The 255,915-nt window shown below is 49.0% G+C and overlaps 1 protein-coding gene across 1 annotated transcript; it reads left to right on the top strand.

Annotated features, from left to right (window-relative positions):
- The first annotated feature begins 43,004 nt into the window (after positions 1–43,004).
- On the top strand, positions 43,005–200,446 carry NECTIN1 (nectin cell adhesion molecule 1). The gene is made up of 10 exons (XM_044439659.1): positions 43,005–43,210; positions 121,350–121,700; positions 124,326–124,628; positions 125,363–125,480; positions 130,124–130,153; positions 133,270–133,421; positions 178,071–178,218; positions 179,943–180,033; positions 180,889–181,002; positions 200,225–200,446. Exons 1-10 carry the CDS (start codon positions 43,129–43,131, stop codon positions 200,444–200,446), a joined length of 1,611 nt encoding a protein of 536 aa, XP_044295594.1. The 5' UTR covers positions 43,005–43,128.
- The last annotated feature ends 55,469 nt before the right edge of the window (positions 200,447–255,915 follow it).

Genomic DNA, 255,915 nt, shown 5'->3' with positions numbered 1-255,915 from the left:
TGCATCATTGCCAATTGACCTCCCAGTACTTATCACAGGACTTTGCTGCTTGCATTGGTCTTTGACAGGATCGTGGCCTTTCCTTTCTGTGCGTCTCGTTGCGGGAGGCTGCTCTGGTGTCAGCAAACAGCAGCTTAGCTCTCGCAGTGCAGTGGTGTGGCTGAAGAGGAGGAAATACATGCCTCACACAGCACTCAAAGGAGGAGGAGGAGAGAGCATAAACCTGGCATTATGTAAATGCAGTTCTTCGTCATGGCACCTGCGATGTCAGTAAATCACAGCCTTCAGTGATGGAAGGGGTGCTATGTGCGTGTTTTCATTTTGCTGCGTGGATGACAATATGCATATTGAATGCAAAACAGAAGCCAGGCCCTATTAGGCAGGAAAGTGGAGCCTAGTGAGATGCGTCAGCCTTCGCTCAGAGCTACTGCCTCCGCAAAGCGATGCTACAGAGACCTGCACTTTGCGAATGTCAGAGGTGTTGTCAATACACAGGACAGGCAGTGTGGTGCAATGGTTAGACTGCTGGACTGGGACTCAGGAAATCTAGGTTCTAGTCTTCACTAGAAGCCATGAAGCCATTGACTCCCAGCCTAACCTACCTCAGAGGGTTGTTGTGAGGATAAAATGCAAAGAAAGAGGCTTGTGGAAGCCAGCTTAGGTTCCTTTCAAGAGGAAATAGCAGGCAGCTTGTCAATGAAGTAACTATGCAAATATTTGGCCTCCCCCAGCCCTGCTTTCCTTCATGTTGCTGTAGACTTGTCTCCTTACGATACGTGCATGTCCTTTGCTTAGCCACTGCTTGAATCACGTGGAAGATGGCAGAATGGATTATGGGTCCCGAAAAGGCTGCAAGGTGATGTGGAGAGTTCCTTGCGGCATTAAGTATGGTGGAGCCCCTGCCCAGCCCTGAGCAATACGGTTCCCAGCAATGACATTCTTCTAATTCCCCACGAATTCAAAACCGCTAATGCCCAAACTTGAATTTCTGAATGCCCTTGGCTTTGAGTGATGCCTTGCTTTTCTTTTTCTTAAATCCTACATAACCCCCAAGTTTTGGGGGCACAATTCATGCCCCGCCCTTGTAGATGAGCTTGCCCAAACATCTGTGCGTGCCATGCCATTTTTATTTTCATACGCAACCCCATTTTTTTTAGGTTTCATTACTGGTTTTGTAACCTCAAATACTTGGGTGCGATGCCCAGTGAAACCTGAAAAGACAGAGGAGTCAGCTAAAACTTTCCAGCAAGTTTGGTACCTTAAATTACATCTCTCCTCTTATCATGGTTAGTGGAAAGTCAGGACAAATCATACATGCTGAGCATGCAAATGTGTGCAGCTTGCATAATTTATGCCTGTTGCAGAATCCAACTTTGTTTTACACAACATTGGTGCTATATGCATTGCGATTTATTTTTAAAACTGTTCTGGTAAACAGCTCCCAAAGCTCTCCTGGAGCTCTTTGCAGCTTATCTCCATGCTCTCAGATGGAATGCTAACACCTTGAGGTCTGGTATGTTGCTTTTTTTTTTTTTTTTTTTTTTTTTTTTTTTTTTTTTTTTTGAGAGAGAGAGAGCCTTAGGAAACTCTGCCTTCTTCAGAAAATTCTGCATGGATGCAGGACTGCAGGAGATGAATGGTACTAGGTGGGATACACACTGAGCCTGATGCAAGCTGGAAAACATTGACTTTGTCAGAGGAAACTGAAAAGCAGTGAACATCTCTGTAATCTATGAGGCAAAAATCCCCCAATAGTGGTGCAATCCAGCACAGTTGTGTTTCACCACCGCTGCTGTAAATGTTTTTGCCTTTGTGTCTCATCCAGTTCCCAGTGAATGCCAGAAGTCCAAGCCTGATGTTACCTCAAATGCCCTCTGCTTACCCACCCCCTCTTTGCTGCTTACCAATGGTTCAGTCCAGTATAGAGACCAATCTGAGAGCAGCATGTAAGTAACCCTGCAGATAAATCATGATTGGTGCAGACAGCCCAACCCACCTGGTAGGAGCAGCAGGGCTTTCTGGGAATGGGGGGCTTGCCCACCCAACATTACGTGCCTCTGCCCAGCTCCCACCCTGCAAGCCACACCCACCTTTCCATGCTGCCTTCCCCCCTGCGGAATAGCTTGCTCAGCCCTGCCCCAGTCCATCCTCCGCTTCAGCTGCCAAGTTGAAAATCAGGCTGCATCTTTCCAGCTGAAAAGAGAAGATAATCAGAGGTGATGCCTCTCCCCAAGCATGTGACACAGCATGGACAGAAACAGCTGAGACGGCTATGGGGAGGGGGTTGCACATGCATGTGTGTTGCGGAAACTTTGAGTGCCAGGCACCTAAGGCCAAACACAGAAGGTTCTGTCAAACATGGTGCCAGTTGCTCTTCTGGTTGAGGTGTGGCTGCAACCTTCAAGCCTCACTCCCATCCCTCAGATCAAGTTACACCATGACCAGAGACCAGCTTAGCAAAGGTCAGCATGCAGGTTCAAAGCATATTAAGAAAGCAGAAATCATAACCACAAAAGAATTACAGAACTTTACTGTTCACAGTGAAGAAACAGAAATTGTGAAAAATTCCATATACCTCGACCCAATGACCAGTTCGAAGGAAGAGTGCAGCCAAGAAAAGACAGACTTGAAAGGGCAGCAATGAAGAAACTAGGAAAGATCTTTGAGTGTAAGGATGTTTCCTAGAGACCAAGGCCAAGATCATCTGCACTCTTGCATTCCCAGTCACAGAGAATGGGTGTGAAAGCTGGTCAGTGAAGAAAGCTGACAGGAAGAATATCGATGCATTCAAAACTTGGTGCTGGAAGAGAGCTTCGTGAATACCCTGGATGGACAGAAAGTTGAACGAGCAGGTCCTAAATCAAATCAAGCCAGAGCTTTCCCTAGAAGTAGGACTGGTAAAACTGAGGCTGACACATCATGGAAGGCAAGACTCGCTGGAGAAGACGATCCTGCCAGGGAAAGAGGAGGAAGACCAAACACAAACACAAGGTGGATTGAATGCATAAGGAAGACATGGCCTTGAACTCTGAAGAGCTGAGCAGGGGTACAGTGGACAGGGCTTTCCTTCATGGGGTCACCACAAATGGAGGTAACTTGATAGCACACAGCAGCAGCAACAAAAACACACCTGGCAGCGCCAGGGACTTGAAATAAACTGTTTGTCCATCCCTCAGCACAGAACACCTCCTTAGTCACCTGCCAATTGGTATCAATCTGCAAACCTTCCTTTGGCATTTGCCATGAATAACAAGGGCAGCGACTTCAAAGAGTCCATTCCAATGCAATTCTTACCCTGAACTTGCAAGCAGACTATCTCTGCTTTCATCACCCTTCCACTCCCCCTAAACTAGGCACCAGTGGGGCAGTTCTGCCTTTCCTGGTGCCAAATTCTATTTGTGTTTTCCCAGAGCATCCACTGGGACAATTGTTTACGTGCCTTCCTCGGGCTCCCTTTCCTCCACTGCGTTCGTTGATTGAGAAACTGGAGGGAAGGCCCTAATTACTTCCCCAGGTCACGTTCGCTGTGACCTGCCCCGGAGCTTGGCTATGCAGCCTTCGCAAATGAGCACACTCGTTCGCTCCCTCATTCAGCTCTATCGTGCCAGATAGGATCAACTTGACCCAGTTTTTGCTGTGTGTAGGTCAACAAGAACACTGCAAATAAAGCAAATTGGCCAGTGGGGATGAATGGTTAATCTGCTCTGCTCCTGCCTTTCAGGGCTTGCGCATGCACAGTCCCGGTGGCCGAGGGGGCAAAGTGCCCCGAAGGAGCAAGAAGAAGCATTGGCTGGATCCTCTCTTCTGGGGCAGACGTCATACTTACAGTGCATCTTTCCCCAGAAAGGAAGAGTTCACATTTTCATCCACGAGGAGTCCAATAGTCAGACGCACAACAACTTCGACAATACCCATCCCATAATGCTTCAAGTGCATCCATGAATGAAGCTGCTGCATGCATTTCTTTTCATTACAGCGGCTGGAGTTGAGAAGTGGGAGAACCCAGAATGGAAAAAAGCGTCCTCTGGCAGTATTTAGGTGGCATATTTCACAAAGCTCACCGTTCACGGCACACGCCTGCAAATATTGGCAAAGGAAGCGTGTTGTTCAGCATTCTGCAACAACGTGGCCTTTATAAATGTCCTCTTGGTTTGCTGGAATTCCAGAGCTGCCACCTATTGCTAACATCAGCTATCTAAGCACTGTTGTTGTGGTTGTTGTTAGTCGCGAAGTCGTGTCCGACCCATCGTGACCCCATGGACAACATTCCTCCTGGCCTTCCTGTCCTCCACCATCCCCTGGAGTCACCAGCTGCAGCGAGCGAAAGGTGACAAGCTCTCCAAGCACCGCCTGAAGTTCTCACTCCTAGCACTGCTTTCTCCTAGTGAGTCAGCAAAGCAGTACCTGAGGAGCAGCGTAGGTAGATCCAGGGCTGACTCCCGGTATTAGGAAGCCCTTGGGGAAGACCCGCTCAATGAGGCCCCTTCCTTAGCATGCTGGCCTTCTCATCTCCTTCGCCACCAGCCCCTCTTGCTCCTCGCCTGTTTGTTGTGAGGAGAAAGCAGCAGCATCTCCTGCTGTACTCCCACACCACCTCCGGTGTCCATGCCAGAGCGAGAGGCAGATGACGAAGCAGGCTGCAAGGACGAAGAGGAGCGGGAAGCCTGGGCAGGTCTCGTCAGGGTTCCACAGCTCTGGTGTGGCCCTCAGCAAGCACCCGGCCATGTCTTCCCTTCATATTGCCTCACACAGACAGGCGGGCTCACAGAGAGGTGCAACATCAGTATCTTTACCTGTATTTATAAACAGCCATCAGAACTGTTGCTTGAGTCTGTGGCAAATGGAAAACCTTGAAGCAAAAATAAAAGAGCAGGCCAGGAATAATTCATCATCAGATTGCAAAAGATGCCAAGGTTTTAGGAGATGCCAAGCATAAAATGAGTGTTCAAATTATCTATGCAAACCTGGAATTCAGGGCTCCTGCACCCTAGTCAGAACTCTGTCTGCAGGGCTCAGCTCGGCGAATTACAGGGAGCTGCTTGCCCCTTCTCCCCCACCCCCCAGTTCTATAAGAGAAAAAGAAATCTCAGCCTTGGCATTTGTAACCCACGATGTCATTCCAGGTGTCACAAGCTCTTCTGGGTGGATGACTGTATGACTGTATGTCCTCAATAATGTATAAATGTCTCCTGTCAAACGCCAGGTCCCAAGCAATTAAGCACAGAATCTCAACAAGTGTTGGGAACGCGTGCAGGCGTACGGAGCACATGCTTAATATTATGTGTCTGCTGCATTCAGGTCGCCTCGATCAAAAGAGGGTGCCGTGTGCTCTTTCCATATTTAGGGTTGTGCATATTCTGGACACACACTAACCTATTCTTATTCTGAAGCAGTCAAATGCCAATTCCATGATCAAAATAGATCAGGCTTGCACGCTCTGAACAATTCTGTTTGCAAGACCCCGGTGGTCTGGGGCAGGGGAAAAATTTCAAGAACTGAAGAAGGGGAAGGATGAGGTGGCCTCTTAGCCTGGAGGAAGTTAAAGGCAGAATATAACTAACAAAAAGGGCCAGGTCATAGGCGGATCATGTGCATATGTGTGCAAACGCACTGTTTGATGTTTCTGCCTGGTGTAGGTACCGGCATCAGGGCAAGTGTTGGGTTGGGGGGCAATAAACCATTCCAGCGCTATGCCTATAAGAGCAGCCAGCAAGCTGTAAGCCTGCAATGCTGCAGCAAAGCCCACTGAAAACAGAAGACATGCTTGCAGTAGTTGCTTTGGTGCTGCCAATCTAAAGGGCAGTAGACTCTGCCATTTGTCAGGGGACGGAAGGCCCCTGAGTGGTCGCATCCCTGGCTTCCTTCCAGGAAGAACATCTGGGAAAGTGGGGAGGCCAACCTGATCCACTAGAGAACAGCAACTGCAGGGAGGTTATTTTGCCCTTCCCTGCCAGAAGGAACCCTTGCAAGAACTTTGTAACCAATATACCCCGTGCAGAGATGCAGATGAATTGCCGGTTTGCATCTCTGCATGTGCTTCCTTGCCCTGGGATTGGCTCCTTCCTACCACAAGGAGCATAGTGAGTCATTCTTGGAGGGGTGGCAAGGAATGAGTCATGCCTGAGATGTCGAGTGAAGAGTAACTCTGATGATGGAAAAGGAAGCCTCCATTGGGGAATTGGGGCCCTACTAAAATGCGGAAAGAACGTCCTTCTGAAGGCCTGTCCAAACTGCAAGATACCAAATCTTCCCAGAGAACCTATCACACGCAATATTATTTGTTGATAATTGATGATGGAGCAAAATCAGCCCTTCTGGAATAGATGAGGGGGCCAAAGGCTAGACCGCATGTTCCTAGCCAACTCGATCCTTCATGGATGCCCCCTCCCCCACACCCCTTTTCAGGAAGTGTTCCTGCATTTGACGTTCATCCAAATTAGCACAGATTTCCTAACTTGTGAAACTTCTCTTCATAAACTACAGCAGAGCTGAATCATGGGCATTTGCCCACAGGGAAATTAGTGCAAATTAGAAAAATTGTGCCAAACTGAACTGTGCAATTTGTGCAAATTGAAAATCAGCACATCTCACAATTTGTAAATGGTTTTGGCAAGAACAGGCTTGCATTTGTGATAATGTTCAGGGCTTCAAACAGGCACCCAGCCTGGGCAACCAGAAGCCATTTTCCATGGCTTCTCCCAGTGTGGGCATTCCATGCTCAGTCCTTACAGGGCTTTACAAAGGGGTTGTCCCAATCTGCAGTCTTTCCCATCCCTAAAGTTCTGTGGTATCTCTGCAAACTTAGGGCTCCTCCTAAGCTTCCTGATAGCTCTTCCTTTTGTTGGGCTTGCTTTGGCTACTGCAGGGTCCATACCGAGATAATTGAGCACACACTTACTGTCTACAATGCATCATTGCCCAGACAGTCTCTGCACATTCTATGGATCCGTGGAAAGAAATGCGCATGGTATAGCAGTAACTGTTCAGAAGAATAGTCCAGGAATTGTCTAAACTGTTTTTGAACCTTATGCTTGTCATGTTTAGCAATGATGCAGCATTACATCTGTAAAGTAGATGGAGCAGTGATGTCAGAAGAATCCTCATTGGACTCAAATGATTCCAAAACTCTGTCTGCCCCTTGGATTCTGCAGTGCACTGGCTTCCCCTGGCAACCCATAGGGTACAGGACTTGTAGACCATTTTTAAAATTTTGACTATTTTGGCAAACGTAGAGCCAGCAGAAACAGGCAAACTAAAAATGCTAAGATGTGCAAATCCCTGCACAGAATACAGTGTGAAAACATAATTTTAGGGAATATCCCCATTTTGACTGAATGCATTTTCTGTGCATCTGTGCAAAGACACATGAATGCATTTGCACATATTCCAAGTCCCTTAACAGGCAGACAGTGTCGCAAAAGATGCCCCAAATCTACAAAGCACACACCGAGTGGCTTTTATGCCACTTGGACATCTCCAAGGTGAAGGACAGTGGAGGTGGGACTTGAGGCCCTTACAGTCATCTTCTGTAAGTACAGGCATACAGTGCCTGGGTATCACGATCTGAAAATGTTACTTTCCAATTAACAAAATAAGTTTCCAGGTCATATGATTGTGGGTGGGACTAGAGATTGCTCAGAAGCATACCTACTGGTACTTCAGTGATAGGACTTCTCTATACAGACCTTCTCTTTTTGGCTGGCATATCCCTCATTCATCCCTATTTCTGGCTACCCATTCGCAACTTGGCAAAACATTGCCCGGAGATTTGCCAAGAGCCCGTGACATTAAAGCATCCAAACTGCTCTTGCTGTTGTACTCAGATGCTCAAATGGATGTATTTTCATTTTTTCATGTGAAAGCAGCAAGGAGAGCGAGGATGGATCTGTCAGTCTGGTTTCTCCTTTATCCTGTGTGAAGCTCTGCTCATCCTGAACTCAGTGAACTAAAAAGAAAGAGAAAAATTGCATGAACAGTCATAATCATATTTGTACATGTTTCTCTGAATATATGTATTTTGTCTCATATACATCTTTTTTCAACTAGTTTTCATAATATAATGCATATCTGAACCATTTTTATCTAATGCAGAAATGTGTGTATGTATTTTTGATTGAAGAATCCCATTGCTAAATTTGGAAACATCGAAATTTTGAAAGATAATTGAGTATCAGTTCACACAGTGGCTTAAGGAACAAGATTCAATCCGAAGGGCTTGTTTTGACCTATAAAGCCCTAAACAGCTTGGGGCCTGGCTATCTGAAGGACTGTCCACACCCGTATATACCTACCCACCCACTTAGCTCAGCTCAGGAGGCCCTTCCATGAGAACCATCCCTGAGCGAGATGGGGCGGGTGGCAACCCGGCAAAGGGCCTTTTTCGCTGCTGCACCACATCTTTGGAACTCCCTCCCTAGGGGAATTTGCCTGGCGCCATCTTTATTTTCTTTTCAGCACTAGGCAAAGATATACCTTTAAAAAATAATAATACTTAGCTCTTGTGAATGCTGGCAGCCTTTCTATATTTTTTATTGTTTGTTGCATTGATGTTTTATTTTTCTCACTATTTTAATAGACTGTAATATATTGTTACTTGTAAGCCACCTAGAAAGGCCCTTGTTAGTTATAGGTAGCATATAAATATGTGAAAAAATAAATTAAATTAGGTATGTTCATGTGACTACATGAACTCAACCCATTTCCCCCTATCTCTGAGAAGTCTGTGGTCTACAGTGAAAACGACTATCCTGTCTCACATTCCAACAGTGGATAACCTCCAGGTACTCAGAAGCAGGGCATAAAGTAGTAATCATTCCCTTGCAGATACAGGGCCCCTGTTCAAGAAGTTCCATCTTGCTATCACTTAGATACCAGCTCTCAATAGAACTGTCCTCCATGGTTGTATTTAATGTCCCTTCCCTGCCACCCACGTTACCCTGCCTTCACAATGCAGGTGTGTTTCCAAATAAAGCAACCAAGATTCACCATTTCAGAAGATGCATTCCCGGACTGGCAGGGGGTGGCAAAATGGACGCTCTATCAACTGCTGAGCTTTCTTCTAAGAGCTCTGGTGAAAAATCGCCCTTTTATTTTTGCCACGAGCTCGCTCCCCCACATTCCCACCGAGTGCATCCCTGGTTCTCCAGTGCCCAAGCTATCAGCCTAATGTGATGTGACGACTTCCCCCACACTTTGTTATAAATATCGTGTGTCACCCTAACTGCGTCTGACACCCCCTCGGAGGCATTCACTCCTGCCTCCTGACGAGATCCAAGCATGAGCAACCGCTGCTGACACGGCTCTCCCTCCTGGAGGGACTCAGAATGGAGCGCGGTTCCCGGGAAAGGGAGAGAAGCAGCCAGTGGTGCGGGTGGGGCTGGCCTGGGCTGCCACGCACAGCCCGAAGAGAAGGGCTGAATCGGCTTGTGAAGTGGGCACCCTCTGCATCAGAGCCAGAAAGAGGCAGCATTCCCTTGGCTGGATTCAAGGGAGGATCTGGCAGGTTCAAGGTGGCTCACAATCAGAATCCCATGTCAGGTTGCACAGCCAAGGCTCGCGAGAATGTGACACTCCCATGGCTTTGCTGGTAGGAACTCTGAAGTCACCTCCTTCACACACACACACGCACACACACACAGGAGAATTCCCTTCTGAGCTGCTATCCACACAATAGGCAAGAAAAATGATTAGTTAGCATGGACCTCCACATGATAATACGTGTGGCATTGGGAGGCCCAGCAAAATATTGCAAAACAATATTCATTTTATTTCCAAGACTTGCATTTTCCTCCTTCAGAGAAACAATACAGACCGGTAGTGAAACACACTCACTCACTTGGAATGCAAGTTGCTGGGGAATCCTAAAGAGTATGATCTGAAAGCCACAACTGCAATCCAGTGGAAAGCTGCTGTGGATTTTTCCGTCAAAGCTTGATGACAGAGGCTCTGGGGTCACTTACTAACAGGCAAGATTATCCAGCATATGAAGGTCCATAAAGGTCATGCAAACAGTGAAGCATCTCATGCAATTATATGCTATGCTATGCTTTGCTGTGCTACGCTAGTCGTGAAGTAGCGTCCGACCCATCGCGACCCCATGGACCACATTCCTCCAGGCTCTCCTGTCCTCCACCATCCCCCGGAGTCCACCCAAGCTCACACTGACTGCTTCAGTGACCCCTCCAGCCACCCCATCCTCTGCCGTCCCCTCCTTCTTTTGCCATCTAACAGGGTGCTCTTGTTTGTGACATGTTGACTGCCCACCCCAAGCCCATGTCCCTCCAGACCATTATAAAAACTTGCTGACCTCCAAAGGGAAAAATAACTTCTCTGTGAAGCTTTTCCAATTCTACCCTCTGTGCCTCCTAACTACATCGGCTTGTGTTTGATTGCTTTCTTCCTGGCCGTTTAGTCCATGCTCATTGTACTGAAAAAGGGTTATAAAATTGAAGCTTTAAAAATACAAAAGAGGTTTTGAGCAAGGACTTCGCTCCAACCATAGCAAAGAGCCTGGCCCAAGCCATCTCCCCTGACAGAGGAGTGGGGAGGCTGCTGCCAAGCAGCGTTTGCTCGCTCTTGCTGGCTCAGCCTTGCCAGCCCTCTTCTGCCTGAGCTGGTCTCTGGAAGCCCTGCCGGTCGGTGCATGACTCAGGCCCTGAGCTCATGCACGCTCTCTTCCCCGCCCTTGCCCGTGGCCTCCTCCCAGCCCACACGCCACATGCTGCTCCTTGGGCTGCCAGGGACAATTCGTCCTCCCTTGCCTGGGCTCCCCTTCCCTCCCCTTGACCCCACTGTCATAGCCCTGTGCTCCCGTCATGAGCTCGCATCCCCTCCTCTCGTCCCAGCCAAAGCATCTGGCCTTGCTTGGCTAATGATTCCATGCGACATAACTCACTGTGACAAGGGCCTTCCTCCAGTCCTTCACTGTTTATCGCTCTCCCTGCCTCTTTGGTCTGCTGCCAGCAGGAGGCTGCTGAGGATCCATCAGCCACCAGGGACTGGGAAGGAGGGGAAGGGGCACCGTATCCGCCCCATGCCCCAGTGGGCTAATGATCGCAAACACAGGCCTCGCATTCTGCCACTCCGCCACTGATGTCTGAAGGAGCGGCATTAAGGCAGGTCGATGGAAAACAACGACACGGTTGCAGCTCAGCTTCAAGGAGGGTGCTGAAAAAATCTCCCACATTTTCCCAACCTTTCTCATGCAGCTTGATGGGAAAGAAATTGCTTTGGAAAAGGAATTCAATGGTAAAGACAGTTTTGGAGAAAGGCTGTGATTGGGTCTGGGTTTCTTCTGCTTGAGAGGGAGCTGAAGAGGCTGTGCAATTGTCTGGCTTTCTCCGCACAATCATCTTTTGGACAGCCCGCAGCCTCCTCGACTTCTGCACTCCAATTAAAGCTCCAGGAGATCATTTCTCCTCCACCCCCCACCCCAAAGGGTGTTTTCAGCCTGGGGGGCTGCAAGGGAAAGGTTGGTGTGTAAGAAATACAGAGAAGCACATATGTAGCACCCTTGCCCACCTCGCTGTGATTAGGTAAGCTCAAAACATCATAAAAGTAAAGGATAAAACATCTGGGAGTGAGGCAGAACAAAGGAGGCCTCTTTGCTGGGGGAAGAACATTTTCGGGAGCTGAGAACTGGATCCTCTTGAGAACACCTCTTCCCTCATACCGGTGCCGTGAGGGTGCAAATGGAAGCCACTCTGCTGACATGATAGACCCTGTCGCAGAAAAGGAAAGCTGGGTTACAGCAAAGGGCTGTGAGGATCCAGCTCTCTTGTGCTTGCCAGACCTCATTCTTGCACTCGGCCCTGGCCAGGAAGTGACCCAAGCCAAGATCAAGTCTGGGAATGTTGGGAACACCAGTGAGTCCCTTCTTGGTGCTGCATTATCCTTGCACAAGGCCTGTCACAGCAACCTCGGGGTGGTGGATGGGGCATGTGCACACCAGCCTGTGGAAGCTGGGACAGTAACCAGGAATGGATCAGAACCCCATATCTCTGTTTACCATCTTTGGGAGTGATTGTTCAGGATATATCCTGATGGATGGCTTTGTAGTTCCACATTTCTGAATGTGTAAATTAGCTCCCACACACTTGCCAGCCCACAGTTTGTCAAACTAAAACCTAGCAGTTGTGATGCCAAAAAGGTTTCAATACTCGTCCCATGGCAAAGAATAGCCACCAGAAATATGGATATTTGAATGCAAATGCAATGGTGGTGGGTGAATATTTTAATGAATATTCTTCCACTACGTATGCACTTTTTAAATGCATTCATTCATTTACAATTGATTAAAGCATGTATATGGACGTTTTTGAAGCTCAAATACTTTGGCCACCTAATGAGCAGGAAGGGCTCCCTGGAGAAGCCCCTGATGCTGGGAAGGATTGACGGCAGAAGGAGATGGGGATGGCAGAGGATGAGGGGGCTGGATGGAGTCACTGGGGCAGAGGGTGTGGGCTGGGTGGACTCTGGGGATGGTGGAGGACAGGAGAGCCTGGAGGAAAGTTGTCCATGGGGTCTCGATGGGCTGGGCTTGACTTTGTGACTGAACAACAACATGGACGTTTTTATAAAAACCCAGATGCATTTTTCAAATGTGTGTGTGTGTTGTCCTTTTGGGGTGGAGGGACTTTATAGATTATGTTCAAGCCCATGTTCAGTCCAGGAGTTGCAAATTGGGTTAACTCTCATCAAACAATGAACTGATATAAACTGATCATGTCACCCTAGCCCAATGTAGAAACCTTGTAGATTCGGGTGGGGAGGGCAGAGAGATTGGGAAATTGCCTGCCCACCCACCTCTTCAGCTTCCCAATCATTTTATCTTTCCCCAGATCTTATTCCATTCTTTTTAAAAATGATGAGTTCACATTATTCCTTACTGCCATGCAAAACCCTGGTAATTAAAACAGACCTGCCCACAGCAGGGCCTCTCTTCTGAATGTCAGCTTGATTTGATCCAAGCTGGTTTGTATTGAGCCAGGTTGAGGATCAGCCGTTTGTAGCCTGGCAGCTTTTTGCTCTTGCACCCCAAGCCGTGGCCAGGTGGACCACAGAACGGCAGTCTTCAAAAACATTGCAAAGAAGGGGCTGGTGGAGCTTTCCTGAAGGAGGAAGACCCAACATGGTTATTTGTTCTTCGGCACCAGGCTAAGACCTTTTTATTTAAAACTTATTTTAATTGTTAAATTATTGAATTAATTAGGATTTTAAAAATTTTAGCCGAGAATGCACTGGGGGTTTTTAAACGATTTAAAAAAATTGTTATATTATCATTATTTATGTATGTATTTATGCATTCTTTGTGAGCCACCCCAAGGCTTTGTTGTGATGGGGGCAGCATAGAAATGTTTTAAATAAACAAACAAACTTGTCTCCAGGGATGGTGAGCATACCCAAGTAAGACCTCTGCGGGGATGTCCAGTTTTTGACATCAGCCCAAGTGTGTATCTTGGATTGCCCAGTGCTGCTTGTTCTTCCTTGCACATAGCAATTTTTAATCTACTGGAAAATATGTAAAAGCTTCTGTTAGACGTTTGCCATAATTTACATTAAATGTTAATATATACCATTCATCTTATCATCCCCCCTTCCTTTCCACTTTTCCTTGTGTATATATTCCAGACTGGCCTATGTCTCAGCACTGGCTTGCATATTTTTTATTTATGAATAAGTGTGCATTAATTTGGGGAGGGTTAAAAAAAGATCCAGGTCCACACACCCCACATGGCCTGAAGGGGTCTGGACCATAACAGCTTTTGCAGGACAGATTCTTAGAAATCCAAACTGATTTTAGCCTCTCTCTGATTCAACCAGCAACCTATTCCCAAGAAACCACATTGTCCAGTTCTGAATACCGTATTTTTGAAAGGGTATTGTTCATTTGGAGAGTGACCAGAATGATGAGGTAGCTGGGAAACCAAGAGCTTGTATGTTTAGTACGGAGGAGAAAAGATTAAAGTGGCAGAGAGACACAAGAGAGGTCTTCAAATATTTGAGGACTGTCATGTGGAAAACAGAGTAGATTTGTTCTCTGTTACCCCAGGGGGTAAGTCGCATATGTGGAAGCAGAACTGTGCTTGCACAGCAGCCTGGTGGGTGTGGAAGGTAAGGGGGCAGGTTTCAGCAAAACATTAGCAGAAACTTTCCAGCAGTGAACATAGTTTGGCAGTGGAAAAGGCTGTGTTCTCTTTCACGAGATGTATTTAAGGCTGGCCATCTGTTGGGAATGCTATTATGGAAGCTTGATTTGCAGATTCTGTTCTGATCAGGCAGCTCAAGGAGAGAACTCCCAAGGTCCCTTCCAGTTCTAAAACAGCATGAATTGAATGAGAAAGGAAGGTTGGTAATGTGACCATGCTTAGAAAAAGGTTCCAGACAAATGTTTCAACTTTGGATGCTTCTGCAGTTGTGCCTGTTTGGATTTCTGGCCAGGTTTTGGTGCCCTGAGTGACTTGATCTTAATCCAAACTAGAATTTTACATGTACAAAGTACTGTTGTTCTCCTTGCTCTTCATGACAGCTGGGCATTTCTCCATTTAGATAACACTGGGAAGAAACCATCTTGAGCTGATCCTTGTGGCTGCCTTGAGAAATTCAACTTCTGCAGGCTAGCATGAGCTCCTTCACTGTCCAAACATGCCACCACTGTCTAGTCAAAGTGGAGTTCAGAAGGAGTAGAATGCAGGATAGCATAAACCCACGGCCTAAAATGCCAGTGATATATGATGGTTCTTACCTGAACCCTGCATGGTGTAGAGAAATTGACCAACACTGAACTTGTAATGGCGTCTGCCAGTGTGATGATTCTGTGTCCATTCTGTGCATGTTATAGAAGTGAGTTCCCTAGTTTAGCTAAACCCAAATCCCGTGTTTTATATATAGACTTTCCCAAAGTCAGTTGCTCATTTGGCTGCCCGCTCCTCCAATATTGTGATTTCATCACTTCTAGATTCTGCCCATTTTTGTCATTCCAAAAATCTGCTGTACTTTTGATGGCTCTGTTACAAGTTGGGCCTAGGAAGCCCCACTGAAACTAATGAAACATACTGGTCAGAACGAAGCCAGACTCTCTGCTTTGAATAGTCCTCCAACAATAGAGCAACTCATGTGCTGCTCTAGTTTTCCATGTTCTCTGATGACCTTGCATCCTTTTTAGGCCTGACCATCTACATACTTGTGGAAGCTTAAATGTTTTGTAGAGAACCATATAAGCTTATGTGGCATTTCACTTTTTCTTCCCAAACCTTCTTCCAGGTATGTGAGTTAGGATGACTTTTTATGGAATGAAACAACTACAGGATCCATGTTGTAATTTGGTCACGGGTTCAGTGATCCACTCACAGAGCCATGGATTTCAACCAAATCAAGTAGCTGACAATATTAAAGAGAAGCTGACACAAATGGAACCGGGGCAATTTCTCTTAGATATCCACTGCTCCAGACCACAAAAATGAACATTTTTGCTTGCGTATCATCCATTCATGGACATATTGGAATACAAAGGCTTTAGTATTAAGAATTCATTTCATTTTATTTCTTCATTTCATTGCTATACCATTCAGTAGCCAAAGCTATATGGGTAGTTTACATGAGATCCTAAAACAGACCGTACAGTAAAACACCATAAACATGTGCAAAATACAACATTTAATAGCTATTTAGAAACAGCTAAAATGATATATGATACAGAGCAGGCCTGTAAAATAAATGGGAATTCTTGCACACAAGGATTTCCATGCAACGAACAGGAAATTCCTATGACACTATTAGGCTGTTCCATAATTAGTGGGAAAACAGAAGAGAATTCCTTGTGTTCATTCTTGCTCTTCACAGCCTGGGTAATTTGCCTTTTTAAAATGGTATTTGCCTTTTTAATCTCAGCTAACATTCTCATTTAGAAAAGATGGAAACAGTGTGTACTTGCAAAGATCTCTGCCATTTGTACCGCAGTGTCAATGGCTTTAAGGACTTCATGCTTAACTCACATGCTCCATTGCAAGGGTGGGAGGAACTTCGACTCAGGGTAACTTTTCTTTTTTTTCCAGGGTCTCAGGATCCACCACCCAGGGTCAGTCACAGGATGGCCATGAAGGAGGCTGGAGACCATCCAAAAATGCTACCCTGGGCACGAAGCCAGTCACAAAATGTAGCTTCATCTCATGGTGAGTCCTGCATGGAGTGGTCTGCTCAGCTGAGGCTTTTGCTCACATCCACAGGCTCACTCCGCCTGCTCTTCCAAGTCTTCATCCTCCCCACCATACGGTTCTTCTACATGGTCGGAATCCTTGCATAAGCATATCCATTCTGCAAGCGGGTACTTACCTCATGGTAAGGCAAAATCTGAACATACATGGGTGCATACTCAGCCAGTAATTCCAATAATATTTTGAAGGCAATTAACCACCCTGCGGGAATAGAAGCAAAGTCGCTTAAATTAAGGACTAACTAGACCTTTTAAGTCCAGGGGGAAATCGTAGATCTCCCATGCCTCCTCCTTCTCATGCATTCTGGCAATGTCTCTGGGCTGAAGCCAAATCAGCATCTGTAGCCTGCCGTTACCACAAGGCATGTTAAGCTGCTCATACTCAGAAATTTCCCAAATGCTACGAAGCTCTAAAGGTATTGTCTTGCTCTGTTCAGTGACCCAAACCGCAGTGGCTCGACACATCTCACCCCAAGAGGTGGAAGCCGGTAAACTTCAGTTAGCTCATGAATTGAGCCCAAGCAGGTATCACAAACAATTGAGCCTTTTCAAGTGGCAGACAGCTCATTCAAGCAAGGCCTCGGGCTTTGCGTGAAGAGGTGGCAGAGAAGCGCTGTGATGCCTTCCTTTTGCACACTAGGGGGACTACCTCCTGTCTAGAAAGCAAAGGTGGTTCCATAGCTGCTGTGGTAGGCTATGGGAGAGGAAGACCTCTTTTCAAAACCCTACAACCATGACAAGATATACGAGCCATATATCGTATACGGATTAAAGTGCACACGGACGAGGGGAGGATTAAAGTGCACACGGACCTTTGGCAAGGGAGCTCCCAGGATGTAACGTGCTCAAAGCATTTGGAAATGCTCAGAAGTCACCTTTGAAATCTGTCCCACAGCTGGTGTGCCAAAGAGCTTGGATCGCTTTTCAAAAACCTCCTCTTCCCCATCGCTCTCTGTTTCTCTTTTGTAATGGGCGTCTGTTCCTAATTATCTGAAAACATTTAATGCTGCCTAATTCAATTGGAACACTTGTTCACGGACGGTAAATCCTTCATCTGTTTGGCTTTCAACTGGCTCTTTCTTGATGGGGCTCCAAGAAAAAAGTCCCGGCAAGGCACGGGCACTAATGCTGGCAGATGTGATTGGGGTCAGGAGGGAGATACATCGGTTATTCAGGTCATTAAGTGAGGAAGAAGAGGCTAGGGAGGAAAAGGGTGGTGGCGAAGCTGTCCTTGCCGGGCTTCTCTGTGTGACTTTTCAATGGGAGACATGTTGCTGGCAGACGCCACCAGCCAAGGTCTGATGTCCTGCATGTTTGCCTTTCTCATGGCAAGACATACACATCCCAGGTGGTTTTGCCAACACTGGTAGACTCAAGAAGTGCTGGCAAATGGACGGCACTTGGGGAATGGAAGGGACGCTCCAAGTTGGTCCCTTGATTCTAAGAACTGCATACAGAGACATGCATAAAGACGAGGTGGGGGTAAAGATCTGCAAAGAGAATAATATGCATTGCAGCCAACAGTTCCTCACTGCCTTTAATATTTTCTCCCTGTGACTTTTCCCAGGCAACCTGATTCCTCACCTGCCTTCACTGCTACGATAATTAACGACAGAGAGCCCAGCTACTTGTGATCCCCTGCTGTCAAGCCCTACAGCAGCCTACCTCTTTCTCTCTCCACCTGGCTGAACTCCTGTCCTTTCTCCATTTATTACTTTTCTCTCCAGTCTCACCTTCCCTTTATCCTTCCAATAAGAGTCTCCCCTCACTTCTTCTCAACACAACCCCCCTCCCGTTCTTCTGGTCCTGAAATTTTCCATCTGAAAATTCCTATGAATGTTGCTGTTGCAGCTCTCACAGGATTTCTTGTAGATGGAAAGCAATAGTCCTTCGAAAATGCATACAGCGACTGAAAGAAGCAGCCGATTTTATGGTTAGAAATTAGCTTTTCTGGGTGTGTGCACAACACAGGTGTTTACATGTGTCTTTAATTAGGACCTCTTCATTTGTGTATGTTTTCGTGTAATCATCAGGTTATATGAGGCACACCTTGTTAGAACTAAGAGAGAGAACGTCCATCCTGTTGCCACATTTCACCTTGATAGAATTAATTAATACATACAGCTAATCCAGCAATGTGTCCGCATCTGTGAGTCAACTTGGAACATAAGAACATAAGGAAAAGTGTGCTGGGCAGAGCAGAGGTCCATCTTGTCCAGCTTTCTGTTCATGCACTGGACCTAAGCAGGACATCAGCACAACAACACCTTCCCCCTTAAGTACCCTCGTTACTGGTGGCCATCGGCATACTGTCTCTGATACTGGGCGTAGCATAGAGCCATCCAGATGAGTAGCCAGTGATAGCCTTCTCCTCCAGAAATTGGCCAACTCCCATTTAAAGCCATCAGGATTGGTGGCCATCACTAAATTTTGCAGAAGCAACTTCCATACTTAGCTTAGCATTGTGTGAAGAAGCCCTTCCTTGTGTCTGTCCTAAACCTCCCATGCACCAGCTTCATGGGAAGACCCAAGTTGAAGTATTTTGAAAGAGTATGAGAATTACGAGAAAGGGTAGAGAACCATTGTAGAACATAACTGCTAGGGCTTTCTTCTCTAACTACAGAGGGTGATTTCTTAGAAATATTATTTAACCTCTTTGTTTTCTCCTTCTCCCCGGACCGATCGACACAGCTGCTCCTGAAGTCCTAGAGGAGCTCATGAGGATCCAAGGTTGCAAAGCAGAGGTCTACCATTTTGCTGTAGCCCTTCCCTTGTTAGCAGCAGACAATTCCTGACTCAGTGCTGAGTCATCAGCTGGACCATATCAGCCAATAATCTTCCTAAGAAAGAGAGAAAGTCCTTACCAACAGCTGCCTCAGGACCATGAGCCATCCCTGGTAATGCTGCAGAGCAATTCTGCATGAAGCAATGCCAAACAGTCTCTTTCCTGTACTTGCTGAGTTGGAGGAGAGAAACATAAGGTATTTGTTCCTCAGCATTCACCATTTAGCAACCCTATCAATGTACCATTTCTGCTGCTTAGGCAAAGGATCAGTTCCCAGATGCTCTCAACCCCAAATTGTCATCCACAGGGAACAAAACCAAAAGGAAGACCTTCCAACAGTGCTGATGAACTCGTTAGAAAGTCAAAGAGTCATTAAACCCGTTCTAAAAAGATTGTTATCATCCCTGAGAAGGAGGAGGAGGAACAAGCCAGAGGAAGCTGCAATGTGGCACTCAAGGGAAGCCATTCCACAGCTTAGAGAAAAGCAATTTGGAAAGCATGGTGCAGATTTCTGTGACCAGGGAGTGATGCTGAGAGAGAGAAAGAGGGGGAGAATGCCCCAAACGTTTATAAAATCACATATTTTAAGATGTGTTGAGTCAGGTCTTAGCAAATGAAGTGTTGTCATGAGCAACATTTCAAAATGCCTTGTGCAGCTCAGACGTGTTGTTCACGCATGCCTACTTAGAAGTGTGATGCACAGTGTTCAGTTGGCTTTATTCTCCAGTAAGTGTGCGTACCTGGGATGGATAAGGCAAGACAGAAAGCAGTAGAGAGAGAGATGCGGGAGATATCAAAGATCACTCTAGATATCCATCCATCACTGAAAGTTTGAAATTCTTTCTTGCTTTCTTTCTTCTTAGCAGCTGTAAGCAGCTGTATGTTTTGCTGCTGCTTCATAATTCGGGGTTTGTTGTGGTTCCCACCCAACTGAGGAATTGGATGGTGTCAAACAGACTATACCGAACACAACAGTGCATCAGTAGATTTAGCCACATAACCCATAAGAGAGTCGAGCATGGGCTGTCTCACTTAGTGGAAAAGAGGACTGCTACGAGTGAGGAGCAGGGAGGGCCATGGATACTCATAAGTAAAGTTTTTCAGATGAGATGACAACTTCTTCTTGTTCTGCTTCCTTCTTTTAGCAGCCTGATATGTTTGCATCTTGTCCATTTTTCTTCATAACTTCTCCAACAATAGGATGAGGGAAATGTGTACTCCATTATGCAAAGCAAAGCAAAACTTGGGCAGGAGAAGTGATAAAGATTAACCCATTCTTTGACTTTTCTTTCTCGAGGTGAGCTCTCTTCTGACAAAGCTTGAGATGCCCTGTTGTAAAGAGAAGAGGTGCTCTAAAAGAAAGGTGTACACATGTTTTTTTCTTCAAATGCACAATGGCCTTTGGATCAGGAGGCATCTCTGGGGCATCTGCCCTGGAGCGCCTTCCATTTACTAGGGACCTGCCCTCAAGGCATTCCTTCAAAAGAGGGTTACAACTGCAGGGACATCTGCTAATGAGTACAGCGCCATTTCCACTCTGTTGAAAATGTGATCCTGTGTCACACAGAGATGGGGATTGAAAATTGATATATGCTGGGAAATGGCCATCTTTTGAAAAGTCATTTTCCCCTTCATTGGCTATGTGGTGATGTGAAGAAGCAACAATGTCTGTCTGTCTCCTTCCTTCCTTCCTTCCTTCCTTCCTTCCTTCCTTCCTTCCTTCCTTCCTTGGGGGAAAATTCACCATTCCTCCAGCCCCCTTGCAAAAGAAGTCATGAAGAAAGAAAAGGAGGGGAGCAAAGAAGAGGGCTGCAGTACTGTTTGCAGCCAGCCAGCCAGCCATCTCCTTGGGGTGAAGTGGGGGGATCAGCAGCCCCCTCCCCACACCCAAAAGCAATTCCCAGAAGGCAGGGGCAGCCCCTCTCCCATGCTGACTTTCCAGAGAGTAAGCACCATTCAAGTCAATGTGATTTACTTTGCAGTGATGTTACTGAAGAAAACACGATTTACTTCTGAGTAGGCACATAAACTAAAGAGCACGGGAGACATTTGCAGCCATCCCAATTTTTATTTTCTCAGGGGACAGGGAAGGGAGAGAGGAAGCATTACTGCAGTTCCTTTCCAGTTCGCTGGGCAAGTCAGAATGTGGGGTGAGAAGAGGACAGACACAAGCAGTGTGGCTCAGGCTTTCCCCATCTCCGTGCTTCTGAAGGCTGCATGAGGCTTCCTCTAACAGCGTCGCTGTCAACTCATTGGATCTACTCCTCACCCCTGAAGAACCCTAGTGCAACCTTAGCACCCTGAAATATATACCATGGGGAAAAGGCAAGGCATCAAAAGTCATGATCTCACCGCTTTGGAGAAATGAAGGAGAGCATGGCAGGAATCGTGGCTTGATCTGGGGAGAAATGCCTCCCTGACAGGCATGACAATGCTGCGACAAATGTGTCATGTGAGGCAGCCCCGTCTGTTGCACCTGCAAACACTGGGCAGAGATGGAGCATGTTTGCTTCCAGAGGTGGAATTCAGCTCCACTGAGGCAAACAGCTTAGAATTCCAGGAAGGCACTGTGGGGATATTATATTCTTAATTTCCCTGAAACATCCACCAAAGTGGCTTTTCAAATTTGTGTCCCTTGTCTCTAGTCTCTTCATCACTCAGAATCGATTGCCTATATTGAGTGGAAAGGCCCCAGCCATTAACAAGTTCGTTTTCCACCGCTTAACTGTAGATGGATTCGCATAAGAGCCAAAGGGGTCATGGGAAGCATTATTAACACAGACAATAATGCATATTTAAATAAATTTTATTTCAGTGGAATGTGATGGGCAGATGCGGAAGAGTCAGCGCTCTCTTTCAAGGCAGGAGAAGCTAGCGCAACTCAACCTGATGGAAGAGGAAGAGGCGGCGGCGGCTTGTATCATCTTCTTTTCTGTTTTTTCTCCTGTGTGCCATTATTTCTTGTACAAGCCACGCACACACAACCTGGCAGTTCCTTGCAGCCAGTTTGCAAGACTGAAAAACACAATTGCAAATGGGGGAAAATTGCATGAAAATGGGGAAACCAACAAAGGATTGCTGACTGAGGGATGGACTGTGGCCTGAAGAAGAGAGTCGTGAAAGAGGGCAGGTCTAGAGAGGACAGGGATGGCGATCCCAGGTTTGGAAGCAGTGGCTGGGAAGCAGCAGGGCAAGAGGGCAAGACTCCTTGTCCTTCTCGCAGGGTTCCAAGAGACATCCAGCTGGTGACTGTGGGAAACAGGAATGCAGTAGAAGCGGCAGTGGCCTTGTGCTGAGGTGTCTCTATGAGGGAAATACAAGATCAGCATTCGGTTTTCCGCTCCTGCTCCACCTTGAGACCTGCCTAAACTATACACTCAGAGGCTCCAGCTTGCTCAAAAGCAGCGTAGGGCTGAATTCTGGGGGAGAGAAATGCAGTTCGATCCATGAGGCTCCTGCCCCGCACACCTCCCCTCCACCCCGAGCAGCCCCCGCCTCGTGCTCTTCTCTCGGCCCTCCTCAACACCTGCAGAGCGTCCTTCTGCAAAGGTCATGGCATGACGCAGCCCCTCTGGTTAATGGTACCTGCGACTTGCCTTCTGTTTACACCTCTCTCTCCCTCCGTTCGCGTCCCCTTTCATGTTTTATGCCACTGTTAAGTGCAGCGATGAATTTTATCTGCCGCTCCCCACAGAGCACAGGGGGTTGCAGCATATGGGCCATTGCGGCTGCACTCTGCTTGCGGCTCAGTCATTTAAATTTGCTCTCTCCCTCCAGGGCACACGTGAGCGCGTGCGCGCGCGCGCGCGCGCGCACACACACACACACACACACACACACACACACACACACACACACACACCATTTTGCTTGCTTCCCCCAGTACGGCTGAGACTACATATGTGTGCATCCATGCTGGGTCCAAGTATTGGAGGGTCCTTAAGCAAGACTTTCTTCCTGGGCCCCTTCCTTGGGGGTCTCCTTTCTCCTTGCTATTGTCCCCAGCTGCTCTTGCTCTTCCTCCTTTTCCTCATCAGAGGCACCACTTGTTCTCCTGGCAGGCAGAGAGCCCGGAAGCGAATGGGCCATGGCATCTCCTGCTCCTCCTCCAAACCACCACCAACACCCAAGCCAGAGCAAGAGGCAGGTGAGCAAGCAAGTCACAGCGGTAAAGGGGCAGTTCTCAGAGGCCACTATTTGGGTGTGGGCCCTTGACAGACACCCATCCATGCCTCCCCTTGACGCCACCCCAATAACCTCAGCACACATTGCTCTGTGCTTTTAAAGGAGGAAGTAGGGCACTGGCAGTGCTGGGAACAGAAATTAATCTCCTACAAGAGCTTTCTGGAGAAAAATAGAATCCTGTTCTGCTGCAAACACAAGAAAGCGTCTTGCGGTCCACAAAAGGCTAACCTATTCTATGTGATGTAAGCAGGGACTGCAGTCAACAGAGTTCAGGTCGTGAAGACTTGCTCCAGGTTTCGGGTACACAGACACGCAGTTGGGAGGCAGAGGTGTGGGAAACATAAACAGGGATAATTGAATTACTCCGTGCCAGCTCCAGGTGTTGGAAGACCCAGGGGATGCTCCTCCCCTAAGTGAGCCTCCCTTCTCACTGTCAATGTCGCCAGCTGCTTCTGCTCCTCGCTGTCCTCCTCGTCATCACCACTTCCATTTGCGGGCTGGGAAGGCAGCAGGAAACGTGCGGCACTCCCTGACTTGGGCCTGCATGGAAAGCAGGGGACCAGCGGGTCGAAATAGTGGAAAGGAGGGACAACTCTGCGGGTTCTTGATAGGGTTTCAGGCATCCCCCCCAGTGCCTTCTACTTGCCCATTCAGTTCAAGAAGCTTTAACAGAAGCTTATGTAAACAATTAAGCCCATCGTACAATTAAAGAAGCATTAATGCACCCCTGTTGGAAGTCCAGAAAACCGCCTTGAAATGCAAGAATGCAGATGTAATGTAAGAGCAAAACACAGACTTTTTATTTTATTTATTTTATTTTATTTATTCATTCCTGGTCAGTTGGCAATCCCACTGGCTTCAAAACCAGGCTTGGCTGCTTTTGCAATCTGCCGATTAGGAAAGTGTAGGATTTCATGCAGCCAGAAAAGCTTTGCACGCCTAGTGACCATCAATCTCAGCAACCAGCAGTGAAGCTCTTTCGTTCTGTAAGCGGCTTAGCCACAATATTCTGGTTCCCTTCACTGCTCTCCGGTTCTGCTTCTCCTCACCCCTATCATGGAGGGAGAGTGTTTCAGGCAGAGCAATTAACAACTGATAGGTTGATAACGGAAGATGCCCCCCTGAGACCAGTTCAGTGGGACTGGCTCCAAAAGGGGGCAATCCACATCAGGGCAGATCCAGGGACCTTGGTAGCTCCATGTCAATGTGCCACTGTAGCCTCTTTGGGTTTCTGTCTGGCAGTTTAAAGAGCTGTCCATGGTGCTGATCCTTATCAGGACCCTGAACAGCTTCTTGAAAGGTTCATTCTGAGCCTGGTAACACCACTGACCTTAGAGGCACCAGCTATGACTGGATAGGGCAGCCCCACCCATCATCCCCAACCACATTTTATCAGGGTAATGGGTCATGCTGTAGAAGTCAATGTGTTTGCATCTAAAGCCAGATAGGTGGTTCTCTCTCTCTTTCACACCACACACCAGCATACCCCCTTAATTAACTCTCTCTCTCTCTCTCTCTCTCTCTCTCTCTCTCTCTCTCTCTCTCAATCTCTCTCAATCAATCATTCAGTTTGTTCTCCAGTGCCACCCGAAGATTCACCCACCCTCACCTAGATTGTGGCCTTTGCTTGGTAGCCAGGTGGGGCTTTAAATCCCCCCCATAGTCACCCTGGTGTCCCTGGGGCACTGGGTACATGCAGTCTGCTTGTGGGGGAACACTGCCATCTGCAAGTAAGAGCTCCCAGCCCTGTCTAGAGCAAGCTGGGAGGCATGGGCTCTTTTTCTTCTAAATGTACAAGGGACTGTGCCCCTAATAAGCGTGAATTTGCACAGCAGTACAATGGTTTCCTTCCAGCACCACCCCAATTAACTGCCCTTCCAGATAATCACTTGTGCTGATGCATTTGGGCCATGTCTATTTTCTAAATATAACTATGAGTACTGTGAAATTAAACATTCTATTAAGCATTCAAAACATTAATTCTACATTGAAAAGGAATTTCTGATAGCTGGCTTGCTGGCACAGCCTGCGTGGAGGACGGGACTGCAGCCACACAAAACTGTGTGTGTGTGTTTGTATGTGAGAGTGTGCGTGCGTGCATGCATGTGTATTCTGGCAGGCGGGGTGTCGGGAGCAGACAAAGTGCATTTGCTGTAGGAGGGAAGCGTCGTTCTGCATGTTTGTTTTCTAAAACTGAAATAACAGCATATTTCATTTTAGGCTCTGTAGAAAGCAAATTCTTCTCCATGGTAAGTTCTATTTATTTTGATGGCAGTAAGTTCCAATTAGGAATGCTTCAGAGACATAACTTTTGCAAAATCTCCCCAGCTCCCTCTTCCACTCCTCTGCCAATGTTGTTACATTCACAGGTGCAAAAAATGCCATGTATCAATTTTTCAAGCAGGCAAAATATGATTTTTTCCCCATTGGCTGTGCTTATCATCAGCAACTGTGTGCAGGGGAGGTCCCCCTGTTTTTCCACTGCTTTTAAATGATTTGCCACACTCTCTGGCAAATCTCCTTAGGAAACTATGGGGCCAAAATTGCTGCCCTGCTCTTTTAGTAGCTGCACCCCATTGCGATTGTCCCCTGTCCTTCCCTGACCTTTCCTAATATAACAGGGATGCGGAATATGTGCGACTCTCAATGATGGTAGACTGTATCTCCCATCCTACAGCTGAGGCACATCTGGAGGGCTGCACCATGTTTGCCACCCCTGCTGCTTACATTCCCCTTCCCTGCCTTGGTCTATGCCAGAGGGAGGTAATTGGCAGCCAGTTGAAGCTGGTAGTTCCAATGCTGCCAGGATTGATGGGGATTGTGGACCCCACTGTGGAGGGCCAGAACCAGTGGAGGGGGTGGCTTTCACATCAGTGGGGTGGTATATGCACTCTCAGTTTCAGTCTGAACTTCAGAGGCACGCCCCATCATGCTGAATCTAGATTGGAGAAAGAGTTCAGCACCATGGAGAGATCTTTTAAAGTTCAGAGTGACTGGAGCACCCCACCGACATTGGAGTCACCGGCCTCCACTGGCTAAGTTTGGGCCTACAATTCCCATCAGGCCTAACTACAGAGCCAAGAGCAAGGCTTGATCAGAGCTGTAGATTAAAATATCCGGACACGAACTGAGCTTAAGAGTTTCTTGCCCTAGTTGAAGCATCAGTCGTTCTTCACCTCTGCCTGCTAGTTGTCCTTCGGTCTCGAGTTGCTCTTTGGTTCTGACTTCTGGCTTGCTCCTCAACTCCTTCTCCTAGTTTGCCCTCTGGCCCTGACTACTGGCTTCGTATCTCAACTTTGCTCTTCCGGAGGCTGCTTCCTGGCTGCCAGCTTAACCTGGACTTCTGCCTGCAACTCACAGAGACTCTAATCCTGTCTCTGTGGCTGCCTGATTCACGGACTGGGGAAGCCTTCTTGTTTCTGGGCTCTGCTTCTCTCTCATTCTCACTCTGCCCCAGATGGCCTCTCTCATCTGCCATTTTGAGTGGAACTGAATTCTGCCTCTAAATCAGACACATTTTCCAGGCCATCCAACTGGAAAAGTCCTACTTAAGCCCCATCCTTCTTTTCTCCCACCTGCCTGCCCCGGAAATCCTAACTCAGAGGAATAGTGTTTCCATCATTCCAACCAGCTACCTTAGCTGAGCCTTGAACAGAAGCTTCAAGTGCCAGCAGCATCTTTGTCAAAATATTTGCCTTCTGATTCATGAACCTCAAGTGGATGTTCAAAGGCACAAGAGTTATTTTGCTGTTGGCAACTCACACTGCTGCAGGGGACAAGACCTCAAATGAGGCATGTCCGCTAGCATGTACATATGTCAGGGTTGTTGTTTTTTCCTGGGCGTGGGGGGAGATACAGAAAAGGAATTACTTCTGGCCCCAAATATCTAGCTGAGGAAGGGAGGACGGATCCATGTCTTCTAGAAAATGTAGACATTTCTGGTCAGCCCAGCCAGTTCTTGCTATGAGCTAGAAGGGATACATTTTGCAACTGAAGGGCTGTGACTCTGAGACATTTTGTTTTTCACATCATCCATCTACATTGTGCCGAATCCACCCCTGCAGAGGAAGAGGGTGGGGGAAAAGCAGTCCTCAGCAAAAGGGCAGAGCTATTATGAGATAATGGACAACCTTTCAGCAGGAAGGAGGAGAAAGAGAGAGTGTTTTTTATTATTATTTTACGATAAAGGAAGATGACATCTTCAATGCTCTGTCCACAAACAACGGCAAAGCCAAAATTCCTAATGCAGTCCTGTCAGCGTGGTGCAGGATGGGGGTAGGGAGCGATGGGAGGAAGGCGTCTCATATCGGAGCCTTGCTCAGCCCGCCTTGCTCAGAACTCGATTTCCAGAACAAATCTTTAGTGTTTACAGTCCTACTGATGCCGCTTTGCCACTCCCCCATCCTCTATTTGTGGTTGAGAGTATCACTGGCTCTTTAAGGGATAAGCAGGCCTGGCTTGGAGGGATTTGCAGAAAGCCTCGTCCTAGGCGCCTGACCCTGTTCCACTTGCCAGATTGGCCTGTTCCACAGAATGTCTCTCTCCTGGCATTTCGCCCTGGCCTACGACTGTTGCAGGAATCCAACCCTATTAATCTGTAAACTTGCATGAACATTCAGGCACCCCAGCAAGGGAAATTGCAAAAGGATATGGGCATAAATCTTACCTCCGCAGTCTCAGCCGCACACAACTTAAGTCGAGTCCTCTGAAATAGGGTGGCATCATCGGCCTTAAATATGTTATAGGTTCACAGTGTGTGAAAGAGAAGCGGGTGGGACTTGGGCGGTGTGCCTGCCAATGCATCACCAAAGTAAAGTTGAAACGAATAGTTTAAAATATTCCAAATCTGCAAGCACTTCAAATTTCATTGCTCACAGTTCTGAAACTGCTTTCTGCGTATGAATTTTCACTCCAAAACTGGAGTCATTGTATTGACATCACATGAGGAGTTTTGATTTTAGTAAGTAGCCAATAGGAAATCTCATAAGCGATCAGCTGTCAAATGCCCAGCTCCACTCAGTATTAACCATCTCATACTGTTCTGTGCTTTATACTACTGCATGTCAACTGTTAAAGAGAGTGAGGTGCCATTGCATGTCAAACACTCAGATGCTATACAGATGCAAGTGTCCTTCCATATCAACCATCAAGTCTCAAAACCAATATCAAAAATGGAAATCAATGAAATGAAATACCCTCAGATGTCAAGCAGAGGCATCCTGTCTCCAGCAAATATTTGCAAGTATTTGGAGACAATTCCACCCCAAAATCTGCAGAAGAATAATTGGGGGATGAAATTCGTTTCAAGCTGTAGCTGGAGGGAATGTGGGAGGCAACAGCTTCCCAGTAACTTGTTAGCTGCAGCAGGTTCCAATACACTTTGAAATGTGAAGAGAGAATCCCTGTTCCATTTTATCTTTTGTGTGGTTTCACTGGCTGTCCCCTGAGCCTTTTCAGAGCTTGGTTAGAGAACTCTCTGCCTGCAGCAGGCCCTGGGTTTTCCACACCCTCTCTCCGTACTTTTGTGTGCTTGTACATCATTAAGTACTCTTACCTGGGTGTTTGCACCTGGCTTTTGCTTTGTAGAGTCCTTTTATTTCCCTACAAACCAGAGTCCATAAATCAACACTATTTTATTAGATGGGTTGCAAGAAAGATCAAGAATTCCACATTCATGACCCCCTCCCTTCATTCCTGGCCAAGTCCTTTCTTGAGTCTGAGGATACAAATGGTATAAATTGAAACAGTATTTGGACTCATTAGGAGATGAATAAAGGCATCCAAGAACACTCAGCAGTTAGCACCTTTTGATACAGGTGACCACCAGGGCTCAGTGGCCATTTGTAGATCTAGAAGTTCTGAGAGTTCTGACTGGGAGACCCAAGGGTTGAGCATGAGTAGTCACTGAACCATAGATCTTTGTTGAAATGTGAGTTATCATGTTGTCTGAACCCAGCTGAGATCCGTGATGAACAACTCACAGTTCACAACCCAACAACAATGCCTGGGTCCCCTTCATGGGTTGTTCAATTTTAACAAGCCATGGCTTGTTAGTGAAGCTGGATTCAGACAACATGGTAGCCTATTTCAACCTCCACCTATGCCTCAGTGACAACCTGCACGCAACCCATATCCAACCCCTGAAGTATGCATTACCATCTTGTTGGAACCCGGTTTAAGAAACTTGGATCTTTCAAGTGATCCTCTAAAAGAAGCAGTGACCTTGAGACTTTGCCTGAAAATGTTAACTGTGGACAACTGATTAATATATCTGTATTCCTCTGTCTCCAGAGGAACCCAGAGCAGTTTACATACTGTCCAGGTCTTGCCATGGGACAGAAGGCACTGCTTTAAAGCAAGCAGACCCCTGACCCACGTAGCTGAGCATTACGTTGAGTAGAGGTGGCCAACTGGCGCCCTTTAGATGTTGAGGACTACCGTTCCCATCAGCTCTAGCCAGCATACCCAGTAGCAAGGGACCATGGGAGTTGGCAGCCAAAACATCTAGAGGGTCAGAGCTTGTCCATTCTGGTCTACAATAACTAGAAATGACTTTCCAGGATTTCAGCCCCACCTGGTCATGCTGAACACTGAATTTGGGACCTGCATCATGCGCAGCTCCATTTTGCTATGGCCATTCCTTGGTGGAAGATCTTTATTTCAACTCCATAGAGCTTGCACTGGGCTAGATTTCCTGGAAGAACCTTTAATAAGACTTCTGCTCACACAAATTACAAAAGAAAATTTTGCTCACCTGACAGGCACACTGCCTTTGACAAAATCGCCTTTTTTAGCAGCTAGCAAAACATAATATGTTTGGGAAAGAATTCGTAAACCAGACTAATGCATCTATGATTGAGAAGCTCTTGGAAACGTAATTCTATGCTGCATTAAGGGGAGAAGTTGTGAGGACTGGGGGGAGGGGGGTCAAGGTCGGGGACCCATCAAAAGGGTGCAAAAAAATCCTTCCATTCCTGCCTCTAAATATAGTCTTCAACATGACACATCCAGGATAAAAGCCATCTCAGTTGGATCGGGTGGCTGAATTCCTTGCTGTCCAAGCCATTGCTGGACATCTGGGAGGGAATCTGCGATTCAGGCACTACCTTTCAGACGCTAGATGGTGCTAGAAAGTTGTACTACCACTCTCACCTTCTTTTCCTACCGATATGGGGAGAGGGGGCTGCTAAGCCTTCGAAGAGCTATGCCTCGCATGGTTCAGAGCAGCTGACAAATTCCCCTTGTGCATTTAACATGCCAGAACCCGCTTTTTTGTATTTCCTGCATGCATGCATGCGCGTCCAGAAATTGCAGGCCACAGGCGAAACTGCCTTTTCTGCCAGAGTGGTGCACAAACAGCCTGCTTGCTCGCAGAGAGAAGCTTTCCCTGCATTTGTCCAGGAGCAGGAGAGATTCTCCAACAGTTGCAAGGGATGGAGCTCCCAGTAAGCGATGGTAGTAACATCCCCATCCCAGCCCACTGCTCTAGGACAGCAAGTGGAAGCACCTGGAACAGTTCTGGCAGCCTGGCCACCATCATCCATCTGCCACCAACCCCCAAACTAATACTCTTCCAGGCCTTGGTGGCGGTAGGTGGGAAGCATAAGGACAACTGCCTTCCACACACCAAAAATGGTAGAGACTCAGGGAAAAGACTGCCAAGCGTCCTGTTTCTGGAAGGGTTGAGAAAAAGGCAACTCTTCGACATGCTCTCAGCTTAGCTTCTAACATGCTATCAGAATGTATCTTATTTTGGCAATCAACGAAAGATGACACTCTAATGTGTGAGCTGAACAACACCAAGTATAAACCGGAAACTTCAGCAAGTTCAAGGTAGGTGCAAAATCGCCCTAATTCAGAGCCTATGAGTTCATTCTAGGAAAACAGCCCGGCTTTGGATTCCGTGTGAAATTATATAATAATGCCCATCCACCTATATCTGTTACAGCATGGGCAAACTCCTACATTCTTCCACACAGTTACGGAACGGAAATCATTTGCATGTACTTGATTAATTTTCCAGATATAGCTGTGTGTCTGCGTACACAGTGATATGAGCAAAAAGATGAGTTCCGGTCTCTGAAGAGCCTAAATCTAAATTTCAACAGCGGGGGAAACAGGCAACAGAGGCGGAGAAGAGGGTGGTGTTGTAGTGCAGCCAGGACTCACTGGGGCCAAATGCCTGGACTTTTTAATAGGAAGGGTGAGGAGGTTCTTTGCCACCCCTTCTCATCAGACCCCCCGCTCCCTCTGAGCTCAACTGGATTTTCCTTGCAACAATCTATTGCTCTGAGCTATTACAGCTACAATTAAAGTGTCTGGGGCTTGGACTTGAACAGGCAATGAAGATCAAACAGGCTTCACAAAAGTCCTGCTATTGCTGGAGGTGGGAACTCGTGGGACTGGCCTGAAGCTTAGAATTTCCTCTGATATGACTAGAAGTGATATGGGGGTGAGGCTAGTAGGGAAAGGAACTGAGGCCTTCCATCAGAACAGGAGTGGGCAACCTGTGGTCCCCCAGAGCTTATGGCCTACAGCTCCCATCAGCCCTAGCCAGCATAGCCAACAGTGAGGACTCATGGGACCAGTAAGATAGCAACAATTGGAGGGCAACCGATTGCCTAGCCCTGCATTAGAGATACTGAGGAATACAACCAAGAGCCTGCCTACTCAGACACAGGTCCCACGGGGCTTCCTTCATCCGACAAATGCAGCTGCCATTTTGGCAGAAGACGGGGATCACCAAGAAACCATTATCTCCATCTTTCCCAATGAGCACGTCTCATCTTTTGCTTCCGAAGATGCCTTGTCGCCTCTATAAATCCCCCATGTCCAAATTCCACAAGTCAGAACCAGTCTGAGAATGGAGTACCATAATGGTGCCCAAAGGGTCTCGCAAAAGAACTCAAGAAAGGTCTCCAGAAACTACAGAAAACTTTAGGTTCCTCTTGAGGATGGCTGTTCTTGCTCAGGTCTTCCTTGATGTGTAATTTCGCTGCTCTGTTCTATTGCTCCCGTCATATTTTTCCATCCACTCATTATTTTACACTGGCTTTTCTATTGCATTTCATGCATTTCTTTTGTAAGTCACTTAGCAACCTTAAGATGTCAAGTGGTACAGAAGCCGTGTGCATGAGCACGAATAGACCTCACTTCCAGGTTTTCATCTGATAGGCCTGAAGAATGCCAGGGCCCTGCTGACTCCCCCAACCTCCCCACCCCGACCTTCACCACAGCAATTGCCAACATGCCAGAGGGAGGCAGGTGTGGTTCCACACTTCTGAAGGGTAACTGGAAAGGGTGAGTGCTGGGAACTACGTCGAAACAAATGTCTCCACTTCAAACCCACTTGATGCCCTTGGGCAAGTCAGCATCTCTCAGCCTCATCACTGCCTGCACCATCTCGCAATCCCTTCCACAGAGATCCTGGCACCAGCTTCCTTTTGGAGGTCTGAAAATTTGTTGCTCCCCCACATTTCCTCCAAGACCCTTGCTTTGCTCTATCCTGCCCACAACTTTGTTGACCAGCAGGCTCTGCGGAGAGGGCATGGCTGGCCCAGAGCCCCTCACAGCAGAAGTGGGACTTGAACCCAGGCCTCAACGCACTAACCTGAGCAAGGCTGGATCAGCTCCTCTCTTCCACTGCACTGGCACTTCTGGGTGCATTAGGAATGTTTACAGATGACAGAGCAAAAATAAAGCCAATGCCAGCATTCAGGTTCTGTTTGACACAGCACTCCGTGCAGATTCTCAATGTTTATAAACACTGAAAGGTAATGCAATCAAGTGCGGCAGGAATACGCGGCAGGTATTCAGCAATGACAAGCATTTCAGATATTTTCTTCCACATGGAGTGACAGGGCAGCCCTTGGAACAAAAGCAGCCGCCAAACCCCAGGGAGGGGGAGTGCTCCAGAGAACAATTTCTTCCTCTTTCAGACTCTGTGTTAACATGCGAATTAGAAGCAGAGTAGTAGTAATAATAGCATTGTCATCCACTTGCACAGAGCCTTTCCCCCTGCCCTACAGGATACTCTGCTAATGAAACACACACAGAAAACCAGTAAAAATGCTTGGCCATCTTGTGGGTTGGCTGGAGGGATGGATGCATGCGTGGAGGGACGGATTTGGAGCAAGAGGAGGAGGCATTTGAGAACACGGTGCCGTGAGGCAGGATGGGAAATCAGAGCTTGTGCAAGGAAGCAAGTCCTTTCTGCCTATACTTTGATGTTGCTTGGACTCAGTGTTTCCCGGGTCCGAAGGGATGGGGGGATTTGTGTCCTCTCCTAGCAATGCCCAGAGTGAACCTCTAACTCAGGAGATGAGTAGTCGCTCTACATGCCGAAGGTTCCTAGTTCAACTCCAGGTAGGGCAGGAAAAACTCTGGTCCAAAACACTGGAGCACCGCTGGTGAGATGGACCCAGACTCTTCCGCAGAAGGCAGCTTCCTACATCTCCCACTGAGAGCCGTGTTTCCTGGGATATCACCTGCCAGCCAGGGAGCCCCAAGAAGGGTCATAGCCCACTGCCCAAGAAGATGCAGGAGGAGCAGATGGAACCTGCAGCCAGGGAGGGATCCACACTCAGAGTCAAACCCATATTCTTATTTAATCTTGTAGGGGATGTGGTATGTATACAAAACTACTTACCACTGAGCAGGTAGCACATCTAAATATGATCTTCTAGAAGAATTGGCTGGATTCCTTCCAAAGCAATGAAGGAAGGAAGGAAGGAAGGAAGGAAGGAAGGAAGGAAGGAAGGAAGGAAGGTGCTATACCTTCTATTCCAGCAACTGACCAAGGCAGGTAACACTCAGATTGTGCCAGAAAACACAACACAGTGGAATGAGGTTCTGATAATTCCAGAGCTCATTTAATTGAGCCAGAGAAGAAACCAAGTTTTCTCTCGCTTCCAGCCACCCCACTGGCCTCCAGACCCCATACTCATAACCGTTGTTGAATTAGTACGGATCACCATATAAGGGATTATTATGCACTTGAGAATTAGAACCTCCTCAATTCAACTGATGAACCAACTCATTTAAAGTTTCAACAGCATAGCTAGTGACAACTAAAGAATGAGCCATTCTCCAAGGGAAACCAAAGGACAGCTCTGCAGCAAACCGGCAAAGAGGGCTTTAATAGGCTGGCCCTGTCAGACAGTAAACTCTGAACTGCACGGGAGTTTCTGAGTCCAGCGTTGCTTTGTTTGCCCGAGCAATGGGGAGACCTGTTCTTGCTGGGGAGAAAGAGTTCCATGCAAAGGGTCTGAGTAGACCATTGTGATGCCATGACTGTCTTGCCCCCAGGACTGAATCAGTTTGAGCAACCACTGGGCCATCTCAGGGCACTGTCCATTGTCACACAGGAAAACGATGGATCCATTTGTAAGCACTGGTAGAGTTCTATTTCTCCCCAGACCAAGAATTGTTTCATGCTTTAACTGCAGTTTCAGGACCTTCATGAGCATGACAAGCACTGACCAATTTGCCTGCTACAGCACGGCCAGCATCCAAGCCTCAAATGGATTTTTACAGTGAGTTTATGGTTTTGCATCTCACAGGGAGTTTTGATTTGCAGTCTGGTTGCCATGTAACACACAGCACTTGATCCTCTTCACTGAACAGTCCTAAACAATGGAGATTGGTCAGTGCCTGCAGGTCTACAAATAAATCGCTTCTGAGCAGGGGTACAGAATCTCTGTACATAGGAAAGAACATAAGAAACGCCATGTTGGATAAGGCCCAGTCCTTCTAGTCCAGCACTCCTTACACATGGGGGCAAACTGGCTGTCCACAGGATACCACCAGGATGGCTGCAAGACCTCCTCCTGCCCAAGCTCCTCAGCAAGTGGTCAAGGAGGAAGCACATGGCCAGCAAGGCTAGTAGTCACTGCTAGCCCCCGTCTCTCATGAATCTGTCCAGTTCCCTTCTAAAACCATCCATCCAGACTCACAAACCGGCCGTAACAGCCTACAGTTCATGATCCATCAACAAAGCATGGGCTGCCTGGCTTGTTAGTGCAGCTGAGTTCAGACAACATGCTAATCACGGTTCAACAACAGCCTGAACTGAACCCTTGCATGAGGGCTACCTCATTGCCTGAAAGCAGAGCCATTTCAGTCCCTCTGTGGTTTCCTTAGTTTCTTGCCAGACGCCAGCCGTCCTCTTCTTGCAGCTCGCCAGAGGCACCGGGTGCAAGCATGTGGGAAACAGCACCGTTTCCTGCACGACACCTCAGCACAGTGGAGATGCTTCCAAATGCCAAGCGGGGCTCTTCTGGAGCTCTCCTTCCCTGCTCACCCCGGTGGGTCTTGAGCTGCCGTGATCTGGGCTGCAGCCCGCAGCGCTCAGCAGCACAGCTTGGCAATCACAATTTTTTTGTAGGAACAAGAACCATTATTTATTTATATAGATGAACAATCAGAGGCACCTTTTCAAAAAACCAGGCAAGGGGAGGGGAATGACACAATCCAGTTCCAAGTACCCTGAGGATTAATTAGGCTTTCATTGCAAATGGTAAGCACCTGATAAGTCAATAAAATAACTTAAAATACAGGTATAACACGATAGGCAGCCATTTATTCCAAATGGCATTAAAAAGGTTCTTGATTTGCACACATGCTTCCCTTTCAAAATAACCTGGAATAAGCCATTGCCACCAACTGGGTCCAAACTATAAATATTATATAATGAAACCCATTATAGTTTAAATCTGTACATTCATACAAGTTTGAAAAACACACAGGCATCTCTCCTACACAATCCTTAATTCCCCCCTATGACACACACAGAGGAAATGATTTGTGGCTATTGAAAGGAAGTAAGGGCGAGATAACCAGGCCAGTGGGTTGGCAAGGGGGCGAGGTTGGAACCCGGGGTTCCGGTGGTGTCTGCTCAGGCATGGAACTGGAGTAACTAGCAGGGATGGGAGCAGGTCTGCATTCAGAAAGGTGTATATACTTAGGAAATCTGGATAGTTAAGGTGAGCAGAAAGCAGATGGAGAACTCCTGGTAGATATCTGGATAATATGCAACAGATCAATTAAGTTTCCTGTCCCCCCGCCCTCACCATTGCAATTAAACCTGGCATGATGTTTTTTTTTTTTTTTTTCATTTGCCACTACCATATCCGGCATTGCATCACTGGCTTATCTCCCCTGTAAAATATGAACCCCAGTCAGTGGTTTTTGTGCCTCTCTGTTGATTTGTTTTAGATTTACTTTGTTGGAATTTGTAATCAGAGGTAGCTCTATGCTTTTGCAAAGGCACCCATACGATGAGTGAGGGAAACATTTTGCCCCCTCTCCCATGAGTCCCGAACCCAACCCATGAAGCTGTTTGTTCCACCAAGAAGGAATTCTCCACACAGCACATCGTTCAGCTATGGAACTCACTGCCACAAGATGGACACCAATTCATGGCACTGAAAGGTGATTCGAGAAATCCGTGGAGAAGGTTATCCATGGCTACTGTTCCTGATGATAGCATGGTACCTCCAGTGACAGTGGATGCCAGCTGCTGGGAAACATGGGTGGAGGTTGCACTCATGCCTAGGGATGTCGGAGAAATCTGTGTGCTAGGACTTCCAGGCTCAGACCCAGGGGGAGGCTGGCATTGCAAACAAAAGTACTTGTCACACAAAAATACTGCTTTCTTGTCTTGCATGCGAGAGCTTAACAGCATTTGGAGGTGGTAACAAAGAACAATTGCGATCCAACTCTCTTTGGCATGTCTTCTTTACCCTGACTGGTTAACAGTAGCTGCAGATGCGAATTATTTGTTTTGCTGCTTATGATGACAAAGCTTGCGCTTTGTTGCATGTACATGGTTACTTTGAAACACAATTGAAATTTACATTTTCTTGACAACCATCTGCTATCAACAAGCTTCACAACTTACTGGTCACAGCAACCACTTAAACATTTCTGAATGTTTTCTCTGTTCAGTCTTAACTTATTTTGTTAACCCTTTCTTTGGCCTTCTAGTTAGCCTTTTCCTGGACTTTGCTAATGGATTTGAATGAGCTTGGGTTTCTGTTCATCTGATCTGCAGATTCTATGGATCTGGTTATTTACTTTCAGGGCTTGGAGCTCTGCCCAAATTTGCATTTCATGAATGTGCTTTAGGGCTAATGTGTGTTTGCGCAAGTGGAACCAAAGTCCTAGAGGTCCCAAAATAAAATAAAACAAAGCAAAACAGATTTTGTTTTCTTAGCCAATCTGTGCTAAGTAATTCTGAGCCTGCCATCTTGCTTAAGAATGTATGGAATGACTTCCTGGATTAGCCCAAGATCCCAGAGAAGAACAGGCCAGTCTTCCCTAAGCTGGTGTCCTCCAAGTGTGCTGGACTACAACTCCCATCCTGCTTAGCCATCTGGAAAGTGCCAGGTAGGAGAAGATTGCGCTAGGCAGTGACTGGTTCGCTTAATGGGCCATGAGAACCACGTGTGCAGGATGACAACCTGGCCCAGGCAGCAATCCGTTCTTGCACTGCAATGCCTTTCTGTGGTCCGTCCTGCCACAAGGCCTCCACCACGAATACAATACCGCTAGAAAGTTCAAGCTGAAACCACCTTTGGCCCATTATTTTCTGGCCTTCTTTGTCACGGTGAACACATACTAATGTAAGACTTGCTCGCAGTGCAACGTCGTGGATGAATAGCGGTGTGATAATGGACACAAGGATTAATTCCTCCTATCTGCGCCCTAGGGCCTTCACGAGACCCTCCAGCCAAGCGCCTCGTTCAAGAGAGGTGCGGAGAACGGCAACGCGGGGGAGGACTTTCTCAGTGCCCCCCAGTGCTGGAACACTCATCCCAGCATGGTCTGCTGGCCACCCACACGGTCATCCTTGTAGTGCCGTGTTAAGGCTCTCCTCCACTCCCAGGCATGTGAGAACATACAATAAGGTTTTAACTCCACCTGGAATTTCTACTGTTGATGAACCGTTTTTGGAGGCAATGTTTTTATATTACGCTTTATATCGTGTTTTTAACATTTTCTATTGGGTGGTACACATCATGATCTTGAAAACTGTGGATTTCATTTTTCAAAAATGCACTGAGCAAGTTTCTAGTCCTCATGAATCATGACTGGGAAGTTATGCTTGACATTATGCGCCAGAAATCTCAGAAACCACAGGGCTGGTTGAGCATAATGTCCAGTGCTTCAGATAAGGCCTGTTCCCTCAATGTGTGTAATGCACAAAGTGCAACATGCAGACAACCCGAGAGTTAATCCCACTGCTGGACTGTGCAAACTCTCGGAAATTTCAGTCTGGCACTGTACCTGTGACATGTAGAACTACACACCTGAACTCAGGGTCTCTTCTGACTTCAGAGCCTTTGCCAAAGCTGCCCCTCAGCACTGATTTATCAAACACCATGTTTGCCAGATTATTTGAGGAAAGCAAATGCGCTCAATTACATGGGGAGATAACATTAAGGGGCGGCATAGAAATGTTATAATAATAATAATAATAATAATAATAATAATAATAATAATAATAATAATAAAAAATGGGTCACTTGCATTTAAAAAAGCAGAAACCCTTCCTGCAGGCAGAAAACTACCACAAGGAGAGAGCTAGGGTGTGATCCCTGATGTGTTAGCTTTCTGTCTGAAGGAAGTTAGAAAACAATAACAACACCTTTAAAAATGCAAAAAGGATGTTTCCCATTAATAACGAGAAGCAGTGCCGTGCACCCCTGTTACCTCCTTCTAGGGGCCGAATAGACAGACCTGACCTAATCAGATGTCTTTCCATTTCCTTTGCGTGTGTAGAAATGAACCACTGACAAGATAAAGAAAGCACAGCTTTCCAAGGACACTGGAAGGCATCTTTTTATAGGTTTTTTCTTTTTTAATCCCCTCTTGTCTATTCTCCATTGTGCACAACATCCTCCCTGTCTGATTCTCTCTTTTCTCGTTTGCCAGTCATTGATTTCTTCCTGGGCCGCTTCTAATGATGCTTGAAATCAACCTGCCATTCTAGCTGGTGTGGCGAGAACGGCTATGCTGTACTTCTTCCTGTTGCGCTGCCATTGCCCAGGTTGGTGCAGATCAGAGACTGAGTTTTAGGGGGTTTAGAAGGAAGAAAACTCCAGGCTGGGCCACATTTGCAACCAGAGGGAAAAGAAGCAAACCAGAGAGCACTGGCAATGTCTTGCTTCCTTGGGCTTCAGAAGTCCCTGGTAGAATTGAGAAAGGGAAATACTCATGTATGTTCTAGCATGGGGAAACCAATCCTGTTCCAAGCCATGTAAACTTAGAAGGGAGAAAGTACACTTAGAAGCAAGTCCCCCACCAGGGATGCTGCTAGATCCCAAAAAGTGTCAGGACTAAGGTTCACGGGGTTGGGGTGGGGGGTGGGGGGGAGATGCACATCTTTCTGTGTGTGTCTGCAAAGGACTGTCTCCTAAAGACACTGCCTGTGAAAAGGGACCCACTCTTCCTACCACCAGCTCTGGTCCCCTGCCGCTTTCTCCCACCAAATCCCCCAAGGGCCTCAGCCTGATGGCTCCTCTTTGCATCACACCCATTTCACACAGCTCCACTCAGGTTTGGCCATGCCCCATCTTCCACAAGAGGCAGCCAAAGCAATTCTGAAAATATGTGTCATTTCCCACCTCAGCACACCTGCCTCCGTGTATTTGAAGGAGGAAATAGGGCACTGGCAAGGTGGTGCACAGAACGAAAACTCTCATGGACGTATTCCAGAAAAAAGGAACAATTCTGTTGCATAGACAACCGAGAGTCCTGTGGCCCATTAAAAGCTAGCTGTTTCATTATGTTCAAAACGTACGCAGACGTCCTCGGCTCCCCTCCTTCAGAGCTCAGATTGGAAGCATTGTTCTGGGTTTCAGCCATGCAGGCAAATAGTTGGGTGGTGGCAGAGAATTCTAAACAGTGAGGTCAGAAGTGAAGGAAATGTGGGAATCACAATCAGCGGTAATTATATTTTTCAGAGCTGGCTCCAGGTGTTTTGAAGCCCTTGGGAGGACAAGCTCAGTGGACCCTAGGGGAGGGGCTAGGCACCAAGCAGATGGGGGGAGCACGCATTTGCATGAGCCAATTTGCATGAGCCCTGTGTATGTGTGTGTGTCTCAAAGGCCCTGCCTCCTAAGGACACCCCTATTTGTAAAGGCTGATGAATGAGATTGGGAGAGGAGGGCATTGGATATCCGAAAAACTCTCAGGCAGGAAGACTGGGGTGGGGGCAGCAGGGGGTGAAGCACATGCGGGCACAAAGCCAGCTCATCCCAGAGGATCAGATGAAAGCGCATTCGTCGGCAAGTGCCTGGCCAAGTCAAGGAGTATGAGACCTGCTACAGATTCGATGCCCCAAATGAAAGACATGGGTCTCTGGCCTGGGGGGTGATCCCCAACATCTCCTCCTTTGCATCGCTCGCCGATGACCTTCTCACCAGCAGCGATGCCTGGCCAGAGCACAGGGCAGGAGGCAGCAGGAGCAGCTCCAGGGGGTGCTTGCCAGGACGCCCTGTAGGGTGGGCACCCTTGGAGGGCCCAGTGCCTTTCCTTGATGCTGCCCCTGGCGGTATGGCCAGCAACCATGCGCGAAGCAGGTTTTGCTGCAGAAGGTGGCCTCTAGCGCACCACAGATTGCTCTAGCTAGTTCGAACCCTGCCGAATCTTCCTGCTTCTCACAAGTCCGAAGGAAAGAGGGAGCCATGCAAAGGAAGTGGTGGGAAGGGCTGCAAACACCTGAGCACCTGAATGCGGAATGCCCAGGTTCAATCCCCTGCCGCATCGCCAGGTAGGGCAGGCAAAATCCTGGGAGCCATTGCCCAGAGAGCTGACCCAGGCTAAGGCAGCGTCGGAGGCTCCTAGGAAGTGCTTCGCGAGGCCACCGATTCCCACGGGAAAGGAGCAACGCACCCCTGCGCCTGTGTGTTCGAAAGGGAGCCCCACTGAGCTCCATGCGGCTGGGCCAGGGGATGCTTGCGCAGCTGCGGAGTCTTAAACTCACGCTCAGAGCTGAGCTGTACCACCGTTATGGCTGGGTATTACATGGCGAGGGGCGCGCTTGGAAGCTTACGATGTAACATTACAATTTACATCCCCCAGGATGGAAACTACGCGGGGCGGGGGTTAACAGCGGGGAAGATACATAGACTTAAGTTACACTAGTTGAGAACACAATCCCGTGCAAGTTCAGATGGAAAAACGGCCTACAACACCCGGCATGCCTCATCTGGGCACGCTGGGAATTGTAGGCCGTTTGTCTACTTAAAAAGGAGTCCGTCTTTTACTCACAGCAGGGCTAAACGGGGCAGGAACAGAAAAGGCGACTTAAAAAGTCATGAAGGGAGAGAGGAATTAAACAAAACGAAGGAGGGATAAATGAAGGAATCGGGAGACGGAGAAATGAAGAAGAAAGGAAACCAGTGAAAGCAGCGACGGGCAACTTGTAGGATTTCAGATTTTTTTTCGTCCTACAACTCCCATCATCCCTCACATCTGGCTGTACTGGCTAGGGCTGATGGGAATTGCAGGCCACTAAAAAAATGGGAAGGACACAAATTGCCCACCCCTGGAAGGGAAAAAGGAAAGATCGATCCCTCCCTGCCCGGGAAGCAGAGCGCGCAGCATGGCGCACGCCCCTCTTTCGACAAGGGGAGGGTTAAAGGCCACCCGCCCCCTCTTTTGCATGCCCTGACGTCACGCGCGCGGGGCGGGGCCAAGGAGCCAGCCCCGGAGGCGCGCGCTGGCGCGCACCCGTCCGAGCGCGCGCTCAAGGCGTTGTTTATGTGCGCGTCTGTTTGTGCGCGCGCGCGGGCGCGCCGATGCGCCGCCCCTCCCGCGCGCCCTGGTTCGTTCTCCGGCTGGCCACGCCGTTCCAGCCCGGAGCGAGCCGAGGCGGCAGTGCGGGGAAGGGAGGTGTCCTCTCGCCGGTGCTGATGTTGGAGCGAGGAGTCGCTGCCCTCCCGCCGCCGCCGCCGCCGCCGCCGCCGCCGCGCAGCTCCCGCCGCCGGGGAGTGCTCTCCCCAGCCCGTCTCGCGAGCGTCCGCCGGTGCCGCCGCCGCCTCCCGCCTGCTGCGGGGCTCGCCGCTCGCCGGGACCGAGGCATGGGGCACTGAGCCGAGGCCCTCTGATCGCCCGGGGGAGGGGGCAGTAGCGTGCGCGGGGCACCCGCTCTCCCGCTCGCTCGCTCGCTCGCTCTGTCTTTGCAAAGAAAAGAACCCAACCCTCCGAGGAGCCGGGATCGGTGGCCGGGGAGAGAAAGGACAGCAGGGGAAGAAAGCGCGGGGAGGAAGGAGAGGGCGGCAGCGGGGGAGAAAGGAAGCAAGCAAGGAAGACCCCGATTCGCCCACGCACCCGCTTTGGAGGGGACCCCAGATCCGCGATCGCGTCTGCCGCGCGAGAGGCGTCCGGAGCGCAGCGCGCGCGCCCGGGGAGATGACTTGCCGAGAGGACCCGGTCTAAGCAGTCCCGGAGGAGGGCGCCGCCGCCGCCGCCTTCCCTGTGTCCGCCGCGCTCGTTCGGGCAGCTTCGCCTCCGATCCCGGAGGAGACCGCGCTGGCTTGGAAGGAAACAGCTGGCCGCCGACAGGACGCGCAGCGAGCCGCTTGGAAGAGAGCGATTGGCCAGGAGCGGGGTCGCCACGGTCGCCCGCAGCCCACCCTCTCCTGACTAGTTTCTCCTCCCCGGGAGAACGGGAGCTTCGAGCGCGCTCGGCACTGACTTGGGGCGGCCGCATGATTTGATTTCCTCCGGTGGATATTCCATCCCTCCCGCGTTTTGATTTTTCCCTTTTTGGGTCCCCTCGTTTCTCGCTTGTTTTAACGGAGCCTTTTGGAGTGGATCCAGTTGATGCTGTTGCCAGTTTCTCGGGAGCATTCTTCGCTTATCGACCCGCCCCTTAGGTGTTGCTTCGTCCGTTTGAATTGGCACCCCACCATCCCGACGGCCTAAGGAACTCTCTCCAATGGCTGGGAAACTGCACAAGGGCCGGTTTGGGGGCTGGTGGACTACAGGAGCTTGCCTGGTGACGCTTTCCTACTTCCCAGGTGAGCGAGCGTCTGAACGCAGCACCCTCTTTCTCTCTGCTCTCGTGTCTGTGTCTCTCTCTGCTTGCCAGGTCCTGGCGGAGTCCAGCGCGAGTGAGATGGTCTCTGTCTGTCTCTGTTACGGGGCTGAGGAGTGGAGGAAGTTGTGACAATGAACTGGAGAAGCTTTGCTGGGCTTGGCGCCTGCCTGGGAAGCTCCGACTCCTCGGCGGTGTTGGGGCAAGGAGCTGGAGAGGATCACGGGCGCACCCCCTCCCCGCGATCCAGCCGGCAGGTCCCAGATTCCTGCCTTTTGAAATTCGGTCTTGCCCTCCCGAAGTCCTGCCCGCGATCTCTGCGTAAGGATGCGCAGAGGCAGACGCGGTCGGATCACAGTACCGAGGATCTCTTGCCCGTGCCTGCACCCTGTGCAGCCAGGTGGCAGGGATACCACGCGAGGTCTTTCGGGCCGTGGCCACCCTTCTTCCTTGGGCACATGCCCTGCTCCCAGCAGGCGCGTGGCAGGCAAACTGTTCCTTCCCGTTCCCCCAGCTTCAGTACCCCCCCCGCCCCGCTGCTTTGCTCTACTTGACGTTCTGAGAACGGGAGGAGGTGCAGCCTTTGGCGGGGGGGGGGGGGTCCCTTCTCTAGATCGTCCGTGTGCACCCAGCTGGGTTGCTCACCCACCTCGCCAGCCCTTCTCAGCCCAGATTTCTGCCTCGTGCTTTTGTCTGGCCATGGGTTGATCCAGGCACAGGCCAGCAGAGTGGCAAGGAGACGGAAGGAAGGGCTGTCCTGTCCGTGGGGATGATGGAGAGGGCTGGGGGAGCAGGGGGATGGGGAAAGGGGCAGCCCACACCTGTGGTGTTGGTGGTGTCGCTGGAGATGCCTGCCAGAGGCCGGAGCAAGCCGGGGTGTGTGCGTGTGTTGTGTGAGTGTGCTTACAGGGAGGATCTGTGCGTCTTGCTAGGAGATAGTTCTTCGGACTGTGGCTGCCGGGCCACCCGGACGTGCTTGTCGGGTGTGCGTGTCCGTGGGTCGCTGTTGCCCCCCGCGATCTGCCATGAAGGCACCGTGTGTGCTGCAGTGGGAGGGGTTGTTTTTTGGTGAGCAAACTCTGCAGCGGACAGAAAGGGGGATGCACGGGAAGGAGGCAGCTGCCGGAGACAGCTGATGGCTCGGAGTCCCAGCGGTGGCAGAGAGCTGGGCTTCGCCGTGTGTCATTGTGCGTGTGACTCATAGCGTCAGCGGCATCTGGAGAGAAAGCTTGTACGGGAGTCCCTTTAGCAAGCAGCTGGGCCGGTCGGGGCTCGCGGGATGTGCTTGCTGCTCCTTCCCCAGACCGGGCGCTGCTAGCCTTGCATTGCCCTCCGGAGGGGCAGCGTGCGAAGAAGCACCCTGCCCGGGCTCTCTGGGGAGGTGGCGATGCCGCTGACACAGCAGCAGGGGGCCGGCTGAATGAGGCCTGCGGGCCAGGGGGTTGGGCAGGGCGGGCGGGGGGGGGGGGGAATGCAGGGCTTTTGCTGCCAGGGGAGGGGCCAGAGCTGGTGCCCCGGGGTCATTTGAGCAGGCGGCAGGAGAGAAGGATGCCTGCAGAAGTGAATGTGTGGAGGGGGTGCTTTCTCACCTGAGCCCAGGTGAGGTGGCTGCAGGATCTCAGAGAAGGTTCTCTGAATGAGCAGTGCCGTGGATGGATAGGAAGCAGCCCCATCGCCTTGGGACTCCTTCCCCAGAGGATTTTCACCCGAACCGTGTCACTGGCCCCTGGTGCTCTCGTCAGCCCAGTGGCAGGATCGTGGCACGAAGGGAGCTGGGTCAAGAGCTGTGCTTCGTAGCCCAGCCCCAGCATCACACTGTGACACGATCATCCCAAAACTGGAGGGGAGGACTAGATTTTCAGGACATGGGTACATGGAGCTGAGGATATGGGGAACTTTAAGCCTCAGAAAAGGGAGGCCTGATGGCAGAAGAAACACCATCAGTATTGTGGGGGAGCCAAGTACTTCGGGTCTCCCCATTTTTCTTCCATAAGCTTAAATGAATGAGATTTACTCTATGAAATCACAATCCAAGCAGGCATTCACTTTCCATATGTGTTCCTTTACTGTAAGGGTGAGGACTGAGCAGCCCTTTCTCCAAAGGCAGTTGGACTACAACTCCCATCAGCTCTGCTCAGTTGGGGCTTATGGGTATTGAAGTCCAGCAGCATCTGGAGGGCTCCTGGTCTCCACCCCTGCTTCACTAGGTAGGTAGTCATGTACTTAACACACACGCACTCGTCACTGAGGTCTGTCTTTCTTTGCCATTCCAGGGCGGAAAAAAAAGAAGCATATTATGCAAGCTTTCTTTCTGGGAATATCATGTGTTTTAAGAGCAGAAAGAATGTGATATTTGTGTTCCAAAGGCTTTGGCTTTTTGCTTCCAACACTCAAGATTTGTCACTGAAATCTGAGAGCTGACATAATACACAGGTTCACCAATCGCTGAACGAGATGGCTGGAATAAGAACATCGCTTGGAATTTGAAAGGCGCATATCCAATCTGAGGGGTTTTTAACTAGATTTTCACACAACTGAGCATGGAATTTTGAAATGTGAGAGTTGCGATGTGTGTTCTGAGAATGTAGAGGGAGCAAAGCAGTTAGCTCCGAGTGGGGCATTTGCCATGTTCCTTGCCTTTGGCCCAAATCTCTGCTCTGCGTTTATGCAACAACTACATACATGGTGGTTTAAGTTATATGTAAAAGAGGGAAAGCCCCTGCCCCAAGGAGCTTACATTCTCCATGCTTAGGGGGGAAAGCTGAAGAAAGAGGGAAGCCAGGGAGAGACTGCAAAGAAGAATAGTGAACAATTGTAGTCACACTTCTGTAGCCTTCCTTCTACTTCTGCGTGCAGGTAGAGGGGTTCTGCCAAAGGCTTCTAGTCACAGCATGGTGCCCATTCATTCATTCCATTCATATTCTGCCTTTCTCCCATTGTAGAACTCAAGGTGGCTACCTGAGGTTCCCAGGGGGTCTCCCCTCCAGGCTCAGGCCAGCCCCAGGCTTCCTGAGCTTCAGCAGGGTGGGCGCCTCATGTGATTGAGACATTCATTCTGTTGTGTGATTCAGCACATGTCAGCCACCATGTTCTCAGGTGACAGAGAGAGCCATGTTCCCTCCTTTGGGAGTTCAGCTTACATTGCTAGTTAAGACCACATCTGCTCACGGGAGCAGGGTAATTAACTCCACTCCTATTGACTTCATTTAGGAGCTGAGGGTCTGTTCAAATCCAGAGCATGAATTTCCTGGGCTCACTGCTGTATTTCTTAATGAATTCCCTTCCCTCTCACACTCTCAAGGGGAAAAAAAACCCAAGACCCAAACCACTTTTATGTCAAAGAAGGCTTTAGTAACAACTCTGGCAAAAGAAGACTTTGCTTGAGTAGCATCCTGCAGCGATGAGTTCCATTGCTTAACAGGAAAGGCATGATGGTAGTTGGGAGAGGACAGCTATGTTTGTGTGCATGTTGTGAATCCTGAAGTCTGGGAATCTGCTGATCAGCAGGAGGAAACAAGAAGTGGGGCATTCCACATGGATTCATCCTGCTTCCCAGGTCAAAAACCCTCTTTCTCCTCACCCCATCTCCCCGCCCCCCAGCAGAATTTCTTGGAGAGAACAGAGCTGTTCTGTTGTGGGGTCAGGCTGCAACAGAATCAACAGGCGGTTTGTGAGATTTTTCCTCTGCATTCCCTCGTACATAGTTAATGTACAGCACTTCAATGCGGATATATATGTCTTTATTACACTGTCCGCTTCGTCGGTTTGCTTGCCTCTCCTTGTTACAGTGTTTGCTTTTTCTTACATACAGATAAAAAGGGATATATTGCCATAAAAGTGATAACAGATCTCCTTAAAAAACAACAAAGGCCCCACCTCTGGTTCACATATTCGGTTTTAGTACCATCAGCTCAACAACCCATAATGCATATGCTTCCTGCAGTCTGTGATGCAAGCTGCGTACTTTCCTTTGCCAAGTCTATAGCAAGATGTATCCGGCTTGGGTGGCTCAAGATGCAAAGGCGGTGGTGGTGCATCACTCGGTGGAATCTGGAAGGACAAAACGACAGGCACCTCAGGAGTGCTGGATGCCACCTTTAGCTGCAACGCTATGCATGTTTAGACAGAAAGAAGCCACGGGACTATTTTCTGTCTAAGCTTGGATAGGATTGCACCCTTAGTGGCTTTTTAAAAAAAGAAGCAATTATTTGCCTGTCATGGAAATGGGTGCGATATGAGGCCCAGAGAGGGGAGGAGCCTCACAGAGTCTGCTTCACAGTGGATGGTGACTCTGAAGTGGGGCTGCCCATTCCCAGGTCACCTCCTCTGTCACCTCCGATTGCTGGGATACCAGGTTTCCATGCGCAAATTCCTGCTCAGGAAGGGCCTCCAGACAAGAGCTGATGTGGGGATGGTGTCATTTGGAGCATCCAAGGCCCTGGTCTGGCCAAGGCCTCCCGTCTGCCATAAGAACATTTGTGCCATGACTTCTCAGAGGGACATGGATCTTGATTTTCCTCGCCTTCCTTGTGGAGTTGGATTGATTCGTCTCCTCCATGCTTGAGGCTTGAGCATAGGGTGTGCTGAGCAAGGGAACGGGGCTCTCTCTGCGTTGCGCATGAAACTGTGGAGTTTGGCTTCCAGCTCCACCATGAAGCGGCAGAGTGGGAGAAAGATAATCTCTGCCTCAGTTTCTCTATCGGCCAACATGGGGCAGATCAGGAGGCTCGCAACCTGTTTGCTGTTTCGATGCTGCTGTGCATGGCACAGGGACAAGGGTCACCCCTTGGGAACCTTAGGAAAAGGCTGGGCCATGAGTCTAAATACGCACGCTCTTTTAAGTCTCTGGAAAACCATGAATAATGGTAAGAGGTGTTTAATTTTTGAGCGTCTGAGAAAGAAATGTGGAGCTGCTATGGTTCAACCCTGCCTCAAAGCTACAGCCTGTAATTTTCAGCATGCCAACTGGCTTTGATTGGCAGTTACTATGGGAAAGGCACTTTGCACACGCTCAGGGGCACATGCTTATTACAATTACTTCCTGGGTCCCAGGGCTTAGCTAAGGAAGCTAAAACAGGTTGAAGGGCTGATCCTCATATCCAATTAGGCCCTGGCTTAATAGGATGGGGAGGTCAAACCACTCCCGACGTTGAGATGACAGAGAGGCATGTTCTTGTCTGAGAGCTTTCATCACTAGGCTGCAGGATTAAAAGGATTTGTTCAGGGTCTCAGAGGATGAGCAGAAGGCAGTCCTTGCCCCAAGGAGGCTGCAATCTAAATGTTGACAGAGGAGGAGCTAGTGTGGGCCAGAGAAGGAGAGAGATGTGGCCAGGGCGATTGGGGAGAAACATTAAGCGAAGGCCATGGCTCACAATCAGGGTCCAACCTCCAGAGCTGTGGGTCCAAGATGGTGGTGGCACCCATACTGCAAAAGGCTTCCTTGCGTCTCCATCAAATTACTGCAACAAACACAAGACACCTTTCTGGGCACTTCATTGGCCAAGGCAGGTAGGCCAGTGGCCAGGTGAGAGCAGAGAGGCTGGTCAAGGTGTATCAAGCCCAGGGAGCAAGAGCGAAGGAGGAGGAGCGTGTGGTTGGTGGGGCCGTGGTGGGTTAGCAAAGTGTTGTTGGGAGAAGCGGCTTGTAGGGAGGAACTCGAAGGGGGTGGTTGGAGGGCTGGAGAGGGAGATCATGCGGTGTGAGTGGGAAAGGCAGCAAAGCCCTCATCTTTGTGGCGGATGTCCTCCCCACAACCTGACACCAGCATCTTTTGCCCAAGCAGCAGCGTTAGCTCGTTGGAGGGCTGCGTAGGGGAGGCCATGAACAGCCCCCAGTTCATTCCCCAGCGTCGCTGCTTGAAGGATCTGGGCAAGGGACCCACGTGGGCCTGAGATGCTGGGAAAGAGCTGCCTGCCAGGATAGGCGGCCCTGGGCTCAGTAGGCTGGCCGGTGCTGCATCTTTGTCCAAAAAGCTTCTGTGTTCTCCTGGGGAGAATGGCATGGATGAACTGGGTGAAGCAGGCAGTTCACTGGGTGAAGAGCCTTGAACTGTATTCAGGTGGGCTTCTGGAAAATGTGTTAGGTGGTTGCCAGGTGGGCGATGGTGGCTCATCGGTCCAGAAGACAGCTTGCCCACTAGCTACTATCCCGACTAGCAACACACACTTGCAAGACGGAGCCGAGGTTGTGAGGTCTGATTCTCTATTTAGGGAGGAGAGATGCCACAGGGAAGCCTGCCGGGTTGGCCGTTGCTCCATACGAAGGAGAACACTCCCCAGCTCAGTCTCCCAGAAACCTTTGCAAGGTGCTTGGGTTCTGTGGGAGATGTGCAGGACCTCTTTGAGAGGAAGGGCATCCGGAAGGGCTTGCTCAGTGCAGAACAGCCTTGCCCAACCTGGTGCCCTCTAAGGGGTTGGCCTACACTTCCTAGAATCTTCCAGGCTGGCTGGCTGGAAGATTCTGGGATTTGTAGCCTGACCCATCTGGTGTGGTGCTCGCCATCTGCTTTCCGACCTTGTGCATGTGGAAGGAAACAACTGATGTTTATGGGATGTCACTCAGTGTGTTTATGGCATAACATGGAATGCAGGTATGACCTGTTTCTCACGGAATTTGCCATGCATGATGTTTCCCGGGGTAAAAACGATTGAGCTTGAGTGAGGACAAATATCAGCACAGGCTGAACAAGTAGCTGTTGCTCTACTCCGGCCAATGAAGAGTTAAAATAAGGCAGAAGTGTTTTGGATACATTGGAGAGACAAGGTTTGAGCAGCAGCAAACCCAAGCTTGTGGCCGCCTCATGTTGATGCACAGTCATGTGGGGCAGAATCTCTTCCCCAGGACTTTATTTTCCAGGTGTCTTCTCTATTTCTTCCACCCAGTGGTAAAAGGCAATATTAGGCAGCCTGTCCATTTCAGAGTTGTAATTAATGTCTTTCAGATGATTCTCCCTTGGGAATATGTGAGAGCATACTTATATGTCATTGAAACACATCCACCTCCTGGCTGAAATGGAGCTCATAAATAGTGACGATGAAACTGAAGGCAACCAACAACCACAGTAGAAAGGAACCGAGCTCTATGGAAGTATCTGAGCGGCTGTCAGCCTCTCATACTCATTTTCTGGGCTGCTAAAATTAATCAGTGTGTCAATAGGACACAATACTTTCAAGGGAGGGTTCCTCTACATTTAAACAATGTGAGCCAAGAGCTTGCTATTGCCTTAGAGGTGCAGAAGTATGCCAATTAAAAATTCTGCATAATCTAACATTTACATCACGTTAAGTCTGCTTTAATTTTTGTACTCAAATATTTCAAGTCATGTTCTTGTGGTGTATTGGGACAAAAAATAGCATAGGGTGCTTTTTCACTTCCTTGTTTACTAACTGCTTGTAAAATAAACAGATCACTCTAAGGCAAAGGAGGGTAGTTTGACTTTGGTCTACAAGTCACTCCATCTGCAGCCAGCATAGCAAGTGAGGATGATGGAGCTTATTTATTTATTATTTATTTAGGAGACTTCTATGCTGCCCCATTCACCGAAGCCTCAGGGCAGCTCACATCCATAAATAAAGTTCCTTAAAGTAATATAAATTAACAATATAAATTAAGTCAAGTCGCCCTGGCCAAAGAATAAAATGAATAAATACTATTAACAATTAAAATGACATTTGAATAAACGTAAGAGAGTCACAAGTCATCCCCCCTCCTGTTTGCTATAGGACATCAGAACAATCCCCCTTGTTAACTGATTTGTTTCCCTTGCAAATGGACCTATGCAAATTAACTTTATTTCCATTGGAAAATGTTCCAATTTTCTGGCAGAGTGGTCCTTTCATCTTGAACAAATTAGCCCAGGTGAGCTTTGCCAGGGAGTGGAGCCCTTCCCTCGATCTGCTGGGGTGGCAAACGTTCCTTGTGACCCAAATATGTCTGTCATCCTGAAAGCCAATTCCATCCCTCAAGCCTCCCTGGGAGGAAAGCGGTCACAGCCGGACATGATGGTGCGTGTGGTCAGCCCATTCCAGGAAGGACTTTCCTTGGCATGGAACCCTGGGATAAGAGCAGGTGGGTGGTGCAGCCAGGAAGGTCCGTTCCAGCCTTTGTTCTGCCTCGCTCATCCAAGGGGTTTGCCACAGTGCTGAGAATTTTATTTCATTTCTGATGCTGCCATTCATCCACTCTGAAAGGTCCTTCAGGCAACTCCTTGCACCCCAGCTGAGTCAGAGCCAGGGCCAGAGCCAGAACCAGAAGAGCTGGCTCCCAGTTGACCTGCTTTCCCAGGCCTGGTCTAGCCGGTGGCACCTCAACTCCCTCTGTCTGCATCTCCCCTCCTGCCCCCCGCCTTCCCTCGCCCCCAGCACCGTGCTTAACAGGGGCCATGGAATAAGTCAGCGAGTGCCCCATGGGGTGTGGCACGCAAGCCTAGATAGCGAGAGGAGGCACTCAGGGAGAGCCAGGCGGGGACAGAGGCTGGCCGCGCTTCAGTTGAAGCAGCTGTATCCTGGGGCAGGAAGAGGTGCGTCGTCATCAGGTGTTCTGCCCCGCATGGGTGTGCCGCCCGCCGTGGGTGGGTTTGGCCCGGGAGGAGGAGAGGCCAGACAAAAAGGTACCCAGAGGAAGAGAGATGACATAGGAAGGGCCCAGGGGAGGATGCAGAGCCTGGGAAACGGCGCATCCAGACCTGCCCGGAGAGCAGTGATGGAAATGTTGCTTGTGGCCTGCTGCAAGGAGGAGAGAGGTCTTCTTCTCCAGGTGGAATGCTAGAAGAACAGGCAGGAAAACTGGAACTGCTCCAAGAAGGCTTGCACATTTGACGGTGGTGGTTTCCCAAAGAAGGCATGAGATGCAAAGCCGTGGGAGTGCAGACGAAAGCCAGGGCTGGGAGACGTGCATCGACACCGACACACACAATGCCAGGAGGTCTTGGTCCCAGCCTGAGGTTGTCCAGGCAGCAACTGGTCCACATTCTAGGGAGGCAAACAGCTCCCTGTCCAACAGAGGGAAACTAATGAGCAAAGGGAAAGAACAGGAGATGCAGTCCATTCCTTGCCTTGCAAATTTTCAAAGGCAGCCCCCTATGTTGGCAGGAAAGGTGCAAGTCCTTGTGTTCAGAGCTTCAGAAACTCCCTTTCACCACCCCCGGGACTACTTAGTGATGGGTCTGGTTTAACTTTCTATAATCTGTCTTTCCAAATAATTTCGCATTTCTCTGTTGAGTTCCAGCCTGTCAGGGCTCAGGCTGTCTATTATACATGAACATCTTGTATCTTTGCCCACTCCTAGGTTCACTCAAAAACAGCTGACCTTGGGCCAGTCACCTAGCTGGAATAAACATCCAACCTTCCTTTTTTCAGACATAATCACTTCCAGCAGCCGATTCACACTTGCCCAAGTTAAACTGCAAACCTCAATCATTTATCTCAACTGCTCTACAAACTTTCTCTGCATCTTCTTTGAGTTCTCAGATTTGCTGGACTAACATAAACAGTCACAGAGAAACCAGTTTCCCTAAAGTCCTTCAAAAATCAAGTCTTCATCATTCTACTGCATTAAAGAAAAATCCCATATATCTTCACCTTGACTTTCTTAGCACTTTTTCCAGCCCTTTTTACATTTCACCTAATTCAGAAAGCCTCTGCCTTTTGTATCCTTTAGTTGTTTGTTGATGTTTCTCTCAGGAGTCCTAAAGACCTTGGTTCCTCTTTTTCCCCTTCTCCTAGCTCTGACTGACTTGACTGTTGCAAATACTTGCAAGATTTTGAGCCATCCTTAGTAAACATATAAAAAAGGGTATTTCCAATTCTGGCAGGGAAATCTGTTTACATTGTGTGTTACCCTTATCCCCGCTTTCTCACAGGCTGTGCTTATTAAGGTAGCACACTTTTCTACATGGTTCTCTTGACCTACAGTCTTGTTGGGACGTCTGGTGTCAAAACATCTGCCTCCATACTTAGCATTACAAATTCTGACCTTCTTGCCAGAGGTTTATTTATATTTTTGTCCCTTTTGTGTCTTTCTGATAGAACACTAAATAAATGCCCCTTGTTTTTTGGTTATATGGAGAAGATCATATTCTTTACACCTTAGCCAGGAGATGTTGCATAGAGCTTGGGAATGAACCTGGAACCTCGACCCCACCAGTGAGATTCTGAGCAGGCACAACTGGCTTCCTTCCCTCTCCCAGCTTAGGACAATTTGGCCCACACAGTGCACAATCAAGAATGAAAAGTCAACACTGTCATCTCCAGTTAATAAGAAACCACATTCTGTTGCTCACACAAGTACAATTTGAAGCTGGGGTTCCTACAGAGATCAGTGCAATCACCCGCTGCTTTTGAAATGGCCGCACTTCCTCTCCAACTTTTGGTGTCATTTCTGTGGATCTTCATGTGCAGCAGATTTGGACAGATGTCTTCCCCTGTGAAAACGAGGTCCTTACAGCCTTAATTACCACCCCTCGTTTCTTTGTGTATTGATACATCCCCCTTAATATGGGAGCTGTTTCATGGAGCCAAATAACAGCTTCCTGCCCTGCAGGAGCTTGCAGTGTGAATGCTAACTGTGTGGGGGGAAAGAGCAACGAAGAAGAAGGGTTGGCGTGACTGCCTGAGATTTGGGCTTGCTTTGTTTGGGATCACGACCTGGTCCTTCCTTGAGGGGCAAGTTCAGGAACTGGCCTCCAGGAGCCTCAGGGGGCAGGATGCGTCTACTGTCTGCTGCATCTCCACCTCTTCCAAATCCAAAGGATGCCTCTCCTCATTCTGCAGGCACCCAACACCTGGCACGGGTGACTTGCAGCTCCATCCCTTCCCGGTATTTGTTTATGGGGAGCTGTGTGCGCGCGCGTGTGTATTTTTACATCTGTTTGCCATTCCGCACGAGGCAAAACAAGATCCATTAGAGCGAGGGGGAATGGCGGAAACACAGCAAGAGATGTGCTACTTTCTAATTAAATAATAGGGGAGTGAAAACTGCTCACTTATGCAGCCACATTAGCCGAGATTTGCAGAGCCTGGGAATGTGGCCGTTGAGTGCCGCCACCCAGGCAGTGGCTCTGACGTGGGTTTTGCCTCACCCGGGATCAAAATAGGAGGAGCTGAGGGAACGTACGAAGTGCATCTAGGCATCAAGGAGCCCTTTTCCAGCATAGCCTTCAGGTTATTTTTGGTGGGGTTCAGAGCATGGTGCGTGTCGAGGTGCAAGGCAGCCGTCCAGAGCCGGTGGAGCAATGCCCGGCCCAAACCAGGCAGGGCTCAAGATTCAGAGCAGAAGCGTCTACACACACGGGACACATTGCTCAGACCGAGCGGCATGTTCCGAGGCTGTGGCTTTATAGGGCTTTGTGGGTTGGGATTGGCTTTCAGGACCAGCTGGCCAGGTTCCCCCAACAGGCTGGCTCAGTCCATTAGGTCTGCAGCAGGAACAAGAGGGATACCAGATGCAGCGGCAACTTGAGGTCCTCCAAGGTGTTTTGGTGTCCAAGGATGTGGGATCCCACAAGTGACACCCCCCATTCGTGGGCAGTGAGGTGCTGGACCCTGTCCGCACTGAGCCCTGCTCATGACCCCAGCTCACCCCAAGACATTGCCGCGTTTGCAAAGTGACCCTTTCAGAGCTGGTAGCCTTGGTGCCTCCTGTCTCAGCTGCTCCAGAAGTTCTGATTCCTGCTGGAAGGGTTTGGGTAGAATCTCCAGGATTGAGAGACAGGCCCTGATGTGAGTGGCTGGTGGATCTCCTCCAGCATGTCTCCCCAATACAGGCCACAGTGACTTGGAACAGAGTAAGGAGCCTCCTGGGGGGTAAAACTCGGGCTGGAGCAAAACTCTTGATGGCCACACACACTTACTCGTACAGATAGCCTGGTTTCCTGGCCGAGTCTTCAGCACAAATTGCACTGCCAGCAGTGGGGATGGGTGGACCTCCCCTCCGCGGAGTTCTCTCCTCTTTCCATCCTCCTCGTTGGAATCCCAAGCTTGTGTGCAAGACGGATAAGTAAAATATTCAGGACTAAATGTTCCCTTACACCAGCCACTTGGGCAATGACTCCCATCATCCCTGACCATCAGCTCTGTTGACTAGGGCTGCTGGGAATTGTAGTCTATCACAGCAGGAGCAGCCTTCCCCAACCTGGTGCCTCCTAGACGTTTTGGGCCACCAGCATGGCCAATGGGCAGGGATGATGGGAGCTGGCATCCAAAGCTTCTGGAAGGCACCAGACCTGGGAAAACGAACCTACATCCAATTTACAGAAGTTGCCAGTCTTTGAAATAAAAATATTTCAGGATGACCTTCCTCAACCTAGCACCCTCAGACCACTTGAACCACAACTCCCATCATCCCCTTCCCCCTGAGGGGGGATGCCAGGTTGAGAAATGCTGTTCTAATGCTGCACTGGAGTCAGGGGGACAGAATCCTGTCCCAGCGGCAGCACCAGGAAGGGATCTCTCTGCTGCCTGGGTGCTTAACTGTCTTTCCCGTTGCTTTTCTGGCAACTGGCCTGAAAGGCAGCAGGGAGGTGAAGCGGCGAGCCTTTCTTCTTTTCTGGTCGGTTGGTAACCTACTGCCCTCCCCACCCACTGCAGCTCCTGCTGATTTTACAACTTCCCGTCTTTGTGGCACCTTTCACCAGTCCCTGAACTCCCAGAGAGATACATAATCTCAACACAGAACAATAATAAGCTGCCGAAAGTGCTGCCGGTGTCCTTGAGCCGTGCAAAACTAACCTTTTGTGCTGTTTCCAGAATGAGGGACACGCTAGTCCTTCTGGAGCCATCTGCAAAGCCAAACTCCTTCCCGAAAGAGTGGGCATGAAACCGCAGCCCCTCGCTTTGGAGGTTTCCTCCTCTGCTCGCTGTGCCAAAGCAGAGATCCAGGTATCCGGCGGGGAGAGTTAGTAAGATCAGAGCAAGACAGCACCACCTGTGCACCTGTGTGGGATTCCACAGCAGTGGCTGGACCACCTTCAGGGCTAGGAGAAGATGCCCTTGGTAGCACAGAGGGGCTAAATGGAGGAGCTGTGGCCCAGTGGAAGGACACCTGTTTGGTGTGCCAAAGTCCCCAGGTTTGATCCCCTGTGTCTCCGGATAGGGCCGGAAAAATTCTGCCCGAAACCCTGGCTAGCCAGTGCTGCCAGTCCATGTGAACAGAACTGGGCTGGATGAGCCCCAGCAGCTTCTGACAATCCTGGGTGAAGGAGGGTGGGATTTGTGGGTAGCAAGGAAGACTCGGATGGCAGGGGTGTTGCAGAGATTCCCAAAGGGAAATCAGAAATTGGGCTGCCAAGTTCTTTGCAGGCGCATGGACTATGTTGCTTCTCCCTCACCTAGCCTTGGTTGGCAGCTGAGCCCTGGACAGAACCCCTTTCCCAGGCCACCTATGGCCATTTTTTGACTGGGGTTCAGCCAGGGCCCTCGATGCTCAGTTGGATGTGCATGATGTTTGCTGGGCTTTGTCAACCTTTTCATGCAAATGTCAACACCAGGTGTTGGACTTTCATGCACTGTATTAATTTCCAAGGGCAGATCCTGGACTCTTTCCTGCAGCCGTTGCTGCAGCGCTGGGTGTGGCTGTTTCTAGTGCTTCTGCGAAAAGTGTCTGCTATGGGCGGTGGGGGGCAGCCATGGGGAAATCCTGGCTGATTCTGATAAGCCACTGATGATGCGTGTGATTGAAACTTACCTGGCTGGTTTCTGGAGTCCCTCTCCAGATGCATTCTGGGAGCTCCTTTGGGCTGGGCCCATCGCTGCTCCCCAGGCTTGCTTCTCTTACTTCCTGCAGCTGGAGCTCTTGCCAGCACTTGCCATCCTCTTGCCTTTTCCTTTTTCCTCCTGCATGCATATTTTGGCCTCCCATGGCTTTGGCCTTCCTCGCACCGCACAGATGTTCGCTTTGCCCTCCGAAAGCCGGCATGCCTCCTTTGGTCTGTGCCAGCCTTGCAGCAGTCCTGCTGCGTGTTATTTATAGCCAGCGCAGAAAATGTGGCCGTTTTGGACATCTGTACCTCTTGCATCTCTGATGCAGCAGGTGCAGCGCATCAGCATCCGGCAGGGATGTGCCAGGACTGCGGACAAGGGCAGCGCTGGCGTATCTGCGCAGGCCGTGCAGAAAAGCCATGATGTTGGGGAATGCGGTCCAGGGGACAGTGCCTTCTAGCTGTGCATCTGTGGCTGGAAAGCCTGTGCTCCTTCATTCCCGTTCCAAAGATGAGGATCTGAGTCACGGGGCAAGCTTATCTTGGTCTCTTTCCAGAGGAGATGATCGCAGCACACGGGGATCTTGAGGGATTGATTTTACTGACTTTTAGATCTCTGTTTGTGTTGCGTGAGCCAGAGTCTCCCAGGGATGCTGGGAATCCCTTGTTCTCATGCTGCACACGATGGCACAGATGGCATGGCTGAATGGAAAGGCAGAAGACTGCCGGGCTGGAGGGCTGAGAGAGCAGCGAAGTCTGTTTCTCTGTACAAGCATGTTCTCAGTGCTCCACGGCACACTTCCAGTTTACCGTCACTCTCTAGCATGACCAAGAAACAGAATGCAGGAAAAGGCTTTGCAGAGAGGGAGCCGGTATGCCACCAGACGATTGAGCCCCTACCTCTCTGTGATGTCCTCAAGTACAAAACTCCTTTGTCAGGAACAGCAGGGCCAGAATTGGGATTCAAGGCTGTGCGTGATTCTGTCTGGCACAGCTGCATTTGGCAAGCCACTGGCAGTGCAAGTCACAGCAGCGGTTCGCAGAAGTCTCCTTTTTCACTGGCCTGTTCAAAACTTGCTGGGGTAATCAGAGGACTGCATAATTCACATTAATTTGCTCCCCGAATCAAAGCACAAAGATGGCTCATATTCTGATGCCCACCAGCCTTGTCTCTTGTAATGTGTGCCTGCATGAGGTTCTGTGGCTCCAAGAGTCCTAGTTGTCAGGTTTAGCCTTGACTCAGGTTGAGCAAAATTACCTTGAGCTGGTCGCTTTTTGGGGGAAGCCCAGCTCCATGCAAATCCTTGACTTCAGGCCGGGCCTTGTTAGTCTGTCTGATGATCTGGGCTTCAGCTCACATATCACCATTTCAAATGCATTTCTTTCTTTCTTTCCAAGCCATTCCTGAAGTGGGTGCACTGAGCAATCTGATTAAAGCGTTTAATCTCTAATGTATATAGTATCAAAACTAAAGAAGTCCCCCTGGCAAAAACACGCCATAGGGAACATGTCCAAAATCAGAATGGAAAGGAATTGTCTTTCTGAACCTCCTTCTTTGATGCCAGAGGAACAAGTCACAAAAGAGTGTTCCATGTTCTGGGGCAGCCACTGAGAAGGCCCTGCTTTTTATGAAACTTCATGGGTCACTCTATGAAATGAAGCGTGAGGTGGGATTTCATTGGTATTTCTTACATTTTAGAATGTGTCATGCCAATGTGCTAAGGAAGTTTCTTCTTATTGGTTGCTGATGGAGTGCATTTGCGAAATACATCTATAGTTCACGTCTATCTTCCTGTAAATAGATTTTTGTACTGCCTGGGGTGGGGTAAATGTAAGCTGAGTGGCTTACCTGAGGTCACTGCAGGAGCGAAATTTGAACTGCAAGCTTTCTAGATCTTTCTCTTAACCGCCCTGCTTCATTGGCTCTTAGTGAGCATTTAGATATTTAAAAATGGATTGAAAGTAATAGGGGAAACAACCGGTATCTGCATCTACTGAGAACAGAATGGAGAGAACATGGCTTTAAATTACAGGAAGGTCAACTGAGGACAAACTTTAGGAGAAATTTCCAAATTCGGTTCAGTAATGGAACACACTGTCTTGGATCGTTGGGGATTTGCTTTCATTAAAGTCGGGGCTTCTTTTCCCCTGCACTGTCAGGCAGAGAAATTCCTGTTGGGCACAGAACTGACATTATAACAAAATGTGGGTTTTATTTTAATTTTTAAAATGACATCAGTAGCCCTTCAGAGAGTGAGGAAAGATTGACGTGCCCAAATACCTCATGAAACCTCAGAATAAAGGGAGAGGTTGAACATTAGAGTTCAGTTCAGTAATATTTTAGTGGAATACTTAATTTTATTTTTGTATGCATTCCTTGGAATTGATAACTGGTTCACAACATTAATACTGGTTCACAATCCCTTGCATCATATAATATTCAGAATTTTATTTTACTTTGCTTCTTTCTAACAGGCAGAAAAGCATAGTCTTGAAGGGCAGAGCAAAGAGGAGTGATGAGATTTCTCAAACCTATAAAGCAAAACTTAAGGTCTAGAAGCTTAAAAAAAAGCAAACTGAGTTTCTCCGCTTGCTTTCCCACATTAGTCATTTCCTTTAACTGTTGCTTTGTCTGAACATGCTTTGAAGGAATCTGCCAACTGCAGATTGATTTCAGACAGGTTGCCAAAACCTTCCCTTAGAATTCGCAGTGTGCTAATCTGAAGCTGCACATTTCATGCAATCGATTATTGCAGGAGCTGGTAACTTGTGTGTTATGTGCCTGGCACAATCACTCCCTAAGTATGGAAACAGGGGAGTTACGGCGGCTCCGGCAGTGAAGTCACTGCGGATTTGCACAGTCATGAATTTCTGGCGTTGCAACAACCGGCGAGTTCGGCAGCTCTTTCACAAGCTTGTCCGGGAGCATTCATTCAGCTGGCCAAGCCTAGACGAAGGCCAGGGCTGTTTCGTGGCAGCTTTGTGGCAGGAGAGCCACAGTGGTGAGCAGGTTCTCTTTCTGGGAACCGCTTCAGAGGTTGCTGATCTTCCCGGGGGGGTGAGCTCCCAAGGAGCCTGCCAGGCACCCCGGGACACAGTGCAACACCACACTGGAGCTCAGGTTTGGAGTGGGGGCACAGTGTCGTGCCGGTCAGTTCAAGAGATGCAGGCCAGCTAAATACCGCTGGTGGAAGGGTGCAAGCTTGCAGGTTACACAGAGCATTTTTCTTGGAGGAGAAGCTCTGCATTGGGGGAGGGCAGAAAGGCGATCTCCAGACATCCGGGGCCTCGGCTCCTGCCTGTTGATCATGCTGGCACAGGCTTGTGGGAACTGGAGTCCAAGCATCTGGAGATCCCACCCTGCTCCGTGCAACTTGAAACTCCCACCCTGCTTCATAAGCACTGGGTTAACCCAGAGGCATTAACTGTGCTGCACCTGACTTGGTTGGGGGAGCCAAGGCTGCTCCCTGTTTCGAACCAGAGGCTTGGCCCTCTTATGAGTCGGGAGCGTAGGAGGCTTTGCTTGAACCAGCTGACCATCTCACCTAGTGGGTAGGTTGGAGATGCTAAGGACTGAACTTAGAACCTTTGCATACAGAGGAGGGATATTTAAGATGTAAAGATGTGGAGGGGCAGTGTGGCATGGTGGTTAAGAGCACAGTTCTGGGACTCAGTTGATCCGGGTTCTAGTCCCTCCTCAGCCATGGAGTCAACTGGCCGACTTTGGGCCAGTCACAGACTCTCAGCCCAGCCTACCTTACAACGTTGTTGTTAGGATAAGTGTCAGAGCAAGAGGAGGATAATTCTATAAGCCACCTAGAGTTCCTTGAAGGAAAGAAGATGGGATATAAATCCAATAAATAAATAAAGGGCTTCCAGAAGGGAGACACAGAGAAAGGGTCCTGGAGAAACTGCCAGAGAACCCCAATTTTTGCTGTTCCATGGAACTGGGATGGATGCCCCCAGGGGGCCTTTCTCCTTTTCCAAGGCTGCCCCCGGATGTTCAGTACAGTGGGATACACAGGCTTTATATTTTAAAATAACGTCACTAGCCTGCAGTATAAATACTAAAAAAGAGAGAAATGTGTTTATGGTTCCCCTCACCGTTCTGCCTCCTTTCCGGGAGTTTAAAAAATATTGCTAGCCCGGGGAGATGCATCTTTCCATGAGATTTATAATTGTTGCTTTCAAGTGATGTGGAAAATGAACCTTCCTCTCCCCCATCCAGCCTGGCACTGCGCAAGAATTTATTCCTCTTATTTGCAGGGGCCTTTGAATAATTAGAGGCAGCTTCTCAGTCCAGGCGCACTAATTATTTAAAGTATGGGGGCTGGTTTGTTTTTTATGGGTGGTCACCAGGGACACAAGCCATCCAGGGATGCTGTGCCCTCGCCCAGCTCCATAACTCAGCTCCGTGCTCTCTGTTCTGGATCGTTCCACAAGCGGGAGCCTGATTCCCCAGATGCAGGCACTCAACCTAGGGAAGGCAAGACCGGGGCAACTTGCGTATTTCCCATCCCGTAACCCTGGGCACGATGCCCGGGATGGCCTCTCTTGAAAGCCGCATCCTTTTCAGTGGCAGGAGCTCACCTGTCCAGGTGTCTGAACGAGCCGCGTGAGCGCTTATCAGGATCGCTGTGGAGTCCAGGTGTCAGGGAGGTGGACAGAGCTTAGTTCCTTTCCCTCAGGACTGCTCTAAGAGATAATTTTCGTCAATATTGTGCATCTCCTCTGCTTTGGGTATCCAAGCTGACATTGGGGAAGGTGTACAGGAGCCTTCCCCAGTCTGGTGTCTTCTGCACACGTGTGGACTGCAACACCCATAATTCCCAGTCAGTGGTCCTGCTGGGTGGGAATTCTGGGAGTCAGGGTCCAAAGGCCACCAGGCTGGGGAAGGCTGGTGTATGGCAGAGCTGCGTAGCATGGTGTGGGCGCAGGTGCCGGGGCGGAGGGATACTCTCCCATGCAGCAGGTCTTTCTGGATAGCAGGCCAGGTGTTCGCACACAAACACACAGCGCTGCCCTCACTGACCCATGCCACATTGCACACCGTGGCAGCATCTCACTTGCGTCACAACCATACAAAGACCTACATAGTAAGACCTGACCGAGGGCCACTCCTGGCACGCACCTTCCCATACTCTTCTTTATCACCTGAGGCCCTCCTCCAGGTGCATCCTGGACAGCATATGGTGTCTCGCTTTTGGTTTTAGCTCTCTTTCCTCCTTTGCCCTTCCCCTTCCTTGGTTGATTCTTGGGGTGCAGATTTGCCTCTTCTCCCCCTATCCCCAGTGCTCCTTAGCAGTACAAGTGCTAGAAATGTGCTTTAGATTCTAACCTGGCAGACATGTGTTCCAATCACTGCTTAAAATAAAATCAGTTGGGCAAATCAGTCTTAGAGTGGCTCCATTTGGACATAATGCTAAACTACGGCTTAGCATCACAAGCTTTGCCTCCTTCAGGCCTCACTGATTTGCCTCTCCCATCCATGACACAGTTTCTGTGGTCAGATTAACCACAGTTCAGCATGCTATCCAAACCCTAAACCATGGATGATTTGTACTATGGTTAGTGGAAACAAGCCAACTTTATAAATGATAGTTTGAAGTTGGCTTATTTCCACTAACCATAGTTAAGATCAGACACAGTTTAGGTTTGGAAGGGACCCTAAATAGTGGTGCTCTAAGTGTAAATGCTGTGTCAGATTTTTGGTTGACAAGCTGTGGTCAATCAAAAGCATCCAAATGCAGGCCGTCTTTAAAATAAGAATGATGCTCATATACCATGCTGAATGGTTTTGGTAACAAATTGTTGGGATGTCTGATGGATGCTTTTCATAATTAAAATGTTGTTCAAAAGGGTTGGGTTTGTTTAATTCTGCATCTCTTTGAATCTCCCCATTTCCTCTTCTTAAAATATTCTGCCCTGTGGGCAAGCTATTTCCCTAGACTTCCCATGGGGCCTTATGTAGCCACAATCAACATTCCTTACTTATTTCAGCGTATTCTACCATTTTAAAGAAAAACAGGGTTGGTTTCCTTTGTTTCCCCCACCTGGAAACTGGCTTGACTTTGGTTCTTGTAAAAAACCCAACACAGAGGTTGACCGCCCGAGAATCAACAATGATTTTCTGCAGATTCCTAATGGATTTAACTGCAAACAAGCTTTCAAAATGTCTCTTTAAATGTATGACTGCTTTTGTCGAGGGCTTTTAAGTGTCCTTCGGCCCTTTGCCTCACCTGCCTCAGTGGGATGCAAATGTTCCTGCTCACACTCTTCTCCTGCTTTCTGGTTTTCTGAGCGATTCATAAAAATCCACTGGAAAACCTCTCATCTTCCGATGCTTGCGGGAAGGAGGCAGCTTTGATGAAAGAGCAGAGTTAGAGAGCTTGAAAGCAGAAGCAACAAAAGTGACAGATGGGGCAGCGAGAGAGGGCGCATACCCCAGTGTGGACGTGTATCTTACTCACTGGTAGCTCAGTTCTGCCCAAGGGGGTTTGGATGTCGTCTTTGGTCCCACACGCAGGTGGCTGTCGGTGCCTCCAATCCTGGTCACTGTGTTTCTTTCTGATTATGGCTGCTCGGGGTCCACCAGCAAAATGGTGCGGGGACAGTGCCAGGAGAAAGGAATATGCACAGCCATGGGGACACCAACAGTCACATCCCTCCACCTAGCTCACCACTGTCTGTCGGGTGGGAGCTCTCCAAGGTTTTGGAAGTCTTTCTTGGCTCTGCCTGAAGATGGCTGGGCTCGAACCAGGCACCTTCAGCAGGCAGAGCAAGGGATCTGTCACTGAGCTGCAGCGTTATCCCCATGGGAGAGGCTGGATGAGTCCGATAGGACCATGATGCAGCCTCTAATCCCAAACAGCTGGGTAGGAAGAGGCAGGCAGGAAAGCTTCTTTATGAGACTGATGCAGAGACATGAGGGCCTCCGAGCTTGTTTCGATCTTAAACTGCTTTGTGACATTTAATTAATTTATTTCTTAAAAAGGAGAAGAAGTCTACCCTTCTTCCCGCAACGTCAAGGCAGCAAAACCAGGTCTCCTCTATGCGCCCTCCCCCCGAGTTTATCTTCCTAGCAGCCCTGGGATGGAGGAGCAGCCATGAAACGGTAGACAGGCTGCATTCTGTTCTCCGTGCACATGCTTCAAAAATAAGAAGAAAATGGTTTTCAAAACTCTGCACATGGTTTTTATATTTGGTTGGGTTGTTAATTACATTTGCAGGCCTCCTTTTCCTCCAAGGAGCATAAAGCAGCATTCATGGTCCTCCTCTTCTCAAGAACCCTGTGAGGCAGGCTGGGCCCAGAGGGTATGTCTCCCCCCAGGTCACCCAGTGAGCTTCATGACCAGGTGGGGAAGTAACGCCTGGTTCTTCAAGGCCCCAATCCCTAAATGCTACTCCACACTGCCTCTCCCTTTAATGTCTCGGGGAGCTTGGCTTAAGTAGGCAGGAAATTCTGCATCTGAATGATTCAGAGGCTGGGAAAATGAGCCGGGCCTTATGGCTGTCTTTCTCCCCCACCCACCCCTTTTCCCACTTTTGGTCCAGGATAAGTTAAGAAGACCAAAGCTATTAACTTCTGCCGATTGGGTTCATTGCTTCTTCGGCTTAGTAGGGGCTCATGCAGAGTTTCGACGAGTGTTGCTGATCTTCCTGCAGCAGCCCAGGGCAAAGGTGGCGGAAGCCTCCAGAGGAGAAGCTGCCTTATCACTGGGTCAGGGAGAGGAGGATGCTGGGCTGTGATGGATTGGTCTCTGGCCAGAGCTGGCAGGGTTACCGGCTCCCATTAGCCCTCTCCAAGGCCATCTCTGCACATCTCTCACCTCCGACCACTCGGGGCTCGATAAGGCTGACCTTGGTGCTGCACAAGGCAGGCCGCTTCCTCCTCCTTGGAAGGACAAATGGGGAGGAGGGGCCAGGGGGCTCTGAGGAGCAACCCATCGAAAACAGGGGGGAGTCCGAGGCAGGCTGGCCAGAGTTCTCCAGCCCGAAGTGGGTCTTTGTGGTGCTTCCCATCTTCTGATCCTGGATGCGGGTGCTGGACAGTTGCCCATGGATGCTTCTCTCCATGCTGCTCACTCTCCCTGCCCCTTCTGGTTTTATTTTACTTCTAACTCCTTTTGTTTAGATTAAAGGCTTTCTTTTTCTAAGAGGGTGGCTTATGGCAGAGTGAAGGCCACTCTGCAGTGCTTCCTTTCTTGAGAGTGTCTTTGTATTTCGGAGGACTCCCTGTAGCTCCATCTTGCACATTATCTCCTGGGCAAGCTGTTTCCTTCCTGGCTCAGCCTCCTGCGAGACGAGAGTGTTATGACGGGCCATGCCCACTGTGCAGGGGCATCTTGGGAATGGACGAAGCGTGCCATGGTGGCCGTCGTGTGCGAGCACCCACAGCAGTCCCAAAATTGCGCCAGCCGCACGGGATGGGCCCCCACTCAGCCAGCCTCCTCCTCAGTGTTGCACCGCTTCTGTCTCCCTGACTCGGTGGGCTAGAGCGCTCCTGACACGGGTGTCTGTGTGTGTGTACACACAAACGTGCAGTCTGCATACACCCACCCACCAGGGGTTGCATCCAACATGTGTCAACTCGAGGTCCCACTTCAATGGGTTTTCTCTATGTAAGGATCCCTCCTTCCTTGCAATGGACCTGATGCCCTCAAATGTGCAGTTTGTCTCTTTGGGCCTGGCTTGTTGGTAAAGAGGGGAGCGTGCTACCGCCTGCTTTTGCCGGTCAGTCTTGGGATGGGTAATGGGGCAGATTATTGCCTTTCCCTGCATGAACAACCATTCACGGGGGGCCAGAACTCCCAGACCTATTTGTCAGTGCTGGGGCACCATGTTTCAAGCAGAAATCTAGATGGAAATGGTTTCACAGCTTGGATTTCTGGTGGAACCCAAACGGAAGCTGAAGGGGTGCCCTTAAAATGTATATCCAGGAGGTCTGAATGACCACATGCTCCAAATCCGATATTCTGAAGGGCCGAGTCTGGTTTAAAGATAAAGAGTCTGAAGAAAGGAGAACAGGAAGGGCCTTGAAGCTGCCTCTTTGCAGCCCGTGCAGTCAGGGCTGCCCCCAGGACAGAGAGATGGTGTTGCATCTCTCTGCACATCACAGAACCGCACGTCCCAGTGTGAGCGCGTGCACGATTCGTGCAATTTTGTGTCCTCTTTGGTGTCTCAGTGTAGGTGACTACCTTGTTTAACCATCCCGGCTTGTCGCTGCTAATAGATCTATGCTGCCTAATCCCCCTTAAAGCCATATGCTGGCATCCAGTGCTCCATAAGTTAATTATGCTTTTTGTGAAGATGGGCTTTTTCCCGATTATGCGGAACATGCTGCCAATCGATTCCATTCGGTGGTTCCAAGCCCTCACATACTGTCTGAAGCATCACCTGGGTTGCTAAACACACACATAGAGCCCTGTGGAGAAACCTATCTTAGTGTCAAATCCTATCAGGACCGAGTGTAACCTAAAGGTATGGAGTTCTGTTAATACCGAGAACCAGAAGTAATCTGAAAAATAAGCGACGCTGATAATACATGCTTCGGCTTGATAAGGAGCTCTGTGTTTCGGCAGTGCACCAGTTGTAAAATTAATACATTCAGGTCCCTTGGCTTGAACTGCCTTCTGTTTCGGGTACTGTTAGCTGTGCACAGAGACTGTCATAGCAGCACTTAGGAGCTGGTATTCGCATTATGAAGGACTGAAGGCGGCAGGAAGCCTGTGCCTTTGTTGTTTAGCTCTTTTGTTGGGAGAAGAAGTCTCCATTCTCCTGCTTCTTCCTGGTTTGGAGGAGCCTGTGGATGGGCTAAAGCCAAGGACCACGACCCCCCTCCAAATCCTAGAGCACCCTTCAGGGGGCTGCTCCCCTGCATTCTGATTTTAACTGTGCAGCTAGCATTAGGCTCTGTTTCCTCGGGGTCCATCTGCGGAGAATTCCTCGGCAATAGCATCATGCTGCCGGATCGCAGTCTGCACAGAGGACGCCGGGAGAGCCGTTAATCTAAGCGGAGATTGGTGACCTGGTTTCATCCTCTCGGTTGCACTCCCCGCCTCCCTGCTCTTGTCCCAGCCTCCCGCGCTGCGCTGCGCTGCGCTGCTCTGCTCTGCTCCGCTCAGAGGACGCTTGCTGAGTGCTAGCGCATCTGTTTGATCGGCTGACCGACATGTTTGCTGTTGTCATGGGGCATTGTTCTGCCAGGTGGAGAGAGCGAGAGCAAGAGGGAGGGACAGCCTGGGGCGTGGCGGATGTCAGCTTTGGGCTTCAGCCATGACGAACGACCAACACCTGGCTGGGGCAGAAGGACTATGGTAGGCCTTTGCAGGTTTTGGATTATGGCTTCCATCATTCCCAGCCAACAGGGGCTGGGGATGAGCGGAGTTGCAGCCCCGAGCTCCAGCAGGCACTGGATGAGGGAGAGCTATTCCTTTGCAGTCCTTGCCCTTTCCTGGGTAGTTCAGGGTGTTCTCCCTTCCTCGCCCCTCCGTTCTGTGCCTGGCTGAGAGCAGGCGACTGTGGCAAAATCCTAGGGGTGTTTAGATAGGGAAAAGGGCCCAGCAGACCTCTGGGCATGTGCAGGATGCTGCCTGTATGGAGTGCAAGGCTGAGCAGAGATTTGAACCCATGCCTTTCAATCCAGCATGCTAGCCAAGAGCAACCCATGGACCTTGTGGGGGGGCCTTTAACAAGGGTGGGGGACTCCAGCATCCCTCAAAGCCCCACACAGCACCCTGGAATCCTTTCCTGCACATTCCCACCAGGTTTGCCACTCAAGCTGCGAAATGGGTGTGGGAAGGAGAGCGCTGGGTGGCTTTCCGAATGTGTGGTGCATTTCCACCTAGCTTTGATGCGGCTCTTTCGATGGTTCAGAACAGGTGCATCATCTCGCAATCCTTACCACAAGTTTGTAAGCTGGGTCAGTCTCATTCAGTATTTTTCGTTCATTTTATGGCTGGCCTGTTGCTTTTCCTGCCTGAAACTCCGGGCTTAGATAAAACTTAGAAACTTTGATAAGCTTCTTCCCATGGTATCCTCACAACAACCCTGTGAGGGAGGATGTGATCCCCATATCACAGGTGGCAATTCAGTCCGAGGAAGAGAGGGCAGGCGGTGTCATTTGCTTAAGGCCTCCTCCTGAGTTCATGGCAGAGGCAAGATTCCGCCAAGATGCTGCATCGGTAGCCCACTCTGGCTGCGGTGGTGTGCGAGGCCTGCACGGCTTCCCGAGCAAAACAGCAGGTCCCTGCCCCTAGGAGCGTGCAAGTTTAATTAAGACAAACAGATCCCTCTTTGCCTGGCCAGACCTCCTCTGTTCAGCTTTCCTTTTTGTCCTCCTGAACTTCTGTCAAGCCTTGTTATGCATTCTTTCCACAACAGCCTTGGAAAACTGGATGACAACTTGTTGCTTGATAAGCTGAGGTGAGATAATGGCATGTGGAGGTGGGAAGGTGCACACGCTCCTCCACAGCCTTTGCGATTTCGCAGACCAAAGCTGGGGCGTGCGTGTGTGCTTGTCACACAGCTCTGATTCTCACACCCTGATAAATAAATAAATAAATAAATAAATAAATCGTACAACCCCACAGACACCGTGAGGTTGCTGCCACGCCTGTTCATGCACCATGGGTCCTACCTGTGCACCCGGAACTCTCAGCGACTGGAGTTTGTCCGAGCCACTAGGCTTCTTTTGCCAGCAAGCCTGAGCTCCTTCCCTGGACCACAGTTGCCAAGTTCATGAACAGTGGGAAGCTAGTTGAGCTACACCAACCATAGATTTGCAGCAGCCTTGGTTTCACCATCCCTGGCTCTGAATCAGGATCCGGGCAGGTGGACCTGTACCTGGAGCCCTCTCAGTGAAAGGAAGCCAGGAGGAATCAGCCCGGAGAATCACACTGAGGTCCGACTTGCCATCTGGCTGGCCATTTTCCCCAGTGCCTGTCTGGATGTGGGCAAACAGAACAAGGGAATGTTTAACTGCCCCCTTGGTTTGTCCCTAGTGCTCAAAGACATCCCTCAGGGATGCAGAACTGGTGGGCCAGCCTTCATGGTTCCTCCAGATGGCAAAGCCCCCTAGCTTTGTTTTGTGTAGTTGCAAAGTCGTGCCCAACATTCCTCCAGGTCTTCCTGTCCTCCGCCATCCCCCGGAGTCCACCCAAGCCCACACCCTCTGCCCCAGTGACTCCTTCCTGCCACTTCATCCTCTGCCATCCCCGTCTCCTTTTGCCGTCAGTCCTTCCCAGCATCAGGGGCTTCTCCAGGGAGTCCTTCCTTCTCATTAGGTGGCCAAAGTATTTGAGTTTCATCTTCAGTATCTGGCTTTCTAAAGGGCAGTCGGGGTTGATTTCCTTTAAGATTGCCTGGTTTGATCACCTTGTGGTCCAAGGGACTCGCAGGAGTCTCCTCCAGCACCACAATTCAAAGGCCTCAGTCCTTCGGCGCTCAGCCTTCCTTGTGGCCCAACTTTCACAGCTGTACATCGCAACTGGGAAAACCGTAGCCTTGATTACACGAACTTTTGTTGGCAGGGTGCTGTCTCTGCCCCCTTCCCTTGGCCCACCCTCAAATGGCCAGGAATGGAGGTTGGGTTGCCCATGTAATGACCTCTGCCAGGATTGTCTTGTTGGGAGGGCCAACACAACAGTGCTGTTCTCATGGGATGAACCCAAGAAGGTGGGGGCAGGAATGGTGTATGCCTAGCCTTGACTAAGTTAAGAGGAGTGCTCCATTCTTGCACAAGCATCCCAAAATCCTGCAACTAGCGTGTCCACATCTCTCCAGAGCCCAAACTCACTTCCATGCTGGGGGGCTTGGAGCCATTTTCTAACAGTTGTCCTGGTTGCTTCCCAATCAGAATCTGTCCATTTTGTGTTATTCTCTGTTCTCTTCTTCATAGGAAGAGTATTTGTCAGGCCAGATTAGGCTGCAAATTTACTCTCTCTTCAAAAGGAGCTTGTAACAAAGTCTGCTGGAGACCAGCACAAAGGAAAAAGGAGGAGTGGCGGGCGGGGGGAACTGCAATTCATTTTCTTCATAGTGGAAACATTGTCAGAAAATAACTCAGCAAGAGAAACAAGAGAAAATGTATGTTGCCCAGAGCCTTTGTAGCTCAGATGTAGTGTATTTATGAAAGCTGGAGAGAAGGTGAAAATGAAAGAAGCCAAACAGAATGATCTTCTGTGTCAGACTGAGATTTGCATCGATCAGTAACCTCGCTTGCTACGCAGATGAGAATTAGCTGCTTTTCTGTCTATTTAATGAAGGGCTGCTTGCAACTCAGCAAACCGTATGCTCCATCACCATAAGAAATTGGCTCAATAAAAGGTATTACCTGACCATTTTGTCTTCCTGCCTGTCTAATGCAACTTATTGTCAGCCACATATCATAATTGTACCTATCCATTGTCCCTGTCGGAATGCCTTCAGGCCCTCCTCTTCAATCATAAGGACCAGAAACTTCATTAGCTTTTACAACGAAAGCTGAAACTTCCACGGGCCTGTGCTGACTCATGACATTTTGCTGCTAAGCCTGTTAAGCGGGACTGTCACCCCTTTGCATGACGTGAGGCCTTCTGATTGCTAGAGATGGGGGTGAATTTGTGTAACGTCTGTGGATGACACAGAAGGAGCGCGATTTCTATACGCAGCTCAGGACGGAAGCGGCATGGGGCAGGGCTCCCATCCCACTTGGCTTGCTGGTATTCCTCTCTCCCCTGCAAAATGCTCAGCAGGAAAGGCAGTGGGAAGCGAGGGACTGGAGCGTGGAACCATTTGCGTCTAAGACAATGAGCGCCCAAACACCTTTGCCTTGTGTTAGTGCTTTGCCCAGGGTGTGGTTTGACTCGCTCACTTGAGTCATGGGGAGCGCTCACCTCTGGGAGCGCAGTGATGCAATGCACTTTCCCTGTTACTGTATCCTTTGTCGACACATGTGGGTGGCCGTCCTTTGCAAAGACGGGTTCGGCGAGGTTCCTCTCATTTGCCTGGCTCCTGTTTGGATCTGCAGCCCGGTTCCCACACCAGCTCGGGCGTTGCAGAGTGGAAGAGTGTGCAGGGGCACCGTGATCCGGGTGTGCCTCACAGGCCCCTGCCCTCACTTCTTCCCCTCCCCTTCGGGGCAGAATCCATGCTCCGGCCTGGCACGGAATCCTCCCATTCCTAGCCTCTGATGAGCCCCTGTGTGCATTTGTGGAGAAGCACAGCTCCGAGGTGGGACTATAGGTCGGTGCTCATGCTTTGCATGGAGGAGCTATATCCTTAAAAGAAAATGGAATTAGGAATGGGAAAGGAGAGTGTAGGAATGCAATTTAGCTGTAGCACTTGCGTCACTGTCGGAGAAGTGGCGTATACCCCGGTCTTGCTTCTGAGGAGCCCTGCTGACTTCACCTTGCAGGGAAATCTTAGTCCACACGATGTTGACTGAATGGCACCATTGTGACCTGAGCCCCAGATGTACAGTCACATTTTCCCCTAGTTTATAGACAGCCAGAACGATGGACTGGTGAGAACGATGGACTGAGACTTGGCAGTTGGGGATCTAGTCCCCCTTGGCCACGAAGCTCGCTGGTTGGCTTTGGGCCGGTCACTCACTCTTTCCCTACCCTACAGGGCTGTTGTGAGGATAAATGTGGAGGGCTATGAGAGCTGCCCTTGCCTTCCTTCCAAGAGGAGGGAAAGGCAAGATAGGAAAGTAATAATAAACAAATCATTTTTACTGGCCAAAAGCAAACGAATGCCTTGATTAAGTTGCCATGGTACAGTTGGAGGGTCAAAACATGGCTTACAATTTTTCTGTGTATTTTCTCATTTTGTGTAAGCTTGGTATAGAAACTCAGAGCCAACCAGAGTGTCCCTCACAGAGTCAAGTTACTGGGTTATTTCATCCGCTAGAAATAAGGTAGAGACCCTCTCCTTCCCCTCCCTCACCTGCTTTGTGACCTGCTTTTCCCTAAAGCAGACAGGAAACCTAAAATGTTCCTGATTTTGTTTCTTGCTTTGTTTTTGTGTTTTAATAATGGAATTGATTTTTGCTTTTAAGTAGCATGTCAATAAGCACTTAAATGAGGCAATTCCCTCCATGGCCAAAGACAACAGCAGCAGAAGGGGACTTTGGCTCTCTATCCCCTTGAAAAGCAAAGTTCGTTAATTGGCTTTTAATCTGAGAAGCCAAGTGCCTGTTTGGAGTCTGTATTGAATAGTAATCGAGGGTAATATCTTGCTTTTGAGTGATGAGTTATTTGATCTGCGTGTGGCAGGAAAGTTGCCCATCCGTGCCCGAGATTCTGGGAGGCTGGGCTGGGTGCTGGATCCCTCCCACGTGCCATTATTTCACTTCCAATAATAATTAGAAACCAGACCAGAAACAATCGGGTTTTGTCTCTCTGCTCTGGGGCGGTGAACAACAACCCGGGGTGGGGCTTAGAGTGAAAACATCAAGCCGACAAGGATGTTGGCACTTTGTACCCTGCAAAAGCGCCCTCCCAGAACTGGTGACAATCAGTTGCCTCAAACCTTGTGCATGCATTCTGTTGCGTTCAGAAAGTACAAAGTGTTTGTCACACTGTGATGTTTGAGCTGCGAAGGCCCCCAGGCTGCTTATTTTGTTTCTTTCTGTCTTCTTCTTCGGGAGTCGGCTTTGCTAAATCTGCCTGAGCAGAATTAACCAGGGGGGAGGGAGAAAGCAGTGCTTGCTGCAGTTTGGCAGATGGTGAGTAGGCTTGCTGGAAATGATGGGCCCCCTCCAAGGAACGTGCTAGCCGAGGCAGCCCTGCCATTTTGCAGGCTGGTGTGCCTGCCTCAGACAGTGGGGTGGGAGGGTGGCAACTTGCCCCGCTCTTGCCACCCCTGCCCTTGTCGGGAGGACCCCGGCTGCCTCCCCGCCAGTCCAGTGGGCACTCAGGCCTCTGCCAGGGCCCTCTGCTCCTTGCGCGTGCCTGCCCACCCCTCCTCCCCACTCAGCTGGCCAGCCCTCTGGCTTCCCGCTTTCTCATTGGCTCAGTTGGCTGCCCCCCCACACTGCTGCCCACGTGCCCCCACCTCGTGCCTCTCAGCCTCAGGACCCCACAGTAGTTTGGCAGACATCTTGCAAGAATCCAAGAACGAGCGATCCGCCAGAGACGGGGCAGGCAGGCAGGAGCAAGTGGGCAGCCAGGTTGGCTGTCTGAGCAAGTGGGAGAGTGGGCGGATGGGTGGGCAGCCACTGCAGCACTGCCCGCCTGGCCCGGCAAGGCCGCCTCGGCCAGCCGCATCGCGCCTTTCGCGGGGATTGTCCAGCTACTGCCCCATCCCACCTGATCGCCTCAGGGGGGATGCGACCCATTCACCGCTGCTCCTTTGTCTGCTTCATTTTGCTTGGGCATGCAGCCCGTGTTCTCCCAACTGCCGCGTTGGTGCATTTAAAGCAAATCTTTGCAAGGGCACCTTCCTCCATTGCGATGCCTGATCCTAGCCAATCAGGGGTGACAGATGACGACGGAGAGTGGAGGCATAGCTCCCTGGACTGCTACCCAGCCAGTGGGCTCACTAATTGCCCTCACTCTGAATGGGCTTATGCAGTTGTCTTTCATCACACACAAGAACATTGCTTTTTGCCACTGCCCGAAGTCTTCATACAAAGTGCCCAAACACACATCTTTCTGCTCAGCTCTACCCCACGTACAGCCATTTTTCATTGCCAGGCACACATTCCGAATCAGTTTCTGCGCAGCCCGAGGGGGGGCTCTTTTTCTGGGGGCACCAGTGAAGCAGACAATACTGGGCAGCAAGTCAGGAACTGCATCCCAGAATCCTCAGCTGCAGCCACTGCAAGAGGTCTTGGATCATGACTCTTCATTGGTACAATGCAGGTATTGAAGACAATTAAATTTGTTGGGTTGCCTTTGCCCATCCTAAGCACCCACCCATCCACCCACACCCACACACACACAGTATCAATGCCACTTGTGCAACCAAAAGACAATAGCCAAATAATCCGGCTCACAAATTTGCATAGTTTATGCCAGTGCAACACCCCCGCCATTTCCTGCTCCCGCACAGTGTGTGTGCAAGGCCCAAGAAGTGGGGGGGGGGGGGGCTCTGCAAAATTAGCCTTTTGCTGGCCTCTTCAGCCCAGGCAGCTCTGGGAGACCTGGAGGGGCCGGGGTTGTTAAGCGAGGGGGGTCACGCCTCTGACAGAGAACCCTGCGCGAATCGATGAAAAGCGACTGGCTTCTCATCTGGTCTCTGCTGAGCTGTAAATATTTCATCAGGTTCCTGAAACAGGCTTGGCTGGGTGGTCGAAGCGCCTTCCCCGCTCTCTTGGTGTCTTCTTTTCTTTTCATCTTGCTCCTCTGTTAATGACCAAGACAGTTTTTTCAAACCGTTTCACCTTGCCTTTGGATAAATACTTGGCTCTGGCCAGAGCGATTTCAGAATGGTTTTTAACCAGCTTTGGTTTGGAGAACGTGAATAATTCTGTTGGACCATGTTGGGGAATTGTAGCTTATTCTCTCGTTAACGTTGTGCCATTTATTAAGAGGAAATGGACTGCCTGAGCCCACAGGCTGTCCACAGACGAGGCTTAAGGACCACCGTTGGGCTAGTCAAATTAGGGTCAATTTACTTCAAAGGCATTAATGATATGAGATCAAGGGGGAGAAACACCACCCAACAAACCAGGTAGCCGTTACTGTAAAATAATCACATTAGGGCTAGAAACACTGGCAGTGATTCTAAGAGTATTCGAATGATGTGTGTATTTCATAACATTTTTATTCTGCCCTTACCCTGAGAAGCTCAGCATTATGAGTTGCATCTTCACAACAATGTTGTGAGGGAGGGTAATATGAGGCACACTTTTCCCCAGCCTAGCTCTAATCCATGACAATTTTGATCTCAATCCCCCGCTCCTGCCCCCAGGAAATGCTCTGGATATTTTTTACTATAGCAATTACAGTAATTTCAATAGCCAAATTTGCATTGGAGCAGTTTTGGTTTGCACTGGAATGTTTTCCGCTGCCAAAAAGAGTGTTTCAGTTTGTTTATTTTATTTGTGTTTAGTAAACAAGAAAGCTTTAAAAAAGAAGGGCTCCATGTTGATTTTTTATCACTGTACACAAGCTTTTGACCTGAAACATCTGACAGGACTGAAAGCACAATTTAAATGTTACATTGTGTAGATTTTTTAAATGGGAAAAGTGTGAAAAAAGCACGTCCTTCCCTTACTTTTTTCAGCTCTAAGAGGGAAAAAGGTCGTAAAACAGTCAATAATGCTAATATATTTCAACTGCCGAAAATAAGTTTCCCTGAGATGCTGACAGCCCCTTCCTTACAACTCAGAGACTGCCAAGCTCACCTAAATTGCTCACCTATTCGCAGCTGGCCTCCGTTCAGTATTTCTAATGAACTTATGAAATGGGGATGTTCCTGCACTGGAAAAAAAATCCTCCCCATCTATCTGGAGATGATGGGAATTGCAGTCCAACACATCTGGAGGGTGCCAGTTGGGGAAATCCGCAGTGACTCACCCAGTCACGCCTAATGAGTTTCGTGGCTGAAGGGGGATTTCTGGCCTGTGTCCCAGTTTTTACTGAGTTCTGCCCACTTGGGCGTGCCTTTCCCAGCCAAGTGTCCTCCAGATGTTTGGCTCTAACACCCAGGATCCTTGACCACTGGTCATGTTCCCTGGGACTGATGGGAGCTGAAATCCAGAACACTGGGAGGGCACTGGGTCGGAGAAGCTCGCAGTAGGCGCTCTGCCATCAGGTCCGCTAGGAGGTACTAGAAGTTTGGCGAGGGTAACCAGAGTGAGAAGCTTTGGCATGCTTCTGGGTTCCTTCAGACTGCTTTGGGTCAGGCAGAAAGCAGCTTCCTCTCTTCTGATGCCAGGATGTGACACTGTCATGACTTGTTTAAAGTCAAGCTGCCTTGACATCGACATGCTAGGCTTCACGCAGCATTTCAGGACAGAAGAAGATAAGAACAGCCCTGCTGGACCAGACTAACCATCCATCCAGTCCAGCACTCCACACACACGGTGGCAAGCTCGCTGCCCACAGGTCCCTCCAGCAGGGTGGGTGCAAGGCCTCCTCCTTCCCAAGCGCCTCAGCGACTGGCGCATGCAGACACGCTGCCTCTTGTAACAGAGGGAGCACGCAGCCAAGCAAAGCACATTTGGAAAATAGTTTGTTGTGGCCAAGTGATGCGAAGCCAATTGAAAGTGCTTGCCCCATCCACTGGCCAACATGTTTTTAAAAATTATATATTAAATTTGTTTAAAGGCCACCTATTAGCATCTCACTCTCTGCCCATCTTGAAAGAAATCGCTTCTGAGCAAATTCAGGATGCCCATGCAGCCTTCAGCTAGGAAACTCATGAAGGGGGGGGCCTCGGCCAGGGACCGAAGGGGCCTTCTCTCCAAGACCTTGACTGGGAATCAGGCTGCAGTGCCATTTGCTGCCAGGCTGGATGCCAAGCAACCCAGTGCTCAGTCCTGCAGGACAAAAGAAAAAGAATGCACACATATGTACATGTCAGTTGACGCATGCTCTAAAGTCTCTCTGTGTGTGTTTCACAGAGACACACCATGTCTCCTAAGGGCACCTCTGTGCAAAAAGGCGTGTATGGACAGAGCCGACGAGGGAAGTCAGTTTCAGAAAAAAGCCTCGGGCTGGAAGGGTAAAGGTGGTGGGACAGCAGGAGGTGAGGCAGACAGGTGGAAAGCCAGCTAATCCAGGCTGCGGGGATCAGAAATCATTAGGGGCCTGTAGCTTCATTTCAGCAAGTGTCATGGACAGCAGGGTGGTGGGCAGGTGGCCTCCCAGAGACTCAAGCCTCCAAATGAAAGATTTAAGTGTGGGGGGGATCTGACCTTCATCCTTGCCCTGCCTTTGGAACAGTACCTTCTCCTTCACAGCCTGCTTCCTGCAACTAATTTCCAACCAAAGTACATAATCTGGGATTTGGGGCCCAGCTGAACTGCAGAGGGGGAAAGATGTTGCACTGTTCACAAAGACAATAGAAAGAGTTGTGTGCTAAACCATCCAGAGGCAATGGACACTGTCCGATGCATGACAGTCAAGCCGTTAAAAGCATGCCTACAGACACAAACGGTGTGGCTGGACTCTCAGACACAATGGGATCTCGGTGCATCTCTCCTGCCAGGTGCAGATATGGGCAGTGCCCCTTTCTGAACTGGTTCTGGACCAGCTGGACCCAGGGGAGCGATGTCCCGATTTGCTCTTGGAGTGCTCCGGCAGTCTACTGCCCACGTACAGCATGTCACGCAGGGTTCAGTCCTCCCTTGGTCATGGACAGAGCTGGAATTAAGTTGGAGTTCCATCTGCAACCGTTGGCAGTGGTCTCCACCTCCTTTCCATCTGGATGCCGATAAGAAAAATGTGTCCAGGGTTAATTATTAAACAGCTATGGAAGAGTGGAGGGTGAAGAGAGCTGTGTGATGCAATGCATGCTTTGTGGGCGAATGGCCCAGGGTGGCCAGTTAAGCATCCTGCAAAAGGAGGAAATAACATCTGCCAAAAAAAGGCAGGCAGGCAGGCAGGCAGGCAGGCAGGCAGGTAGACCATGGACCTGCATAAAAGTTGCACAAGCTGAGGTATATGTGGAGAATTAGAATGTGCAAAGTTAGAATCAGTGACTGTCATTTAGATAGGAATGGAGTGAATCTCAGTTCTGTGAGGAAGGCTTCCAGGAAAAATGACATCAAAGCCCTGCTGGTCTTCGCCTTTCATCCTGACTTGGTCTGGTTGGCTCTTCAGACAGAGGAGGGTGGCATGACCTGCTGTCAGAAATCCTTTTCAATGGGCATGCAGGGGAGCAAACCAGAGACCTTCTGCATCCAGAGCTTGCCCTCTGGCTAGCTGAGCTGGGGACCATCCCAATGGCTGTGTCCCCATAGCGATGAGCGCATGCTGGTGTGAGGTGCCGTCAAGTCATCTCCGACTTACAGGAACCCTATGAACGGAAATTCCCTATCCATGGCATTCCTGCTTGGTTGTTCAGCCAGGGCGCTCTCCCCAGAATTCCCGAGGTGAAAATAGGGATTCCCTTGCAACAGATCCATTTTCCATCTTGGAAGCACTGGCTGTCTCTGATATTGTGTACGCCACTGAGTTGAAACCCGAGAGAGAGATTCATGGAAAAAGAATGTCACAGGGGTAAGGGTGAGGGTCAGAATCATCTCCCCGACTTGATGCTACCCGGATGTGTTTGGAGCCGGGATGAAGATCCTTAGATCATGGCTGAGCTCAAATCCACCAATTCTTTTCACCTGCCTTTGCCCTCACTGTAAATCTGTCTGTCTGTGGCAGTCTTCTCCAGGCAGCCTGGGGATGATGTAAGTTGTAGTTTACCACATATGGAGAGGGCGACTACTTGGAAAAGGTTGAGCTATCCAGTCCAGCTCTTGTCGAAACCTTTCCTCTTAGGAGCTCTGCCTTGCTAGGGATTGTAATAGTCATGGACAGAAATAGTTTTGGTCACAGGAAATTGGTTATGCTGAGGGTCAAAGTAGCTTCCAAGTGGAGTTGACACCCCCTTTCCCTTATCTTTTGTGAGTTAAGCCAGGTTGAAAGGAGATAACCAGATCAGGGGCAGCTTCACCCAGTGAGGGGCATGGGGATCCTTGCTCCTATCCTATCTGCTCCAGGTTAATGTAGGATGGCAGGTACCAAAGGGTGAGAAAAGTATCGGTACCCTGAGCAAATCTGGCTGAATGTCCCTCTTTGGAGAATCACCAGCAAATGATCCCTTGTTCTCTGGTGCCTGATAGGGTTGCACAATGAAACATCAAGGAATTAGCATTGCAAAATACTACAGTCAAACTTTATTGTGCAATTTCCAAATCCTGACAGCTGTTCTGTTCCCCTCCCCACCCCCACTTTGAAGGGGTGACAGTCACATTTTGCTGTGGCAGCAAAAAAAAGAAAAAGAAAAGCAAGCTGATTAATACAAATCCCCAGGAGTGTGAGTATAGGCATCATCATTTGGCAACAATTAAAAATGTTTCTTCCTCCTTTTGTTTACTTCTGAGATGACTTGGACCCCCTTGACGTGAGGTTGACAGATCTTGGGAAAGCTATTCAAGGGCCACGTCAATTATTCCCAAGGTGTGTGCACAAGCACACAAGTATGCCACAGAGAGAAGGAAAAGGAAATCCCCACCTGCTGGGAGAAAGATATTACAATTGAAGGTTCTCCTGCCCCTCTCCCCTGGCTGCTTCCTGGTCCGTAAGGCTGAAGCACCTCAGCCAAAGTCATTGAGAGCACAAACTGAAATGGGCTGGTATTTTTAAAAAGCATGTTTTGCCCCAGGGCTGCCACTGCCCTGCTGCCCTTCCACCACAGTGATGCAGCCCCTGGGGGCATCTCCAAACCTGAATTTGGAATTTGAACATGGGGCTCCACTTCTGGTCCTAGAAATCACCCAGAAGCTTTTGAATTCTTCTGCCTGGGCATCAGACATCTTTTGCCCCTTTGAGGATGCCCTCTGGGGCTCTTCACCCCACTTGCTACAAAGATGAGTGATGAGCTCATCTTTGTAGCAAGTGAGAATGCAGGGAGGAAGGGGCAGTGAAGCATTAGCCAAGCGGCTGGCAGGTAATGGAGCTGACAGTTGGCATGGGTGGGTGCCTGGTGCCAAGGGAGGACTGTACCATGTCCTCATCTCTCACTTCCTTTGCATGCAGAGCACCCCACCCGGTTGCCCCCTTTCCCACGTTCTGGAGGGCTTTGCACATCGCTTGTTCTAAGCCGATATGAGCCTGGGAAAGGGTTTGTTCTGATCATTCTTGGAGGCAGATTCCCTGTGGCCTGTTCCAGCCCCTGTGGTCTCCACAGCCCCTCTCTTCTTCCAGTCCCCTTTTCAGCTCCAGTGAGGACTGCTGCATCCTACTGGAAGGAGCTTTCAAAACTGCCACTGCTTTGATGACGTCCAGCAACAGGGAAATGGGTGCTTTCACCCCTCCACCATCCAGGCAACCAGCTGCTGCCGGCTTTGGACCATCACTCATCCATTCCCACATACAAATGCAGCTGGAGTTGGGAGGTGCACATTACCCATTTTGGCATCCCTGGAGCTGAGAGGATAAAGGGAGGGGGAGAGGGGAGGCTGTGGGCTTGGTTCCCACTCAGGTTGGGCAAAGAGTGAAGATTCAGGGAGAAGCATCCTCAGTCATAGCATGAGGGTGGAGGTAGAACACCAGGGGGGCAAGCAAGCATAACAGCACAGCTGTGGACCAAGAGGCAGCATGGTAGAGTGGTTAGAGTGCTGGATGGGAATGGGGCAGCGGAGGCTTAGTTGTGGGCTTGAATCCTTGCTCAACTGTGAGGTGAAGATGGGCTGGTGGTGTGCATGTTCTTTCTCCACCAAGCCGGCTTTACGGGGCTGTTGTGGAAAGAAAATCGACCGAGGGGGAACTCTGCTTTCCCCATTGGAGCAAACGGATCCAAAGTTTTCTCCAGTAGGGAAAATAGTGATTTCAGGAGATTCAACCCCACCCACCTCCCAGGGGCCACATCCTGGGTCAGTTTAGCTCCCATCTTGTGACTGCTTTGGGAAACAAAGGGGAAAACCAGGATTCTCATCACATCTGGCCTCTTCTGTTCCACAGAAGGGGATGCTTTTTCTCTCCGAACGGGCCCTTCCCTGACACTGGGCTACCGTGTCAAAAGTGAGCCAGGTTCCTCTCTCCTGCCACTGGGAGCATGAATTGGATACAGGGAATCCATGGAGGCCCTTTGAATCATGATTATTAATGTGTCATAACTAATTGCCCTCTTTGAAAGCTAACCTCCAGTTCTTCATGAATCAATGCAGTCCTTGAGTATCAAACAGAGAAGGGCCCCGTGGCACCATGTGACGCAACAGATAAGAAGGAAAGGCCTCGATGTTTGTGTGGCTGCACTGAGCGCTTGGGAATGCTCAGTGTAACCCTCACATGGGTTGGCGATGAGTTCAAAACCTGCAAATTTAAAAGGCTGAGGATGTTCCTTGCTGTGTAGCCAAACCTGGATATTTCCAGGATATTTGTTTTGTTTATAAAAAGAAGCTATGTTTCTAGTTCTCATGCTAAAAACTCTGAAACCAGAAGAGCAGAGTCCTCTGGACAGCAAAGGCAAAACAAACCAGCAGTAAAATTAAGGTAGCTTTGCAAGTAGCCAGAGGGTGTGGGTATGGAGGGGAAAATTATGGAAAGCAACCACATGGCAAACCACTAACCTACCTGGGGGTAAATCGCATTGAATTCCATGGGGCTTACTGCTGGCAAGATGTGCATGTAGTTTGTGCTCTTAGGGAATACAAATGTGGATGATTCATTGCATAATCTGTGCATGTTTACTTGGAAGCGAGCCCCACTGAACTCAGTCCGGCTTACTCTCAGGTAAGTACGTACCGGAGTGCAGCCTCAGACTGAAATCTCTGGCTAGGAAGTAAGTCTCTTTGAACAGAATGGGACTTCCTGCTAGCCAAACATGCCTAGGATTGCGCTCCTGTGCCCCAAGTTTGATGCCTTTCATCAGGATTTCGAGTCCCATTGAGCTCTCCCGTTCAGGAACTTTGGCTCACCTGCAGCTGCGAGGAAGCTCAGCCCAGGCAAACCTTGTGAAGTGGTCAGCAGCAGAAAGCTTATCTTGACTGCTTAGTCATATCCAGATCCCTTGTAATTTCCCATGGTCAACCATTCCGAGATAAGACTTTGGCTCTGCAAGGTGTCCGGCGTGTCTTGCCTCACTGGCGCCATGCATCACCTTCCAGGGCGCACATCCTTTTAAGGTTTCAAGGCCGGCTGTTCTGCAAAGGGAAGCGTGCTCTGGCGTGTTGCATGTAGCAGGCTTGGACCTGGTACATATCCATGCCCGGCCTTTTCAAGTGTCTGCTCTCCCTCCTTTGCCACCTCCTAGAGGGTCTGAGTCTCCACCGGAGTCTGAAGATAAGCTGGAAACAGCCAAAGAGCTGGACCGGCAGATGCGGCTCCCAGTCCTGCTGTTGCTTCAGAGTTGGAAATCAATCATTCAGTCAGTCCTGTTGAGCCATAAGAAGTTGCCAGGGCGAAGGGGCTGGCCGGAGGGCAGGCACCTCTCCGGAGGGGAGCACAGTTGCTGGATTGGGGCTGCAATTAGAGCGCCCACCGACTTCAGAAGGCTTCCATCCAGGTGTGGCAGTCGGAACCGCATGAGCCCTGCCCCTGCTGTGGACGGATGTTCAGCTTCCTGGAAGAAGGTCCGTCTCGCTCTTGCAACTGCTGGGAGCAGACCAGAAGGCCTCCTTTATTTATTTCAAATCCAGTCGAATAAACGCGGAGGTCTTGTGGCGGCATTCAGCGGTATAGTTCTTGACTGCGAAGGGACAAGGCCAAATTACAAAGATGGGCGGAAGCTGAGCACGCCCCAGATAATTGGTGCTAGGAGGAAGTGGGGCAGGGCAACGGGTCATTGCATGCAGGTGCAATGGTCCGGATTTAGTCCCCAGACTTGGGGTGCCAGCCTCTGGCCTTCAGCAAGCCAAGCATTCACTCAGAGCAAATAGAACTGACATCTCTTGGCAGATGGCACTAAGATTCCTCCGAGCTTATTCCTCCTGCCAAGGTCTAGTTCTTTTCTAGCTTTGCTCAAAGGCAGGTTTGCAGCTATCTGAGTGCGTGTAGTTGAGCACTTCTAAGTACAACACTCGAGGCACAATCACGGCATAATTAGGGACAAGGAACACTAGCCCAAATCCCACCAAGTGGTCTCTGATTTGAATCACTGTTGTGTCTGGCTTTGGATCCGCTTTGATTGGAGGTGAGGACATGCTCTGCATTTTACGCAGACTTAGCAGGCCCTGTTACGGCTTAAGAGTGTGCAGCGGAGAGTGTTTGAGGGGGCTTACAAGCAGCTGCATCCAATGCCGCAGCAACTGCATCCGAGGACGGGGACTTGTCCCTACTCGTGAAAGCTTCTTTCTCAACCTTGTCAAACTGTTGGAAGCATCTTAGACATGGGGGTTGAGAGCTTCTTCTGACTGACCCACAGCCTCTGAACTTTCAGGATGCTGTTGTGCTCTCCATCCTGCCCACCCCCCAGGGGGGGCACAGCGGGTGATCAAGTCAATGAAAGAAAAATGAGGTGGTGGAGATGCAGATGGGGGAACAAACTGCTGGATGAGACTTGCAACAGACACGTGTGGCAGTTTGGAAGAAAGGACGATGCTCCCAGAATTTTTTTTTTTAAGCTAGCACAAAGGGAGGAAACCCACTAGGGGTCTGTCTTTCTGGTGTGTTTGATTTCTTCTGTTTTGCCTTTCAGTTGCAGGGATGCTGCATCCTGCACCTGCAGCCTGAAGTGGTACAGTTTTCTCCCATCTCAGAATGCACATCTAAATCAGGTTTCCGTTTTGTTTTGCTTTGAAACGCAGGTTAGGCTTAGCTGTAGGAACTGTTGTGGCTTAGGTAGACCAGGCTTCGATGGAAAACATGCAGGGGGGCGGGAAGGCAGGGAGGTACACACAGAATTTGTTGTTTACCTCTTTCTTCTCGAGACACATTGCCACATCGACCTGTTGGTACTCGAAGGTTTCTCAGAAAGGAGGCCAAAATAACACGGAGTTGCAGCTTCTTGTATGCAACACGTGACTGACCTGCAGAACTCCTTGCTGTGGGATTTTGTGACAACCATTAATCCAACCTGGTTCAACATCTGTATTTAATATCGAAGTGTCAGTGTTGCTACATCTTTTATGCATGCGGATCTTTCTCTCACCCATGTCAAAGGATTGCACGCAGTTCGGACACGGGGGTTTAAAAGGAGTAAGAATGCCGATATTCTTGTGGTATGAGATCACTCCTGAGTTTAGAAAATATGCCTTCCAGTGCATCTTATGCATCTTTACTGAGAAGTAAGTCCTTTTTTTATTTTTTTTATTTTTGCTCCCAGCAGGTACTAAATTGCAGCCTTATATTATTATTCATTATTTAAAATATTTATAACCTGCCTTTCCAGACCCATCCTGACAAACTAAATGCAAGTTTTAAAATATTCTGGTGGGAGATTGTCATTAAACATTAACATTCAAAAATACAGCAAAACCACCCATATATTAAAGCACTTTTGCAGGGCCACTTCAATAAGCTGTCCATCCAGACCGACCCTTGGCTTTCCCTCTGAGGATTTCTCCTAGCAGCATGAACACTGTGTGTGGCTATGCATATAATAAACAGATGGTATTGACAGAATGGAAGTGCTGAGGGGCGCTCACAACTCGAAGGAGCAGCAATATCTTTACCCTTGCTGTTTTGCTTTAGAAATCCTTTCCTTTAATCCAGGATGCACTTGTGGCTAATCTTGACCTGAATTTTTGGAAAATCTGGTAGTGCTTCTGCCCAGCATCCTATCTTCTGTATTTACCAGGGTTCTCAGAGTTTCAGGTCAGGTAGTTAGAGACTGCCCTTTGCTGCCCCCCTTGCACCAACCCAGATTCAGGCTGGGCATCAGGAAAAGCTTCCTCACTGTCAGAGCAATAAGGCAGTGGGACCAGGTCCCCAGAGAGGTGGAGGGCTCTCACACACTGGAGACAGTCAAAAAGGAACTGGGCAGCCACCTGAGTGGGATGGCGTGACGTGGTGTCCTGCAACAGCAGGAGTGGACTTCATGGCCTCCTCAGCCAGCCTTTTTTGTGGGAAGGGGGCGGAATCGCCTCCCCAACTTCTCCTGTACAGAATTCCTGCAGAGATGGCCTGAGCCAGCTCCTGCCCCTCCAAGATTCTCCCAGGCACCACAGAGAGAATGTGCGTGGCGCGACTCCGGCCTCCCTCCCGTGCTCCGCCGGCTCCTGGGTACGTGCGCCCGTCCCTGTTGTGTGCCAGACCTCTGGAATCCCCCACATCGGAGTGCTAAATCCAGGTTGGCCTTGTTCTGAGGGGCACGTCGGGGCCTGAATGGTGGCACGGTGGGGGGTGGCGGATGCCTCTGACTGCCAGCACCTGCTTTGCCTCTGGTGCTGTCATTTTCGGAATGACTCTATCATCACCTGTGGAGCGTCTCATGCCAACTTCCAGGGAGGGATAAGTAGCCCTGCCATAATTAAGATAATGAGCCAGACTTACCCATTCCCCACGACCACATAATTGTTGCATTTGCAAACAGAGAAATGTCTCAGGCACAGTTCTCTTGGAAAAAAGCAAAACCAGCCAGCGACAAGACGGCATCCCATCTCGTAGGCCGGATCTGCCTTCTGCTTCAATCAGCTTAGCCAATGACAGGATTAGGCCCAGGAAGATAGCCCTGGCATCGTTCACCGCGTACCTCTGTGGCAGGGCCTCTGTGATCCTCAGGCTCTGGACCTGTGAGGATGTTCCAGCTGCAAAATAGGCTTGACTGAGGAATGGCTGGGTCCGAAGGAGTGCCAAACCTCAGGCCCAACGAGCCAAATCCAGCCCTTCTGGGATTCCTTTGTGTTTCCAAGAGACGCACACCCATTTCCCCTTTTCTTTTGGCCCATTCTCCTTTTATGCAGCCACCAGTCATTGGGTGGTGATGACAGTGAGGGCTCTAAGCTAAGATACGTTGGTATTCATGGTACTCTGGCCCTGACTCTTTTCCCTTTGCCGCCACCACCACTTGAAAGTGGCCTCCAAAACCTCCCCTAAACATGGAGCGGATGCTGAAAGATGTCCCACACTCCTGGTTTATGGAATTTAAATTTCGGAGAGAGGCAGCAATGACAGTGCTCCTACCCCAATAAAATGCCAATTTCTAGTCTGAAACTGCAGTGCAGGGATTTCTTCTCTCTCAATCCATGTTGGCCAAGCAAAATGTGCTGTGAGCCATATCGAGAACAAGATGTGGTCTCCAGCCAACCACCTCCCTTCCTCCTCTGAAATCCATTTGGGCTTCTTGTGCCGTTTGCAGCTACTTGATGGGCAGACCATAGTCCATGAGAGAGCCAGTGTGGCATGGTGGTGGAAGCACCGGACTGGGGACCGAGCAGGTCTGGGTCCCAGTCCCCATGTGGCCATACAGCTCACTCAGTATGTATGTATGTATGTATGTATGTATTTTCTAGACCGTCCCTTACCGAAGTCTCAGGACAGTTTAAAAATACAACAGTGTAAAATAAAGCACAGCATTGTAAAAAATTCAACTGACAATAAAACCCCAATTAAAACAATCAAATCTTAAAACTTTGGGAAAATAAAAAGGTTTAAATAGTTACTAGTCCTCTGTAATCCAGTCTTCTCCAACTTGGTACCTTCTCAATGTTTTGTACTCCTGGTATTCTTGATTATCAGCCATGTTGGCTGGGGCTGATGGGGGATGAAGTCCAAAACATCTGGAGGGCTTCCAGTTGCGAAAGGCTTCTCAAAGCTGTCTCCCTCTTCTCCTGTTCCATCCTCCTGCTCGCCTCGTGGTCCCTTTTCCTCGTCTCTTCCTCCTAATCCCCAGTCCTTGACTCACGAGCTCCCTTGCCCACTTCTGCCCCACTGAGAGCCCCCCCAGGATTCGCCACCTCCACTCAAAGCCACCCCACTCTCTGCTTGCCTCTCTGGATTCTTTATCCCTCCCTCTTCCACCCAGCCAGAGCTGCACTTTAATTCCCCACTTAACGCTGTGCAAACGAGCTGCAATTGGGTAAGTGCGACCTTGAGAGTGGCCATGGAGAGCCAAGCTTGCCTCCCATCATGAAGGGAAGAGGGCAAATATTTGCATGTTCAGTCAGAGCCAGATTGTCGCTTTGGGCCAGGCTACCAAAGCAGAGGGAGGGGTGGGGAAAGAAAAGAAGGAGGGAGGGGGACCCATCAATTAAGGCTGTTCTTCCAAGAGGCAAGGCGGAACCTGCCTTTGGTTGCCACTTTTGACAAAAGGGAGGTACATCCCTGACTCCCAGGGACAGTAAAACAAAACAAAACTGTTCTGCTCTTGACCAAGTTCTTGACGATCCAAATCATGTGCTGAGTCGAAACAAAGACATTGAGCCGGGTCATGTCGGTTAAACGTCCAAATTGATTTGCTTGCCTGGGATGAGGTGGTTTAGTTCTGCCAGCCAAGAAATTGCAAGTCACACCAAAGCTGCATCTGCTTGATCTCCCAGTGTCCTCCTCACAGCCACTGGATGGCTTCTCTTGAGGTTCTCCAGGAGTCCTGAAGCTGAAAAATGTGCTTAAGAAAGAAAGAACGAACGGCCGAGTGAACGAACTTAGCTCCAGATGTGACAGTACATGTAGCTCTGCATTTAACACACCTGTTTAAAAATGGCAAACAACAGTGGATTGTGTGCTAGTCATGGCAGGTATGGACGGGGGGTTTTGACTGTTCCCTCACCTGCCATGGCCCTGGAGAGGAACCCCTAATAAGAAATTCCCTATTGTTCCCACTCTAATCAGGACTGAAGTAGAGGAGGGAAGCATTCAATTCCCTCTGCCTGTTGTGATCATAATAAATGATTGTTCCTACCTCACCACAACTGCAAATTTACCATTTTTTAAAACTGTGCATATTAAATGCAGAGATGCATTTAATGCTTCTGCTTCTAATGGTTCTTTACTCCTTCCAGATTATGAATGCCCCTTTTTCACAATATTTCTCAAAGCAGCTTATATCTAAAAATAAGGACACAAGCATGAAGCACACTATAATTGGACTCCTAAAAACACAGCTGAATGAAAAGCAGCGCCAAACTGTGTATACCTTAAAAAGGGAAGTGAATTGTTATAACGGCAAGAGATGAGAGGGCATGTTTTTGATCTCTCCAGAAGATTCCATGGCCTTTGGTTCATTATTGATCAAATATTTATTTACTTATTTATTTAAAACATTTTTATGCCGCCCCCATCGCAACAAAGCCTCGGGGCAGCTCACAACCAGAACAAAATATACAAATATAACAAATTATACAATAAAAATATTAAAACCCGGTGCATCTCAGCTTAAAAGATTTTAAATCCTATAAATACCAATAAATTAACAATTAAACTAAGTTTTAAATAAAAAGGTCTTAGCCTGGTGCCGAAAAACAAATAACGACAAATATCGTCCTGAGGAGCAGCACCTAAAGGTGCCAACTCTTTGAAAGCAATTGGGAGGTGGGAGTCCAGTGGCAAGCAATGGGTTTGGCTGGTTGGAAAGAGAAGAAATTGGGCAGAGGAGGAGCGTACGTCTGAGCACTGGTGGGTAGGCTGGAGGAGAAGGCGATCAGTACCTTGATGGCTATAGATTACCTCCCCATCTATATTGTTTGCTGGGGATGACAGCAGGAGAGGCCATACCGTGCTGGCCTGCTGGTGAGGGTGCCTGATCGGCACGCTCACCCAGACAGGCCTTGGATCTGATCTAGCCGGAAGTCTCCTTAGATTTGTAAGCTGGGCTGATTCTTCTCTGGAAGAATCCACTTTGGAAGGTGAGCTGCATCTCACTGGCCGGAAACATTCAGAGCTGTGGCTGGTGTTGAGGGACCTGGAGGCAGAGCAGTGGGGGACGGACCCCTTGGCAAAGAGGGCTGTTGGCACTCCCCGTGGGTGGGAATAAACCCCCTCTCTAAATGGGAGGAGGATGCAGAACAGTTGCCTAACAAGGAGGCAGAAATGCCTAAAAGGGCCGGCTTGGTTGGCCTCCACATGCTGGAGGAGTTCTTAGGGAATCGCAAGGACTTCAGTAAGACCTGACAGGGGAACCAGGCCTGCAGCCCGCATTCTTATGCTGCACTGTTTTTAATCTCCGCCATCAAAGATAGAGGAGGGTACATGGGCACCCGGGTGCTGCGAGTTCCTGAGCTGAACAGCAGTGATGGAATCCTATCTTACTTCCGGAGGGCATTCCTTTGCAAGCTGAGACAGACCCCCATCCCCTTTGTACCCAACCCTTCCTTGTTTACCCAGAACAGGGCCCAATCCTGCACCGCAAGAGAAGCCTTCACATTCCTTGGCCTCCCGCCCTGTCCTCCGCAGCTCCGTTTTCAGCTGGGCAAGTTGGAGCAAGTGGCCCATTTTCAGGCAGGGCAACCTTTGTTCCTGCTAGGAGAGAGAAAGAGGTGTGTGTTATTTTCTGCCTCAATGCTGGTCTTGGTGGGAGAGGCAGGGAAGGGAGGTGAGTCTCCCGGCCTGGGAACAGAGGGAAGTGTTGAAACATGCCGAGAAGCTGCCCCGGAGCTTTGAACTTCCTGAAACCCTCCTCTGTTAGAAAATGGAAAGGAAGGATGGGCCCTCCTTCTTAAGACAGGGCTCAGTCTGATTACCCGTTCAAAAGGCCAACAAATTGGCAAAATAATACTAAAAGGAAGCCAGGGCCTTTTGAACATGTGCGGAGTGCAGTAGGAAATCTTCTTTACTTCTGTGATGACATCACCCCCTTCTCTGGCTCTGGGATTAATTCCAGGTCAAGCAGCATGGCTTCCAGGCCAGTCTGACTTCTTGAACTGATGTGGGTTACCTCAGTGGCAGATGTTCAGCCTGTTCATTCAGGTCATAGAGCACCCTTCCCCAGCGCGGAAGGACTACAGCTCCCATTGTGCCACTCACCGTGTTGTGAGGAAAACAGGAAGATGCTTCAGACTGGGCGAGATCCTGGCTCCATCTGGTGCACTCCTACCCGTGTTGACTGGCAGCAGCTGGAACTGTTCTTAGTACCCTGAAGAGTCCAAGGACTGGTCCAGGGGCCTTCTGCATGCCAAGCAGGGGCTTTAGCACTGAGTCTGCTGGGAGCCGTGATCCAGCTGATCTAGGTTGCAGAAACTCTTCTTGTTGTCTAAAAAGGCCTTTTGCAACTCATCACCCAAACCCAGCCCTTCAGATGTGGTATCTAACTCCTGGGACTCCGGGCCTGGAGTTGCAGGAAAAATGTGCTAAGGAAGGTCCGTGGTTAGGTGCATTGCCAGGGGCTGCAAGGACTGGAGATGGGCCCTCAGCTGAGGGATGGAGCAGTCTGGGGTAGGGGATGGGTTTGTGCTTTAGTCCTTCTCCTCAGCCCTTTTATCTCTGGTGCCTTAGCCAGTGACACCTCCGCTTGGCTGGTCCTGGTCTTTCTTCTATGGCAAACAGAGCGATTCCAGGGATGCTGCTACTGGTGGCATGTGTTGGGGAGGAAGGGAAAATGAGACCGGGCAATTCTCTCCCTCCCCTCCGGCGCTCCACAGTGGACTGCATCCCCAGGGGGCTAAAGATAATCAGTGGACAAAGCCAGGCAGTTGCTGACCAAGGGCTAGTTGGAGAAAATTAAAAGGGAATCCAGTGGGCCTGGATGGAAGGAAAAGAGGGAGACTCCGTGCCCAAGCACAGGCTGTCCAAGGTTGCTAGGCAACCAGGCAGGTTCCCATTGCCCTTGGACCTCCTGCCTTGGATTTTCTTGAATAGGACCTGCGGCTGCAGGAGAGGGTTGGATTCAGACATCTGACCCCCGTCTTCCTGCTCTTTCTCTCTGGCTTTTATCTTTCTGTCTTAGCCTCACAATCCGCCCTCTCCTTTTGAAGGCCTTGCGCTTGGGTACTGCCTTGTAGGTGGCACCAAAGTCAGCGCTGCCCTTTGTTCCCTTCACAGGCTGAGCACGCTGACAAAGGCAAATGAATGATTTTCTTCCCACTGCATTCCCTTTATCTTTCTTGAAGGCTTAAGAACACACTCTTCCCTCTGCTGATGTCTCTGCCATTCTAATTCTGCCTTCTAGAGCGCATTCCCTCACACACACACCCTTGCATTATTTTTCTTGTGCAAAAAGCCAGAAAACTTTTATTTCAAACAAAAATAAACACAGAACAACTTCACTTTCAGTCTGACCTCTGACTGCTGATGGACTCACCATTTTCTGCCAAGTATTAGAAGATAATCTTCCATATTGAATTTATACAACGCATAAGTCACTTTTATGTTTCAAAGCAATATGCAAAGCTGCAATGCAACTGCTCATGTTTGGCTGCACAGATATTTTTTGTGCAGCCAAAAGTCCTTCCTCCAGAGATGTTTGCTTTCTGTCAGTCCCCAGCCTTCAGTCCCCAAGCTGTTTTGGGCTACAACTCCCAGAATACCTGACCATTGGCTATGGTAGCTGGGGCTGATGGGAGCTGTATGTCAAACCCTCTTGAGAGCACTATGTGTTCCATCTTTGCAACCCATATTCCACGTTTCATTGGAAACTGACACTCAGTTTTTCATGGCTAATCATTTTTTCTTGAGCTGTTGGTGCTTGGTCCCCTCCGGGGATTTAAAAAAGCAACATTTAAAACACAAACATTTGCACTTCTAGAAAACTTCTGGCATCTTCTGAGCATGCTCATGTTTTTCAGCAGCCCGGGTTGCTTAAGCTTCAGTCCACATTCAACGCTTGAGGGAGTGATGGTTGCTTCTGGATAAATGCAAGTTATAAGCAAAAAGTATCAAAATGCACAATGATGTATTTTATGGGTTACAAGGAGAGTATTGATTTTTCCAAAACATGTTTTAAAGATTTCTAATGTTCTTCATCCGAGTGTGCTGACCACACTTTCCCTTACTTATTCGCCACAGGGAAAACCTCCTTTGCTTAATGGAAAGCAAGTGTGCCTATTTTTAACTGGTGAACAATAGAATATGCTACCATTTCCATCCCATTGTCCTTTCTCATCCATTCTCTTTTGACTCTTCCTCCGATGCAATTACTTTGTTTATAGACTAAGAAGGACGGGGAAAATGGCCAGCACTCCCTGCAGCCATTTTGGCCATTTCAGTCACATGCCGTTAATCAGCTGGCTCCAACCTGGTGTAGCTATGGACCAGATTAATTGCACCAAGAAAAGGAATGAGAACTTAGTACATCTGCATTAATAAGTTTACCCTTGCTTAAAACTGGTTCAGTCATTGTGATCTCTCCAATAATTCTTAGGAGCTGGAGTTACATAAGCGTATGGCTTTCTTTGTCAAGGAACCTTGGCCCATCTTAGAACTTCAGCCCCCTAACTAATTTCTTTACTCAAGAGCCATGACAATTAAACAGTTTTAAATTGATTTAAGCCCATGGCCAAGATGGCCCTCTTGGGAAACTTCCTTTTGGCCTCAGACGCTTTGCAGAAGCCTTCTCTGCTTTTCTGACCCAGTGGTTCGAATCAAACTAATTGAGCCATTTCCAGAAGGTCTGAGTGTGTGTTTGATTTCAGTCCAACTTCAATAAATCCGGCCCTGTCAGATGTTCTCTATTCTGGCTAAGGCTCTTACAAAAGTTCTGCCGCACAGTTTTGCTCCTTCCTGAAACTCAGTCTGGACTAGCAACTAAGGGAGGGGGAAATGACTTTTGTCTCATCTTTAAATGGCTATTAGGTTAAATTTGGGGAAACCCAATCAGAATCCAGGCTTAGCTTACTGACCTAATTGTGCACAAGGCTTCCACCATCACCAATAACATGAGCTGACAGGCTGGGGCCCAGCGGGTGGGAGAGGCAAAAATCGCCGGTCTTTGGCTCGCACGGAGGACCTGAAATGGATGTCCTTCTGCCCAGCCGTGTGTCCTCCTTGGGATTGAGCCGCAGGGAGAAGGTGCTCCGTTTAAAAAGAAAGCTTGGCTAAGCGTGAAGTGTGCATGTGTGTGTTTTCGCGCACAGAGATAACGGAGCTGGAATGCAAAAACAGGTTCCTTTGGGACTTTGGACTGCTGTGGTGAGCCCACATTGCTTTTGGCTCTTTGGGGGCCCAGGAGTGAGTTCTTCACACGTCAACAAAGCCCATTACTGCTGTGGGCCTTCAGTGCCGCTCCTAGACAGCTGTGCCACCCCCCTCTCCCCGCAGATACCGCCCTGCTATCCCCATTTCACCCTTTCTCCACATTTGCTCTGGCCGAGGGAGGGAAGGAGGAAGCCAGGTGGAGGAACCGGGCAGGAGGGGCTGCATTTACCGTCTGCGCACAGCAGCTGGAGTGGCAAGGGAACACTCTGGGATGCACCTGGCAACTTCTCTCCTCTCCTGAAGAGGATGATTCAGTGCCTTTGCACTGTTCATCTCAAAAGGCGGGGACTTTAGTGCCCATGCTCAGGACAGGGGATGGGCCCAAGTTATTGGGCCTGGGAAGAATTGGCTCGACGTGTGAACGTGCTCTCTACTAAGAGAGCCGCTGGGAATCCCAAGGTGGGCTCTGCAAGGAATGCCTGCATGTAGCCGAAGCCACTGTTCCCACACGGCCTGGACTCAGGTATGCACTTGAAGCATTAGCTCTCCGTGGAACAAACCTTCCGTGGCATCCCTAGACTTTTGTGCGTGAGGGTCAGATCTCCAGCCAGGGCAAAATTCCATGTCAGAGACACTCTCTGGGGGCTCTTTCCTGAGAGGGGTGGGCCAAAGGCAAGACGAAGCATTCACATTCCTCTCATTCTTATTACACTGCATTTTCATCCCACCTTCCTTCTCTTACAAGGAACCCAAAGGCAGCAAAAAGTTCTACAGGGATTTAAGGTACATCAAAGGTGTTTCCAACCCACGTCTCTTGATGTTTTAGACTGCACCCCCCCCCCATTGTCCCAACAAAGGCCTGTGGCTGATTGGACTTGTAGTAGTCCAGGTATCTGAGAAGGGGTACCTGTTTAAGGAAGCCTGGTACAGATCATTTCCACATAATGGTTTGCAGTGCGTGTGCTGGTGGAGGAAGGCGATTTTCAGGCCCCACTGCTGCTGGGTGGCTGTTCACAGCTCTTCCCGATGCGCCTCGCCGGAGTACGTGCCTGTCAAAGGGAAGGAGGGAGCCGGAGGTGGCGGTGGTGATGCCGAAAGAGGCAGCGGCAGGTCCCGGCATGTATGGGAGGCCCAGCCAGCACTCGCAAGGCTGCAAGTTCCAGCGGGAACGGGGCAGGGTGCGGCTTCCCACAGCATCGCCGAGGCTAGAGGGCGGGCGGGGGGTGAGCAGGCCCGGCAGCAGAGCGGGGTTCCCGCAGACTGAAACTGCATCTCTCCCGATTGCTGGGGGAGCAGAACAAGGGGGAGACAGAGCGGGAGCAAGAGGGAGTGGGAGGCATGGAGAACGCTAGCTCCCCAGACTCTAAGCTGGTGGCTGGCTGGATGACTGGGGCAGGGAAGTGGTGGGGGAACATGGACGGTCCTGTCCTTTCCGAGGATGCTGCCCTGACATCAGGCAAGCCAGCGGTCCCCCTGGCACGGGTGGGCTGCATTCCGGGCTTTCTGGGGGCTTCCACCCAAGACCCTCCCCAGTCGTTCCTGGGGATGCCGGGGGCTGAATCCGAGACCCTCTCCATGCAGCCGTGGTGCTCTGTGCTGAGCCACTGTCCCTCCCTCTCCTTCAAACCCACCACTCCACCCTGGGCACGCACACACGTGGTGCCCTGTGCCCAGTTTGGGTGCCCAGTATCCAAGGCTGGGTAAGCCAGTCCCAGAGCCATGCCCCACAGGAAAAAGGGGTGAGAGGAGCGGGCTTGCCAATGGCCAGTGGGCTGAGATGCAGAGCAAGAGCTTCCTGGCCTGCAGTGAAATGCTGCTAGGAAACACTTCACGGCACCGGCAGTCCTCCAGCTGATGGAAAGGGTGGCCGCCAAACAGATGCAAGCCAACTACATTGGATAGGATCGCAGTCTTGTTCTGTGGGGAGAGCATCTTCCATGTGTGGGCCCAACTGTCAAGGGGCCTGCAGGGACTTGTCTCTTGGCCCATTCAGTCCTGCTTCGCTTGTAGCTGATCTCACAGATGTCTTGCAGCCTGGCACCCTTCAGCTGCACCAAAGCACACAATTCCCAGGGAATCATGAGAATTGCATTCCAGTGCATCTGGAAGGAAAACCGGTGGAGACGGCTGGTTACAGGGCAGTGGTTCAGCTTAAAGCCTGCAAAGTGTTTGCATTGCCCGAGTGCTTGGGCATCTGCCAGCTTATAATGGGGAGCAGGATGATGGCTGTCACAATACCGGTTCAACGGTATGGCAGGGTTAGCTCAGACCGGCTTGGGCGCATGGGGATTGATCTGCCAGTTTGGGCCCCGCATATGGCTGGCCATTGAAGAATCCAAAGGATTTGGGCGGTCCACATCGTCAGTGTAATCAGATCAGTGACATCGGCTCACCCAGCAGTGCTGAGGTCCTCGATTGTCTGTTTGCACACGTGGGCGGGCACAGAAATTTCAGTGTGCACATGTGCAGTGAACCATTTATGCCTGAGCAAGAGCAGACGCTTGTGCAATGCCTTTTGGTTGATCTATCGGCACTGCGTGGCTCTTGGAAGCCAGAGACAGCAGAGGATGCTTTGATGTTCCAGAACGTTTGGAGAATCTTAATATGAGCTGGCAGATAACTGTTTTGATGAATTATTACTGCTCTTGAAGGCCTTTGACAGAAGGGGGTCCTGGTACCTGCTGGCTGTGGGTCCTTGGGGGGGCGGTCACACATCTTCCGTAGCTCCGCTGGTTTTCTGACACAGCTTTGCAACTTCATTTTATTATCCAAACAGCCTCAGGAAAAATTGGAGCAATAAATGTCCAGATGATCTTGAGCGATACTTCCATCATGTGGCATCGGTGCATGGCTTAATACCAGGATTCAGATAATGGGCCTGTTTTCATAGCAAACACATTAATTGATTGGATTGACTCAGTTCCTTAATTTGTTAAATTGCAAGTTAAAATTTTGGGAGTTTTCCTTAAATTAGATCTGAATTATGGCTGGCACCTGTCAAGGAGTTTCCTTGCTGGTCATTCAGCCGCAAATCTCCATGTATCTCTCAGGCAGTGACGGTGACAGCCAATTCACTCATCCACCTGTTAGGTGGAAATGTTGCCTTGCAATTATCTTCCTGTTCCTTAGTACTAATTGGATCAAATGGCCTTGCGAAAGGATGTCTGTGTGATAAAACTGTAACTCGGGATGCTAAGGGAAAACGGAACAGCAGAAGAGAGAAGCATGGCTAGGGGTCGAAGGAGAGCCGGGGGCTTCAGATCTCTCGTTGGCTGTGCTCTGGTCCCTGGGTTCCTCTCCCACCCGGTCAGCAGGCTAGGGTAGGAGGACTGGCTTACTTTGCAAGGCAGTCCTGGGCACCCCTGGGCTAACAGAGAGAGATGCTCCTCGCCGAGAGCAGAGGGACTCAGGCGATCTGGGTTCAAGTCCCCGCTCAGCCATGCAGCCAACGAGGTGACTTTGGGCCAGTCACCGACTCTCAGCCCAGCCTGCCTCAGGGTTGCTGTGATGGGGATAAGAGTAAGAGGCGAAGGAGAATTATGTAAGTCACCTTGAGTTCCTTGGAAAGACAAAAGTGGATATAAATTAAATAAATAAATGGATAAAACTCCCCGCTATTTTGCAGAGAAAAATAGAGGCGCCCCTGTGTACTTGTAAAGTGCTTTATCACCCCAAGAACCATTACACAAGACTCACACACCGTGCGTGCGTGCGTGCGAGACTCAAAGTGCAACCGGGCCCATTAGACATGTTGGCGAGGGATGATGGGAGTTGATCCAAACCATCTGGAGGGCAAGGAAATTATTCCAGGGTAAGCAACTAATTCCAGGTGGAGGAAGCCTGTCCTAGAGAATGATTGGTCCGCAGTACTGTTAAAATAATTAGAAATAGACATCACACTAAAATGTATAACAGGACAGAAAAGGTCTTGCCCAGAACAGCTATTTCATACATGGCTAAATACTTACATACCACTCCATATTCCATTATAGAGAGTTCAGAGCAGGGAACAAGAAAGATAAAATAGATAAAACAAGAAGAATATGGCAAGAAATAAAATCATTCAGGAAGGTTTCTTGAAATAAAAATTTTCAGGAGACTCTGAAAGGGACCATGTGGAACCAGCAGAAATAGAACTAACCATTTCAATCATGAGAAAATAAGGACCAGCAGGGCATGGACATAATTTCTCTTGCTCCTGCATTCCAGTTTTTAAAAACTCAAGTTCTTTCCCTCCTGAATATGAATCATTCTCTAAATGTTGGGTTTCACTCTCTTTTATCACAACAGACTGAATTAAATGCTCACCCTGTTTGTACCAGCCAAATTCACTATTTTCAGGGAAGATAAGACCCAGATGTGGTTGACTGTCATGTTAGCATTACAAATGGGGTGGAGTGTGCCCAAACGAAGAGGGCAGGGGTCTAAGAGCAAAGTGTTCAAAGCCCTGGCATGGACTGACAGATCCATCAGTCTAGCTTTCATTCAGATTTTCCAACTCAGGTTCTTCAAGTCCTGCCCATGGAGAACTTGGCTCAGTTTGAACAACAGCAAATGATCAGACAAAGCTGAAACTCAGCTCCCCCACTTCCTTGCACAAGTGTACGCAGACCAGTGCTGTGGAGAGAGGTCTTCTCCATCATCAGCCACCCACGATCCTTGAATCAGAGATTCCAGGACCTGAACATCCCGCCTCCCGGAGTTCTCGGCCTCTCCTCTGGGAGACAGCTCTTTGCTCATCCTTGGCAGACCGAAGTATGCAAAATAAATGCATGCACATCTGTTTAATACTTGCAAAATTTATACACGTTGCAGAATCCTGCTGTTTATGATGTAAGGCCTGGATGTGAAAATTTAATTCACATTTGTTCCCCCACCTGCCACCTAGCAGAGTATTCACAGTGCTGGAGCGCTAACCGGGCTCATCCCAGTCCCCACAATTCCAAAAAGCAGGCTGTGGTTTTGCAGAAAGGGGAGTTTTGCCCTGGTCTGGAAGCAATGGCTGCTGCTTCTCCCCACCCAGCAACCCCACAAACAGGTTCTTGTTTGCTCCAGGCTCAGCAATGGGCCAGTCTCCCTCAATCTCTCTCTCCCACTTCTCCTCCCTCCCTCGCTCTGCCTCTCAAAGGTTTTGTTAGATTAGTTCTCCTGCCACAAGCAGGGGGAACCCTTACTCTCATGTCAGAATTTAATCAAACAGAACATCAACAAGGAGCTCCCCCAGCCCCTTTGGGGGCACCAGGCTTGCCTCATCCACTCCTGCATTTCCACTGATCCCAGGTAATTAAAATGGCTTAACAGCCCTATAAGCCAAACAGCTGTCTCCAGACGGCTCGCCTGCGTGCAAGAGGCATTTAGTTCATGAAAAGGAGAAGGAAAGAAAAATTGAGAGAGAGCCCTGATAATTCAACAGATCTGGGGATAGCAGAGGGGGGAAAGGAATAATTTGCCTTAAATGGCCAGGAATTTGGGGCCAGGAGGGGGAGATTAAAATGCCTTAATTTCAAAGGGAATGGGTGGAAAAAGCAGAGGGTGAGATAGAAAGAGGGAGGTGGGGCAGGATTTCAGGAAGGGGTGAAGAAGACCATGGACTAGGCAAAGGGAATGGACCTCCTTGGATTATCAGAAGGCATTTCATGCACTCAAAATGCAAGATAAGCTGCACAGATTTATGTATTTATTTTAATGGTGCCCGTCATCATTGTTCCCATGGTGGTGCACTGCATATTCCAGCAGATGACACGTAACATGCAGAATGATTATAAAAAAGAAGAAAGGCTGAAATGGCGGCAGCAGAAGATAAACTTCCAAAGAGTATTTTAAAGAATTTAAAAGACCTTGAATATTTAAAAACAAAACTCTTCCAGTTCTGCCTTAAAAATAACCATGTGGGTGCCAGGCAGGTTTCCTTGGAATTCCAAATTCCAAAGGAATTCCAAAGCCTAGCCAAAAAAAGTCACTTGGTCCATCTCAGCTCTGGCAATGGGTACATCTAGAAATAAGGGCTGGCCGATGGCCACCGTGATTCTCAACACTTCCCGGGGAGTCGATTTTTGTTGGTTACAGGAAAAACATGGCCCCTTTTGTACCTCCCCTCCATTTGATCCTCACAACAGCCCTGTAAGGTAGGGTATATAACAACCCCATCAGTTGCATGCCTCTGCTGCAGTAACTTGGAAGGGCTCTTTATCACCTGGTTGCAAATCAGGTCCCACGTTCACCACCAGAAACGATTTTCCAGCTTTCTGGGTCAGGGTGGAGGTCAAGGAGCTGGAAACACCCACACTTCGTGAGGGGTCCAGACCAGACCAGAATGTTTGGGGTTCCTGCATCCATATGAAGAAGTCCAGCAGAAATTAGGCTGCTTGTGCCAGAAGTAAACTCCCTTAATGGTGCTGGTGGTTACCTAAGAAACTCTCATCCTCCTCCTTGCATTTCCCTCCGCCGTCCAAACACCCCCTCGCCTCTTCGAGGCCCTCTGACAGGTGCTGCCCTTCAGTCCCACCTCCCACCAAGAGGCCAGGGAGTGATGCGGCTGATCATGGGCCCGGTGCCCCCTTCCCCTGCTACTCCAGTGAGCATCCTGCCCAGGCTGCCCCCTTCCTCGCAGCTTCCCCCACCTTCGATTCCAACTGGAAGCCCACATTGTCTGCAATAGCGACGCATCCATCCTGCCTGCCCTTTGTCACTTTAGGGCCCCAATTAAGCCAAATATTTGTGGTGCTGGCAGCAAATGGAAGCGCCAGCGTTGATGCCTGCCTGCCGTAGGTTCCTTCAGCTCTTGGAAGCTCTCACACCAGACCCACCTTGATTGCATTATGACTCGGAGGCTGCAAACTGGTTCGGGGAGAGCCGTCTCTGCCCGTGGGGTTGTCTGAACAAGGTGGGTGCGGGGTGGGTGTGGAGCCTTCACACTTTCCCTGGGTGGGAGCTGCTCCCTGCCAAGAGACTATTTCCATGGGGGCAGGGAGGAGGGCGAGCGCTTGGTGATGTGATGAATGCTGAGGAGCAAACTTTTCCAGTGGCTGGGTGTGCCACTTCCCACTCTGACGGCTGAAGATTATCTGACAGCAGCCATTCCGTAGCAGCCCCACAACCCTTTCCAGGATCAGGGCACTGCTCGGGCTCAAGGGAAGGGAGAAGAAGCCAATCCCCAGTCCTCTGCAAAGAGACCCATTTCTCATGGCACAAGAGCTTCCAGCCCGGCCTGTGATATTTCGTGGCATTATCCAGGCTCAGATTGCGCAAGATCGCTGACTGGGCACAGAGGAACTGATTTGCGCTGTGCCATGTGGGCTGGGTCACAACAAAGAGCCACTCTTGGTTGGTGTCCCAGTGCCATGGAACCTCTCAGTTTTGCACGTTCTTTTCTTGGGCCCCTCAGAGACTGCAGCTCCTTGGAATAATGCAGCTGAGATAATATGCAGCTGAGGTGGCTCATATTTTATTAAATCTGTTTAGGGTTTTTTTTTAACCTGTAAGTGTATAACCTGGATGCCCATCACGGGGTGCTTGCTTGGTGCACGGAGTGCTGCATCGTTCCTATGGCCTCTGCTTATCGGTTTCGTTGACTAAGATGTGCTCAGAAGCCAAGATGCTTGAGGGTGCGCAGTGGGGTGGTCTGTCTCTTCCGCATGAGCCACGTCCCAGCCGGAGCTGTAGGGCAGCCTTCCCCAGCCGGGCAGCCTCTGGATCTATTGGGTAGCAGGTGGTCAGATGGCTGGGGTAGCTCTGCTGCCCGGGGAGCGATGGGAGCTCCAGTCCAACATATCTGGAGTGCAGCAGGCCAGGAAAGGCCTCCTTAAGCAGTCAAGGAAGCGAAGTCAAGGATGGCTGTGCAGCGTGTTTACCTCCCAAGCAAAAGGGAGGCTCTGAACCGCCACCTCCCATTTTCCCATTGATGTCTTCAGGTGCTTCCTCTCGAGAGGCAGGGGTTGCAGGGCACAGGCCAAAGTGCAGCGTTTGGCCAACACAGTGGCTCTGGGTGACCTTGAAATGGGTGGGGGGGCCCCGTCAGCCCCTCCAGGTGCTTTTTCTGATTCCCAAGCAGTGGAATTAATATTGGCAGAGAATTCCTCTCAGGACCAATTAGCTCAGCTGCCAGATCAATGCCTGTGGACGTGTCTTTTCAGGGGAAGATTTATCCTTCAATAAAACGTTTCTGTGGTGCTTGGGCAGAACTGTGCATTGATAGGTTCAAGGGGTGACTGGCAGGCTTGTTGGGCTGGGCAGTGTGAGGGGACGCCTTGGCTCTTACCTGGAGGGGGGGTCCTTGGGAAGAGCACACAGGGGCAGCCAGAGAGGTGGCAGGGTGGCCAGAATGGAGAGGATGGGGGCAGCAGGTGCCTGGGAATGCGTCCAGGCCTTGTGCTCAGGCCGGCCTTCATCTGTGGCATTGCTGACCCGAACATGCGGGTGCCTTGAGAGGGGCCCAATCTGCCTGACTGAACACATGCTTTGCTTTCAGGAGCTGCCCGGCCAATTTGCAGCTGCCCCGCATATATAACACACCCTCGTCCACCCCTGTATGGCCTGGCTCTTGCACCCAAGCACTGGGAGGACCCTCCCGGCCTCTCTGAGAGCCCCCCAACTGGCTATTTCCACTGTGGATCTCAAACCCCCTAAAAGTGAGTGAGCAGTTCTTGAGTCTCGCTTCCTGCTGCAGGCAGGGCTGAAGGGCCCTTTCCCAGTCTGGGACAGAAGACAGAAAGCAGAGTGGGAATTCAACTGGTATCCTCCTAAGATGAGATGGTTCTCTCTGTTCTGGTCATGTTGTTGTTGTTGTTGTTGTTAGTCACGAAGTCATGTCCGACCCATCGCAACCCCATGGACAACATTCCTCCAGGCCTCCCTGTCCTCCACCATCCCCCGGAGTCCACTCAAGCTCACACCCACTGCCCCAGTGACCCCATCCAGCCACCTCATTCTCTGCTGCCCCCTTCTTCTTTTGCCATCTATTGTTCCCAGCATCAGGCTCTTCTCCAGGGAGTCCTTCCTTCTCATTAGGTGGCCAAGTATTTGAGTTTCATCTTCAGCATCTGGTCTTCTAAAGAGCAGTCAGGGTTGATCTCCTCTAGGACTGACCGGTTTGATCGCCTTGCGGTCCAAGGGACTCGCAGGAGTCTCCTCCAGCACCACAATTCAAGGGCCTCAATCCTTTGGCACTCAGCCTTCCTTATGGTCCAGCTTTCACAGCCATACATTGCCATACAGCCATACATTGCAAGTTCTGGTCATATCCCGCTCCATAAAAGACCCATCTGTTCTCACATCTCATATCCCATGTTCCACATTCCCAACTTCCAGAAAGAACCAGAAGCAGGATGGAGCTGGGCTCTTGTGCCACCCCAGGGTTGGTCTGCTGTTCACACGGCACAAGTGGAGTGGCCACTGGTGGGCAGAGCTTTGCAAAAAGGTGGAGCCGAATAAACCTCGCAGGCCGGACCCCTTTCAACACACAGGTGCAGTCCTGGATGAGCTTAGTTGGGAAACAGAGCTGCCAGCTTGAAAAGCCTCTTCATTTCACTGGGTGTGCATGCCAAACCGAGAGAGAGAGAGAGAGAGAGAGAGAGAGAGACAGACAGAGAGAGAGAGAGAGAGAGAGAGAGAGAGACAGAGAGAGAGAGAGAGAGAGAGAGAGTTAGTTCTTGGGGGGAAAGATACCCTCCTATCCTCCCCCCCCACCCCCTAACACAAATGAGCCCTCCTCACTCGTTCCCCTTCTCCCTGGGGAGCCATTTGACATTTGAGGAGGAGCAAAGTCTATAATTAAAAATGCAAACTCTGCGGGAGGAATTTATCCAAACTGCCATGTCTACTAAAAAATGAAACAGTTTGATTTGCATCCTATGAAGAAAAGAACAAAGCAGCAAAAGAACATGAGTGTTGTTTTGTTTTGTCCTTTAAGTAGTCTCCTATGCGTGCCCATTGGTGAGAGCTGGGCTGGCTGGCTGGGTTGTGGGAGCAAAACCTTTTGTGCTGCATGAGGGCAAAAGCAAAAATGTGTAGGAATTGGAGGATGCTTTGCTTCAGGGCAAAGAAAGATTCCCCCATCCTTGCTTTATTTGTCTTTTTTTATTGCTGAGATACAAAATAAGCCAAGGGATCTTTTGTTTCTTTTTAACAAAGAGGAAATGGGCTGCTGCTTCCCCAACCTTGTGTCTTCCAGACAGCTTTGGTTTGCAACACCCAGAATTCCCAGCCAATGGCCCTGCTGGGTAGGAATTCTGGGAGTTGGGCCCAAATGCCTCTGAAGACCACCAGGTTGGAGAAGCTGATCCACAGCATCAGATCAGCTTTCTCTTGTAGGGTTGTTTCGCTACTGCTTGCCAGAGAGGTTTGGAAGATTTGAATGCCTCCTGCTCCAGTATTAAAAGAACCCACAATTCATCATGGTGATCGGTAGCTTGGAAAGAAGGGAGGCAGAGATGGCCGTTTTGTAAGCAGACTCCACCGTTGCCTTGTGAAAAGGAGAGGTCAACTGAAATACGTCCTTTTTCATTCTCGATTTGTTACGACAACACAGCGGAGCCAGCGTTTGAGCTGAGCATCCCAAAGGATTTGTCCGTGACAAGCAGTCTAGTTTAGCTTTCTGCAACCTGGTGCCCTCCAGATGTACTGGCCCACAAATCCCGCAGTTTGAAACATGTGGCAGTCTTGCTCCAGTACCCTCAAGAGCAGAGAGCGAACACTCCCTCGCCCATTAAGCATCCCTTGGCATCCTCCTCCAGGCAGAAGGTTTGCGGGCACCATGAAAGGGTGGCAACGTGGCAATGACTTAAGTGCCGTTCTGGTTTTGCTGCTTTTGCGAACAGATCAACCGCCTTAGATGGCTGGTCGCTTCAGCGCAGCCCTTTGAAGTCCATTGGCCGATTCTGTTTGCGGGACTCGGCTATGGATCCTTGAGACGTGCTATATTTTTCAAGCTGCTCTGTGAAATGAGATGGACAGTTTAGAAAGGAAGAGGTAACCCAGGAGAGCTGGATCAAGCCCGGAGTTCATCCACTGCAGCTTGCAGTGACCATCTGCTCTCCCCTGCAGTGGCCCCATCGCAAGGGGGTTCCACTGGCAGGCTGTGGTGCGTACGGAGCCTCGGCCTGGGTTTCCAGCCTGCAGGAGCACACCTGTGGCCCCAGAGTAAGCCCTTTCCTTGTTCGGCACTGTCTGGGCGAGCTCACCAGCACCGTGCATCAGCTGTACACGACAAGATCTGCAAAACCAAACAATATTTTAAGAGTGCTGACAGTGCAGTATTTGTCACTGTGTTGCTTTGTGCCACACTCGCCAGGAAGTTTTAGCAAAAAGCCCCTAGGTTGGGCAAAGTGTCTTGTCCTGGTGGTGTTTCACGCTCCACCAGCGTCCTAATTATACAAAGCATTGCTAAACATCTGCATTTTTATTTGTAACTCGCACCCTCAGCCTTCGTCTTCCTCTCCCTATTCTTGTTAGTGACCTCAGTACGCTTCATGGATTTAAGGTGCTGTTTGCCGCTCTCCAGCCCTGAGCTGCTGATGAAAGACCTTGGCCAAAAGGTATGTGGGGAGTCTTGGCAAGATCGTGGTCTCCTTATAGGCTGACCCATCTCGGCCAAACCCGATACCTCCTGTTGAAGCCCAGGTCTTTCATGGCCAGAAGAAACCCACTTATTTTAACAGCCATGGAGGCGTAAACTGAATGGAGCTTTGGTCCTGGACACCAAAGAGTTTTCAGCTGCCTGGGTTCAGCCATGTACCTTGCCAGAGAAGACCTCACTGCAGGTTCCACGTGGTGGGGAAGGCAAGCTGTTGCAAACTTTCCCTTGTGTGGGGCGCTTGGCAAGCAAGTCTCTATCGTGAGTGCTTGGCATGCGCACTCAACGCTCAGGTGGTGCCTTTCAGAGATGACAAAGCTCTTCTAGAGTTGCTCAGCACAACCGGCAATTCCAGCTCTGTCTGGTCTACCTTCGACGACGCGCCTTTCTCACCATTGATCTCCTGGGGCTCCAGGCTGCCTGGGAGAGCGAAGCCGGTAGTCCCGGGGTGGGGGTGGCGATAATGGGGCATTGTGATGCCGCGAGGTACCTCCGAGCTTAGCCTATCATCCTGTGCAGTTGGCTGCCGTTCCGTTAGCTGTTCCTGCTGGTGCAGACCTGAGGCATGCAAAATCCATTTAGGCAAACCCCAAATTATACTGCTATTTACCAATTTTCCTCTCTTCCAGATGATGAATTGTGCCCTTGGTAGGCGTCTCGCAGGGGGATCAGGAACAATTAGCTGACTGGGCCAGGAGCCTGGGAAGACTGTCTGGCAAATCCCCGTGCAGGGGCGGGCAGCAAGAATAGCCTCCCACTGTCCTTCCTGAGTCACAGCTTAGCGGGATGGGTCCCAGTGGAGGCAGGCTGGGCCAGCGCGGAGCACAGAGCAAAGAGGAGGGGCTTAATCTCCCCTTGGTCTCTTGCAAGGGAGCTCTCCGACTTGCTGCCTACAGGGAACACTCTCAGAATGACTCTCAGACCCAGTCCAGATTCCTGGCGCACGGCAGGGAGTTGTGCCGCAAGTTCTGGACACATTGGGCGCGCAAGCCACTGGGCTGGGGCAGGGCAGGAAGGGTCTCTTGCTTGCACTGCCAGCTTCTCATGGGGTTATCTATACTGTTAAAATGTCTGGGTTGTCTAGCTTAGAAAAAGAGGCAAGTAGGGAGAGCTGTGATGGAGGTGTACAAAATCATGCATGATGTGGGGGAAATAGATGGGGGAAATTTCTCTCATAATATTATGGTTTGGCTCGGCTCGGCTCGGCTCGGTTCGGTTCAAATGCCACCCAATTAGCCATAGGCACCCTGTGCCATAATGCAATTATTAATCAGTGCCATAATGCAATTCAGTAAGATCAACAAATACAATAAAACTAATAATAACAATAAAATCAGGGATAGCCCACCAGTAAGTAAGCAATGAAGAGGAAGAGGAAGAGGAAGAGGAAGAGAAAAGGCTTCTGGAAGAGGGGGAATAAGGCATTCTTAAAAGTAAAGTTGGGCCCCATGATGCAGGCTGGGATTTTATATGAATCGCAGGATTGCAGAGGTTGGAGGCACGCAAGTCGGTTGCCGCTTTCTGGTGCTTTGCAGATTTTCGCACAGTGCAGCTTTCACACCCCCAGCTTGCTCATTGGCAGGAGAGCAAAGGCATCCACCCGCCAAGCTCCTATGTCCAAGGGAGATCCTGCATGGAGGGAAGAGGACACGGCAGGAGAAAGGGGCAGGCTTCCCTCCCGAGCGCCTTTCTCTCCGAGCCGCATTTTGTAGTAGGAGAGGGGGTGGAAAACCTTCATTCCATTGAGGGTTCTCATGATGCAGCTCTTTGGAACAGGAAATACTGTCTTGCCCTGACACGCTGAGCCTCTTCTGCTTGTTCCAAGTGAGATATTGCAGTGCTGTGCACCAGCACTGCCAGGCCTGGAGGCCTAAAGTCATATGGATTTTTTTTACAGCAGGGGTAAAAACACCCTGTGATATTATATACTGAATATATGTATTTGTTTTAGAGTAAATATATCCAGCACTTTCAAGCAGGAACAAAAAATTTCCTCCTTTGTAGCCTTGCAGACTCCACTGATAGCAAGACGCTTGCCATGATCTTGTATTCAAAGGCAGGCTACCTAGAATCGAAAAGGACGGCACTCTTTCGAGTGGAATGCACAAACGTCCTGCAAAAGTCTTTCCTGTGTTGTGTTAGGAATAGGACTCTCATGGCTACGGTCAGTTCTACACACGGTTGTGAAGCTCTCCAGAGTAGCTTTGGGCCGACCATGTTCTCACAGCCTGATCTACTGTTGTGAAGATCAAATGGGGCTGAAGGAACACTTTGTCTAATGCCCCGACCACCTTGGAGGTATAAATACAAAACTGAAATAGACCAGTGGAGCCAGGTAATATGCTTGTCTTCTTAAGAATCTCGGCTCTGATTGGAAAAGAAAATGTCTAGACCCCATGACTAGCTTTCAACAAAGCAGGAAGTCCTGATGGTAGACTAGACCAGATTCATCTAGCCAAGCATTCTGTTGCTGCATGGCCAACCAGCTGCTCAACCAGGACCCCACAAGCAGGACATGAGTGCTGCAGCACCCTCCCATCCATGTTCCCCAGCACACTTCCAGCTGTATAAGAGATCCAGTGACACATTAGTGGCTAAGATCTCCAGTGTTTAGGGGAACTTGTTTACCCTTCGTGATCTGCTTGAGGAATGTTTGCCAAGCTTTCAAGGAACCATAAGACTCTCCAAGAACAAAGACACTGTGCACCACCAAATCCCTGGATTGAGTTAGTTCCTCAACTAACCTGGAGGTCATTGGCAGTGGGTGGGGGACCAATGGCAGGTAGGATTGTCGCGTTGGACTTTGAGTCCTTCTTGGGTGGCCTGGAAGAAGTTAGGCTACACCTCCCTTAGCATTAGGTTTTGGTGCGTGTGAAAAAGGGATAATAGAGCTTCTTTGCCCCTCTAGAGTCCTGGGTGGATTAATTAGTTCATGTTTCAGGGAGGGGAAAAACCCTTTTGAAGATGCAAAGTTCTCTGTAAATATTGCATATTCTTCTTCTGGAAAGGTCCAAAATAGGACAGATGGGGCCTGGCTGCATCAGACTTCCTAGTGGAGATGTGTGCCTTGACCTGTTGACCCCTGGAAGAATAGCCAAAGACTAAAGCCTTTCCACCAGTCTTTGCCAACATCAGTTTAAGGAAATGTTGAAATAGCAGCTAATCTGCTTTTTAGGGAGGGTGAGGAGAGGAGTGAGACGAGATTACCATCAGGGTGCGTTGGATGCATTCAGAAGATCCTCCAGACCACAGGACGGGGAGGCCCAGGGATTTCTGGGGAGCACAGCATTCGGAAGCAGAAGTTCACCAGAGGTTTCAGGTTGGAGCTCCCTTCAGCCCAGTCATCCATCCCATTTGGAGGACCCCAGGGGAGTTTTGAATGAAGCCACTGTGCTTCAGCCCTCAGTAGATACTCCAACTCTCCGCACAGCTGCGGGACTGAGAGGGCATTATCTGGCCCACCTGGGCAGTCCAGATTTGGCCCTCAGGCCAAAGCTTTTCTCTGGTGGAGCTTCCGCCTTTCAGTCCCACTCCGTAGAGGCAAATTTCCAGATTGCTTTCATCATTTTCTGTCCCTCTCCCAGTGTCTTGGGAAGATGGTTCATTTATCCATTTTCTGGATATGGTGGCAGCCATTTGGGTATTTCAAAGTAGCTTTGGTGTTACTTTCCCCCCCCTTAATCTACTTTTCTCTAAGCTGAACAAGCCCACTTCCTTCAGCCTACCCTCACCTGTTGTCAGTCTTAAACCCTTTATCATCTTTGCTGGTTGCCTCTAAATCCTCTTTCTGTTTCCTTCTGTCCTTCCTTCCTTCCTTCCTTCCTTCCTTCCTTCCTTCCTTCCTTCCTTAATAGGACTGGCAAGCTAGACAACGGCCAGCTAGCCATGCTAAAGAACACAATAGCACAAAAAGGATATAATATGCAGGGGTTCGATGGTAGATCCCTTGCTTTGCATGTGAACCCTTTGCATTCACAGCCTGGCCTGTCAAGTTAGAAGGATTAGACAGTAAGTGAGGCAAAGAGCCACTGCGTGAGGTCCCACAGAGCTAAAACGGGCAACCTTCTGCTTTTTCGCAGCTTGATCGCACAGCTGAGACAGGGATGGGAGAAACCACCCAGGCATAATTTCACTTGCCCCCGTAGCGGCTCGGCTCAGTGGCTGAGTCAGCACGGTTTCGGCTTTTGTCATGCCTCCATTGTTGTGCCGGTGGGTGAGTCATCATCTGCAGGAGCCAAGGGTTGTGAGCTCCTGGCTTCCATTTCCCCCTTCTAATCTGGCAGCTCAGGGTTTGCGGGGTTTTCCATCCCCTCTGGATCTATTCTTTTTGTTCCTCGTTCCCTGAAACAGGGCTCCGAAGCCTTTGTTTCGGAAACAGTGTGATCTGGCGGATTTAGACGTTCTCGCTGCTCCTCACCCAGCCCTCTTCCTCAACTCCAGCGTTGCTGCAAGGAGGAAGGCTGGAGCAGCGGTGAGCAGGGAAAGGCTTGCATCACATTTAAGCCCCAAGCAGTGGCGGCTCACCTGGAGGCAGCGTGAGCAGGTCGGTAAGACGTGGCAATTCACGTGTGCAGAAGTGCAAGGGAGGCATTGGTGGTGCAAGCGACCACCAGCGAGCCGCAAGCTGCCCGGCGTCAAAAGCCAGACTGGCTGAGAAGCTGGGTTCAAAGAACTGGGTTCAAGTCCCACATTTACAAAGCACCGAAAATCTCGCGTGCTTCAGTTTTTGCTTGAGAAGTTGTTCTTTGGATGTGGTGGAATTCACAGAACATGGACACAGGGGCATAGAAAACTACGTTAAATGAGTCAGGCATATGAGCCATCCAGCCCAATTTTGTCAGTTCTGGGGGGCAGCAATGGCTCTCCGGGATTTTTCCAGCACTGGCTGGCAGCAGTGGCTCTCCGGGATTTTTCCTGGGACTGAACCCAGGCCCTTCTGCATATGAACACCCCAACGACCTACAACTCTTCTCTGCCACTGTGTGGCAGCCTGAACAACAAAAATACATCCAGAGATTGCAAAATAGCTTAATTGTAGTGGGAGGGGGGAGCATTTTGCAGCTCCAGAGCATGCACGGAGAGCTCTGCAACCTTGGCCAAAAGGGATGCTTGGGGCAGTCAGTGGGAAAAGAGACCAATTATGTCTATGCTGCTTCAGAAGATATACAGGGTTGAAACATGAAGCGGATATCCATGCTTAGGCACATGGGCAGCAAACAAGCATGTGTGTGAGAAGAGGACAGTGTGGTGAACTTGCCATGGGTCCTAGATTTAATTCCAGGCACCTGCAGTTAACGTGATCAGGAGAAGGATGCTGGGAAAGGTCTCTGCCAGAGATCATGGGGCCACCACCAACGAGAGGCCAATCTCTTGGCCAGATGAGCCTGTAACCACTGCTGGCCTAAGGCAACATCTCACATGGTCACCTGGGGGGAAAAGTTGGTACAGAATTAGCTCCTCAGAGTGGGGTTCAAATCGTGGGGACCCGGGCTGTGGGGAGAACTTTTGTGTTCTGGTGCCGAACTTCGGGAAGCCAGTGGTAGAACTGTGTCAGCACTTGGAGCTGGATTTTGCTGCTTCCTGTTGCTCAGGACAACCAGACTTAGGCAGCTGGCCACATCTGCGTCCCTTTCCCAAGCCTCCCAGGTGTTAAGATGATCCTAGTAAGACCAACGTAACCCTCGTTATACCAGTCCTCCCTTGATGCAAATCTGAGTTGCAGCTACGCTTGGAACACAGTTCTGGCCTCTGAACTGAAAAATGATATCATAGAGTTGGAAGACGTGCAGAAAAGAGCAATTAAAATGATCAAAGGTTTGGAGCCATTCTCCTGTGAAAATCTGGGATTGTTTACTTACAAAAGAGTAATGGGAGACATCACAGAGGTTTAGAAAACGATGTGTGGTGTGGAGTAAGTAAATTGCAAGACTACCTTTTCCTTCTCTGCCATCGTACTTAGTGGGGTCATCCCATGAATTTGAATGGCAGGAAATTGTGGACAGGCAAAAGAAAGTACTTCTCACAGCGCACAGTTAAAACTATGAAGGCTGCAACCACAATGTTTTGGTTGCAGATGCATTTAGAGTACTGTGTACAGTTTGACTCACCACACACAAAGAAACCCCGATTTGGTAGAGCTGGAAAAGATGTAGGAAAGGGCAGCTAAAATGAAGACGAGGCTGGAGCAGTCCCCTTAAGGTTTCAGCATGTTGGATTGTTTGCCTTGGAAAAAAGTGAGCAAGGGGAGACATGATTGAGGTGCACAAAATTATGTGCAATGTAGAGAAAGTGGAGGTGGAGGCATTTGTCCCCCTGTTCCATCACACTGGAACCCAACAGGAGCATCTTGGGAAGCTGATTGGTGGGAAACTTAGAAGAGATCCAAGGAAGGACTCCTTCGTCCAGCACATGGGTAAACGAAGGCGTGAGCTTTAGGAAGAGGTAGCAGCAGCCACCAATTTGGATGGCTTTCAAAGGGGATGGAGGAGCTTCAAGGAGAAGATGGCGATCCTGGTTCCTCTGGCTTCATGCTACCTCCAGGCTCAAAGACCGTCTCTGGGGAACCTGAGGTGCATTATGACCTGCTTGTGGGTTTCTTGTAGGCAGCTGCTTTGTCACTGCGGGATGAGAATGCTGGCTGGCTGGAGCCCTGCTCTAATCCAGCCTGGATTTTCCTATCTTCTCGGACTCTTGGGTGCCGCAGAGGAAATAAAGGCAGCTCCGGACCCGTTCCCCTTCTCAGACCCTGGAGCCCACCCTCTTTTCCGGGGTACAGAGCAGGGCAACACTGCTAACATCTAAGTTTGAAGAGCTGTCCCTACTTCCCCGCCTTTCTTCCTCTGTGGTGACCTCTCTTCTCTTCCTGAATTCTGTTTTAGCTAGCTGAATTTATAAAGCTACTTCTGGAATGGGGACTGATACAACTCACCACAGCTCTCCGTTCTTTCTCTCCAGTTGCAGATTTTCCCTCCAATGTGCATGCAGTAATGTATGCACCGATTCAACACCACTTCCCCAAAAAGCAGTCTTGACAAGTTTTTGCAAACATTCAGATCAAGGCCCTTGTTGTGCTTGGTGTTTTATCAAAGCATACATGCTGCTTACTCCTTGGCAAAACTCCTTGCACAAAGACTACTGGTGCAACCTAATATGCAATCTCATCAATTCTGCCCCGATTCCCCACCTTCTCCCACTCCCTCCAGTGCTTAATGACAGCATAGAGTAGAAATGCAAATGAGGAAAATGGGGCAAGAGGCTTGCACAGAAAGAATTTTGATGCACTCCGGTTTACTATCGATCAAGATTGCATTTTGCAGGATTTTAATCAGCATTTGTGGATTGGTAACATGGAAAGTGGGAAAGACATAAAGGAAATAAATGGACCAAAAGGGGTAAAAAAAAAAAATCAACTACGAATCCACTGTCTCTTCTCAACACGTAATGCTGGTTTTAGTTATTTTTTGAGGGACAATGCAGGAGTTTCTTTGCACACAAGATGGGTAAACCTGGAAAAACAGAAGATCTGGGGGAAACAGTCCCCCAACATTTCTCCAAATTTGGGGTAGGCACACAAATTGCAGGACAGCCCAATGTTGCTGCTCGCACTTCCCTGGTGCCGCGAAGCAAGAAAGGCTTGCAATTTTGGAAGAAGGTCCGTCCCAGCCACCGTGGCCAGAGGAGGGATGATGGAGTTGTTGTTTAGCAGCATCTGGGAGGGTCACTGGTTTCTCCTCTGGAGGGGTCACAGGGAAAACTGGTGAAGCCATAAAGCAAAGTAGTGCCTTTTAAGAATCTCCGTTTCTCTGGGGAGGTGTGGCTTGATCTGGAGGAGACAGACCCCCAAAGGCAGGTCTCTGGCAGGCTGGATTCCTTTGCACGCAGCAAGGATGCCAGCTCCCCTTCTAGCACTGGTGTGCGCCAGGGGTGTGAGGGCAGGTCCTTTCACAGCTTTGCATTACACTGGAATGGGGGGCAGGGTTGGTGCAAGCTGCCACCTCCCCCGGTTTGCTCAGCACTGAGTCACCAGCGTCACCATCGTTCTGTCTCTCTGAACCCCATGACACAACGGTTCGCAAGATGTACTCTTGCCACATCTTGCACAGCAGCGACGGTGAGGTCGAGGAAATGTTCCGGCACCGCATCCAGCGCCTCCGGGGTCTGGCAGGCAGGATGACTTATCAGGGAAGGAGAGAGAGAGAGAGGGAGGGAGATCAACAGACTGCCTGCAAAGTTGTGCAAAGAGGCACCGAGTTCACATGGTTCTCTCCTAACAAAGAGGCATTGATTTGATGCTCGGCAGAGGCAGCCGAGAACATAAATCTCCTCTTTCTAGTGATTGGAGATCATCTACTAAGTTTGGGAAGTGAGACTCTCAAGCATGCAGCTCCTGATAGTGAAGTGCTTCGAGACTGGCTCTTTCAGCTCGAGTGGCTGGGGCACCTGTCTGAGCTGCGCAGTTCTTCCCGGGTTCCAGGGGAGCACCGTGCCTCTCGCTTGAAATAAGCAGAGTGGGTCAATCCGATCCATTGAAAGTGAGAGGAACCCTGGGCAGGGCTGCTAATTTTGCCCTTCACGGTCACAGACGGGACAGTTCATGAAACCCGTGAAATGGAAGTGGAATACACCATTTTTATTTTGTTAGTTATTAGGGTTTACACACGCTCCATCAGTCAGATTTATAGGCTGGGTTTTGATTCGATGTAATAAAAACACAGTCATAAAATAGGTATATAAATAAGAGCAGCCAATCTCAAAAATGGTGTGGAGATATAAAACGCATACCAGAGAAAACCAATAGATGAGGATCAAAAGACTTAGGAGATAAAGAGGCCTTAACTTGGTTCTGAAATCACTGTGTCTTCAAGACAGATGATTGAAAGCGGGCGTTGGCTTCCTTTGAGGCTTGGATAGGGCAACAGGCTAGGCAGGTTGACAAAGCTGCAGTGTCCCCTTGCCCCTGTGTCTAATGCAGCCAAGTGCGTTCTGACACTGAACATTGCGGGATGGCGCAGGCGTAAATGTGGGGCACGTCAGCCTGGCCAAGTGCTGGTGATGGGACTGTGAGAGCAAGGACGTGGCGTGTTGTTTTCTTTTGCACAACGAAATTCTGGATGTTCAGCCATGGTATCCATCCCGGTCAGTCCAGGGCTGGCTCCAGGTGCAGAGCAAGACGTGTAAGGATAGTGCCAGAAGGGTTGGATGGAAGGTTCTCAGCCCCAACCCTGGGTGTGTTTTACTGGTGCAGTGGGTGAAAACAGGAACCAGAGAATGCCTGCGGGTTGGAGAGAACAGCCTGGAAATGGGACTTTACAATGGTTAAACCTGGACTGAAGCAGGGCCTGGATGCCAGAGGGGCCCTGTCTCAGCTCTCCAAGCGCTTCTGAAGAGGAACCGTGTGTCGATATTATGTAGTTATTGAAAAGCAGAGACTCACTTAACAGTTACTTGAGAATACATCTTAGGTTTCAGGGGTAATTTTGGTTGATGCTTTCTTCCCTTTTCCAGCAGTTATGCAGGTGTAGAACTGAACTGTTCTTTTTTCCCCCTCTGAAAGAAGTGGGCGGAGCGAGAGCTTCTACACTTAGCACCAAGAAATACGTTCTTTCAAAGAAATGACAACCAGTCCTTTTGACACAGGAGAAAACCATCTGCGCTGCTCAGGCTATTGGGGTGTGGGTTGCTTGCTTAAGCCAGTGCCGTTCCCCTCTTCTGGAGCCTTGAAACTGGGAGCTTCAGGTTCCACTTGCTGGTGCAAGGTCTGGATCCCAACTTAGGTTTCTGAATCTGAAGTGTCCTCGGAAAGGGCCAAAGCTAGATTGCAGGTGGAGACATTAGCGTATTTCTCTGAAGTTGGAGCTGGTCTCCAAATTTCCTGCAGCCCTCTAGACATCTTCTACTGGCCATGTCATTGCACCCCTTTTGAATTCATCTGCTTATTAGTACATTGGTGCTCCATGCGTCTTTCTGCTTGCAAGGAAACCAAGGCAGCTTTCTTGGCCCTCCTCCTACCCTGTGACGTAGGTAAGGCTAAGAAGCGGTGAATGGCCCGGAGCCACCCAGTCAGGTTCATCTTTGCTGTGGCTTCTTTGGTCCTCTCAGCCTTGCAGAGAGGCAGAGCAGCAGCATTATCATCCGGGTTTTAATTCTTCCCATCCCACATGGTTCCGGAATCCATTATCCTGTAGGAAACCTCACCTGTTTTGCAACGGGTGGAAGTTTGGTTTCCGGAGAGGCAGCTGCAGCCTTCTTCTCCCTTTTGCCTGCAGACTCGCACCATGGAACACGTTTGGGGAGAGGAGGGCATGCAGGAGCTTGATGTGACCTGCTGCAGAGCCAGCCTGGCAGGGAGAAGTGTTTTGCAGGGCCCATTTCTCAGCTGGCATGCAGCTTGCCCTGGAATCTCTGTGGAGGAAGTGACCTCCTGCTGTTCCAGCAACAAGCAAAGGATCTGCGGGGAGCCTCAGCATGCATGCAGGAGGGCTTCAGCGGTAACCACGGCGTGCGGGGATGGAGAGTGAAAGCACCTTCTCCCACCAGCCTAGGAATACTCCAACTCACCTCCCCAAATGTGCAGCATTTTTTAATGCCTCAGTGCCTTTCAGACACAAAAGACAATCAGGAGGAGAAAAGTGCAGACTGCTTGCTCTTGACCCAACCCAGGTACTTGGGGAAGTGCCAGCTTGCTGTCTCCTTCCAGAGCTCCAACCAGTGAGTACAAAGCACAGGGATAATTGGCAGGTGCTCCAGTGCTTGCAAACCCATTACGGTTTTGCCTCTCTGTCCCATCTTCCTCCCACCAGCAGTGGCGTCCTCCCCAGGAAGACGTTGCTGAGAGTGGGACAGGCAATCCGGCAAGAGTTCATATTGTTATCCCCTCAGCATCACTGGATTTAGGCGAGGGGAGACCTGGAGTTGCCCCCTCAAAACTCCCAAGTGGAATGGCCCACGCTTCACCTCCCACATCAGTTGTCTTAGGGAGGGGCCGTGGGGGTCCTCTCTGGGAGCCCACAGCAAGAGATGCTGGCCAACAGGGATATTCCCTCCCGCTTCCTCTCATCTGCCTCCCCAGTTTGTTCTGCTGCCCCGTTCCACAAGGGATCTGTAGGAATGCCACCATTCATGCACACCTAGTTGCTGGGGAGTTGAGCAGGAGGAGGTCTTGCACCCGTCCTGCGGGAGGGATCCTGCGGGCAACAGTTTGCCACCCTGTGCATGGCATGCAGGACCAGACGGAGCTTGGGTCTGCTCCAGCAGGGCTTTTCTTGTGTTCCAACATGCAAGCCCTTCTGGATCTGAGCAGAAGGTCTGCCTTCCCACCATGGACGCCTCCGGGAAACGCACAAGCAGGGCATTGCAAGTTTGGCGGCCGATTTCCAGATGGCTTCTGAATATGAGTATGGAATGGGCTTCCACGGGAGGAGGTTGAAGCCCCATCGGTGCGGGTGTTCAAGGATAGGCCGGACATGGACATGGTAGGCATGCCATGAGCGGAGCTGGCTGGAGCCCAGGGTCAGACTAGATGGCCTGGGAGGCCCCTTCTGACTCACTCTGTTTCTGTGTTTCTGTGAGGTCCCACTTAGTTGGCAGGGCCATAAGAAGAACTCAGCGTGCATCATTTTGTCTTTTATTTCACCGTGTTGATGCGTTTTTCAACCACCATTCAAGAGAAATAATCGCCCCGAGTCAGTCCAGGGTTGTCAGTGAAAGAGCATAATAAGAAAAACGCTGCATGGACTTTTGGGAGGGTGGGAGCACAGGCGTCAGATCAGATCAGAGCAAAAGTTTTGCCCAGTCCCGCTTGCTCCTACAAACAGTGGCCAGGTCAGCATGTCTCCCAAGACCAGAAGCAGCTGGACAATCTAGAAAGCATTTAAGGAGTGTAAGAGCCCCTGGATCCTTTTGCACTGTGGCTTCCGGTGTTCCCAGAGCTGATGGGAAAGCCCTTTCCTGAGCCTCAGAGCTGCCCAACCTGTTCTGAGAGCTTCTTACTGGCGCTTTTGAAGAAGCAGTGGCGTCAACTTGATTTCCTGGCCAGGCATCAAGAAAGAGGGGTGGAGACCGAGCAGTGCCTGAATGGCTTCTCCCCAGAGCCTGGGAGAGTGAGGCAAAGCCGGGCCCGAAGAGGCTGTTCCCAGGCCTGCTGCTACGTGACAGCGCCTGTGAGCCAGCAAGCCGCCACACGCTCGGGGCAGCCATAAACGTCTCAGAGGCTTGGCAGGCGCTCACTCACCTTCTCCAGGTACGGGCAGTTCTGGAGCAAAAGTGCTTGCTGCCTGGCAGGGCAGAGGGAGCGTAGGGCTGGTGCGCTCGGCGTGCCCACTGCCTTGGCTCCCACTGAGAGCCACTGTGGCTGCATCCCGGCACCTCTTTCCATGCACATTGGCTGAAGGCCCCCAGGCTCTCTTGCATCCTGTGCAAAGCAGGCAAACTGGAGAACTGGAGTTTGCCTGCAAACGCAAAAAGGAGATGTTCTTGTAATCATCCGTAGCAGCCAATGAGTGATGGGTTACTTTACCCTCGCACCAGCTTGTGCAGCCCCAATTTGGGGTGTTTTTGCTCAAATCTACACTGGAGTAAGAATCAGCTTGGCCCTGACATGCAGGCTTCATACATAGAATTCGGCTTTTTGGCACCTGGTTTGGATGGCAGGATTCTATTGTGTTCCCTTTGACGCATGCAGCACACAAAGCCATGGACTGCTTTGCGGTGTGAGTGGAGTTGCTCTGGAACACATTATTATGGTGGCATTGCTCATTGCTTGCCCACCCACAAACCTTGCATGGGGCATGTGCTGGATTGGGGAGAATCATCAGGTGAAAGGGCCCAGAGCAGTTGAAATGACGGGCTTCCTCTCCATCACCTGTGCCAAGATGGGCCTGGCTCGTTCCACCAAGCCAGGCCCAAGACCTGTGCATCCAATGAACGCCCCAACAGCCTTCACCAATGGGATAGTGGTGCAATTTGGGGTGCAGAGGCTCATCATGACAGACCCTCCAAATATGCCCCCCAGGCAAGTCTAAAAATACAGGCTGCTGGGTTAATGCCCATCAACTATCCAGTTCTGGCTGTGTGCGTCTATATGTATGTATGCATGCATTTCATTTTATGCCTCCCCATGGCCAAGGGTTCTCCACTTTCCTCCCATCAGGAGCAGACCTTCCAGAAAGCTAATGCGTCTTAAATATCCGTTCATGAGCAACCCACCCTAAAATAGCTCGCAGCACAACAGGGAGCGATATCTTGTTTCCTGATTTATTTGTTAGTGTAAGTCGCTCCCCGCTGCAAGTCCTGTGTGGGTTGCAGCTACGCTCCCAGGAAACAGGAAGTGCAGGGAGGGTGGCAGAGCCATGATGTCAAGGAGGACGCCAACGCTTGGTCCCACTGGGCCCCGGTCTGCTGGGTTTAGCCCTGGCAGACCTGCAGTAGCCTCTCCACTGTGCGCACATTGCCGGGTCCGGTTTCTGCTTGTGCTGCTGCCGAGGGGCCTTCAGGACCTCGTTTTTGACCAAAGTTCATCAGGACAGGGAGGCCTCTATGGCGTTTTCAGGAGGACGCACTGGCCAGCCTTTCTGGGCAGGTGGTCCAGGGCCTGAAGGAATTTCATGCAACCTTGCGTGGAGCCGCTGCCCATCTCTTGACACCAGCAATGTTCCGGCGGAGCCAAGCCGGGCTTGGTAGCCCAGCACGGGAATGCCCATGTGCTGGTTTCTGGAGGCAGTGCGACTCTGGTGATGTGGCCATGGCAGGCGATGGCTGACCAGTCACGGCACGGCCCTTCAGGTGGAGGAAGTGGGCACCGCTCGATGTGCATGCAGAACAGAAATGTGGTGACCACGGGATGCCTTAAGAGGAAAGCAGCCGCACGGAAAGGCTGCCCAGCCTGTCTTGCAACAACATGAAATTGCCCTGTGGCGACTGGATCATGTGATCAGGCATGGATGTGGGCAGCCGGTATTTCAACCTCCCACTCATCTTCTCCCTCCGCTGGTATTGAGAGCTGCGCTGCCTCCAGCATGCCAGCGGACAGGAGAGGCACCTAAACAGTCAGAGAAACACGACTGGCCGTCTGAACGCTAGTGAGCCTGCATGGGCAGCACCCCAGAGCCGTCGTGGGCCGCTTTGCACATGCACCTCTAATGGGGCGTTGCTTTCTGCTGTAGGCAATTATGCAGCACCCCAATTCAATCCAGTCCCTGGATGCATTCAGGCAGAAATTGGGTGGCCTCTGTCCGGGGTGCTTGAAACGGGATGGGTGGGGGGGCCCTGTGGACTAAATGCCCCCTTCCAACTCTGTAACCTGATGAGGTCACCTGAACCTCCAGACTTCTCCAGATGTTGCAGTGGAGTTCCCCAATCAGTAAATACACACCCACACAAATTAGGGGAACACATGCACAAAAATCCATGTGTTAAGTGAAGATAGTGTAAACCATCCAGAGAGCCATGAGGCTCTTGTGACGATATATAAAAGTGTTAGATAAATAAATGTTTCCATCAGGCAAAATTGTATCCAACAATGTCTGTATCTAGAGAACTGTTTAGCAAAATGCTTTAGAACAAATAAGCAAGGCATGTTTGGTTCGTTTTGAAGGATCAGAGTTTGGGACAAACCCAACTTAAAAATGGAAACTTGCTTAAAGTTTGGAAGGAAGTGAATGAAAGACTGGAAACAAAGAGAAACTGAAATCGACAGATTCATCTTCCTCCAGTGAAAGTGCAGTTAAGAGCCATCTTTGTCTTCTCTTATTGAATTGGCTCAGTGGTTTTTCCCAGAATGTCCTGGAATATACGGGGAATTTCTGGAAGTTTCTCAGGGCTTCTTCAACAAGATGTCTACATGCCTTCTCCTACAACATTCAGCCATAGGATGGCATTGTAAGAAACTGTTTTCATAGAGGCTGATGGCCATTCAAGCCAGGAAGGCCTGCCTAGAGCATCCCGTTTCTTTAGGATCTGACTGAAAATACATCCCATAATCTTTTGCAGTGCATAGGCCTTCTGCAGCAAAGGTTCACGGCACCCTTTACAGAAGGCAGAAATGTTTGAACCCTCCATATTAGATGGTGGATTTCCCTTTCCTCCTGTGAGCAGAAGCAATTATGCTTCATTCAAAGGATGGGGGAGGAATTGTTCCGTTCTCATTTTAATGAATTTAATGAGAACTGGTATGCAAATGAAAATTCGTTTATCCTTCAAAACTCACACTTTTCTGAATTTTGCATTAGAGTCATCCAATTTTTAAAAATATATTCAAACATGAGGGAATAGCGTTTAAAATGCATTCTGTTAGAGAATTGTTTGCCAAAATGTGCATATTAGCCAAGAAGTGATACAGAATACACATTTTAATGTATGCATTAAGAGAAATATACACAATAGTTCTCAAAGTTAAGGATGAGCTGAATCAAAGATTAAGAAAATAAGGAACCCAGAGAAAGCAAAACTGACAGATGCATTTACCTCTGTTCCTCTCAGTTTTAAAGGCAGCATTTCCACTCAGACTGCTTTTGCTTTTGCTTTTCCTCTTGCTTTTCCTCCTCCTCCTCCTCCCCCATTTCTCTTGCTCTCCTCTTCTCCCTCCCTTGTTTCCCATCAAATCTTTGTTCTCTTGCTGGCTTTGCACCTCCCTTCTTCAGTCTTTCCGGGAGGACCTGCTTTTCCAGTTCTCCGATTCTCCACTGTGCTTTTACCATCACTCCTTTCCCCACATCTTGCTCTGTTTTAAATATAAACACTGGCTGTATAATTATTGTAGTGTTATCTCTAAACAAGCAGATTAGGGAGAGTCTCGGCAGCAGCAGAAATTTGAAGGGGGGAAAAGGCTGAAATGAAAGGGTGACTATCTTGTGAGACTTCTCCCTGCCTTGTTAGAAGGCGAAAGCTTCACCTGAGATAATGACAGCCGCTTCCAAACATCCAGCGCTCAGCATAAAACTCCTATTGCCACAAAAGCGGTCAACAAGGACTCCCCCCACCCCATTCCAGAACATGCTCCAGTTCTCCAAACACTGTCTGTGCACCAGTGTTTAATTAATTGATTAATCAGCAAAAACTCAAGTAATTAACCTCCTAATGTTGCAGTCCCAAACAGACTAGAAATTAAGCTGCATTGAACTCAGTGGGACTTCCCTCTGAGTAAACATGGATCGGATTGCACTGTAAGGTTTTAGTGGGTATAAATTATACAAAGAGCCCGGTTGCATGATTGTCTCTTCACATTTTGCATAATTTTGCCATTTCTACTCTCTTTATTCTGCTTTCCTGTTATTCGAGTGGCGCAAGGCAGGCAGACAGAAGTGCTGGGACCTTCTGCCGCCTGGAAATGTTTGCTTTGCCTGTCGGATTTATTCACTTAGGCTTCCCCAATGGAGTGCCATCCAACTCTCTCTGGACTGCATCCCCAACCATATGGCCCATGGCTGTCTGTGGCTAATGGGCGTTGCACTCCAAGGCAGCTGGCTGGATCTCGAATGGAGAAGGCGGTACTGCCTGTAAACCCCAACTTGATATCTAGACACATGTATCTCTGCAGTTGCAGCTTGTGGGTCAGGCATCATGGGTGTGGCCGTTTCTCTTGTGACGAGCCCAACTCAGTCCATGTGGGTTGGTTCACACTCCCGTGTCCTCGCTGGATGCCCATCATGGCTATCCAAGGCTTAGAAACTGAAGCTGTGCAGGGTCGCCACTGGGAAGCACCAGGGTTTGCTGAGGTGACGCAAGGATTCCAAAGGCGGCATTAAATGCAGGATGGCTCATTCAGACATGCAGGCGATTGCTGAATACGGAGGTCAACAGTCTTTGCACATACAGGTGTGAATTGGCCATACAGGCTGGGAGAGTCACTCAGTGACTGGCAAAGGCAACAGGGAATTTCCTCCAGCCCACAAAGCCGGGGAATGGAGTAGAAGTTCCCCCCTTTGCCCGTTCCGCACCCTCCTTAGGCACAAATGAGTAACCCAGGTGTAGACTCTTATGCAAGTCTGCTTCATTGTTGTGTCAACTTCCTTGAGGCTCTGAAAACAAAAACGTACTTTGATAAGGTATCTATCAGGAATGGGAAATCTCTCTCTCTCTTTCCTAATATCTCCAAGAAGCCTTGAGCCATCTTTAGGAAGGCTTGTGCAAGCCCTGCTGCTTCAAAATGGTAAGCATGGAGAATTAGTTGGACCAGTGGTAGGCAGGTATCCTGGAAACGGGGGGCATTTCCCTGCAGCATCTGACGGGTTCCTGTCTTTTGTCTCCCCACCCCTTCCCCCTGCTCCCATTGCAGGCCTCTGGGCTCAGATGGTGCTGGTCAACGACACCGTCTCAGGGTACATTGGGACTGACGTGGTCCTGCACTGCAGCCTGACCAACCCCTTCCCCAATGTGAAGATCACGCAAGTCACCTGGCAGAAGGCCACCAACGGCTCCAAACAGAATATCGCGATCTTCAACCCCAGCATGGGCGTCTCCATCCTGCCCCCCTACAAGGAGAGAGTGACCTTCCGGGACCCCTCCATCACGGATGGCACCATCCAGCTGTCGAGCCTCGAACTGGAGGACGAGGGTGTTTACATCTGCGAATTCGCAACATTCCCCACCGGCAATCGGGAGAATCAGCTCAATCTCACCGTCTTGGGTAGGTGGCCCATGCGGACTCCCATTTCCTGTTGAGTGGAGGCTTCGGCAAAGGGTCAGCCGCAGCAGAGCTGTCCGGGGCTATGGCTTCTTTGCTGGAAAAGGATAGCTTTCCCACCCCAAGCCTCTAGGCCAGGCGTGCCCACGTTCCTCCTGCACTCTGCCAAAGCAAAGGGGCGTATTGTGCAAACACGATTGCAGGCAGCAAAATAGCCGCACTCACACACCTCACAGAGGGCAATGATGTGCATGGGGGGAGCTGCTAAACAGAGGAGGATGGCTCAGGATTCAGAGCAAGAGCAGAAAATATTCATCCTCACCCTTGTACAGCTTTGTGATGTCATCACGTAGCTCCATCTGATTGGCTAGGTGCTGCCATGATGTCATCACACTGGCTGAGAACAGTGCAGGGGCAGGGGGATAGATAAATTCTGTCAAACAGGCAAATTTTTGAGAATGCTTATTTCAGATAACACCTTTTGACTCCTAAATCTTTCTTCCTTTTATTTCCCCCCCTTTCTGCTTGCACAGAAATTGTTCACCCATAGAATAGTAGAGTTGGAAGGGGCCATGAAGGCCACGGGGTCCACCCCCCTGCTGTTGCAGGACACCCATTCACACCATCCCAATTTACACCCGTGCAGCTTTGGCTCAGCCCTAATCGTAGAGCAGCCCCGTAATCACAGCCTGTGTGTTTTTTTTCCTGATTTATATCCTGCCTTTTTCCTACAAAGGGCTCAAGGCAGCTTACATAAATCTCCTCCTCCATCTTATCCCCACAACAACCACCCTGTGAGGTAGGTTGGGCTGAGAGTCTGTAACTGGCCCAAAGTCACCCAGTTGGCTCCATGGCTGAGCAGGGACCAGAACCCGGATCACCTGAGTCCCAGTCCCATGCTCTTAACCACCATGCCACACTGGCTCTCCCCCGCCAGTGTTCCCCCAGCCTCTTCCTCCACTTCCACTTAACAGTTAAGATTTTTCTCCACTCCAGTTGTAAAGCTGCGGCCAGCCCATCTGCACCACCCTCAGGGCACAGTCCTCTTGTGCAAGTCCCTTTGAAATGAACCGGAGCTGTGGAAGAGCAAGGAGGTCTCCACGTGACAAGGGCTGCCCACACCCTGAAGCCCCCCCAGAGCCCCCTGGCATGCATATCTTAAGCCTGCTGCCACCGACCCTGCAGCTTTTTCCACTGCAAGAGCAGAATCAAAACAATAGGGATAAAATGAAAAGACATGGATTCTGAATTCCAGCAAGCTGCGAACGGATACAGTGTGCATCCGGGTGCAGAATGTCACATGAGAATCCATTCTGCAGGTCCTGTCCTTCCATCCATCCATCCTTGCTCCCTCATCCTCATCCTCGTTATTAATTCCACGCTGTCTTGCAGAGTCACCGAGGCGAGAGAAGCGCTTTGCTGCCCCGTCTCTGCCTTGTAGTGACAATCGCTGCTCTGACCTATTTCCCAAGGGTGTGGCAAAGCCTGTTTGGATGGCTTTGCGGTCCCAGAGGAATCTCAGGAGGAAGTCACCCAGCATCCGCTTGGCTTTTCTGGGGCTTGTCTGGCTTTTCTCGATTCAAGCCCTGCCCCGTTCTCTCTCCGCATCTCCCTGGCTGCCAGTGACAGAAGGTGGGGGCCGGGGGCTGTGGGAGGAATGGCACTGGGGGCATAAGATGAAACAGTTCCTCTATACGCCTCACTAGTCAGACCTCACCTGGAATACCATGCCCAGTCCTGGGCACCAAGATTTAGGAAAGATGCAGGTAAATTAGAAAGGGTCCAGCGGAGGGCAACAAAACTGATCCAGGGTTTGGAAACACTGCCCTGTGAGGAGGGACTGAGCGAACTGGGCATGTTCAGCTTTGAGAAGAGAAGACTGAAGGGGGACAGGATATCCCTCCATAAGTACCTCAAAGGCTGTCCCAAAGAGGAAGGTCAAGATCTCTTCTTACTGATACCAGAGTGTAGGACATGGAATAATCAAGCTGTGGCAACTCAGATTCAGGCTAGATATCAGGAAAAGCTTCCTCACTGTCAGAGCAATACGATGGTGGAACCAGCTGCCCAAAGAAGTGGGGGGCTCTCCCACACGAGAGACATTCAAAAAGAAACTTGGCAGCCACCTGAGTGGGATGGTGTGATGTGGTGTCCTGCAACAGCAGGGGTGGACTTTATGGCCTTCATGGCCCCTTCCAACTCTACTATTTTGTGATTCTATGACATCCATAAATACAATCGCAGGCAACTCTCTATGACAGAGGCCTTCTGCCTTCCACAGTTTGGTGATTTTTGTGGTGCTCTTTGCACATGGCCACAGCTCAATAAGGACTTGAAACTTGTTTCCTTGCTTTAATGAAATGGGGAATTCTAATCAGTTCAAGCTCTGCAGGGAACCCATCTTTGCACCGTCATTGGATAGCCCTGAGACAACGTTCACTTTTTACAAATGGCCAGGAGCTCCAGTGAATTCCAGGAGGAGCCACTGAGGTTACTTTGGTTTTGAACCACTTATGGATCTGGCAGAAATTAGTTCAGAGACACTAGACTGTATGTCACTTCTGCCTGGGGATAGATAATTGCCCAGCTCCCCTCCGCTCACCTTTCTGTGCCTTCACTTTTGCTTAGCCAAGCCAACAAACCGGATGGAGGGCACGACGAGCCCCCTGATCGCCCGGGCCGGCCTGACGGAGAAGATTTTGGTGGCCACTTGCACTTCCTCCAACGGGAAGCCTCCCAGCACCGTGACCTGGGACACCAAGCTGAAGGGGGAGGCCGAGTTCCAGGAGATCCGGAATGCCAACGGCACCTTCACGGTGATCAGCCGCTACCGCCTCCTGCCCAGCCGGGAGGCTCACCAGCAGCAGCTCATGTGTGTGGTCAACTACCAGCTGGACCGCTTCACTGACAGCATGACCCTCAACGTGCTGTGTAAGTGGGAGCCGTGGGGAAGCCCCGGGCCAAGGTCTGATTCGGGGTGGGTAAGGGCAGGCCTTAGCCGACGTGTGCAGCGGCTGCCCCACAGGGACCCGCCGGCTCCGCACTCCTGGCGGCGCCCACATTGCAGCGATCCAGCCCTCTGTGGCTTGGAAGTGAGAGGAACGCTCTGCTGGACCAGCCCTTCTGGGTCGTCCCTGCCAAGAGAGCTGCGAGAGCCGCCTTCTCCGAACAGTAATAACAGACCTTCCTTAACTCTGTTCCTGTGCTCTGTTTGTGTACAACACTTGCCCATTTATATTAACATGAACAATGCAAGATTAGTGTTAAACAGCACACCGATGGATAGGGGCGCAGGGTTTGGTTTTGATGTCAGGGTTCCCTTCTGGAATGGGTAAAGAATCCCTGAGCACGTGAAGAGGACCCCTCTCTCACTCCAGGGTACCCACAACCATCTCCTGGAAATGTACAGTTAGCATTGTTTCTCTAGCAACTCTCCATGTAGGAATTAACCGTTGCTTTGAGGTGTGAGAACAGTTATTAATGACTGCTTGTTCTCCTCCCTCATCCATTTCTACCCTGCCCTTCCTCACCTCTCTCCCTCTTCCTCCTCCATCCATTACCTTCTCTGTTCTGGTCTTTCTCTCCCCGCTTCCCTCCCCCTGGCCATGGTTTCAACCTCCCCCTCTCCCTCCTCCTGCCCTTCTTCTTCTTCCTTCCACTCACAGACGAGCCTGAAGTGAGGATTGATGGCTTTGATGGCAACTGGTACCTGAACCGGAAGGACGTGAAACTGACGTGCATCTCTGATGCAAACCCTCCAGCCACCCTCTACCAGTGGAAGCTGTAAGCACCTGCCTCCTGCCTAACATACCCGTGTGGCCGTGGGGGCGGGGGGGGGGGTGGGGGAGCAGGGGGCAGATCAGCCAGGGAAAAGATTTCTGGTGCTGCACAATTGCCCTCGCATCCCATAGAACAGGTGGAAGCCAGATCTGCCAGAGGCTTCATGTAACCGAATGCTGTTCAATCGCAGAATAAAAAATAGAATGCCCTGCACATAGAAAGCTAGCATATAAGGGAGATGGGGCTTCCCTGATGGGCTGCTTTTCTTTCTGCCCGTTTTTGTCTAGTGTTTGAGTTCCTTCTGGTGAGTTTCTGTGTCTGGTCTTCAGACACATGTGCACCGCTGCAGACAGCACAGGGCCTGGCTCTGTGGATTAATGATGTGAGAATGCAGCCGGTGCTAATCACCCCGCAAGGGAAAGTCTCCCCAGCAGCAGCAAAGTAAAATTAGGTTGTGGGATGCTCTGATGGGTAGTGACACAGATCTGAGGCAACTCCACTTGCTGCTCATGGAGAGAGTCGATCATTCACCCCACCCCATGTGCTGTTTTGCTCCGGATTTCAGTTGGTGGGTCTGAAGCTTTGAGCAAAATAGAAATTTTAAAAAGTTCATTGGACAAGCCTGTCCATTCCTGACATCTGCAAATATCCTCTCTTTGTAAATTTTCCATCATCCTCATTCAGCAACTAATCAGGGAGATCAGTTTCCACCCCAGTAAGCATCCCTGGCTAGCCGGATGGAGAGGAGGCTGTGTGTGTGTGTGTTTCCAGGCAGACAGATTTGATCAGCAGCCGGTGACTCACAGTGTGTTTGCCTGGGATAACCCGGATGGAGTCGGGTGGGTGAGTAAACGGCCTAGTTCTCACAAACAGCAGAAGTGGAGCTGGCAGTCCTGGGTCTGGACCGTACCAGTTCGGGCTGCGGGTTACAGCTTGCAGGATGGAATGCTTTGCCATTTAACACAACCGTGTTAAGAAAGCACCATGTCTAGAAAGCCAGCATGTCAAGCAGACCTTCTTCTAGCCCAGGATGGCTTTTCAGTGGGTGGGGATTTTTATTTCTTTTGCCTGGAGCAGCATTCAATCCTGGGAGCTCCTGCATTTGGTCTGAAAGCAGATACTGTCAGAACTGAGGTTGACCACTTCATCTGCCACTTCCGATGGGAACAAGGCCAACAGAAAGGGATCTTTGGCCAGGAGACCTCCAAATTGCTGACATCTCCTCCATAGCATGGACAACCCAGAAGGATGAATGTAGCACCTCTCCAAATGTTTTGCTCTATGGCCTCCAGAATTTCTAACTGTTGACCAGGGTAGACTGGGATTGAAGAGAAAAGACCGAACTAGAATGGAAAAGCATCAACCAAATCTTTGATGCATAAGTCAAGGCCCCCGGAGAAGAGGGTTGTCAGTGCAGATGGAAGTCAGGGCTGTCTCTTCCATTTTATTTCAATTTCCAGGTCCACAGAGCTTTATAAAGTAATTTTATTCAACCAAGTCTTTGCCAGTGTGAAAAAGTGTGTGTGTGTGTGTGTGTGTGTGTGTGTGTAAAGAGAACCATTCCTATACCAAAGGAAGAGAACATGGCTGTCCATGTTCACCTTGACTAGAAGGGGAGATAGTTTTGGCTATGCTGGCTGGGGGATGATAGGAACTGTAGTTCATTACTCCTGTAGAGCACCAGGTTGCACAAGACCAAAGCAGGCAGTGCTGGGAGAGCCAGTCAGCCATTTGGATTTCAGATAATTTAGGGGATGATGTCAGTTGTGGTCCAACACATCTGGAAAGCCCCCGTTGCGGGAGGCTGAATTAAACATGCATTTTACGGAGCTGGCAGAATGGATTCCATTTCAGGCTTCAAGGTCAATTATACGATTATGCCAACAAAAGCTATAGCCTCATGCCAAGTGCAATTATCTTGGTGTTTCCCAAGGTGGAAGCCAGTTCTGCCACTCCTGTCGGAGAAAATCTAGTCACCAGTCTGCAAACGCCACCCGGCACTTCCACTTTTCAGAAAGCGCTTTTTTTAAAACTTAATTGGATATAAAGCTAAGGGTGCAACCTAATGTATGTTTAGACTGAAAAAAGTCCTCCTACTTTGAGGTGTAGATCTTCCTTCCTGTCTAAACATGTATAGGATCGCTGTAAGTGATTGTGCCAAATTTCACTTTTCCGGATGGTGTGACTGTACCTGTGCCATTTCACGGTATACTTCGCAGTCCCATATTTTGAGGGAGAGACACATGTACAGTGTGCTAGGATGACTGTTTTGGACCTACTTGCCAAATCTCCCTTTTCCAAGCCACGGAGAAGTACTTTCAGTTGTACTGAATGTGACTAATCCTGGCTACATACAAGGGCAACTATTTTCACCCTCAGGAATTTGACTTCATGTTTGTGTATTATTTATCTTGCCCAAAAAGAGACCAGGCCAGGTTTGATTTTCAGATGAATTCAGGAGGCTTGATTTATTTTTACTGATTTAAAGATTTAGAACTCCATTTCCAGGGAAATTATCTCCAGAAAACCAAATGTACAAAGTGAATGTGCAACAAGCATAGGATTTTTATAAGCCGAAAGAGACATCACGCCCCTTAAAATTGGCCACTAAACTTTCTAAAGGTGCTACAATTAATAAAAGGTGGATTGAAATAAAATGCCATGAGTTCCGACAGTCACACTTCCTAGGGGAGGGCTTTCCACTACTATCGGGCCACTACCAAAAATGCCCTGCCTCTTCTCCTATGTCATCAGGGATCTCAGAGGCTGATCTTTGAGCCTGGTCCGACTCCTTCTTACAGCATCATGAGAGCCCCTCTGAGCAAACGCACAGTGCCTTTTCCCTCGTCACTGCGATGCACAATGTAGACATGGATAGATGTGGCCAATGTACAAGAAGGCTCATTCACGTGCAAGTTGTAATGCTCCACCAGTCCTTTTGAGAAAACAAAGACGTTTACAACTGTGCCATGTCGCACGGGCTCTGTGCACCACGCTTCCTGCATGCCCATAATTTATGGGCAGCTAAATCAGCACAGTGGACTCAGTCGAGCATAAATTCAGCCACAGCAGAAAATGCGGGGAGCATCACCCCTTCTTGCAGGCTTTCTTTTCAAGCCTCAGCTAATGATTTAGTCCTGATGCAGGCTGTCAGGCTTACAGTGCCCTCATCCCAAATCTTCCCTACTTAATCTCACCCCACCGGCTTCTCTGTGGACATTGGTTAGGAGTAAGTCTCTGAACCCCAAAGAAACCCATGACTCCTGGTTGAAATCTCAAAAAGCAGATGGAAGAGGAGACGGTTGTTGCAGGTTAGCACGAAAGGCCCTCCTCCCTCCGCAGTCTTCTCTCCTGCAGGTTCTGCAGGTGAATTAAGGGCTTTGCTTGCAGCTTTATTGACTGGGAAGGAATAAAGGAGAGATTGGTGCAGCGCAAAGAGAGAAAGGAGGAGAAAGGGGGTTAACATTTTCTGCTGAGTGCAAAGGGCGAACCGCAACGGGGCAGGCTCGGAAAGGGAGAAAGGGTAGGTGGGATGGGAAGGCATTTCCCTCCTTTGCCCGAGACCAGCCTGTGCAACGCATCAGCTGATTCACGGCTTACAGATTCCTTTTAGCAGGTACCAGCAGCAACCACCGAGGAAAGGGCTGCAAACGGATGTCTTCCTTGGAGCGATGGTGCAGAGAAGCAAGTTCTCACCCCCGTTGCTTTTTATACACTCTGGTGAATCTTTCCATTTAATGGGGGGAAAGCACCTTTTGTTCTTAGCACTAGGCCCAATAATGCAATTCCCCAGCCCCCAGCCCCCTCCGTAGGCGACGCAATGCATCTCGCAACTGGATGGTAATTCCTGTAATTTTGTCATCCCTGTGCCACTCCATAATGTGAGCTCCTCTGGGCGGCTTACAATAAATAAACATTAAAAACAACTTAGATATACAAAATGGAGCATGAAGTAGCATCAAAAGAGGCATGAAAAATTCACAGCCTCCCTTGCATTAGAAATACAGATTTTAGAATGGAGGAGTTCAGATTGTGTGTATTATTTAAATGGTGTGGGCAAACCAAAACCAAACCTTGCTACTAGAATGGTTAGTCAGTTCCTTAACTGGGAGGCCACTGCCAAAAAAGCTGCCCCCCGTTTTAGTTACTCATTTCACTAGAAGCACCCAAGGCAGAAGGATCCAATCCTGGGTCAGGACAATGAAGCAATTTTGCTGGAGGGAACAACTCACCACCTTTCCACTGGCAAGGTTTCTGCTACCCTCTGCTCATGGGCTCCAGCACATACTTGGTTCCACATTGTTTTTTTTTTAATAAGTTTTATTTGAAATTATAATCCTAAAAAAACCAAAAAGAAAACTACAAACAACATCCATCATCAAAAACATCGAGCCGGCTGGGTCAGCCCTCACGTTGTGGACATTTCAAGAGCGGCTCCCAAATAAGGATACCTTAAAGATTATAGCCAGGGAAGCACAACGCCAGTTTTTATATCTGGTGAGGAAGGCAATAAATTGGGGGTGGCGCTTCCACTGCCCAGGCGGCAAGGGCTGCTCCCCCTCGTTCTGACCTGCCATGCTTCCAGGAGCAGAAGGAAGAAAGCAAGTCAACAATTTACAAAAGTGATGCTTTTTCTTTTCTTTCAGGCTCCCCATGACTACCGTAGGTATGACTAGGTGAGCAGGCGATGACTCTCCTGTTGGCTAGCATCTTAAGGGCTTCTTTTCAAGACTGACTCTGACCTTGCTCTGTTCTTTAGCTACCCCAAATTAAGCTCTGGGCCTCTGCACAGGAGTGCACCGGGCTCTTTCTTGCTGACTTCTTTTCTTGATCGTTGGGATGCATGTGGTTTGCTTTCAGTCATGAACACCTTTGCTGTTTCGGAGTCAGGGCTGGAGAGCCAAATCTGGCTTCCTTTGAGAGCCTAACCTTTCCCCCAACTGCTCCAGAGCATCACGTGACAAATTTGGCATCTGGCCCACCCTCCTTGCCCTGTTCCTGTCCACCCGTGGGAAGCAGCCCCCCAAGAGTCGCTCTGTAAGTCATGTGACCCTCAGGCTGAATGGGGCTCCCCTCCCCTCTCCTGCTCTAAGCCTTTGCCAGTTTAAATATTTGTCCTTTGACTCTTAACTGAGCCAGATCCAAACCCAAGTTATTTCTACTCATGTACTACAAGTGTCTTGCGGTTTCCTGTGCCCATTTATTATTTTTATATCCTGCCTTCTTTCCTTCCAAGGAACTCAGGGCGACTTCCATCGTTCTCCTCCTCCTCTCAGTCTTATCCCCACAACAACAACCCTGTGAGGTAGGTTGGACTGAGGGTCTGTGACTGGCCCAAAGTCACCCAGTGGGCTCCATGGCTGAGTGGGGACTGGATCCCAGGTCGCCCGAGTCCCAGTCCCGTGATCTTAACCACTGCACCACACGGGCTCTCCATCATTAGGGAAACTAGTCATGTTCCTTAAAATTGTGACTGCAGGCCACTCCATTCCTGCACCTGGCCCAGCCTTGTCTACCCAATCCGAAGGAGACAGCTCTGTAAATTCGGGGTGGAGGGGCTTCCCCCTCACCCACTGCCCGCTCCTTTTAATTGGAGGCTTTGCAATCTGAACCTGGGGCCTTCGACATGCAAAGCTAGTACTCTGCTGCTGCGTTAGAGGCAGCCCAATTGCTTGAGCTAAAGTAATTGCTTTACCTTGTGTTGGTAATTAAAAATGAGCGGACTGCATAATTCTCTTCCCGTGTGTGCAGAATTGTTTATGCTTCTTTGTTCCATGACTTTCCAAAACGCTTTGGGATTGATTCATCACCATGTTGCTCCCGTTTTGTTCTTGGGTAATGCCACGGAGCTAATATTGCAGTCCCTCGTGGACAAACAAGCATGAACAGAGAGGTGAGATGATACTGTTGACAACATGAGTTGTATGGAGAGCAGACAAATTAAGTCCTGTTCCAGTGCTGAGGAATGGTCACTGCCCGTCAATTTTGGGATGCTGCAAATCTCTGCTTCTTTGGATAAAACCAAGGTTCTAGCCCCTCAGGCTTTGTAGATATCAAAAGAGAGCTCAGTGCAAAATGTGCCCAATCTCAAAAGGCAGAAATGTGCTGGTGTGAGTGTTGGGGTAGGGAATAATTAGGATTTCTGGTGGGCTCAGGGGTTCAGTTTTCAAAGGGGAGGGCTTCAATGCACAGCTTCACTCTTTGCCCAAACTGGAAAATCGATTATGCCCTTATGCATTTGATGCAAATGATTTGGCCGTTCATGGTGCAGAATCCAACTTTTTGCCATGAGATTTCAGCACAGCTCTGCCCATGTTAGGTAGTGTCCATTGCTCGAGAAAAATGGCATGAGCATAACTCACTGACAAACCTTTTTAAAGAAAAAAGAAGGTTCCAAGATTAAGTCCCAGCACTTGCAGTTAACGATCTCAGTTCAGCTTAATTGATTTGCTTAAAACCACGAAATTACAACAAATAAAAATCAGGCATATCATAAATTGTCCACAGTGCCTTGGCATAAATTATCCCTGATACAAAGCACAGCATAAGATGAAAGGATTCCAGATGGCAGGGCTAGAAAAAAACCACCCCACATGCTCTCAGACAGAGAAATTGAGAGAGAGAGAGAGAGAGAGAGAGAGAGAGAGAGAGAGAGAGAGAGAGAGAGAGAGAGAGAGAGAGAGAGAGAGACTTTTTCTTGCTGTTTCTGTTGGAAACCTTGCAGAACCACTGCAACGCAGAGGTAGCAATGGGAAAGAAAGGTTGCTTCTCTGTTCACTGAGGCTTTCCCTTCTCACCTCGATGCTTCTTTTGCCTCGGGGTGGGTGCAGGATAGGAAAACTGTGCATTTTTCAATAGGAAAACACACACACACACACGCAGACTTCCCCCATTAATGAAGGCATGACAATGCGTCCTTTGGGCAATGCCCATTTTCCAAAAAGGATGCATTTGGCTAGCAGGACCCAAACCACACTCACCTTCAGGGTTGCAAGTGGGGTGTTTTCTTCAGTTCTTTGAGCGTGGATGAAAGGGCCGTACATCCTTAGTGAAGCAAGACAAGGCTGGCCGGGATGGTCACTCGGGGCAGCCGTCCGCCTGCCGTATTGCATCCAGAGCAGGAAGAGGAGGAGTCCCGACTGCAAGAGCTAAAACACATGGTGGGGAGAGGATGAATCCCCGCTTTCCCCGCTTGTGGCGTCTTGCGTGGTGGCTCTCTCCTCTCCTGCCAGGGAAGCATCATCTCCAAAGGCACGTTTGAGGGAGGCGAGCCTCAAGCACCGTTCTCCATTCCTAAGCCTGTTTTGCTTTAGGAATCAGACCCAGCCTTCAATTTCAATATAAATGGCATGGGGCAGGCCCCATTTTAAATATTTTGTGATCCTGCCCCTCCCACGGTATCTGGGTGATGTGGGGTTTCTTCACTTCTCCATCTTAGCTGCCCAACAACCCTGTGGCTTAGGTTGGGCTGAGAAAGAGAGAGACTTGCCGAAGGGCACTGTGCGTTTGGTGGTGGAGCACAGCCTTGAAGGCAGGTGTCCCGCAGTTTAGACTGGCATTCAGAGCACTTTGCCCCAGGATCTGTTGCCATCAGAGCTTATTCGAAGGAAAACCTGTGTGCTGAGATGCAGATAAGACGTTAGATGTAGGAGACATGGACAAAAGCCGCTGGCTAGGCTTGCTTCTCCTTTTGCGCATGGGTCCAGAAGATGGTGATGGAAGCTCAGAGTAGCCAGAATCCACTGGCCACAGAGCCTGGGTCACTGACCTTGGTGTCTTCCTTTCTGGGCAGAATGAATGGATCGCTTCCGGACAACGTGGAGGTTCAAAACAGCACCTTGTTCTTCAAGGGGCCAGTCACCTACAGCCTAGCGGGGACGTATGTCTGTGAGGCCACCAACACCATCGGCACACGATCGGGCCTGGTGGAAGTCAATGTCACAGGTAGGAATCAACCCCCGTGTAAGGCACCCTCTGTGGCAGAAGGGCGCGGGTTGCAGGAGGAAATGTGGCGTTCCGGTGTGCGCAACGTTTTGCTGTCTTGCTGTCACTTCTGGGTCAGGAGGGGTTCCGTGGTACATCCTGCCGTGCTCACAGGGGGTGTTTCCCATAAGGAGCTCTGATTTTGCTGGGATTCTCCATGTCATCGCTTCTCCGGCACTCGTCTCCTTTTGTTCACCGATGCTTTGATTCATTTGGCTTCCCCTTGTTTTCCTTTCCACGTCTGGTTCAAAGTAAGCATGGAACGCATTAAAGCAGTGCTGCATGCCATGTGAGTGAGTGTGTGAGAGAAAGAGAGATTCCGAAGGGAACACTGCAAGGGCAAGAAGAAAGGTGCGTGTCGGCTGAGGTAGTGTTTGTTTGCAGATGCCTTAGGAATAGAGATCATCTGACAGAAAGACCTCTGTTCGCTTCTTGGTAGGCTTGGTTTGAAATGGTTGGACTTGTTTGCTTTTAATTCTTAGTTCTAAGGAAATTATTGCACACACTGGCTTCCTGGTTGCTCATCTCTATAGTTGTTAAAGATAATTGGTCACACGGTCCCTGGAGACAAACGGCTTCCTCTGAAGTATGGGAGGAAGGGATGACATTGGGGGGGGGGGGCACAGGTGACATCATTAAAAATTGGGGGATGTTGTTATCGAGGCGAGAGTGAGCGAAGAGGCTTCTGGAGGTGTCCAGTTGATGACGATGAGTGGAAATGACATTCGGAGTTCGTGCAGGCTCAATATTTAGCCCAGAATTCCAAGCGTGTGTTTTAAATAGGAATGACTGCACTGTACGGCCATAGAAGATAGTTTTGTGTGGCTGATGAAAGCCTCTTGTAGTGATTGGCTGAACTGCCCTGATGTCACAGAGCAGGCAGAGTGCCACCTGGTGGAGATGATGAGGAGCCAATGTGACACTCAGCCAATGCTCCTATGCATCTTTAGAGAGAAACGTCCTGCGAATTGCAGCTGGGGCAAGCTGAGAGTTGGGGGTCTCTCTTCTGATCAAAAAGGCATTGCACAGCCCTTCCATCCTTCCTGCTGGACAGGGTCCCCTCCCCTCCCCTACCTTGTTTAGAGAATGGGTTGGTACAGTCCACACGGTTGCACCTGGACTCGCCTGGAGACAGCATTAGGCTAGGTGCATTTACGGTCTGGCACAGCGCAAAGCAGCTTTCTTCATCCTTACTTGTGGCTTGGTGAGGAACCAAGAGGTCTCCAAGAGCTGCATTAGGTCACCTCCTCTGCAAGATCTGTCCACCCTTTGGCAATCCAGATGCCTGGAACCCCCCAGGTGTCGAGACAATGCGCCTTTACACCAGAGATGCCCAACCTCATGCTTGGAGGCCGAGTTTGGCCTTCTGAGCCCTCGATTCCACTTTCCATGGTCAGCAGCTTAAGAAAAGTCATGCTAGAGCTGCCCAAGGAAACCCAAACACCTGTGAGTGCAGCTCGGTGGTTCCCCAGCCCTTGTGCAATTTCCCCCCGTTTTCAAGGCTGAAATGCCTGTCCTGAGGACTAGGGACTGGCAAGGAAACACATTTGGCCAAAATCCCCCTTTCGCCTTCTGCCTGCATTGGCAGGCAGCTCCAACCTCAGTGGGGTGGGGTGTCCACTTGGGGTTGTAGTCTGAACCTTCAGAGGTGCTGGTGATGCTGAACCCAAGCCCCAAAATAGGTGCAGCTCCACAGGTGGCCCCCTGAAAGTTCAGGCTGGCCCCTGGAGTGGGTGCACCATTAGTGCCAGCATCCAGGGGTGCTGCAGCTGAAGCAGAGGCACGAGCAGGATGCGGTCCCTGGGAACTTCTGCTGCTGCCATCTCTCCTGCCTGCAGATGTTCTTTAGTGGCCTCTCCCAGCTGAGAAACAGCTGCAGGAAGGAGGAGATTGACAGAGGTGTCTTCTTAGCAGAGCTGATGGCAGTGTTGCATCCCTTCCCATGATCCTGAGATGGCTACTTGCCATGTGGAAGAATAGCCTTCCCCGACTTGACCCCTGCTGGACTGCATTTCTCATTGGCTTCAGGGAGCATGGTCACTGTGGGGGGAAAATGGCAACCTGGTGGTGGTGGTGGTGGTGCATCGGACTGGCTGGTGGGGAGTGCCCCTTTGGAGTGTCTTTCCAGGATGCTTCTTGCCCAGCCTTCTTCCTGCAGCACTCGCTTTCTACTTTGCAAGGCGTGTTTGTTTGTGTAAATGTGACGTTACCTCTGTGGTTTGAAGCAGCACAGTTCTTTCTGCCACTTCAGGATTCTTCCACTTTGCTCCTGTATCTGCCGTGCTTGTAGAAGAAGCAGCAAATGGATTTTAAAGAGAGCTGGACAAAGTTATAGGCTCATCTGTCAGTGGACTGCCTATTGCTACTCGGGTGAAGTGCCCAGCCATTTTCAGCAGCACATCCCTGCATTTAATTGATTTAATTGCTAGACTAATTGGCAATGGTGTCTTTTTAGTCGATGGGTTCCAAGTTTAAAAGGCGCCTTCATTTTTGTTCTGGAAGGCTGTTTTTGTAATGGCCTTTCCCTGCCACAGAGAGATCGAAAAGCAAAATGGTAAGAGGGGCCTTCCCTGGGAAGCCTCGTCTCTTGACAATGAAGTCCGTCGTCTCAGGGTTCCTTCTCTCATCTGTCTCGGCAAGTCTCCAGTATCAAGGTTTGGGTGATATGCAAATGTGCTTTACAGTTTAAGTGGTGATTTAATGGATGCCTCTGTTGAAAAGGCAGATGATGAATCAATTAAAGGCTATTTTGATCAGTTGACAGTTCTAATCAAAATAATTGTTGGTGAGAAATGAAGCCAAAAAGGGAAAGGAAATGGGATGGGGAAAGCCCAGGTGGTAAACGGGGTGGGATGCCGCTCAGGAGCCTTTGCCAGGAGATACCAAGTTCAAGGGGATTAGCAGCCGCCTAGTTGGGCTTGGATGTGCAAAGCAAAATCCTTGTTAATCATTCATGGCCTGAGAATATGTTTATCCTGGACTCCCCACGGGCCGATTGGGCTAGCAATCTCTACCTCACCCAGTGATTACAGGGAGAAATTTTGGGGTTGGCTGGCAATTTAGGCACCACTGGCAGTGCTCAAAATCTCCCCCAAGAATAGCTTGCAGCAATTGGAGCTTGGACAGCTGCCAGCCCGCCCTGGGAGATGCAGGTGGGGGCAAAGAGAAGCATCTCTTTCAGATGTGTGCAGGACAGTGCTGCAAGTGGGGGGGGGGCAGCCTGCAGCTCCCCAGCTGACATCGCAACCCCCTGGGTGCAGCCGGGTCTGACCACTGGCAAGAGAGATCTGTTCCCTCCTTCCAGCTGCTGAAGGGAAGGAGTGGGGAAGGAAAAGGGGGTGGCAGAATGAGAAAAGCACCCAGTGACTCAGGGCTCCAGCCCGGCTGCCCACACACACACACGCACACTGCTATAGACCTGGCATGGTTTTGATTTCGTCCTGCTCTGATCAAATGAGTCGTCCATGTTCAGAAGCTCTCCGAAACCTGTCGAACCTATTCGGTCCAAGACAAGGGAGGGACAGAAGAAAAAGATGCAGATTCAGCCTGAGTGATGCCTGTCTCAGTTTTGATTTGCATGCATCTTTAGCCAGCCTACACCTCAGCAGCACATGGTGAAGGCGCTTATCCACCAAAGCAGAAGTGCATTTTTTGCAACACAGATCTGGATCGTTGCGCACCATGTTTTTGCCTCTGCCACTGTTGGCATGTCGCATTTATATCTCACGGTTTTCCTCCTGTGAGGAACCCAACATAGCTTACCTAGCTGCATCACCGTTGCCCCATGTGCCACATTGCAGAAAATTCTAAGTCATGTTACCAGCATCCGCAGGCGGGGTTAGGGAAGCTCCTGGCTGAAACCCAGTGGAGCCGCAACTGCCAGTTAGTGTTAGTCGTACTGGCCTAGATGGACCCCTGGTCCAAAGGCAGCTTTGTGTGCTCCTGTCGCTCTGCCTTTCCACCAGGAAGTGCCAGAGTAGCTTTGAAAAAGAGCAATTGTGCGTTAAAGAGCAAACATGCAATATTAAAAAAAAGATGCAACCAGAAGAACAAGCAAGAATTAAAAGCATTAGAAACAGCAAGAGGACTTAACACTGCATAAAAGCATATTCCATTTTGGTATGAAAAGCTATCAGTAAGGAGCCAGGAGAATTTCTGAATGGGAGGCAGTCCAAAATCTCGGCGCCTCCAACAAGCAGGCACCATCTCTTGTGTTTGCTCACTTCACAACTTGTGATGGTGGCAGCGATATTATTATTATTAATATTAACATTAACATTAATATTAATAGCAACATCTAGTTTCACTGTGCACCAGAAACAAAGATGACTCTCTAAAGGGTTCGCTGCAGGTAGGACCTTTTGGCTCGTGACTGAATAATTCAACGGCGTTTGCATCCGATCTCAGCGCCTTCCATTCACCAGCTCCAGCCCTAGTAAGAACTGGCTTTCCTGGGACACTTGTCAGCATCCGCAGCTAACACATTTTCACACCAGTTGTGAAATCGCTCGTGCGCATCCCGTACTTTCTAACATCAAAGGACCAACATATTCCCATTTATATAAATAAAGTGCCCATATCGGAGCGAACTCTGAGATGAATTTGTTCCTTCCGCTTGCATGGATGCGTGCACGCACGTACAAACACACGCGCGCGCACAAACACATGCTGTTTTACATAATGCTTTCCCATCCACAGATGATCGCCCTGCCCCACGAGGGAGTGTGCATGGCTGACTCAGTCTCTCGGTTGTGGCGCTTTGCTCCGAGCAAAAGCTGAAGGCTGCCATTAGAGTTACAGCACATTAAAAAGATGGATAAGTGGAAGTTTAATATTTTATTCCTCCAATCTGTTCGTGTAATAGCTTTGCTGGCATTGTAGGATATTTGTCAGGTGAGGTGAATCCACACAGCGAAATGTGTGACTTGATAATGGCTGGCTTCTGGGGCACTTAATAAAGAGACTCCGAGGAGAGGCCGAGCTGTGCACACCCGTGTTTTCCAGAGCCTTCCCGGGTTACGCATGTCGCCCCATAGGGGAACACACTCCATCGCGTGTGTGCAGGCACATCAACACGTGTATACAGCAGACAGTTTCACGCACGGTTGCTCAGATGCAGAGTCAGCCAGAGACCCAGGATCAGAAAACAGGCAATGCTGCTACCAGCGGCACTGAGGCATCCACCCCGAATGGTCCCAGGCCTTCGCGACCCTGAGCTGCGTGCCTGCAGCGGGATCCCTCCCGCCCGCTCGTTGGCATGCACACCAGGGTCTGTTCAGGACTGCAAGTTTCAGAAAGCAGACGTTAGGCCAGCCATGGATTCACAGCCTGGCCAACCTCACAGGGTTGTGGTGGGGTTAAAATGGAGAGTTGGAAGACCATGTAAGCTGCCTTGGTCTTGCAAGAGGGGAAAAAAGCAGGGTATAAATGTCATCATAAAGTTAAATACATATATAAAATTGCTCAGGTAAGGTTGCAGTCCTTTGGACTGAGAGACTATGCTCCTCGAAATTCCACACAGCTTGTTGTTGTTGTTGTTATATGTTGTCAAGTCATCTCCAACTTAAGGCGATCTTATGAATAAAAGCCTTCCAAAATACCTTGGCCATGACAGACTGCTCAGCTGTTGTTAGTTCCAGGTCGTGGCTTCCTTGATGGAGTCCATCCATCTCATACTTGGCCTTCCTTTTCTTCTTCCCCCTTCGACTTTCCCCAGCATGATTGTCTTCTGACTTCTCGTGATGTGCCCAAAATTCACTCAGCATTTGCTTCTGAGTACACTTGCTTCGGATCACACTGAGTAAACACCCCCCACAGTGGATCGGAGAACTCAGGAGGAGGCTGTTCCAATCTCCAGGGCTAAGATTTGAGGGGGTCCCACCTGGCCATGCCATGTCCTTCGCTTCTGATTCTGGAAGGTGCATTGGGAAAGTAGACGAGGAGCTGAGAGGAGGCCAAATGCTGCTTTCCTGCATTTTGCTCCTCAGGTGGTGAAGTCATTTCACAGGTGGGTCAGGTCTCTCCGGGACTGAGGTTTTGGTGATGCTCGAGCTTGAGCTGAAGGTACTTGATGAGTGGAAATGGATTGTGTGATGGAAGAGCAGAGCATGAGTCAACCTAGGCCTCTTTGATCAGCTGCATCCTTAATTGGGATGTGGAGACAATGGTTGGTGACAAATGACGCCAAACAAAAGGCAGTGGAAGCTTGTGATCCAGCTCATGGTGGGGACTCCTAGAGCCAGAGGCAACAGTAGGGCTGTGGACCAGGTTTTATAGCCTGTGGTTCACGACCTGCCTGGGCTTCTGGAAACAAGCACCACATTTAATAAATAAAAGCTGATGGATAAGCAGTCCATGCGGGGGAAGGGGAAGCAACTCCATCCCCTCCCAGTTTGGAAGCCTTTGCAAGCCACCCCGAAACGGATCAAGCGTTTCCCCTGCATGGCCCGTAGGAGCAGAGTCTCCCAGCCTGCAAAGCTGAAGGCAGGGCTGCCTTCTCCTGCCCCACCCCACCCCCCACAGACCCCATCAGGAAGCTCTTGATTGACAAGCAAAAGGTGACCCGGCAGAAAGATTAAATCCTAAACTCATCTGGCTTCTGTCCCAAAGCCTGTCGCAGCCTGAAATGCGGGCAGCAGCTGCCGAACCGCTGTGCGAGTTCCCAGTGGTTCCAGGCAGGCGCATCATGCACGAGCTCCCTCCTCCCTCCTTCCTGGCACAAATTCAAAGTGTCTGGTGGGAAATGCAGCTTCCTGTCGCTGCACACTGGAGCATTGATAGGGCAAGGATGGGCTGGCTTGTCACCAGCCAGAAATCCAGGCCAGGGTTTCATGGAAGCTTTCTGAACGGGGCATTTGTTGCCAGGGAACCTGTCTTGGTGGGCATCACACAGGGCAGGGAGAGGCAGCACTGGCCCCGTTTCCTCAAAACTCCGCTTCAGGTTTTGCAGCAAGTTGTGTAGCCAGTTGAGCCACAGATGACCAGACAGGGAATTCAGCATCCACATGTGATAGCAAGGAAAGGAGGGAATGGGGAAGATGGGCTGAGGCCATTTTTTACCCCTGGATAGCCCAGTTCCACCAGATTTACTTTTTTAAAGTGCAACTTTTAGAAGAAAGGTTAAGCTTTCTTCGCAGCTCCACTGTGTAGCATCAAGTATAGCTTTGCTGTATTTGCAGAGTGCTTTGCTGATGGCAGGATTCAGCCCTGGAGTAAGCTTGCGTTTGCCTGAGCGTGTGCAAAGGGCCTTTAACTCATTGCTGACACCTGCTGAACTTTAAATGCCATCTCAGCAGGTCACTTTGACAGATGTTATGCACTGGATTACAACGTGTAAGCACAGTTAGTTGGTCACAGTATCAGGTTTGCCGCCCCACTGAACACCTAATATCCAAAGCCAGCTGCTCCCCTCCATAGATTTTTTGCTTTTGGCAAATGCCACTTAAAACATAGTGAAGGCCAGAAGTCCTACCCAAAGAATGGTCCATTTTTAGCTGGCCAAGAACTGTTGCTCTCCCATAATACTCTGCATGGGGATTCACACTTGCCTATGAAGACGCATGCCGTGTTGTCACACCGAAGCCTTCATTCCTACTCATGCATGGCTCTGTGTGGCTCCCATGAGGCTCCGTGTTGAGCAAACGTGTGTGAGACTCATGGGCTCCACGTGCTCCTTTGTGCTTGGACACGCTGGGAAGTCCGTCCTTGCTTCTGATTCCAGTTGGTTTACATGAAGCCTCCTTTTGTGGCTAGTCCCCACATTGCACAGGGACTGCCACACACAAGTAAGATTTGTGCTGAGCAACAGCCGCACGATGCTGAGGCTGCTATGACAGGGGACTTGTTGGATGGACGTTTCCCCAAACTCTTGTGCACAGCAGAGGTGGTCATGCCGTGCGCCTCTGGAGATAATAGGCAGGAGTTTGGATACTGATGCTGCTCATTCCCAGCTGCTGGGGAGGAGGGAGGGATGGGGAGAGGGAGAGAGCGAGAGTCCACATCCTGCAACAGGTGGGACCCACCCAGTGCCAGCCTTCCCTGGAATGGTTGGATCTTGGAACCCTTCTTGCCCAGGAGGGGAGATCCCCAACTCCCAGGCCAGCCCCATTCAGTCTCCCCATAAAATAAACCCTGCATTGTCTTTCGCTTTGGCGGGATCAAAGTCATGCTGCCAGCTTGGCTCCCATCCAGTGTGAAACCCAGAGCGATCCCTCTCTTCTCTTCGCTTCCAGCTGCTGCCCCCAGAGACCACGCGGCTGGCGCTGGGACAGGAAGCTTGCCTGAATGCAACAGCTGTTGGAGCCCCGCAAAGCAGGCTGGGGAGGCGATCCAAGGGGGCCGCTTCTGAGGCCTGCCTGCTCTATTTTCATTAGGGGTGCGGAGAGAAGAGGTCACCATGCTGGAGAGAAAAGGCGTGACGGGCTCACTTTACCTCTCCCTCCACCCGCCCCTCCCCACACACTGCGCTCTTTCTTTTCTTTCCTCATGTCACAGCACCATTCTAATCCTCTCCAGATTGTTTTCTCCCTAATGGCTTTCTCATGTGCGGCACATGTGCACACGCTCCTCAGCACGGGTCTGCAGCAGCTCTGTTGGAGGATTGAGGGTGCGCTGCTATTCCAGGGGACGGCAGCCATGACCAGCGCTCAGCCCGAGGTTTTTGGAGTGCCAGATAAGGGGAGAGGCTCTGGCATATGCACTAATCGGCAGGAAGAGAATTTGGCCCCTGGAATGGCCCCTGGAGCGGGCCTCGATACATGCTGTGCATGACGAAGGACCTTGGTGGGTCCCTGCTGAGGCTGCGGGGAAGGCCCTCTCTGAGTGCCGCTGTCTCTTGAAACAGGACAATGATGGTCCAATAGACTGAATTTGAGATAGGGCAACGTCCTATCTGGGGGATGGCCTGCAGCTGAGAGGCCATCCTATTGCGAATGAAGAGAGACACAGAGGGGTAAACATGGTGCCAGTTATGGAAAATGTGGAGAGAGAGACCTCTCTCTCCTTCCTCCCTTACAGTACTAGAGCCCAGCAGGGCATTGCATGGATCTTCCATAGATGCTCTGGAATTCCCTCCCGCAAGATGTACTGCTGGCCGCCAAGTTGGGTGGCTTTGAAAGGGGATTGGGCAAATCCCTGGAGGAGAAGCCTACTCATGGCTACTGGGCAGCCATCTGAGTGGGATGGTGTAAATTGGTGAACTGCAACAGCAGGGGGTTGGTTCCTCCACCCTTCATGGCCCCTTCCAACTCTACTATCCTTTGATTCTATGACATCCTGGTGGTTATGTGGTACCTCCGGAAACAGAGGCAGTGTGTCTTCGAGCATCAGTTGGGGCTTCACCTGTTTCTGGGACTCCATGAGCAATTATGCAAACAGAGTGCTGGACTAGAGAGAGCTATGGCCAGTCAATCGGGGCTGCCCTTCCCTTCTGGAAGCCAGGGCAGGATGCATTCATTCATAAAGCGCTGAAACAAACCTGTGCAGACTGGAGTTCAACCAGAATGCTTGATGAGATGCCTGGATGTGATCCAGCCTGGATGTTCTTAGGAAGCCCCCAAGTTCGGGCCTCGAACCTGGAAGACCTCTGAATCCTTACGGAATGCTTATGGTGCTCAGCTGGATGGGCTGGCAGCCTGGCCCAATCGAAGGCAGCATGAAGTGAACACAGATCTCACTGGTGGGTCACCCCAGCTGCATTCAATCTCCGGTCTCAACAGTGTGAGGTAGCAAAGCTTGGAAAGGTGCTAACCCTCATACCTTGAGCACTGCTGTCAGTCAGAGTGGACATCACTAGACTGTATGGCTGAATGCTCATAGTCCATAAATGGGAGCTTTAGATGTTGACATCTGTTGGGGCTTGACCAAGCAGGTCCCAACAAAATGACCAAGAGAAGCACAAAGCTAAAAGACCGGAGATGCAAGGGATTGCTCCAGTGTTCTCCCTCGGTCCCTCTGCTCCTGCCCCCACATCCCTAAGAGCACCCAGTGTCTACAATGCCCATCTTCCTTTGCCTCCTCCTGGGACTTAGATTTGCCAAAGTTTGGATTGGGTTCCCCTGAGAGATCCTGGGTTGAATTCAGTCTCAGTGGGCTAAACATCCCCCAAGTTGGTTTCCTGCAGATGGGTTGGACTGCAGTGTCCAGCATCCCCCAGCTAGCCCATCATGACTGGAGTGACTAGCTTGGGGAAGGCAGCCGTCAGCCTTACAACACATACATGAAGCATTCCTCTTTTTCTCCACAGCCTGAAATCAGGCAAGGTTGTGATCCACATGCCTCCAGTGCCTCCGTCTGCCTGTCTACATGCTTCCCACAGCATCAGGTTCACCCCGGGTTGCAGGCTTTGGGGCTGGGCACCTATTTGTTCCCCTCAGCCTTTCTGGTGATGGCCAAAGTTGGGAGGTGCATCTTGTTGTGCAGTGGGTGAAGTGTCTCGTATGGGCCGTAGCAGGGGCTGAGCAAGAGAGAGGATAAGAGAGAGCCTGGCTAAGATGATGAGTAATTCATGAGCAGCAGAGGTGAAGTGTGGGGCAGCAGTGCTCAGGCGGAAGATGACCCCAAGTGGGGGGGCTGTATCTTTCCCTCTGCATTGCTCCCTCTGGGGGGATGCCTCGGAAATGGCCCCAGAGAGGAATAGGATCCCAGGAGAAGGAAAAGGCTAAAACCATGGGGCGGGGAGGGTTCAAGCAAAAGTGGCTTTGCAGGTGAGAACGTGCCTGGTGCACCCCACCGTCTGAGATTCAAAGGGGTCCTTGGAGGCCGTGCAGTCCTACTCCTTGCCCAGCACAGGAAATGATACCGAGGAGCATGACAGTGCAGTCTTCACAGGGAAGCTCAGCAGTTTGGGGTGCTGCTCTTAGGGGACCCCTTTCCAAAGGAGGGACTTTGGAGGGCCATGTCTGTCTGGTAACAAAGGAAGGCAGGCTGTGTAAGGGAACGGCGCTCTTTAAAGTCTCCTCCCCGTCAAGAGTTGGGAATGCAAAGCTGGTCTCCACTGCCACCACGTGGTGGTGTTGAGAATGTTCCTTTTTAATAACCCTCCTTTCCATCGGTTGTCCTGCTGATTTCCAGTGAAAATCCCCTTCCTTGTTTGTGTCCTTTCCTCTTTCTCTTCTTCCACCCTGCCCCATCCCCTACCCAGTCTAACTTGGAGCTGCTCGTTATTTTATTTCTGAGCTGATGCTCCTGGGATTCCACACTTGGGTCAGTGAACAGCAAACACAGTGATGTTGCCAGATTCCCAGCTTCCTGAAGTTCCTGTGCCCTTATAGCAGCCTCCCCGACTTTGCAGCAATTTAGCAGGCAAAGGTTTTTCCCGTAGAAGGAACAGGAAACATAATTAATCCTGTAATTATGAGTGACTGGCTGCTGTTTATCTGTCCAAAAGGGAGCAAGGCCAGTAGGAAGGTGGGAAATGGAGAGGTTCCTTGATGCACAGGTCACATCCACCTCACAACTAAGGGGAGAGAAGTGTCATGGCAACTACTGTAGGTGCTACAGGGCACACAAGTGCCAGGGGATTGTGTGAAAACAAGCAGCATCACATCCTCCTGTTCTGCTGTTGAGTTGCTAATAGTGGGAAATGCAGTTGCAGAAGAGGGTGGGAAGAGGTTGGTCCAAAGATCTTCTCTACCTTGGCATCACCCACCTGGAAGCCCCCTGGGACATAGGCAGGTTCACTCAGTGAGATGCTTCCCATGTACCACCCTCAGACTCCCTCCTGCCCCAGTGAGGTCCTTTCTCCTCCCTGCATGAGCATCTTCCTGGTCAGTGACAGCCCTTAGGCAGCTGCCTGGAAATACGTTTCCCACCTGGAGTTCTTGGGAGCCCAGCTCAGATCCTGGCCATGATACCAGGGCTGGGCTCCAGAACAGGTGAGGAAGTAGAGGCAAGGGTGTCTCTGAGCATCATGCGGAGCACTCTTTCCTCACTACTAAGCAACCACAGTCCCATACCTGTGGGGTTTGGAAGGCAGGCTGCCTAGACAACAGTGCGTCTTTCAGATGGGTCCAGTCACAGGCACGATGTTGGTGTGGCGTTGATGTTTTTACTGCTGCTGTTACTTTTGTTATTGCGGCCTCAACTTCCACTGGGGGTGTTTGAGTGGAATAGTTGCAGCTTGACATTTGAAGCGGGGAGCCTGGTGGCTGGCTGGCTGGCTGGCTGGCTTTTAGTTGTCTGATGCATGTGAGTCTGGGGTTGCCAGTGGTGGGTTTGAGGATATGTCTTGGGTGCACCAGAGGAAAGAGGACGCTTCTCGGCTCCTTGCCATTCCTCCTCTGCCTTTCTTTTCCTGTCTTTTTCTGTTTGCTTGGGGCAATTTATGGTGATGGATATATCATTGGCCCAGTGCCAAGCGCCCATCTCTTAGTCCTGAGCTCCTGCAAGGGTGACCTTGGCAGTCCGCCCTCTCCCGCTCCTTTTGAGGGAGGGGGCTCATTTTTCCATTTTGTGGAAGGAAAAAACCAATACTGCTGCTGGCTGTTCTGCAAAGAGGCTGGATGGGGTCTGATGCTTCCACAAGATGCAGATTGGGAGGAGGGGTGCTGCGAAATCCCAAACACTGAAAGAGAAGCATAAACATCGTGCTCGCTCCTAATGTTGTCATTTGGCTCCATCCCAGGAAAGGGGGTGGACAGCAGATCGAAGACAGGCCCAGATTAAGTCCTTGTCCCGTACTGCACAAGTTGCTTGCAGAATTTGCTGCCACGTGATGTGTTGATGGCCGGTGTCTTTGGTGACTTTAGAAGGGAATCCAAGAAATCCAGGGGGGCAGGAGGATGGAGGGCTCAGGACTCTTCACGACAGTGGGAACAAATCCCTGGAACCACTCAGCAGTGCGCCTCGAAGCACCGGCTGTTGCAAAGGAGACGCTGCACACAAGCATCTCCCATTTCAGTAATATTTATAGAGGCCGCATCTTTCCTAATTCCAGAAGCGAGGTGAGCTGGGTGCATGGAGTTTGGCTTTAGTGCATGCAGGCATCCTACTAAATAGTAAAAGCTACCTGACAGAACCTTCATGACTAATTTCCTTCGTGCTGATCTGATTCATTAAATCACCACCAGTCAGAACCCTTTCAAGACCCTCTCAGGTATTCCCAGGATGGTGTTGGGCATGACCCAAAGGAGGAGCGGCCCAGTGCACTCCCTCCCCTCCTGCAGGTCATAGCACATCTTCGGCAGATGTTCCACATGGGTGCCTGATTCACACAATCTCTTTCCACCATCACCGTTTCAAAGGAGAATGACAAGCACATGGTGTGGGTCTCTCAGACATAATGCCGGCAGCTTAGGCTGGGAGAGAGACCTCCTCTGATCTATTGTCCGAGATCGCTTGATGTCTTCCTGGCAAGCTCGCACCTACCGCAGCTTGCAGGTTTCTGCCACCCACGGGCCCGGCGGCATCCTTCTCACCGTGCCCACCCATTGCCCTCGGGAAGCCCAGAAGCAGGAGGACATGAGGGCGATAGGCGAGACGGACAGCTGGACAAAATGGCGCATGGGGTGGAGAAAGTGGGGGAGGAGGCATCTTTCTCCCTCTCCCCTAATTTGAGAATCCAAAGGGACCATCTGAAGAAGTGGGGTGGTGGGGAGCTTGGAACAAGATAAAAGGAAGGGCTTCCATGCAGTTCTGTGGGATTCACTTCTGCAAGGTGACGTGACAGCCACCAATTTGGCCGCCTTTAAAAGGGGACTGGACAAATTCTTCTACCTTCCCATGTTGCCATCAGGCAACTGACTGCACAATGGCAATTTTGAAATGCGGTGTTGCATTGAGGCTTCTTGGCTTCTCCCAGTATTGTCTTCACGTTGCCATGTACCTAGGCACAAAATCTCAGTTCTGGGGGCCCCCAGAGACTGGTGGATATCAGCAAAGGTTGAACTCGAGTGTCGTCAGCCGTCAAATATTCTGTGAATATTCGGCACATACTTCGAGTGATTCAGAGAACATCTGGAGGAACTCTGGTGTCAAAATTTGTGAAGGGAACAAAGTGTATTTCGGCTCTGAGCCCCCCAGCAGTATCTGGAACCATCTCAAGGAGAACATGCTCGTGCCGTCCAGAGCGGTGGTGCCGACCGTCCGCGTGGGTGGTTCCGTCTGGGGTACCAGGCTTAGTCAGGACACAACTGCTTGGGCTGGTTGGGGGACCGCGGCCCTTTGGCAGCGGCCTGTGTGTGAGACCAAGGCGGAGAGGCCCCACGCCATGCCGGTCCCGCCCCGAGGTTTCCGCAGGCAGGCACAGACTGCCCTCCCTCGATTTTTCCCTCCCCTTTTCCTGCTCCTCATCTCCCCTCCCGTTTTTTATTTTCTTTTGTTTTACTTCGTAAAGCATGATGCCGCACAGACTGACGCTTGTTTCCCCCTTCCATCTGTCTTTTCCTACCCAGAATTCCCCTACACCCCGTCTCCACCGGGCACGTCCGTGGCGCAGTCAACCATCCCCACCGCCGTGATTGGGGGCGTGGTGGGCGGAGTCTCGTTGGTCGTGGCCGTGGCCGTGGTAGTCCTGGTGGTGCTCCGCCACCGGCGCCACACCTTCAAGGGCGACTACAGCACCAAGAAGCACGTCTATGGCAACGGGTACAGCAAGGCGGGCATCCCCCAGCACCACCCGCCCATGGCCCAGAACCTCCAGTACCCTGACGACTCGGACGACGAGAAGAAGGCCGGCCCGCTGGGGGGAGACAGCTACGAGGACGAGGACGAGGACCGGGCCGGAGGGGGCCGCAAGCTGGGAGGAGGCCCCAGCAAGTACGAAGATGACTCCAAGCGGCCGTACTTCACCGTGGACGAGGGCGAGGCCCGCTCCGAGCCCTACGACGAAAGGACACTCGGTTTCCAGTATGACCCCGAGCAACTGGACATAGCCGACAACATGGTCTCCCAGAACGATGGATCGTTCATTTCCAAAAAGGAGTGGTATGTGTAGCTTGCTCCACCCCGCCCCCTGCCCCCCACCGCCTGCCTGCCACACGCGCCCCGCGGCCCAGGACTCGCAGCGGCGCCGCACGGCCCCCGGGTCCTCCCACACGCCGCCCCGCGGCCCCACACGCGCCTGCAAGGGGCGTCCCGTGCCGAGACTTTTGCCACGAGAAAGAGAAACTGCTGCTTGTTCAGAGGCGACGCGGAAAAGGCCTGGTGGGTGGGCTGGTTGCTTGGCTTCTCGCTATATTTTGGGAGGGGGGTTGGGCGAGGGAGGGGAGTATTTCTCTTGGCCCCCCTCTTGATTTCACCCACTGATTTTTGTCCCCTACAGTGTTGTTTGTACTGATCCGTGGCTTTGGTGTTGCAACCCTTTCCTTTCATGACTACTGCTATGGTCTGCCAGTCCTCCGCCCTTCCCCACAACCCTCGTTTGTGTCTTAAGGTGTCCTTTCATCAGCCTTTGGGTTTCTCTTCCCTTTGCCCACCCAGCCGACCCACAAACACTGGAATCTGGATGACGGCCTAGCATGATGCAGGGGAGGGGGCCAAAGACACGCCAGTGGACTTTGGAGGGGTGGGGGGCGCGGAACCAGAAAGCACAAAAGCTCAGAGAGGGGATGAATGAATCGCCACTCTCGGCCGGGCTGCATATCTCTATTTGTAACTATCTTTGCTCTGCATTTCGGGTGTCACTTCCCACAAAGCACCTGTGGTGGGAAGTCGAAATCCACTTGCCTTTTCGTTTTGCATTTGTCTTTCCTTTTCCTTTTTACAAATGAGACAGAATGCATCACGAATGACCTTATCGTCACGCAAACAACTGTGAAAGTAATCCAGGACAGTGCATGATACGCAGGGGGGAGCAGGCAAGCGTATGGACTTTCTTCCTGTGGTTTTGTTTCCTTAATTATTATTTGAAGTGGGGTGGGATGGGATGGGATGGGGCTGGGGGGAAGCCCACCATTCCGAGCATGGCCCAACCATACCATGATTCTTTTGCGTGCTTTCCAAGTTCCTTTCCTCCACGGAAAGGGGCTAACGCAGTCATTCGTCACCATTGTAGGGCCACGTCTCCTCTTGGAGCCAACGTCCCTGCTCCTGATGGCCAAGGGGGACCTCAGTGCTCCATTCATTGCCTCCTGTCTCCACCTTTTGCTGCATGTGACCATGCATCAGTGGTCAAGGCCGGAAAAGGGGTGGCACCCTTTTACTCCCACGTGCTTGGGGTTCATTCCTGGAAGACCACAAGCAGGAGAGCATCAGGGCATTTGCTCTGCTGGAGGACATTGCAAGTTCAGCCTTGGCATTTGCAGCTAAGGGGCTCCAGGTAGGCAGCACTTGAGCGGAGAAGAAGAGTAACCCTCCGCGCTGCTTCTGATCCTAGCAGCAGGCATGGGGCGGAATGCCCCGGAGATCTGCAAAAGCTTCCGTCACCCCAAACGGAAAGCATTTGATGTGGAGGGAGCCCCTCTACTCCGCTCCACAGTCAGCCTTCGAGTGTGTAGTCACTTTGAGAGAACTCCAGTGTCTGGCCCATATGTGTGAACTGGACCTCCAGGATGCGCATAGCCTAAGAGGAATAGGAGAGTGGCTGTGTGGTCTTCACACTCACCCAGAGACTGTCCTGGGCTATGTAGAATTACAGCCAACCACTGATCATTTGGGGGTTTACGAGCATATCTGCAGTCCCCCGCCCCACGCCATTCTAAAGGGCTGATATTCCTCTCCTAAGCTACTGGATGTAGCTGCTTTCAGCTGCACAGTGCTGCTGTTTGGGGCCCCTTTTTTCTATGGGGCCATATCCTCTATGGGAAACAACCCCCAAAAGCTTCTCTGGCTTGGGATGCAGCCCCCGGGCCTGGAGCGATTCCACCGGCTTGCTTCAGTGACTGGGACCAGACTGAGGAGACCCACCCTTAGCTGCCTTGCTCAGCGCTTGGCTTGGCAGAGCTTAACTTTAGCAGCCCTGTGACCCTATCCAGACTCTGGCCGTCTGGCCAATGTTTGTGCAGTGCTGCAGTGCACAGACAGCTTGAACTGAATGCAGGGAGAGTGTGGCAGGCCTCATTTCTGGGGACAGGGCAATGCTGAAGACCCTCCTGCGTAGCACATCTTGAGAACGGCAGGGGCAAATTCAGGACACCGAGTGATCATGGCAAAATGAGTTTCCAACATTCTGTATTTGGGGAGCCAAATTCCACCCATGCTAATAAATTACAGTTCTGTTTGCATACATACACGTAGGTCTGCATGTCTGACTTCTTGGACTCAAGTTTTGAAATGGTTTGGCTTTGGGAGTGGTGAGTCGACTGCTGCAGGAGGAGTTCCATGGGGAAGGCAGAGAGGGGAACCGTAATAAGATCTAGAAACTTGAGCCCAGCTTAGGTGTTCGGTATCCATGGGTATTGGATGCACATAACCCAGAGGGGGAGCTCATGCCACCGTGTATATTCAATATCCCCAGATAGTATTTTCCTTTAATGAAAACCGATGCACTAGGATCCTAAAGGTAACCCCCAGACAACAGATTTCCATGACTGCATCTCGGGTTGAAATCACAAAGTCACAGAGTGTTGAAATCACGACGTCTGGGTGGAAATGGCACTTCAGGAACCCAGACGAGGAAAATGAAGAAGGCTTTCTATGCGAAAACCCAGTCCAATTCACTAGCTCCAGGGGAGCTGCCCAACAGACTTCACTGGTTCTTTGCTCTCTCCAAAGAGAGCCCTGGGAATTGCCATTCTTCATGGAAAACCCAGAGGTTGCTCAGTGCGTGCAGGCACCCAGACAACCGGAGTTCTGAGATTCTTTCAGAGAAAACAGCCCTGGATAGACTGGCATTTGGTGTGATAAAGGCTGACTCTGTAACAGCTGCAGAACCCGATGGTCATGTTTCCTCTTGCCCAACTGCTTGTATTCCAGGGTTTCTCCGCTTTTGCACAGTCTCTCCATCTGCTTTTAAGAGGTCGAGTGCCTCTCCTAAGGCTTCCTTGATGGCTGTGGGAGCTTTAAGCTGAAGGATGCTGCTATTTTGGACCTGCCCTTTGCCCCTCATTCATACCCACCACTGGAGTGTGGCTTTCTCCACCCTAGACTTCAGCCCTTGGCTGAAAGTGGCCCGGGGCACAGATATTCTCCGCCGTAGCTTGTGATGGTAAGAAACACAAACAGAGGCTATCTGGTCACACAAAGGACCTCCCACTCCATCTTTGGCCTCGAGAGGGTGCTGAATTCATCTCCCATCATCCCTGCCCATGTGGCAAGGGTGATGGCAATTGTAGGGCATGCTAGCCAAGGTTTGGAAAGACTGACCTTTCTGTGGTGGTGAAACCAGTGCTTGTGGGAGCGGGGGAAAGGCAGAGCTGGAAAGCGGGAGATGTCCTGCCCTGTCATTCCCTAGCAACTGGGACTCAAAGCTACACTGCCCCTGAATATTGAAGATTGCTTGTGACTCATGCAAAGGGGTAGGACTGCCCTTTGTATGCAACCTTCCCCAGCAGTGCTTGGCCAGGCAGTGAATATCCTGCATGGAAATCCATCACACTTACCCAGGGACTCTGTTCTTTTAATTCAGGAGTGGGGAAGCTTTTTCAAGCCTCTGTCCTGACAGAGCTCTCCCAGGATGCAGGGGAACAAAGACAAGTGAGGCAGGGCCTGCATTACCAATGATGCCAGCATATGCGCCACTCAAGTTCTTGCTTAAGTCCTGGAAAGAATCCCCAAGCTTTTTGAATGTAGGGACTGCAGGAAAGGTGGAGAAGGGGGGCTGCTCAGGAGGAAGGATATGGCCTGGTGGGGAGCCCTGGGATTGGGAACTCAGATTTGGGGTCCAGGCCTGCAGCTTTGCACCCCTTCCTGCCAACATCTCCCTGCACTTCCCTCCCAGCTGGAGAAAACAAGACTGCAGGGTCACAATGGGTGCAAAGCCGCCATGTCTGTCCGGCAGGCGCGTAGCCTTGTGCAGCAGAAAATTCGTCCTGCATCAGGTGGCCCTGCATCAAATGTGGGATCCTTCCAGAGCCCCACTTCGTGGAGCTAAATGAGTCGCAGTTCATCTCTAGTGTGAAATGAAACATCTGCAGAAAATTTGCAGTTTGCTCAAAAGCCGGATACAACAGATTCACCCATCCCTGACTCGTGGCTGGGCCTCCCTGTGCTCACTCACATTCGTAGCCCCTCTTGAAAATATTATGAATCTTTCTAAAACTTATATTGACTACTTGTAGAACTGTTAGAGGCATTTTGCCTGGCCGGAAGACCCCTCCAAACCCACCTCAAACTTTACCTGTAGCAGAATTGAGTGGCAGCTCAAAATTTGGCAGAGTTACGGCTGAGTTGAAATGGCCCCATCAGGAGCAGCACCCTGTTCACTGATACAAAATGGCGGTGGGTGGGTCATGTGGACTAGTCTCATGGGGAGAAATTGAAGGTGGGCAATCTGAGGGTGACGTCTCCCTCTGGCATGGTGTGTTCTGTTCCCTGCAGACACTGTTTCTTCTGCCCCACTCCCGGAAGGCCACTGAGAGGGGCTCAGAAGTGCTTCCACTCTGACTTCCGAACACAGCCTCATCGTGTTATAGTACTATTCTGGAGCACTTCCAAGTGAGGGCAATGCTTCTTGCCCTTTCTCTGAACAGGCTTTTGGGATTTACCTAAGCAGCTGCCATCCAAGGGGAGAAGTGCAATTCTGTCCCTGCAGGAGTAGGGCAAGCTGGTTTGGAAAGCCCTCCCTGACCTGACCCGGAGCCACACGCCCCATTGAGCTAACCCTGCCCTTGGCTCTTTTCCTGGAAGGGATCTAGCTCGCCTGTCTCTGCTTTAGGCTGCAAACCAGCCCTTTTATATGTGATCAGACCATGCAGCAACTCAGCCCAAACTAGTCAGAGGTCGCTGGCCAGGGTCAGCCAAATTTGGAAGGTGCTTTCAGAGGGAGCTGGCGGTGATGCTGCACAGTGATCTTTCTCAGCCTGGCATCATGCAGATGTCTTGGACTGCAGCTCCCATCATTCCCAGCCACCATGGGCACAGGGAATGATGGGTGTTTCCATCTGGTTCATCTGCAGGGCAAAGGAAGAGGCATCCTGATTTGTGATGTAGACACCACTCCACAGGGCTCGCCAGCCTGCTTCACTCAAGGCGTCAAAAGAAAGGGGTGGGTCATGCGAGGGCAGCAATAGTCCTGCGAGGCTGCAGGTTGCTCTCCCTTGCTCTCCCAGCCAGTGGCCTTTCTTCGTCTATGAAGAAGCGGGAGATGCAATAGACACAATAGAGATACCATGCACAGACCTGGGGCTATGCTGAAAAATAATGGCGTGCCAAGGAGGTAGGAAAAGTCTGGCCGGGCCAGACCAAAGTGCCAGGTAAGGCAGACTGCTGTTTCCAGCAGTGATCAGCTGGATGCTGCCAGAAGCTGCGTGAGCAGCGCTTGAAGGCTGGAGCCTGCCCTTAGCATCTGGTATGCAAAGCTCAGGGGTAGACTCTCCCCTTTCTTGGAGGTTCCATTGAGCTACTGTGGCTAACAGCTATTAGTAGACCTACACTCCACATTTTGGGGAAGCTCCTGTCCACTTCCAGAAGTGCTTTTCTGTCTCAATCAATATGGCATCCCTCCTAAAACTGGAGGAGGGGAAAGCCAGCTTCCTTCTGGACAAGCTTGCCCTCACCCCCATTCTTTGGCACCCAGCAAACAGAAAGCCCTTGTGTTGCAAACCAGATCGAATCCAGTTTAAGCAAAACATGGCAGGTGCTTTCCTGCTGGGATTTATGTCTGGGATTTATCCACTGCAATTTGCCGTAGCAATTTGATTTTCCTTATTTAATTATAAAAGTGATTTTCTTAGCTCTGCTCCTTTTGAATCATTTTTATTCAGTGGGTTTAAAAAGAAAGCAAGATACTGGAGATGTGGAGGTTTCCTCTAGGAAAACAATCACAGACGTAGAGTTGGGTTTGACTGCAGCGTGAGACACTCTTGGGGTTTGAAGGAGCTCTTCTGATTTTGAAGGGGGGCCCTCCTTAATCATTTGGGTTGAATCAGACAGAATTGGGGAAGGGGGACTGGGAAGGGGGGGCTTCCAAGAATTATTTGATTGTGCAAAAGACTGTCTGCAAGAATGGAGATGGGTGGATGGGGTGGCACTTCTGACCCCTGTAAATTTAGTCAGGACAAATCACTAGGACCAAGCTAAAGAAGTGGAGTTTGGAGAGGGGTGAGAGAGAGAGAGGCAAGCAGAAAGGAAGCATCTGAAGGGATTTTTTTCAAAAATTTCCAAAATTCCCTGGGGGTTTAGAGGGGCTTTTTCTGCCTTTCCCCCAACAGTTCACAACTCCAGGGCCAGTCAGGACAATGGGCAGGCATACCAGAATCTAAGCATTCCATCCTGGAGGGCAGTAGCCCAGACTGGCTGCAGGCATCGGGCGGCCCTTGGGCAAGATGCCCTCCATGGCCTGCCTCTCTCTGTGAGCCAGTCTGCTCACCTCCTTGGTCTCCAGATCCTCTCGCTTTCCCTGCTCACGACCACCACCTTGGTTGCGCGGCAGACAGCGAGGTCCTTCTACTCACCACCATCACCACCGCCACCGCTCTCCAGACCCGAGCCAAAGCAGGTGCTCACAGAGTTGGAGAGCAGGCACGTCCCCCGCAGTCTTGCCAGTGGGCCCTGCTTGGGCTGTGGAACCTTGGCAGGTACCTAGTCATGACTACCTTGGACAGTGACTTGCTTGAGGACCATGGTGAGCAAAGAAGGCAGCCACTGACCTTCTGGCCTGGCTCCTCAAGTGTCTACCAGAACTGGCCAGTCCAGAGGCCCCAGACAGCCTACTAGTCACTGGGAGCCATGCACTTGAAACTGGGAACCACTAAGCCCTCTTCTGCCCCTGGATAGGGCCCCAGACCCGAGCCCTTCGGTCCCAAGCTGGCTTGGTGGGGTCTAAGCCTTAGATGTTGGTTTCAACCGAGACCTCCATGAAGCTGGCGGGACCAGGGGCATTGCTTACTCTTGCTGAATGAACCCAAAGTACAAGGGTGTGGTTTTTGTCCACATGGTGCTAAAATAGGTCAGTGGGGTTTTTATTTGCTAGCACATTCCGAGGATTTTCTCTCCAAAGTGAATGTATCTGCAATGGCTTTTGGGGTGAGAAATCCAACCCGTGTAAATAGATGTCCGAGGGGATGGAGCGCACACCAGATAAACACCTGGATGGTTCTTTTGTCTTTTTTTCTTTTTTCCTTTCCGTTTTTTTAATCCAAAGGGTTTCCTCAACTCCACTGGCTGTATCACATCTTTTCTCCTCTCCCCGCACCCTACACTGTAATGATCATTGTGGCATAAGATAAATAAAATCATTCAACAAATCTTTTTTTTTCCTTTTGATAATCTGTGTTGTAAGTGCTTTTTGTAAAAAGAAAAAAGAGAGCGAGAGGAAGAGCGAAGAATATTATGAATAATGTAATGGACTGCAATGGCTTTGTTTTTGTTTGTCTGTTTTGTTTTTATTTGTTCCCATTCTTTGTAATAACTTTTTTTGTTGTTGTTTGGGGCGAATTGGAGGATTTTCATTTGGAGGAAGTAATTGCTTCACCTTCTTTTACTTGTATAAAATTTTAAAGAGAGAGAGAGAGAGAAATAGTGGTTCAACTGTCGAAAGAAATGTACTTTTTTATAAATAAAGAATTTTAAAACAAGGAAGCAAAAGCAGCTGTGTCTCCCTCATTTGGAAGCCTGGAATGACCTCCCGGAAGCTGATGGGATCCATATTGCTGGAGGAACTATCTACCCACTGGGGAATGGAGAGAGGGCGGCACTGGGGCCAGGGGCTGGATGCCTCTCGTATGGCTGCCTGCCCCACAGTCTCCATCGCCCCACTGAGAGCCAGCCCAACATACCAGGCGTGGGACTCACTCATTATGGTGCATCACAGCCATTTGGGAGGGAAGCGGGAAGAAACCCCCTTTTTCTTGCTCTTCTGGATCTCCCCTCGGCTTAGGACAGAGCCATGGGGCACACCCCCTTCAGCTCTTCCCAAGCCTTTTGCAGCCGCTCTGCAGCAGCACCTCTTCACCGCAGGGAAGCAGCTCCCCTTTCGGCCCAAGGGCCAAACTGCATTTCAGGCACGCTCACAGGGGCGGTGGACTGGCAATGGGTGGGGCTGAAAGCTAAAGGGGAAGGGGCATCCCCTCCCCAAAAAAATCTCTGCCTATGTCCAGCTGCCAGTCCCTAGGCCTCAGGAGAGGCAGCTCAGCCTTTCCACATGGGGGGAAACCACAAATCTCTGGAAGAACCAATCGGGCACTGGCTGGGGTGGTGCCAGAGGGAGATGGCACGACCTTCTGGGGTGAGCCTGACATTTTGCCAGTTCGCAGGTGACCATTTCCCAGTGGACAGGACGTCTGTGTCACCTTTACCAACTTTGCAGCTCTCACCCACATTCCCCTTTTCCTTCTGCATGCCAGTGGCACAGGGGTTCTCTTCCGGAGAGCCTTTAGGCCCTCTTGCAGCACCTCTCCCGATGTGATGCCTGCTCCACCACCAGAAAACGGGTGGCAAAGCTGCTTCTACCCCTCATCTGCACATCCCCGATTCGTCACAGGGTCTTGCCACATGGTTGGGGCTGTGAGACCGCACCACCTTGCCAAAACTGCCCCCTGGGCCCCCGACACACAAGGGCCACCCACAGCAGGTCCTTTCCATGCAGCTCCTTGTACAAACAGTCATTTGGTTGGCTGGCATTTATAAACAAAAAAGCCTACTTTTGGTTGTATATCCTGGACATTTTTTTATTTTTAAATGCTAGTCTAAGCCACTTTTGAACCTGGACTCAGCCTGGCACATACTGCAAACCATCTTTGAGGAATGTTGCCAATTTTAGTTCCCATTCCTTATCTCAAAATTGCTCTGCTGGTTTGTTTGTTTCTTTGTTTGCTTGCTTGTTTGTTTCTAGACTGCTCAATAGCTGATAGTCTCTCTTTGGTTCTGAACAATTAAGCCGTAACTTCCAGATTCCACTTTAGATGAAACTAAGTAGCACCTTCAGAGTGTACAAGACTGCTTAAGAAATAGCATCAATCATTTTAAAAAGAAAAAAAAACTATCGAAAAGAAAAAAAAAACTATTGTTCAAAGGACCTCTAAATCCCCACGTTCACTTTCTCCATCCTATGCAAAACATGCCTATCTATGCATACGGAAAAATAAATTTATCCATTTCCATCCTCTTAGTTTTTCATGTCCTCCAAACATTTGGCTGCTTCCAAACTTAGAGAATTTCTCATGAAAATCTATGCATATTTTTGAGTGCATTTCTTCTAGTATCTACATATTTGTATGACATTTTGCCTAGTATACATATTTTTGCAAGCCATGTCCTAAGAGAAAGTCTTCCCCAAATATATGCATTTTTGCATGCATTTTTTTTCATTAGAGAACGTGTGGCTTTTGAAGGATAACTGTGCTTCCATTTGTGTATTAGTCCAGGAAAAAGGAGCTGAATTCCAATTGAAATGTGAATATCTGGTATGAGTAACTTTCCCATCCCTACTGACAGCTCAGGGAGTGTATCCTTCTCTCCTTTTACCAGCTGACTCAGAAAGAGTTAAGGACCACTCAGACCATGATCTTCCACCAGAGCGCTTTTTTGCAGCCACCACTGACCGCAGGGATGTGTCGCCAAGATCCCTGGCCCAGCCAGAAGCGAAGACATGGCCCTGTGAATTCCAGCTCTGGGCCTGTCATCCCAGGCTGCCCTTGCGGGGGAGGGAAATAGATGGGCAGGGAGCAATGGAGTGTCCCAGATGATGGATTTGGCTTCAAGTACAATGCATTTGTTTATTGATTTCTGCACGGATCACACTTATATCCTGCTTTCCCACCACAAATGGTACTCAAAGCAGCGAGCAGCAGAAAAATACCAGGTTAAAAAGCAGTCAAAAGGCCAAAGCTCATCAGGGGCAAACAAATGGATAGAATTTAAGAATAAACCACATTCACCAGTTAAATCCTGTGTCAGCAATCTGACACATTAGCTTGAAGTTAAAAGCTTGCCTGAATAAGAAAGTCTTTGTCTGCCACTGGAAGGGCACCAAAGCTGGGTAGCCCACATTCCCTTGACAGGAAATTCCAGAACTTGGGAGCAGCTAGGAAAAGGGCTGCCTCTCACATTCTCACCACATGTGTTTTTCAAGGGCTATCTCAGAACAAATTTGGAGGCACAACCAAAAGCAGACTTTACCAAAAGCAGAAGATGACTAATGATATTTCTCGTTCATACACCCCATCCTGGAAACGAACCAAAAGCTCCTGAGGCTGCTTTGCTGAGCTATGTGGTGGCACCATTTTTTGCCCCTCAGTGGAATCCCACAACGTTGGTGAGGAAATTCACCTCACAACTTGGCAAGATGTGGAAACAAATTGAGAGGTTGTGGTGGGAAGAGGGCTAAATGAGTTTTGATGAGATGGACAATTTTGGGGGTTGGACCAAGTTCTGAATATCCTTACCCATCTCCCTCGGGAAACTGTGCCACATGTTAGTTGCCAAGCTGTGCTGTGGGCGTAATCTCTCAGGTCTATTGGGAGGCCAGAGATGGTGGACATATGAAGAACTCTGTTGGATCCGACCAGATGTCTGTCTAGCCCAGCATTTTGCTTCCACAGTGGCCAACTAGAAGCTTCTGGGAAGCCCACAAGAAGGAAATGAAAGCAATAGAACCCTCTCACTGGAACTAAGAGGCATATTCCCTCTGACACCAGAGGAAACATGTAGCCATCCTGACTAATCGATAGCCCATTCCTCCCTGAATTTATCTTAAACCCCTTTTAAGCCATCCAAGTTGGTAGCCATCACTGCATCTTGTGGAAGTGATAATTTAACTGTCTGCTTGAGTGAAAAGTGCTTTCTTGTATCCGTCTTCGATCTGACACCCATCAGTTTCATGGGATTGGGCTCAAAGATTATGGGTTCTGGGATTATGAGCAAGAGAGAAACATGCCTCCCCATCCACTTGAAGAGAGATTGCAGGCCAATGAAAGATCACAGGATGTGCTTGTAAAAAGCCTCAGGTTCAGGTCCCAACATCTCCAGGAACTGCAGGAAAAACCATCATCTGAAATCCTGGAGCGCATCTGGCGGTCATGTCATCCGTACTAGATTAGCTGGATCAAGGTCCGACCCAGTGGGAGACAGTTCTCTATGCTCTCTTTCTCCATGCCCTGCATCATTTTTGTTCCCTGTTCCTCCACATCTATTACTCCTCTTTTCCCTGCACAAAGCAAACCCTGGAGTTGCTACACTTCTTCACCAGGCAATTGCTCCAGATCATCATCTTTCGACTTGACCTGCTTTCCTGCATGTTTCCCAGCCCTACAATATCCCACTTCATGTCTTTTTGCAATCCTTCCATGCAGTGGCCCCACACCTGGGAGTTGCATTGCTATCGATGGTCTCTGCAAGCAGCCTTCCCAGAGGAATGTGGAGGGCCCTGCACGGGACAAATGAACACGGGGTTTTGAGGGAAGCAGAAATCCACGTTTTGATTAGGCAAGTGAAACATCTCGTGTCTGGGAGCAGCGGGGGGAGGATGGTTCCGCAGCTCCCGACTATGTATAAATCTAAAGTCTGAACAGCTGCTTCAGTACTGCCAGCCAAGTGTAGGAAAGAGAACAAAGGCACACAGACTCCGAACTGGAAAGGAGAGAAGGGAAGGAGAAAGAGTGCTTGGCACACAGCATTGCAGTGACAACCGTGGGGAATTCCTTCCTTTTTCTTCCCACCCCCCCTCCCCACACACACACAGCTGAGCAGTGATGGATGAAGCCCCAGCACAGGCTGGGTTGCTCCCTCGCAGCTTCAGGGGGCTAGGGCAGGCACTCGCGAAGCTTTGGTTTCTCTGGAACGAACAAGGAACAGGTGTAAGTCCAGCATTCCCATAGAGGAGAGCTGAGGGGTGGCAGGAGGCATTTCTCGAGTCTGCCAGTGCCAGCTTGAACAGGGCTGCATGAGTAGTGTAATGATCGGCATCCAATCATGCATCTTCAGAGCATCACCCTCAGCCAGAATAATAAATGGCCACATAAAAATAAGCTGTGATCCAACACATCTGGAGGACTTCAGTGACTGGCCAGCATGGAAATGTAATACTTGAGTAAACCATCCGTCCATCCATCCAATCAAATAAGTAACTGCTAAATGTCAGAACCAAGAATACGCTTTTTCCTTTCCTCCGGGCTTATGCCCATTCGGGGTTGGTGTCCTCCAGGGATGTTGGACTGCAAGTTCCATCACTCCCAGCCAGCCTAGGAATTATGGGATTTAGGAACATGGAGAGCCACCTGTACTGAATCAAGCCTGGTCCATCTAGCCCAGTCCTGTCTTCACTGGCTAGCAATGGGTCTCCAGAGTTTCACTTTTTCCATCCCTACCAGCAGATGCTGGGGATTGAAGCCGGGATCTTCTGCACGTGAAGTCAGTGCTCTACCTGAGTTAGGTTCTGCAGTGCAGCACCAGGTGCAGGGAGGCTGGGCAAGGTGGCGCTGCTGACAGGTGGGGTGTGGGCATGCATCCAGTTGCAATTTGCTCCCGCACAGAAGTTCAGGTTGGAGGCTGTTGTGGAGTTAGCTCAGGAAGTGCCACGCTTTTCTTTGTGACCTCGTGGACATGCTCTCCTTCCCCCGGCAGGGGCTCACCACCCATCTGCTCTCCTTGCCTGGGTCTGGGTCTACCCGCACGTTGCCATCCCAGAAGGGCGCCTCCTTGCACTCCACTGCACCTCTTGCAAAGCTCTGTAGATGAATCACCTCTGTGGTGTCCGCGTGCATTTCCACTCCTTTTCCTTCCATCAGCATTTGCTTCCAGGGTCTCCACGCTTGGCGGTTGGACAGGAGCTTGACCCATATTCAGGGGGCAATGGAATGGGAGGATCTGTGTCTTGCCAGGCCTCCTTTGCCTTATGAAGGCAACCCAAGGGGACAGAATGAAACTAGGAACTCCCGTTGCTAACATAGCGTAGTGCTTACACAGTCCTTTTATTTGAGGAGGACGGACGTGGTGGCATCCTAGATCTTTTGTGTTTACCCTCCACCTCAGGGAGATCAGTTGCTCCCTGGACTGGCAAAAAGAAAGAAAGCAGAGTCTGGGGGACTCTGGGAGACCTTGCAGCTCAACAAAGGCAATAGAATCCTGCATGGACTGTACCACTTCAGATTGCAGCAGGTGCGTCATTTAAAAATGCCCCTTTGCAGTAAAAAGGGGGAGCTAAATGCTTCCTGCAAATAGAAAAGTAGCACAGGGCTAGCATTGCTCCTCCAATATATCACTTTTCTTCTGTGTGGGAGGGAGGAGTATTAAAATAGGCACCCCTATACCTGCCGTAAGAAGTAGTACAGTCCATGCTATCACACTCAGGATTCTGCCATCTCATTCTGCTCCAGAGAGAGACCAAACCTTACTCCATGCCACCCAGGGGGTCTCTTGCAGAGGTGGGGCTTCAGCCTGAGCCTCCGATGCAAGCATAGCGCCTACATCTTCATTATTTTGGTCTAGCTACAACAGATGCCAGCATGATCTAGTTCCACTTAAAGGCTGCAATGATTTGGTAACTGGTTCAGTTCCTGTTCACATGGGATACCTGAAACAAGATTTATGCAATACTATTAGCTTGAGCCCATAGGCACTGTAAGCCACATCATAACTCAAAATAATCAGAACATTAAACATTAAACCAGGAACATTCTTCGCTACATCGAATGACAGTGAATTGCATAATTAATCCCTAAACCCAGATGTACACAAATTCTTGCTAGTGATGGGTAATGCAGTATTTGATCAGTGAGACAAATTTCCAAAACCAAAAGCACAGTCTTGGACTCATACCACTATGGTACGTTGGAGTTAGAAGAGAGACAGAGGAAACTGTTTTGGACCTGTGGGCATATTTGTCCTTTATTTTTCTAGGATTCTCCATTTTTTGTCCCTTTTCCCCCTGTCCCGGCTGTTTGTTTACACATTGTTCTGCAGGTCTCTTTCAAGATCTGTGGGACAATATTGCTTCACTGACTTTAACAAAGGTGGGAGAAAGGATTCCCATGTCAAAGCAGCTGGGGATTGGTGAGCCCACCTGCAACATGGACCCAATGGGCAAGAGCACCTTTGAGCAGTCTCCCCTTCTCCATCTGTCTGTTGGAAGGAAACCCTTTCCCCCATATCCATTAAGGTCAATGGAAAAAGATAACTCCATTGACTTCAATGGCGGCAGGGAAAAACAGGGAAAGGTTCTCTCGAGGATCCTGCTGGGTAGAAGGACACCTGTGGGTGCCATTTTGTCAAGGCGTTATCTAGTTCAGGCTCCTACGGGATCTATAATGCAGGATGAATGGCTTGCTGGTGGCATCCAGCCCCTAAGCCAGTCTCATTCTTATGCTTTCATTCATGTGTTCATTTTCTGAATATGCACTCATGCTTTGGGGAGTTGTTCTGACACCTGTATAGTCATGTGCATCCTAAAATGAACTGCCCAGTCCTTCAGCTGGTCACCATGAAGTGACTGACTTCTGGCTGTGGTTCCAGTGCAGCCCTCCAGGGTCCCCTCTTTTCTCAGCAATAATTGTCTGGCATTCCCTGTTGTTGTATCATTTCATCCCCATTCTAAATGCTGGAGGTGCCTCTCCAAAAGTGTTTTCTCAGGAAGAGTGTTAAGCTGAAATGGGCTACGATTTGTTTCCTGGCCCCTGTTGCCTTGGTGCCACCTTCCTCCAGAAGGCAGACCCCAAGGGTTTCTCTGGCTTTCGGCCCTCTGGCTAAAACGGGTTTAACAGCCCCAAAGTGCCCTTGCTGCCTGGAAGCCAACTGGCTGCACTGACCAGCAGGTCTACCCACCCAAGGCCAGGATGCACCCAACATCATGCTGGCCTCTGGAGCACCATCCCACCGGCCTGACCCACCTGCCCTCGTGAGCCAAAACAAGCTAGTGATATCCATGAACAAAGATTCCAGCAGGGACAGCAAACACGGTGGGAGTGGAGAGGGTCAAATCGTGTCAGACGGCTGAGAGCCAAACCACTATTTTTCAGAAAGTCAATCGATCATTTCTCTAAGGGGGGGGGGGGGAGAGAGTGAGCCCTCTTGAAAATAGGAATTGTGATATGCCTGAACAAATCAGAGCAGATATATTGCCAATAAGCTTCTTCTACATTGTGCAAAAAGGCATCTCTGGTAAGCTGCTGGATTCACAACAGGTCCCTTTTCCACCTCATCCCAGTGGTGCTGCTTATAGTGGGTGGGCTGGTCAGTTTAGGGTTAATCCTCTTGCTGGCTCTGGTCCATGACAGACCTGGCTGAGTGATCAGCTCCAGCTGCCCATCTTTTATGTTTCCACCACCCCCCGCCCCGGCTTATCTTCATGTCCCTCTCCATCTCCTCCGACTGCCGCCAGCCTGTTTATCTGCCATTTTTGCCGAGAAAATTGCCAACTTCACACCTGTCAGCCTGAACTGATCACCCGTCACCGAAAGACTCCAGCCGGTCCTGAACTCACCGAGTTTGTGCTTTCTGCAGGGAAATTGCTGCATTTCCCTGAGCAAAGCCGGAAAGTGTGTTGTTTTCCACAACCATTGGGACATGGCAGAACGTGGCTGGCATCAGTCCGGGTTGCGATTTCTGCATGGTAAACCATTCCTCTCTGTGCTTCACCCACCCACCTGGCAACCATCAGCAGGCCTGCAATGAGCCAGCCCTCCACCCCCACTTTGTGAGCATGGCATCCTGAATAGCCATAGGGATTCCCGAGCAGCCCCTCGCAGCGGTTCTCGTGGAAGCTGCTTCTGATCGATGCAAAAAGACCAGCAACAATGCAGAGGCAGCATTTTTCTGTTTGGTAGTCTGACATTTCAGGAAAGTGCTGATCCTGTCCCTGCGATATTTCAGGAGAGGAGTGTGGATTCCCAGGTATGGGCATTCTTCCAGCTATCCCTCTCAAAACTAAACAGCATGGTAGAAAAGGGGCAGACTTGGCTCTTCATGAAAACACCTTAAGGATTAACAAGTACGTTCTGTCATAAGTTTCCTGAACTGTAATCTGGGTTGAGTCTTCTGGGAGAGCTTTTTGATACAATGCATATAAATTGTGTGCGTGAGGTGGGGTGACCTATAGGCACTGCAGTCGGAAAGAAATTCAATGCTCAAAGTACTGATGGCAATAAACAGATTATTAACAAAGATCTTTTTGCAGTGCAGCTGTTCCAGATAAACTCCCTGGTACCACATTCGTCCAACACATATCCTTGAAAAAGAATCTGGTATTCCCTTTCAAACATGTGGCAATATTAATATATTTATTGCATTAATATACCACCTTTTTCCTGCAAGAAGTCCAAGGCAGCTTAATCTTTTACCTCCTCTCCATCTTATCCTCACAACAACACTGAGAGGTAGGTTGAAATTCATGACTGCCCAAAGTCACCCAATGAGTGTCATGGCCAAGTTGGAGCTAGAACCTGGAACTTCTGAGCCTTCATCCAGCACTCCAACCATTAGGCTACACTGGCTGTTTATAGACATAAACCTGTATTGATAGGTGATGCATATTGTCAACTATTTACTATTAATTAAGCAGGGGATGGTGGAACCATCCCAAATGGCGGTAATTGAGTACCAGGAAGAGCCAATACATTTCCCGTTCAGCTTTCTGTGATACTCATTATTATTGTCATGGGGAACCCATTTGATGTTCTTCCTCAACATATCTGGGGGCCCTCAATTCACAAATATGTGCTCGTCGCATTGCTGACCTGTCTGGAACTACAAGGATCTTAAGACAACCTAATGTGGATTATCTCATTTTACCCTCATAACAATCCTGAGAGTCAAGCTTTACTTAGGACTTATTGCCACCTGATTCAGAAATTCTGTCATCAGATCTCCAAAAGCCCTTCCTTCATTTCTTTGGAAGCAGGCAGGGGTGCTATAAAGGTTTGGAAGACACAGCAAGGTCCAAAGATGTCAGAATGGGAAGGCCCAACATTAATGATCAGAGGAGAACTTGCTGGTGGGAAGATGTGATTCTCTCCAGCTGTTCCCAGCTGGACAATGAAAAGGAAAGTGGCAGGGTCCATTCAGGGATTTTAAGCTCTTTAACAGCTGTCCAAACTCTCGGGTTGCTGCCAAAAGGGGGAAAACTGAGACAGAATCCTTCTGACTACCATTCTAATTGCATTCGGAGATGAAGAAGAAAAAGATTGGCATGTTTTAGATGATTTTTGGGAAAGGGAGCCGCTAATTAAAAAGACATTAGGTTGCTAAATGGTCACTTCCTGAGGTAGCACCACCATCTGATTAACTTCATTTTTAAATTTTGCATTAAAGCAATATATGCTTAATTGTGTTATTAATACGTTGCAGCCCAGAAGCTTATGGGGTTCCATAATTGGCATTTAACTAGATAGTTCCAGCATGTTAACGAATGTTTTATAGCCCTGCATGATGGGTTCCCAATTATCTCTGACCTAAAAACTTTGGCAAGGCTTGACTTCATTACCTGAATGGCTGGATAGGCAGTGAGGCCATGCCTCTTGCTTCCTCAAACAGAAGGAGACATCTTGAAGATCCTTGGGAGGTTACAGGGAAAGTGTAAGAGCAGTTCTCCAACAGTTCCCATTTCAGTCTTGGCACTTCCAGGGATTCTCCACCTGGCTTTTGTTTATATTTTGGGACATCTTCAAGAGAAGACAGCAAACACAACATCTTTCTTATTATTTATTTAACGCTTTTGTATGCCGTCCCATTATACGAAAATCTCAGGACGGCTTATAATTTCTTCTCAGAGATGCTACACCAGGGTCTTCTCAGGACCATGAGGGTGCATAAATTTCAAGCTCCTGCATCCAGCAGTCATGGAACCTGCAAGTGGAAGGCCAGAAGAGATAAATACCTGCTCTGTTAAACAGGCAGGGGAAATGGTGGTTGGATGGCATTCTGAGGAAGGGCTCAGATTTTGTGCAAAGTGGCCAAGGGGCTTATGGTTAGAAGAGGTGCTCTGCCGAGGCATCGTGGGTCACGTGTGGCTATGTTTTTGCTGTCACCATGTGTTTCTTGAGGCAGTTCCCATTATCAGGGAACCCTGTCCTTTCGAGAGAGTGTGACCACATCCAGGATGAGTCGAGCATCACCCACCAGGACAGATGTTCCACCGACCAACAGTCCCACCACCTTACCTGAACTGATCCCCAATTTATTGGCCCTCATCCTGTCCATTACCCTGCCTAGACAGCGATTCAGAGTAGCTACTGCCTCACCTGGATTAGTGAAAAGGCGAGGTAGAGCTGAGTGTCATCAGCGTATTGATGACACTTCAGTCCATACCTCTGGATAACCTCTCCCAGTGGTTTCATGTTGATGTCGAATAGCATGGGGGATAGGATGGATCCCTAGCACCACCTAACATAACTGCCATGGTGCAGAGCACCAATCCCACAGCACCACCTTCTGGAATCGGCTGGTCAAGTAGCAGCAGAACCACTGCAGAGCAGTGCCTCCCAACCCAGCCGAGGATAGCCTGCTTGGAGGCAGCAAAAGCCACTGAGAAGTCCAGGAGAATCAACAGGGTCGCACTCCCATCTTTCTTCCGGCAAGGGTCATCCCACAGGGCGACCAAAGCAGCTTCTGTTCTGAATCTGGGCCTGAATCCCGATCTAGATAAGCCATTTCATTCAAGTGCGTCTGGGGCTGTTCAGCCCCCACCCACTCAGGCACCTGGTCCAGTGCTGGCCACCAGCCTATAGTTATTAATGTCCTCTGGGTCCAGGTTAGCCCTTTTCAGAAGACGCTTTATCACAGCCTCCTGGGCTCAGGTAGGCACCCCTTCCGTGGATGTGATGGTCAACCAGGATGCAAGGGTCAAGCACACAGGTTCTTGGACACTGCCTGAAAAAGAGATGAGAGTGACACCATACGGCAAAGAACTTCTCCTTTGTCCCTTCCTCCATACACATCCAGAAAAGCTGCTCTACCCCCAGTTTAGGAGTGGACAAAGGAATCAACGTAAAAGCTGTTTTGCAAAAGCTGATTATTATTTTTTCCCAAGTAGATCAAACTGCATTTCTTCAGGGATTGGTGGCATTAATCCTCCATCTCTGTCCACTCCTGCTGTGATTTCGCAGCACCAAAGTCCACAGTCTCTCTTTCTGTCACTGCTATTGCCATCTGGAAGGCACTCAAAGAGAAATTGCAATGAAGGGGCAGACACGGGTCAAGCTGCATTCCACGAGAGATGATTTTCCCCATATCCAGTGACTGCTTAACTGCAGAAAGCTTGTCTGTTTCACTGCTGAGGGATGAAAAAGCCATGATTGCTGAAAAAGATTATGCAAATCCACCCACTGTTTCCTCCAGCCTCCTACCCAACCTTAACAGGTGGGATGTATCACACATACCTGTACTTAGTAGCCAGCATACATAAATACACATTTAAGCCAGCATTTGATAGTCATCCATTTCCAGTAAACAAGTGTCTTTAGCTACTATCTAACAACATCCTAGAAGTAGACTTATTTTTTCTGGGCATCCAAAAAATTAATAATCATTCCCCTTGCCAAATAGGGAAGCAGCTACAAATCTGGCTAGAACTCAAGTTAACATTGACCTGCACCTATGCTTTCAAAATGTGAAAATGAGTGACACAGAAATTAAAACACAAAATATTATGAACTCTGGGCTTAAACCACTGTGTTTCAAGCATTGCTTGGCATCCAACCTCATCAGCAGGTGACCTCTGCATACCTGTGGCGCCCTTCCTGGAATTCAGACCCTAGCAAAGCAGTTGCTGTGCTTGAAGGAATGTGCATGAAATCACTGATAATTCCAAACATGTTGACCTGATTGGAGGCATCTGGGACTTGCCCTCAAACGCACATGCCGCAAGCGCTCTTGGATTGGTTTTTAGCTCTTGTTAGTTAGAACCTGAATGAGCCCAACCAGCTCTCCAGGTTGAAATCAGCAAGTGAAAATGGGGCATGAGGAAGAGGAAGGAGAATGAATGCAGTGTGCTTGGTGTTCTTCTGCAAAGCATTAAGGTCCCCAAGTTTGCAAGCATTGCCATTTTTTCTTTTTGAGTGTCACGCCTATGAATGTTTATGTATGCATAGGGTTGTGTCAAAGCATGTTTACCAGGCCTTTCTGCCAAAAGACTTCCAAAGCAGCTTTCAACCAGTTGTGATTTCAGTGGACAGAGAGGGAGTTGAGCACTCTGCGTCTAAAGAGAAGTGCATCTCTAACCAGCTATTGCACAGCCTCACACTTCACAACCTGACCTGCAGACAGGCAAAGCTCTCTAGACATGGCCTTACATTGGGAAGGCCTTCACCTGCTCCATTTCAGCTGGTCAGACTGGACACAATGGGCATAATGCAGCAGTGAAAACTGGTGGCTAGTAGAAGCCTGCTCTTTTGAGCATTGGTAGCTGGTGTCCACTAGCTTAAGGAGCGTGTGATGCACCTCCACTTGAAGAGGCGAGAACAGCAGCGTGGCAGCCAGGGACTACGAAACAAAGGGGAGAGAAGATGCAATGGGCAATGGTATGTGGATGTGTCCACAGGGGTGCAGGGAATGCTCTTTGCTTTGGCCTGAGCTTATAGTTTCCAGCAGACTCTGTAGGGTAGCAAATGCTACCAAAGAAATGTCAGGCAGGCTCATGACTCCCGCATTGGTCTGCCATTCTGGAGCATGACGTGGCCTGTGCATGAGACAGGGTCTTCATCACTCATTGAGGACGCAAAGAGCAGTACATGTCCAGCCACCAGGGGTCCTCCTCCAGCGATGCGCTCATTCTGAACTGTCCATGGTGCTGAACGTGACGTCCAAAGTAAGCCGACTAACTTGGAGCTACATGGCCAGCGCCTACAGAGTCCAGACTAGAAGCTGCGGTGTTTGAGAAGCCCCCACGACAGGCTCCTCTCACCTGCTCCCAAACCATGCGATCAAAGCAGAATTGCAGCCCTGATCTACCAGTGTCCAGGTCTGATTCCAATGGGATGAACAGCACCCAGTTTGAGCAACAGTCAACCCCCACCTTTCCCGAACTAGTTGAGGGAGCAAGGACAAGCTTATGGTGGGCTCCTCCAAGAGCCTCTCTCAGACTAAACCCCAAATTATTTTCAAAGTGAAAGAGGAGCAAAGCAAACCACCAAGTGGGGGCACATATTGCTGAACTCCCCCACTGGGGTCTCCCCTATTTCAGGTTCTCCTCAAAACCAACGCCTTTCAGAGCGCACTTCAAGGACAAGACCCAGCATCCATCCACGTCATTTCCTCCCCTTGCCCCTCCGTGTCTCTGCTGCTTGAGTTCCCCTCACTCAGCAGCCACGGGCATTTGGACAGCACTCTTGCGAAATCCCAGTGCGAGGGTTGGGGACTGCAGCTCCATCCTCTATTTAATTGTAAACACGCTGGGAGCAAAGACTTTGCCACATCACCTAATGCTTAGCTCTCTGCCGCCATCATCATATTCCATTTATAGCCAATGTTTCTTCCTCTTGTAAGGAAGCTAAGGAAGTTTACATGCCCCCTTCACTCCATTCTATCCACATGGCATCAGGTCTGCGAAGTAGACTAGGCTGAGAGTGAGTGACTGGCCCAAAGCTGTTGCGAGCCGTCCCGAGGCTGTATAGCAATGGGGACGGCATATAAAAACTTTAAATAAATAAATAAATGGTGTCCAATGAGTTTCGTAGCTGAGTGAGGTCCCGAACTTGGGTCTCCTGAATCCCAGTCTAACCACTCTGCCCATACTCTAACCACTATGCCACACTGGTCTCTAGGTCTCTCAAGGTCTCTAGGACTCTATATAAACACATAGATGCCTAAACAAACCAGTATGCTGCTATATTCTGAGTAAGCTTGCATGGAATTAAATTGTTTGACTAAGCCTGTTAGGATAGTTGCAATTGTTATTACACCTAAAACCAATAGGTTTTTTCCCTTAAATTTTAATCATCTGCCCACATTAGATTTTGCTGTAACATTCAGTTCATCCTCAAAAGGCTTGGTCCTAGGCAAACTGAAAGAGTAAAGGGTCCTAGGCATTTCATTTTTCTGTCCAAAGTTGCATAGGATGGCACCTTAAGAATCTCTTTCTTTCCCCTTCACCCTCTGGGTAGCAGGCACTCCAATAACTCTGCCTTTCTACTATTGCACCAGAAATGATGCTGCCCTTGCTGTTTTATTGGACAAGACAGTAAATCTGATCCAGATATCTGTCGCTGGAAATGGAAACATCAACCCTGCAGCAGGGTTTCTACAGGAGAATTTAATAGCTAGCAGGATACAGGCACAGAAGGGGGAGAGGGCTACACCCTGGCGTGACAACTCATCCATTCTGATGGCTTCCGTGCAATGACTTCATGATCTGTTAGAAGTCCCAGCAAGCGACTGAGTTAAGTAAGCCAAGGACAGTATGGTGCGGAGATTGCCTAGGACAGATGCGTGAGGTATGGGGAAATGTGCACCTGGAACCCACAAAGAGCACGTGAGGAAGACCTATGAGGAAAGGTTAGCCCTCCGGAATGTCTATCCTAGGAGGAAAAGGCCGTTGAGGAGGAGAAGGGGAACTGGTAGAGAATTGTACGTATATGCACGGTGCGGAAAGTGTGGAGAGAGTGAGTTTTTTCCTCTTTTTCTCCTAACACAAGACCTTGCAGTCCTTCAAAGAATATGGAACCTGTAATTACTTTCATGTTTTGTGAGCAAAATGGTCCACAAAGATCTGCTCTGGTCACCTGCAGGCAGCTTTTGGACTGAGGACCGCAAGCTGCCCAGCCTGCCATGCTCCCGAACCCTATTCAGGCATTGCAAATGTGCTTCCAGTAATTTGTGAGGAGCAGGTTGTGAGCACGGCAGTATCTGCTCTGCTCCTCTGTGTAATTCTGTCATGCTGTACACATGCAAGTACCTTTCCGAAAGGGATGCACTCCCTACGATTCAAACCTGGAAAACGTCTGTAAGCTGCCTGGGTAATGTTGCAGAGGGAGGTTAGAAATAGCTACAGTTTCTTCTGAGTGCAGAAGTGTGCCACCTGGATGCCCTTTCCTTCCTCCTCCTCCTCCTCCCATCTCCCCTCCTGTGTTCATCAGCTCCCCTCCACCTTTGTCCACACGCATCTCTTTTCTCAGCTCGTGGCCAAAGTTCATGCTTATGTCTGTATTCTGTGTTCTCCTGTCAAGGCTCTTTCATTCAAAGTGCCCGATTAGATCTACAAGCTTTGCGGGGGGGGGGGGGGGTCTGATGTACCTTCCCCCCTCCCTTCCTACCTGTTATCAGAAGGGCCATTAGAGGATGATCCATCACTGGAAACTCCCCAGCCAAAGCGACCCCCACCCTGCAGGTTTGTTGCCATCTCCTTCCCCGCCACAATCTCTAATGCAGTCAAAGGAATCGTATCGCATCACTCTGGCTGTCTGCTTAGGCCCGGCAGTTAAGTGAGCTGTCTCGAAGCAGAAATATTATTTATGGGATAATGCAGTTTACAGAGAGAAAGAGAGTGACACAGCCAGGGGAGGCAGTTTGGCAGTGGGGAGGTGGGGGGAAATGGAAGGAGGAAGATCAGCTCTGCACGCGGTCACTGCTGGCGGCTCCCATTCATCTTGGTGACATTTGAGCACATTGGCTTTAATGGAGGGCCAGGGGAAGGCTGGGTGTAGGATTGTGGCTGAGGGAGGCTCCGGGGTGTCTTTGAGAGAGGGTGAGGCCAAAGAGCTGGGCGGCTGGAAAGGTGGCTTCTGGGGCTGGATCCTGGGCCAAGTCAGGGGCCCCGGAGTTCAGGAGCCCCTGAACCACCATGTGGCCACCATAAGGAGCAGCCAACGCCATAAGGTGTTGGGTGCGGTGGAAACAAAGACGGGTGCATCATTCTGGCTGGATGTGGCTATGATTTATGCCGCACATGCTCGGTGCGGTTTGCACAGGGGGAGCACACAGTTGTTCCAATGCACTGGGATGGTAGTAGCAGTTTTGAAGCATGGGGTGGGGGGGAACATGACTTGAGTGCTGAACACCTGAAGTCCCACCCATGACCATCTGAAGCAGCCTCCCCCAACCTTGTGCTTTCCAGGCACGTTTGGACTGCAACACCCAGAATTCCCAGTCAATGGCCCTGCTGGATGGGGATTCTGGGAGCTGCAGTCCAAATGCCTCTGAAGGCCACAGGGTTGGGGAAGGCTGAGCTGAAGGAAGGAAGGCCTCCCCCAGAAGATCATTAAAGTTGCAATCCTGTGCGTGCTCAGGCAGAAAAAGCTCGGCAGTGCTCAGCATGCTTCGGCCAGCCAGGAGCCACGGATGCCATTGCAGAATTCAAGCATGCTGGGAAAGGAGAATGATCGCCTGTCTCATGCTGCTAGAATCACAGTTCCCTTTTGCGGATGATCACCAGGAGCAGGTTCCAGGAAGGAAGTGGGTCTGTCACACGAGGCAGAATTAATGGCTCGGTTTCATTGCCAGAAGAGGGGAGGTGGCCATGAACAGGGATGAGATTCCTCGTGTCGCAGCAGGGCCTTCCTTCTCCTCTCTCCTCCAGAATCGTCCGCCCTCCTGAATGGCCCACCATGCCCACTCCAACATTGAACTTGCATTTCTGGAGCTACAGCAGCTGCAGGAAGAAACGGTCCAGTTACAGTGGCAGTGGGAGGGCTGCCCAAGTGCAGTGCCCTAGTTCCCAACTTGGAACACATTTCTGAGTTTGGAGATGAGACTCGACTATTCCGTGGCTCTCTAGATGGTATCTAGTGGCCTCCGGGAAACTTGCAAGGGACAAATCAGTCAGTGGCTATTAGATACACGGTGGATAAATAGGTCCTCACACGCAGGGCAGTTTGAGGCAACAAGGCTTAATAACAGGGCGCCGTCTCACTGGAGACGAGTTCACTTCCCTTCTTTTGCTACAACTGCTCCTTATCCCTGGGTGCTTTGCAAAGATGAAGATCTTAAAAAGCAATACTGAGCATCATCTAAAAAGCATTTACATTTGCAGGTAATGCCCAAGGGCTGAGAAGGGTCTCTGTGCGTAGCAGCTTTAAAGACTAGATGGACTCCTGGAAAGTCTTGCCTGGAAAGAAGATTCTTAAGTTTTTAATTAACTTTCAAGGCAGAATGTTTAGTTCTGATCACCGGGACATCAGGAAAGATCTCCGCTCTGTGGGTTGAGAAGGAGGAGATAGAAGTAGACAAGACTGTGGATTCTGGAGCCATGGATTCCATTTCAGAATTAAAACATGTAGGGAGCAGAAAGCACGATTCAGCTCCCTTCTCCAGTGTATTGAAAGTGACACTTTGTAAAAGCCATGTGTGTTAAAAGCATTTTTGTGATTATTTTTCTGTCATAGGTAATGGCACCCCATAATAATGATTACAGTAATGCTATCAGCACAGAATAAACCGACAGGTTAGAGCATCCCACTGCCACAAAGGCAGCAAGGATCTCCTTTGAGCACAAAAGAGGGAATTTCTCTCTTTTTACCTGCATGGGAACAGCTGCCCTGGCAAAACAACCCCTTCTCCACAAACATCAAGAGTGGGACTGAAAGTGTTGAGTTACACTCAACATCTTGCATAAAGGCCCTTGACTTTTCTGTGAGCATTTGTGTCCTGCAGTTGTATGGGTGGAGAATGTGTTTGACAGCTCATGCTGCTGGACCTCATGAAAGCAGCCAGTTTTTTAGGATTGCTAATACTGCTGTTCCACTGAAGTCTGTTTTCTGGAAATGTATCACTGACATGCCTGTGTTTATATTAGTGAGTATTAGGAAGAGGAGAAGTTCTGTAGCTTTTCCCCGATTATGTTTTCTTCCCTTGCAATGTCAGGCTTCACTGTGTATTTTTGCTAGCTCTTTTTTCTGTTTCTGTTCTCTCCTTGCTACCATTTTGCCCACCCATTATTTTCAGGTGATCAGATCATTTTCCCCTCTCCTCCTCCTCTGTCTTCCCCCCACCCTGCTGACTTTTTTCCCTCTCTCTGACAATTATCTTTCCCTTTCATCACCACTGGAGCTGGAAGTACAAAGTACCAATTAGCTGGTTTTCAACTTTAATTAGATTGGAAGGTAGAGCAAATTAAATCCTTTTATCATATGTTTCGTGCCCTTTCCCATCGAGCTCTCCCCCCTCCCCCTTGGCCCCCGAATTGCCTGCCTTTGACAGAAGGGCATCTTCAAACCCAGGGCTGGCACCAGCCTCTCCCTCCGCCAATCTGGGAGAAGGCCTGCCAGCCCCATGGAGGGAAGAGCAGCGACTGGTGCTTACTGACCCCTTCCTCTAGCTCCCCTCCAGCCAAGGCAGCAGCTACAGAGCTGTTTTCCCAAAGTCTGTGCAAGGCAGAAAAATGCTCAGCATTGCATGATGTCTGAAGGGGAAGAGGAATGTGAAGCACTAATTCCCAAGAAGGTGCTTAGCTTAGCCCATCATTGCTCCAGAACATTAGCCAAGATGGATAGAACGGGGATTCTGAGACGGGTCCAAGAGACTCCCAGAATTAGGGCTGCTGCTAAACTTCAGCTCTGCCCAAATCTGGGCTGGAGTCTGCAGCTTTATTTTCAGAGGTGATTATGGTGATGCCTCTGAACGGTTGGCTTATTGGCTGAAACGCATTTGCTTGCGACGCTCAACTCCGTAGCAAGCCTGAATCGATGTATTATGAATTTGCTATTCAATTCGGCATCGACTGTGAGCTTCAGAACATGTCTAGCGAGGTAGCACAGAGAGCCCAGCTCACTAAAAATGGCACTTCCCCGGCACTCCACAAATGTACCGCATCCCACATCATGGTCGCCACCATGTCTCTGGCTGCGAGGAGGAGGAAGAGGAGGATTTTCTGAGACCACCTTTATGGTGGCAATGAGTAACCATGATGTGACATCATCACAAGGGCAGGCTATGGGAAACAGCACATCAATGGTGATGAATAATTCCATGCCACAACGCCACACTTCCTAAGTGCAGCTCCGGAGATGCGCCTTGATATCGCTCATGCAATATTGATATTGTGCCTTGATATCGCTCATGCACGGAACAAGATCTTATATGAAAGAGTGCTCATTAGGACTCACATGGATGAATTCATTACTTCCTCCATAAAAAACAGATCCATTCAGGGTAAATTTGCCCACCTCCGTGTTATAAGAAAATGCAATATCTCGCCTTTCGGTTATACAATGTGGCAATTAGTCACAGGAGTAGAAGGCAATTAGTACCCCCTTCCAATAAACAACAGGAAAGAACAGCACAGCCAGTTTTTAAAAGTAATAATGCAAAGCAGGCCGAAGTAACAGAAAACACTGTAGCAAATAAGGGGAGTAATTTGGCCCCAGGATAAACTCTTTCTGAATGTGATGCTGTGCTCAGAGAGCCAGATGAGGTCCCTGCAGAATTCCAGCAGTTAGCCTTGCTGCTCACAGGATCACCATGAGCCATAGCTCCCTTGCAGCCTACACTACCTCACAGGGCTGTTGTGACGATGAAAGCGGGGTGAAGATCAGCAGCCATGCATGGAGCACGGAGGGAAGAGTAGCTGCTAATGTAATGCAACTGATTAATTAAAAGAGGGGAAACATAATAATCCCAAGGGAGCAAAATGGATCTTCTAAGATGGGGGTTTCTGAAGATTCCTCCCAAGCTAGGACGATGTGTTGCTCTGTGTTTTGTTGGATTTTAATTCCCTGAAATCCTGAAGGGCCCTACTGAGGTTGGTTTAGCAGATCCATCTTCATTGCCCTCAAAATGGGAGAAAAAGTTCCAGGGGCTTAATTCACCCACGCATCAGCGCCACCTCCATTTCTCCCCATCAGATAACTAAGGACGGCTTTAGACACACACGCGCACACGTACACACACAAATACCCTCCCCAAATATCCAGTGGACATGTGAGGGTGAAGTGGGATTGCATGCATTAGCACCTGCCCTGATAACACCATGTTTGTTAATGCTGTTCATGCACACCCAGTGCTCTTTGGCAAAGACCCTTCACACATTCGGCCAGATGCACACGGGGCCCTTCCTCTCCAAGGGTGTGCACATGGCCCCACAGACATCAAAGGTGGGGATAGTGAGGGCAGCCCCTCTCTCTTCTCGTGGGTTTGGTGGTGGCACTGGAATGAGGCTTTGGGTCGGATTCTCTGCATACTCCCTTGAAGACTTGCCAAGTGCAGAAAGCAAAATGGGCTGCATTGCACTGCTTCAGACTGCAAGTGGCAGGGAATCACAGTTTGGAAGGCTCTCTGTAAAAAGTTGATGCCCTGCAAGCAGAAAACTAGCACCTCAGGGGAGATGGAGCGACAGGATTTCTCTCCCGCATGTGTGAGTGTTCTACTTGGGAAGGAATTTCTCTTCCTTCTTTGATGGTATCTAGTCATCCACCTCCAAGGATACAGTTAGGGTGAACAAGCGTATGATTTCTACTGAAATTAATGCAAGAGGTTAAGTGGCATGAATGTCCCCTTTCTGGCACATGATCTTGGCTGTCTCATCCACACATTAAAGGCCATGCAGCCATGTGTGAACTAGCCCATTAATCAACGTCAAACTTGGACCCTGGGATTTGAGGCCATACCTGCATTACACCAGCTCCTACAGAAAGATTGCAACCTGCAGGTATATCTGCCGTTCTCCTGGCATCTGCAACGCACAGAAGAAACTGTCATTCTATCATGGAGACTCAGCATGACCCATTAATCAGTAGACAGGTAGCTTTGCTTTTTTTAAAGAAAACATGAGAGTATATCAGATTCTGGAGAATAAAACAACTCTGCAAAGACAAGCCCAGTCTGCAAAGATGACAGTCTGGCAAGATGAAGATGTACGGCTGACAAGGCTGGCTGCAGGAGGGCTGAGGCGGTGCATGCAGGGTGCATTTCCATGTTGGAAAGTGGGGCGGAGTTGGTCAAGAGCTGCCTGTCGGCTGAGCCAGGAAATTCCCTGAGCAGATAAAAGAACTCATGGTGGAACTGTTCACAGGCTGGGCAGCAAGACAAAGGCCATGACAAGAGAGCTGCACATTGAAAAATACAGATAACTTGGAAGTAAAACCATCTAAGTACACCAAAACCCTTTAGGGGAAAGGAAATCCACAGGGCCAGACAGCCATGCGATGCCCCACTTTCTGCAGCCACCAATCATTTTAGAATGGTGCATTGTTTCATTTCCTTTTTGCTATGCAGTTTACAACTCCTGAAGTAAAAATGAACTCAATCAGAACCTGCAGATAAAGTCTGTATGTTCCTGAGCTAGCAGTGTGATTCACAGACCAATCACAATACGTTCAGCAGTGTGTGTTTGTTTGACAAATGTGTCCTTTTGCCAAATGTGCACAAGCCTGCTTTAATCAATTAGAGAAGTGTGCATACATTTCAAAGGTGTCATCAGTGGGTGTACATCTTGAGAACATTCTATGTGAAAAGAAGAGACGCCCGTGGGATGTGGACACAAGGCATAGATTTTGGGAACTTTCAATGAGTTTGAGTTTTCCTTGCACACACAACGATGCAGAGTTAGAGTAAAGCAGAAAAATGTATGCTTTGCATATCTTCGCAATGCACTTGGCATATCAATGTATGAAAAAAGTATGAAGCGACAGTTAAAATGCGAACATCATCTCAGTGCAGAGATGAGTCTGGAAATACCTTGCAGTTGTGGTTTATAGAACTTCTTTCTTTTCCTTATTATAGATAAGCCCTTGCCCCAGGGGGGCCCTGGAAGCATTTTTGGAATTCTGGGTGGTGTGATTGCAGCTGCTCTCATTATTGGTGTGGCTGTCACCGTCTTTGTTGTGTACAGACGACAGCAAAAGAGCCGTTCCGATGCGGACAATGACCTGTGAGTACTGTACTGCAGCCATCCCTGTCCCCCAGCAGGGGGAGGTGGCACATCTCACGACTCCTTGGGGTGATGAATGCATAGCTACCGATATCACGGGGTGTTACTCTGTGGACATTCTTCAGGTGGAATGGATTTGTTGTGCACCCCAAGTTATAGTGAGCAAGACAGCGCTGTCCATGGTGCTGTTCTTACAAGGCTGTTCTTGCATGCTGCTCTTAGGATGCTGTGTTTTATTCTATGTTGTCTTACTGTTAAACTGTCCCAAGACAATGGTAAGGGATGGTCTTAAAAAGGTTTTAGATCAATCAATCAATTAAATAAATAAGACTCATGAAAAGAGCAACCCAGTGGAACGGAACGACACTGGCTCTCCAGCCCAGTGCCAAGCAGTCGTTTTGCCACCTCTCTTTGAAGCCCCATTCAGCCATGAAGGTCACTGGGGGACTTCAGGCTGGTCACTGACTCTCAGCTTAACCTACCTCACAGGACTGTTGTGAGGATAAACCAGAGAGGAAGAGGACCATTCAAGCTGCCCTGAATTCACTGTGTGAAGAAAAAGGCAGGAAATCAATGCAAAAACAATTATAATAATACAAATCCTCTTTTAACCTCAAGCAGCAAACCATATTTGCACCTCCCCGAATGCAGTTTGCAAGCCTTCATCTCATCTTGTTCTTTTAACAGGGCCAGGCAGTCCATTACCAGCATTCAAAATGTTATTTCCCCTGGGAGATGGTGAATGCATCTCTCCTCCGCCTGCTCCAGCTTCTCTCAGCCTCCCTGGAGAATGGAGGGTTGGAAAAGCCATCACTGTTCATGACCTTTTTCTTTTTTTTAGTACTTCCCTTTCCCTACTTAGGTCCGATCCTGCCTGCATGCCAGTAGGGCACAGGTCCTGACTCACTGTCTCTGCATAGAGTTATTCTCTTCGTGGAGGATCTGGATATACTTAATTATATCTAGAGGGGAATCTGTTTTCATTTTGCAAAACTTGCTTGGGTAGGGGGAAGAACAGAGCACTCAAGCTACCATTCCCCTTCCTGCCCTAGACTCTGTTCCTGTTCGTACTGCATAGCAGCATGGACCATTGGTTAGCGTTCTGGACAAGGTTAGGCTTAAGCAGTTGAACTTAAAATGAGTCATGGTGACTGGCTGCCCTGATCCTACCTCCTGGGGTAGGTAATTCAGGACACGTAAGCCTGGGGAGGTGGACTGAATGCACTGTGCAAACACACCTAGTTCCTGAAGAAAGCAGTGCTGTTTTTTTAATAGGTGGAAAGCTGTGGGCAACCTCTTTTCCATGAGCCCTCTGCTTCCTGAACTCCCTCTTCAGGGCTGGAGGAATGGATAGGTAGAAGCAAGAGGGTCCCCAAAGGAAGTGTTCTTCCTCTCCCCCCATTCCTCTCTTTCCTATCAAGTGGTTTACTTGGCATGGGAAAGGAAATAGAGTTGCCAGGCAGGGGAGGGGGCACCTCTGCCTTGCTGGAAGGATCCCAGCTCTCGTCTCCAGTTTCTTCTTCCTCCTCTCACTGACTACCTTCTTCAGCCACACATTCCGAAATGCATTGAGCCAGTGATTTCGACAAAGCAGCCCAACACGCTCCAGAAGAGCTGGAGGGCAACGTGTCCAACGTATCCAGAGGGCAAGGCTGCCATGCTGTGGAAGGGGCATTGCAGAGGCCCTCTGCTGCCTTTCCAGCTACCCATTTCTTTTGCTACAGGATTGACCTCCCACCTTCCCACAAACCTGCTCCCCCACCTCCCAAGTGGAAGCAAGAGATGAAGAGTCACCTGACAGCAGACGATATCCAGGTACCTTCCACCTTGCTGGGCATTGTTTCTTCCCTAATATTGAAACAGTGATAGATTATGCAAATATATGTCAGGAAATCCTGGCCATCTGTTTTACGGAGCTCTTTCATCTGGGAAGACTTGGCAGGACAGCTGCACAGAGGTAGGACTGTGTTTTCCTAAAGTGGAACCTTCATAATTTCTTGGACTCCAGTGACCATCATTTCCAAGCTGCCAGGAATGATGGAGGTTGTAGTCCAGCCCATCTAGGCCACAGTTGTCCTAGAAATATAGGTGCATCCATTTGAATGACTGGCAGTCTTTTTAAGAAGAAGGTGGCGAATGTGGGCATCCACTGGCCCCACCAGGAGCAAACTATGCAAATGGCAAGGACACCCCACCCCACATCATCTGTAATCTCTGGAGGAAGAGATGGGAGAAAAGTCTGGGGGAAATTGTCTGCATCCTCTCCACCTGGCAACAATTTCTCAAAGCCATGGTGATGCCATTTCTACTCCTTGGAAGAGCAAAGGATGCAGCCGCCCTGCCAGTGTGGCAATCAATCCCTGTAGCCCAGAATCAGCAGGTCTGCGTGGCACCGTCGCATTTCAGTTCAGGCAGAGAGAGAGTGATCCCTTGATTAAACCAGGGTCTTAATGCACGCAAATTGTGGCATGTCCTCCCTAACAGTGGTGAAGAAGGAGAAGGACACATGGACTAGTGTAGGCCTCAGGCCTCTTCCTTGCTCGCTTCGCCATCCTTGATGGATGCTCCACTCTTCCCCCTTGCCTCTCTTTGGAAGAGCGCCTTCTTTTGCTGCTCAGGTGAGGAAGATTAATCTGCCCCTTGAACCTTGTTTCTCCCCACTAACCGCAGGTTGTGCACCTAGACAACATGAAGGAGCAAGAGGAGGAGATCCAGAAGTTGCCCCCACTGCCCCCCTACTATGACATGGCTGCCACGGAGACCACCCCTCATTCGGAGAAGCCGGTAAGGATGGAGGTGTGGTGAGGCTCAGCCTTTGGCTGTTTCCCGGCCGGGTGCTTTTCCATAATGCCTCTACAGGGTCCATGCCCCCTGGACATCAACAGGGAGGACAGTCTAGTTTAGACAGCTGCTGGTCTGTCTCTTCAAGCCAAGGTTCCCTATCCTCAGAAAAGTTTCTTTTTGCACCCAAACTCCTGCATTCACCTGCATTCCTGGCCAGATGTATTTTTTCCAGGAGAGAAGGAAGGAAGCCACAGCCTCACAAGGTCATGGGTGCCCATGTTTTCTGACTCTGCCACAGGCCAGGGGTGATGAGCAACAACCAGGGCAGTTCAGGGACCCCCTCTCGAGATCTAGGAAAGGGCCCGGTCCTGCCCAATGGAGTTCCATGAAGGCCTCAACATTGCCTTCAGCTTTGCCCATGATTGGCAAGTGAACCCTGAAAACATCTCCAGAATGGAGTTTGGTCCCTGAGCCAGAAGCAGTTCTGTCTCTCATCGATGATGAGTAGTGAGAAGAATTCCAGAGCACAGCTGCATTTGGTTGCCTGGGTCTTCACTTGGGAGATAATGGCACAGATGCCGCATCAAGGGGAGCAGAGCCCTGGACCAGGGACTTGGGGGCAGGCTGGGTGAGAAGGTGCCAGGAGCCAGATCCCAGCCCAAGACTGCCAGTCCCGTCTCCCCACTGTCGGCCCTGGCTGCCTTCTTTTCACACTGCTTCCAGCTCTGCACACATTGGCAAACCTCTGGCTGTTGGAGGCCCGCTCGCCCGCGGCAGTGCTCAGGTCCCCCAGGGAGAGCTTGGGCTGCGGGGGATCGAAAGAGCAGAGGGCTGCCCACCAGCCAGCATGCCCTGGGCTGGGAAGGCATCCACACAGAGTGTGTGAGGAGGCAGGGAGGGAGGGAGGGAGGGAGGGAGAAAAACCTTGGGCAGATGGCTTATCTGCCAGGCAGAGCGTGCTGGTGCTTGACTGTTAAATAAGGACAGTGCTTTTTGAAAAGACCTCGTTTTGTATGAATCTGTTCCAGCTCCAGACAGGATGAGGATAATGCAAAGCAGGAGCAGCAGCAGGGAGGTTGGGGGAGGGTCAGCGAATGCAGAAGCGAGCTGATGAAGGGGCAGGCAAGAGAACAGGGAGGCATATAGAGCAGGTAGAGCAAGATGGCTGCTCTCCATAGGCCAACGTGGGCTGGTTAGACCACATCCGTTCGTGTGATGGCACTGCTTGCTGGGCTGGCTCAGCCCCTTTCCTCCTGCGGTGCTCCATTAGCCCTCCTTAGCTTGCTGGATGACAGAACAAGGAACACGGGACTCTGTCAGACATTGGTCCCTTCGGCCTCTAATGGTCTGGCATCACTGAGAGCATCATTATCTCCTCACTCAGACTTCCCCAACCTGGCTCCCTCCAGAAGTTTTGGACTACAGTTCCCAACATGGCTGGCCATTGGCCATGCTGGCTGAGGCTAATGGGAGTTGAAGTCCATCACCTCTGAAGAGCACCAGTTTGGAGAAGATTGGCCTAAACTTGCCATTTCCATCCACTATATGGCCGAGGCAAACCGGAGGTAGTATTGTACAAAGCACTTCACTCACACAATGCCCTGTGAGGGAAGAACAAGCTGGGGATACAGAGATACATGAATGGGGACAAACATATTTGCTTCCTTAAAAGTGAAAACTGCCAGTATAAAGGAGGCAGTCTGGAACACAGCGCCAAGTTCTTTGTGAAGAGAGGAGGCGAGATCACAATTTTGCGATGAAATGCAATTTTGTTTGGCTGATTTAAAAAAAATGTAGGAAACCAAAGCTCTTTGGGAGCACAAAAGCAAAAAGTCAGTATAGCCCTCAATATGCTGCAATCCTTTCTTGCAACGTTGCCCATTTAAAGCTCCACCCCAGAATTGCCTGCATTGCAATAAAGGCTCCCAGTGAAATGGTTGGAGACACATTAGGGGAACGGTGGTCCTTAGGGAGCAAGAGCTGTTGTAGCCTGAGGGAGAGGAAGGAGGGGCGTAAAGAGGAAAGCGCACTATGCTCTCCGGGGATCACAGCGCTGGCCCATATTGCAAAGTTGTCGTAGGGATTACAGTTGATATGTGAAGTTCACAGATCACTTACAAATGTGTGATGAAAATGTTAAGGAAGAGGAATGGATGCCCTGCTTTTCCAAATGAGTTGTGCAGAGCCTCTTCATTTGGAAGGGAAATGAGATCTAATGCAAGAGTGTGCGAAAATGTACTTGTTTCTTGGGGTGATGACTGGTTTCACACCCCTGGGAAGCCAGTTAAAGTTCTGGGCCCTGGCGGAGGAAGAAACAGGTGGAGACAGGTGAAGAGCAAAGGTGGGAAAGAAGCATTTATGGAATGGCCACAGCTGATTGAAAGGGTAACCTTGGCACAAATCTGATCATAGCTGCCCGATCAGGCAAGGAAAAATTACAGTGCAGAGAAGGATTCAGAGTGGGAGGGGGGACGATGGTGCTTTGCCAGGAGCGGGGCAATCGCAGAGAATCGCTACAGACTCCCTTTGCATCCAATTCTTATTGATCATTTCAGGCCCCCAGCCAGTCCCTTTCCCTCCCCCAGGACTCCTTCATTCTGCTTAGCAAAAGAAGATGGATGATGAATCTGTTTCACTTGCCAAGACAGGTCCCTTCAAGTCAACCATCAGAACTACTGTGTGTACAACTCAGCCAGATATTTCTGCTCCTTCCTGAGCTGGGGGAAGGAGCACTCAGGGTAGCAGATTATTATGGGCTGCCCATTTCTCCTACTTGAGTGGGCAAGGCATCTTCTTTTCTTTTCTTTTCTCCTTGGGGGCTAATGTCAAATTGCGTGATGCCATTTGCTCTTTCTGTGCATTGAAGAATTATACATTGCCAGAAGAGAAAGTAGTCAAAGATGTGAGTTTGTGATGGAGCATTTGCATATGCTGGAGTTGGGTTGTTGGGGTATCCCTACAAAACAATGGGAAGGGGAGAGATAAATGACATTGTGTTGGGGGAAGGCTAAGACCTTTTCCTGTGGTGTTCTCCCCAATATCAGCTCTTTTAAAAAGTCCTTTTCCCCTTGGCCAGAAGGAAAGCCCACGGGGCAAAAAGTGGTGTTGGGGGAAGGGATCCGTTTTCTTTAACTGGCCTATTCCCACAACACCTCGTAGGGATCCAGCATGGCCTCCACTGGGCGGTGCCGCACCATGCCTACCTGTAGCCTGAGGTTCCTCCACGCCTTCATTCCATGCAGCTTGGTTTGCTGCTTTGACCGGCCTGGAGCTTCATTGGATGAAACTCTGCTGGCAAAGCAGTGGAGGTCGGGCTGGAGGGACCCATTCAGAGCTGGTCCTCTATTGATCTGAAGTCACTGGATGCATTTCTTGGACACTGATCTGCATCCTAGATGGCACCCCGGACTATCCAAGTCTCAAGACTCCCGCCACCGTCATTACTAGCACCCCAGATTCTCGAGTGGGCCCCAGTCCTACAGTGGAGTCCTAATGGCAGGAACTGAGAATCACACAAAGTCTCAGTCTGAGGAAGCTGCTGCTCACTGCCCTTTGCTCACCCTGGGCCTCGGCATGACCCAACTCGGCAGGTGGCATTTCCATCCCTCCTGCACCTCTCTGGAAGGAAGAACTTTTGTGCTGCATTTCTGCCCATTGGGCAGCAGGCACAGAAACAGGAGCCTTGAGCTGTGCAGTTCACCTCACGTCAAGGAGTGTACCCAAAGCATTCAGCTTTATCAAGTGACAGAGCAAAGCAGGGTCACCAAGTCCAGAAGAAAAGGCTGCTTGATGCATTTCCTCCATAAATCATCCCTCCTGGTAATACCCTCAAAAGTGTTTGTTATGGAGACATAAACTTTGTGGAATGGCCTCCCCACAGCTGCTGAATCGCTGCAAACCACCTGAGAAGGGGGAAAGGTTGCTCTGCAGTGCAAAACGTCTTGCAGGCTCTCCTGCAGGAAAAGATTCCCTATGGCAAAGGGTGGAGAAGGGTTCTGCAAAGGTCAGAAGAGGAGGGCCCTGGTAATGCAGCAATCCAGAGTAGATTCCGGTGAGCTTGGATCACATCTGACCTGTGCGTTCATCTGTGGATGGGCTTTCCAAATGACACAGATTTTGAAGACTTGCAGACTGCTCTTGTCCTTTGTTCTGGTGAGGTTGCACACCTTTGATACCGATGCACACGTGTGCCAGTGCACACTTAACACAAGCAGAGCACAATTCTTGTACATCCTGTAAAAATCTAATCCTCTCCGTGAGTAGAGGATGGAGCACAACATGCCGGACAACCAGTGACATACAAATAGAGTGCATTTAACCAAATCTGTGCATCCGATGTGGTCATCATGGAGAGATGAATTAAGCACATGAGCCTTTCTTGCCATCTGGAGCAGAGGCTGTCTCAGCAAGGCTGCTGCTACTTAATTTTGCAGTCATGCATGTTGAAAAAAAGGTATCCTGTCCGGGGGGGTGGGGGGAGCTTCCCCTCCTGCATTAGGAGCATCTGGGTCAGCGCCACCCCTGCCTGAGATTCTGGGATACTGCAGGGCAGCCAGACCACTAGGAAATGCTGCCTTTGCTGTCAGGGTCAGGCAACGGAGGAGACATTGTCCTGTCCAAAGATGATCTGGAATACGTGGGCTCAGATCTTTGGACACATCCTACCGCAGAGACTTAAGCTGGCTTAAGAGTCATGACCTCTCCCAAGGGAGCTCTGTGCAGTGCATAAATCCAAGATTAAGTGAGGCAGAGACTGAGCTGCACCAAGCACGGGGCTGAAAGGAGCAAGCAGGTCTGACGGCAGATGCTGGGAGGCCCCTGCTGCTCCTTCCGAGCCCCCTAGCAGTTCTCCTTGTGGAGAAACAGAACTGTGGGTCAACTGCACCCCCTAAGTGTTTAATCAATTTATTGTTAATTATAAGTTTCAGTAGAACAAAACACGAGATTTGAGTAGATCGGTTCAACATAAGCATCAACAGAAGTAGGTAAAATATGCATATATTATATTTATTAAACTTATACTCGGCATTGCTATCTCCATAGGAGGTAGCCCCATATGTATCTGTTTGGGAGATGCCTCTATATTCAAACATCCATTCAAATACTGAAAGCATTTTAAGGTCCCCAGTCCATTGAATTATAGGTGGCAAACATTTATCCTTTCAGTGTTGTGATTTCAGTCTCTCAGCTGCCAAAAGGGCAGGGAAAATCCACTTAGGCTGACTACACATTGACTTCCAGGAAGCCGGGAGATCATTTCAAAGCACATGCTTCAGTAAATACTAAAACGTGCTCCAGTGCCATGTTTATCCCCGGTCTGTGTGGGCCGAGGTGGGCAGGTAGCACCCCTTTGCATGGGCAGCCACAGGTTTTGGACCAGCAGGAGCTGTGCTCTGACTCTGCTCGCAGCTCACTGCATGGACTTGCTCCCGACGCACTGCAAGAGGCAGGCCCTCCACGTCGCCCACCTGGAAGACCTGAACAACTGCAGTGCACCGTCAGCAACATCCCGGTCCACACGCTTCCATATAGTTGTTGCCAGCATAGATACTTTCTTGTGCCATACAAAATTAGCAGGTTACCTTATTTCTTCTGCAAGCTTTCTATGTGCAGTTTTGAAAAATGGGGTAGAGTCTTTCAAGACACACACACACACACACACACACACACACACACACACACACACACAATCGGGAAGCTTATGGTGGTTTCAGTCGATGGCAGCCAGCTTTGCAGGGTTGTTGTTGTGAAGGCAAATGTTCTGAAGATTGCAAAGCCATTTCGAATTAGAGAGATGCTGTATAAGCGATTATACTTAGCAGGCAGATGCTCAGTTCCTCTATGTGATGTGGAATGACAGTTTACTGATCATTTTAAACCGTTTTTATCTCTCCCCCACTGTCATTCTTCTTCACTCCGTCTCCCTCACATGCCCTCCACCAACCCCTTTCTTTCTGACTCTTCTCTCCTCTTCTTTTCCTTTCTTGGCATGATCCCATCGGTTGCGTGTTTTGTCGGTGCGTGATGTCCATGTGTGTCCATCTCCCCACACACCCCCCTCCACCCCGTGTCTCCTCACACCATGCTCTGCCCCCCACATGGCCACCTCCATTCCCTCCCTCTCCCCGTGCCTCACTGCTCTCTCATCTCCAGAACCCAGGCAACAGCAAGGACTCCGACGTCCAATACGCCGAGTTGGACACCTCCGCTCTGGCGACGTCACCCAGCCCCAGGACTTCAATCCATGCTGGTGGAGACCTTGTTGAGTACGCTACCATCCAGGCTAATTTATGCTAGCTCATGACACTGTAGGCCTTTCCCCCCTCAGATTCTGGCCTCAAGGTACACAAAAGCAATGCACTTTGTCCCCACCCCACCGTCTTGGTGAAGTCCGGCTTGGTGTCTACCTTTCCCTTCCGTCTCTCCTCCCCTCTCCTCCACTGCACTGGTGGTGGGGCTGCTCCTTCTCATTTGAACTTCCCCCTCCCTCCCTCCCTCCCTCACCTGCAGCAGCATGCCTGTCCTTGTATCGGATGGTTTCCCCTTTGCTGTTGCTTGTTCCAAAGGAGCGAGGGCTCGGTCCAGCTTGGCTTCTCTGCTTGGTGCATGTCGCTTCAGGCAGCATGGCCCGACTTCCCAATTTGCACTGTAGAGTGGAGGAGAGGAAAAGAGAGGGCTGGGCAGGGGGATTTCTTTGGAGAGAGAGGGTCTCTTCTCCCTTTAAAGCAGAGAAAGGGAGAGCAACTTGACACTTTCCAAGGGGGCAGCTGAAGCGGTCGAGGAGGAGCTTGGCTTGCTGTTTGGAAGGGATGGAGTGGACCTGGGTGACATGCACGGTGAGGCAAATAGCAGAAAAAGGCAACATGGTGTTGGGGTGATCGCAAGAGAAGGTAGGCTGGTGCAGCAGCTGCTCCCCTGACCCAGCTTTGGGTGGAGGGTTCAGACTGGAGGGAAAGGTCATGCAAAGAAGAGGCTGGGATGAAGAAGCAGCCCAGATCATAGAATCACAGAAGAGCAGAGTTGGAAGGGGCCATGAAGGCACTGGGTCCAGCCTCTTGCTGTCGTAGGACAGCCATTTACACCATCCCACTCAGATGGCTGTCCAGTTTCACCTTGAATGTCTCCAGTGTGGGAGATCAACTGAACAAAAATCCCCACCGAAAGAAATCACAGAGGCTCTGCAGAGCTGGAGGACCTTGTGCCGCGTGAACTCGTAAACTCTTTGGAGGGCATGCAAGAAGTGAAGGAGGCCACAGAGTCTCTGGGTCAAGTATTAGGGGAAAGATCAGTGTGGGGGGAAACCATCACTGCTGCAGAGCCAGCCTACTCTGATTGCTTGGTTCCACTGAGCTCTTTGCCCAAATCTGAAACTTCTTCCCAGCTGTGCAGGCAACATGCTGGTTTCATCCTGCCACATCTGCAAGGAAAACCCTTCCCCACAATTCTACTCCTCAGCAGGAGTGAGAGGTGGTCCAGAGCCTGCTCCCACTCCAAAATGCAGCCTGCAAGCTCTCAGGGCCAAAGAAGGTGGCTGTTGAAATATGACCAAGGCTTAAGATGATGGAAAATATTCATTATGCCAAAAGAGGTGGGAATAGAGGGGATCCCAGCACATGCATTTCCCCAAAAGAACAATTTAAATTGCAAGTACTGTGGTTGGAAACTGAGCCCATAAAGAGGGGACCACTGGGGTGGGCTTTGAGAGCAGTGGGCATTGGGATACATGGCGTGAAGTACCTGCTTTCCTCTGTTATCTGGGAGGAGAGGGCACAGCTTTGAGTTCATGTGTTTCCACTGCCCCCAATGTGCATGCAGCTGCCGTCCTCAAAGGAATCGGGGAAGAAGATTCTCCAGCTCTGGCTCTGCCCATCAATGCCTTAACTGTGTATTCTTTTACAGCCTTCCCAGTTATTCAGTGTTGGATGTGGGGCTTGTAGAATGCCAGGACATAAAGCACTGAATTAGCTTTATCTAAAGGTCTTACGGCACCATCCTCAACAGGTTTAGGCAGGAAAATATCCTACAGCTGTGCTGGATGAGGCATGCTGGAGCTGTAAGATGGTTCCTGTCTAAACTCGCATTGGATTTTGTCCCAGAAACTTGAAAGGGGTTTCATTTCCCCCCTCAATATTTAGATCCTGAGATTTGACAACATCAGCATTTAAAATGTTGGAAATGTGTGGCCAGATTTTGAAGCTGAGCCATTTCATATACTAGCAGAGAGCTGGACGTAGAGATATAAGCAATATATTATGAAAGAAATAGATGCATTGTCAACAGGTTGGAATATTGAATTGACTGTATCCCTTCTTGAAATATTTGGACTGATTCAAAATGTGCTCCTTTTTTGAATCCGGCAGCAGAATTTGTGTTGCTGTGGTTAAAAATAAATGCACATTTGACACAAATATGTAAAATTGGGGATAAAAGCATAATCTTAAGGAAGGCATTACTGGTATGGAGAGAAAGAATAAGGCTACTTCCAAGCATTGGCAATGCCGCTATCCTAAAGCAAAGAGGGTGTGCTTCTTTCTAAAAGACTGTTGCTAGTCATATGTAAATTTATGCAGATTCATTTATTGAATGTCCCACCCCTTTCTCCAACCACTGAACAGAGAAACAGAGCAAGTCAGAATGGGCCTCCCAGGCTGGCTAGTCTGACCCCAGCTCCGATCATGACATGCCTACCATGTGCATGTCCGGCCCATTCCGTACCCTCAGGGTCCTAACCACCAGGAAGTGCTTCCTGGCAACCAAACTGAACCTCAGTTCCCTGAGCTTTGCTCCACTGGAACGTGTCCTGCCCTCCTTCGCAGGGGAAATCATGTTATGGTAACCCAGGTCTGGCATACTTTCCCCCCACTTGAAAAGATGGAAACACTTCGGACTGAGTTGCTAGGAGAAAAAGTTGTAAGAGACAATATGCTGATATTTTTGATGATATCTTGGTCCTGCCCAAATGGCATGAAGCCCTCAGGTTGAGAGAAGTCCTTCACCCTGGTTCAGCAGCTCTACATACCCTCACCAACGGCAGTGTGCCTCTTTTTTATCTGCCTGGCTTTATCCTCACTTTTGAGATAAAAGGAGAATTAATTTGCGTACGTGTGAAGATGAAAAAGAATCCCTTAGTTTTGGTGGAGCTCTGAAAAAGAAAAAAGAATTCTGCAGGGGAAGGAGGTTAAAAAAGCACACAACTTGCAGCTGGTCAAAATGGTGAAGTCCACCCAGGACAGGAGCCTGGATTCCACAGGATTCCAATACTAGAAGAAGCGACTCCTGAAGAACGCCTGCCCTCCTTGCTTCTCTAACGGTGCAGGAGCGTTGTCTCGGATTGTCTGCTAGATAGATGGACTGTGCTGCCAGTTATTGTCCCGGCTAAGGCTCCGGGGCCTCTCAAAGGAGCTTGCTGTGCTGACCTGAGCTGACTTGCCTCTCCATGCCCCAACCTGTTGACTTCTTCCATTCTGCCTGTTGAGTTCTTCCATTCAACCAGCTGTGAAAGGCAGGGCATTGATGATCTGGTTGACTGGCTTTCCCTGGGAGAAGTGGCAGCAGGGCTGTGGCCAGCCACCTGCAGTCCCATCCGTTTGTCTCCATCGGCAAGGCAGAACCCCCTTCCCAAATCGTATTTTGTGAACTTCCACGCTTGGAAGAGCAGGGGCCTCTTTCACGGAGACCTCCATCACTCCTTTCTGCTGGGGGGCGGGGGGTGCTTCTTAGATGTGCTGGCTGATGGACAGAGAGCGCCGCTTGGGGAACGGGCCCTTGTGAGATCTGGGTGGGGAAGGTGTTCCAGCTGGGTGGGCCTCCTCCATGCCTGCAGTTCCCTTTGTCTCCCTGCAAGGCCCTTAGCTCCCTAGAGCCTGCTGTGTGTGCTGTAGAAAGAGGGGATACGACCACAATAGGTAAGAACGCTTGCAACCAGCCTGACCCCAAGCAGCAAAAGTAACCTCTTTGTTTTATGGTGTCTTGCCGGTGGCCTGCATTCAGGATGAGGATCAAGGTCTTCGTAGACATAACAAGCGAGAGTGGACAGTAAGTTTCTTTCCTTTTTTTCTTTTCTTTTTTCCTTCTCTGGTGGATTTGGGGTGATGCTAGAGCAGTCTTTCTCAACCTGGATGTGTGAAACATCAAAACTTTAAATTTAGCCTAAAACTGCCAGGAAGTAGATTAAGGGTGAGCAGAAGTTTGAAGGGGGCAGTCCAGGGGACCCAGCTAGGTGGGGTGCAAGAAGTGGCTGGACACCTCTTGCCAACACCCCTCCTGGCAGCCACCATCTTTTAAATCTCACAATGCTGGGCAGATCTTTGTCATTGTGTGAAAGCAAAACGGCCACCACCACAACATGCCGGTCTCTGGTGGCAACCACCATTTTCCCTTCTGCAGCATGTGCCAGACCAATGTAAGATCTGGGGCATTGTGGGAAAGTCAAGTATGGCTGATGGAACTACATCTTCCGAGAGGGGCCACAGTTACCACCAGTGAGCTCAGCTAGACAAAACTACAGGGATGCTGCTTCTTGGAACCGTGTCCAATCAGCAGAGTGGGAAACATTTTGATCTGACTTGTGGGAAATAGTGCTGCAATGGGGAGAGATCCAAAGAGATGGGGCAAGAGATCATCCCCCTAAATCATCCTTCCCTTGCCAGGTGCTCTGCAAATGTGTTGGACTAGAACGCCCCCCCCCCCCGCCCGGCGTGTGCCAACCAGCAAGGCAATAGTCGGGGATGCTGAGAAGTGGAGTCCAAGCCCCTGCGGACCCACATTCTGTTGACCCCTTCCCTAGATCATGCCCCGTGTTAATTAGTGGGAGGTTGCACCGTTCATACAGCTTGTTTCAGACCCAGCCTCAGAAACTCATCACAGTCTCTTGCTCCGGGCCGCAGCCTTCCCTACTTGCACATTCACAACCAGGCAAGGCCACAAAGAGTGGCTGGAAACTTGCCCCCACTGTCCTGCGCCTCCTTCCACGTTCTTGGCTTTTCTCCCCCTGAGCCAAGAATTCGTCCCTCGTGAAACAGCTGAGATGAGTTTCTTCCTAATCCATCTTGGGAGGTCTTGCTTTTTATTATTATTATTCCAGAGGTGGATGGTTTTTATTGACAAAGAAAGGGTGGTAATCCTGCAAAATCCACATTTGGGAACCCTCCCAGTTCCTCTGAAGTAAGAAATAAAGCCAGTCATATGGCGCTTTGAAAATGTAATCTTGTTGCAGTGAAATTTCCCAGCTGAGACACATTTTGCAGAGACTGGAAAAATAATCTTCTCTCAGGGTTACTTTTAAAGAGTCTTGTTTCCTTCTGAGAGTTTCTCAGAAACCCCGGACACCAGAAGATGAATGCATGGCTTGTCAAGGATTCAGGGGAGTTGAAATTGGGAAAGAAAAGAAGGGGGCACCTGTCCCTATTTGCAGGCCCCAAAAGGGCCGTGTCTGATAACTCCAGTAGGGCACAGACCAATTCTCAGCTCTTGCCCTACTGGCCAAGGGGAGGCAGTGCAGCAGTTTAAGCTAGGATGCCCAGAATCTTCCTGGACCAGGAAATCATGTGACTCTTCAGTGAGCCACTCACATGCCACAGGTTGCGGTAAGGTCCTAAGCTCAGTTCCATTTCCTCGGTTTTAATCAGTTCACAGCTGGAAGGAATCTTTCCTCAGCAGATGGAAATGCTGCTAGAAGGAACTTCACCTTTCTAGTTTCACGTCTGATTGGAACAACCATCTGCAAATTAACCTTGAATGATTGCTCTAGTCGATATTCCATAGGAATTCCAGCTGTTCCCCTGGTAGAGCTGTTATGCTTTTCACAAGTGCATGGAAAGCAGAAACAGCTGCAGGAGACTTTTTGTTCAGTGGTGTTTTCAACTGTCTCTGCTCCTGAAGACTGGGAAGGAGTCACACAGTTAAATGCACAAGAGCCATAGCAGGCAGGCAGGCAGGCAGGCAGGGAGAAATGGGCAACCCAAGTGTTGTCGAGACTGGCATGTGAAAACATTTTAAACACAAGTCCACCAGACATTCAGAAAAGGACCACAACATTTTACATCCCACTTAAATTAATAATGGAAAAAAGATAATTAATTATATGGAATCACTTAGGAGATCAAGAAGGGGAAAAGAGCAGGGAAGGGGACAAGAGAAGAGACACTGGTGCCAGTTAAATTTAATTAGCTCATTACCCTTAATTTCATGCCAAACTTTGGTAAAAGGTAAATTAGGCTCAGGGAGATTCATGAAGAGTTTGGCAAAAGTGGCAGAGGGCTTGCAAGCTGGCTGATGCATTTAGCAAAAACCCCCACTGAATCGCTTTCCTCTTGCACTTGGAAATGAACTCCAGGATGCCTGCAGAGAGGAGCTGGCTCTGAAAATTGGAACAGTGCTGAAGGCAGATGGCGAGGGAAAAGGAGCTGCACACAGGGCTTGACAGATGTTGACCTGGAGAATGGGCACAGACTCATGGCTGGGATTGCATGTAGGGATGGCTGGGCATTTGCTGAGAGTCCACACCCCAGCAGGAGCCCGGCAACAGGGCCCCCTCCTGAATTTGTGCCTCCTTTCCACCCCTGCTCTCAGTCTGTTGCCCAGCCTCTTTCTCCAGCTTGGGTGGCTAGTGAGGAGCAGGGGCAGCCCCAATGCAGAGAAAGAGGGCCAGCCGCTAGGGCAGCCGGTGATGGAGGCAGTGAGGAAAGAAGGAAGCCCAGGGAGGGTGCCATGGCCAAGGCTTCTCCAAAACCTGGAGCTGGTGCTCCATAGACTCAATGTGGAGGCAGAGCCGTGCGGAAATGCACAGATCCCATCGCAGAGAGCATTCTGATGTGGAACTATTAAGCAGTCGTGGGTGGACAGAACATAGAATCATGGAACAGGAGAGCTGGAAGGGACCAGAAGGCCATCTGGTCCAAGCCCCTGCTGTTGCAGGACACCGAGTCACACCATCCCATTTAGATGCCGCAGAATGAAATAGTAGAATGGACTGTACCACGTTGAAAGGGCAGATGAATAGGGATGTCTTTTTGGAAGGTTCCCTGCACACACGCACACACATGCACAAACTCAAAGCAAAAAAAAAAAAAAATCTGCATACAAAAGCCAACACACCACAGGAAATGTTTCTGGCTTAAGGCTGCTCTGTGTCAGGCTACTTTTATACTTGACAAAAAAGGTGTTTGGTTTATTTTTAGTGCAGAAAACATTCAGAAATTATATCATTTCTCACAGTGCATACCTCACAGTATGAAGTGGTACATTCCGTTCTGCCAGGACTCTACCACCTCAGGTGGAGACAGCATCTTCACCTGCATTCATCAGGAGGCAGATAGGAAAACCCTCAAAGTTCCAAAGCTTGCAGTACTTTAAGTTACTAAGTAGAAGGCTGGGGGGAGATTAGAAGATGGCATTTTCCTTCTCAGCCTGAGGGTCTGTGAGTGATGCTGCCTATGAACACCAAATTCTCTCCATATGCAGTATCAGGATTGGAAGGACACAAACCGAGGCAATCTGAAGAAGTATTGCATGAGACTGGAATGCAAATACCAGCTTATGCAGTGGATGGGCAACATGCTTCACACTCAGAGGCTGCCTTGGAAACCCCAGCTAGAGCGGAAGGGCTGTGGCTCATTTGCATATTAATTTGTAATCAGCGGAGCAACTGCTCTTCATTGTCTGGCTGCTGGAGAAGCATATAATCTGGCTAACCCTGTGGCTGGCCTAGCCTTTGGCTTCCAGGGACAGGAGCTGGAATTTTAGGTGTCCTCATGAGCCCAACAGCCCAACAATCTAGTCCCCTGGCTAATGAAAATTCTGGCTATTATTAACTGCCCACACTGTCCTCTTCTCTTCTCTTCTCTTCTCTTCTCTTCTCTTCTCTTCTCTTCTCTTCTCTTCTCTTCTCTTCTCTTCTCTGAAAAATCATTGCATGTGAAAATACTGCAGAGTTTGAGGCCCTGTAGAAAAATTATCCCAATTGCTTACCTAAATGCAACACTCCCACCCAAGCGCAGGGAGAAAGCAAAAGAGGTAGTGCCGGGTGCAGAACGAAGCCTCCCAGAGAATCTCAGGTATTCTATTTAAGAGGAAATAAATACATTTCTAGCCCTCAGGACTGGAAAAGTTGGCTGAAATCAAAGATGTCACAGCCAGGGTGGGGCTTCAGAACACTCTCCCAATGAGTGGGATAGATTATGCGGGGGGGGGGAATAAAAATTGGTTAATACATTGTGATGATTAGGAATTGGGCAAAGTTGTTGGATTTGCCTAAGTTATGCAATTGCCAGATTTCAGCTAACCTTGGTGGTGACAGTGTTGTTTCTTCTTCCTCTTCCTCTTGGAATACATATGCACTTATTCACTGAGTTTTTCTCTGAGTTCTCACATCACTTTTCTGGAGGGGATCCCTCCACAATAGCCATACAATTGAGTTCCCCACCACCCGTATGTCCTGCCCACCCCCACCCCTTGCTTCATTTCTCTCTGTGGCTCCCACCAAGACTTTGAGTCGTGGCCCCCACCCAGGAGCATCTGCGCCTCCCCTTGGCCCACCACCCCAAGTGGAGGTGGTCCTCGTGGATGCCCCCTGCCTCTCGCAACCATTTGACTTTGCAGGCCTATCAATAAATCATGAGTGACATTTTGTCTTCGAAGTGTGCGGATTTTGTTTCCCCCAAAAAAACATCATCATGCAATATTTAGCCTGGAACTTGGCAGAAGGTGGAGCTGGCAGGTTTCCAATGGGTTGTTGTTTTTCTCTCTGTTCCTTCAAGCCTTTTCACCTGAGGAAAGAGAATCCAGGAACTTGGCACCGGGCAAAGCCCTTGGCAGGGTTTCTAAGGAGGTCATGGATAAGGAGGGAGAGAGGGAGGAAAGGAAGGAGTCAGAAAGTAGGACATGCATTAAGAAATCAAGGGAAACAATTTCAGAAGGGTGATTGCAAGCTGATCCAGTCCAGGAAAAGCACCACCCCATCCATATATAGAAGGAGACTTTGGGGTGACATCTTCCTTGGTAGATCAGAATTCGTGCTTTCAAGAAAATGTTGTGCACAGTGTCGAATGGCAGAACCCTTTCCACCCAAGACATTACCCATTTTGACAAAGAATATGCACAAGGCCTGGAGGAAACATCACTAGACTTCTTCCCATTGCTCTCTGCAAAATTCCTCAGGTGTTTTCTCCTGAGCAGGAAGATCTTACCTGCTTTGCCCATCAGATTCCTAAGAGCACATCCAAGGCCAGTGAGAGTCATTGAATGCCCACTGTGCACCTTGGCTTGATGCTTTCTTGGGCAAGGAAGGGCAGAATTCTCTAGAGATTAGTTGCTACTTGAACTGAAACGCTTTCTGCTTCCATCAAAATGTCTCAGGTGTTTTACTGCAGTATTAGCTTCCAAATTCACCATGGCATTTCACTTTTGGTGAAGTTCAGTGGTGGAAACTCTGTGAGCTTCAGTTATTCCTGCAGTCCCTTCACAGTACTGAGTTCCTCCTTGACTCTCTTCCTGCCCCATATCTTAATGCTAGCTGAAGTTATGTGGGAGTCAATGGGAAAGCAATAGCACAGCTTATGTGCAGTGCCGGGGTCCAGGGTAGGTGTGGCCAGGAAGCGGCTGAGGGCCCACCCCCAAGAGGGCCCCACTGGTAAAGCCCCCCTGGAGTTGCCCTCCTCTTCCTCTTTACAGCCTGCTTGTTCACCTGCCTCTCACTGTGGCCCAGACTCCAACGGTGGTCAGAAAGAGGAGAAAGGAATGCCGCTGCCTCTTTGGTTGTTGGCTCTTTTCCTGCAAAGTGAGCAAGTGGCAGCAATGATGAGGAAGGGGAGGAGGTAGTGGTGACAAGGATGGTGAGCAGGTAGACCTCTGGAGGCTCTCAGGAGGCTGCAAGACCCTGCAACCTATGCCAGGTCTAGAGACCATAAATCCTGTGGACTTGCCCTGTGAGCTTTGGGAAGAGGCTGAAAGCCCTCAAATGTAAGACGCTGAAGGCATGTTTCTTCCTTCTTTGGGGAGTGTGGGAAGCAGCATCCTCTCCTGATTGTGTCTCACAACAAGGTGGAAACCTGCTCTACTAATCGCCTATAGACAATGCAGCCCCTCTCTCCATCCCAACTGCCCGTGTTCTTATCCCAGTTTGTGCACCTTGCATTTGCCTGAGCTTTGGGGAATAAAACAGGGAGGGAGCGAGCGGGGAGGTGAGCATGATGTCAGCATGTGCAAATACATGCATGTCCTGCTGGTCCAGATATGCCTGGTCACCATCTGCCATTTGCTGCACAAGGCACTGCTGATTGTGGAAGCCGTTGTTCAGGGATGCCATCAGGTGTGCTCAGCGTGGCAGGCAACTTCTGCATAACGTAAAGGTGATACATGGAATTGTCAGCTAAAGGTATATTCCTGTCGCAACCTGGTCTTCAAAAAAAAGGTCCAAGGAGCAATTCACAAAGGTAGATCAGAGCAGGGTTGAGACAAATGAGAGGTTATAAAGGGGTGAGTTCCACGTCACACTGCTGCCATCAAGATGGCCTGGGATTACGTAGACTCCATGGTGTATCTCCATTTTGAGCAATTTCTTTTCCCAAGACTGTGCATTAATGATGTCTCTTGCTCTTCTGAATTGTTTGACTGAATTAAAGAAGAAAACAGAAGCTTTTGAAATGGGCTAAGCAGCAAGAACATTTAGCAATGAGCTTGTGTGTTACGTTGGCGTAAACTGGGATTTTTGGACTCTAGTCTGGGTAGAGATCAATATATATGAGTTATGGGAACCAGGTGTTCCTCCAGATATTCTTGGACTGTCACTTTCACCATCCCTCAACGTTGCCTATGCTGTCCAGGGTTGAAGGCAGTGGCCATCTAGCAACATCTGCAAGACACCAGTTTTACATCCCTGTTGTAAATGGATTTGCCACAACCTGTTTCTATTAACCGGGTACACCCAGCAAATTTTAAGGAGCAGTTGGGTTGAACCAGATCTCTTTTCCCAGTCCTGTGATCTGGTGGGAGCCATTGGCCATACCAGGGATCAAAGTGAAGACTTCATCATACAGTGCAAGTGGCCCATTCATGCCCCACTGCCAAAGCAGGAAGACTTAAAAGTCCTTGTTGAGAACCCTTTAATCACATTGGAAGTGCTGTAGGCTTTTTTTTACCTCCCAAGGCAGACATCAAATTCACATCAAAGTTCAGAACAGGTAAAAGTAGGTGGCAAACTGTACCAGTGGAATGCCTTTCAAGACTTCCACTCATTGCATTTAAAAAAAATCACCTCCAGATCCTAGATATTTTCTGAGCAAGAATTCTTCAAGTTTGCTTTGAATTTCAGTACAGCCAAACTTCATTTGCAACACTAAAGAGACCCATTCTTGCTTAGATTACATGGAACAGACCAAATTAAGCATGGGCGGGGTAATTTTGAGTAACTCTCACTTTAGGATAGAGTTTAGATCAAAAGTATTTTGGTCTAAACAAGGAAGAGACTTGGAATAAGTCACCAATCAATGGTAGACGAAATGGCAGAAATTTCTTGGGCATAAGTGGGAGAAGACATACTAGACTAAAATCTAGGGCCATCTTGTACTCTCTGCAGTGACAAACCTGAGTCCATTGGGTGCACACTTAACAGGGATCAAATCCTGGCAGTTCAGGTGGAACTCTATGATAGATTTAAGCTTTAAGGCTTCACTGTGTCACATTCACACGTAAACAGTTTCAGGCATGCTCTTTAAAATGATTAGGTTGTGCATCTTAACCAGGGCAAAAGGTAGATCTCTAGGTGTTTTGGACCTTGGCTTCCTGAAACTCCTGCCAACTTCACCAATAATCAGGATTGCTCGGAGCTGACATCCAAAACACTGGGAGAGTGCTTTCTGCCCAACCCAGTGGCTGCATGAAGAGGCCTAGAAGGGTAGGGTTTCACAGCAAAGCAAAGACAAGTTTGGCGGGTGAGAACATCAGAAAAGTCCAACTGGAGAAGACCAGCATTCTGCTTCCCAGAGTGGCCATCCACATGCCTCTGGGAATGCCTGTAGGAAGGACACAACATCAAAATCAAGAACCCACCACATTGCAGCTCTACAGAAAATAGTGCTCAGAGGTAGACATCCTTGAATACGTAGGTTCAGTGTGGCCGCCATGACTCCTGCTCCGTAAGTTGCTGAACCCCTTTTGAAGCCCTCCAAGTCTGTGGTCTTCACTACCAATGCCATGCATTTATTTTATCGTATCACTAACAAATCTGTCTATCAACAAAACACAGGACAGTGTATCTGAAAGAAAGCAAACGATCAAATATAAAGAACATAAATGAACATCCCATAAAAACAAGTGAAACTGCATTGAAATAAAAATGCAGGAGGGGAGCCCAAGGCCTGAAAAACAGTAAAACCTGTTTCTAAATCTTAAAAGACTGGGCAGCTGAAGAGTTCTTTATCAGATCGCCAGCTAGGCTGTAAGCTGAGTAAAGAAGGACTTAGCTCTTGTCTATCCCAAATGACCTGTCATGAGTTTTGTTGCATGGCATTGATAGAAGGTCTCCCCACATTTTCTTTACTACGGTAGCAGTTGTCATGTTTTCACAAGAGTAAGAACTCAATGGGTTTCCAGATAGGTGAGCCTAGTTTTGCAAGGTAATTCTCAGTTTTGATAGCTAGCAATAGGGATGAATTAAATTTGTCAGTTTTGGCTTATCTCCATTTCTCATTTTTTTCTTATCAGTTTAGCCTGTCCCATAGCTTGAGATTTTTTTTCTACAAGTGTTCATGTGAATCCATAAGCATTTTGTGAGGTTTTCTCCTGGTGCATTCATTCACGTATGCATTTTTTCTGGATAGACGCATTTTCACAATGAATTTTCCCAATACGATGCATTTTGAACATTACTTTATCTAATATGGGCACTTTTATTGGGATTCTTGGATTGCAGAACTCCATGACAAAATCCAGAAATGTGCGAATTTCAAGGATAACTGAGTTTCTATTCCCATAGTTGCTCAAAAGTGAGAAATCAAGTCAGGTGACATTATGAATCTGAACCAAATGGATTTCTTCCACATCCCTAGATAACAGCTCTGCAAATGCTTTATGATATATGGCGCTTTATAGAGAACAAAAGCTGCAGCCACTGGGGGTGCATAGTAATGACAGACCTGCCCTTTATGACACGTGCATCACAGTTATATTAAACCTGCAGTTTTACTCTCTGTTCGTCTTTATTCCTTTCCGTCTCTCTCTCCCACAGAACATTAGAAAGTGTCACTCAGAGATACCGGATGCGGGTGATTACCTAACCTGCCATTATTCACATGAAGAACAGAATCTGGAAAAAATACCTTATGTCTACACTCCCTTGTCTTACCTCCCAGAAGACGCCTACTCGTCCAGCCGCACCAGTGCTTCCTTTTGCTGCCCACCCCCTGGATCCAGAGCGCCTTACATCTGTCCCAAGGAACAGTATGTCTAAGAGAACCACACGCTAGCAAGCAATGGAGAAGAGGGAAACAGAGTCACATGTCTTCAGCTCTCACACATCAACAACTCATGCCCAGTCATTGGGATGTGTATGTGTGTGCGCTTGTGTGTGAGTGTGTGTGAGAGAGATGTGCTTCTCCTTTCTGTTGTTTCTTGCTTTTTTTAACTTTTTCTGTTGTTGAAAAGTCTTGATGCATCCGTACTTTTCACTGTTAGATGAAGGCTGCGACCCAACTCACACTCATTAGTGAGTAAGCACCACTGAACGCCATGGGACTCACATCTGAGTAAAATGCATTGGACTGTGGTGTAAGTCTCCACCTCGCTTGGTGAGAAACGTCCTTCCTCCGACCGTTGTGACTTCTCTGCCCCCAGGACGCCCACCCAGCCTTAGGCCTTTCCCCTTCCCCTCTAGGTTTGAACCTGTGCGCCTTCCAGACCAAACTGACTTTGCACCTTGGTGTACCTGGCCGCCTGCACCACTGTTCCCTGCTGGATGGAATGTGTCAGATTCCTGTGTCCACCAATAGTTCCCTGTTCACACAATTTTGCACTATGGCTCAATTCCCGGTTAACCTTAAATTCAACTGGCTAAAACCCTACCTGAAGCTTCATGCCCTGTTTCTCCTTCTGAATGCAAGACTAAGTCCTCCTTCAAGAATCATCTGGCTTATTGCCCCGCGCTTGTGCCTGTCTCGTTCATTTGTAGAAATGTGAGCCCCGTCCCAAGCAATGCAACAAGGCACGGCACGAGGGAGCTGCAGGTGAGGTCGAGAGTGTTGCAGGCGAAGCTCATCCGTGCTGAGGAAATTATGCAGGACTCTACCTTCACCCTGTTGGGTCCCATTTCTTTTTTTATTTAACCCAGAGGGGAATCAGCCCAAGATCATGGAAGGCAAGGTAGGACAGGAGCACGGAGGGATTCAACAAAAACCATTCCTTTGAACCAGGACCAAAAGAGGGGAAAGCCCTGAATTAGAGGGGGGGAGGGGTGTGTGTAAAACATTTATGTATTTATTTATTTCAGGCAAAAGGGGAAAAATTCAACAACCTCTCAGTTTTGCTATGCACATTTATCACTGGAAATCTCCAATAAACTCAGGCAGGTTGAAAAGAATGCACGTTTCAGGTAACCTCCTCGCTCTTAATGAAGGATGAAAGCCAATGCAGAATTAGGCCTATGGAAGCATTTTTGTTTTGTTGTTTGTTTTGTTGTTTTGTTCTGTTTCATCGTCTCCTTTAAACGGTTCCCTTAGTTCTGGCCCACATGTTCCTATATTTGAAGTGTGGGTGGGTGTGAGAACATGTGTACTTTCCTCAAACCTGCCAAGTGTTAGAGATTTAAGGAAATCCACCTCCATCTCATTGTCCATGTGCAATAAGATTGTATGTGGGGGTGGGGGGTAAGGAGCGGGAGTGAAGAGGGGTAGCTTGGGGAGCAGCGGGACGCAAGGGTGAGTATCAGCTAGGATTAATCTGAGACAGCGGAGAAGAAGCAGGACTGGACACGCCTACTCACGGTGTCTCTGCAGCTGAGACCATTTCTCCTTCCTGCTTATGGGTGTCCTTCTGCCACAAAGGCCTTGGGGCAAAGGATTCTCCTACCCCAAGCAACGATCCACCCCTATAAGCCATTAATCAGGTTTTCTGCCGTTACAGTGCTGCGTGTCTCACAGTATGAAGATGTTCTGCTGGGAGAAACAAGATGATAGGAACTGTCAGAACCTAGTTGAGTCAATGTTTATTTTTGTACCTATGGCTGGAGAAGGCTAATATTGTTCAATGCACTTTGGATCCCCTTGGATTTTCCACGCATTTCGGATCCTCACTTTGGAGTTCACCATGCCTGAAGTTTCCCTCCCACATCCTAAAGTTTAGCTTTACCATCCCAGCATTCACACACAAGCTAAACTGTCTTCACACTACCTCAGCCATTTCCTGCAAGCTGAAAAACTAAACCATGAGAAGCCAACGACTTGCAACCACCATGAGAGCAGGAACAAGATGGCAGCACTTCCCCTTGATGCATAGCCACTGCCAACTTCAGGCTCAGAGCCTGTGGTGCCATTTCCTGTCTGAGGCAGGAGACATGGGTGGGCCATCTGAGAAAACGTTAATATCAGGGTGAATGGTGCTCTTGGCTTTTCCTGCCATCAAGACCCAGCTGCCTCTGCAGAGCAAAGAAAAAGGGAGCTACACACTTCCTCACCCAAAGCTGGTGGTAACTCTTGTTGTTGTTAGTGAGGCCTTTGTTGACCATGGTGTGGAATGTTCCTTGGGGGAGGGGGAGGGGAGGGTATGAAAATATGTTAGCACTTTAAATATATGGCCCAAAATTAAATCCCAGCTTGATGAAATCATTCCAGTTATCTTGCTTGGTTGTTTGTACCCTGTTTGATGCTCCTTTTGCTCTGAGTTCTTCCTTCAGTGATGGACCCAAGTGCCACTTGACCTGTGCCAGTCATGACAACCCAACTCTCCTTAGGCAACCAAAACAGCCAAATGGGTGAAATGCATCACCATACTAAGGATCTCTGAACCATAGCCCACTCTTCCCCAGTGGGGTGCCCCCTGGTGCATTGGACTATGAGTCTTATACTTCCAAACCAGTATGAGCAGTGACCTTAGTCATGCAAGCACATGTCAGTTTGCTAGGCCTCCAGCTCTGCAAGCTGAGATTGAAAGAGGATGGGTGGAAAGAGCAGGGAATTCCCAGAGCCATGGCCAACTGGAGAAGAACCTCCATTTTCTGATGTTTCCAAGAGTGGGCCTCTGGACCTCCTGTGGAAGACCTCTATCAAACCAGACTTGTGCTGAAGTGTTGAACAATGCCAGGGAATTCCCTGGCTCAGCATTCAAATGCACTGAATTTGAAGCTGCTATGAAAATATGTCCAGGGAGGGAGCCCAAACCTCCTTTGAGCCAGTGGGCAATTTTGGGATTTTGAGAGTATGGCACGGATGCTTCCACAGGACGGCTGTCATGCCTGGGTGGTGCTTGCCCATTAACCAAGCTGCTGCCTGGTGGGGTAGGGTCGGGGCCTCCTGCAAAACGTTTCTTTCCTGGAAGAACTAGTGAGATGCAAAGCAAAAGAAGGTGCCCACAGAAAAGGCAGAGGTGAGCTCCAAAAGCACAACCCCACTTTTTTGAAACCAGTTGCAGAGGGTCCCGGAGGCCTGGCACTTCGCTTTGCAGCATTCCATTAAAAATGAATCAATACAAAAATCATGAGCGATAAGGGGCAGAGTGTCTTGGTGCCCCCTGAAGGGGTGTCCACAAGTGTATAGGTGCCCAAGGTCACAAGACTGGAGGCAGACCTCCAGCCCGCTCCCTCCCTCCCTCCCCTTGCCCTGCTCAGAGTATTTATAGGCACGGGGTGTAAAAGCCTCTTCATCTCAGAAATGCAAGTTGCCTTGGAAGCTGCACTGTGCTGCCAGCAGCCTGGCTCATATGGAGAGGAGCCCACTTTGCTTGGGGAAACGACCAAATAGAACCAGAGTCGCCCAATTCTGCCTGGGGTTGTCCAAAGCCAGTGCGCATGGCTATCCTAAACACCAGGAGGATGGCACTGAAGGAGGCTCCAGTTCTGCCAGGTTGACTGGCTGCATTGTTTTGCATTTGTAAAGGAAAGAGTCGGCTCTGGGCAGCACCAAGAAGCCTCCACTCCAGGGCAAAGTTTTGCTTTTCAAAGTTGCCTTCGTGTCTGCAACCCTCCCAGCAGAGGTGGCTCGTGTCATGGAAGGCTCAACCCTGTCGAAGGAGCTTTCAGACAGAATGCTTAACACCCAGTGGAATTCTAACTGGGATGCTCCTCAAAGCTCCAAAGACCAGGGGTCAAGAGCGATGGTTGGAGGGCCGGGATGGGGGTCAGAGGTAAAATGCAAGCCAAGCCATTGTGGCTTAGAGAAGTCAATATGGCCATTGCTTTGCTCTTCTGTGTTGGTTCTTCTAAGATGTGCAGATGCGCCCTTCCCACCTGGGCGCCAAGGTCCATCCCCACTGTCAGTGGTCATACTGGGGGGGGGGGGGGGGGGGCAGAGCAGACTGGCCACCGTGTTCAAATAAAAAGTGATGTAAGAACTGCCGCTGGCTCGCTGGCGTCTGTACGATGAACCAAGGGATTATGGAACCAGTTCACACCTTGTGCTCCTCAGGGAGGGGTGGGCCTCCTGGAAATGAGTCATCACTGCTCAAGCACCAGCGAGGGGCGGGGGGAACCGACTTGTCACTTTCCCTGTCCTTCGGCCAAGCTGCTTTCCTGATGGATCTGGTTCATTCTCCCAGCCGGCCATCATCAAGGTCTGGTTCACACACGCCTGATTGATTTCGCAGCATGCTGTAAGCTTGATGGCTAACACATGAATGTGTGAATTTGCTCAACTGAATGAACTGGTTGTGGGGGGGGGGGTGCTCCTCCCCCAGTAGTGCATAAGAATTATTTCTGGGTTTTTCCTTTGCTAGTGGACCATTCACACATGCAAAGCAGGAAGTAACAAACATGCCTGTATGAACCAGGCCCGTGTGTGCAGTAATCAAGCATGATGCACGCCAATTATGTGTATCATTGATGTGTAAAACTACGCTTGATACAGCTTTGTTTATCCTGTCTCCTTCTGGCCAAAATCTACATCTTGCAAGGAGTTAATGTGTGAACATGAACTGGGGCCGGGGAGGGGGCCGAGAGAGAGAGAGCGAGAGAGAGAGAGATCCTGTTTCTTGAAGTGTTAGATGCTTGGATTAATGAGTGCCCTGCACATGTCTTTGCTTCAAGGTGATGTTTGACAGGCCCTGTCTGGTGCTGACACGCCACATGGAAAACATCAAGGAGGGATGGGGTTGAGCTGTGAAAGCTGCAGCTTCCTCCATCAATAGTGCAAAGAAGAGAGACAGTTCCCATTTAATTACATGCTCCACTAATGCCCATGAATCACGGTGGCCGCACACTGACTCCTCTCGCCGGTGGCATCAGCAGTGATCAAATATCTCCTGGCACTGCTCTGAGCTGTGGCCAAAACTCATTTATTGCAAAACATTCCCTGATGCGTCAAGGTTGGGAGACATGGCATGCGGGGCAGCCACCGCCTTTGGATGGGGTGGGAAACTTTCAGAATAGAAGCGTGGAAGTCAGTCGAACTGAGGAAATGGGATATCAGGTGGGGGAATGGAGAGAAGGGGCAGCAGGATAGGGCAGAGGCAGAAGGAGGGGTGCTAGGAGGAAGACGCTGGGTCAGGAGCCCAAAGAAGGCTCTATCTCACTCACACATTCTATGCCAGGATGCGCTGGGCGGTCTTAACTCAACCAGATGATGTGGCCACCAGGAGATGCACACCCAGAAGGGTGTCCCCGCTTCACTTCTCCCTGGAGATGCTCAGGAAGGCAAGGGATGTGCCATCCTGTGGGGAACTCATCATGCAACGCCATCATAGGTTTCACCTTCCAAAGCAGTATGGAGGGGGGGAGGGGGGATTGCCTGCCTACATATTTATTTAAAGAATGTATGAGCCACACCTTCTCCCAAAATTAGATTCTGGGGCACCATGCATCAAGCATCAAACACTTCCACAAGAACATGAAGAATACAGCCATACAACGAGCAGAAAGGACGAGAAGTTCATCAAGAGTGGGTTAGGCACTCGTTTTCAGCCTTGGTCCTTCCTCTGTGAGTTGGGAAGTGCCAGCTCCAGGGTTCGGAGGGCCAAAATGACCTCTGCGCACTATCCCCTTGCCATCCTTGTCCCCGGCCGCTCTTCCTCCTGCTGCTCCTCCTCCTCCTCTCCATGGCTACTCCTTGCTTGTGTGCCAGTCAGAGGTCCTGGGAGTGAGCAGGCAGGGCATCTCCCCCTCTCCCTCACATTGCAACTGTTGCCTGGGCCAGAGTGAGAGGCAGCTGGACCAGTGCGTGGAGAGGGTGAAGATGAGAGTCAACTCGAGGGGGCTTCCGTGGTGGATGCCTTTGGCAGATGCCCAACAGTGCCTACTTTTGATCCCAGCCTTGGATGCGTCCATCATTGTCCTTGTAGCAATGCCAGCCAGTAACTGCAGACAGCTCAAGTAAGCTGGACAAGCCAAAGAAGCAGGTCTGCTCTTTGGCAGCAGGATGGGAAGGACATGGCAGAAGCCTGTCACCCCAAGCAGCTGCTCAGGCCTCCCAGCAGGTGCATAGGAGGTGGACTCCTGAGCTAATCATCAAAGGCATTGCGAAGGATGCGCACAAACCACACTTCAGGTAGATTTACATTTCCATGATGGCTCAGCTCAGCTGGATAAAAATTAGCCCTTTTTTAGAACACTGGCTCAACGCCGAGCCAACTTCGATCAATATGCAATTAGAACATTTTTAGCTCGTGCTGCTAACTCTGTGAAAGAAAAATCCCCCTGAGTTGTAGGGACTTGTGTGTGTGTGTTTTAAAATGGCAGGAGGGCAAGCTGACCAAGGATAGAAAAAGTCCCAAAGAAGGAAAGCCACCACAACTCTGAAAGAAGTTACCCAGGAAGTCTGCAAGAAGAGCCATGAATGCTGCAGTCCTTGCACATAGCTTTCCCCATGGCTAATCTGTAGAGACCCAGAGAGCATAGTGGTTAGAGTAAGTGGACAGGAACTCAGGAGGCTGTCGCTGGTCCTCAAGCTAGTCTACCTCTCAGGGCTGTTGCGAGGATACCATGAAAAGGAGGAGGAGGAAGACTATGTGTGCCATCTTGGCTTTCACGAAAGGCAGACCAGCCCCCGTTCCCATGGCCATGGATCTCTGAAGATATTTCCCCATCCTCCAAGCACGTGGACAGCGCAGTGCTCAGGGCAAAGAGAAAGGCTGCTGTAGAGAGAAACATTAGCTCACCGCCTCTCACAGTTACCAAATGTGCTTTTGCTTCACATGCACAAAAAGGAAAGAAAGCATGGAAATAACCCATCTGTAGGCAAACAATACAACAGAGCCATTCAGAGAGACCCTTGCTTTCTGTCAGCAAGATCTCGATTGTCTGAGCTTTCCGTCTTGGCTCTTCCTAGCAGCAGGCAAGCTGGATTTGGAGGCATTTCTTTAAACAAAGATGCTCCGTTGTTCCCACTCTCTGCATGTTCCCACCTTTCTCCACCTCCAGACCTTTGGATTTGGAGTCAGGGTCAGCAGTGCTCATGCTGCATATCCAAGCTTCAGCCTCCAGATCTTATTTTCAGAGAGTGCGATTAGCCCTCGCCACGTGTCCTGCTTCATACATGCTGGGGCTTCCATTTTAGGGTTTTCCCCCCCTTGCCAGCTGGTTTTAGAGGAACCTTTTGATCCAGGAGTAAAAAGCTAATGCTGTTTGATGGAGCAAGAAGAAGACTGACCCCAAATCAAAGGAAGACTATGAAAGGCCAGTGGATGTGGGAGGGGGCTGTTGGATTAAAGGGGTGTTCTTCAAACTTGGAATGTATCCCATGTTATCAAACCGAGACCACCACTTCCAAGCTTGTCCCATTATGGGAAGGAGCATAGCTGAACAGCTACTTCACACATGCAAGATTCTGGGATCAGTCCCCAGAATTTCCAGTTGACTGGAACATGGACTGGGATCTATCATCAAATGGGGAAGGAACTGGCACACAGAGAAAGTGTTCGAATAAGCCCCACCAGTCCCGGTGACTCTGTCTGGGATGATGAATTGCCTTCCTTTCTTATATTCCTATGCTGCTCGATAGCCAAAGCCCTCTGGGCAGTTTACAAAAATGAAAAATCCTTTAAAATATATTATAAAAACCACATGCATACAAACACACAAAGACACAACACACCAAAAGACACTGGAATACTAAAGCAATTTCAAGCCATCTGCAACAAGAAAAGTTCAGCACCACATCATATGGTGCCTGAGAGGAGAAGACTTTAACCCAGAGCTGGAAACATAATGTTAGCAATGGTCAGGCCTCTTCAGCGAGATAGTGATATCACAGGTGATATGAACCAAAGGTAGCCAGTTGTAGACGTTCATTGTGTTATTTTTTTCAAAAATATATTCTTCTTTTCTTGTTTTTTGCTTTTGTACTGTTTACAACCAAGAGGTGCTTATTCCCAAGTAAATGTATTAGCATGAGGGCTACAGAAACAAAATATATCATTCTCCTAAAGAATATTAGAGTTGGAAGATACTATTGAGGACGTTGTGCTGAAAACCCTGCTTGAAATCTAGTTTCAAGCATTGCTGACAAAGGGCTGCCCACACTCCATCTGAATGCATCCAGTGACAGAGAACTCACAGACCCTTAGCATGTTTTTCCCCCAATGTTCAACCAAATCTGCCTACCCGTAGCTTAAACCTTCTTTTATTCTTTCTTTCATTCTTTCTTTCGTCCGTTTGGTTGTTCGTGTTCGTTCTCATGCTCGTTTGTTCCTTCATTCTTTCTCTCATTTGTTTGCTCATTCTTCCTTTTGTTCATTTGCTTGTTCTTTCATTCATTCAGTCTTTCATTCATTCGGTCATTGTTTTGGTCATTTGCTCTATGGTTCTTCTGTCCCTCCCTCCCTCCAGTTTTTGAATGACAGAAACAAGTTGTGCCTCTCTTCTATGTGACAACTATTTAGGAAACAAGATGCACCAGCAGATTCTGCTTAAATCTTACTTCTCAGGGATTCACCTATCCAGTTTCCTCAGAGGACTTAGTTTCTAGTCCTCTATCATCTTTGCTGTCCTTCTCTGAGCTTATTTCAGTTTATCTGAAACCTTCTACAAGTGTGGGACCCAGAAGCAGATGCTGTATTTGAGGTGGCATCTGACCAGGGAAGGCAGGCAAGAACGGTTGCTTCCGATCCTTTTGACAGATGCATCCTTAAACTGCGCTTGCTGCGCTTGCAGTCACATCGCACCGTTGGCTCATAGGCAGCATGTGATCGACCCTTTTCCATGCACTGGTGTCACGGCAGGCACCCCGCTCTTACACCTGTCCATTTGATTTCACTTCCCTAAATGAAAAGCATGTGTTTGCCTTTGTTAAATCCAATTTGGTTATTTTCCACCTAGTTTTCTTACTTATCCAGATCGCTTTGAATTTTATTTCCAAAGGGTTTGCTATTGCACCTGATTTTGTGTCTTCAGCCAGTTTGATAAGCACCCCCTCAGCTCTTCCTCTAAGTGATTAATAAAACTGTTGAAGAGTACAGAGGCCAGGACCTTATAATTAAAGTTCCCCATTACTACTACTTTGTACTTCCCTGACATATGTGCAAATTGCTTTTGCAAAGCATCACCCACGAGTTTTCCTTGGCTGGGTGGCCAGTAGCTGCCTCCAACCACAGTATGGCTTTTATTACTTCCTCCATTTATTTGGACCCAGATTATTTCAGCTGGGTCACCATCCTTATTCCCTTGCATTTGTGTTCACATGCAACATACAGTTCCATCCTTCCCCTTTCCTACACCTTCTGCTCTTTTGGAACAAGTGATATCCTTCCATTAAAATATTCCACTTGTAGGAATATTTCTAGTTATGTTTATTTTATTGCAGGTACCCTCGAAAACAGGATTAGGGATGTGTGAGGGATTCCAGCTTCACAATCTGCTGTAAGAAATGTTCCGATCTTTTGGTCTTGAGCTATTTTGTCTTGGAATAAGTGCCAATCAGTACTTAGCTATCCAACAAATTCCACCCATCTCCAAATGCTGCAGCGTAATTCTTAGCTGTTTAAACATATGAATTTAAATAGTATTTAGGGAGGGAATGCTCATTTAAAGATGTGTTGAAATGCATGCTTTGGAGATTATTATTTTTTAAATGCACATTAGGGTGAAAATGGAACAGAATGATGGGCAGCGATGGGAAGTTGGTGTGAGTTAGAGGTCAGACCATTAGAGCGTTGGACCCAGCCTGGGAGAGAACCTCACATCCCCATCCAGCCCTGAAGCTCTTTGGATCCCCTTGAGCCACGTCCAACCTGCCCTACAAGGTTGCTTTGAAGGGATGTTGCTGGGATAAAACATGGGGCAGGAGAACTGTGTCAAGCCCTTGAGTCACTGGAGGAAGGCAAAATCTAAATGCAAAAACCAAGGACATGTAACGAAAGCAACCCCTTCTTTCTTTCTTGTGTCTCCTTCATCATTTACGAAAACAGAATTTCAAATATTTGCAGCATTAAAGAATATAGACCATACCCTAAAGCAGCCTTCCCAATCTGCCCCCTCCCCCAACCCCAGATGTGCTGGAACACAGTTTCCATCATCCCCTGCCATAGCCCCAGTAGCTTTAGCCAATAGCCACAGTGGTTAAGGATGATGGAAGTTTAATCCAGGCTGGGGTAACCAGTACTGGGTTAAGTGGAGCCATGGTTCCAATTCCTATGTGCTGGAGGTTATGGGAACTGTAGTCCAATACTTCTGGACAGCAAAACCACCATGAGAAAGGCTGCTTTGCATGATCCAAGTCCAGGGTGGATCCCTCCCCACATAGCCCCTCCCTCATCGTTCTGCCTTCAGGAACGTATTTTCATATCAGCGCTAATTATATTAATTATTCTGCACAGTAGAAAACTCATTAAGCTGGGATTTTTGGCTCATTAACTCAAATCTAAAGTACTGTTAGCTCCTTCGCGGGTGCCATAGGAGGGAGGGAGGGAGGAGGAAAAGACTCGCTCTGCCCCGGGAGAGAGACACTGCGGATATGCAGGTATTCTTCTCATCTAGAGGCTTCAGGAAGTACCTCCACCAGGCTAAGACCTCAGAGCAAATCTTTGCCTTGGCAAGAATTAAAACCACAGCACTAGCAGTTCCAATCCCTGTCTGAGCTTTGCAAACCTCCTGGCTGATCAGGCACCTCAGTTCCCGCACTCCACAGGATCAATGGAGCAAACCATTTCAAGCATTTCCGTTGTGCCATGAGCAGGAAGCAGGACCATGACCTCAAGTGTCAGGCTCTTGGGAAGAATCCATTTGCCATTCATGAAGCCATCTTGGCACCTCCCAGATTTTTGCAGCCTTCCTAATTACTGTAATTAGGGAGTCACGGTAAATAATAGGATGCGGGAGGCAAGGAACCATTAGAGCCCCATGAAGGATTGAGTGGGCATCAACACTTGCCAATGAAAAGCCTCCAGCTGTGAACTGTGGAGACCTGAGATGATGAGGGAGGTTTCCTTGGCACTGAAAGGTGTCACCTTTGCACAGAGCCCTAGACCTCGTGAAACAGGCGTGTCGCAATTGTTGCTAGACTGGAGATGGAAGCAGGCACCCTGCCCGTTTCCACACTGTTCTTGGCCTCTCCACCCCAGAAAGATTGATGCTTAATGGTATCTTTCTGAAGGAAGTAGGAGCAGAGCCACCAAGGAAGCTTAATACTGTAATTTTTTACAGATTTACCTCTCTACACAATGTTTCACAATAGGAATATAAACATGGGGAAACTTGGATTTTGCCGAAGGAGGAGGAGGAGGAGGAGAAGCCCAGTGATGAGATGGCTCCATTCCATCAAGGAAGCCACAGCCTTGAGTTGGCAAGAGCTTAGCAGGACTGTCAAGAGCAGAACCCTGTGGAGGCATCCCTTCTTGGGCTTGCCATGAATCAGAGACAATTCAATGGCATGTACACACTCACAGAGGATGAGGTGTGCCAGGAATATCAGAAGACTCTTTAAGTCTAAAATAAAGATGCATCGAAACTAACATGGGTGTGTGACTAAAGCTGAAAATCAAATTAAAGTGGAAGTGGTCTTGTAAAATCAGCCCAAGCCAGCACTCAATACAAAGCATATTAACTCGTTCTGCCAATGTGGAGTAACCGGCTTGGCAGTCCTGACCTCGATCTGCAGCTAGAAGTGGCATGACCTTCTCTGCGTATTTCAGAGCAGCCCGCACAGAGAGCAATGCAGAAAGTCCCTGTCTCTTGGGCCAGCCAAGCCAGCCATCACCAACGGTGGACCTGTGAGGGCCTCCGCAGCCGATCCCGGGGCCCAGCCAGGCTCGGGTGGGCGCAGACTGTTCTTCAAATATTTGCACGTCTCGGATGCCTGCAAGGCAAGTCTAGCACTGCTGGCCGTGTCCTCAGGGGCCACGTGCCCTGCTTCACACTCTGTGAGGGCAGTCATCTCTTCAAGCATGTGTCAAAGGACTGTCCTCTGCTTGAGGGGCTTCTCCATTGCGAGGGCCCTTCAGGCCAGGGCCAGGTCAAAGGTCAAGGACCCTAAGAGGGGAGGTCCGCTCAGGCCTCAAATCCCCCCTCCCCCCCTCACCTGCAGCCTGAGAAAACACACAGGTCACCTGGTCATGCTCTTCCTTCCACGGTGGTGTTTCCATGGAGATGATAGCATTTCTAGATGTATGTCTTTACAGTTAAATAAGCACAGGCAAATGTCATGCAAAGCTGTATCTGGCTTTCCCCTCATTCCCAGTGATCCTCATCTCAAGCACTGTGCGAGTTGCCACCCTGAGCTTGCTGGCCCAGCCAAGCAAGCTGGGGCCCACTCTCTGCCCCTCCACCCCCCATTTGAAGGCTCCCAGTTAGTGCCAATTCCCCTCTGGGTCATAACAGGCTCACCCACCTGGCCAGCAAAGGGAAACTTCCCAGGCCACCAAAAGCCAGGCTCTGAAGCCCTCGCATGTACACAGTGCGACAAGGATGGGAGGGACAATAGCTTCTCTTCCCATGCCTCGGAAGGGTCCTGGTGGGAAGCCGCAGGTGGTGGGACAGAAGCTGCCAAAATAACAAGCTTTCTGCACTGTGTTCCCAAAGAGGTTGCAAATGTACATCAGAGCGAGCCCTTAAGGTCTGATTTGCGGGCATGGTTCAAACTCCAGATCGCACCTCTTTGTGGCAGCTGTTATCTTTGGCGCAGCTCCGCTTTCTGCCTGCCTGTCCCTTCCCCACCACCCCCACATTTCCCTCCTCTCTCCACACAATTCAGCCTTGCCTTTGGAACCATTGTACTGACTGAATCCCACCAAAGGGCTTCTCATATCCCTCCCCTACTCACTGCTGTTCTCAGACTGGCTGTACGCTAATTGCTTGTTATCCTTGCAGGCAAATTGATGGCCCCAGCTAGGATAGTGCTTATTTCCCAGTTCTTGAGACTGAAAAGCAAAACAAACCAACCCAAGGCCATGACTGGTAAGCTCTTGTCAATTTCCAAGCCTTTCCCCACAGCCCAACAGTACCTTCTGCAATCCTGGCCCAGCTTTTCATGCACAAAGGACACCCCTGTTTTACACTGCCTGGGCACGCAGCATCCTTCTGCAAAGACAAGAGAGGCTGGTACCAGAGCAACCACTTTGCATCCACGAGGCTTTGGTATCTGGCATCCTCTGTCCAGGAGTCTCTGATCATCTGCAGAATGCCTTCGAATACTTGCAGGCATAAAGAGTGGCCACAGTTTGGTGGCTAGCGCCATCTGCAGGTCAAAGCATGCCCGCTGGCCTTGTCTCTCCTTGCTTCATTTGCCCTCTGCCTGGTCCAGCATGGCTTGACTGGATCTGGGATTGAGGCAGCCCGTCAGCTATTGGCTCCTCCCCTGGCCAATGAAAAAAAGGAGAAAATCTCTGCTATTGCCATCACAAAAGTATTGCATGCCACACTTCTGCCAAAACAGCTCCCAGAGCAGCCCTCATTCAACCAGCAACAAATAAGGAGCCCCTGATCTCAACCTTTTGCTATAAATGATCTGACATAAAAGGAAAAAGGGATGAGGAGGACAGAGGAGAGGAGAGAAAAACAGCAATCTTAGGCACCACTTCTTAAACATTACAATATTCTTGCAGAACCATCTTGAATGGAAAGAGTCCAAGAGCCAGACGAAGCTGGCCTCTCGAAAGAGCCATTGCAGTGCTCCATGCTTCCCATCCTCCCCCTTTTGTAGCCTGTTGGAATAGCTGCGCTTAGAGGACACAAGCCCATTACAGAATAGCATCAAAATTGCCGTTTAAGCAGCCAGACAGTTTAAACCCCTAAGCTACACAGCTAGCATTCCTGCCTTGGCAAAGGGGAGAGAGACTAGCTATAAAACCTAAACAACCATGGGGCATGGTGGGGGGAAGACCCCACCCCCCTCATTAATTCCCTACTCGGATTTTCCAGAGGATCAACGTCCCCCGTTACCTGCTTTGCTGTGTGCTGGTGCAGACTGCCTTTAACAGACATTTTGACTGTGAAATGAAATATCTCTCTGTTCCACACTGCCACTGTTCTTGTCTGCTCCAGTAATTATCCTTTTAACTTGCTTTTGCTTAGTTTTATAGATCTGCCCCAGTTTATTTATATCTCTCCATCCATAATGATTTTGGTCCCATTACTCACAGCAGCACCAGGAAATGTTCCGTTTCCCAATTTACAGTTGCAATTATGATATCCGACGGAAACAAATGCAGCTGCCTTCCATTAGAAGCAATATTTTGATCACAATAATTAAAAGAAAGAAAGAAAGAGCACAACTTGTGGCAATGCATGCGCTAGATGAATTAATGCAACGTTATGGCTGTATTAGAGGGAAGAAAGAGCAAATGCAAAGAGGGCTACAAAAAACAACACAAACCGAGAAACACACGGCTTTTGCCTTTGGGGCCTCTTCTAATATTTGCCGTGTTTTCATGTAAAGCCCAGCACTGCTATAGTAACGATTTAGCTCCCTATTGAGTGAAAAACCAGTTTGTGTTTCCATCCCTTCCCTCTTTCCCATTCTCTTTTCCACCAAATTGCTAGCAACAGCAGTACGTGTGTGCAAACAAGAATGGCCCTGCAAATTTCTGTCTGCCTGTCTGAATGAGCACGGACAGCTGAAACCCAGTCAATGATATTATAATCATCTTGGCAATTGCATCTTCCCAACCCAACAACAAATCATATCATATCTCTCCCTCTCCTTCTCCGTTCCTCTTTATCTGAACAAGAAAGAGCCATGTGGAATGGCTTTATATTAATGCCACAAAAGCATTTTTGAGGGAGCTGCACTCGGAGGAACAATCACAGACCTTTCCTGAATGGTTGGGATCATTCAATTAGTTTTAATTTGTCAGCAGAGCAACAGAAGACTAACATTTTTGACTTGTTTGTCTTTTCTGCAAAGCATCTATTGGCAGAAGGCTGTTCTTCATGCTTTATTATGCTCACCACCGTCAAGCTCTTCGCTGGTTTATGAGCTGCTTCCTTGCTGCCCTGTGAAGCAAATGTCTTGAGAAACCCCCATCTCTTCACAAAGGGGCTGGCTTCAGCAATTCTTTCATTCCACATTAACGTGTTGCTAAACTGTCACTCCCAGGAACTGAAAGTCTTGGATTGATCAAAAGTGCTCTGCAAAAGGGGAATATCAACTCAAGCGTTCCTTTCTCTTTATGGTTTCACTCAATTCTGGGCCAGTATAGGAGTCAGATTTCATCTGTATCTTCTCATGCTCCAAAAGTGTGATGGCTGTCCATTTTTCTCCTTGACAATTTATCCAAGAAACTTCCTACTGTTCTTGTTGCTAACGACCATGACTACAAAGATGTTTCTGCCCACCTATGGCTACCCTAACACTACAAAATCCATACTGCAGTGGGAATCTCAGCAAAATGCCATTGCATAAACATATCAAAGATCTGGGACTGAACTAGGGATTCTGGTATAACACATGCAGAATCCAATGCCCTCCATGATTGAAGCACAAGAGCCTGCAAATTCTCCCATTCAATGTTGATGGGGCATCGTCGGAATTAGATATAAGACATAAGCCATTGGCCACAGCCTGCTTCTCTCCCTGACACCTGGCAGAGCCCTTTTCCTGCTCCCCAAGGCCAGTTTTGACCTCACAGAGAAAGTCTGCATGGACTATGACGGACTCATAGGAAGCCATTCCCAGTCTGAGTTCAGTCTCGGCTGAGAGGTCACAAGAAATAATAACCCTGTGTCCCGCTGCCCCAGGTCATGTTGGGAGCCAAAGGATTGTTCCTTCAACAGCACAAAAGGGTGCAATATAATTTAGGAATAGGAGAATCAAAGGTGCTTGTGCTCCAAATATTATTACAAAGTGCGACTTTAAAGATACTCAGCTCTAAAACTGCACCTTTGAAAGAATGCACTGCCCAGTGCCCATTAAAGCATAACATTTAAATAGTGTACAGTAGTACATTTTACAAATGAGAACATACATCCAGGAATTTGCAAACGTTTTTGGAAAACCTGTGCTCTCATTCACACTTGCATTCCTGGTGGTGAGCAGGGTGTTTATGGTGATGTGCAAACTGAAAGAGAATTTATACATCCCTCATAAAATCTTAGCAAGCAAGAAGAATACATTTTCCCTTGGCAACCCACTACTTTGGGGTTGGGAATCCTGAACTCAAAATAGAGTTTCTAAATGCTTGAAGCAGCTCTTCTAAGGCTTAGTTGCCAGGAGAAAAAGCTTTAAGCAACAATAGGCTGGCATTTTTGCCTCACCCCTTTGGACGTCAGCCCTGCCCGCCATCAGGAGCTGCCCCTGAGAGTTTCTTCAGCATCAAATCCAGCTAGGTTCCCCATCCCCTGGCTTTGCTTAAGGACACAGCAAAAATTGCCCTCCCATGTCATGACCTCCTGATAGCTTATAGCCTTCTAAACACAGTAGGAAAGTTACTCCTTTAATTCAAGCACTGCAGTTAATGCCTGCTAGGCATTCATTCTGCACACTTCTGGCTACTTTGCTGTTTAATACTGAGCCTGGCAACCTGTGGCTAAATTGCAGCTTTGCATGACTTCAGAGAAACCTCACACAAGGCTTAGACATTACCCAAACTGGACGGTGGGGAAACCTTCCTATGTCCCCATCCTGAGAACTTGCTGGTGTGGGTTGGCAGTCTCGTCTCACCAATCTCCCATACTGAGGGTGTGCAGCCACTCAGGTTCCACCCCTTGGCTGGCCTTGGAGCCAATCCTGCTCAGGTGCCTTCCCCCAGAAAGCTCTGGCTTGCACCAGCATTTTTCTTTCCTTCCTGACTCGCTTATGGTTGCCCTATGTCTTTCACAATGCACAGTAACTGAGGGCTGCTTGGATTGCATGAACAATGGCTATCGTTCTTAAGGGAGAACAGAAACTGTATTGATTTAATAGGATGGCTTTCTCGGCTGACCAGCGAGGCAGCCGAGAAAGCATGAGGAAGAGGCTGTTCTGTGGAACCCCAGGCAGCTCCAGCAGAGAGCGGCAACATTGCGAGACTCTTTGTTTCCGAAGCGAGAGGAAATGTCTCTCAGCTCTGGGTGCTCTAATGGGGTCTCATCTGTCCTCCCACTGTGTCAACAGAGTTCTGAGATGCTCTCAATCTTGACTGTCCAAATTGCTCTGGCGTCCATTAACTCCTACATTATCCACACAATGACTCTGTCTTGCTTCATTTCTCCATTGCACGAATTGGGGATGGGAGGAAGGGTGGGCAAAGTGCGAGAAGACTTTGAGCTGTTGCTGTTTTCATATTAGGCGGCCCATCTGTCCCATCAACCAGCCTCTATGATCTCTGTAGGCTTTCTCTAGCAGCCTCTCATCTTCCCATTTTTTCTTGTTGATCAACCTACTCAAAACTAAGTATCCCCAGGCCTTTTCATTTCTTGTGCATGTTTTAATCATTAGGGCCTTTGAAAAATCTGTTGCTTTATTGTTCTATGAGATGAGTGATTATATGCCACCCTGAAATTCTGCTAGAATAGAGGATGACATACATATAAAAGCAGCGAGGAAGGGAACTGTCCATCAGCACCACGGTTAGAGTGGGTATGATTGTCCCTCTGGCTCACTCCCTGAATTCGTCTAGCATGCACTCAGGGACAAGCCCTTGTTTATTATTTAGATTTTTACCTCCTTATTTCCCAAGGCACTCAGGCAGCAAGCAAAACCAAACAGCAGCTAAAAGAGCAGGTAAACATGATAAATAAGCAGAGGCACCAAGGGAAACATTTTCACTGAAGCAGCAACAGATTCAGATTAAGCTGCAAGCCAAAGTCCTGTCCCATGTAAAGAGTACTTCACCTGTCAGGGGAAGACCATAACAGAAGGTGCTAAGCAGGCCTCCACTGGGAGAGCATTCTGAGTGCAGCACCTTCTCTCCCGAGCCTTCCCAAAACAGACCCTAGGCCTCTCTTGGAGATCTGTAGACACCTGGAGGTTCAACAGGGCTAAGCAGCCCCTCAGGTAGCCCACCTTCCCAGCCTTTACTGCAGCACGAGTCACAATGTGCACTTTGGATTGTGCTCAGAAGCAAACTGGCAGCCAGATAAAATGCTGTAGATGCACACTGTCCATCACTGCCCCTTCCACCCAGGCAGCTGGCATGCTGCAGCATTGTAAATCATCTGGGCTGAGCTGTGCTTTCTAAACACTCTTACAAGGCTGGCCCATGCAGGACACATTGGAGGGATCCAGTCCATAGCCCTGTGGATACAGGGCGAGGTGCAGCAACACCAATGAATGCAAGAGCTGAGTTCAGAATTCTCCAAGCACGGAAAAATCTGAAGAGTTCAGCATCCTGAACTCTGAGCTGCAAGGAAGGAAGGAAGGAAGGAAGGAAGGAAGGAAGGAAGGAAGGAAGGAAGGAGAGACAGACCTCAAAACATGCGGGCAATGCCAGACGACACCTAACAAAGTTACTGAATCATCGTGCTTATTTGCTTTCTGTATTCTTCCCCAACCATTTTTCTTTGCTGCAAGTGATCCCCTTTCTCACACCCACACACACACACACACACTCTGTGTCAGCCTCACTTTAAAGAAAACCTTTAATGAGCAGGTTTATCATAATCCCCAAAACGTAATTCTAAAGGAGAAAGCATATTCATTTCCCACCCGTGCCTTGAAGATGGAGCATCTTAACAAGAACCGAATGAGCTGTCTGAAACAACTCACAGTCACTAACCAGTTTTCAGCAGACTTCAGCTCTTAAAACCCCTGATGTGTTTCTTCCAATCCCAAGTTAGTAATGCCAGGGTGTTTAAAAAAAAAATCTGCACTGGCAACTTTTTCCCCTGCATTAGCAAAATAAAAACAACGCCTGCAATTTTTTCAAAAACTAAAATCCCGCATATAGTGGGAAATTATCACAATGTTTGAATATCACATCAGATTAGGTAGAGAAGAGCAAGCTGACATTTAAAATAAATGAGCCAATCATGTCCCCTCTCCCATTTCTACTAGCATCTGAGTTTTGATAACTCATCTGACCATAGATTTCTCAGCACTTGGAGGGGTAATTTTCTATGCAATTCATGTTCTGACAGCAAGGCAGAGATTTTTAACCATACACACACATACCTTCAGCAAAAAGAGAGAGAAAGAGAGACAATCTAGTTTGAAAGAATATAAGAGATAAAAATGACAGGCTTCTTTGATGGCTTCTCCATCATGATGACACCTCATCTGAGCTGGTCAATGGGAACCCATCATCAATCTCAGCCGCATGAGGTCAACCAGGTTTAAGAGAACCGAGCTATGGATGCTCCACTCTCTGCCCGTCATTGCTCCAAATCTGCAACCCTAATCGCTCCCAGATCAGAACTGGTTTCCCATTATCTGCTTGGTGTTGGCCAATGATATATGAAGCAATTTCAGCCTGACAGCTGTGTTGGGTACGTGCTTACCAGCTACCCTGTGAAATCTATATACTTCTTTCCCCCCCTCCCCTTTTTGCAAGGAGCAATATTTTTAAAACTAAAAGGAGTTTTCAAAGAGGAGATGCCATAACTCATCTTTACAGTGCCTCACAATCCATTCATTAGATGCTGAATTTTCTCTCCATTATGCCACCATCGCAATGCATTTGTCTGTTCATTCCTTAGAGGTTGCTTGACGGGGGAAGGGTGACTAGCAAAATCTACACTCGGGGTTGTTTGTATCCATATTGCCACCGGGCAAGGAAGTAAAAGAATCTAATAATGCCAATAAATTGTGACAGCCTGAAGAACACTGCTGCCTTTGGAGACCCATGGAAAACGGAGGGCCAATTAGAACTCCAGGTACCTCCATCCCATTCCTGTTGCATCTCCACAGGTTATTATACCCAGTTTTACACATGGACAGTGGAGATACTGATCTGTGATCTCTGCTGCTGATGGAGCTGCCAAGTGAACCTGGACATGAGCTTCTGACAAAGCAAGCAGAAAGCTATGTCCTCTTGACCAGCATAGGCAAGCACACCAGAAACACATCAGATACACCCTCTGCAGGTCACAGGGTCTGGTTTTCAGGGCAGCTGTCAGAGCAAGATCATAAGCTGGGATCAGGAATCAGCCATTGTTCCACCAGTCAGAGCAACAACCAATGCCAAGGGATGAAGGCAGGAGCTAGAGGCAAAGAAGAAAACCAGAATACAACAGAGCCAAGAAGATGGTTGCAATCCAGGCAAGTCCCTAGCACAGACAAGAAGCCTTGCATTGCTCTTCCTGCCAAAGGTGTCCCAGTGACCAGAGTGTGTGGGCCCCGTTGAACATCGAAGGACCCTTCATCACCTGAGTAGATGTTCCAGTGGCAGGACTGTTAGGGCATCACATGGGAATGCCATGAAGAGGCAGCAGTCCTCTTTTGAGTGCTGGTGTCTCCCTGAGTTGATGTTGCAGCCTTTGGTGACCACAAAGAGTCCTATGATCATATTTCTAGCTGAGAGGGAGTATGAGCTGGTCCTACCTATATGTGGTGAAAAGAATCTGGAAAGGCTCCGCTCCCAAGTGAGGCATCATCCCTGCCCTGCTGCAGGACCTCTTCATGGCTGCCTCATTTGTGCTGAAACTCACCCTAATACTTCTCTTAAGGGAAGGCACCCAGATGTAGCACTTGATCTGTGGCTACTTAGGCAGAGAAGGTGGTAGGATGAAGGAAGCCAATGGACCACATAGGTGTGGCTTCTATGTGCTGCAGAGCACATCACTAAATGCACGCATCAATTCTATGGGATCTCAAGATGCTCTCATTCCTTGATGGTCTTGTCAAACACCTGAACATCTGAAGATGTCTTACCCTGGGACACAGCATAGGTTTTTCTCACCCCAGATAATCTGCTCTAAAGAGCTTGTCTCACCCAGAATTAGCTTCCCCAATCGGCACGGGCTCTCCACATCTCTCCCCAGTGTCATTCACAAGACCTGCTAATGAAAGCTTTTAACCAAAAACACCAGGGCCTGACCTTGGGCTCTTCTGCCTGAGACTCTCCTGTAACCAGTCAATGGTGCTTGTATTCTGTACACATTCAATGCATTTCAGTGTGTGTTCTCCTCCCCTCTCCCCACCCTTACTATTTTCAAATCAACAAAAACAAATCAAATGCATTCTCAGGCACTTGGAGGTTGTCCTGATTGCTCACAGGAGAAATCATAAAGCATCCATTTTCCTGGGAGGGGTGGGTGGGGGGGTCTCTTTATAAAGAGTGTTGTTCCCATCCAAACACTCTTACAAAATTAAACAAAGCCATGGCAGGCTTCCTCGCCCCAAATCCTCTTTGCTGTTGATTTTCCACTGTAGCTCCTTCTCTTGTAAATACTCAAGCGCTGCCTTAGTGCTGTGTAAATGTCATGTTGAATAGCAAATTTATACAAAAATTTGGGGGAAGATAGCAGGATGTAAAACAGGATCACAAGCCCGTAATACAATGAGAAGGGATTAAGCATTCAGAGAAGAGATCAAAGTAAATTTAGGGAGTAAATGGAACATTTCTGGCGCGGAGTTTGCTTTAAAATGGGCAAGCACATGTCAAGATCAGGCAGTGGTATTTGCAGGGCAAGGCATCGAACACGGGAGGGGCAGATGAATGAAAACCTTGTGATACCTGGCATTTATTCAGACCTAACACAACGGCCATCAGGGTCAAGCTCCTGAGAAACTGTTTTCCAATACCCACGAAACTGTGATTTGCCTTTCTGGCGTCGAGAGTCTGCTGGGGCCGAGTGAGGCTGCAGTGAGGCTTGGATGGACACCTATCTGTCCAGTGGATTACAGGAGCAAATCATAGTTGCCTGAGATTTAGACCCAGACAGGAGGAACCAGTTCATTAGTACCATGGAGAGCTCCCTGGCATTAGCCATGGCTATTCTGCTGAAGTCTTCCTTCAGTGGAGAATCTCAGCAGCAAAGCATCTGAACCTCAGCTGAGAGCCACCTAGCTTTTCAAAGAACTGGCTACAACACCACCAAAGTTTGTCACTGCCAGCTTCAAACTGAAAGCTATGGTCACTGATTTTGATCACCTGAAACACCAGGTGAGCATTGCCACTGACACCACAAGCTCTTCACTGGTTTACATTTTAATCTGAGATGGGAAAAAACTCTGCTTCGCCAACTCACCAACTATATCACTAAAGCATCCCTTTCAACTTAAACCGTCTCGGGATAGTGCTGAAATAGTACAGCTCAGTCCAGGAGAATTCGAGGCATTCTGGGGTGGGCTGAGGTCACTAGTCTTCAAAACTTTCAGCCTTGCATTCCAGAGTTCTTGGGAGAATTTTGTGCTTTCATTCTTTAATAACTCTCCATCTCAGTACTCTTCCTGAAGCTCAGGGGTGAGAAACCTCTTTCAGCTTGAAGACCAAATTCAGTTCAGGAGACTTTCCTGGAGGCCCTATTTCAACAGTTGCTGGGGATTTGTAAGAGTGGTAGGTTCAGAGGCAGGAGGAGGAGGACAAAATCCCCAAGGGCCCAACATACAGCTGTTACTGTACGTATCTAACCTTTAGGAGGGGTATTGCCAATTTTTAGATCCAGGAGAAGAAATAAGCAAAAGCTGGGAAGCCACCAGATGCATGGTGATTTGGGGAAGGGACCAGGGCCCGGAGAAAAGGCATGACCCAAGACCCTGAGCTTCAACAGCAGACCCTGCTGTAGCTCTTTTTTGGTAGTCTTTCTTCTGATGCCTTTATTTCAGGAGAGTAAAACTTGCTGGCAGTGGAGAAGGAGGATACATGGAGGCCTCTTGTGTTGTGCATCTTGCTCCCAAGATGCTTTCTTCCTCCTTCCTGGGTTCCAGTTGTTGATGCAAAACCATCTATCCATGAAGGACTTGAGTCATACCAACAGTGATTGTACTGTGCCTCCCAGCCTATTTTGATGTGGGTCAAGGCTGCCTTCCCAACCTGATCCCCTCCAGGTCTTTTTGGAACACAGATCCCATCATCCCCAGACAACATGCCCAAAGGACAGGCTGGGGAAGGCTACCCTGGGGAAAGTGTGGTAGAGGAAACCAAAGGTTACATTTAGGGGATAAAGAAGTAGGCCTGGTCCATACGGACCGTGTCTGAGTTGTCCAACTGGAAGGGAAAGGGAGAAAAAGTTATCATTTTTAAAGAAAGCTAATTTTGACAAAAGCCCTTGGACTGAAGTTATTATTATTCTAGTGACACAGGAAAGGCTTGGAGGATGATTCTAAGGGACAGTGTCTTCTGCAGTCTGCCGTTCCCTCCGCCTGCTGCATCTAGCCTGATCTGGGATGATGGATGTGGCCTGCTGAGCAACAGTGGGCCGAGGCCCTGAAACAACGCCCATTGCCCATGCTCTTAATTAGATTCAGTGTCCTTACGGCCACCCCGATTCCACCAGTATGTTCCCCAACTGAGATAGAATCCAGAGCAGATAAAATAAACAAGCTGAGATCAATATTAATTTGTTCAGAGCCTGGTGCATTTTGTCTCACCTGCCACAGGTTCTTTGGGAAGCCATCCTTTAATGTCGCAATGAAACCCCAGAGCCAATTTGTATGGTCAACATTTTGGGGCCATTCAGGCATTGGGTTGCCACATCATAGGAGCACATGGTGTCAGTGACGGCACAGTGGGCGGAGGATCACTTATCATCCTGTCAGGGTTTCTTTGGACAGTGACTCCTCCCTGTAGGCTCTGTGTACTCCGGATCAGCAAACCATGCTAAGCAGGACCGTATTTTGATGGGAACGAGTGTTGAAGGACCAGCACCATCAACTGGGTTGGGAAGCTGCAGCTCCGCTCACAGGATGTTAAGAGAACTGCCTGGATGCCACTCCATTACCAAGACGTATCTGTTTATTTCTTCTTTGGTGTTATTTATACCCCACGCTTTTTCCTGCAGAAAACTCAAGCTGGCTTAATAATGGGAAGGACAAAAATGAAGTCTCTCTTGTTTGTTGTCTGACCATGAGAGACACAGGCAGTGCCGGTAATTAATTTTATATAAAAGAGGCTCTTTATTGCAGGGACACACTAGCAATAGAGAGTGAGCCCGTCTCCATTCAAGACCAGCTGCCACAGCCTTCATGCACAGCGAGTTTATATATTTAGCTTTTTGCAATGATTAGATGTAGAAAAACATCTTAGCAGAAAGCACTCCATTACTTTTGTACTTAACCTACACTTCTGGTGTCAAAACAACTGGCTCCCGGCTTTTCTTTTACACATTCTGACCTTCTTGGTAGAGATTTATTTTATATTTTCAGCTCTCTGATATCTCTTTGATGGAACCCGAAATAACTGATCCTTGTTTGATCATCAGGAAAAAATTACATTCTTCAATAATCCTCCTCTTCATTTTTTCCCTTACAACAACCTTGTGAGGTAGGTTGGACTGAGAGTCTGAGACTGGTCCTGAGTCTGAAGCCCTGTGGGCTTCATGGCCAAGGGTGAGGGGCAGGGGGACTAGACCCCAGTCTCCTGAGTCCCAGTCCAATGGTCTGACCACTGTGCTGGACTAGCTCTCATGTTCCAGGTTACAGTGTTGGTATACAAACCCCTCAACAATTCAGCACTAGGATACTTACTAAACTACTTTTCCCTATATTGGTTCATCCATCCATTCATTTATTTTTTTATTCATTACATTTCTACATTAGGCCCAATAACCAAAGCTCTCTGGGAGACCTGGATGCTACAAACATCCCCAGCTGACCTTCAAGTTCTCGAAAGGAGTCCTAGCTGGTTATTCCACAAACAACAAAATGTTGCCTGTAACTTCTCCAAAAAGAAGTTGGAACACACTTCCCTCATGTGGCTGGAGAGACAGAGCACAAGGTACAGTTTAGATCCTTCTTCAAAATGCCATTTTCATGCAGATTTTCTCTGGCTTCAGATTAATCACAATTAATCTCACTTTACTGCAAGAGTGGGGCTGTAGCTGCCATTCTTCCTTGGCAATACATTTTAAACGGGGATTTTTAATATTATTATATGGACACCACTAAGAGATTTTTATTATGGGGCTCACAAAGAAATAAACTACATACCCTGCAAAAACAGTGAAAACACAACTATTTATTTAAAGCATCTTTTCCTGCTTTTCAGCCCCAGAGGCTCCAGCCCAGCTTCTAAGCCAGGGCAGTCCAACTGCTCATACCTTGAGGGCCGCATGAGGACTTCAGCATGGAACACAGTGAATTGCATTTCCATATAGTAAATTAAAGTGTTTGCAGTATATGCATTTAATTTAATATACGCAAGTAATATATTTAATTAACCATTAAATGAGGGAGAAACCTGCTATGAGGTTCTCAGAGTGCTTGGAACTCCTCTGACCACAGGCCAAGCACATATGCACTTCTGGAGTGGCGCATCCCTTTCTTCCCCATTTCTCATGTGTGTCCCCACCTCCTAGTTCCTTCTTGGAATTGGTGCTCTGAGCCTCTTGTACTTGAGTCGGCAAACTCTTCCCAGCAGGCCCTTCCTGCTCCTGCAGATGAGCACAAAGGTGCCCAGCCCCTGCAAAAGGCACAGTTGCACATCTTTCAAACATCAGAAAGGTTAAGCATGAATGTATGACCTTCATTTCACCAGAGTCTGGGAATTTTCTCTTGCTGTCGCAAATCCTAGAGCCCTGAGCCACTCTGCTACATGCATTTGAGAAGAGCAAGTATGGAAATGGAATATGAGAAATGTTAGGACTACACTTTCTTGCCGTAATTTCCAACCCAAGAGTTCCTTGCTGCCAAGTACTTCGGTTTTAGAAATGGTAGATGTTTCTCCCAAGTTCTGAATACAAAATCAGCTGGCTCATGGTATGTGGTGCTTGGGAAATTGGGATCATCTCACCTTGGAGTCCTGAAGTCCTGGATTCACCCTAGGCTAATTTTTCCTATCTATGGTCTGAAGTTGGGGACCACACAAATCTTCTGTTTTTGGCTAAGACCCCGTCTACATGCGCAGCAAAATAGAGTGGAACATTATCTTCCCAATATTTTAACAGTTAATTGGTTTTATCCTTGATTTCATTATCATTTATTGGATGCAGTGTGTTGTGTGTTGTATAGGGTTGCTTTGTTTTTTGGTTTTTTGTAAGCCATCCAGAGACTTTTAGTATTGGACAGCATATAAGCACTTTAAATAAATAAATAAAAATAACTGTGCCCCTTTGTAGTAGTCTGGGAAGAGAGTGAGCTGGGGCAGGCTGGCAACCTTGCAAGAGCTCACTGCAATCATGCCATGCCATCGCTGGGGTCTGTATTCGAGGGATGGGGCAGGGGGCTCCAGGCAGCAAGAGGGCTGCAGAACAAGTCTCAGGAACTACAAGCAAATACAGATGGGACAGTGGGAGGCCAAATATCAGGCTGGAAAGGAGGCAATGCCAGAAGGGAAGAAGTGGGGAGGGAGAAGGAGAAAAAGACTCCCTGGCACACACTGGGCAAGTCTCTCTGGCAGCAAAACAAGCAAATATGGGAAGGTAAAATCAAATCTTTTTAATCTGGCTTTTAAAACTGTTGTTACAGTCTCAATGATTTTTTTCCAGAAAGGCAATACAGAATTGTTTTAAATATCCAAATAAATTAAAAACTCCTTTGACTGAGAAGGAAAGACTTAAAGGGCCTAGTGACTCAGCTTCAGGTTGTGTCAGCTGACAGCACTCAGGTCAGCACTAAAACCCAGAGGGCACTTTTGCTCTGCCATGCAGGTGGGCTGAAGGTAGCGTTCCAGGCAGTTGGACTTCAGCTCCCAGAAATCTCTGCCTGCATGGCCAATGGTGAGGAATGCTGGGACATGAAGTTCAAATCACTTGAAGATCTACCTTCTGCCAATCTCTGCTCTGCAGAGCATGGCTTGACTGGCTGGCTCAAAGCCTAGAACAGCCTTCATCCACCTGGAGCCCTTCCTTGCATCCAAAGCCACCATGATCCATGCCATGTTGCTTGGGAGATGTTGGGGGTGGCAGTCCCTACACACCTGGAGGGTGCCGGGTTGAAGGAGACCAGCTCAGGTAAAGCGGCAAATCATAGCCATGGGACATGCCAGTCCAAGGCCTCACCCAGCACCTTGCAAAAGCAGCTTGGATGGTGAATGCCGCCTTTTGGACTGGCTGACATTTGCAATTGCTTTCCAAAGGCAGCCCCACATAGAGTGTGCTAGTCCATTTCCTATTAAATATTAAATTAAATTCCTATTAAATATTAAATATTAAATATTAAACAGTAACACTTCAGACACCAAAAATTCAGCCATTACTTGGCACTGGATTTCAGAGAGGACACTGTCTGTGCAGGGATCCTGGGAATAAGTGGATTTCTGCTTAGCCTGAGATCTCTAGATTCCCTCAAAATGAGGTATTTCATCATCCTGATACAGAAATCTCTCACATGCGACCCTAATTCTTTTTAGCGGCCCCTTCCTGGGGGCTTCTGTAGGGAATACCAGCTGAGTGCCATGCCAGCTTTCTACAGACTTCCCAGCCTCTTTGGTATGACTAAAAATGGAGAAAGAAGGCCCTTGGAGAAGAAGAACATGCGGCCATGGCAGAAAGTTTTGCTTTAATGCCCAGCTTTGGTTGTTCTATTGAAAGGAGAGAATTCGTTAAGCAGATGAGGAGAATCAGTAGTGAGGACATACAATAGCAGGAGAGAATTATGCTTAGAGTAGGTGTCTGTGCTTGGAAGGATTAATCAGGAGGCTGCAATGGATTTTATATGGTGAAAGAGATTCACGGAATGAATGTCTTAAGCGAAATGAAATTAGTCCCACTTCTGCTGTCAATGAAGAGGAGAAGTGAGGATGGGCACCCACTCTGGAAAAACAGTCACTTCCCCCATCCTAGGCTAGATCCTTCGGAAACCGCTGGCACTGGGCTTGTCCTGCAGTGGCCCCCAGACGAGGGAGATTTCTCTGGCCAGCCAATGAAGCCTTGGCTTCTCCTCTCTCCGTTATCAGTCCCCACCACTCTGTGTTTGCTCCTTATGGCAGTTGCCAGCACCCCGAGTCCTAATTATTGTGCACACACAGCAGCAGCAGCAACATAAGAGAAGGCAGAAGGCAGAAAGACCAGTCACGTCATTTCATGGTGCATCCTTGGTGTGTTGCAGTATATTATGTTCCAGATAATATTTAGGGTAGGAGCCATTGCTCAGTGGGGTGCAGAAAGTCACCGGTTCCATGCACAGCATTGACAGGTGAGGCTGGAAATCTTCCCAGTGGAAGCCACAGAGAGCCTCTTCTGTCAGTTCAAAGGCTTGGCTAGATGGACTCATGAGCTGGCTCAGTACAGGCAGTCCCCCATGTTCCTGGAGCCCTGAGAACGTCGTCGTAGTTTGGGCGGGGAGCTTGCGTTCCTCCAGAAGTTCTGGCCTGTGTAACCCCAAGCCAGAACAGCCATGGGTAAGGTCTAGGGGGATGCTGCCCAAAGCACCTGGACAGGCACAAATTGCCCACGATTGCTGTATGTGTTAAAAGCAGAGAAGGGGCCTGCTTCAGCCCAAGAGCAGAGCCCCGTCGTGGGGGGTTCTCATGGGCTGCATGGAGGCAAAAGGGCCAGAGCCAACATGTCAGCCTATTTTGGTGCAAAGCTCTTGCTGCCCACAATGCAGCCATGAGGGAGACAAATCACCCTTTCGGGAAACTATACCAAAGCCAGGAAGCCACCAAAGACAAATAGCTGGGGAGGAAGGTGGTGGAACGACCTGGGGATCCACAGGGGGCGGATTGGAGCTCCAGGAAAGTCAGATTTACATGACCAGTCCCTGTGCTGTGCTGTAAATCATCCTGAAATATTTGCCTAGAACTTGAATGATCTCCTGCAATATGCCATGGAAATGTTTTGTTTGCTCTAGGCGATGCTCCGCATTTATGGAAAGGGGCTATGGAGCTCAGCAGGGCACGAGGCAGCTCTCCATGTGCTGCAGAAGAGATTGCTATAATCTGCTGCAATGCCCAGGAGTATCTATTGCAGGCATCAAGAGGTTCATGAGCAGACATGGCAATGGGGAAAGAGTCCCATGAAGATGGCAATGTCCATTTGGTTTTCCCTTCACACATAAAGCAAAAGAAGCCTGCAACCATCCTTCTCTTCAAGAAAGGATCTGTAACCCAACATGCTACCTGGCAGAAGGGGGTCTCTAAAACTGGATGCACACTTGGTGTGGTCAGATGTGGGGTAGAAAGGTTTACAAAAAGCACTTGATCTCCGGGAAAGCCTGGGCTGCTTCCCATTCAAGGAAAGGAATATGTATTTGAAATGACACAGAGATTTCACTCTGTCAGTAGAACTGGGCCTTCTATTCATTTGGTTTTGGAATTGGTTTGGGGGCTGTGAAGAACCTTGACAGTGATGAATTGTTGGCTTCATGGGCAGTGCTGCAGTCTCTTGTCCTTGGAAGCTGAGCAGGTCTTTTCATTATTATCATTTTATTAACTTCCAAGTGGTAAATTGCTTTTCTTGTCATGTTGGATTGTTGAATTCTTAGGAAAGCCAGAGGGAATTGGTGACCCAGGTGGAGGAAAACACCAGGGGAGTCCCTCGCCAGGGCCACATTTACACCCCTCCACTTAGAAACCAAACTATTCCCTTGGGACTTGCTATACAAAAGCAATATAGTGGAATCTGGGTTAGGGATAGTGGAATCTGGGAGGAGGATTCAGGGCAGAGGGTACCCAAAGATTTTATGAAGGATCTGGACTGAAAAAGGGGGGTTCTGGATAGAGAAATGGACAATGGCCATCTCAAACAACCGTAATTCTCATGAATGAAACAGGGGTAAAAGGATGATAAGATGCTTATGCAAGCATGCCATTATTATTATTATTATTATTATTATTATTATTATTATTATTATTATTATAACATTTATATGCTGCCCCTTGCCGAAGCCGAAGCCTCTACACAACGCATGGTGCAGGGTGATGGAGAGCTAAACTTGCGCTTAAGCCATCTTAGTCCTTTTACATCCTTCCTCTTAGCTCTATGGTTTCACTTCACCTTACCATTCAATACCAGATCTTACAAACTTGCATCGATATTTATTACACTTATATTCTAATTAATATAATAGGCTTTCCAAGCAGTTTGCATATACATGCTGTGTTTTTTTCAATACTCATTTAAATACACTATTAAAACAATTTCAGCCACATGAATAATACTAAACAATGCGAGGAACAGTAAGACAGAGGAGCATGAGATTAAGTCTCATGAGGCCTGGGCGACCCAGCCCAGATGCAAGAGCCCCGCTTCTCCCACCCCGTTGTTCTTAGCCACTCCAAAGCCTCCTGGTTCCTTCAGGGTGAAATCCTGGGCCCCTCACTTCAGCTGCACATGGACTCCTGGTCTCAGAAGTTTCCATATGGACAAGCTCTGCCGCTACTCCGCCTTGCATTTTGTGTTTTATCTAGATGGACTTTTTCAGCCATTGGGATGAAGCTGTGAGAGGGGAAGGGAAGGGTGCTGCGGGGGCAGGCTGATAGGAATCCACACAAGCCATTGGCCACAGCCTCCTCCCTGCTGCCCCTCAGCTCGCTGCAGTTCTGCCTCTCTAAGCTCCAGGGGCTCCCCTGCAGAAGCAGACCACACGGCTCCTTCCATGGTGGGCACAAGAAGGGCAGGCTCTCAAGCCCCAGCTCCCCAGGTCACTGAACCTTGGTGCTGGGGTCCAAATATTGGAATGGAATGGAGCAATCCGCTCACCCCTAGCTAGTTCCCTTGGCCCTTCCTGTTCCTTTCTTCTTAATGCTGTCCTGGGTCTTGTTTGTCTGTTATTGAAATTTAGATTGTGATCTCCTAAGGGCTCAATCCTATGAATGTTTAGGCAGAAAAAATGTCCAACTGGGGAATGCAGTGAACTACAAAACTCTTTTCCATACCAACATGCGTAGGATTGCACCCTAAGGCAAGGAGCAGCCCATCTCTGCTGCTCCTACTAGACTCAGAGAGCCCTTCTGCTTATCCCTCTGTGCTACACCCCCACTGTTTGTACCCCTTTGCAATCCCCTCTCTGACATTTTGCCAACATGAGAAAGGATGCCCTAATCTGCCCAATGAAAACAAATATGAGAAAGCGAGAATGAGAGAAATTAATTACTTCTAGCTGACTTTTTTTTCCTCCTGAGCTCCACTTGGACTTTGCTTCTCCAAAAGGCTCTTAGCCCCGGGAAAGCTGGTGAAATACAATGCTCTTTACATACTAACCGTATCCAATTCCCTGCCCTGATAAAAGCAGGAGGAAAGATAAAAAGGCCTGCAGGCAAATAGGATTAGGCAGGTGTCAGAGGTGCCTAATTAGAAAGAACGATGGACTGGGTAGCAAGGCACGGGAGGGGTGAATGGCAGGCAGGGGGACGGGGCTCATAGCAGCCTTGCTTGTGTGTTCTGAAGCATCTGATGCACACAACAGGCCAAGCACAGGGGCATCAGAGCAGCACCTGGCACCCCTGCAACGGGGACTGTGAAACTCCTTGCTTGCTCCTCTGCAACCAGATTTCTGGGTGGCAAAGTAAGTGCTGGGGAATCCTGGCCAACGGATGAGGTATCACAAGGTCCTAGAAGGCTGCCTCAAACAACAGGTGGGGCTTTTCCTCCATCCACTCTGCTGCCCCATTTCCCCCCTGGCTGTGCAATCAGGAATGCGCAAGAAATGTGTACACGTAGGTACAGGTGTTGCGCCACTGAATGCTTATCTGGTTTAATGAATTTCCCTAATTCATACCTCCTAGAATGGAAACCTGAATGCAATTTGTGGTTGGAAGTCCACTCTTTTCAGAGTTTGTGATGCATTGTGCAAACCCCCAAAGGCACGTTCTGCAGCATGTGGACATTTGGAAAATGCGCAAAGAGAAACGTGTACATGGCTCATTGTGCTGCAATCTTACGAAAGTTAGATTGAGGGCCTGCACAGTGTCTCAGTGGGAGATTGTCTTTGAACTAGTGGCATAGTGGAGCCTGGACTCACAGGGAAGATGGTCTGGCACTTTTTAATGAGCAGGAGCACTGGCATCTTCTGACATTCCCTGCTCTTTCCAGCCTTTGCTGCAGTTCTCAGAGTAGCTGGGGAGGGGAAAGATTTCCTTGGCAACAATAAATCATTCCCTGTTGTAATATAAAGTATTTTGAGGTGGCTTGATCCTGAGTGAGCAATGGAGACCCAAAAGATCTTCTCCTGATGAAGATGAAGACTACTAGAACTGTTGATATGGATAAAAAGTTGGCTGCAATTTTGGGCTCTCCTTGTGGGGGGTATGGCTAGGAGGGACTGCCTGCATTTCAGCATTTATCACAGCCTCTACTTTGTACCCTTCATGCAGGTTGTGATGGCAGAGTTAGTAGCCCACTCTCTGCTCATGGAAAGCCACCATGATCCAATTGGCTCTACATGAACAGCTCGCACCATTTGGAGGTTTCTCTTAATGTTTATCTTAAGTCCAATCCCTGCAATTTCCAAACATGAACCCTGGAGGGGCAAAGATTAAGTCTATCCCATCTTCTGCATTACAGCCCTTGGGATATCTGAAGTAGAATCCCCTTAGAATTCTCTTCTCTGAGCTAAACATTCACAGTTCCTTCAAGCCATTCCTCACAGGACTTGGCTGATTGGTAGTTTTTTCCTGCTAAAAAGCAAGACAAGCATATTGGAAAACAACACCGGGGACTGAATCAAGAGTGTCCTCCCCTGAACTCTGAGCTTCTTCAGGTTCTCCCTTGCCAAATCATCTGGAACACAGCCTAGCAATTCCCTCTCCATGTCGGTGTTTGCTTGATTACCGCAAAATAACGATTAACAAGCCACTTGGAATGTCATGGGTCTCAAAGAAAAACGTGCTAATTCTTCAAAACCTTCCCAGGCTCCCTTTTAGATATATCAAAGTGAAATGTAATTATCTCTGCAGCTCTGTGTGTAAATCAGAGGTAAACACATTGAGATTATCTTCAGGATGTTATTTATTTTACCACATCATCTATTACCCACACAGCTTTGAGGTGTCCTTACCTGCCTAATTGCATGGAACTTTTCTAGATGTTAACCACCGCTTGTCTGAGAACTCAGTTAAGTGTCCCAAAGAACTTCTCCATCCCATCCTGAGTTAAACTTGTTCTTCCTCTTGAGGCATCTTGCCCATTGGATCCCTTTCCCTTCAAAAATTTTCCCAGTCATGGGAAGGGCATACTGGAGCAGACAAAAGGCCTACTGAATGTTCATTCTGTTCCCATAGAAGCCAATGAGATGTTCCAACAGGTCCTCTCACTCGCATTCCCCACCATCTGGGAGGCCACCCTGATACTGAACCAGGACTCCTCCTCCATGCATTTATCTAATCCCCTTTTAAAGTCATTCAACCTGGTGACCCTCATTTCTGATCCTATAATCATACACTTTGATGTCCTCCTTTTTGATCTGACCTCAGCCTTCCACTGTCCTGCTTCATGGGATGACCCACTGGCTTCCCATACTATGAGAGAGGGACAGCAGCTTCGCCCTATCCAGACTCTCCATATTATGCCATTTCATTCATAATTTTATGCACCGCTTGTGTTCCAGGCACTGGGGCAGTGCAGGGAGCGGAGGCTGTCTAACAGAGATGTCTTCAGTTTGAATCTTGTTCTGCCACAAAGCCCCTAACTCTGGGGTGGTCCAAAAGCTGTTCCCAAGACTTTCAGACTCCCAGAAAAGCCTGCCATCATGACCCATGGCCAGAAATTCTGGGAGATGAAGTCCAGCACATCTCAAGATCTCCCTTCTGCCCACCCCTGCACTAAACAACCTTAGGCAGGTTACTCTTGCTCAACCCACTTTCCCCAACACAGGGATCGTAATATTCACTCACCCTGCCAAGTTGTCCTAGTGAGTAAAAAGATCAGAAGAGAGCTGCTGAATCCATTTAGTTCAAGAGTCTCTTTCTCAGAGGGACCAACCGAATGCTCCTTGGAAGCCCACACAGAGGGCACGAGGGCAGCTGCCTTCTTTCACTGTGGCCCCATAGACACACTGTTTTTCTACTAGAGGCTTGCGCATACCCAGTGCAAGAGGTTGCATGAGAAGAGCTTTGGAAAAAATATTTCTGTGCTAATGCTAAGTATTAGTGTGCTTCTCCTTTTGGAATGGGTTTGATCGTCAGGAGGAACTGCTTTGACTAAATCCATTTGATTCATGTTTACAGGCTGACAGACACCTTTCACTGCATTGTTTGCTCATTGACAAAGTTAGATTTTTAATGGATGTATCAGCATTTCGTTCCACGCGTGTGCATGAACGTTGAATGAATTTGCCTTTGCGGAAATGCAGCTTAGTGCAAGTGTGCATCCATGCAAAGCACCCCCAAAAGTAGAAAATCCTGGCCTGTAAGGTCATGGAATCCACATGTCTTAGAAGAAGCCGGTCCACTCTGGATTCTGCTAAGGAGTGTGGAATCCACTCTGGTTTAACAGAGTTCCAAACTCACTCAACTCTAGCATCCTTCTTTGGGCCTCAGCTGGAGATAAGGTTGACGGCATGAAAGCAGTGTGACGCCACACTAGGACATGGACTCTGCCCCTCTGCCATTCCAGGTTCACTGTTTTGTCTTCTTGCCACACTGGCCGAGGGGCAAAATGAACATCCTGCCGGTCACAGGAGGGCCTAGCATTGGCTACGGTTTGCCTTGGCACATTTCAAGGAAGAGATGTGCAGCTGGCAAATAGCTTTTTTGGGGGGAAGAGATGGATGGAGAGCCAAGAACTCAGCCCCCAACTCCCTGGAGGGAGTCCCTTCCTGGAAAATCCCATTCCCATCAAAGTTCCTAGTTTCACAGCTGTCTCTTGCTTCTGCACATCCCTGGCTCATTTTTACAGCATGGTGAGCCTGGCCACTAGTGGCTTAGTTGTACAACTAACAAGAGTATTCAAGCATTGCGCAAGGTGAGGATACTAACCCAAATCAATGATGGTGGAGAAACTCTCCTGTGTTCCCATCCAGAGAACTTGCTGGCGTTTGCCCAAACATACATGCTGATCAGACGAGCTTAACCCACTTCCTGCTCCACACCTGCAGCAATTCCAGTCTTGGGTCCCTCCAACCAGACTGCTTCCATTTCAGCAGCATCTTTCCTCCCTCTTGCCCTATGCTCTTTCCCACGGAGTCCTTATGGGCTACAGAATGGATACCTGCAGGGTGAAAAGCAAACAGATGACAGGTGTGGCTTATTGAAAGCTGGAAGAACTTTTTGTGGTTCAATAGTTCATTAACAGAAAGTATGCCCAGCCTAAGCTCTGATAAATCACAGGTTAGCTGCTGCTGCTGCTGCCTCCACACAGAGCAGGCAGCCACCTGGTCATAAGTGTGGATTATGCATTGTCAGAAAGTATTCAATGTGCATACAGAAGGGACCATCACTCCAGCTGCATCAGAATGCTAGCCAGCACTAAGTTGGGAAGTAGCCAGTGCTGGGGAAAACAGGAGGCAGGAGAGAGAGAGTTTGCCAGATGCTCAAGGCTGGCTAGGACTGAAATAGTCTTCATGTGGTGTGGTCCATTCTCCAGTAAACACACCTGCAGTGCAAGGATTATTTTTGTAAATCTCTGATAAATCCCCATTTTAGTAGCTCAATTCTCTAACCCTCTTGGGTATATTTCACACCCCCTTCCATGAATTTTCCATTTGCGTTTAAGGAAATGGTAAACACAGTCTCTTCTTTGCAAGAAGACATTCAAGTTGTTTCTTGGTAGGAAATCAATTTGCCCCTGCTATTCAGTGTTCTGACGAAATGCATGGAAAGGTGCTGAGATGGTTGACAAGCACTTCATTTTCCTGTTGCTAAATTTTAATGCAGTTTAATTTAGAGTTCAAAAGTAACTGGGACTATAAAGATTCCTGTTTTTTAGAATGCAAAGATGCAATCCTAAACACACAGGTACCTTGGAATAAGCAGGAGGGATAGAAGGGTATGCTGGAGGAAGGCTAGTGCCAAGAACTTGTGCCTTCTCCAAATGGTACCACAGCCTCCTTCTCCTCCCTGTCATGGCACTTTGTCTAGATGGGGAGAAATGGCAGTCTAGAAGAGGTACAGATCACACCCTGCTTCAGATGCACGACAGCCTCCATGTTTGGGTGCTTATGTGCACTGAGCACAGCCAGTGGATCATGGCCTTGTGGATTTTACTATATTAAGCAGTATACAAGTAATATTCAATAAATAAATAGACTCCAAACTTGGGAAAGCAACTCAAACCATGGGGAAGATGTGTGACATTTCCAAAGTCCAGAATTGCCTGGTATGGAATATGAATTTCTTTGGCTCATAATGTTTGGACATATAAGGAACAGAACACTGTGTTCTCCAGATGTTCTTCCCCAGCTCAGAAAGAAGAAAGGAGATTTATTTTGCACGGAACAGGCCAGTGCTCTATCCGTTGGACAGATGCATGCCAATAATGTTAATGTTAGGCCTTCTCAATGAGATTCTCATGGATAGCTCCAAAACTCCATGGGCTGCAAAGACAACTGTATTGCAAGCACAGAGTCTTTCTTTAATTCCTTACACCAGAAGAAACAAATCCTTATGAAAATTCCTGTGGAACTCATTGGACACTGTGAAATGACATGACCAAAGCTCCTGGAGAAGCAGTTTTTTCCCCTGTTGAAGGCACTAAGAGTGCATTTGTGGTTATACTCTCCATGGAATCTTACTCTCCCTTATCTAGCAATAAATATTGAGCTATGTTATCATAGCTTTAATATTGTTCCTTCTCTCCCAAAGGTTTTGTCACTGCCTTTCAAAGAAAGGTGGGATACAAATCTTTAAAATAAATCAATGAAGCCTCTTTCATTACTGGATTAGTTGTTGCAGGAAGGGAAGACCACTGCATACTAACTTTCCCACAAAAGAAGGGACTATAAAGATACATATTCCTGATGGCGCCAATGCATGTGTGCTGCTTCAGGCCAGAAGAAAACGCAAATATATAGAATGGAGAAGGTAGATATTGCCTATCATTTTTCTGATGAGATTGCCTACCTGCTTGCCTGGGCTATTTGAGCTCCTTCAGAGTCCCACTGGAGATGGCACATTGCCCAGGTAAGATTGTGTCAAGAGCTCTCCCATTCTCTGCTCTAAACCTTGGTGCATTGTCCTTTCCAGTGCTTTGCAACTTCACTTGAAGGATGTATCTCTGACATGTTCCAGCAGGGTATATAATGTAAGTGTTCAGTTGCACTCTGGAGCAAAGCCTTCTCTCCCTGTGAGCTCTCCAAGGTCCTGATGTACTCAATCCTGATCAGCTGCAGGCAAAATTCAATCCTCCATTCCATTTCTTAACTGTTCAACAGCCAAAACTCTCTGGGAAGTTTATAAAGCTTAAAACCTTTAAAAATACAAAACAGTAACATAGTATCAAAAACCATTAAATGCAAAACATTCACACATTTTTGAGCAACCAATAATAAGACACTCCGGGAGCTGTTAAAAATCAGCACATGTTGACAAAAGCCTGGGTGTAGAAGATGTTAAGCTGGCACTGAAAAGATGACAATGCCACTGCCATGCACTATTTCCTGGAGGGGGCATTCCGTGACTGGGAGGCCCCCCAGGAATGGCAATTTTTGCGCTGAATTAACTCTTAGCGAGAGTGAACTCGGTCAGTTCAGCCTTCCCCACTCTCTGTATGCATACTGAGCATGATGCTGGGCAACGCAGCCCTAATGCATGCTGACAGAACAGGTGCTGCTCTCCAGAAATCCTGGGCATGTGGATGGGCACTTGCATTTCATGGGGCTCCCAGTGCTTGGCAGGCCCCAAAATCAGTCAGGTCTGCAAATGTCAGGCCATCTATCTCCCACTTTTCTCTCTCTGCATCCAATCTTATTATTAAGGCCATGATAGATTTTTTTTTTGGTTGACTTGCCTGTATGCTGTCTTTCTGGAGCTGAAAGATATATAGCCATATAGAAATGAGGATTAATGTATAGTTTTAATGATTAAATGGGTTTGCCTTGATTAATCAAAATATGATACACAGATGTGTACACACACACACAGAGGCAAGCATTGGCTGAAAAGAGTGCATTCCTCTCTCTCTCTCTCTCTCTCTCTCTCTCTCTCTCTCTCTCTCTCTCACTCTCACTCTCACTCATACACATCCCTTCCTTCCTTCCTTCCTTCCTTCCTTCCTTCCTTCCTTCCTTCCTCTCTTCCTTCCAGTATAGGCCATCATTTGAAGGACTGGGCAACTGGCGCCATCCAGATGCATTGCAGCACAACTCCCCTTTGTCTCACCAACTTACCTAATGGGCTTCTAGGAGCTGTAATCTTAACTGTGTAGATATCACTCTGTTCCTCCTCGTTGAAAGGGCATAGCCCTTACAACATGCACACATATACATGCATTTTTTACTCTCTGTCAGAAACACATACAATTAGCCAATTACAATCAGTTGCCAGCCATAAAAATGGTTCAGTTGTCTATATAAAGTATCTGTTAGGATTGTGTTGATTCTGTCAACAATGGAAGTAAATATCTCCTCTACCCCACTGCCACCAGGGGGTGGACCAGCCCCGTCAAGAGACCCGGGGAGTCTACATCTCCACTAAAATGTATTGTAAGCCACCTAGGAAGGCCTTGGCAGTCATAGGTGGCCTAGAAATACATGCATAAATAAAATAATAAAATAAAATAAAAATGTATTGCATATATACCCAGGAGTGGGAACCTTGACCAAGATTCTTAAAGCAGAAAGCATCCCTGCCATGATACAAAGATACAAATAGAGATAGGCAGGTTTGAACAAGAATGGTTATTTCTATAAATGTGGAAACAGGGATTCTTTTGTCTGTTTGAGATGGTAGCCAAGAAACATTTGCCCTAAGTCTTAGATTTCTTTTCAATGGAAAGGTGGATGAAGAATACTTATGCTGAAGGAGAATTGGATGACTTCAAGCAAAAGCCTACTTGCTTAGCGTAGCTGGCATTGTTAATGGTGGTTTAACCTACTTACCACCATAATCCCTGTAATAAAGACATTCTATTTTTTATCTTCAGAGCCAAACACGCATGAGTTTGAGCAGGAAGGGGGGTGGGAGGCTGTTCCACAAGAAGCCTCCTACTGAGGTTTGCATCACACAGCCAGGAGGGGTGTGGAACCAGGTGCCTCCTACGGAGCAACATTCAGACCCCACCCCACACACAAGCCCAGGAAAAAATATGTTTCCAGAAAGTAACAGACAATAGCAATCTTTCCCCAGCTGATTAGACCATCATGCATTTCGGATGATAACAGAACATCCACCTTTTCTCTGGCAACAGGGAGATGCATGATCAGCAGCCATTAATCTTGTGTGTCATCTGGCTAATGCCGCTATGCCTCACCACTTCCTATTACTGTTCTGCAAGAGGAGCTGCACCTTCATTCACAAAAGGAGCCAAGGAAAAGGATGCTGAAATCCGGGATGGAAGAGGAACCTTGCAAGAAAAGCCTTTACAAAAGGGCAAGAGCAGCAAGGGACAAGTGCTACGGGGAAGCTGTTGAAAATTTAATTTGCTCCCCTTGGTCCCTTTCTGTCTTTCCAGACTTTTTTGTTCTTCTTGTTCAAAGATTATGCCTGGATTTTCATACTTTTTCTGCAACACATTGAGCCACTAGTGTCTCCCCCACCTAGCCACCATCCATGCCATTCCAGCTCCAAGTTTTGCAGTTTTCTGTTTTTGCTTATTGCCCATTGATTGTTCATTGCTTATGGGAAAGGGAGAAGAGAGAGAAGAGGGGAGGTATTCAAAGTAAATATCATTGCTGAGTTTTACTGCTTCATGCAATGCAACTATTCTGCTTAGGTCTGGGTGTTGATGATGGACACAGTGGGAAGTTTGCAGCTCTGTGGTTCTGGGAACACTGGTCAGGACCAGATGACAAGGTGAAGCTAGTTTTGAACATTCTGGGGACAGCACTGGAGACCAAGGCTTGGGTGCAAAGCAAGGACTAAGTGGATCCATTGCTTAAAGCCTGTGTACCTGCTTTTTGCATCCCTTCCCAGACTTATCTGAAAGTAAAGTCTCCCTTTACTCCCATTAAAGTGTGATGTGAAAGTTGTGCAAATTTGTGTGTGTGCATGCACTGTATACTCACTTAAGGCTGCCAGTATATGGTCTTTCTCTTGGGCTTCCTTTAGCTTCCCTGAGAAACAAAATTGTATTTACTTTTTCATGTTTTTTGGTCATTATTTATGTCTATACCACCCAGTAGCTAAAGTTTTCTGCTTTGAAAAGATTAAACACATAAAATGCAGTGTGATAAAAATACGTGATACTATAAAAAGTTTAAAACAAATTAAAACCAGATTCAAAACACCAAAGTAAAAGCCAGCTGCAGTGTAAAAATCTAAGAGCATAGCAACATTGAAAACAATCACTGAAAGACTAAAACTCTGGAGCAGGGAGAATGGGAATCTTCATCCAGCACTGAAAAGACCACCACGTTCGTGTCAGGAGTGCCTCCCAAGGGAGGGCATTACAGAACCAAGGTGCCACTTCTGAAAAGGCCTCCTCTTTAGTAGCAACCACCTCACCTCCTTTATTGTGGGCACCTAAGGAGAGTCATTTTCCTGGACTCCAAGATCACCGCAGACAGGGACTGCAGCCAAGAATTAAAAGACGCTTGCTCCTGGGGAGGAAAGCTATGGCAAATCTAGACAGCATACTAAAAAGCAGAGACATCACCCTGCCAACAAAAGTGCGTATAGTCAAGGCTATGGTTTTCCCAGTTGCAATGTTTGGCTGTGAAAGCTGGACCATAAGGAAGGCTGAGCGCCGAAGGATTGAGGCCCTTGAATTGTGGTGCTGGAGGAGACTCCTGCGAGTCCCTTGGACCACAAGGTGATCAAACCAGTCAGTTTTAGAACAGATCAACCCTGACTGCTCTTTAGAAGGCCAGGTACTGAAGATGAAACTCAAATACTTTGACCACCTAATGAGAAGGAAGGACTCCCTGGAGAAGAGCCTAATGCTGGGAACAATAGATGGCAAAAGAAGAAGGGGGAGGCAGAGAATGAGGTGGCCGGATGGAGTCACTGAAGCAGCTGGTGACTCCAGGGGATGGTGGAGGACAGGAAGGCCTGGAGGAATGTTGTCCATGGGTTCGCAATGGGTTGGACACGACTTTGCAACTAACAACAACAACAAAGGAGAGTCACTGAAGATGAATTTAGGGGCTGGACAGATAGAAGACAATCTTTCTGGTAAAATGTCCCAAGCTGTTTAGTGCTTCCAAAGATAATTCAAATATTTTACAGCACAGAAGCCCTTCCAGTTGCAGTTTTGAAACACCTGGTACCACACCGTTCTGTATTCCAGCCCATCCCAAAATGATACTGTTGGTCGCGGTTCTGTTTGAGACTCCCAGGACACCCTCCCCAATTCTCTTGGGATGCTTTCAGCCCTCCAATCAGTGGGGTTGCCAGGCAGAGTTGGTCTTGCTGGAATCTTTGCTGGTATTTGACATCTTCTCAGACTTTTCTCCTCTCGAGATGCTTTTTCGAAGATTTGCTTGATTTAGGGGCACTGAGAAATAATGACTCTGATACTGGGAGAGGGGACGGTAGCAGAACAATCCAGCCGCTCATGCTACAAGACTTTGGAAAGGCTGACATGTTAACAGAGGCAAGTGTCTTCAGAATTTTATTAGTGTGAAAGTGATCTGGGCACATTTTGCTGGCTCCGGAAAAAGATGCTTTTGCAGCGAAAGGCCAATTTGCTTCCATCAGGGCTCAGTGGGAACCTCTCAGCCGGCTTCCTTCTGATGGGCAGCATTTCTGCCACTTTTTCTCCTGAGTACCCTGTGCCTGCACCACATACCCCCACCCCACACACACCAGGAGCACTGACCCTCGGTGAACTTCTCCATGTGTAAATAGCCAAGCGCCTTTTTGACTCCTGGGCTTTCCTCATCTCTCCTCATTTGCTGTCTTGTTTGAGCTGCCTTATTTTTAGACAGCTCAAGCAGCTTTCTGAGTTTTCTCTTTCTGCAGCGTTGATTTTAGGAGCTGAGGTGATAATGGAAAGTGCATTCTTGAAATTACCTTCTATGTATGGTTTGGAATAATAACCAAGGCATTAAATAGCATGGTCGTGCTCTCTTCTGGAGGACTCTGGGGAGGACATGGTGTACCCTATCACTCCTTGGCCACTGTTCATGTGGGATTCCCAGCCCAAGCATCCCAGGTACGTGACACTTTAGAAGCCATTTCTACAGCCTGGTAGCCCATGAATTGGCTGCCAACACTCCCCTTTTACTGCTTCTGTTACAGTGCCAGCAAAGTCTTCCTTAATAGAAATCTCCATGTGCAAAGGAGCAATAATTTGAGTTTCCTTCATGGAAAAGGCAACACTCTCTCTGGACTTTGATCAATTGCCCTGGATCATCTGGGTGAAGATTCATGACATTCTGAATGAACAGAACATTCAAGCGTTCCGCTGAAGAAGGCACCTGCCGGGTGCCCCCTCTTTCCAGTGCAGCCCCCACACCTCTTGGAAATTTCTTCCTGAATGTCCATGAACGTTGAAATGTGGATTTTGCTGCTGCTGACAGAAAGGGAAATGGGTGTCAGATCAGCTGAGGGAGAAATATGACAGTGTTCCTTCCACTGCAGTGTTTCCTGTTCAAAGGTCCCATTAAAAGGAGTGTGTCATCTACTATTCCTGTGAGAACCCGCACAGTAACATGATACAACACATTAAACACAAAACCCAAAAGGAAGGGTGCATAGTTCAGAACACATGCTTTGCCCCAAGAGGTTTTCAGGTTCTCGGGGCTGCTGCAGGTCTTGAAAAGCTGGTGCTAGAATGCATCCACCGAGATTCTGACTCCATATGGATCCTTCGCAACATCCATCCCCTGCTGAATCTCCCTGTACTTTTCCCCCATGATGCAGGGAAGGAGCATCTGTTGGTTCTCTGCCCGTCAAGCTGCTTTCACAAGAGCCTAGAAATAAATCTGAGAACCCAACATGGAGATCACTGAGGTGGGAAAAGAACTCAGGTGTCTGGGATCCAAACCTTTGCCCCACCAATCAGGATAAGTGGTGGGTGCCTCTAATCCAGTCTCATGGCTGGAGGCCACAAAAACACTCATCTACTTTCAGGAACTGAACTTCCAGCTTCTTGTCAGATAAGAGAAAGACCCCTTTTTCTCCATGGCATGTGCTCTGAGCTATTCTTATATCCTGCTGGTTGCATTTGCTCTCTTACAAAACTATGTCAAACTTTGAAATGGCAAAGGAGAGACAGACAGGCATCCTGGCTCTTCAAGACAATACCAGGAGTAGTTTGTGGGGGTGCAGTGGGGGCATCCCCTCATCTTTATGCTTTTCCTTTGAATAGAGAGAATAGCTACTGACAGGAACCATTCAAGTTTTGCAACATGCCTCTTTCCCCTCCTCCCTGTATCTGACTTGTTAGGGAAAGAGAACAAAAACCCCAGTGAACTAAATCAAAATTGTGTTTAGGAAAAACCTCCAAAGATTTCCAGGATTAAAACAAGACTCTTCCGTTATTCATCAAACAGGCTTGTACCTGCCAGTCCTGAACTCTCCCTTCAATCGTAAATCTGTCAGGAGCAGCCAGATGCCACCCTGCCCGCCTAAGTTTGGAGCAATTCTCCTCCTCTTTCTCCTCTCCTCTTTATCCCTTGGCCAGAACAGGCAGGATTTGCAGCTGTAGAAAATCCCCTTTGCCCAGCAGCCTGACCTCCCCAGTTAAGAACTTTATTCGGTGTTAATATACAGCCCAGATGGCCCAGGAGATAGATAGCCAGCTCTGATGTTGCGATTTTCCTCCACAACTTGGAACAATGCCCATTTTGGCAACTCCTTGCAACAGGGAAAATCTATGTGGGTTTTTCAGCAGCAAGCCCATGGCTCAGTTATCAGACGGCTGCCCATGAATCCTTCCTCTAAAATCCATGCTGGATTCCATTCCAGGCCAAAGGTAGGAGGTCCACACACACCATCACATTATTGTAGTTATCCTTCGATGCTTTTCACGGCCCTCGAAATGGAAAGAAATGGGGCAACGTTGCTCTTCTTCTCCCCAGGAACAACATCCTCATTCCGCCCGCCTGGGCCACCACACATTCACAGAGCCATTACTGGAGCCTCTGCTAATCCAAGACAGGACACGGTTGGCCCCAAAATCTGAGGATGGAATAACCCTGTCTCAGCCATCATCAGAGCAGGACAAGCAACAAAGGCTTGGATAGCAAATGTCAAATGACCCAAGCTAAACCCAAATCGATTAAATCAGAAGGTGGCCTTGCCAAGGACTTTCCAAAACCTTGAGTCAGTACTGCCCATACTGCTGCGGATAGGCAATTGGTAGAAAGTTCAGAGACTATGAATGGAGCCCTGACCACTTTCGCTGCAAGTAAGGCATGGAAGACCTGAAGATGAGGAAGGGGCCCCGACCACAGCTTGAAGAAAACAATGGAGTAGCTGGGCTCTGGAGCTCGTCGTGGGATAATCCCATCACGCAAGGGCCTAGGAAATCAATGTCTGGATTAGTTTCGAAACATCTCAGGAATGCCCAGGAAATTAATCCAGGTGTTTTCCCAGGAGGACCGAGGAGGGGTGCCCATCCCTAATCTTCTACAATAGCTCTTCTCACCTGCCCTTGACAGTGAATCAATGTTACCAAAAGTCCCAGACAACATTCTGAGCTTTTCAAGACGATTATGTCCTCCTCCCACAGCTCTGCCCCCTTTCTCCTGACCATGGGTGGCCTGATAGTTTCCCAGGTTTTCCCCTGCTTTCCCCCTGCTTTGATAGCTTGAAATGCCTCTGAAGGCTTTATTACTGGCAGTAAGAGCTTTCCATTAAATATGCTGGTGTTTTGGCCCTGTCCTTTTGCCTCTGGCCCTACCCACTGGCTTCAGTCCCTGGAGGGGTCTCCAAACAGAATTCTGCTGTCAGGAGATGGCAGGAACTGTTGCCTTCATCGGGATTGGCTTTGTTGCCATTAGGGAAACATGGAGTGGAAGTGGAGGGCATCACCCACAAAACTGTCTTTGGGTGGAAGAAACTGCCACTGCAGGTAGTAAATTGTCTACTGCATCCTTTTTAAGCTTCCACCCCTGAGTCTTCAAAAAGACAGGCTCCCTTCCCACCATGCAAGAACAGTTGTGTGTGAACTGTCCCCATGCAGGGAGACGTTAACCTGGGGGCTCTGTAGAAAAGGTGGTTTCCTGGCACACACCAGTATGCCTGTGGTGGGCCTTTAAGACGGTACGTCCATTTAACCTCGTGGAGGTCTGGCCATGTGCTGCTCTGGACATGTGAATCAAGTCTGACCTTGCTGTGGCATGAGAAATTGCTGGATGCCTTCAGAAATTCTAAATGCTACCCATTTCTGTATCCTTGTCACACACACCCCATGGCAGTTCCAGAGGCATCTGTATCTTCCCCCGAATGCCTTCTCCCGCTTGACAAGTGCTTTCAGTAGAGCAATTTCTCTGGAAGATGCTGTCAAAGCCACTCGTCCTCCTGCGTGTCTGCATTTGGCATGCGGCGCATTCTGTTTTCCATCTGACCCACTGAACACTGATGAGAGGCAAAGATTTCTTCTGCTTCCCAGCTACTGCCACCAATGTCTTCCTTTCTGGTCACTGACTCTGGATTCATGTCATTATTTGTCTTTGTTCCACGTTTTAACCTTTGTTAGAGACTCAGTCATCATGAAATTCCTGCTCGGTGACCTACAGCACCCTAATTTAGCTGGCATCCTGATCTCTCATTCTGCACCGCTACCTAGATAATGTACAAACCTTCTTTCGACTGGGGATGCTCAGCCCTTCCCCTCCCGCTCCATCTTCTAGGATGCTGCATTCTCTTTGTCCACCTCCAGAACTGCAATGTTTTACCACCAAGGTTAGCAATCCAAAACTGTGTGCTGACATCCAGAACTCAGCCTAAATTCAATGGGGAAGGGAAGGAGCAACTTCAGGAACCCTTATCCATGGACCTTGCCCACCCTTGACACCAGCCCTGTTCAGAGTCACTGTCTTCCTCCAAAGCCAAGCTCATGTTCAAATTAAGCCTCACTCACTTGCCTTGCTTCCTTCTCCAGTCCCTCAGACACCGTCTCCAAACTCTGCAGCACGCCTGCTTTTGTCTGGAAAATGGTGAGCGTGATGGACAGGATCCTGCCCTGCCCTGAGTCAGTAGGAGCCAAAGCCAATGGTGACAGCACTTAGCTTGCAAAGTCGCTTGCAGAACCCCCGCCGAGCAGCACAAAAGGTCCAAACAAGTCTGCTGACAGCCCACACAGCTCCCCTTTCCCTGTCACTATGGGCACAATTGTAATGAGCATGAGCACAAAGGGAGATAACAGCAAGACAGGGGAATAAAGCCTGTTTTTCTTCCCAATTTGAAACTCCCCAAAATAAATAAATAACTTTTTTTAAAAGCCAAGCCATGGCTGGGAAGCCTATCAGATCTGCTGTGCTCGGCATCTGCCAGGGAGAAGGGAAGGAGCTAAATGCTATTGTGCAGGCCGCTCTTTCAGCTTGGAACACTCTTTCCTCTTGTTGAGATGGGCTGAAAGGGGGGGGATAAAATACACCCTCACCTGTATGTGTGCGTGCACACACGTACACGCACCGAGCGCTGTGCAGGGTGTTCAACAGGAGGCAGCGGCATTGTTATCAAAATGGAAATGTGTCTCTTTGTTGATGAGCGTCTATCTCCCTGCCATTGTCTCTCTCTCTCCATCCTCCTTTGATGGCCCCTGTGTTTGTGCACCAGCTATGAAATTGCTTTAGAAGACAAAGAGAGCTTGTGTTTATCAATAATGAAAAGGGGGGAAGAGATGGCTGGGGGTTCGTCTCTCTCCCTCTCCCCCCCCCACCCCACAGTACACGGCGCAAGCATAATTTCCTGGGAGCAGCTGTCAAAGGCTGGCAGAGAAAATGGGAAGGCTGGGCCCAGCCCTTGCGCCAGTGACGGGCAGGGTGCCTTGCGGGTCCCTGGCGTGGCTAATGGAACCATCTGGCCTCATTTAGCCGGCCTGCTTAGCCCCAAATGGCTCAGGATCCTGGAGGCAACCTGCTCTTCCACCCAACCGTAGGCTTCCGTCATTGGGGCAGGGCGCAATGGGGCAGGAGACGCTTCTGCCAAGCATGAGCTGCAATTCATGCTGTGATCCCATTATCCTGGGTGCTGAGCCTCACTCATCCAAGAGGGAGATGGTCTGTTGTGAGAGGATGATGGGAGGTCTGCCGGATGGTCCCCTGAGGCATTGCATCACACTGCCTTTTAACGATCATGAAGATGCTACAAAGAAGGAACTCTCCAACATTGTCAGGGTGGACCTGTCCTCTGTATCTAGGGAGAGGGATTTTGGAGGGTGGGAGTGAGGGCCATCTCCCACCAACGGAACTCACAAAGCACCACTGAAATTGCCATGACCATTGAAATTTTGAGCAGTTCAGGGGTGATGCGAAGGCACTTCCCCCTCTTTAAAACAGGAGCAGAGGGGGACAAGTGACTTGTCTCAGTGCAAGGCGGCAGCCTGGAAGTTCCGAGGTGGCACTCAGATGAATTTGGAGAAGGCCACACGCATCTTATTTTAAAGAGAAAAGGTGACCCTTTGGCAGAACTGACCTGGGGGCTGCATCCATTCCTGCTCTATTCTAGGAGGGCCATTTTCTCCTATAGGGAAAGGGCTCCAATGGGGACACCATCTTGACTTCACTATAGGGACTGGCAGACTGAAATGAAATCAGTGGGGTAAGCTTATATGGGACAGCTGAATGCCCCAAAATCCAGAATATTAACAATGATTCATTCTCTTGTTGCTTTTCCATGGCAAATCCCATCGTTCATTTGCTGCTATGCATGTCGTCTCGTGGGAAGCTGCATTTAAATCTTTAGCTACTTGCAGTGGAAGTCCAACGGTGGCAAAGCAACAAGAGCTCCAACTCCAAATTGCTGTGAATGACCTGGAGAGCTTCTGCTTGTTGGGCATGATAGAAATGAAATAAATAATAACTTGCTTAATGATAACTTTATTAATAAATAATAATAGCATGTCCTGAGTCGAGCCGGCTGGAGCCAGGGGTCAGACTAGATGACCCCTTCTGACTCGCTCCATTTCTGTGTTTCTATGAAGTGGATGTTACAGAAGAATATTTGGGGATTTTGCATGACTGAGCTCAGAAACAGCCATTGTGAAAATACAGAATGAGATTTGAAGTGGCATGGAGCAAGCTCTGAACCTTTCACAATATGCTTCACTGCTGTTTCTCTTGCTTCCAATAAAGCTCTTGCTCGCAATGTTTCAAATGGACCACTCTTTGGGACTGTGACCCAAATTCCATAGTTGGCTCAGCAGCACCACTAGGTATCCTTAAAGCTGAGCTGAAAACAATACCTTACAATACCTTACCCACATCCATCTCTGAGAATTTCAGTTGGAAGGCTCATCTCCATCCCTCTCCCCACACACACGCATATTCACACATGCTCCCCTTCTCCTTCCTAACCCAAGAAAGAGAAGAAATGCCTCTGTATCCCCCCTCCCCTCATTAGCAAACAGTGGCTTTAATAGTAGCGTTTCTTTTCACCTATCCTTCCTCAGTTGTAAAGTTTAATCGTGCAGCTCTGCACAGCTGAGCCTGCTCCTTTATCTTCACAAGAAAGAAATATGGGTGTGAGTGTGCGTGTGTATGTGTGTATAGATAGATAGCGTCGACAGGCAGTTCAGACCAAACTGTCAATTTCACACAGGCCTTATCAGTGCTTGCACATGGTGTAAGTCCATCAGAAATGAGATGCGGATCCGAATGCTGAACACGCAGGGTTAAATGCTGCCCCCTCCCATGCACGTTCTCTGATTACCCCATGACAGTCACTTCAAAAGGTACTGTCTTTTTGCCCAGCCTTCCAAGCTCAAACACACTAATTTATTGTAGCTGGCTCTTTATTTGATTATCATTTTATTAAAACTGCCTGAGGCGATAGCATTTCAGCTAGAACAAATCCTTCCCTCCATCTCCTAATCTATTACCAACACAATTTATTTCCAAGCTAAAGAGAGGAGAGGGCTCCCATTTGCAATGGAAAATGGATCTTTCTTTCCTGGATGGATGAGCTTCTGGAAAGAGGATGTTCGGAGGCCGTTGCTGGATCCAGCTGAAGTACAGCTCCCTCATGTCCTCGAGTGGGACCGCCAGCCAGATGCCTCCAGGGAGCCCACAAGGAGTGGCAACCTTCTGGTTGGCCACTGGGGAAGCAAGATGCTGGTCTAGATGTGCACCCTTCCCGCAGGATGGCTCTTACAGATGCAAGATTGGCCTTGCCGGGATTCAGCTCTGCCCGCACCTGGACCTCAGGAGAGGGCATGGACCAAAACATGACAGCAGGCCCTGCCACTCGTCCTAAGCAGGTCCCAGATCCACACAACCCAGATGCAGGATCAGTTCCGGACAGTGCCAGGTTCGACAGGTCTGTCAGGCAAGACTCCCTCCATGGGCCGCTTCTGCAGGGAACATGCTTCCTCACCACCTTGTCATTGTCCTCATCTTCTTGCTCACCATGGGCACCCCTTGCTTGCTGTGTAAGCACAGCGCCAATGAGAAAGGGGGCAGCGGGATCCACTGCTCCTCCTTTGAGCTGCCAGCAAAGTCTGATCCAGGGCAAGGAGGTTCACAGGCCAGTTGCAATGGAGGAAAAAGTCCAGACTGGGGGGCCCTCAGAAACTGCCCCACCAAGCTGATGCTGGAGCCCAGCCCCGTTCCCACATCCAACGGCAAACCCTCCAGGATCTGGCCAGTGCAGAGAAGTCACTCCCTGTTTTAATTCAGGAGCCAACGTGTGTTCCGGCTACTCCACATGTGGGAAAGACTGCACCAGACACAGACGGGCAAATTTCCCTGGAGCCCCCAGTTCGGCAACCCTCTGCCCCCACACACCCACTGTCTGGACTTCTTTCCTGGCTCCTTCACAACATGGAACCAGGAACAACTTTACAGCAGCAGTAGCTTGTTATGGACTGCAGTGTCTGACACATAAAAGTCAGAGGCAACATTGAGGAGCTATTAATGGTAATGGCTGGCATTTTATACAGTGCCTTGCAGCCTGCGGCACTGGGAAAAGACTTTAACGAACCATGCCCAGGCATAGCCGAGCAGTTCTTTCAGCCCCGGAGCTTCAGTCTGTGTAGCCCCTACAGGCCTCAGAGCTCCCTGAAGAGTCAATTGCGACAGTGCCTACGAACGAGCAGTGTGGGGATGAGAGGACGAGACATTTTGGGAAAAGGTGCTCAAAGGTTACACACCTAGATGCCCACCCCATAGCACATCACCCCCTCTCTCCCATGCTTGTCCTCCAGGTTCATTGCCAGCTGGGCCTGTCTGTAGCCATGGCATAAAACCTGTAGGCTAGCGATTTGTCTTGGACAGATGCAGCGGCAGGACTGGTGTTCTGTGATTAGTACCAGGGCCAGCACTAGAATCTGGCACTCTCAGGCGGCAGAGCGAGCCAAGAATGCCAGCAGGGTCCACTGGCCTTGGCCTTGGCCATGAGCGCTGCCTTCTATTCGTTGCTGGGAATTGTCGCCCGACCCATCTGGAAGACATCTGGTTGGGGAGAGCCGATCGATTCAGGGTGGTACTGGGGTTAAAGCGTAGGCCTGGGATGGGGGAGAGCAGGGTTCTAGCGCTCGCCAGAAGCATTTCAGTTTCCAGAAGCACTTGTCGGACCTTTGTCACTACATGGACCCCATAATCTAAACCAACAAGACCTCACAAGACTTTCTATTCTCTGTTCACATAATAGAAAGGAAGCAGGTCCTTAGGCTACATTTCTGACAAGGCAGATTGCGTTTCAAAAGGATTCAAATGCATGGTTTGAATTGACTTATTGTCTGTGCTTCAGGAAATGTACATATTTAAATCTCTGACCTTTGCCAAATTTATCAAATTTCCAGTGTTTGTAAAATTTGCATAACTCATTTCCCTCCTTTAGAGTTGAGCCTCCTGACATTCAAAAGTTAGGCATCCTTCTAGGGGTTGGTTTTGTTTTATTTTTCTCAGTTGTTGCATCTCTTTCAGTGTGTGGCATGTGACTGAACCAATCAATGGTTCCAAGCATTTCGTGCTGCACCTTAAGTCACGCTACTTCGGATTTCAGCAGGGGCCAAAAGATTTATCAGGGAGCCAGACCCACAGAGCAGTTTAAAGGAAAACTCTAGCATGTATTCAAGATTTAAAGACTCCCTTCTGAAAGAAAGAAAGAAAGAAAGAAAGAAAGAAAGAAAGAAAGAAAGAAAGAGGAAGGAGGAAGGAGGAATGTTTGGGTAACATTCCATACATCAGAATAATTATGCTTTGTGTCAGGGAGCTCAAGGCATGAATCAAAACCCAGGCTGCTGTCAAGCTGCACTTGCTGCTGAGGTCCATGTTCACAGAGGCCTTCTTCAGCTACAGATTGCAACATTAGCCTCTGCGAATGGAAGGCAACTCTAAATTGCTGCTAATGCCACCGAAGGAAAGTGAGGGCAACTAACAATGCCTCTGAGGGCAAATGAGTGCAATGCAAATGAGGAAAATAACATTTTCGCAAGGAATGCTGGGAGAAATCACTGAAAGGGAGATTTTTTCCCCACATTGCTGAAAATGTTCATGGAGACGCATTTTGATAAGTACTGCCTTTAGTCTTTCTCCATCAGCTCATGATTCTGTGCAGAGAACAAGTGCAGATGAAGAGAGAGGAAAAACTATTTGATGATGAATGTAGCTTTAATTAAGAATAATTTATTTGTGATTCTGTTCTATATATATGTATGTATGTATATGATACACTCCGTAAGATGGAACTGCAAGGCTTAATTTGCTTCTGGGACTTTATGGGTATTCCTTCTGTGGTATATAATGGAAAGAAGAGGAGAACTTTAATTATGATTCAGCGACCCAGGGTGTGGGTATGGTTTTAAAGCCACTTAATTAGCCCTGAAATATATTGCCATAATTATCTTGAAATATGGCCTAATTAACCTATGGAAAGCCCAAGCATGCTGCTCAAGAAAGTTGGATACATTAATAGTCTATTAAAGGAATGGGCTTGAGTGCCCTGCCGTACAAGAGCCCAGGAAGAGGCAACCCGGCACAGCTTCCCCACACAAACAAGCTGTGTGGAGATTTCCCCTTGGCAGGGCACAAGACTCGTCTCAGGCAAAGCCGAAACTGCTTCTTTGGACTCCCACTGCAGGGATTCATCACCACATCCAGCCTGTCTTTTGCTTCCGCCACCCTTCCACTTTTTCCCAGTACATGAGGTACTATTCCATCCCCTCCTGCTTTGCTCTTCAGTCTGGAACTCAGCACTCCTGCAGAGCAAGACAAACTTGCTCAATTTGGGCACTGGATTATGTACTTCTGTTAAAGCAGCAGAGTCGAACCCGGGCCTGCAACTCGGGGTTGTGGTCTAGCTAATGATGTGAAAAGTCTCCTTAAATCCAGATGGTAAGGAGGCCAAAGTCTGGGGAGCTGAGCTGAGAAAATCCCATAGATTCCCCTGCAAAACCAGATTCCTCCCATGTTGCTAAGTCTGGCTTCCTGGGTTCCCACATGGTACTGCCCCCTAGCTTCGTCCCAACCAACCTTTTCCTAACGGCTGACATTGGATGGTTTCCCAGCTTTTGCATGGCATTCCCCCTATCTGAAAACCTGATGCGTCTCTCTTAAGAGACTTTCTGCTACTTACTGAGATAAAATGTGGTTTTCTTCTACATTGTGATGCCTCCCACTTTGCCTCTTCACACCATTGGAACATCGCCCCTTCCAAGAGCATCCCTGAAACTGCGTTTAGCACCTTGGGCTTAGAGAGGTCTGGTAGCCCTCCATTAAAAAGCAGTTGCTTTTCAATCATTTTATTATCACATCTTTATTATAGGGCAGTGGGTGGCAATTTCAATTTTCTGTCCTGAGCACTGGAAAACATTGGGTCATCTCTTCACCAAGCGTTACCTGAATTTTGAAGTAACTTTCACATCTGCTATGATCACAGAAGCCCGAAGGTGGAGGAACTCATGGCTTTCCAGATGTTTCTGGTGATTCGGCAATGCCCAGTACTTTTGGGGAGGGGTTAGGACATTCATACAGGGTGATTTCTACTGAGCTTTCTTTAGCATTTGCTGCTGTACACATTCTCTTCCATTATTTTCCTCTTCATGGATTCTCCTCAACTTTTTGACAGCAAAAAGATGGATATTACAACGTTGAAAGGATAAACACAACACTCACATGCCATAATGTAATGGATTGAGGACTTGAGAACGTTTCAGCATTTGAACAGGTGCCATATAGATGCCAGATTCACACAGATGCTTAATTGGATATCTGGTCCATTATGTATAATAGCTAAAAAGCTGTATTTTCATATAATCCATACATATATAAATAGCTACCCAGCATGATGATGCTAATGGGCAGCTTTTAAGCAAAGCTAAGAAATAAATAAAGGATGCTCTTGGCCTCCAGATCCCATCTTTCCTTGATAGTACGGCCTATGGTCTGAGGCAATAGGATTTGTAGTCCTGAGAACCACTGCTTGCTCAGCCTTGGTCCAAGTCATCTTTTTCATGGTTAATTAAATGACCCATGAACCAAAGCAAGCTGATCACTCCAGCTTTCTCCAAAGGGGAAAAAACGGTTTCCTATTTCCTATTTTCCCTCTGAAAATTAAGAAGGTTCTTAATTTTCTTAAAAAATTAAGAATTAACAAGATAGGGCTGGCGTAAGGTCTCCCTGTGACTGAACCATTTGGCTGAGAGGTGGAGAGACGATCACGTGCAAGGCAGTCTGAGTTCTCCTTTGGATGGCTTCTTGGACTAAATCTTGTATTTGTGTACAGATACCCAGCTGAAAGGAGCACTTACTTAACTGGGCTGCAGTCCTGTGCAGGCTTGGGCAGAACCTCAGAATCCCCCAACTGAAGTTGTTGGCATTTTTCTGTCTAATCCTGCACTGGGTTGTGTCCTGTGTGAGTCAGGCAGCTACAATCTTTTTTGCTTCGTTCTTCAGACAGAAGAGGACTCCAAAGCCTTTTCCTGACATTTTCTCCCTGACTTTGGGCTTACCATCTAAAAGAGAGGACAGGGGTTGGGTGCAGTGGTTCTAGGGTTGGTAAGCCCATCTTGCGCATGTGCACATGGTGGAGTTTTCCCAGTGGACACGTGCATTTTATGCTTGAAAATCTCTAACCAAGCGGGAGCATGCTTTAAACTTTGCTAGACCTGAGCAGCTACCTTTAAAGACTTTAAGTGGTTTTGTGTGCACACACAAGCCACACTAAAGGAATGGCTCTGCAGTTTCTTACCTGAAAAAGTAGCTGCCAGACATTGCTTGGCACCAGCCAGGTGCTAGGCTCTGTACAAGACAATCACATCAGCAGGCTAATCCTGGATGCTTGATTTCTGCATTAAAACCTAAATTCTGCCCCCGGCTTATTAGTTGAAATCACCGCTTTCATGCCAATATCAGGTGCAGAAGAAGGCATGCAAACGGAACCAATTTTACTCCAAAGAAAGCCGATTTGCATAGAATTTCCAGATTTGCATAACTTATTTTAGAACATAGAGTCTGACAGCTCTTGGCTCAGTGTTTAGATTTCCTTCACATGGCACAGAAATGCCCCCACTAGTCTCTTCTGGCATAAATAATCCACAGACGGTACTAATCCAAGCCCATTCATTAAACATTCACTCCCATCACAACAAGATGAGTGAAAGGAACTGGCAGGCCCAGCTGGAGTTAAACAGCTGTCTGTACAGAATAGAAATAAATAAGACGGATCAGTTCTCTACTTGATATAATCTATTACAGGAAATCTGCAAACAGGTCTCTAGTGACATGGAGTAGCCCTCTCAAAATTATGCCAGACCAGCTCCTGGAATGACCAGCTTTCTTCTTCTTCTTCTTCTTCCTTTTGTTTAAGTAAAGCACTAGAAGGGATGGAGAAGAAATTTGTTCACTTGGCATTTGAACGCAAACTCACCTAATGTCAGGTTTTGCAAACTGCTCTGGGCACAGAAATTTGGTTATCCTGAGAAATGTGCATGCCTGTGAATTTCACAATAGATTTCCTCCATCAAATAAGTTGGACCATAAGGAAGGCTGAACGCTGAAGAATTGAAGCCTTTGAATTGTGATGCTGGAGGAGACTCCTGCGAGTCCCTTGAACCGCAAGGCGATCAAACCGGTCAGTCCTAGAGGAGATCAACCCTGACTGCTCTTTAGAAGGCCAGATGCTGAAGATGAAACTCAAATACTTTGGCCACCTAATGAGAAGGAAGGACTCCCTGCAGAAGAGCCTAATGCTGGGAACAATTGACGGCAAAAGAAGGAGGGGGTGGCAGAGGATGAGGTGGCTGGATGGAGT

This window comes from Varanus komodoensis, unplaced genomic scaffold (assembly GCF_004798865.1).
Source record: "Varanus komodoensis strain SLA01 unplaced genomic scaffold, ASM479886v1 scaffold35, whole genome shotgun sequence".
In the NCBI taxonomy this organism is placed as follows: Eukaryota; Metazoa; Chordata; class Lepidosauria; order Squamata; family Varanidae; genus Varanus; species Varanus komodoensis.
This window is presented reverse-complemented; position numbering and strand designations above follow the sequence as displayed.

Excerpts from the sequence above, each read along its gene's own strand:
- NECTIN1 (XM_044439659.1), top strand. The coding sequence starts at position 43,129 with ATGGCTGGGAAACTGCACAAGGGCCGGTTTGGGGGCTGGTGGACTACA. Across the intron at positions 121,701-124,325 it reads GCTCAATCTCACCGTCTTGG|CCAAGCCAACAAACCGGATG; the intron begins GTAGGTGGCCCA and ends ACTTTTGCTTAG. Across the intron at positions 125,481-130,123 it reads ACCCTCTACCAGTGGAAGCT|GCTCCCCATGACTACCGTAG; the intron begins GTAAGCACCTGC and ends CTTTTCTTTCAG.